At 39.4% G+C, this 244537-nt stretch overlaps 3 protein-coding genes across 6 annotated transcripts; 2 read left to right on the forward strand and 1 right to left on the reverse strand.

Annotated features, from left to right (window-relative positions):
* The first annotated feature begins 2281 nt into the window (after positions 1-2281).
* LOC116521125 (testis-specific serine/threonine-protein kinase 6-like) lies at positions 2282-3139 on the forward strand. Its single transcript, XM_032235815.1, has one exon. It carries the CDS (start codon positions 2282-2284, stop codon positions 3137-3139), a length of 858 nt encoding a protein of 285 aa, XP_032091706.1.
* Positions 3140-28858: 25719 nt separating this feature from the next.
* MYO1B (myosin IB) lies at positions 28859-159745 on the reverse strand. Of its 4 annotated transcripts, XM_032210289.1 has the most exons (31): positions 159507-159745; positions 139696-139839; positions 119767-119882; positions 96657-96751; positions 91196-91300; positions 87338-87384; positions 84439-84502; positions 71961-72059; positions 71661-71764; positions 70252-70399; positions 66841-66959; positions 66484-66570; positions 65880-65945; positions 63219-63323; positions 61572-61634; positions 59413-59613; positions 58364-58590; positions 56223-56423; positions 54613-54706; positions 53707-53856; positions 52866-52934; positions 50441-50527; positions 49913-49999; positions 46541-46627; positions 44211-44285; positions 42958-43092; positions 39942-40048; positions 36396-36528; positions 35433-35585; positions 35162-35289; positions 28859-29450 (listed from the first exon to the last, which is right to left on the reverse strand). In XM_032210289.1, the coding sequence occupies exons 2-31, from the start codon at positions 139828-139830 to the stop codon at positions 29327-29329; spliced, it is 3411 nt and encodes a 1136-aa protein (XP_032066180.1). In that variant the 5' UTR covers positions 139831-139839; positions 159507-159745; the 3' UTR covers positions 28859-29326. The 4 variants fall into 4 exon arrangements, with proteins under 4 accessions (XP_032066180.1, XP_032066156.1, XP_032066163.1 ...); XM_032210265.1 differs by lacking the exon at positions 49913-49999; XM_032210272.1 differs by lacking the exon at positions 46541-46627.
* Positions 159746-187075: 27330 nt separating this feature from the next.
* On the forward strand, positions 187076-234553 carry STAT4 (signal transducer and activator of transcription 4). Its single transcript, XM_032235509.1, has 24 exons — positions 187076-187231; positions 196905-197033; positions 199016-199160; positions 202001-202099; positions 202554-202646; positions 203776-203854; positions 205882-205967; positions 207195-207346; positions 209474-209632; positions 209851-209943; positions 210580-210639; positions 213191-213208; positions 213306-213399; positions 216559-216603; positions 218216-218299; positions 221104-221202; positions 223470-223605; positions 223840-223892; positions 226964-227058; positions 228515-228651; positions 228963-229154; positions 229292-229358; positions 229630-229738; positions 234209-234553. The coding sequence occupies exons 2-24, from the start codon at positions 196906-196908 to the stop codon at positions 234233-234235; spliced, it is 2250 nt and encodes a 749-aa protein (XP_032091400.1). The 5' UTR covers positions 187076-187231; position 196905; the 3' UTR covers positions 234236-234553.
* The last annotated feature ends 9984 nt before the right edge of the window (positions 234554-244537 follow it).

Below are 244537 nucleotides of genomic sequence, written 5' to 3' on the forward strand. Positions count from 1 at the left end.
GCTAAATAAAGAAGTTGGGAAGAAGGATCAGTTGTGGAAACTCCCTACGGGAAACAGATCATTTCAATAGACTACAGAAGTGCTGCTGATATTTCGTAGAAAGTATGGAGAGGGAGAGCTAAAGAGACGCCTATGCATTGGAGTAGAATTAGGACATTGTTAACATAATCAAATCTGCCAGTAAATGGGACATTAAGTCTTCAGACTTAAAAATGATAGCTGGAGGGTCTCAGGCATTCACACGGTCATTATCCAGCAGAGATAGGGAATAAAAAGTAAGGATAATCCAGAGGAATAAAGAATAAGAATATAAAGACATCTTTCTTCCTCTAGATGCTTCACAGAGAAGGGGAAAAAGGTTCTACGGAATTACAGACCTGGCACCTGGAAGACAGTCATTTAAAAAGCACAACTCCAAACATGCAAAAGAATTTAGGAAATCCAGCAAAGTAGCAAAACAATCTACAGCAGGGCTGTCAAACTCGCGGCCTGCAGGCCGGATGCGTCACGCACTGGCCACGCCCACGTCCGGTCTAGCAAAGGAGGGGGAATCATGATACGTCACGTGACGCTGCCGGGACAACATGAGCTTGGCACTCCTGATCTACAGCATTGGATTTAGGGAAATTCTGAGGACATAAGAAAGAATCCAGAGAGAAAGCAGTCATCTGGCTGCAGCAAAATCATTTGACGGTTAGCTCACAATTTCCAGAAGTTCAGTAGAATCCGGTTAAAAACGAAAACCCAGTTCTTTAAATTATTTCCATGGAAGAAGTTAGCAGTTGTATCAAATGATACGATTCAAATTAATCATGCGAAATATTCATCAAGGTAAAGGTTATTATGGTAACCTTAACATCTAGGGTGTGAATAACCTTATTATGTGCTTCTTGCATAACTTGTCATATCCTTCTCGCTATACGTTTCACACTTCCTTGAGCTGTTGCAATTAAGTAGTTTTCCTAAGTTTGTTTCCAAGAAGGAAGTCCTGGGGGGGAAAAAAAACACCACAAAGAGTATAAAGGATTAGCAAATTCTGCAGAAGAGCTGATACACAAAAGATTGGCTTCCCCCTCTTTTTCTCCCCACTTCTGCTGCCACACACTGAATGGCAAGAGGAGAGGGAAGGGTCTTGAGCATAGGGAGAGAGCTCTGAGTCTCCTGCTGCCAAAAGACAAATGGCCCTGAGAATCAATGACCAGGTGTGTGCCTGCAGTAGCCTCAAGGGACCAATAGCACTGGGCAGTGGTGGGATTCACTTACCTTCCCTACCGGTTCACAACTAACTTCTTCCCTTCCATAGTTACTCAAGTTACTCATTCCAGATGTTGCTGGAATATCTGAAAAGCTCAGGAGGATTTTTCAACAGGAAAAATCAGGACTTTGAGCATCGGAAATAAAGGAATATAGCACTGGGCAGTGGTGGGATTCACTTACCTTCCCTACCGGTTCACAACTGTGTGTGTGAGAGAGCACTCTTGTTTAGTTCGCACCTGTGCATGTGCAGTGCTCACACATTACATCAGGGCTGGTGGGCGGAGCCTCCCACAGCCGCCACTACCGTTCACCTGAACCAGAGAGAACGGCTGAATACCACCTCTGGCGCTGGGCCAGCCACTCTAACTCACCTTGGAATGATTCAGTACAGTCTGATAGCTGAACACACTTTAAGTTGGCAGATGCTGAAAAGCACCACTTTGAAGCAGAACAAGAAAAGAGGAGAGGAGTCCACTTTTGCAGCGGGCCATAGTAGAATGTGGTGGTGTACTCATGGCTTCAACAAATAGCTAGAGGGGTGCCTTTATGCTAAACTAGGAGGACCTACTCCTTCCGTTAGCAGCTCTTTGGGGCAGAGATTTCCCCACTAGTCTGTGTTTGTGAAAAAATAAATATCCATGCATTCATCCATGCCGTGCTATTCTCTGTGAGCACTCTAGCCCAGGTTCTATTTTCTGTGGGTGGTGTTTTTTAAAAAAAAAAATAAAACCTATTCTAATTATAATAATCCCTTACTTTTATGCACGTTCCTATGGGGGGAAAGAAATGAAGAAACAGATATACCAGCCTTGGCAACCTCAATAAGGAATGAGGCCATGACACCTGCAGCACATCACAATACATGGGCAAGCAGTATAACACTCCTGCCTTAAGCCCTCAGAGTGAACATGGGAGGGGGCGAAGAGCAACATCAAGCACACACAATGGGTTAAAGCCTTCAATCCTTGCTTTAATATCTAAGTCCCCGGCACACCCAGCAGAGCTCTCCAAGGCATCCTGCACCATGTCGAAGAGTTCTGGAGGGGACAGATGGCTAAATGAGCTTGGCTACAAGCTGGGCCAAACGCTGGGGGAGGGCAGCTATTCAAAAGTAAGGGTAGCCACCTCAGCCAAATACAAAGGCCCTCTAGCCATCAAAGTAGTAGATCGACGCCGGGCGCCCCCTGACTTTGTACACAAGTTTCTCCCACGAGAGCTGTCCATCCTACGGGCAATTCGTCATCCCAACATTGTACGTGTTTTTGAATTCATTGAGGTTTGCAACGGGAAACTTTACATTGTGATGGAAGCCGCTTCCACTGACTTATTACAACTGGTGCAACAACTGGGGAAGCTACCCTGCATCCCGGAAGCTCGAGACATCTTCCTCCAAGTCGTGAGCGCGGTACGTTACTTGCATGACCGAAATTTGGTGCATCGAGACCTTAAATGTGAAAATGTACTCCTCACGGCAGATGGACGTCGAGCAAAGCTGACTGACTTCGGCTTTGGCAGGGAGTCACGTGGGTATCCAGACCTGAGCACCACATACTGCGGCTCTGCTGCCTATGCCTCCCCGGAAGTGCTGCTGGGCATTCCCTATGATCCCAAGAAGTATGATGTGTGGAGTCTGGGAGTAGTACTGTATGTGATGGTTACTGGGTGCATGCCCTTTGATGACAGCCACATCCACAGTATGCCCCGACGCCAAAAGAAGGGGGTTTTCTATCCCGAGGGTCTCCCTCCCTTACCGGAACCCTGCAAATCCCTCATTGCCCAATTGCTTCAGTTTAGTCCAGCTTCCCGACCTGGAGTAGGGCAGGTGGCCAAAAACACCTGGCTGAAAGGAGGAACCTTAAACAAAGAACCCTCTTCCAAATAACTCTGACCTAGGACTTACTGAACGCTACTGAAGCTTTGGTCTCCTTCAGCTGTTGTTGAACCAATGCTAAAACACTATTGACAAGGGTGGAGCTCCAGAGCCCAGCTGGGGTTACAAAAAGAGGGAAGGACCCTCCTCCAACATTCAGATAACCATTCGGGATTGCGGGAGAAAGGCTTTGACATGACAATATGAAGTTGAAGGAGGCTGAATTCAAGGACTTCCATGATAGTAGAAGGGGCAGTGAAGTAGTGTTTGGAACACCCCAAATGGGCATCAGTGCAACCTGTGGCAGACCAAAAGAAAAAAAACTATGATCCTTGCCAAAAGATTTGGACATCATCACAGAATCTACACTTGCCAATGCGTAGGTGAGGCAATGAGACTTACCACAACATGATGTTGTTTGAAGTCTAATTCACAAATAAACCCTGAAGCTTCCATCTGTTGACTTCTATGTGCTTTTAGTCCTTTTCACCCTGGGTTTCTTCCCCTTTAATTAGACATAAATGAGAATGTTGGCTTGTTGAGCATAGACATCCTTAAATTCTCTTATTTTTAGAGGGACCTCCTTCTAAGAGATCCACAAGATGCTGAAATGATGGGTCTTGTTGGATCTCTTTTTTGGATCTCAGTTTAGTTGCAATAGCAATAGCAATAGCAGTTAGACTTATATACCGCTTCAAAGGGCTTTCAGCCCTCTCTAAGCAGTTTACAGAGTCAGCATATTTCCCCCACAGTCTGGGTCCTCATTTCACCCACCTTGGAAGCATGGAAGGCTGAGTCAACCTTGAGCCGGTGAGATTAGAACCGCCGAACTGCAGCTAACGGTCAGCTGAAGTGGACTGCAGTACTGCACTCTAACCACTGTGCCACCTCGGCTCTTCAAAGCTTGCTTGCTGCCCGTTAACGTCCCTCAGAAGTCAAATAAATTAACCCTCCCATATTATAATCAGATTCTTAAAAGAGATCATTTAAGCATCTACTGTAACATGTATGAGTGTATTGGAGGAGGGAAGAACTCCACATGGGTGTCACCTGGTTAAAATAGGATATTCCTATCAAGTACAGGCTTGTAGTTTTCAATAACTTTGGTACTGTTAAAACTCTCTTAAGATCAACTAACTTAAAGTAGTTATTGTGAGATTAAGATTGCACTGGTATTTTTTAATGAGCCAAAGTGACAAGTCTATGGTCATAGCTATATATCTCTATCATTATTTCTGGTAAATTTTATGGGACTTAAAGAATATATAAATGTAGACTATAAACCTAGGCTTTGTATAAAAAAATAACCTAAAAACAAAACTTAGAACAAGACATCCAAGACTTAGCCAAGAAGTCTATATCTGCACTTCTATATTAAAACAAGTGGCTAAGAGTGCAGAATGTTTCACTTTATTAAACTTGTGGTCCTATCCCCCTTAGAATGGGGAAATCATATTCCAACCCCAAATTGCTCCCCAAATTTTCCCCATGTTATTGCCTTCATCTTGCCCCTGGTCCATGAGAAAATACAGTGGTACCTTAGTACTCAATTGTTTTGAAACTCATTGAGTCTGGTACTCAACGCATTTTGATGCAAACATTTTATCCTGATACTCATCATTTGTTTGTACTCAACACACGAGCTAGAACTTGTCGGTGTCGGCTGCCTTGTGACTCATTACATTATTCCTTGTGGGGGGAAATTTGTTTGATATTCATCATTTTTGGTCCTCATCACACCATCTGGAACCAATTAACGATGAGTACCGAGGTACTACTATAAATCTGAATTTGCCATAAACTATATTGGTATCAACACAGAATTTCCCCCATAAGCTGTCACCAATGTTTCAAGATACGTAGAGCTGGTAACACTTACTCACCTCCTTGTTGGAGGTAAGGTCAAGTAAACAGCTGAGGTACAACCAGAGGTATATTTAGCAATGTTGAAATGCACATGGGACTCCTCCTCATCTTTGGTGATTAACCAGCCTCTACTGAAGCAATCACAGAGTAGTTTAAACCTGGTACAGAATGTATTAATTTTAAGTAATTGTATTTTTTTTTAATTTGCAAGGGTTTGCTTGCTATCCATCCATCCATCCATCCAGCTCTGGCTGGGGGAATTCTGGGAGTTGAAGTCCACGGGACTTAAAGTCGCCAAGGTTGAGAAACAGCTCTGCTGGCTGGGGGATTCTGGGAGTTGAAGTCCACGGGACTTAAAGTCGCCAAGGTTGAGAAACACTGGCCTAAGGGAAGAATCCCTCTCCTTATCCTGCCAAAGTTCTGGAATTTCTTCACCAACTCTCATCCCCTTTGGCTGCTAGCAGTGGGGAGAGTAAAACCACCTCAGGATTATATAAATGAGTAAACAATCATAATTATATGAGCATTTGCCAGCCGGGTGAGCAAAATGTTCCACTGATCATTGTAGCAATGAAGCAGAGGCTTAATGATTGCAGGCCTGTCTTGCGAATTTTGATCCACTTGTAAGGCATTTTTAAGCCTACAGCTCAAAATATACATTTTGACTTTATCAAACCTGTGTTTCCAAGCAAGCAAATCATAAAGTACACCACTCCTAAAATTAGGAGTTCTCGTTTTTGCTGTGGGCATGCTTCACGTCGAAACTTTGATGTGGTATTTTATAAGGTGTGAAAAAGTATTGAAGAGCAAAAATAATAAGGGAGAGGGGCAAGAGTTTCAAGATGACTGGGCCTGAGCACTGGATATCAGTCCTCCCAAACCACATATCCCCACTAGTCCAAAAAGCCAGATTCTTTTGTGCGAATACTGTAGGGAGCTTTAAGCTTTTTCTTCTATAGTCTACCCCAGTGTTTCTCAACCTTGGCAATTTGAAGATGTCTGGACTTCAACTCCCAGAATTCCCCAGCCAGCGAATGCTGGCTGGGGAATTCTGGGAGTTGAAGTCCGGACATCTTCAAGTTGCCAAGGTTGAGAAACACTGGTCTACTCAGTCTAGATCTTTAGTCTGAAATGTTGATCACAAACTCAGAGGGTCAGGCCATCCAAGGATATTTGGTGCCTGGGGCACTGCTGAAGTTTCATCTTGCTATGTGGACCTTTTTCTGTGCTGGCACCCAGCAGTGGTATTCAGCAGGTCCTGATCAATTCTGGAGAATCGGTAGTGGTTTTGAATAGTTCAGAGAAACGGTAAATACCACCTCTGACTGGCCCCGCCCCAATCTATTCTCTGCCTCCCGAGTCCCAGCTGATCAGGAGGAAATGGGGATTTTACAGTATCCTTCCTCTGCCATACCCACCAAGTCACTCCCACCAAGCCATGCCCAGAGAACCAGTAGTAAAAAAAAACATTGAATCCCACCACTGCTGGCACATTTGTGCTGGAGCTTTCTCCTTTTTGTTATCTATGAAGCCCTTCCTATAGTCTTTTATGCTCCTATTGTAAAGCATTTTTTTTACCCATAACTTAATTATGGCTCTGCTTCCACAACATGCACTCACAGTCCTAATTAAGTCTCCCTACTAGAGTTTTTGGCAAAAGGCAATCCCACTAGCTGATCAAAAGTCATAATATAAGAAACATAATGGTCTTGTGTACTTTTCCCAGGAAATGTTTAGCATCCCACAGGCATCTATGCCAGATGATTGACAAAGCTTAGTTTTATAACCAGGCTTTCTCCATTGGCTAGGGAGGAGCTGTGGGCAGGGCTTCATCACTGCAGCAAATCATTTTTGAAGAGAAGAGTTACACTGTATGCTGCCTGCTCATAACAATACCTTTTAAGTGACTACTGCAATTCATTTTCTCCATATGAATTGAATCTTTAGAAAATTGATTAGATAATCAAATATTCAGGCCTTGTAAAGGAAAAATCATTTGAACCGTTTTGCAATCAATATTTATGCAGAAATAAAGAGTATGAATATTTAGCAGGGCTTAGTTTCTTGTCTATGGCTTACAACTTGGTGTAATTCCACAGCCCCAGGAACACTGCCGGTGATTCAGACAAATACTAGAATTTTCTAGGTGGGGAAACCCTACAAAGGAATCTTTCTGTTTCCTCAAGTCCTTAATGTTTCTTTTCTCATATTTTTAATGAACTATGGTTCAAGACTCTAAATGTTGGCTTACCAAAATTGTAGTCCCAAGCTTACAGGTAGCTATAGGGCTCACTCTGTTGATTGGCGAGAGAGAAATTGCTAGATGGTGTTGGCAGAAAAGCAAAACATAACATGTGGTGCAGGGGTGAGTTCTGGCTGGCTTTACTGCTGGTTTGCTCTTGTGCGCGCTTTGCTCGTGCGCGCGCATGCGCAGTTCAATTAAAATTGTTCTACGCATGCGCAGAACCCAAATACAAGATGGCAATGGCGGCCACCAGGGAACCGGTTTGGCGGCATGGCAGACCTGGGTCGCTGCTTGTTCCAGCGACACAGACCACATAACACTACTGGTTCGGCCGAATTGGGCCGAACCGTTAGGAACCCACCTCTGATGTGGTGCTGTTGGAAACCAACTTTTGTGAATTCTCTAAATTCCACTTTTTTTCTCCTGGATCACGGATTTCAAACTCGTGGTGTCATGTTGCCGTCACATGACATATGTTTTTCTCCTGTGCAGAGCTGGGGTCAACGTGGCCTGTGTGTGAGGCATGTGACCTGTGAGCCACCAGTTTGATACCCCTGTCCTAGATGTATCCTTAAAATATCCCTCTTTAGTTTTAGTGTTTTCCAAATTTGCATTTCCAGTCCATATCAAAGCTCCAGAGTCCAAAGGGATTGAGCAATTGGAATTCTACAAAAGAACATATTGCAGAGAGATTCTACACTGAGTAACATCCCCCCTCTGCTTCCTATCACAAGCTTTGCATTGCAGAGATGCCTTTATTTTTCTTTATTTATAAATTGTCCAGTGTATTTGCTCCTGATAGACAAGAAAATAGTTTCACTGTATTTCACTCTATTTCAGAGAGCAAGTGAGCATGGCAAAGTTAATAATGAGACCACTTCACATCTGAATACATCCAAATTGTCTTAGAGTAAGGCTACTTCTTCTGGGCTGATCTTCTTCAGCTATCCATTCTCCAAAGAAAGGTGTAAATAAAGCTGGAGGATCAACATTTTCATCTAAACTCTTAATCCTAGTATGGCCTAACTTCTTTCCTTCCATAGTTACTCACGTTACTCATTCCAGATGTTGCTGGAATATCTGAAAAGCTCAGGAGGATTTTTCAACCAGCATCACACACTTGTACATTTTAAGCCCAAGAATACATTAAGGCAGAAACTTGTCCACCCCAAAGTTAAAACACCTAAACACAAACTGAGCAATGTGGTATATGCAATACAACAAGAAGTGTGCAAATCTGTACATTGGTGAAACAAAGCAACCACTTTACAAGTGCATGGGACAACATAGGAGATCTAACCCACCAGGACAAGAGTCAGCAGTCAATTTGCCTTTGAATGATAAGGGTCTCTCTTTTGAAGACAGCAAATTCATATTTTGGATAGAGTGGAACCAATGGTTTGAAAGAGGGGTAAAAGAGGCCATTTATGTTAACATTGAGCAGCCCTCTCTCACAGAGGAGGAAGGATAATAGCAATAGCAATAGCAGTTAGACTTATATACCGCTTCATAGGGCTTTCAGCCCTCTCTAAGCGGTTTACAGAGTCAGCATATCGCCCCCACAGTCTGGGTCCTCATTTCACCCACCTCGGAAGGATGGAAGGCTGAGTCAACCTTGAGCCGGTGAGATTTGAACAGCCGAACTGCAGAACTGCAGTCAGCTGAAGTAGCCTGCAGTGCTGCATTTAACCACTGCGCCACCTCGGCTCTCTAGACATCACCTATCCCCAATTTACAATGTAGTCCTTTTGACTATTCCAAGAATATTTCACACCTCTGATTCAGGTGACACTGAAGTCACAGATAAAACCCCAAGTAACCACAACGACTCTCAGAGAGTGTTAAGACCAGTTGATTGCAAAGAAAACACAATCTTTCCACCCTCCCCCACCATCCTGTCAGAACCCCCTCCCACCAACTAATCTCAACTGTCAATAACTGTCCTTCCATCTCCCACAGCACCCAATACAACGGATGAAGCTTCTATGATAGGAAGCAAAACGTCTTGTTTTTCCTCAAAAAAATCAGTCCAGTTGCCTTTTCAAAATTTAAACCACTTTTAGTACAACTATGACCTGAATGAGGGAGAATCATCATAGACATTTGCTCAAGAGATGCTTCCTACCTCTACAGTAAGTCCTTCTAATTGGCTGTTACCATGACAATTAAAAGCCATCCAATCAAAATGTTTTTTCTAGAAGTCATTGCTCTCAAGACTAATTGAATTGCAAATAAGCAGAGACAATGGTTCTGCCACCATTATTTCTCATTGGAGGTGACAAATGCACAGCTGAGAAGAAATCTATGATCAGGTGACTATTTGTAACTCCTCCTGATTCTCAGTTGTGGTCTCATAGGAATGCACTAAATCCTAAATGGGAAAGATAATGGTATAAATACAAATGTCCTTATTTCCTTTAAATTTTTTTAACCATTCTGAAGCTTTATAGGTGGCTTACAAATATTAAAAATAATCCAAAAGCCATGTTTTGAATCATAGACCAGGAAGGGAGCTTAGAAGTCTTCTAGTCCAAGCACCTCCCCAAGTAATGAGAGCTCACTCCAGTGGTGGGTTCCTACCGGTTCGGACTGGTTCGGCTGAACCAGTAGTGGTTTGGCGGCCTGGGTCACTGGAACCGGCAGCAACCTAGGCCTGCCATGCCCCTGAACCGGTTCTATGGGTGGTGTCATAGGCACCGCCATCTTGTTTTTCACTTCTGTGCATGCACAATACAATTTTAATTGCATTGCACATGCACAGCGTGCATCAAGCATGTGCACACAGCACACACATGAGCAAGCCAGGAGTAGTGCCTTCCGGAACCTGCCCCTGGCTCACTCCATTATGCAGTGCTAGGGATTCGAACTGCTGAACTGCCGACCTTCTGATCGACAAGCTCAGCATCTCAACCACTAAGCCACCGTGTCCAAACGTTAGGGGTGCTCAAATGTTGTGATATGACTTGGGAATTGTAAAGATGTTTTGATTACTTTAATGCCATTTAGATATGCTTGGTAAATAACTACATAAATATCATAACTTTTCAGACCAGCAATTCCCCAGCAGACAATTCAGACCAGCAATTCCCCAGTAGCATCAAAGAAGAACATTATTCTGTGCGCAGTGAGCCGGGTGAAAGATATCTTTATCACTTCACTCCAAGCTCAATAACAGAAGAACCTGCTCAAGTGATGGCAGATAATCTGGTGGATTTCATGAAGAAGAAAGGCATTGACAAAAGCTTGAAGGCCAGAGGAGATTCTACAAATGTTAATACTGGCTGTGAAGGTGGTGCCATGCAATGCACTGAGAAGACGTTAAGCCAGAGCACCCACTCTACTGGAGCTGATTGACTGCTCTGAAGGTATATATGAGCCATCTTTGATGTGCAAACTGACTACAGCGGAAATAAAGAAGTTCATTGATGAACCAATGCAAGTATCACTGTGACCCTCTCATGCCCAGTCAATAGAGAGATGTGCGAAACAGGTCACAGAGGCAACAAGCAGAGCGTAGACACATGAGAAATGTGATATATCAGAGGCCAAGAAGCAAGTCGGTGGCTGATGTCGAAGAATGAATCAGAGCAAGACTTGATAAAACTCGCTTAAACATTTTTGTAACTCAGATCTTTGCTTTCTGGTGATAGTTTATGATTGCATGGATTATTTTTTTGCTTAGCTAGATAAGATTCATGCAGGGAAAAAAAAAACTTTTTGTAGCACAAGGTCTAATTTTGAGAGGATAAAATTAACAGTATTTGTGGCATATACAGTATGATCAGATGTGGATTTACCATACCAAGCCAAACACTGTGCAATTGCAAAAATAAATTTGAATTCTTGGTGTAAAACCACATATTTTTAGAATCCCTCACTGAAAAAAAATAATTTTCACCCCGTTAAATGGCATGCCCTGTTTATGGTTGATCCTGGAAAAATGCATTTGCTGTAGTTGCAGTTCTTTTAGCAATTAAGAAAAATTAGTTCCTTTCACAGCAGCAAAGCCCTCCACTTTTGAATATGCTTTTACACAGTAGAATCACTTTAACATATATACAGAATGTGAAGGAAACGGTCAGCCCGGACACTGGAAAAAAGGAAGCATTTCCTCCTGCATCTCAAACAGCCTGTTACACTGTTAAAACAGCCCCTACTGCTGTTACCAGATGGACGACCAAGAGAATTCAGAATATATTCGCATTTGCTAATTGGAAAGATTAAAGAATGTACATAATCATTGATATAAGGTTAATTGAGCAAAGCCACTTTTGCTTATGACTTTCTATTTGTTAACAGTAACGCAACTAATTGAAAAATGTTTATTTGGAATTGTACATTTGCCCATCCTTCGTTTTAACCTTAGAAAGGAAACGAGAAGTTAGTGAGCAAAGAAGAGCTGTTAAGCTGCTTGACCCAATCAATGTCCATCTGTTGGGAAGATGTGGGAAGTTATCATCCAGCCCTCTCCCAGAAAAATGAAATATCCTAGGAAATATTGAAAAGGCAGAATATTTATCTGGAAGTGAAAAGAAAGAAACATGTTTAAAAAGACAGAATAGTTGCCTGTAGCTTTCGGCCCATCCCAGTTAATGGGCCATTAAGAAGGCCAGGCTAGCCCACTTTACATAATAAAGACTTCTCTGCTGGAGCTGTAGGGGGAAGGGATATTACTCAACTCTCCACATGGCATCTGAGAACTCATCTATACCTGGACTCATCACAGCCTAGAGCAGTGATGGCAAACCTATGACACGCGTGTCAGTGCTGACACGCGTAGCCATTTGGGGTGACACGCACAGGATTTCATGCGATTCATCCTCGGCTCCTGCACGGCCGCCGAGGATGAAAGAATCTGTGCTGGAGGAATGGAGGGGGGGGCGGGACGTGTGATCTCCCCCGCCCACACTCACTTACTGTATCGCCGCCGCCCCTTTCTGAGCGCAGGGGCTGCTGGTAAGGCGTGCGTGCCGTGCGCACACACGTCATCAGCGCGACGAGGGAGGACCCGCAGGAGAGGAGCGCGGGAACAGTGCGCGCCTCTCTCCAGTCAGGCCGGCACAGAGAGTCTACTCCTGGGACTGTCGGTTACGACCGCACCACAGCAGGGAACAGCGGAGTGCCAACGGGAACTGTGAGCACCATTAGCAGCAACTATAAATTGCGCAAAATTATGTTTTTGTCGAAGTGACACACAACGCGAGTTATGCTCGATTTTTTGCCGATTTTTGACACACCACGCCAAAAAGGTTGCCCATCACTGGCCTAGAGAGTAGCCCCCTGCATGGCACCATGGGAGTCTGACAACCAATCAGAATACATTTCTTACACAGGAACAGGAAACACAGAGGTGGGACTAAACAGGGTATAAAAAGCCTAGTAAGCCCCTTCCTCAGCCCTTCTCTCTTCTTCTTCATCAACATTGAAACATGTGATCACCTTTTCTGTTCAGGGCTCAAGCCATGTGGTCCAGTCCAACAATAAACCATCTTTCCAAGCAGACTCCATGTCTCCAGTGTGTTTTTCCCCACTTGGAGCTGAACCCAGAAGGACATTTCTTTCAACAAAGAGAAGGGAAGATGGGGGATGTGATTAATGTTCCCCTCCAAGAGGTTGGGAAAGCAGCTGGGGTTAAACGGACAAGGGGACACACAAGGCTTGATAACCCACTGCCTTTTCCTTCCCACAGAAATAGTAATCTTGAAATCTTGCTGGCTGATGCGATGAGATCCTTGGAGTGGGTGAGCCGAACAAGCAGAAAACAAATAAAACACACTCTTCCCTGTAAACAAGCAGCTTTTGTAAATCCATGTTAAAGCTCTCTTTGAGCTTTTTTAAATATACAAGACCCATTTTCTTGGGGGAATCAGTTAATATAAAATGGCCCATCTGCCTTTGCTCCCTGCTTCTTCTACCTACTTGAAGGTTTTCTAAATACGCCCTGCATTCCTCCTTTCAGGGGAATTTAGATTGTCTTTGGTTTTCCCAGGTAGAAGATATGATACGGTCGAGGGATGCTTAGCAGTACCCAAAATGTTGCTTGGATTTCTTTTAAATCTGCGATGCCCTTTCACAGTAGCCTTCAAAAAAAGGAAGGAAACAGGGACAGGGGTAATATAAAAGTGATCTGATTTAAAAGCTCTGAGATAAAGAATGCTTTCAAATTATTTGCCAAACTTCCCTACCTTTCATTTTTGGGTCTAATGGAAAAAGACTTGGAGAAAAAAATTAGAACTTTGACCCTATATACTGTATGTTGAAAGCAACAACACTATTGTGTACACAAAAATGGAAGGACACTTCAATTCCCACTAGAAAAGAATAGAATAGAATAGAATTCTTTATTGGCCAAGTGTGACTGGACACACAAGGAATTTGTCTTTGGCGCATGTGCTCTCAGTGTACATAAAAGACAAGATACATTGGTCAAGTATCATAAGGTACAACTGTCAGCGTTCCAGATAGCATCCAAAATTAAATCAGAATCCAAGGCAACTTGCTGCTCAAAGTTCCAATTTATTAAGAGAGCCATGCTGGCACATCTGGGGGGGACCCCGAATCGGAAGCTTCTTCCATTCCCCCCCCCCAAGTTAAAGTTCATGATCTTGCCCACACACCCACAAGTCCATCACATGGCCCAATCTTCCACTGCCATTGCTGGCAGTTCCACCCACCCAGTTCCGGTCAGGTGCAGAGGTATCAAGACAAAGGATGACCTTGGCACTCTAGAAAGGAATTTTATTTTGACTACATAACATTCTACTCTGTACTATCCCCCCTCCCACTTCCTCACTATAGAAACAGAATAGTAGAATAGAAGTGTGGCAGGCCAAGGATCCAAAAGGAACATGGCTGCAGGCCTGACAGGCGGCCTCTCCTCAGAAGAAAACCGCTTCCTGGAAAAAGAATAATGTAGGGGTTAACAGGGGGACCCTTTGGCTTATCGGAAAACATATCATGGAATTGTTTTACTAACTTATCAGCTTTTAGGTTCCAGCTTTTCACCCAAGTAGCTTCGGACAAAGGGTACCGCTTCCAATGCACTAAATATTGTAAGCGACCCCTATACAGCCTAGAGCCTAAGATTTTTTTTCATCTCATAATGTGTTTCCCCTTTCGTCACTAGAGGAGGAGTGGGAGGCTGGGTGGACGGTCTTATGCTGGACCCAATTACTGGCTTCAACAAGCTACAATGAAATACTGGGTAAATTTTCCCTAGAATTGAGTTGAACTGTAACTGGGTTAATTATCTTCACTATTGGGAATGGACCTAGAAATGTTGGGCCAAATTTCTTGCTAGGCATTCTTAATCTTACGTATTTGGTAGATAAGAAAACTTTGTCCCCCACACAAAAGGGGGGGGTTGGAGCGAGCTGTGTTTATCAGGTGTGCTTCAGGTGTGCTTCTGCTGCTTCTGCTAGAGCTTTTTTTGCATTTTCCCACCCTTTCTTTAGAGTGTCCATCCATTCAGTCAGAGACATAGAAGAGGAAGGTTCCCTAGGCAGCTCAGGCATGGGAACAAATTCCATGCCACTGGTAATTTGGAAAGGAGTTAATCCAGTGCTGCTGTGGACCGCGTTGTAGCAAGTAGCAAGTCCGACCAGTTGTCTTGTTGATAGTCCACATAACACCGGATGTATTGTTCCACCGTCGCATTGGCCCTTTCCGCTGCTCCATTCGTGCTCGGATGAAATGCTGAGCTCAGTCCTTGTGTGGACCCAATGGATCTCAGGTACTCTCTCCAGACCTTGGTGGTGAACTGAACTCCGCGGAGCAAAATGATCCTCCTGGGCACTCCGTGCAGGCGGTAAATGTGTTTGACAAACATTTTCACTAACTTCTTTGCAGATGGTAATCCTAAGCAAGCAATGAAATGGGCTTGCTTGGAAAACAAGTCAATAACTGTCCAGATTACTTTATTCCCACTGCTGTCTGCGAGTTTGATAATGAAGTCCATTGCAATCTCTTCCCATGGTCGGCTAGGGCTGGCCACCCATTGTAGTAGTCCAGAGGGCTTCCGTGGCTGTATTTTCATGGTTGCGCATTTGGCACAGCTCCTTACGTAATCTTTCACTTCCTATTTCATTTTTGGCCACCAAAATTGGCACCTGGAGAGGTGGAGTGTTTTTAGGAATCCAAAGTGGCCACCTAGTTTCGCATCATGGCTTCGCTGTAGAACTTTCAGCCTCAAGCTTGCGGGAACATACAGCTTGGATCCCTTCCAGGCTAAGCCATCTTTCAGCGTCAGGATGTCCTTGCTATTATTGAGCCGCGGGTCTGCTGGCAGCACCGATTTCATCACTGCCATCAACTTATCCTGGCTTTGGGTGACGACTTGGGCCGTCTTTTGGTGGGAAGAAGAAAGGATGGGGTGAACCACTTCTTCCTTCTTACTGTCGTACTGCGGTTTTCTTGACAAGGCATCTGCCAACAAGTTCTTCCCCACAGGGATGTGCTTTGGTTCGAATTTGAACCTTTGGAAGTATTGTACCCAGCGAACTTGCTTTGGGGATAGTCTTCAATAGGCTTTTGAGAGGTTTGAGGTTTTTATGGTTGATCCAGACCTCGAACAGCACATCCCCCCCTCCCAGGAAATGTCTCCAAGTGAGTAGGGCCCACCTGACCGCATACGCTTTTTTCTCCCAAATGGCCCACCTCCTTTCAGTAGTGGTGAGTTTTTTGGAGACGTAAGAGCACGGCAAGAGGTGCCTTTCTTTATTCTTTTGCAGTAGCACTGCCGCTACCGCTACATCACTGGAATCCATCTGGATTATGAATTGTCACTCTGAGTTGGGGTATATTAACCCGAATCTACTTACTGATAGTCATAGGATACAAATAAGCAATCAAATTATATTAGGAAATGATTAAATTTAGTATTTTGGTGAAAGAAAAGAATACAAGTACTTTGGTTTTTACATGGAGACTGCTTCTGAACTTTGTGCTTGAGGTAGAAAAAAGTCCCTTCCAACTCTGTTATTCTATTCTATTCTATTCGGTTCACCGACAAAAGGACGAATGACAAAACCGCGCCCGACTAAACCGCGGTGACAAAACCGCATGTTCTAAAGCGCTCCGACCAATGAGCGCTGAATCACACCCTAACCCTAACCCTAACAGCGCGGCGACAGAAGCGCACTGTAAAACTAAACCTAACTCTAAACCTAAACCTAACCCTAAACTTAACGCTATACGTAACGCTAAACCTAACCCTAAACCTAACCCTAAACATAACGCTAAACCTAACCCTAACCCTAACCCTAACCCTTATCCTAACCCTAAACCTAACCCTTACCTTAACTTAAATCGCTCTTAAATCGCCCTTCTGTCGCCCCGCTGTTATCTCCGTGCTGTTGTTGCCGCGCTGATGACGTCGCGGTTTTAGCGATGCGGTTTAGTTGGGCACGGTTTTGTTGTTCGCCCTTTTGTCGGGTCACGTTCTATTCTATTCTTGATCTGAAATCCCTGGGTAATTTTGGGCCAGTCTTTCTCAATAAAGCCATCTCACAAGGTTGCTGTAGTGAAGAATAGGAGGTAAGATGCACGCTATGTGATAACCTGTACAAAAGGTTGTATATTATCTTAATGAAATGAAAAGATAAATGATTATGTGTCCAAAATATCAGAGGAATGGATTGGTGCTCAGCAAATATAGAAACGTTTGCTTAATTTGCATAAGGTATGGAGAGGTCAGCGTTTCTGTAAGTGGGCTTTGATTTAATAGAGTGTATTTTATTGCTTTGCTCTTGGATTAATGATGCTTTTATGTTATCAATGTTTCAGCACATTGAGAGCAAAGACTGCAGTAACTGCAGCTAATGTCAGCTGAAGGTTAAAATGTATAAAATCATGCCACAAATGTATTTCCAGAGGACTGCAGGAAACTAACAAGAATCTGCAAGATAATAAGTCGTAAATAATGTGCCTGGAACTACAAGCTACGTTATAAATAGAGGGTCAGCAATAGTGATTTAAATCCCCCTGCAACTACAAAACTGGCTTCTTCAGCCTGAATGCCTGTTTTTGCTCAGAGAAACAGATTGTGTAGAGAACACAAAACAGATGCAAGAACATCTCCTTTCATTTATCCAAGGTCCAAAGGACATTTTCTTTTAATTTGGGGGACAGGGGATAAAGTTCACTTGCTTCCAGGACATTTCACCTAACCTAGCAAAACCCTGGGAGTCCAAATCCAACTCATGTAGCAAATAGGGATGCGGTAGCTCAGTGGCTAAGACCTGAGTTTGTTTATCAGAAAGGTTGACAGTTTGTATACACACACACACACACAGAAAATTTTTAAAAATGCAAAAAGAAAAAGAAAGGTTGGCAGCTCGGCGGTTCAAATCCCTAGTGCTGTGTAATGCCGTGTAACGGAGTGAGCTCCCATTACTTGTCCCACCTTCTGCCAACCTAGCAGTTCAAAAGCATGTAAAAATGCAAGTAGAAAAATAGGAACCACCTTTGGTGGGAAGGTAATAGCGTTCCATGCGCCTTTAGCATTTAGTCATGCCAGCCACATGACCACAGAGACGTCTTCAGATAGCACTGGCTCTTTGGCTTTGAAACAGAGATGAGCACCGCCCCCGAGAGTCGGGAACGACTAGCACATATGTGCGAGGGGAACCTTTACCTTTATCTTATTGTGGTTCTTCCACCTCCAGATCTCTTCATGTTCTCAACAAATTTTAAAGGCTTAATAAGACGGGACTTTTTTTTTCATGCTGATTTTTCTTCAAGACTTTCCTTCGGCTGCCTGATAATTTTATGTTTTCTATCCATTTCACAAAAATACATTGAATTCAGCTACTTGTAATTTCCTACATACTGTACCCTGTTACCAGTTTTTGTTAGACACCTGTATATTTGTCTATAATTACTGATCAAAAGATCGGCAATTTTGCATTTGATTTCGTTTAAAGCATTCAGTTGGATTGGATGCAACACAGACTCAAATACTTTTCAGTGTTTCAGTTTTGCCTCAGATTTCATATCTTATCATTTCCCATCTATCTCCTCAGACTTCCTTCCTAAAATATAAACAGGAATTCATTTGATTTATTTGTAGTTGTCTTTTAACTGCTCCAACAGTCTAAACAATCCATAATTGTTTTCCTACTTTAAATATACTTATTAATTTAGTATTAATATGTGGGATTATTTTATCTGGATGCTCGTGCTCTCATTTATTCCATTTTTTTCTTTTTCTGAAGAAACCTTTCACGAATATAGTCTCTCATATTGTTCGTTAACATGCAGATGACTTCTTAGATTCGGTGCTAGATTTTTAGATCTCCTATTGGGATCAAGTTACATATTTTCAAATATTTTGGATAGGCCTGAATCTTCTGCCTTTTCCACCAATTTCCTTTTTGACCCATTCTCTCATCTCCTTTCTTGAAATAAAAGAGACTTTGGTGCAATTTTTCACTAATATATCCAGTGGTGGGTTTCAAAAATTGTTCGAACCTACTCTGTGGGTGTGGCCTCCTTTGTGGGAGTGGCTTGCCGCCCATGTGACCGGATATGAAGATGCCGACGACACTTGTCAGAACCACCTTAAATTACCTCACACACAGCACTGGCATGCATAAGAATATGATGTAAACTTCTTTTTTAAAAGGCATCTTTGGTTTGCGTTAAAACAACTTCAACACACGCAATGTTCTGATTGTACCACAAACGCAGTAGTCATCCTTACCTTTCACAGAGGCACTGAGTTTTATAAATATGAGCATGATAGTGTAGAATAATCATATCCAAAGACCAGTGGTGGGTTTCAAAATTTTTTGGAACCTCTTCTGTAGGTGTGGCCTGCTTTCCGTGTCCACTGGTGGAACCTCTTCTAACCGGTTCGGTAGATTTGACGAACTGGTTCCACCGAATAGGTGCGAACTGGCAGGAACCCACCTCTGAATATATCACTTCGTATTCTCTTGGCCAAATCACCTCAACAATACAGTTCCTTGCATCCTCTTCTCACAGAGATGGGAGATCTGGAATGTGAACTGGATTTCAGCCTTTTTCATGCCAAAAGTTTGTCTGCTATTCTAAAATCGAAAGCGGGAGGATAAAAATGTGGAGCAATTCTTTCAGAGTACCTTGCAAAAGGATTTCAGAAAATATTGGCTAATGGTAATTATCTGATTTTAAATAGAGTCCTCAATTAAGCACTGTTCATTTGTGCATATATAGCTATACTGAGAGGGACACAGTGGTTAACACAGTGGCTAAGACGCTGAGCTTGTTGATCCGAAAGGTCAGCAATTCGGTGGTTCGAGTCCCCAGTGCTGCATAATGGAGTGAGCTCCCCTTACTTGTCCCAGCTTCTTCCAACCTAGTAGTTCAAAAGCATGTAAAAATGCAAGTAGAAAAAATAGGAACCACCTTTGGGAAGGTAACAGCGTTCTGTGTGCCTTCGGTATTTAGTCATGCCAGCCACATGACAGGGGTGGGTTTCTCGCCCCGTTCCAACCGGTTCGGTTGGAACAGGACCGGCGGCGTCCTCATGCACGCGCGCAGTGCACGCATGTATACTAGCGCCTGTGCGATGCTCCAGCTGCTCCTGGAGGATCGCGCAGGCGCTGTATGCGTTCTGCGCATGCGTGGAAGCGCAGAACTCATCAAAACCGGGTAAGAAACGCGGGCGGGCGGGTGGATCCTTCGGCGTTCCCGGAAGTTACTTACTTCCGGGTTCGCCGACCAACCGGTTCGCGGGAACCGCCGCGAACCGCCTGAAACCCACCCCTGCCACATGACCACATAATGTCTTCGGACATCGCTGGCTCTTTGGTTTTGAAACGGAGATGAACACTGCCCCCTAGAGTCGGGAACCACTAGCACATATGTGCAAGGGGAACTTTTACCTTTACCTTTAGTTATACTGAAAATATAGGATTGTTAATATCCCTGGAGTAGTCAAACAGGCCAGGATTTGAAGAGGCTTAAAAATGTGTACATAAACAAGCAACGGAGGATGGGTAGGTCCTGCGAGAGCAGAGAACCAGCACAGTGTCAAAAGAAAGTTCAGCAATTTTCCCAGACAGCTGAATTGTGGGAACTTTTGCTTTAGCAATGAATAGTCCTGCTATTTTTAACATTTTTATGACACAGTTTGTCACAAACTGTCTCAGGAGACTATCAACAATCTATTTCAAACAAAAATTCAACCCCGCACATTTCTCCACTGGAGATGCTGAACATCTGGAGCAAAGGGATATAGTTTCCAGGGATGTTAAGGAACAGAGAGCAGCAGTTCATTCTTTGGTTCTGACCTCATAGTTGATTCACATTTGCTTCATATTTGTCGCAATGGACAATTGAACAGGCTGTGGTGGTAACACTCGGCTTTGATAAGAGAGCAGCTTTCCTCTAATCCATGAAAAATGGAGGTTTTGTTCCATTCTATTATGTTGTAGGATTCCCAACCATTTGTTAATAATGTCCCCAACAGAAAGCATTATTTAACCTATCCCTACTATTGAATTGTAGCCCATTCAGGACTTGATGAACACGGACTTGTATGGGAAAAATACATTTTACCACCGACCTAAAGCTGTCCCTCTCAAAGTGGTTGAGCTCTCAAAAAGCTTCAGAAACCGACTTTCAATAATCACATTCTCATTAAAACTGATTTTTTTTTTAAAAAAAGGAATAGCTCTGTGATTCTTCGAACGGTCTCTCATTCCACTTGGAGAGAAAATTGCCTTTTGGGAAACATAAGAGAGAAAGAATAAGAACTTGAAATCATTCCCTAATATATTGTTATTGTCACCTCTTTGTCTGTCCCTTTTGTGCTTGGTGTAATCATTTTATTCAAGGTTGTTAGTCTCCAAATGGTGGTGGGGTGGGTAGTGGCTGCTTGGGGAATACGGACATTGATTTATTTTGCACTTAGGGTCATTGGAGTGATAAAGAGGAAATAAGAGCCATACCGGCTGAAGAAGAGCGATGGCATAGTCTTCTCTCCTCCTGTTTATGGGCTTGTAGCCTTTTAAATACAAAAAGTTCATGGGATGTCATGAAAGCTTCAGAACTGTCACAATCCAACTTCAAGTCTCCAAGTTGTGGCTACGACACTTGGGAATGAGTCGGGATTGAGGGGAGAGACAGGTAACATCTTGTGGGAAGTTGTCATCCAGCCCTCTCCCAGAAAAATGAAATATCCTAGGAAATATTGAAAAGGCAGAATATTTCTCTGGATGTGAAAAGAAAGAAACATGTTTTAAAAGACAAAATAGTTGCCTGTAGCTTTCGGCCCATCCCCAGTTAATGGGCCATTGAGATGGCCAGGCTAGCCCACTTTACATAATAAAGACTTCACCAGCAGCTACAGAAAGGCATGATAATATACTCAACTGACCACAAGGCATCTGAGAACTCATCACAGCCTAGAGAGTAGCCCCCTGCATGGCACCATGGGAGTCTGACAACCAATCAGAATACATTTCTTACACAGGAACAGGAAACAGAGAGGTGGAACTAAACAGGGTATAAAAAGCCTAGCAAGCCCCTCCCTAGGCCCTTCTCTTCTTCTTCACCAACATTGAAACATGTGATCACCTTTTCTGTACAGGGCTCAAGCCATGTGGCCCTGTCCAACAATAAACCATCTTTCCAAGCAGCCTCCATGTCTCCAGTGTCTTCTTCCCCGCTTGAAGCTGAACCCAGAAGGACATTTCTTTCAACAATCTAAAGGGAGAAATCTATGAATATAATTCTTGGAGGATTTCCTTCCAAAGCCTGTAACTACAATAGAGACTGCCCTTTTGACCCTCTGCTTAAGGGAACAATATCAGCAATGTCCCAGTCTTCCTTTTCAGTTTGAGAAATTCTGCTTGAATGTTAACAGGGCAATTATCTTCCCCCTCACCCAGTTTTCTTAGAAGAGTGACTAATGTTATTTCCGACTTAGTTCATTCTTCCAAGGGGATATTCTGTTTAAAAATTGTCTGCTCAGGATAATTATAACTTTTGGGGAGCCCCAGCCTATTTTCTGAGCTCACAAATTTAGACTGCCATGTGGATATATTCAGAATCTGAGCCACGGATGGAGCTGCTGAGCTGTACCACCCAGCATACTTTACTAATCCTTCATCTGCCAAAAGTTGTAAGTCAGCACAATTCCCCAAAACAAAAATAGACAGACTTTTAGGTGCTACAGGAAACGTTTGGCAGCTGTCGTTTCTGCCAAAGCCGGTGTTACAGAAAACATCCAAACTTTTGTTGTCTGCCAAATTCACTGCACAGACAGTAAATCTTAAGTCTGCATCTAAATATGTAGAACTATGTCATTTTTGTTTTGTATTGTATCAAGGTTGCAGGCTTGTTTGCCTTCATGTATTTTTTTTTCCAGCCAGAGCAGAAGCAATTTGGCAAACGTGCTGGATAGCCATGACCTGTGGTTGTGTTGCATTCCTTCCCCCATAAATGGGAATTACAGCACCTCAAAACTGCATTATTTGAGTGCCTCAACAGAAGCAGTAGGCGTTTTGATAGGATCTCCATCCCAATATACCCATCAGGCCAGCTCTTAAAAACGGAAATGGAAAATTAAAAACAGTGAGCCAAGTGGCATGTTCCCTATAATGAAAGTCAGATGGCTAAAGCATAAAGCATCATTTTAGAATTACATGTCAGAATTTATTGCAGGATTTCTAATCCATAGAAAGCACACTGGACTTCCCACCACAATTGATGAGGAGCTGTGGGAAAAGGGAGATTGCCAGTCCTTCCTGCAGGAATGTGCAAAATCTCCCTTCCCATTAGGAGGCCTCTTTTTCTTCTGGCCAAGTCTCACAAAGCTCACTGGGCTACCCCAAGCCACCCACTGAAACGGATTGAGCAAATTGCAGCCGATTTACAGCATTTGCCTTGGCAGCTGCCAGAAACAAGCTTACTCACTTCTCCCTCAAGAGCCGCAGAGGCTAGCTGAGGTCAGCAAAAAAAAAAGAGCATGGAGGCACTGGTCTCTTGCGGCACATTAACTATGAAGGAGAGGATGTGAGTGGGTTCCCATGGATCCCCGAGATCCATTCTTTTTCCCAGTCTTTAAGCATTCCATGGATGGGACAAGAAGCAGAAAGTCTGAGCCACCATGGATTATCAGCTTCTCTCCATGAATCTTGTAGAGCAGTGTTTCTCAACCTTGGTGACTTTTAAGTCCTGTGGACTTAAAGTCACCAAGGTTGAGAAACACTGTTGTAGAGAGACCTAGTGGAATGTTACTTAAGTAAATCTACTAATTACACGGGCCAATCCTTTCGGCACTCACAGGAATTCCACTAAGGGCAGCCAGATTGTTTAGGAGTTGCTCAAGTGGGTGGAAAGTGAAGGAAGAACACTATCTTTGCTTTCCCCACTTCAGTAGTTTCTTTATGGCAAATGGTGCTGCTGAATAAGAAGGAATGAGATGAAAGGCTGTTCTATTATTACTCTTCATCCCACAAGCCAAAGAGCCTCTGCGTATATTGTGAGCGGGTTTGATTCGCGAGTATGGTACAATGTAAAACCCTTTAACCTTTCCTACATACACACCCACATCTGTTCAGAAATTATTGCTATGTGTACCTTTATCAATTCCCACAGTAACACTGAGATATGTTCATATGTAGTTTGAAAACTTGATTGGAAATGTCATTCAGGAACTAGGATATGGATGTCAGTGTGCCTTGCATGGTGCTTTTTTTTTTTTTTTTTAAATCCTTTCACCCACTCATATTTTGTCTTCCAAGCCTTGAAAAAAATAGTCTTTGTATAGTCCAACCAGGCGAAATAAACCTAGCAGTTTATTTAAGCTGTGGTAATTAATTCACTTCATATTATTTTTTGTCCTGGCTGTTACAAGTTTGACTTAGAAAGTATTTATTATTATTTTATTATTATTATTATTAATTAAATTTATAGACTGCCCAATCCCGAAGGACTCCGGGCGCCTTACAAAGAAGGGAGAAAAAAGAAAATAAAAATAGTTTAAAATTCACAACACGCATTCGTTCTAATCGGGGCTGGACCTCAACAGTGAGGTCAACAGCCCCAGGCCTGCCGGAATAGCCAGGTTTTAACAGCTTTCCTGAAGGCCATGAGAGTGGGTAAGGTCCGGATCTCTGGGGGTAGCTCATTCCAAAGGGTCAGAGCAGCCACAGAGAAGGCTCTCCTCCGGGGAACCGCCAGCCGACATTGTCTGGCTGACGGCATCTGAAGGAGGCCCAATCTGTGGGATCTTACCGGCCGCTGGGATTATGTGGCAGTAGGCGGTCTCGCAGGTACGCTGGCCCTTTTTCAAATCTAGCAGTTTATTTAAGCTGTGGTAATTAATTCACTTCATATTAATTTTTGTCCTGGCTGTTACAAGTTTGACTTAGGAAGTAGCATAGTCATTCGCCATAGGGCAGCGATGGCGAACCTTTTCAGGACTGAGTGACCAAATTGGAATGTGCACATGCGCCGGAGTGTCAGAAGCCCAGAGACCAGCTGGCAAGTGTGCATGTGCACGCCACCCATCTGGTTTTGGGTTCCCGGCGTTTCAGCACACACAAAGACCAGCTGGCTGGCAAAACTGGAAGAGCAGCTGACAACGGCACGTATGCTCACAAAGACACTATGTGCCACCTCTGGCACGCGTGCCATAGGTTCGCCATCATGGCCATAGGGTGGTAAATCCCATGAATCTGGCATTTCACTAACCATATGCTTACAAGATGGTGATCTAAATTATTTATTTATTTATTTATTTAATTTATACAATTTATAGGCCGCCCAATCCCGGAGGACTCCGGGTGGCTTACAACGAAAGAAAAAAAGAAATAATAAAAAATGAAAATAAAAACAGGTTAAAAACAACACACATACATTCGTTATTATCGGGGCTGGACCTCAACAATGAGGTCAACAGCCCCAGGCCTGCCAGAATAGCCAGGTTTTAACAGCTTTTCTGAAGGCCATGAGAGTGAGTAAGGTCCGGATTTCTGGGGGTAGCTCATTCCAAAGGGTCGGAACAGCCACAGAGAAGGCTCTCCTCCGGGGAGCTGCCAGCCGACATTGTCTGGCTGACGGTATCTGAAGGAGGCCCACCCTGTGGGATCTCACCGGCCGTTGGGAGGAATGTGGCAGGAGGCGGTCTCATAGGTATGCTGGCCTTTCCCAACCCTTTCCCAACCTACCTTCTATGGAGCCCAGGCCTTTGCTGCCTTCTCCTCCTCTCCTGATCATCTATGGAGGCCCCTGTAGCTCTTCTATAAGCCTTACTATGATTAACAAGATCTGGAGGACCTATGGCAAGTCTGGGACTTCTGACCATCATCTCACGCTGCACTGCTCCTGGGAACCCACATCAGCCTACCTAGGAGCTGGTACTGCTGCCTGGCATCATAGCTCTTGGTACCCTACACCTTCTCTTTGAAGAGCCGAGGTGGCGCAGTGGTTAGAGTGCAGTACTGCAGGCCACTTCAGCTGACTGTTATCTGCAGTTCGGCGGTTCTAATCTCACCAGCTCAGGGTTGACTCAGCCTTCCATTCTTCCGAGGTGGGTGAAATGAGGACCCAGACTGTGGGGGCGATATGCTGACTCTGTAAACCGCTTAGAGAGGGCTGAAAGCCCTATGAAGCGGTATATAAGTCTAACTGCTATTGCTATTCTCTGCGCCAGCTACAAGCAGACCCCAGCCAACGTGCTGCTCACCGCAACTGGACTTGCTTTCTCACCAGGCCTTACATACAGTCTCAGCTGCTACAGCTTCAGGCACATTAAGCTAATTGCTCTTTTCCCCCCTTTGGCTTTTCAGCTGATTAGCTTCCAATGCTGTGGGGTTAAAGGAACAAAGCTTTTCCAGCTCCCCTCGCGAAGAACATTTATTTTACTTTCTCACTGCAGCAAGCATTGATCTAGAGTCTAGTGGGGGGAAAAATTCTCATACCTCTCTCGCATCTCTCTCTGCTGGCCTATAAATGTCTTCACTTATCTTTTTCAAAACCATCAATATACTGTAAGTAGATGGGACACATGGGGAAAAGGCAACACATTTCAAGAGATGCAGGCACTATTCTCCCCACCACAGCAGAAACCTACTGCCTCTTTTATCGCATAATCGTATGACAAAAGCTAAAATTTTCAGGGTTTTTGAACTATCTACATAGTGCATGGAATTTGACCAGTGGATGATGTGCTCTTAATACAGCTAAATGACTGACGTGGAAAGATAAATGCTTCCTTTACATAAGTCTCTCTCCCTTTATGTGTGTGTGCCTATGCGCATACACAAACATTCAGAGAGAGATAAATGGAATAGTATTGTATAGGTGAGTAGGTGAACAAACAGATCCCAGAGAGAAAGTCTGGATAATTATCACAATAGCAATGAAACAAATCAATTTTGCTTCAAAGATCATTTCCATGTGCCTTTGAGTAAAATTTTGTTCGTTGCATTTGTAAATGTCTAAATTCAACTCTAATCCTAATTCAGAATATGGAAGATTTTTATTTTTCAGATGGTGAGCTGTAACACCTATCAATTTTGTTACAGTTCAATCTAGGGAAGCCAGATGATAGTTAAGAACATCTGAAGGGCACTAATTTCAACCAATATTGTAAGCAAATGTTTTAATAGCGTAACAGAATAAGAGTTGGACCTTGGATGTCTCCTAGTCCAAACCTCCTGCTCAGGCAGAAAACCCTATACTATTTCAGGCAGATGTCCAATTTCCTCTTTAAGGTTTTGGAGGGTTCACAACTTCTGGAAGGATGTCATTCCATTGATTGTTCTAACTGTCGGGAAATATCTCCTTATGTCTAGAGTGCTTGTCTCCTTGATTAGTTTCCATCCATTGCTTCTTGTCCTGCCTTCAGTTGCTTTGGAGAATAGGTTGACATCCTCTTCTTTGTGGCAACTCCTGAGATATTTGAACACTTCTATCATGTCACTCCTAATCCTTCTTTTCATTAAACTAGACATACCCAATTCCAACAACTATTATTTATCTGTTTTAGCCTCCAGTCTCCTAAACTTCTTGGTTGCTCTTCTCTGCACTCTTTCTAGAGTCTCAACAGCCTTTTTATATTGGGGGGACCAAAGCTGGATGAAGTATTCCAAGTGTGGTTTTACCAAGGCATTATAAACTAGCACTAACACTTCACATGATCTTGATTCTATCCCTCTGTTAATGCTGCCTTGGTCTACATTGGCTTTTTTGGCAGCTGCAGCACACGGCTGGCTCATATTTAAGTGATTGTCCACTAGGACTCCAAGATCCCTCTCAGAGTCTTATCCAATTTCATTCCATCAGTAAAAGCCATTTTCACATAAGGAGAAACTTAATCCTGCATTCTTACCTATATATCTGATATTTGATAAATATTATAAGTGAAAAATCACAAATAATAATTGCTTCAAAGCTTCTTTTTATTTAAACTTGGGCTGTTTAGCATCACACTTCTTGGTAGCAATCTCTCCTTGAAGGCAAATTCTTAACCAGACTGAGAATACAACAGATCTAAAATCATTCTTACACGAACGATACAAAACACATTCAGTCATCCCCTTTAGCTAATGTCTACTGAAACATTCCAAAAATCAATATTTTTGGCTAAGTCTCCTGGCTCATACAATTCTTTAAGATGCAACTGGTTCCTTGGAAAGTTTAGAATGCAGTTCTTGATTGTAAAATGCTTCTGGGCACACTTTACATATCAGGCACACCAACGTATATAAAACCAGTTGAAATATAAAAAATATGGTTATGACAAGAGTACCAAATAGCACAAATATTACAATTATTTATCGTTAACATCAAATGTATATTTGTCCCGCCCAAATGATTATTTTCTTCAAAGTGATAACTGTAGTGTAGATCCAGAGAACAAACTTAGCATACTGTGAAGCTAATGTCAGCCCTTATAACAATAAACACCCAGCCTGTCCCAACCATTTTTATTACCGACAGATATTATTATAAATAATTTTGACAAGTTGTATGAATGTTTTATTGCACATGGTACAACATGTATTCGCACCCTTCATTCAACAAGTTTAAATTACTTACCCTCTGTTTTCCCATGCAGACAATGGCATGTTTTGGAATTATAGTTAAAAGTTATATTAAAAGTGGGAATAGGAGGAAGCACACAAAATAAAAACCATGCCTTGAACTACATGGTTATTGTTACTCCTTCCTCTTGTGAAGTCATTAAAAGTTCTCAATTAGAAAATGCAGTACCATTGACTTTTTTCCACTGCAAAAAAAAAAAAAGTATATATGCAGACGTATTGCATATATGATCACACGTATGTTCTGCTTTGCAGAATTAGTGTTTCCTGGCCTATGTTCCATTTAAAGATCATTTTACATATGGCTTAATGCTGTTTGCAATTAACAATATAGCTTTCAGTCTCAGAATCTGTCAGCTGCTCCTATGTTTCTTTTTGATTAATGCTTTGGACTCAGTTTTACCATGGAAGAAATAGCAATAGCAATAGCAGTTAGACTTATATACCGCTTCATAGGGCTTTCAGCCCTCTCTAAGCGGTTTACAGAGTCAGCATATCGCCCCCACAGTCTGGGTCCTCATTTCACCCACCTCAGAAGGATGGAAGGCTGAGTCAACCTTGAGCCGGTGAGATTAGAACCGCTGAACTGCAGATAACAGTCAGCTGAAGTGGTCTGCAGTACTGCACCCTAACCACTGCGCCACCTCGGCTCTCCCAAGAAGAAGAAAGACAACACAGGGATTCCAACAACCTAAACAGCTGGTAGGGCAGGGTCCTAATTTAAGATCAAGAATGGCCATAAAAGCCTGAGGGTTTGTAACATGCAGCATTAAGAAATTAAAACAACAACAAAGGAATTAGGGGGAAAAAAGCCTGTTCATATTATACTGTCGGAAGCCAAAAAGTGTATATATCAACCAAAAAGTTATCATATGAAAATTAAAAATGTGTGCCTTGAAAAGATTACTTGCATCTTTTAGTGACAGTTTTCCAAAAAGCTCTTTGCCACTGCCAGAATGCTCTTCGCCATTCTACAAAATTCCCTCCCATGGATAAAATTGCACCATTGCAGGAACTGAGTCCATGTAAAGATATGGATGTGTACGACTATGGTACTGCAACTTCAAGAAGTCTGTTGTTTTTTCGCTTGCAAGTGGGGATGTTGCCATTTTTCTGGTTGCTTCGTACAAATTTTACACACACTTTGTCCTGCCTGAACTGAACCAGGAACCTGGAGAAAGCAGAAACACAGGGAGTAGTTAAGGAATGTATCCACCACATTTAGGGGTAACAGCAAAGAAAAAAGCAGCTGTTGATAGCTCACAAATTCTCTTATATTAGTAATAAAATAGGAACTAGTAGCACCTCATGCCACAATACAGATACCTTTTGCCTTTACAAGAAAAATTAGGGCTGGAATTTTCACCACTAAGTGATGCAGTCATAAAGCACACCCGAATAATAAGGGACAGGAATTCCTGCAGGCCCAGTTGTTGCCATTAATTGAATCCCATGAACATGGTTGTTGTTGTTAGTTGAGAAGTCATGTCTGACCCATCGTGACCTCATGAACAAAGTTCGTCCAGGCCTTCCTGTCCTCTACTATCCTCTTGAGTCCATTTAAGCTCACACCTACTGCTGCAGTGACTCCACCCAGTCGTCCCCTTCTTCTTTTGCCCTCCATCTTTCCCAGCATTAGGCTCTTCTCCAGTGAGTCCTTCCTTCTCATAGGTGGCCAAAGTATTTGAGTTTCATCTTCAGGATCTGGCCTCCTAAACAGCAGTCAGGGTTGATCTCCTCTAGGACTGACTGGTTTGATAGCCTTGCAGTCCAAGGGATTCACAGGCATCTTCTCCAGCACCATAGTTCAAAGGCCTCAATTCTTTGGTGCTCAGCCTTTCTTAAGGTCCATGAACATTAGGCAAGGCAAGTTCCTGTTGACTTCCTACAACAAAGTCTGTAGAAAGCCAGCAGGAAGTTGCAAGTCCCAGGTTTCCAGGCAGGTAAAGTGGCTGCTGCTGGGAAGAGAGCAAAGGGGTGCAAGAGGTGTGACCATAGGTGTAGAGTGCATGAAAGACCCAGTATGAGTCAGAGAGGGTTAGGGAGGATAGGTGAGAGGCGCCACGTGAATCACGGAGCATGCACAAGTGGCTGGTGAGAGCACAAAGGGGCTGGAGGTATAGGCATGGGATGAGGAGACTTAGCCCAGTGATTTGCGACCTTCCCTGCTGGCTCCTCATTGACTTTCTGATGAAGCCGGCAGAATGAGTTGCAAAAGGTGATTATGTGATTGCAAGCCGGTGTAAGAATGAATGGGCTGCCAAGCAACCAGACTGTGATCCCGCAACCTTGGGGGTGCCGGGATGGCTGGAAGGTGGAGGACAGGTTGTATCCACTATTTATTCAATGCAATCGTAACTTGGAACAGTCGCTGTCCAAATGGTCCTTTGTTGAGAACTACCAGTAATTTTCTTTTTATACACTCTGTTTCCAATTATTTTTCATAACCCCACATTTGCCTGCAGTAGAACCAAAGCCATTAGGCAAAGTGAGACAGAACATCAGGAATAGTATTAAGGAAATGAAAACCAACGTTTCCAAAAGTAGTAAATGAGTCAGGGAACATATAAATTTTCTAACACAGCCACCTAAAGTGCTGTGGATTATGTGATCCGAATTCTATGCCTAACCTGAAAAACACAAATCTTTAGGAACAAAAAAGAAATAAGAAGAGACATTTTCTCCTGCGATACTATGTTAAGAGTCTTATGTCTCTTCTAAGCTGATGTCTTTAAAAAAATAGTTTTCCAGTAACTTCCATAAAAAGAAATGCATGTCCCCATGTAACCAGAAATTCCATCTACTGATTTTTTTTTACAAACATTTCCTACATAAACTCCCCTCATCCTCACTCCATTCAAAATGATAAGGCTGTAGTCTTTACAGCACAGTTCTAGCAAAAATCATAGCGCGATAGAAGTTCAAAGTACAGATGTTTCCACTTAGCTCCATCACATCAGAAAAGTCCTCCACCCCACCGCCTCTGTTCAAGATTATTACACTGTCCATATTCCCATTAGCAGCAGAGGAGCAGAGATTTTGAACAGGGTTGCCAGGAGAAAGTCCCACTACTCCCCCCCCGCCCCAAGTGAATCCAGCTCTAGATTGCTGCCTCCCATCACCATTAGATCATTGCTTTCCCTTCACCTCAAGTGACCCGCCATAAGATTGTTGGCCACACATAATCTAGCTTCCGATTTCCCACAATGACTAACTAAACGTCTCTGGGAAGGCTAGCATCGGAACACATGATACCCAGAACATGCTGCTTTAACTCTGCCAATAGTACAGAAACAACCAGTATATGTAAGCTAATTTTGCAATTAGGCATTTCATTGATTAATTATGTTCTTTGTGGGGAAGATACTTTGTTCTGCCAATCGTTTTGCTGCTTTCAGAGGAAATCCCAACTACTTATTTTTGGCTTTTTACTGCAAGGGCTAAAAAGGCAACTTTTTGTAGTGTTGTGATAAAGGTGAATTATGTTGCGGCAGCCACACATGACTGATATTCTATTCTTTCTCGTGTCCCACCTCTCGGAAAGGAGAAAGACGCGCCTATTGTGAGAGACCGCCTACTGCCAATTACCTCCACTAGGCCAATAAGATCCCATAGATTAGGCCTCCTCCAAATTCCATCAGCCGGTCAATGTTGACTAGCAACTACCCGGAGGAGAGCCTTCTCGGTGGCTGCTCCGACCCTATGGAACGAACTCCCCATGGAGATTCGTACCCTCACCACCCTCCAGACCTTCCGCATAGCCCTTAAAACCTGGCTGTCCCGACAAGCCTGGGGTTAAAGACTTCAACCCCACCCGAATAGTATGACTGTTGCGTTTTTTAACGATGTATTGTTTTTATGTGTGTACTTTGTCTTGTACTTCCCTCCCCCTGGATTGTGAGCCGCCCTGAGTCCCCTCAGGGAAAAGGGCGGCATATAAATAAAGTTAAAACTAAAACTAAACTAAGTTAAACTAAACTATTGTGCTGTTTCACAGGATTTAAATAAAAATAAAGCATGCATTGGAAAAAGGCAGGTGCCATATCTGTTTTCACTTTTGTGATTGGACCAAAAGGAAGGAAGGTGTACAGGAAATTCTACAGTTGGTCAAAAACATCAACAAATCTGAGTTTCTTCTATATGCAGAACAATATTTTTTTTCCCAACTCGATAAAACAATGTTTTGAAATGCAACTGTAAACTACTACTTTGAGATTTAAAAAATCCTCTCTTCCAAATGCACATTGCCACAAAATCGATTGGCTTATGCTGTATATCCTTCTCTATAGTCAGGGACAAACAGAAATTGCTGTTCCTCAGCTTCATTTACTTCCCTTTGCAAAGATGCAAACCTGATGCTTCATGAGATTAGACTTAAATGCATGATCTGAAGAGAATACATAAAAGTAGAGCTATCATTTAACTTAAAGACTGACTCCTACAGTTATCTTTTTTTCTTTTGTGGGTGAATTGTATTTATGTGGGTGAATTGTATTTATATATAGCCTTTTCCCCTGCACCACAGCTGAAAATTAAATACTAGCTCAGGGGACTTGTTAACTTTTTCTGTTTTGCCGTTTTTCATCTGCATCATGCAATGCTAAAAAGTGAAGCATGGGTAAAGTTTCTGCTGTATTTCATTTCTGTCCATTATTTGAAGAATAATACTTCAGTTCTTTGAATACAGAAGTCATTAAGTGAAGTTCAATCAATTAATTTCTCCCTTACTCTGACATTAAAATCTGGCTGCCCCTCTGAATACCCATTGAGTATTTTAGCTCATGTCGAAGTAGGTTAACTGGATATTTGTAGATCTCAGTATGCTAGAGTACTTTCCGCAAGAAAGTAATTCTAGCAGTAAATTAGGAGAAAAGTGACAATGTTAATTAGATTTTCTCATGATTACTTGGAGGGTTTGACTTTATCTTCCCTTATTCAAGACAAATTATTCATGCACTAGAATCAACTACATCGACTTACAACCACAATTAAGTCCCAAATGTATGTTGTTAAGTGAGACATTTGTTAAGTGAGTTTTGCCCTATTTTATGACCTTTTTTGCCACAGTTAAGTTAATCACTGCAGTTGGTTAGTTAGTAATCCAGTTGTTAAATGAATCTGGCTTCCCCATTGACTTTGCTTGTCAGAAGGTTGCAAAAGGGGATCCCATGACTTGGGGACACAGCAATAGTCATAAATATGAACCTGTTGCCAAGCATCTGAATTTTGATCACATGATCATGAAGATGCTGCAAAGCTCGTAACTGTGAAAAATGGTCCTAAATCACATTTTTTCATTGTAACTTTGAATGGTCACTAAACAAATTGTTGTAAGTTGAGGACTACTTGTATTTTTCACAGATAATGAAGTACTAGGCCAGTGATGGCGAACCTTTTTGTAAAGGCGTGCCAAAATTGTGTGTGTGTGCATGCTATTGCACGTGTGCACATGCCCACACCCACAATTCAAGCGCTCCGCCCACCTGCACAAGCGTGCGCAACCCCCGTGCATGCGCGCACAACTCCCCTCATATGGGGGATTTGAAAGCTGTCCTTAGCTATCTGTGGTTTGTGAAACTCACATACCATGCACAGATACTGTAGCTAAGGACAGCTTTCAAAACATCATGAAGCCTTCCAATGGATGCAACAACTTAACACTTCAAGAAGAGGGGCTTTGCTTGCGCTAATATAAAAGGACCTCTTCTGAATGTTGGTAAGATGAAATTCGAGTTAAGGATTTCTAAAGGCTATGTTAGGAAATATGAATGCACAAACAGCATCCATATTCTTATAGTACAAACCGTTCGTGACAATTACATGACTAACCCAGAGGTGGTATTCAGCAGATTCTGACCAGTTCTGGAAAACCGATATTTTGAGTAGTTTAGAGAACCGGTGAATACCACCTCTGATTGGCCCCGCCCCCACCTATTCTCTGCCTCCCGAGTCCCAGCTGATCAGGAGGAAAAGGGGATTTTCCTTCCCCTTGAGTGGGGAAGGAATGGCGATTTTACAGCATCCTTCCCCTGCCACACCCACCAAGCCACGCCTACAGAACCGGTAGTAAAAAATGTTGAATCCCACCACTGGACTAACCCACAAGAGCACCAAGGCCAGAATATACTTAGTATTGAGGATGGAGTTTCATTCTCTGCGCTTTTGGGTTGGTTTCCAAACGTTTCATTACTCCTGGTAACCAACCATTCGGAAACCAACCCACAGGTACGGAGAACGAAACTCCACCCTCAATCCTACACCCGAGCTATAGATATTCACCACTATTGCGTATTTAGTATTGCCAGAAAAGGGAATAAAAGGATAAGAAAATCCCTTTGTTAAAATAATAGCTTTCCAATAAGGGCTTACATAATCGACTATTGAATTTTCTACAGATAGGCAATCTTTAGCTCCCCTGTAAACTCCATTCTGACCAGGGAGGATGACCCAAAATATTTGGAAAGCACAAAGTTGCCTATCATGGTTTTCAATGTGAATGAGACTAACGGAGAGAAGACATGGATGTATAGAACAGGCTTCCTTTGTATGATATTTATAATACACCCATTTCCATAGCTGTGTTTCCGCCTAACTTTTATGGTCGGCTGTATTAAACAGCACTACATTTCACATTAAATATGTTATAATTTATTTTCAAATGGAATGTTCTTGTTACACGATTTCCCTGCTTTGATTTTTATCTATTATATCTCTATGTATCTATGTATCTAATCTATCTATCTATCTATCTATCTATCTATCTATCTATCTATCATCTATCTATCTATCTATCTATCTATCTATCTATCTATCTATCTATCTATCTATCTATCTATCTATCTTTTAATAGAAACTATTTAAATTAGACGAATCCAAACATACTCATCAGATATTTCAATGCTGAGCTTCTGCTTGGTTTGGCTAAGCATTGTGCGGTAGAGCTTTGTGGCCATTTCAATCAGATGATCACTGCTGAACAGGAAATCACCCTTTCCAGCTGCTCCAGAGCCCTAGAAAAGACAATTCGTCAAGGTATTGAAAAAAAATTCAAATATATCAAGGCTCTTCTATGCATGAAAGATATACTGTTCTCTTACTCTGTAAAATTGTAATTGCCAGTTCTTTATTACTATTGATGTTATTTTATTCCTACCTCTTTGAGATGCACAGCAAAGAAACCATCACTTTGAGAGCTCATGGACACTTTAGTGACATCTCCCAAAGGAACCTCTGTCTTGATTTGCCCCGATTTCTGATCAGCAAGTAGGACATTATTTTTTGTGAGCAAGAAAATCCTAGCTGTGCACTGAAAAAGAACGAGAGTGATTTACTTTTCTGCAAATTCAAAAATATTAACTTCCAGTGTATTAATGCCTCTGCGCAAACATTTTAAAGTTAACTACAAAGGAAGATGATACAGTTCAGCAAATAAAGCTGGACTCTTACGTTTCCTGTCAAATAAAAATAAATTACCTGAGTTATAGATTATTGTAAGGAAATAGTTATCCAGAAATAAAATGAATTATTAAGTGTGATTAATGTTTACATGTTAACTACAGCACTCAAGAAATCACTACCCTAAATACACACTAAGAAAAAAGAGAATTACATATAACATTAAAAAGATAAACTACTAGCTAATAATTCGGCATTGTCTGGGTATTTATTTATAGGAGGAAAATGTCTGGACCTAACATAATTTATAATGTTGAATTTTCCGCCTTACGAGAGGAGTCCCCTTGTGGAGTACTGTGAAGCCACTATCATGGCAACTCCACTGCATTGTTCAGTAGAAGCCATTTTATGACAGTACAGTAGAAGCCATTTTAAGGCATAACAGGCTGTATCTTAACAGAACACACATCCCAAGCAGTGTTATGGGTGTCTTACATGTATGTATGTATGTATGTATGTATGTATGTATGTATATAAAATGAAATAATTATTGTTATGCCTTCATTCTGGGGATCAAAACTCAAAGAATATAAGGTATTCTTTGGGGATCAAAACGCAAAGAATACAAGATAACTCTGAAGAACAAAGCTCTATTGATTGCCTAAGTTTGGATAAAATATTTTATATGTATCAATCTTTCCCCATGTAGAAATGATTTTACCTTTCCATTTGCTCTATTAACTTTGTTTACTACTTCAGCAATAATAAATTTTTCTTCAGCGGCATCCTTCAGTTTCTTGTACTTGGGGTTCTTACTGATTTCAAGATAAGCCCCCTGGAAAGGCTGTCCAACACTTTAAGAAAAAGAAACATAAATTTAATAACAATTCAAAGACACACGCAATACTTTAGGTCTTCTTGACAAATCTTTAGCCTGCAGAACACCACTGCACAGCTGGACGGTTGCTAGGTTATCTTTAACTGTTTTCAAAAACCTAAACAGGGCTAGATGGCAGATCACAGAGAAATATCATGGCTACAGCTAACCAGAGAAGTGGGGTAAATTCAATCAATTCCACCAAGTCCTTGGTGCTCTCTGAGCTTGGTTGTTTCCTTGCTGTAGCATTTTTTACTACCGGTTCGGGAAAACTGGTACGAACCGGTAGCATTTCACCCCTGGTTTGCTCCCTGTTTAAATGCAGTAGCTGGTTCTACCACAAAACCGCGGACGACAAAATCGCGGTCGACGAAAGCGTGTATGTGACGTCATCACAGCGCGATGAAAAAGATCGAAAAAGATCGAAAAATGTAAAAATAAAGCTAAAACCTTCTCCTAACCCCCCCAAACCTAACCCTAAACCTAACCCTAAACCTAACCCTAACCCTTAACGTAACGAAAAACCTAACGCTAACCCTTAACCTAACGCTAAACGTAACGCTAACGCTCTAACCCTAACCCTAACCCTTAACCTAACCCTTACCTTTATGTGAATCGGCTTACTGTAATTTAATTTTTATTTCAATTTTTCGATCTTTTTCGGCGCGTTGTGATGACGTCACAGACGCGATTTCGTCGACCGCGCTTTTGTGGAACGCGCTTTTGACGGGTCACGCAGTAGCTTGCCCTGCCATTGTTGGTGGTATGGTTTCCTCCCTGCTGGGAACTACTGTACCTCAGAGTAACAATCAAGGAACTACCAAGGAGAAAACCACAGTTCCACCAACACTGGTAGGAGAAGCTACTGTATATAAACAGAGAGCAAACTCTACACTCACCAGCACTGATGATGTTACATAGTCGGATAATGAAACATCTGCAAACCAACCACCAAGCTCAGGACCAACCAAGGACTCCACTGCTCAACTCTGAGGTACATATATTACCTTCTATTGGAATTAATTGCAAACTCAACAGACTCTGCTTTTAAATTCTGAACCTTAACTTCAATAAACTGCAATTCTATGTTGTCAGATTAAATGGTGTTTTTTTTTAGTAAAGGTAAATATGTAATGGTACTCATTTTCTTAGCATGTAGTCCTCCTTCTGTGGTAACATTTCCTCAACCTTGATAGAAAAGATAAGCACTTGTGGTCCAGGTACTTTGGCCTAATTCCCATCAACCTCCGTTAGTACAGCTAATGGCAAGCAATAATAGGAGTTTTAGTCCAAAACTCTGGAAAAATCTATAGAAAGTGCCTATCCTAGAACACTTCTAAGAAAACAGACAGTGGTTCAGCTACCCCCATAAGCACTAAATTAACTTTAACTTGCAAAACATCGTATTTCTGATGACAATCATTTCTTATAAGTTGCAAAACTCTTTCTGGTTGTCTTTATCTGGAAAAATCTATAGAAAGTGCCTATCCTAGAACACTTCTAAGAAAACAGACAGTGGTTCAGCTACCCCCATAAGCACTAAATTAACTTTAACTTGCAAAACATCGTATTTCTGATGACAATCATTTCTTATAAGTTGCAAAACTCTTTCTGGTTGTCTTTATCAATTAGATAATTTTGTTTCCAAATGAGGTAAAAGAATGTCAACAATGCACCGATTCCTTAAGCAAAATCCACTGTCTGAAACAAAGAATGTTATCTTGGATTGATCCGAAAAAACTGGAGACAAGTTATTTGGCTGTTTAAGAAACTGATAAGATAAAAACTGCCAGGCATTGTACAAAAAGAACTTTAAAACTGTGATAAACCTGGTGGGACTGGGGGAGGGCAGGCAATATATGAACAAGTCTCATATATAGAGAGAGAGTTCTTCTAGAGTTCCTGGAAAACAACTGGTGGATGGAAGCTATTAGAGACAATAGTCAGAGGAAGATTTGCCAGGTTGCAGATCCAATAAAAAGAGATGGACTTTAACATCTTTATTCCCTGATTGAAATACAAGGAATAAAGAAGAGGGCTCGCCCATTGTGGCATGTTTCTTTGTGGGTACAGCTAATCATGTTTGTGTATAACTGGAATCCAAATAGGCAGGGTTGGGGGGAGGCAGATTGATGCTTTGTCATGTTAACCTGAGGTTCTCATAGGAGTTGAGGATATGGATACATGCTCTTCTACCTGTAGAACAGACCCATGCCTTACGTGCTCCCTTTGGGAAGCCAGGTGGGATATGTATTACTAAGAGGTGCTCAATGCCCCTCTAAAGGAGAGTGAGATGCCACCTGCCTTGAAAAAAATGGTGCTACACCATCTCTCGAAGAGGGTATCCTTCAATCTCACTACACTGTAAAATTTCTGCCCTGTTTTCCCTTTCTGGGGAGTGTTGTTGAAAACATGGATACTACAGTAGAAGAAATTGATTTTCTGTTCCCTTTCAGTTCCCATTCAGGCATAGATATGGATGAAAAGCAGCATTGATCATCCTGGAGAAGATCGTTAGGACATAAAATGGGGAATCTGTATCCATCTTGGGTCTTTGTGTTAAACCTTTCAGTAAATTCAATACCATTAAACATGGTATTTTTATGGATTGCATGAAGGGGACTCGGGGCACTGTTTTATGATGGGATTCTGCTGCTACCTGAGAGGCAGTTTAACATTTTAAACTATCAGCGTTCTGTTTTTGGTGCCAGGAAGTTTCAGGGAGGGCCTCTGGAGCGCAAGGGGGGGACGACTGTTTTTGCCGTCCCGGAGGCTCGAGAAAACCTCCAGAGCTTGGGGAGGGCAAAAAATGGGACTTCCTGGGTGTTTATCACAGGCCTGTTTCTGCCCTCTGGAGCCTAGGGGAGCCCTGGGGGGGGGGGGGGGGGGAAACATTTTTTTCCCTCCCGGAGGCTCGAGAAAACCTCCAGAGCCTGGGGAGGGCAGAAAATGGGACTTCCAGAAGTTCTGCAAGTCCAAAAACTATCCTGTTTCCGGCCTCCAGAGGGCCTCAGAGCCCAGGGGAGGCCATTTTCACTCTCCTGGAAGCTTGAGGAATGCCTCTGGAGCCTCAGGAGGGCAAAAACGCCCCCATCCACCATGTGGGAGGGGAGGTGTCACATGCGCATTGCATTGTGGATGTAGGCACAATTTCAGCACGCGAGGACAAAAAGATTTGCCATCACTGAACTAAGTTGTTAGAGCGCTAATTATTTAATTTACTGTATATTCTCAAGGAAGGATGTTGATGATCTTTAAACTGGTAATGGCTTGACAGTGGCAGTCTGTGACAAAAAAAAAATGGATAGGATTTTTTTGGCAAATTTCTTCCTTCCCAATCTGGGTGTATTATGTTGCAACGTCAGCAAAGTTACCAGACTGTTTCATTACCTGGCTGGATATAAAGCTTTTCTGTCCTTGAAAAGTTCACTAGCTTCCAGTTTTTCTTCATAAATGAGCTTCTTTTGGTCTGTAAACTGATCCCTGTACTTTTTACACTGAAAATAAAGCGTTGCAAATGAATCACAAAATTGAAACTGGCTTGCTCTTTTCCTATGCTTAAGATATATATATATGTTTCCTATAAACATAGCCGTCAACATCAATATCAGTCCTCAATTTACATTTACGGTTTCTCTTCTGAAAGGACAGGTAGTCCTCATTTAGCAACTGCCTCATTTAGTGGCCACTCACAATTATGACAAGTGATGAAAAAGTAATTTTATGACTATATGACCTTGCATTTACAATTTTCACAGGTCTGTAAAGTAAAGGAAAATTGAGGTAAGATCATAAGCTCAGTCATTGTTTCTCTTAATGACAGCTTTGCTTAACAACTGAGTTGCCTGTTCAAACTGTGGTTGTTAAATGAGGACTGCCTATATATTTATCACAAAATTCACTAAAAACCATTATTTTTTATGCATTTTCTGTTTTAAAACTAATTACTTTAAGAACTTTCTTGAATTGAATTTGTTTCCTAGTGATTAAAAACAAACACGTTAGTGCTGACACATAGTCTCTCTCTCTCTCTCTTCTTTCTTTAATATAATTTTATTAAGAATGTTTATTGCAACAGTAAAGCCTAAACCAAATGAATCTTCAAGAAAGAGAAAGAAAGAGAAAAGATAAAAGCTGCAAGGGGAAAGAAAAAAGAAAGAGAAGAAAAAGGAATACAACATAAAAGAGAGAAGAAATGACTTCCAGCTTTCACCATAGGTATAAACAAATTTAATAACTCTTCACTCCCCACACTCCTGGTTCCATGATTGCAAACAATTATATCTTCATCCCATATCTCATCCTTTATCAATAACCAAATCCATAAAGCATCATCTTTTCAGTATTGGTGTAAGCAGAAAATCCATAAAGAATTGTCAAAAGTAAAAACATTTTGTTTGAACCTTGATCAGATAAACCTTTATATTCCTCCCTTTATCTTCTAATAGCCTTAATCTGTACTTCATTCAAATATTGTCATAGAATTTCATTTCTCTTTATTTCGTTTTTGTCCTATTGCATAGACAGGATTAAATCTTAAATCTTTAGTCCCCGCTAGTGTCCAGTTTTTAAATCCTGAAATTATTTATCTCTCTTATGTCTTCCCAAAACCAAACAGATCTATTTCCCACCAGAAGCTGTTTGCTCTGTAAAATTAATTTCAAATCTTGATTGTAAAAGTTTCAATATTACAAATTTAATCTGGAACGTTAGTCTATGTATCACTTTCTAAATCAAAATCATACTTAAGGTTTTGCTGTTTATTTCAAATTTTTGAAGCTCTGAGCCTTGTAATTAACTTTTCCTTTGTTCAGAGTTGAAGGTAAACGTAACCCAATGAAGACTTTTCAAACTTATCATGCCAAAGATCTTTAATAATTTTAAAATGGATAATGGGTAATTTCCCAAAGTAATCAGAAAGTAAGATTTGCAAACTTACTGTCCTTTAAAAGGTTCTGCTGCAGTTGCTAACAAGATGGCTAATCACTCAGTATTCATACCTACAGAAAACTGTTGCTCTGTGGTTTCCTCACAAGAAACAGTAGCCATCCAGAGCATATGTGGGTGATCTCTCGTCCTCTCCTTATCCATATCCAAATATCCTCCTTATATTTTCAAGGAACCAGTCTACTTACCAGTTCCTTGGGCTCTGATGCAGTTGCCAGATCTGCTTTCACAGAGCTGTTTTCAGTTCACTACACTTCCTCTCGAAATCTATATATACACACTTTTCTTGCCCGCATTATATAAATGTCATATTGCCTTCTGAGATTTATCAGTTTGGATCTTAACTTTTTTGATGACAACCATAGTTGGCTAGGGGTCACTATCTGCTGTGATTTGGTAACATACATTAATATACGAATACATTTGAACATGCATATGCATATGCATATGAACATGCACATATATATGTTGCATTTGTGCTGATAAATAAAGGGAGACTAGTATAGATCTATTTCAAGCTATTTAGCTCTCATCAGCTAGCCATACCCTTACTGGGATTTGAACCTGTGCTGTATTACATATTAAGCAGTTGTGTTAATCACTAAGCCACAAGGTTCTCCTCCTTTATCAGCTGAGCCAGGGAAATAGGTATGTATTCAGTGTCATAACCCCCGGTATGCCCAAATATAGGAGGTGTTGCATTTGTGCTGATAAATAAATAAAGCTGATGAGAGCTAAATAGTTTGAAATAGATCTATACTAGTTTCCCTTTATTTATTTATCAGCACAAATGCAACACAAATGTAACAAAGGCAACAGTAAAAATAATGGCTTCCTGTCGTGATGGTCTCTTGTGATGAGCCGATAGACAGAAAAAGGAAGCAGTATGCTTCCTCCCATATTTGGGCATACCAGGGGTTGTGACACTAAATATATATATAATGTTTGATCAGCTACATTTTTCATTTTGGTTCCACTACATGTAGCAATTAAACTTTATAATGTGTATCTTCTTCAGTACAGGTCTGGGAGACACTGCATTTCAAGTTTCAACTGATTTGTCTGGGGAATTCCACTGTTAACACATTGCATGTGCCATATCACAGGTTGCACTTTGCTTGAATAGCAAATAGCTCCAGATTTTTGTAAACAGGATTTAACGGTGACCTTGACTTACGACACTGATGGCTAAACACATATTAAGATAAATGCTCCTTTTGTAGGAACTGAGTAACACCAAGGCTGCATGTAAATTATAGAATTGTGCCATTTAAAACATTTTCATTGTAGCCATTGAATTTTGTATAAATTGGTAAAAGAACTTTAATAGAAACAGAGTACCTGAAAAGATGGTTAGAAGCTTTACTTTTTGCATCTTTTATTCGTGATTTTCAGCTTTCATGCTTATTAATAAAAGTACAACCAAAATAAATGATTAATTCCAGAATTACATCATTACCCTCCACAAGTGGAATATCCTCTTCAGTTCCTTATGAGTCAAATCCAAAAACAGGTAAGGCCTTGCTGGCCAGTTTTTGTCTACTGGTGACAAAGAAGGCATCTTATTCTTCATTTCCAAAAAGTATTTCTGAATCTAGGTTAGAAAAATAGGAAAAAAAAAACATTTTCCCCCTTGAAAAAGTCTTCATTTTAATCATTACACATTTATTTATTTGTAAGGTTTAAAACCTTTCTTAATGGAATGGTATCTTTAAAGCCCTGCATAGCCTGGGTCAGATTACCTATGGAACCATCCTCATCCCATAATTCAGCCCATTCTACCTGGTCGGGTAAGGAAGGTATATGTTGCAGATCCTCTTAGCCAAAGTATTCCGATTGGTGGGGTCCAGAAAGGGAATCTTCCCTGGTGTTGATCCCGGCCCTTGGAACATTCTCTCCCCCCCTCCTCCCCGAGACGAGGTGAGCCCCTGCTCTCCTGGCCTTCCAGAAAGGCATGAAAGCATGGCTCTGCAATCTTGGCTAAGGCTCACATAGGCCCATGTGGTCATGGGGCTGATTAGCTCCCTGAAAGCCCTCCTTTTGCCTTTTAATTAATTTTTAACATTTCCTCCCTCTTAAATTTTATATACTGTTTTTTAATGTCCTGTGAGGGAGATGGACAGTTTTAAAACTTGATCAATTAAAAAAAAAACTCAGGCTCTTGCAGAAGCTGGAATAAAGATATGGAAGAGAAGTGTTGCGCTAATACATACGGGAATTCTAGAACATTCTTTTACTTATACCAGTTTCCTGATATAAATATTCTGCTGAAAGAATGGAAATAATTATTTATATCAGGGGAGAAAAATACTCATTTTTGGCAATTCGAGCTATCATTTTCATGTCCAGGCCTTACAGAAAATTAACTAAATTGGAGACTATTTGCTGGATTTCGGTTAAGAAAGTTTCAGGGGATTTGATTTCCTTGCAGACCGAGGGATGTCACTTTAAGCAGCAAATACAAAAATAAAAGAAGGACAATATTATTTAAAAACCCTAAGAGGTAGAGATGTTAAAAATGAAAGTCATGATAATTTTTTAATTTTACGGAAGAGTACCTCTTGCCTGTGGCAAAGACAATTCTGGTACTTCACTCTCGTTTTCGATGTATTATAAAAACAGTGCCATTTCATCTTTATTTTCTTTTTGTTCATACTGTAAAAGTAAAAGCTTCCTACAACCGTGGTAGTGTTATACAAGCAAAATACTTACAATTTTTTGAAGTATAAATTCATAAATTTTCCTTCCAGCGTTGGCTCGGAAAAATTTCCTGTACTCTCTACGAACCTGGTTAAGTTAAAATTTTAGAATAAACAGATAGCTTCTTAGGAGGGGGGGGGGGCGCTATCCTAGGACACAGACATTACAGGTAGTCCTCAATTTATGACCAGTTATTTAATGACAACTTTTTCTAACATTAGAGCTATAAAACAAAGAGGAAATAATTTCTCCAATAAACATGATTCTGGATCAATTTGTAAATTCTTCTACAATAATCTAGACAACATACAATTTGATTTTATAGTTACATATCTGGAAAACACAATTTATAGGAAATAGTATAAATATATTAGCTATGTATTTATTCAAGTAAATTAGAATCTTTTTCAAAATTAAGAAAGCCAGACTCTAGTGCCACATTAAAACAGGACTGGTTCTAATTTTGAAAGCGTTGTTATTATCGGATACAACTTTTTCAAGTACAGCCACTTAGAGATTGAGCAGTGATACTCTTATTGATTTGGATGCTTGACATTTCCCATAACCACAACTTCGGTTTTTCAGTGTGAAAACAACACATTTAGACTATGGACTAATGGGGCTTTTAAAGAAAATATTAAGTGTTCAAAAAGAGCCCCTTATATTATCTTGACTTTTCTTTAAAAAAGAAGTAGCAGAGGTGCTAGAAAAGAGAAGCATTTTGTTATTTCCTCTCTCTTGTAATGGGAAGTTGCTAGTAACCGAATATTATTATTCTTGACACTTGTCTGTTCAAATTTTCCATTCATTTCAATATCGTATATCCATTTAATGTGATTGCAAACAAAACCGCAACAAGAGGAAATAAAATGCCCAAAGACAATATACTGTATGATTGTTAAGGGTTGTATTATGTATAATTTTCAAAAATTATTTTGAAAAGTTTCTAAATATTTGAAAACTGCTAGGATCCATACTGAATCCACTATGGCTGGGCAGAGTTATAACCAATTATCAAAAAGAGAAAAGAAACAGCAATTGAGAACACCACTCAACCACACAGTGAAAGGGAGCAACCTGAAGTGAAACAATAGCCAATTCCTGAAGAGGCACAATAGAAGCTTAGGCTGACTGTATAAACCTCTTAGAGAGGGCTGTAACAAACTGTAAAGTGGTATATAAGTCTAAGTGCTATTGCTACATAAAAGGAATTGTATGACATGCATGTTTCACTGACAGGAAGTGTAGAGTCCACACTTTTCATGGCATCAGAAACTTAACGGAATGGATAGTGCAGCAGTGGTGCTTTTAAATATACGACTGATTTCTAGAAAAGTTTGAATTAGGCTGCAGTGGGAGATCATTTCAGTGCAATTGTGTTTGGAACAAACAATATCTCGTCTGAGTTTCAAAAAGCATCTATAAAAAGACTGATGCATACGTAAGCCCGAGTCATCTTTTCTCAGGTTGCATATGTGGAGAATCAGACAAATCCAACCAATAAGCATAGACATGAGTGCTTTAATCTAGTAACTTCTAACTTGGACTAACGTTAGTTACCTTCTACGTTTTCTTCAAATACTTTTCTTCAAATACGCCCCCTCCCTCCCCCTCCTTTAATTGCTGCTGGTGGAAAACATACTTTGTTGGGAAAGAGAGCTTCCTGCAGAAATCACCACAATTCACCACAGATTAGTTTGGAGTAGATCCACTTGAAGGCAGTTGCCAAGATTTGTGCGATTTAACACAACCAACAATTCTGATAGTCATTTCGATATACCATGTTTCTTTTGACCCCCGAAATAAGCACTTGGCCTTATTTTCAGGGAGATCTTATTATTTTTGAGGTGCAGGAGGCATGAGAGTGGTCACTTCATGGCTGCTGTTGTGTTGTAATATTTTCGAGGAGAGCTTATTTTTTGGGGAAGGGCTTATTTTAGCGCATGCGCTCAAAAGCCCAATTGGGCTTATTATCCGGGGAGGTCTTATTTTCGGGAAAACTGAGTACAATCCAAACTCCTATACAGCAAGACCCCCAAATGTCCAATAATCACATTTAACTTTTTCCTACTTCATTCCAAAATATGATCCATGAACTGGTTATTCAGCTTATTTGACTATATTTGGAAATTGGTGGCAACAATGGAGAGGCATATACGCACAACTTATAAATGTCTGGTTAAAAACATACAAGACTGTTTTTAAAGGTCACAGAAGAAAAACGATTCCCTTAGAGATCATGCTTGTTACAGCCCATAGCCCCAGAAGTTGATTATGTATTAGTAGATAGATGTCACGCTTTATTATTATTACTAAAATCAGGGAGTTGTTTGAGAAAGTACCTTTAGTCCAAGCCAGTAAGCCCATATGACTGCCACAGCATGCTTACGCCTAGCCTTCTCCTTCAAGCGTTTCAACTCCCTCCGAGCCTAAAAAGTTTAGATAGTGAATCACAGAGACCGCCTGATGCAGAAAGAACCATGATGAGAAAGAGAACAGCTGATTTGGGAAGATGAAAAAGCAATAGGAAACCCATGGAACCCAGCGTGCCAGTGTGAAGATTGGCTGGAAAGCTGCTTCCCGAAGGCATATCCGAAGAATAAGTGGCAGACATTCCCTTGTAGTAGCATTCTCATAGGGCGTTTGCCAAAGGGTGAATAGTGGAAAACCTTTTCCCGAGAGGAAGTTAATTCAGACTAAAATATTAGAAACCAGTTTATGTATTCCATTCAGCAATGGCAAGTATCTGAAGGAAACCAGTTTAGAGCACATATTAACCTACTTTCGTTTTAGTCGATATCAATACATTTTTCTCAAAATGGGGGGGGGGGGGGGTAGTCACAAAAGATAATCAATGAATACCACGTCTCAGCTACAATATTTCAGTGTATAGCAGCAATGGAATAAACCTTTTTTTTAAAGCATCTGTCTTTTCTTTAGGGTTTTCTGTTACTCCTGTTGATATTTATTCATAAGACATTTATTTATTTATCACATTTATACTTTAATATTAGTGGAGAACAGATGTCTTCTGCTGGATACCAGCAACAATAGACACAGCCAGGGACCTACAACTGTGAAACATTGGTTTGTCTATAAGAGGTTTGCCTTGCAAATTTTACTGTTTGAAAGATCTCACTGTAAAGCATAACTTATTATTTAAATCTACCGTGTCATTCCAGTGTACTTTGAATAGACTTTCACGAGATTTTAAAACAGTCGGATGGTATAATAAAAGACTGCAGTTGATCATTAATAGGCTTAGGTTAGCGCCGTGATGGCGAACTTATGGCACGCATGCCAGAGGTGGCACACACAGACCTCTCTGTGGGCACACGCACTGTCGCCAGGTGCTCTTCCGGGTTCCGTCAGGCGAATGCGCGTCACACAGCTGCTCTCTTCCAGGTTCTGGTGCTCTGGAGCGCGCACGCTCCAGTTTTGGCACTTGGTTATACTTATTTTAACAATATTTCAGCCATCTGTACATTTTCTAATAAATCTCTGCAATTCTCTAACTCAAATGTGAAAGCCTAATGCTATGCGTCACCATTAGACCCTCAAACAAAGCAAAGTATTACACTAAATAATATCTGCAGCAAATTATCAGAATGCAGATAGCTTTAACTTCCATTAATACTGCTTTTTTGGTTTAATAGAAATAGCATTTTACATCAAACATCACTTTCTATAAGTTCTATGTGAAGGAAGATGGATATACTTCGATGCAGTCAGTAGTTTGGGCTCTGGGGGTAATGTGATTTGTTCGCTGAAAAAGAAGCTACTCACTGCTTCTCAGCATTTTCTCCCAGTGGTAGCCAAATTTTTTATGGTTGAATAGTTCTAGTACACATTTCTGCTTCAATACCAATCACTAAAAAGTCAATTTGCAGAGGAGGTGCTGCCCACATTTTTTACAGTACTGGTCAGAGCTTTTGAAGAGTGCAAGGGCCATTGGCCCAGAGGAAGCTCTAAGCTAGGTGGCTTAAGCAGTGACAGCAGCATTGCCTGTGATGCTCAGTGAAGACATTGAATTAAAAAACCTTCAGCAGATGCTGAGAGGGCTCCAAGCTAGCCACTCTGATGTACAATGTAGACAACTAAACAGACAATTATGGAGGCCATCCATTCAGCAAGGCTTTCAATACATGCCAAAGACAATTTATGCTAGCCACTTCAGTACATACCATGTGGAATCTCACAGCATTTGTGGAAGCTACCTAGCCTGATAGCCCTTGGTAGAACTGGAGGCGAAGGCTTCATCAAAGCAAAACATCCCTTTGAAGCTTTATAAAGCCTTATTCTATAATACTAAACCACACCTATGAAAATTGTTCTCAACTTATGGCCACAACTGAGCCTTGAATTTGGGTTGTAATTCATAACAGTCATTAAGCAAGGCACCTATGCGATTGCCTCACTCAATGATTGCAATTTGAGCTCACCCAACTGTGGTTGTTAAGCGGCCGTGTGAGGTCTAACATGTTGAACCAAATGAATAGTATCTCCATCCTCCATCCTCCAATACCAACATGTAATCTTTCCATGCTATTCTTGTAAAAGCAACAATTTACACTCAGCCATCATTTCCTATGCACTTCCCTCAAATCTGAGCATAAATCACGCAAATTCTCCATATGTAAGAACACTTACTATGTTACATTGTTTGATTTCCATTGGCTATCACATGGAGTTGTGGGGGAGGTTCCTGTTGTGAAGTATATGATGCTCACAGGAATTTTAACAGGCTGCATTTTGTTACTAATTCTACATTTTGGTTAGCAATAGCAATAGCAGTTAGACTTATATACCGCCTCATAGGGCTTTCAGCCCTCTCTAAGCGGTTTACAGAGTCAGCATATTGCCCCCAACAATCTGGGTCCTCATTTTACCCACCTCGGAAGGATGGAAGGCTGAGTCAACCTTGAGCCGGTGAGATTTGAACAGCCGAACTGCAGTCAGCTGAAGTAGCCTGCAGTGCTGCATTTAACCACTGTGCCACCTCGGCTCTTGCAACTTGATAAATGGACAATCCTTAAGATATGCGCTGATGTTTGTGAAATTTGAAAAAAGCTAAATACTGCAGCACTTGGAATGATTTCAACCATAATATCCCAACCCTTAACATGTCACATGGCTTCATACATTAAGTTACAAAGTCCTGAACTGGGTCTTTAATTGGGTCTCGTAGGATTCCTGGCTCATATGCTCTTGGTCATATTCTCCAATAAAAAATATACACGTAATAATAAAAGTATACCACAGTATTTTGTGTGGGTTGAAAAAAAAACCCCTGTTTCTTAGATATTAAGATACAATTAGAATATAGGGACATTATGAAATTAATTAATGCAGTTACATTTTGTCATAGAGCCTCAGTTTAGGAACCTATACAAATATTATTGCATGGGCATTCTGCTAAACATTATTAGAAACATTTCAGTTTAGTAAAATACATTTTAGAGCCACTAGTCTAATCATTTTCTCGCTTAATAAACAAGCAATTAGTGCTATCTATAAATTGGCATGCTTGGATTTTTTTTTTAGTAGGGATGGTTTTCAAGTTAAGCTGGGAGACGGTTAGAGAAGGGGGTTGCCAGCAATCAGGTGCTCAAGTGTAATAGCTTAGTAAAAATGATTATGAATCCTTTTTACTAATTAAAGGGTAGGCAATTTGGGTAAGGAAGGGAGGGTCACATGACACTTGCATGTAGTACCTTTAATCCAAGCCAGTAAGCCCATATAACTGCAATAGCAAGTTTATTCCTAGCCTCCTCCTTCAGCCGCCTCAGTTCCCTTCGCGCCTGTGATGCATTTGAAAATGAATTACAGAACATTCTGAGAGAGAAAAAGGCTTGCTTCAATTTCCCAATGGAATGAGGAAGTGAAAGAGAAAGACAAAAGATTTCATACAGGTATCAATGCAGAACCTTCCACCAGCTAGGCTGAAATTTGTTAAAAAGTACAGCTGCAAAAGATCCAAACGGGATAAATTAATCAGCTGGAAAAACATTTCTCTGCTCTATCTAGAACAGTGGTCTCCAACCTTGGCAACTTTAAGACCTGTGGACTTCAACTCCTAGAGTTCCTCAGCCAGCTTTGCTTTGCTAGCTTTGCTGGCTGAGGAACTCTGGGAGTTGAAGTCCACAGGTCTTAAAGTTGCCAAGGTTGGAGACCACTGATCTAGAACACCTTTTGTACCATGAGGTGACTAGGAAACAAAGACCTATCTGCTTTTTTCTTACCTGAGCTCCATGCCAATAGGCTGCAATGGTGGTAACAGCTTCTTCACAGCGTTTCTCGTGCTTCAGTTCACGAAGCAGCTTCCGAGCCTAGGAAGCAAAGCCCCATGCCCTCAAGTTAGCATTTAAAAAATCCAGTTGCACAAACGACACGGAGGGAGGATGAGTTCAGGATGAGTTTACCGCATCTCTCTAAAGGATAAAGGCTTTATTACTATTTTATTTTAAACCCTCCGACTCTATGCAATTCTATTTAGGCAAGCATGCAAGGTTAAAAAAAACATTAAAATTGTTCAAAACTTTTAAAACTAGAGCTGGTGAGCGGGGGAGATAGTTTTTGTTTCTTAAGAGTTATTAGAGTACTTAAGTAGGACTGGTGCCTAAACTAGCTTTTCCAGACTCATCAAAATCTGCTGCTGACCTGGAATCTTAAGCCACAACCACTCATGTTTTAAAAACAGTAAGTAGATGCAAGCAACACAGATTAAACTAAGATTTTAAATGAGAATGGGGGGAAAAAGGGGGGAGGGAGAGGTTATTTTAAGCATAATAATTCCAACCACATTCTATAAACTGCATTTTATTTAATTAGTTTTGCACTTAAGATTTTTTTTGGCAGATAAAAGTAGACGGGCTGTGATAGCTATTTAACCACTGAGGCTAGAATTAAAATTGGCATGGCCTAGTTGCATTTCTACAACCCTACCACTGATTGCCTATTTGCAAATCAGCCATTTAACCCAAGCAGCTACACTGACAATTGAGATGCACTAAGAGGAAAATGTGTCTAGTGGGAAATGTTAACTACTTTTTTTGGGGGGGGGGTGGTGGTAGGTCAGAGGTGGGTTCCTACCAGTTTGGTAGAACCGGTTCGTCAATTCTACCCAACCTGCTAGAAGAGGTTCCACCAGTGGACCCGGAAAGCAAGCCACACCTACAGAAGAGGTTTCAAAAATTTTTGAAACCCACACTGACACACACACACACACAGACAGACTCACACAGAGAGAGAAAGAGAAAGGAAGAAAGAAAGAAAGAAAAAAGAAAAAAGAAAGAAAAAGTGAGAGAGATGAAAGAAAAAAAGGAAAAAGGGACAGAGAGACAAAAGGAAGAAAGGAAAGAGAGAGGGGGGGAGAGAGAGAAAGAAAACACATGGCCGGCAAGCCACTCCCACCAGGTCACATGGCCGGCAAGCCACTCCCACAAAGGAGACCACACCCACAGAATAGGTTCGAAAAATTTTTGAAACCCACCACTGGGGTAGGTGCTGCTGCCTTCAAGTCAGGCTTGACTCCTAGCAACTGCCTGGACACGTTCATGGAGTTTTCTTGGCACCATTTCCACAGGTGGCTTTCTGTACCATCTTCCTAGGGCTGACACAAAGGGACTTGCTCAAAGTTACCCACTCGGTGTCTATATCTAGAACCCATGTTTTTCTGTTCCTAATCCAGCACTTTTACTGCTAGACCAAATTGGCATTCATATTTATTTATTTAACTAAGGATAGGAGAGGTGGTGGCAGAGTATTTTTTTTTTTTTTGAAAAATGAATATTTCTGTTTCCGATAGAATATACAGTAACTGGTTGATATTATCCCTCCGTGCTCCCCAGTAACATAATTTTAGGTTTCTAAAGAGAAGGAGAAAAAAACAAGAAAGTCCCAGTTGTCTTTTGAAAAAGCACCTCTGGGGCCACCATGACCTGGATGACTGAGAATCTCCATAGACACGATACGATCAGGACAATCCTTTTTGTAGCCAGGAGATGTATTTTTCTCTTTTAAAGGCAAAATAGCCATGGCAATCATGGAATGCAGTTAGGGGGTAGATTCCCAGGAGGTAGGTAGCGGTGCATTCCAGAGGAGCAAGAGGCAACTCAGCCAGATATTATACGTGAGAGAAAGAGGGCGAAAGCAGCCCCCCCCCCCCCCCACCAATAGTTCACAGAGTATTTTGTAAATGCAGACAGTAAAGTCCTCAGTCTGGCAAGGTTTTGTTTAGAGGCGTGAAACAATGAATTCAGCTTGGAAGAATCACCTTTTCTCATTCTTGATTTGGGGCTTGACGCATTCACTTAGGAACAAATAAAAATGTTTTGGCAAGTTTTGGGGGTGGCTCGTAGACATTTTAAAACTCAGTTCTACCTGAGCTTAACACACTAAGTTTAGGACCTTTTCTTTTAAGCGAAAGTTCATGCTACAAATAAAAAAAAAAGGAAAAGGAAAACCAGATTTTTTTTAAGCCAGCTTTCTCTGGCATTAATGTGAAGAATACACTATGGTAAGAAATATGGCTAGGAGCTTCATCAGCCCATGAATGGTCCACTCCTTGATATTAGGATACCTCACTCAAACGCCTATGTTATATACATACAGGAGAAGAGAAGAGAAGAGAAGAGAAGGCGTACTGAAGCCATTCTTTAAACTCACTTTCCATCCTCTGATGTAAGACTGTACAATGATAGCCGAGCGCTTGATCTGCTGGTACTTCTTTTGTTGCTGTATTAAAAAATAAAAATAAAGTATGTGCATACAGAAACGTGTGTTGAGTTTTAAAATACTGTGTTACTAAACAAACTGCACACTTTTTCATTCAGTCTCTAGGCCATCTAAGAAAGTATACAGACCATACTGCAACAAACAATGTTTTCAGTGGTTTTATTGTGACATATGTTTTTATGGGACTAGTCTTGAGAATGCCTGTTCCTAAATGCAGTTGTTTCTAGAAGCATACCTCTGTAAAAATAGCCCTATACCACCTTGACCATGACCATGAAGGAAGTGAAAATAATTAAATTATGGTCAATAATTAGCATGATTAATAACTAATAACTAATTAATAAATAATATGAATATAAATCATATTTTTAATTAAGTGATTTTGTTGTAGTTGCAGTGAGTGACCAGTTTTTTCCATTATTTCAAACTTTCTGTTTACAAGCTTAAAAGTTGCTGTTTCCCAAACACATTTCCTATCAATAACACATAAGCAACAAATTTGTTTGCTTTTCAAATTAAAATCAAAGTGTTATTTTTAACCAAGACAAAAAATATTTACAGTGAGCTATTACTTAAGTAACTCTCTTATAATTATTAAATTATAACAGTGCCTTAATCTCTTAAACTCCAAATCAGTGTAGCCAAGCTGGTGTATTTTTTAACTTTTAATTACTTATTTTGTTGGACACGATGTTAGCATTTCTTTTTTAAATTACTGTCAGGCACACTGAAGGGGCAGAAATACAACCTAACAAATAAAATCCCATCTTACCGCATATTTTCTATACCAGGCAGAAATCACAATCTGACTTTTTTTCATCAGAAGGAAATACGTGCGGCACTTCCAGCCCCTGTAAATTTTTTGGATTAATGTAGCCAAATCCTCAAGACGTTGCTTTCTTAGGTCTTCTAATTTGAAGAGCTACACCGATTTGGGAAAGAAAAATGGAACATAAAAATAAAAATGAATACATATTTACAATAAAAATACGTGGTTCTCTAAAGAAAGCTAGATTGGTGTGATCTCTAAAATATTAGGTCTTGATGTACTAATCCCTTTGGTTCAATTATGGTACTCAACAGATGACTTTAGAATTTATGCATTTTTTTAGTCTAATCTATTTTAAATCTGGTTAATGGAAGGAGCAGAGAGAATTTCATAATTTCAGAATGTAGATGGAGGGAATCACATTTAATTTTAATTTTTATTGTTGTTGTAGGCAATTATGCTAATAGAACAAGCTACGATACAATTCACTTTCCAATATGTTAGTCTTTAATCTGATATAGTTTTCAAGGAGTCTGCAAAAAATACTAAAATGGTTGCCTCCATTCGCAGTCCAAACTAATAAGATCATTATCATCTTCGGGGAGGGGGAGGGGGGGGGGAGAGACAAACAGACATAAGCAATGTCTGTCTGTCCATCTCTTTATTCTGGCCTGAGGTTCAAGTCCTAGCAAATCAGGTTTTGAGAAACATGAAACTGTTTACTTTTATGCTACAATGATAAAAAATAATGCTGCTCCATTAACCACCATCTTTCTTTCCCCACAAACTAATTAACTTTGCCCTTCATTGCTTAATCAAATTAAAACTCTAGCATCTTAAATGAAATAAAATAGAAGGTGACCTTTGTTCAAATAATTTGTCTAAAGTGAGGAATATTACTTCACGTACCGTTCTTGGATTGCGGATGAATATTTTTGATCTGCCCAAGGAGTATTCTTCGTCGGGGACTTCCAGCTCATTAAAAAGGACCTCAACCCCAATTCTAAAAGGCAAACAAACAAAATGCAAAGCATCTTTGTCAAAAAAAGTAATCTCTCTTTCATATGCTAAGCTTGCATATTATCCAGCACTTTATGAAAAGAGAGCTTTGCTATATAAACACTTTTTAAAAGTTAGCCAAGATTGTTTACATCTCAGGTTTTTAGAAAACTGTCCAACTATGAAAATGCTAACCACTGAATAGACATGATGATGATAATGCTTGAGAGTTATACGTATTTTTTAGACATATGGTTTTCTTGGCAGTCCAGGAATTTCCCAACTAATCTCTCACCCAAGCACAACTCCAACCGTGCGATTAACAAAGATAGGCTAAGTGCCACCACCTGTATTTGTTTATATTCTGTTGAAATATATATTTTAGAGCAGGCTAATAATATAGGTATAAAGTACCATTGAGTATAGGTATAAAGTAACACCTGGAAGGATACCAACAATTATGCAAAACATTAGGAAAGGTGAGGCAAACTCTCCCCAAATAATAAAAAACACAGTATGAATATGAAAAAAATAATTGTGCTAGAGCTTTTTTTACATATCCTTCTTGCCACTTTCCACACCCATGTGCAAATAAAACTAAATGTTTCCATTGCCCAGTCATGTCCGGCTCTATAGGGTGGGGCTCATCTCCATTTCTTAGCCGAGAAATATTGTCTGAAAATATTTCTCTGTTCACGTGGCCAGTATGACTATATGCCGAGATGTACAGAACATTGTTACCTTCCCACCGAAGTGATATCTATTTATCTACTTGTTTTTGCATGCTTTTGAACTGCTAGGTTCGCAAGTGCAAATAGCCTGCCTCAAAAAAATGAGAAGCCAAGTTCAATTCTTCAACTTGTACTAGGAATTTGCATGCAATATGCAAAGCTGTCCCTCTCAAACAATGATACCTTAGCCTTTACTCCAGATGTATTTGGCAATCTATGGTAGAGAAGGAACGTGCATGGGCCACCATGGTACAGTAGTTAGAGTGCAGCAGTGCAGGCTACTTCTGCTGACTGCCAGCTGCCTGCAATTTGGCAGTTCAAATCTCACCAGGCTCAAGGTTGACTCATCCTTCGGAGGTCGGCAAAACGAGGACCCAAATTGTTGGCGGCAATATGCTGATTCTGTAAACCGCTTAAGAGCGGGCTACAAAGCACTGTGAAGCGGTATATAAGTCTATTGCTATCAATAATGAGTGACATGGAGGCATCATTTGGCTTTCACTAGATCAATGGAGAAGGAAAATGCTGCAAGATCCTTAACTATGGTTGTAGATTGAAGCTTGGAATATACTATTTTGCTATCTTTGCTCAAAGTCTGCTCAACATAACCCTGAATGGTTTTCTTTACCATTAAGCCAGCAATACTCAAATAATAATTTCAGATACTTTCTGAACTGTCACATCAGAAGGAATATGTGGTGCTACAGCTCAATCTAAACTGTTTAACCAGAGCTAAGCAATCCATGTTAGGTCTGTACCCAGGATGCATTTATTTGTAGTAATTCTTACCTTGCAGGGCCTCTCCATTGTGGCCAGGTCTGCTTGCAAAGCATTTTGTATCTTTCCAGGCAAGGCTCATAAGTTTGACGGAATGCATATCCTGCCCTTCTGACTCGGACATTTTCCATCAGACCTAAATATCGAACTTGATGGCACACAAGAGCATCACTGAAGATGTGTGCTGCTTTTTGGTCATTAGGTTTAATACATCTGCAAATCAAAGAATTTGTTGAGAAAAAGTGCAGTACCTAGAACAGAAATCTATTATGCCCACCATTCATTCATTCAAAATATTCAGTAGAAATTGGCTTCTCCCCATCCAGATTCTATAGCTTCCAGGCACCCAGTCAACATTGTGGTTGCATCAGTTTCCTGACTGGGGTGGAGATGTATATAACTAGGTAACATCATCATACTGATGATATATATAGTACTACATACTGTCAAATGATCTCAACCAGAAGTTTTATGTAAATGTTAAAGAGGAGAGGAGAGGAGAGACACCTGAACCTTGAGGGATCTCACACTGCAGGGGCCTGAAATTTCCTGTCCCGACTGAAACTGACCACAGAAAAAGGAGAAAAACCACCATAAAACAGTGCCTCCCACTCCCAGCTAGTGAACCTGACCATGGTTGATGGTATCTGTTGTGTCTTTGCGACGCAGCCGGCAGGCGGGGCCGGAGCAGCCGTTACCTGATTGGCTCGGGCGTGCCTGCCGGCTGGCGGGATAATCACCAGCCACCCAGCCGCCCATTGGCCAGCCAACTGACAGCTCGGGTATATAAAGAGCTGTCAGTTGGGCTGGCGCTGTCCGCATTCTGAAACACTGTTGTAGTTGACTGTTATAATAAACCGTTCCGTTTTACCTCACGCCTTGGTTCTTAATAGTATCAAAAGCTGCTGAGACCGAGGAGGGACAGGAACTCAGCCCTCTTGTGTTCTCCAGAGTTCACCTACAAGTGCAACCAATGTCACCTTGGTACTGTACCCCAGCCTGAATCCTGACTGAAGAGGGTTCAGATGATCTGTTTCAGCCAAGGCTCTCTGCAACTAAGTGCCAACCACCTTGCAACAACCTTCCCCAGAAATGGAAAGATGGAGAGTGGATAAAAGTAATCTAAAGCTGTTGGATCCAACAGTCTGGTTTTACAACCAAAGAAACCTTAGAGACAGGAGTAGGTATTTTTCATACTCCACTACATTTTTTATTTCTAAAAGTACACCCCATTGTTTAATAGTAAATTGCTTTTCCAGGCAGAAAAGCTATTTATACTACTGTATTTTTATTATTCAACTAATAACTAATAACAAAAATACAATAGCATAAGTAATATGATAATACATGTTATTTACAAATATAAGATCTAACAGCAGCGATAAATTTGCAGGATAGTAAATAGAAATGGCTCTCAATTATAAATTGTTGATTAAATGGACCTACAGTATGTGAAATCTGGCATTAAACTGTAGTATTAACATAGGATGTTGCTTGTTTTCTATCCAGATCAGGCACTTATTTGAGGCCACATAATTGTAATCCAGTCCAATCCAGTCCTCCTGCAGCAATCTGTCGGCCGAAAACGGGCTGTGCGCAGCCTGTTTTCCATTGGCAGGAGTGCTGCTGGAGACCGTGGAGGCCAAAATGGGCCATGTGGGGGCCTTACGGGGCTTCCATGCGGTCCATTGTTGGCTGGCAGAGTGCTGCAGGAGGCCGTGAAAGCCAAAAACGGGGCACAGGGAGGCCACATGAAGCCCCTCCTTCCCTGTGGCCCATTTTGGTTGGTCCTTTGGTATTTCCAGGCCAGCCCTGAGGGCCTTCAGTTTCCCCTACCATAGAGCAATTAGAACCATTAATTTATGGTGAGATTTCCCCTTCATCTTTGGGGGGAAAAAGATCAGCTAAAATAAATTGCATCATATTTAGATCATATCCACTCAATTGAGATACTATGAATATTCATACCAGGTCTTTTTGTAATTTGAAACTGGGACACATAAAAGTCACCTAATTAAAAAAATTACCTCTTTTTCAACTAAATTATATTCAACTGATATAAATAAATCACTCTCTTTCATGCTCTCATTTAGAGTATGAATTAAAGATTACCATTGTCGCAAGCGCAATTTCTTCCATTTTCTGAACCTTACCTGATGTAATTGGGATTTTTTGTTTGCAAGTTCCTCATCAATGTTGCCACAGAAACTTTGAACTGGGAACCTGCTGTTGGTGGCCTCTTTAAATTAATCTTGACAGGGTTTCCTTCTGGAAATAGTGCTTTAATGAGGGAGTGGTTGGCCTTCCACATAGCTTGAGACAGATCACGGTAAAGCAGGTCATTATTCTTGTCCACAAACCCTTCTACTTGATACATCACCTAAAACAACAAACCAAGAATCTAAATAAGCAAAGGTGATCAATTCTGGGAGGAGAAAAACACACCAAGAACAAACTGATCACATTATCCAAATGACTATCTTTTTATATCCAGCATTAATTCTCATAAAATTCCATCACTTATTGGAGTTCAGAAGTTTCTACCATAAGAAAGAGAAAGGATATTAAATTGTACACCTCTCTTCAATTCTGAAATTGCTGTCATGTTTGCGTAAGTATTGGAATGAAAACCACCAAAGGCAACTCATCAATGCATGCTGTTTTTCTCAGATCTACTATCCTACCTTTATTTATTTATTTTACATACCATCCATCTCATGGTCAAGTAACACTGGGTGACTTACAATATCATAAAACAGGAATATAAAACATTAAAATGTTAAAACATTAAATATATTAAAAGTTAACAGAAACCAGGAACCCACACAAAAATGGGATGAAGATGAGATATTCATCTTATTCTACTAACCACCTTCAAGGTGAAAGGACCCCATGGGGGCCCCAAGCCAATTAGCAGAACCTGGTTTTGTGGCCTCTTCAGAAGGTCAAGTGGATCTCAGCTTGACGGGCAACATGTTCCAGAGGGTGGGAGCCAGAGCAGAAAAGGTTCTTCTCCTGGAACCCACCAGCTGTAATTTCTTGACCAATTGAGTCCACAGCTTCTGCCTAAGTGAATGGGGCAGCTCAATCTCCTAGGGGTGATATTTCATGGGATTTGAGCCTTTATCTTCTCGATGAAGAGGAGGGGGAATGTCAAAAGCAAACATATTTTCAAATATTCAAGGCTATTTGAAATCCTTACCTTGCCAGCATAATGTTGAATTCTGAAGCAACAATGTGGGAGGGAAGTATCGTTCAAGAAACGTGAACATTTGCTCATCCTGCTTTCAAAGTGTTGGTGAGTAGCACAGACCTGGTTTAATTTGTCTAAGAAGGTTTCATCAGTAACAGCCCCTGGCCGCAGACATTCTTCATCTAGCATAGCTAGGATTCCATTCTGATGCTGTTGGGTAATGTAACAGTTCATTTCATTATTAGGGCATAAATATTCTATCATATGCTTTAAGAAGTACTTACACTTGATGGCTCTATGATGAAAAAAAAGTGAATCAGATTTCAATGTCCAATTTTTTGTCTACTGATTTAGACCATATAGACAAGCGACAAGCATCAAGCAAACTATGAACAGAATATAACAAGCAGAAATAACATTTCTAAGTATCATTCACTGAAAATGAGTTAATAATTGTTGTAAGAAAAAACATACGGCATACATGAAACTGAAATATTAAGATTTGGAGCTTTCTGTTCAACCCTTCTAAGAGGTTTCCAGTCTACTTTCCCAGGTTGTGAACATCTATCTTTCCCCATTCCCCTGAAGATAGATGTACTACCATAAAGACGGATCATAGCTTAATTTTTTAAAAAGCCATACATTCCCATCACATAGAGTTTTAAATAGAGGCTATGCAATGATAACAGCAACACTGATTCCAATATGAATAATTCTAACTATCAAGACCCCCCCCCCCCCAAAAAAAAAAACCTTTCCACAGTTTGAATCAGTTTAAGGCTGATTCACACTTAATGGCTCAACTGAGAATCTGTGTTCTGCAAATTCTCAAGAGATTCTGAGAACGTGTATAAGAAACAAGCACACAGATAACTTCAGATTCACTTGTTTCCTGGGTGGAGAGATGGGGCTCCCTTGCATATCATTCATGAAAAATTACCGATAATAAGTTTTGGGAAAACATAGGAACAAAACACAAGAAAGAAATTCAGGTGGCATGACAATGATTTAGTATAGCTCTTGAAAAATGAAGACATGCAAAAACACAGAATACGCACTGAAGAAAATGAAATAGCATGAAACAGACAGTATTTGAATTGCCCCCCTACTCATACAATTTTAGAGCCTTTTTTTTTTTTTAAAAAAAAAGAATGGATTATTAATATTGGCAAAACCTCCCCTTTTTTGCTATATCTAGTCTAGAAAACAGGGGAATTCTGCCTGGAACAATATATTTACCTTATTTGATGTAGAATAATATTATCCAAATATTGGTTTCTCCAAAAGGCTGCACAGTGTTCTTTATGGCCATATCTTACTAAATATTCATAAATCCTCTACAGGATTCTCATCCCACAGATCTTTACAGACAATATATGATTTTCTGAATACATGATTTATTGAAAAAGCCATAATTAGCTGATTCCTATAACATTAAGTTACATAATCCATAACCCAAACCACAAAGGCTGGGCTTGACAACATACAGCCAAAACAAGTAATTTTATTGCTGTGAGAGGTGAACCAGGCTAGTATGATTTGTTCTTCCTAAGAAAAGTTCAGTAGAGACTCTCAGAATAGGAAAAAGCTGATCCTTTGTCATATGCTAATTAAAATATTCATCCAGTTTCCACTGTTGCCGAGGAACTAATGTGACATGAGAAGGTCTGCACTTATATGATTCATTTCCAATGAAATGTAATTCACTAAGTTACAGAACAGTTCAGAAAAGGTACATCAGGGGTATCAAACTCACGTTGTCATGGGGGCTTCACATGACTTATTGGGACTTTTCCCCCCTTTCACTAAACCGGGCATGGGCATGGCCAGTGCGTGATGCCCATGGGCCGCGAGTTTGACAGCTGTGACTTACATGCTCAGTAATGTCATTATTAACTAAATGGTACTATATAAATGTTACAAGGCAAAATATATCACTTAATGGATCAAGGTTTAATGCCCTGCTTAAAAACTTTCTACACCTTTGATACAAGTTTTCTTTTTTCCCCCTTCCTATATTTCTTTCCTTTCTACTTTTTGTGTATAAAAGTAAAGGAGAAAATGGTAACACAGGAGCATTTGCTGACAGCTGAATTTTTGATAAAAAGAAAAAAAAAATAACACAGATACAACAAAACAATTCAAAAGAATTTTACACAAGGACTTACATTCTCTATAAGATCACAAATTATAGCGTTGTTGAAGTATTCAATGTGAGTCCATTCAATACCCTATAAAAATAAGGTTGTAAAACTGAGAAAGAAATATGGCCAAATAATTTTTAACAACATAAATATAGAGGTTCCGCAACCATGTAAAACTCTACCAAGTTCAATAGAACTAACTTAACCAAAAGCTGACACTTGGTCAACATGTACATATCAAAAGTTATTGGACATCTGTAACTGAGTGGTTTCCCACTATTATGTTTATTTTTTGCCTATATAATTCAAGACTGTAAAAAAGCATTAAAATTAGTTTTGTACTATACTCCCTGAGTATTCTTAAAGAATATTCTTGAACTAATGTTAAAAATATTTGCATAAGTACGTGTTCAATATGCTTCCCTTTCTTATTCCATGCTCTCCGGCCTGGAATATGTCACTGTTGTGCAATACCAATCAAAGGAGATGGCATGATTTAACTGTATGCTTCATAGCATAAGATATTTAAAGCTGGCAATACATAAACCATATATAAACAGCCATAGAAGAGAAACTGTATTTTCTGGATTATCTGGCTTCTTTCAAAGATCTACCACTTGCCTTAATTCAAGCATGTTTTAGTAAATTGTCATGACCTAGAATAATACCCAGTTTTTCTAAATCCTAAGAAAAATACTGCTGCTAGATTTAAGAACATTTCAATGGACTTTTTCCTCATTAGCATTAGGTGATCTTGGAATCTTTAATTTTAGATTAGATGAAATTAAAAGTTTCACAAGAAGAAGATGATCTAAAGAAAACAATTAAATAGATAAATGTCTATTTTTACATTTTTTCTCAAAGAGTGCCAATTAAAATTGTTTTAAATCTTCTGATAAAGGTGTTATATATCTCAAAAAGGGAGGGAGTTTTTCGTGTTGTTTTTGCATCCTCTCTTTTCCAATCACAATTATTTGGGAGGGGGGGGTGCTCAGATGGGAGCTTTATATTTGTTAGAAACGCAGAAACTGCTAACGCTGCTAAACCAAACTGAGTGTTCTTGAATAACTGCCAGATGTGTTTTCCATTCCATTCCCCAATCTGTGTCAATTTCCCATGCACTTAATTGAAACAGATCCAAATTCCTTCAGTGCGAAGCCTTAGGTCAATAAACACTTTGCACATCTTGAGAGTGTTTCTAAGGAAATGACTGTTTCACCTCACAAACCCCTGAGATTTGTCTGCCTTTAATCTTCATCTTCAGGAGGACAGATGCTTGGTTTAAATGACGCCATCAGAACAGAATAGATTACACTTTGGTAGTACTATTTTTTGTAATGTCATCAATCAAGTCCTGTGTGATACCGAGCATCACCAAAACACATTTTATATTACCTGTGCAATATTCTGGATGTTCACATCTATGCTTCCAGAATACTCTCACGCTTTGCTACTTCTTGGATCTCAACAAAACTTTTGCCAACCTTTTGTGCCTTTTGTATTATTAATTTTGTTTCAAAGCTAACACTTATGATTCATTAACAGCTGTCAGTACAGGAAACAACCTCATATCTTACAAGACTGGCACAACTTTTCCTAAAGTTAATAAAGACAAACAGAAGAAGCTACTTATGGCAGGACTGGGAAGTTGCACAGGAAACAAATATATACCTCTCTTATATATTCTTCTTGTTCTTCCTTTAGAGTAAGCTCAATGAAGATCTGCTGCAGTTTCTCATTGCAGTAGTTAATAATAAACTGTTCAAAACTGTTATCCTATCCAATAAAAGAGAAAAAAAGTGTCATTAAATCACACTTGGAAGGGTTATAAATCAAAAGACTTATAGTCTGCAAGCCATTTTTACAATTTACTATCTCATGATAATGATATCATATCAATATATCATTCTGTAAATTACCTAATGGACTTCAGGCACACATATAATCACTTTCTTTTGGGTACTGGTTACGCTAAATAGGTAATAGCATTCAGCAAGGAACAGCCAATGTTTTTTTAAAGAAAAGAAACATGAAAGTATTCACATTACAGCAATGAACTAAAACTAATTATTTCTAATATAAGGAACCTACAGGTAATCTAATTAACTCAGTATCATCCGAGAATAGCAAGGTACATTGTTTCTTCAAGCTAAGTATTGCCTTAATTTTAAGAGGAAGCTACGGGTAGTTCTTTAGTTAAGATGGAAATTGGGACTAGAATTTCCACTGCTAAGTGAAGCAGTTGTAAAATTGACATTTCATATCTAATGCCTTGTCTTATTCAAGATTTTCAAAAGAAAAAAAACCCAGAATATCTGTTAACATTGTATAATCATGCTTTTTGTTAAAAAAAAAAAAAAACTAGCACTTTACAACTATTGTATGTATACAGGCAGTCCTCACTTAGCAACTATACATTCAACTACTTTTTTTTAGGTACAGTGGTGCTAAATGAGGAGACTTATGATTGGTCCTCAAATCCCCATGGTCACATGATTGCCATTTGCGACCTTCGTTGATTTCTAACAAGCAAAGTCAGAGGGGCAGCCAGCAGGAAGTAGCAACTTGCAGTTACATGATGTCACACTTAATGATCATGCATGATTTATTTAACAACCACAACCAGAATTTCCATTGTAAGTAAGTAGATGTAATGGTATGTGAAAATAACCTTAAAGGATCAGGGGAAGAGACGCTTCCTAGGAACTGATCATAAAAGATGGACTCCACAGTTGCTTAATAGACAGAGAAAGAAACTTAGGAAAGACCGATCCTAATGGATCAGGCACAGTGGTGGGTTTCAAACCTACTCTGTGGGTGTGGCCTCCTTTGTGGGAGTGGCTTGCCAGCCATGTGTTTTCTTTCTTTCTTTTTCTTTCTTTCTTTTTCTTTCTTTCTTTCTTTCTCTCTCTCTCTCTCTTTCCTTCCTTTTGTCTCTCTGTCCCTTTTCCTTTTTTTCTTTCATCTCTCTCTCTTTTTCTTTCTTTTTTTCTTTTTTTCTTTCTTCCTTTCTTTCTCTTTCTCTCTCTGTGTGAGTCTCTCTGTGTGTGTGTGTGTGTGTGTGGTGGGTTTCAAAAATTTTTGGAACCTCTTCTGTAGGTGTGGCCTGCTTTCCGGGTCCACTGGTGGAACCTCTTCTAACCAGTTCGGTAGATTTGACAAACCGGTTCTACCGAACTGGTGCAAACTGGTAGGAACCCACCTCTGATCAGGCAGGCAATGGGAGATTTCAAACTTATGAAATTCTGTTTTTACAATAAAGTAGAATTAGCTCATCTGGTCAGCTTTTCTATTTGATTTACCTGGGAGGGCTGACAACATGGTTATGAGATATATTATTTTTTTGCTTTGATTCCACATTGGTTAGCATCAGCGTTGCCAGTCCCTGTAATGATCATTAACTATCTGTAAAAATAGTTTTACAGATTAATTTTTAAAAAATCCAGCAACTTCATTCATGAGAGTTTTTCTTTTATTAAACTTTTTTTAAACCTAAAACTATATTTCAAAGTTGTGTTTATTCACCCTAAATAAAACCATTGATTTCAAAAATCAATACTCTATATGTTCAGGTCTGTAATAGATATTTTATGTTTTATAAATTATAAGTGCATGTCTAATCATGTAAATCATGAATGTAATAACCCTACACTAGATGTAGATATACTAATTAGAAAATCATTGCAGATCTGAATTTAGCATGCTCTCATAGCTATCTTACGTTTCTCCCAGTACTCTTAGTAAAAAATAATAATAATCTGTTCCGAATACACAGATCTTTTTTTTATAAAGTCACATGATTCTTATTTGTATAAAGTTTTATCCAGGAGTGGCTTCTAATCAAACATGATGTGGGCAACAGATATCTAAACCTACCTGAGGAATTATTGAAGAGACTGATTCTTCAATTAAAAAAAATAAACAATTTGCCAATTATTTATGTGTTTCAAAATGTCTTGGCAATAATTAATCTCTTTGCCCCCCCCAAAAAAAGAACGAACAAAGGGTCATGACTTATAATGCAAATGAGCTTCAATATATAACTTAAATCTCAAGTATTTAAAATCAGTTCAAAAATGTTTTTCCCCATACAAACAAAATTGCTAGCAACAGTTTTTGTTCTGCCATTTTTAAAAAAAATAATCTGAATGTATATCTAATCAAAATAATGTGTTTCATCCCAGGCGGTTTAACCAGTCATGATTTACTGAGACTTCTTCCCCTATGTTAATTGATTCTTGACCTATTGTATGCTGAGTTAGAAGATGGAGAGTTCAAACAAGTAACTACATTGTATTTTGCTAATAAATTAGTTTGGAGTAAAGAAAATACCTCAAAAATTTCAAAGCCATAGATGTCCAAAACCCCCATTACTTTCTTCCTTACTTTGGACTGTGCCTGTAGAAAAAGTTATTATTTACATGATTAATAATAGATGGCAGCAAGATAGATAAATAAAAAGTAGTGTAAATTAAAAAAAAAATCATATGGCACACATCAGAGTTCCCCAACCTTTCCAAGTTGATGCCCTGGAAAAGGGAGAAGCAGAGAAAGAGGGAATGATTTTGTAGGGGTGGCAGGTGCAGGTGCATTTGTGAAAGCGCCCGCAATGTTCATGACAACACAAGCGCGAATGGGGCCATAAGCACCCGCAACAAGGCTTGCGTGAGTGAAGCCACAAGCGCCCAGAATGACATTCAAGTGGGGCAGCAACCACCTGCAGCGACACTTGCACAAGTAGGGCTGTGTATACGCGCAGATGCATGCACACCCGCCGGCCACTCATGCAGCCCAGTGGTGATTAGACTGTGGTCCAGTAGTGGGCCACGGTCCACAGGTTGGAGACCCTGATATACATATTGCTTGTATGCAGAAACTGATGACCATTTATTTTATGTGCTGTCATTTAAATTTTATTGCATTTGATGAACTATACCTTAATGCTTTCATTGATTCTGGTAACAAGCCAACAAAACAGTCTACTGTAAAGATTCTTTGCCAGAGCATCCCGAGCATAATAAGCCTAGTTAAAAGAAAGAAACATTTAAGATAGATTAAAGTATTTTCTGGTTTTGGTACAGCACAAGGTGGTAAGAACCAATAGCCACCCATGGTCTGCAGATGTACTTTAGGGAAAGTTTTAAAAAAAAATACTAGCCTAAGCTTTTTTGCAGCACCTGTTATTGAAAGTGGGGGAGGGGGATTCACTACTGGGGGAGTCCTTCGGGATTGGGCGGCCTATAAATTTATTAAACAGTTAGACAGTTAAACTACTGTAATCATCTGGCATTACCTGAGCTACATTTAAAGTTGTTGATACTTTCTCCTGCTTGGCTTCAACAGTGCGGAAGCTAAAAGCTCTTTCCAGAACTGACTGATCAATTCCTGTCAATTCGCATATTTCTTTAAGCTCTGTGGAAAAGAAGAATCATAACTTGAAGCATACAGAGTTTGAGGTGAGTTTTATTGTATTTTCAAAAAAATATTTATTCACTTGAACAGTACTTTTGTCTGGCAACTGGCTACGCAAAATAACGTCATCTGCCTTATTCTTTATTTCTTTATTTTGACTCTGCAAACAACTGTATAGAAATAGTAAGCATGCATTCAAATTTGCAGAATGATGTTGTATTTAACTTTCTACCATGTAGAGGGTGTGCCGCCTTCTTTTACCTAGTGATTCACTGAAACATACAATTTGACAAAGGATGCTTGGCTTTGCACACAAATGTAGCTTTTACCGATTTCCTTTCTAAAATGTATTTTTAAATATTTGCCATGTCATCTAAAATTATCTGTAGCTTTTTTAAATACAAAAACTGCCCACTTTAGCTACTTTCTATCTACCAAGGAAACTGTTTGGCCAAGGATGAAAATACTTTTGAGTGAAAATTGAATTCTACATTTTTAACAAACATGCTAAATTTACTGTTACTTTATCCCACCACTTCTAGATAGAAGACAAGATGCAAATTAAAATACCCAAGGATCTGAAAGAGTATAGTCTGAATGTATCATTTCATCCCTTATTCCATTTTAAGACATTATTATTAAATTCAGACTCTCTGACTACAATGTTATCCAGCCATTGTTTTTCTGTCCAACCTATTTATTTTTCATTTTTGAGTGCATAAAGTGCAGTATTTAGGGCTTTTGTATCGCTTCCAATATCAGATAATGCCGAAGTCCACTAAATAGTTAAAATTAAGTCAGTAATTTTAAGACTGGGTAAAGTGGAAAAAGGTTAATGCGGTATAAGAAAATGTGGTTTTTATTTTGTACGTGCTTATCTTCTACAGACTAAATAAAAACCAGAAGACCTTCAATGAACTTGAACAGTGGTACGTAAGAATTTTTTTTAAAAAAAATATTGTCTGATGAAGAATTATGAACAATTCCAAACTGACAGAAAAATACGTAGTATACTAATAAATAAGGATTCGATAATAAAGATTCTGTCATTGACCTTGAAATTAATACATTAAAAACAAGCCAAAAAAGGGGAAGAAGGCGGGGCTTAGCAGTGAGAAGATGGAGTTTCAGGCTACTCCTGAAATTCCTCTATACCAAAGGATTTTTGGACGGGTTCTTTGAACTCTAGCTGTCCCGGAGACGACAGTGAAGGTGGGGAGGGACCCAGGACCCCAGAGATATCCGCAAATCTCTGGGGGGGGGGGTATTAACTCCTCGTGCCAATTCCTTTTTGGATTAGCTGCGTGCTAACTGAAACTGCAGGTTGCCCCTAAGAATGGAAGAAGTGATGTCATCTGGTAAGCTGATTTTATTATCCAAGAGAGACTGTTCGTGTTAAAAAATTAAGCTAACTGAATCCAAAGAACAGGAAGATTTAGCGGCGAATTGGCTCTTTCTAATGGATTTATGACTGGTGGTTACTTTACTTCTTAAATGCTTCAAGAAACTCCGCGACATCCTCCCCCTCTGAATCTCCCTAAGTGGATCGTAAAACTTATCTCCTACTAATTAGCCCGTCACGATTCAACATTTTTATTACTTTACTACCTAGTTCTGTTTACAACTAGGTAAGATTGACAGCCTGTAAGAGACTAAAAAAAAATGCTTTGAAGCCTGTGGGGAAAAAAAAAGAGAGCTTCTAATTTTTAACTACGACACATCATGGCGTCCCAAAATACCTCTAAGATTTCATTTCAGACTCTTTTCTCTGTGTGTAGAGGACTCTTTGATTCTTACCAAAAACTGGAAAGAAAACTGGATCAACTGATTCTAAAATATGAAGTTAAAACTGAGATCGTTGAATGCTTAAATGTTCCTGAAACACAAATGGAAAATGTGAGAAATGGTGTCTGGTCTATCTCAGAGGAAGAAAGGAGGGGGGAAGCTATAAAGACGACTCATTTAAAGAGACAGTGTGCAGGAGGAATGGAGAATCCACCCTTGAGAATTAAAGTTAATTTGGGAAATTTTATAAGCCTAGGACAACATTATTATTTCATCACCGACATTCAGAATCCAAAGGTGCCGAAATATTTTTGTTTGGATTTGCTTATGGAAACATTTGGTAAATTTATCCAACGAATGGCTATTGGACGGAGGAAATCTCGTTGTTGGAGGGACACAGGCTGACAGATGGGACAATACAACCTAAAATTAGCTAGATCGGATTACTTCAATTTGTAATAGATATAGCTGAATAATGACTGATATGGATAGCAATATATATAATTTGGAACTGGCTGATAGATTGATGAATACAACTGAAAACTAGTTAAACCTAATTGCTTTTTCTTGTAACAGATATTGCTGAATAATAATTGATATTGATAGTAATGTATATAATGTGGAGTTGATATGATAACTAACAATTGGATATGAGAAAACACCTTTAGATTATACATAAAGAGTATTAACTATAATAATTAGCACTATTAAAAAACTAAATAAAATCCATACAATCAAATGTTAATCAATACTGGGAAAATGTTATGATATATGATATAATTGAATATTATGGATGTTTAGCTAAAATAGGATATGAGGATTTGATGATAATAGAGGATTTTACAAATAAGTAAATGAACTGCCAGCATGTGTTATGGACTAATTCCTTAGCATAGCTAAGGATGAAGGATGTTTAAATAACCATAATAATTAAAACTGGAGGTATAATGATGTTGATATGGTAAATATTCGAGTTAAGATATCTGAATTAATATGAGCTAACGGAAGAGAAGCACCAAAACATGTTGTAACCAGTTGATATACTTCTTTTTTTTTCATAATAGACACCTGTGTTTTTTGTTTTCCTGATTGTCGTTTTTGTCTTTTTTTGTATTATCTACTATCCTTTATTTTAATTTTTAATTTCTATTTGTCCTTTTTTCTTTTTTCTTTCTTTTTTTTGATTTTTCTCCCTTCCCATCGGTGTGGGTAGGTATTGTTTAAGATTATTACTCCTACCAATATTTCTAAATAATAATTACAGTTAAATGAAAATGGATATATAATAATGCTTGAGTTAATATGAGTTATGTTGGTTGACTGTGGAGGAGATGTACCAAAACTTATCTGTAATTGATTGATATATTAAGAAAGATGCTGTACCCGTTTTAAACTAAAACTAAAAAACATTTAATAAAAAAAAAAAACAAGCCAAAAAATAGGTAGTACTGTAAATCAATGGAGAGAAGATAAATGTTACTCAGTTAAACTCTATTATTTGAATTACCATTTTTATCTTTGATTTTACTTTCATCTAATCCATTCACACGAGATTCTGGTTTAAATTCAATGTTTCCCAGTTTTAAAACAGCAGCAACAACTTCAAATACTGACTCGATCTCGTCATCCATAAATCCCACAATCTGCATGGCATTCTAGAAGATGGAAATCGTGTTTATTACATTTTTATCTTTTCCTCCTTCCTTTTAGTTGTTTCCGACTGCACCCAATTGATTTTATTTTCACAGCCAACTAAGTGGTATCTATTTACTTTTCTATATCATTTTCATTAACGAAAGCATACAGAGAAATGTTTTAGAAGAACAGTACAAAACAAACTCAACAAGGTAAACATTAAAGCAGAAAGAGCAAAAGTAAAAACAACACTAAGTTAAAAATCACGGCAGTATTAGCACATTATGAAAAGCCTTAAAGTATTAAAAACACCTTTGCCTGGCACTGAAAAAACAGTAAGGATGGTGCTTAGTAGACCTTACAGGACAGAATGTAGTAAAATAAGGGGGGCTAATAAAGTCTTGCTTTCCAGGGGACAACTTCAGTATGTGGAACAAGGCGTTAGAGCAGGGGTGTCAAACTGACAGCCCGGGGGATGCATCATGCACAGGCCACACCCACCCGAGCTCTGTGAAGGGGGAAAACATCACGAAACGTCACATGACGGCAACGTGATGTGGCGAGTTTGACACCCATGCATTAGAGTATAAATAGGAACAAAAAGAAGAAGGTGTATGGATTACAGGAGTTTTTTTAAAAAATTGACATAAGTTTTTATCTAAAGAGCTATTTAGGATTGAAATTTATATCTCTCAGCTGCAGAGGTGGTATTCAGCAGGTTCTGGCCAGTTCTGGAGAACCGGTAGCAGAAATTTTGAGTAGTTCAGAGAACCAGTAAATACCACCTCTGACTGGCCCCGCCCCCATTTATTCTCTGCCTCCCAAGTCCCACCTGATCGGGAGGGAATGAGGATTTTGCAGTAACCTTCCCCTAGAGTGGGGAGGGAATGGAGATTTTACAGTATCCTTCCTCTACCATGCCCACCAAGGCATATCCATCAAGGCACGCCCACAGAACCGGTAGTAAAAAAATTTGAATCCCACCACTTCTCAGCTGGCCCAAATCTTCAATACCCCAAATCTCTCATAGTATAGTCACACTAGAATTTTATTTAACCTACAGATGTTACTAGAAATGATTTTTAATTCACAGTTAAATGTTTTAATTATCGTTTGATTTCTGTTTTTAAAATGTGAATATACCCTTCTACAGTCATTAAATCAATGTAGCAGCACATTTTAACTAGAAAAATCATAAAGAATAGTCAAACATAAATAATTTTACACTTCAAACTGAAATTGGACCAATACTGAATATAGCAGAAAGGTATGAATTCTTACCTTAACTGTTCTAAAGTTTGAAGCATCATCTACTCCATTTACTTTTGCCGAGCCCAGACCCAAGTAATTGTATCGACTGAAGTCTGTGTCCAACTTAAGTTTTTCTGTTAAAATAAAAATATATATTTTACTAGCAAATTCAGATTACTGCTCTTATTTAGCAGCAATGACAGTCATTTTTGTATGCCTGGGTTTAAATAAGGAATGCACACAATATCAGGATTAGTTATGCCAGCTTGAAATAAATTACCTAGTTCCATATGCAGTTTTAACTTCAATATTCTCCAAAATTGTACTTACTGAGCAAATCTTCTGATCCTCCAGACAGAATTTGATAGAAAATATGGAAATTTCTTTCACCTCTGGGCTGTTTAACAACACGGGACTTTTCCAAGAGATCTAAAATTATAGTTAAATAATTAATTATCCTTTCTTTAGTTTTCTCCCCCCCCCCAAAAAAAAAGAATCACACCTACAACTCTAGTAGAACATTAAGAAACACAGGTAACATCTAGAACAGAGACTAAACAGACACACACTAACTTATAATATCTAATTAAGGTAATCGATATTTTGGTGACATATGTGATGTCCTGGCTTTTTCTAAGAAACACATTAAAAAGCTCCCTATTCCACTGCTACAATACTCACATCATCCCTGTGAGCTTGATTAGGCTCATAGTGTCTTAATTTCTAGTGAATGTCACTCTAGTGAATTCCGTGTCACAGCAGGGAAATGTAATTTAGGGAAATTTAATTTACATACTAAACTAACTTGGCATTCTAAACCAGACTTTCCACTCAATTGTGGAGGTTAGTCAAACAAACCAAGAAGGTAATCAGATTCGAAGATGGCTTTAGCGATTATACTACTTCCACTTTCTATGTATGCATTCATCTACCTGTTTAATAAAACTTCAATTAAACAGGGCACTCAGTTTAAAAATGAGTAATGCTTACCTATGTACTAAGGAAATCTAAATCAAAACATAAATCAAAACTCTACATATGTTTACATATGCTACTCCAACATGAGATAGTTCAAATTCATACTGACGTAAGGAACATTAGAATTACAGAATCACATCATAGATAGAATCATACTATTGTGCCAAAGAACTGCCATTAACACCTCCAATTCAGCCTGATGGAAAGTACAGGTAGTCCTCCATTTATAACTGGTTGTTTGATGACCATTTGAAGTTACGACACACTTTAAAAAAGCTATTCATGACATATCCTTGAAGTTATAGCGCCGCCCTCTGCCTTGTCATTACGGGTTTGCATTTTAGGAGCTTGGCAACAGGCTCACATTTACAACCAGTTGCAGTGTCCCACAGTCATGTGACCATGATTTGCAAACCCACCCACCCCAGTTTCTGGCATTTTTTGACAGTTTCAAGCAAATAATGTCCATTTGGAAGAATAGATTTTCTTAATTGTGCAATTTGCATCATGTTCAAGATTCACTGCATAACTTGCTTTATGACCATTTTAAAAACCTTTGAAAAATTGAGTTTGTTCAAGTGGTGCCTCAAACCACAATGGCTTACAATCAAAATTCTGGGTTCCATTGTGGTCCTAAGTTAAGGATTACCTGTATTGTGGAATAAAACAGGGCTCTGTACAGCTCATCGGTTTTATCAATTATCTTGAAAGGAGAGTTGAGGGGACACTTTCAAAGTTTGCAAATGGCAGAAAATTGGGAAGTATGGCCAATATTTTAAATCAGGGTATATCCAATCCATGGCCCCTGGGCTGCAGGGAGCCCTGAACAGCTAAGTAAGGCAGACTCACAAGATCATAAATTTTAACACTGTTATGTGATTTTTTTAGGGAGGGAGTGTGTGTGTGTGTGTGTGTGTGTGTGTGAATGTATATATGTATATATGTATATATGTAATGCAGTGGTTCCCAAACTTGGCAACTTTAAGACTTGTGGACTTCAACTCCCAGAATTCTGGGAATTGAAGTCCGCAAGTCTTAAAGTTGCCAAGTTTGGGAACCACTGATGTAATGTATATATATAATAGCCCTAAAAATCACAATGATGTTAAAATTTATAATATATATTTGTAAGCAACCCGAGACAATTCCTCTTCACTCAATGTGGCCCAGGTAAGCCAAAAGGTTAGACATGCCTGCTTTAAATGAAAGAAAACTCAAAACGGTTTGAGCACTGGATTAAAATCAACAGGATGGTCTTTAACAGGGAAAAATGTAAAATTCTGCATATGTGTAGGGAAGAGATGAAACATAAGGATGAAATAGGGTGCAGTGTGATGAAGCTGATAAAAAGGCAAATGCTATCTTGATGTGCAAACAGCTAGTACCCTGTTTCCCTAAAAATAAGATCTCCCCAGATAATAAGCCCAATCGAGCTTTTGAGCGCATGTGCTAAAATAAGCCCTCTCCAAAAATATTGCAACACAGCAGCAGCCATGAGGTGACCACGTTCGCCGCCTCCTGCACCTCAAAAGTAATAAGACCTCCCCGAAAATAAGACCAAGCACTTATTTCAGGGGTCAAAAGAAAATAAGACCCTGTCTTATTTTCGGGGAAACACAGAAACTGTTCTACTCTACTCTTACTTGATTAGATCTCATTTCAAGTACTGCATCCAGGTCTCGGCTCCTTAGTTCAAAAGGAGAGTGACAAACTGGAGTAAATCAGAGGAAGGCTACCAAGTTAATGAAGTGTTTGATAGCCAAGCCCTATAAAGAATGGTTAAAAAAACTGGGTTTATTTAGTGTACACACAAAATACAACTAAGGGGAGAGAGTAGGACCAGGATCAGTGGGTCAAAACTATAAGAAGGCCTGAGGTATCCATCAAGGTGAATTCCTTGACTGCTTTATCAGGTTGTCAAATGAGGTAGTAAATTCTCCTCTAAATGTCTTCAAACAGAAACTGGATGTCCATGCGTCCCAAATGGTCTCATGAATCCTACACTGAGTAAGTGTACCTCTATAAATCTTTTCAACTCCCTGTCGATAAGGGAAGATATTTAATCTAGTAATGTCCAAATTCTCTATAAATACCAGCACTGTGAATAAATATACAGCAACGAAAGCCTGATCCAAGTATTCTATGGCATTCCTCTATTTCACAATAGAATTTGCCAGAATATAGCTCGTTTTCATTCTGCATTTAAATAATTACTTTAGATTATTTCGGAAAGTCTTCAGCATTATTTGAAATGAATACAGCAACATGTTATCCAAAGAAGCTTAGGGTTGTACAAATCTACTGTATATACCATTTGTGTCCCTTAAATTTAGATTTACTAAATCCTAACCCTAACCCTAAAAAAACATTTGCCCTCTCAATTTACATATTACACAAGGAGTGCGCCTCCGTCAAGCTAACGCTTTACTAACATTCAGAACAAACAAAAGAACAATGAAACATCTTAATATTTCAGTAAGTTACCAACAGTGTTTTGTCTCCGTGTCACCTGCTCCAATTAGCAAAGTATACATAAGCTTTTCTACAAAGGACACACTTGGAATGAAAGCAACACTTGTTCTACATAGCAAAACAAGGAAGTCACTGAAAAAATGCTATTTGGCAACCTAACATTAAATGAAGACACTTTCAGAGGTCCCTTCACATGTGAAAACATATCTTAAGAGATTGTACGGATCTTAGAGTTCACTTGCCAAACCACCATGCCACGTTTGAATATGGTATTTTTATATTGCATTCTGACATAAACATCTCTCTCTCTCTCCCTCTCTCTCTCTCACACACACACAAACACACGAAAGGAACTAATAAAAGATTAGAAAATAACAATAAATATAATAGCCCTCTCATAATTTCACTGGCAGCTTGCTCTTCCCTAGAATGTTTCATATAGGTACAACACGTAAGTTCAGTATCATTCAGGTTTCAGCTATTCCAGCATCTCACCACCTTTGCTTCTACCTGTTATTTCACATTCTCAGAAATTGGAAAAAGTAGCCATCATAGCAGTGAAAATAATCAGTCACGGTTCCTAGCAAAATGGTTATTTCTATGATCTAAAGAAGGGTTTAAATAAATAAAACCAAGTAATGACTTCCTCATATCTTATAAAGCATGCCAAAACGCTTGACAGACAGATAAGCCATAACAGACAAGGTGGTGTAGAGTTATGGATCTCTACTTTGTTTGCCTGAGTATTTTATTTAAAAGGATCTTGGCTTAACGGGCTATGATTTAGAAACAATGCTTTTGTTAATCCAGGCTCAAAGTGCAGTTAGCTTTTTGGCAGTCATAACACCTGACTGACTAATATTCAGTTGATAATCAACTATTATTGCAAGGTTTATTTTTTCATAGTAATTATTACCAAACTGGGTTATTTCCCATTCTGAACCTGTGTAATTTTAAGCTATATTTATTACATGTATAACTTTGTAATTAACCTTTAACTTACTCTCAAGCTCATTTCTCTGTTCCATCAAGTTCATTTTGAATTGTTTTAGTCTTAACCGAATAACCGAGTTGGAAGGGACCTTGGAGATCACAACTTCTGGAAGCAAGTCGTTCCAGTGATTCATTGTTCTCACTGTCTGGAAATTTCTCCTTCATTCTAGGTTGCTTCTCTCCCTGATTAATTCCCATCCACCACTTCTTTTCCTGCCTTCGGGTGATTTGGAGAATAGGTTGACACCCCCTCTTGTTTGCGGCAACACTGGTTGCATCTTCTAGAAAACTATCTCACCTAATTACATAATCTGCAAATCTTGCCATTCTCTTAACCTCTTCACGTCAAATTAAAAATGCTTGGACTTATTTTGTAGCAGCATATTTGATATCAGGAGTGGACTTCAAAAATTTAAACAAGGATTTTGTCTGCCTGGTTGCTGGGTGGGCGTGGCCATGGTGGGCGTCCCCTTGCACCATGCCGGGGGGGGGGGATGTTTTGCCCTCCCCAGGCTCTGGAGGCTTTCCTCAAGCCTCTGGGAGGCCCTCTGGTGGCCTCCCCGAGCCTCCGTTCGCACCCTGCACTTTTCTGCATACAAAATGGGCCATGTGGGCGGGGGTGGGGGGGGTGGGAGGGGCGGGGTGGGCGGGGCCAGCCAGGAGTGGGATTTGGGGGTTCTACAAACTGCACAGAATCTTAGCTAGAGGTTCTCCTGAACCCCTGTGAACCCCCAGCAGCCCCCCCCGTTTGATATCCCCCCTCCAATCTGCTGAGCCACTCTTATGAGTTTTCTACATAATTTAAGGCAGTTATATATATCTTGCCACTCAGAACACCAGTCTATCAAAAAAAAAAACTTTGTTAAAATAAACATATATCCTGCCTAAAGCATTCTTCCAAGTTGTCCCATTTAAAATAAGAATAATTGACAATCCCCTTCTTACGGTTAAATAACTTTAAGATCTGCACTCCCCAGGCACAGATATCTGGCAGACTGGTTTGCAATTCTTTGAATTCTCCTTTGCTCTCCTTTTAAAAACAGAGACAATATTTGCTCTGCTCTAATCCAGTGTATTTCCACCTTAGTTATTTTCAGATGTGTGGACTTCAACTTATATATTAGGTAGTTATATAAGGTAGTTGTTAAGTGAGTCACGCCCAATTTTACAACTTTTTGTGCGGCAGATGTTAAGGAAATCATTGCAGTTATTAAGCGTGGTTGCTTAGCAAATCCAGCTTCTCTCATTGACTTTGCTTGTCAGAAGCCAGCTGGTTAAGGTAATAAATGGTGATCACACGACTCCAGGACCCAGGACGCTGCAACCATGATAAATACATGACAGTTGAAATTTTGACCACGCTGTGCTGGTTTGAAGTGCAAGGAGAGGGGGGGGGGGTTCCAGCGCCCTTGTAACTTCAAACAATCACTAAACAAAGGTTGTAAGTTGAAGAAAACCTGTAGCAAACTAGCAAAATGCCATTTGTGACTTTGGGTGAATAACAATGAATTATGGACAAAATGAATCATTCGGTCAATGGTTAAATTGCAGATTCAACGTTAGGGATAGAAGAACTCTCCTTTTCTTCGTTAGCAAACTCCCCCCCGCCCGCCTCCCCCACCACAGGTACACATTAACACTGCTAAGATGTAGCTGTCTACTTACCATCGTAGGAGAGAAATTTAAAAGTATTTATGTGCACAAAGACTATGCACATAAGAATGCTAGAAGGATCAGTTTAAAGCTGTCCCTAGCTCAGTGATAAGAACTGAAAAGAAAATGTCCAGTCTCAAAAAATTAAACAGAAGCTCCAGAACTAAACCACTCTTAGCAATAGACATAGTTATGTCGTCATGTATCTCATAGATACAAAAGTGAACATTCCCAGCGCTGTTTTCAGAGAAAATTTCCAGAGGGCATAAAGTAGAAGTAGCAAACGAGATAATCACTAGTTCATGTGACTACAATGTCCTTGCTTATTTGATCAAAGGTTAGATTAGGCCTGTCTGGTAAATACTTAAAATATATCACCCTGAGAAAATAAGAAACGAACAACCCAAAATGTTTACTCATATTGTAGCAGTAGTAGAGAAACTAAATATATTCACATACTATCTAGCTAATATACACCATTTTTTCCAGTCATCCACAGACATCTATGGCACTGTCACTATGCTGTTTTAATCCTATAGGTACCTGATGGAAAATACTGGTATTAATTTGAAATCTACAAGCAAAATAAGGCACAAGTTTAGGATTCTTGGTTGCCTTTGATGTGTCATTAATTACAAGTAGTTTAATTTACAAAAAATCGGGGCAGTTATACAGTTACATATCTATTTTGTCACACACAAATGTTTAATATTACCTAATTGTCAGCCTCTGCTTCGCTGCTGCTTCGGCTGCCATTGAAAGGGGGGGGCATGGTATTTGGGAGGGGGAAACATTATGTGCTGGAGGATTGTTATTAGAAGCTGTCCTGACCATCTCTCTGCGCATGTGACAGAAGGGAGTTTCCCGCCAAGGCCAACTGTCCAGCATTCCAGTCTGATGATGCTTTTTGAAGATATCTCCCACCTGACAGTTGGGTGAAATATTATTGGACTATGAAATGGGGTGCCAAGGGGAGGGGATTGAATTATACATGATATCCATTGCTTTCGCGCCAATTTACTCAGACTCAGCTTTGCATTGCTACTATTCGTTTGTAATTAGTAAAAGTACACTTAATTCTAAGAATGGAGTTGAGTGGTTTCTTTCCTGATTATTAAATGAAGCAGCACCTGACACTAATATTGTACTTTATTCACTACCCCAATACAGTACTATCTACATCAGGGATTCCCAACCCCCTTTCTGTGACCCAATGCTGGGCTGCATCCCATTCGGAACCAGGCCATGGAAGTGGTGGGTGAGTGTGCGTCTGCATGTGCGAAATTGCTTTTATGAAAATGGCGCAGATGCATGTGTGAAACCATCCTCTCTCTCTCCCACCCCCACCGGTCCATTGAGCTGGAAAAGGTGGATGAAGCTGATCTACATCATGGATAGCTATCTTTTTGGCTTGCCTGGACTACATTGAGTGAAGAGGAACTGCCTTGGGCCACATTTAAAACATATAATATAGTTAAAGTATATAAATCACATAATGTTAAAAGTTTACGATTTTGTGGGGCCACATTACTAGCTGTCCACAGCCACCTGTGGGTTGGACATTCCTGATCTACATGAATGCTACAACTACAAACATTTTGCAAATGAGCTGTGCCACGACACTTTTTTAAGCCCACTACTCTATTTTTGATAGTTCAACTACCTTCATTTTCAAAAGCAATACCAGTTAAATTAACATTTGGAGAAAAAATAAAGAATAACCTTACATCACAAGCAAAAAATAAACACCAGTTGCGTAATATATTCTAACAAACCAGGAAGAGCTATTTTAACTGCTTCCTTTTCTTCCATTCTGCAGGACAGACCATCCCAGCCAACCAGCATTTTTATGTGTTCAAGCAACTGAGTTAAAAGTTAAAATACAAATGTACAGCCTGACAAACCACCTACTTCTTTGCATAGCATGCCTGTCATTCCAAGGGCTGGGGGGGGGGGGGGGGACTTTGAATAGATGAATTCTGTCCATCAATTTTTTCTTTTTACCTTTTCTACAGAAAATTTGAAACATTCAGAATTATACTAAGAGACTTAATTAACCCTTCTAAGTAGTCAATTGACAAATCTGATCTATTTAAAGCTTTTAAATCCATACTGTAATAAAATAATTACAAACATACACTATTTTTATAATATTGTTACTGAATGGTGTATTTTCAAGACCTGATGAAGCTGGGAAAGAAATGTGCAAAGATATCTCCATGAAAAAGACAAACTATCTAAGCACCAATTAAAGATCACTTTTAGTGTGTGTATCAGAGCATCTTCCCATCAACCCAAGATAAAGCACTAATAGGGGAAAGGCTGAAAAATTATTTATTTTACTGTTAAAACACCTGGAGGTTTTTTGCTATGCTGATAGATGTAAAGAAGAGCAATATTTGTCTTGGTTTTTTAACCATGCAGAAAGGGGATAATGGCAAAGCAAAAGAAAAACATCTGTGAGGCATCTGGTCCAACATATCACTAATTCTCATACATTTTACAATGTTTTGAATAGCATGAAGCTCTGTGACACAGATGCAGTGCAGAGACCAGGATTAAGAGACATGAACTAGTAAAAACCCTGCAGCACCTAGGAACAATGTAATTATAACTTGTTTCCTTTAAAACTGGAATTTAAATTTGGAGATCTCCACTATTATAAATGTGACAGATGTGGATAGTTTTACATGGGGCAGCCCTTGAAGAGTATTCGGAGACTTCAACTTGTCCAGAACGCAGCCGCGCGAGCAATTGTGGGTGCACCTCGGTACACGCACGTTACACCTATCCTCCGCGAGCTGCACTGGTTACCGATCAGTCTCCGGATACGCTTCAAGGTGCTAGTCGTAACTTATAAAGCCCTTCATGGTATTGGATCTGGGTACTTGAGAGACTGCCTGCTGCCAATTACCTCCCACAGACCCATTAGATCTCACAGGGTTGGCCTCCTCCGGGTGCCATCTACCAGCCAATGCCACCTGGCTATTACCCGGGGGAGGGCCTTCTCTGTGGCAGCTCCGGCCCTCTGGAATGAACTTCCCGCAGGGATTCGGACCCTCACCTCTCTCCAGGCCTTCCGAAAAGCCGTCAAAACCTGGCTTTGCCGGCAGGCCTGGGGGTGATGAGTTCCCTCCCCTCTCGACATGTATGGTGGTGCGTCTGTTGTTTACTTTTATTATTTGTTTTTTATGTTCCCCTTTTTCCCCCTTGAATTGTTCGCCGCCCTGAGTCCTCCCGGAGAAGGGCGGCATACAAATAATAAAATTCTATTCTATTCTATTCTACTTGGCCATGAGTTTTGACTTCCAGGAAAGAAGTACAGAGAGCAAAACATATTTTATAAGCTCAAAGTACAATATCAGAAAATCCCACAGAGCATCTCTATTCTGGGTATGATACAGTTATAAATGTACTAATAAAGTATTTCTGAATTTCCAAAATGATTGGTTAAAAACCAATATAATTACATTATATAAGGACAGGAAAATATCAGTCCAACAAAATATCTCTAAGGATTATAAAACAGAAAATGATGGAGATGGTCAGCAATTAGAATCAACACAGAACAATTCTTAGAACCCCGTAATAATTTGTTTCACTAACAATAAAAGATCAGCATTAAAGAAAGGGCAGGATGGTGGCAGGAAATAATAGATACTTGACACTCTTATTCTGTTACAAAAGCTGAAAAAAGCCAAGTTGCTTTAGTGGTTAAATAAATACCATACCAACAAGCAATGTTTGCTTATGTGTTACTGTTTCCAAAAGAGATACAGATGTACTTAATTACAGACTTAAATTGCCTTTTGGATTGTAAATATACCCATATTGATGAAAAGGTTTCTAAATAACTATTACGTACATCATTCCATAGTTATTTTCTAGCCTATCATTATAGAACAAATTCAGCAATTCTGCTCAGACAGAATTTTGAACTTTCATAACTTCTTCTCTATGTTGATACCCTAGAGAGGTCAGTGCAAACCTTCGTCATACGGCTGAAATGAAGGGCTGGATGAAAGCACAGGAGCGCTAATCTAGGCTGCCACAAGTTTTTCATCCCAGCAAATAAACTGAGCAAGCTTTGGATAGTTTATTTTTATTACATTTACATCTATTTATATTCCATGTTTCCTGAACCACAAAATCAAGATGAATTTTCTGTGGCTTTCCCAACCAATTTCCATTTAAGCAATATTAGATCCCAGAGCTGCTCCATACAGTTGGTGATTTGACAGAGGCTATGTAAACCACCAAGCCTAATCTCCTCTTTGGATGGTTAATTTATTGTCAGCAAACTAAGTTCAATTCCAGGTAATATGTGGACAGATATTTATCATATTCATTTCTCTTTAGTAATAATTCATAGTGCTTTGAGGACAAGCAGTAATTTTTCTGAACCCATCTATCTTATCTGTTCACTTCCCTTTCTGTTTCCCCTCCTCGCTAATGTCCTTTAATATAGTCAGATATAATTATTTTTAAATTCCATTACTCACCCATATGTCCAATATGTGTGCTTGCTGGTGATTGCCTCTAAGGAACAGTCTGTCTTTACCTGCGCTTGGTCTAGTTCTCCTTGAAGCCCTTGGTACATTTTCAGACCATCTCCAAATCTATATTGCAAAGACATCTATCTTTTTTTTCTTTTGCTCCTTCTCAATGGTCAGCTTTCACAGTTGTGTATCACCACCAGAAAGGTCATTTCTTTAATTATTACCATGAAATGCTTCTCCTCTTTATTTCTCCAGCATTCTGTCCATATTTATTGATCTAAGCCCCCAAACTCATCTGAATCAGAATAGAGCTGGAAAGGACCTTGGAGGTCTTCTAATCCAAACCCCTGCTCAAACAGGAGACCATATACCAGTAGTTCCCAAACTTGGCAACTTTAAGACTTGTGGACTTCAGCTCCCAGAATTCTCCAGCCAGCAGAACTCTGCTGGCTGGAGAATTCTGGGAGTTGAAGTCCACAAGTCTTAAAGTTGCCAAGTTTGGGAACCACTGCCATATACCATTTCAGACAGGTGGAAGTTCAGTCTTTTCTTTAAAAACCTCCAGTGATGAAGCATCCACAATTTCTGAAGCCAAGCTGTCCAACTGATTAATTGTTCTCACTGTTAGAATGTTTCGCCTTAATTCCAAGTTGCTTCTCTCCTTGTTTAGTTTCCATCCGTTGTTTCTTTTCCTGCCTTCTGTGCTTCTTTGTGGTAGCCCTACTGCTATTATGTCTATTTACTCATCTCTATTTACCCCCTTCACGTCTTTGTCATCTAGTGTACATGTCTCACTTCCTAAATTCACTTTCACAGACCTTATTGTCATGAAGGAAAGATCTTATAATGTTTTCTGATTTCTTCGGGGTTTTTTTTTTTGGTCTATTTAGTATGTTTCTCTCCATGTATGGTTCTATTCTTTCTAAGCAATTAAGCAAACTCTTAATGTGCAAAATTGATGCAACGGTTCAGTAATTTGCACATTCTCTTGCTATTCTTTCAGTACATGCTAATCTTTTCCAATCTCTATCCCATCCTGTTGTTCCGTAGTATTGATATGGAGTTGTTAGCATTTGAGCTGGCTCTTCTGCAACTTTTTAAACTGTTCAGTACGGTACAGTATTTCATCTGCATGTGGTATCTGTTAATCTTACAGCTGGTCTATTGCATGTCATAATTCACTTTCTAATGGATTAATCAGAATCTATCAAATACATTCTCTCTTTACAAATATTCCTGTCATTTTATAATCCTTTTTGTAAATGATTTCAGTAGTTTCCAATATTCCCTTCATCTCATCTGTCTCTAGCTGATTTCTCCTGTGACTACTCTTGAGTATTCCTATCTCTACATTTTTCTTGTGTTTGCTCACATATTCTCAAAATATATCAATTTTTCTTCGATATTCCTTATTTTTCAATATGCTATTTTAAACAAACTAGAATTGACAATGGAGATTCAGAAGTGGTGGTAACTCCTTCCTTTAAGGATCCACTATCAGTAGGAAAGGAGTCAGCATTCAAGAAATATGCCCCAACTAGCACTTGGTAGAGTTAAGAACCTAGAAAAGTATTCAGATACTGTTCTGACCCCCCTCGTTCCGCACCAAAGCACACTCCAAGCCAGAGATAAATTATGGCATTTAATGAACAGACAAACAGGTCCTTGGCAGCAACCCAGCACAGACAAGCTTGGGCAGCAATAAACATAGATAAGGCTTGGCAGCAATCCAGCCTGCCAAGCTCATACAAAGTTCTCCGACATTCGATTCTGTGTTGACTTCTGCAAAGAGGGGCGTGTGCACAAGTAGCTTTTTATAGTCTAGAGAGGAGCCAAATGACCACCAGCTGAGTGCAATCACCTCCTGTAATTGCGTAATTGTTCCTGACGCCTATTAGCTCTTCGCTAATAGGCGTCACTACTGGCTTCCGGCTCACTCTCCCTTGTCTCCTCCCCACTGGTCCAAGGCTCAGGTGCCTCCTGGTGGCCAACCAGCCTATCTGCGCCCTGCTCGGAGTCAGAACCCTGTCCAGGGTCCTCCACATCCTCCAGAGCCGACTCATAGGGCCCCTCACTGTCGGAGTCTGGTGGCAGCTCCAACGGCTCCTGCTGGGCCACAACAGATACCTATACCTTTAAGATTTCTGACAATATCACGAAGAGCTCATAGAACAAACAAACAAAATGTGCTCTATAAATAAAACACAACTTACAGTTGCTGATGACTCCTCCAAGTGGATCACCTTTAAAATCAAATTCAATGTCCATATATTTTCCCTGTAAAGAGAATACAAAAAAAGAAGATTGAAATGGTTTCTTTGATTTACATGCCACATAACAAGTTCATCATTTTGAGATCATTTAAATGTAAAGAATATTTAACAATATTTAACCATTCTAAATTGCTTTGATGTTAAATAAATCATACTATATAAAGAAGGCTTATTTATCTCACAGCATACAAGAACAAATTAGTTTTTGTTAGGTAACTTCTAAAAATTCATATATTCCTTGGAAAGTTCTAGGGGTTTTCTAAGAACAATTCTGTGGTCAGGCTTGATATCAACAGTTACACAAACACATATATAGATTTTTGCTCCAATATGAGATAAGCAAAATGTGTGTGGATTTTCTTTGCTTAACCATCAGATTGTTCTTTCAAAATGTTCCTTTGGGATTGAAATATGGCAGGCTACATACAATCATAATAATGGAGATGTACAGGGTTAAGAAATATCTGCTGATTCTGATCTGCTTTTCTGCTTGATTTCTAACATCACCCCTGAAAAGAAAGCCCTGAATAAAACAGCAAGAAGACATTCTGCAAACATGAAGACTGGCAACAGATATACTGTAAATATAATGACTGTAATTTGAAAGGGTGTTCTAAAGTGTGGGAATAGAGTATAAGCATACAGTGAAGTGACAGCTAACAAGTTCACCCCAGCTGAGCTTTTTTATTTCATTGGTGTTATAGACTTGTTCACTGCAGTTTTTTCCATTAACTCTGCTTTTCAGAAGCTGGTTGTGAAGCAGAGGCATAATGATAACATAACTGTGGAATGCTGTGGCCATCGGTTGCCCGGTTGTAATTTCAAATGGTCGCTATACAAGCAATTGTTAAGGAGGACTATATGTACTAAGAAAAACATAATGGAAGTATCATGACCAGTACCTCGCTTTGTAAAATGCTCATTTTTGCCATATTCTCCCTCCCTCCCTCTCTCTCTCTCACACACACACTCACTCACAAACTATTTCTGTCACATGGCTTTTAGAAGACCAACTAAGCCAACAATAATATAAATCTAAATCTAAATTATAATTATGCAGTCAGACAGTCCTAAATTTATCCTGTTATTGGCTAAGATGTGAGGTAGCTCTCTGGTCTCTGTGCTGGTACATTTCTCCAGAAGAATGTCCACTTCAAGCAGAAAATTCTTCTGTGGTGCATTTTTCATTCACAGAGCTCTTTTGTTTCAAAACTACTAGCTATAGGTCTTAAAAACAGAGAATTCCCCCTTATTATATGTAACTGTCATTGTACTCAATCCAGTGTCTAACCAAATATATTAATCTGATTTTAAGGAATAACATATAAAATTTGAAATGAGTCCATCATATATATTTAACTTTCAGTATTTAGGGTGTAAAGATATTCCCCAGAATGCCATAGCAAGAGTCTTGAAAACAGTCACCTACATCTCAGGTTTCAGGTTTCGTTTTATTTATATGCCGCCCTATTCCCAGCGGGACTCAGGGTGGCTCACAAACCCAAGAGGGGAAGGGAAATACAAGAACTACAAATACAAGCATTTAAAATAACCAACAGACACACAATCGAGAGGGGAAGGGAACTCATCTCAGTACGACAAAGCTGGCTATGACACAGTATTGGGTTGGATCCCATATTACTTTATGAACAGAAGGAAACTGGCATTTGCAGATGGAGCCCCAGAAGAATCTACTAGGAAAAAACCATACATATGTAATTTCCTTAACAGAAAGACTACGGAAAAATAAAACACTAATCAGTATGGAACATTAACTTTTAATAAATTTATATGCCGCCTAATCCCGTAGGACTCTGGGCGGCTTACAGAAAAAGTTAATATAAGGAGTTAAAAATAAAGAACAATTTAAAAGGAAGCAATTTAAAACAACACACCGTACACTCAATCTGGGTGGAGCTGGACCTCATTCCTGAAGTCAACAGCCCCAGGCTGCCAGAATAGCCAGGTTTTAATGGCTTTTCGGAAGGCCGAGAGAGTGGGGAGAGTCCGGATCTCTACGGGTAGCTCGTTCCACAGGGTCGGAGCAGCTACAGAGAAGGCCCTCCTCCGAGGAGCCGCCAGCCGGCATTGACCGGTCTATGGCATCCGGAGAAGGCCCAGCCTGTGAGTTCTTATCGGCCGTTGGGAGGTATGTGGCAGGAGGCGGTCTCCCAGATATCCAGGTCCTAAGCCATGTAGGGCTTTAAAGGTGATGACCAGCACCTTGAATTGTGTGCAGAGACCGATCGGAAGCCAGTGCAGCTCGCGGAGGATAGGTGTAATATGGGTGTATCTAGGTACAATTCTACACTGCACTGTAGTTCTAAACATTTCACTAGTACTGATCAGTCCTCTGGCCAAATCATTTGCATGTTTTTATTTTGATATCCCCCCCCCCAGTTGCAATGTATGGCTGTGAAAGTTGGACCATAAGGAGGGCTGAGCGCCAAAGAATTGAGGCCTTTGAACTGTGGTGCTTGGGAAGATTCCTGCGAGTCCCTTGGACTGCAAGGCGATCAAACCTGTCAGTCCTAGAGGAAATCAACTGACTGCTCTTTAGAAGGCCAGATCCTGAAGATGAAACTCAGATACTTTGAGAAGGACTCACAGAAGAGCCTAATGCTGGGAAAGATTGAAGGCAAAAGAAGAATGGGACAACAGAGGATGAGGTGGCTAGATGGAGTCATTGAAGCAGTCGGCGTGAGCTTAAATGGATTCGAAAGGATGGTTGAGGACAGGAAGGCCTGGAGGAACATTGTCCATGGGGTTGTGATGGGTTGGATACGACTTCACAACTAACAACAAAAACAACAACAGTAATAATAATTTTGATACTTACAAATCTAGACGAGTTATCATTTCTTACAGTTTTGGCATTTCCAAAGGCTGGTAGGAAGAAAAAAGAAAATTATATATATATGCACGATTTAGCAGTAAAGCTGGGCAAATATTAAAAATACAGTTAAGATTGCACCATATAAGTTGGGTAATTCAAAGTGAAACAGTCACAATTTTAAAAAAGTTTAATGTAAGTGGAAATAAAATAAGTAGGAATTTTACAGCTTGTGTAATGTCTATTGGAAACATTTTATTACAATGAAATAGCATATATTTAAGATACGGTAGCCCGTTCATTAATATATCAATAGTTACTAGTTTTCCATTAGTATCTGTTTTTACTTCAGAAAGAACTGGATTTGGAATGCTCAGCTTAGAAGACCAAAGAAAATATGTGTGCAATGCACATATAAGTCTATTCTAGTGGCAGAGATACGAAGAGAAATAAGGCACACAGGTAGAAGGAAAACCATTGACTGGTAGTGAATTTTCTGCCTACCAGGCTCATACAGCCATAATGGTTTTATATACAAATATCTCAGGTTCAAAGTCCAATAATTCTGAGTGGGAATGGAAAAGGATTCTGTTTGAAAATCTGGAAAGCAGCCATCCATCAATGCAAAAACAATGCTGAAACAGATGGGCAAAATATCTGTTTTGGTATAAGGTAGCTTTACATGATCATAAATGGCTCTACATGTAGAACTGAGTTCTTTAGATATACAATTTTGTGGATAACTCTTGACAAAGATGAAGGAAAGATTCCAAGTGGCATGTCCATCGTGGTATAAACATTGAATGAATAAACAGTTAGCTCCGAAATTATGCTACCACACCCAAACCATCATATTATGGAATTATGGGCTATATTTTCCCTGAAAACCATAAAATAAGGATAGGAATCATGAACAGAATATGGGATCATGCTTATTCATGTAACATTAAGGCACAGTTTGGAGTCTGAACTCTACTATTGTCTATTACACTGTCATAATTACTGGTTCGCATGGTTTTTTAAAATGGTCATATTAATCCTTAATAAGACCCTTCAGAAGAACTAAGCCCCAAAGTGAATAAAGTAGCATTATCATATTAAAACATATTCTAAGGAATGAATGTGTTAGATTACTTTGTACTAATTACATTAAACATTCTTATGTTACAAAGGGGTATGCTGATTTTTTTTGCCTGAACATTCAAATCAACTGGATATTTGAAATGTTATTTCTGCTTCACTAAATTTGGGATTTTGAGGCTTCCCTGGATCAAAGTGCTGACGCCAGAAGGCAAAGTACATGCTGAAATAATCATTTAAAAAAATTTAATAGAGTGCACAATTCCCAAGCAATAAATCATCTTCCAGTCTGCAGGCTGCATATCATTAAACATGAGGCTAAAACACTAGGACCATTTCTATATGCATGCAGAATCAAATACAAATGGTCTATTATAAGAGTTTGGAGGCAAATTCTTTATTTTACCATAAGTTCATTGTTTCCCTATGTTCTTCTGCAGTAGCTGGAATGCAAAACTCAATCACTGGTAACTTAGGCAAGCAAATACATTGGACATTTTTGAACAACAATAATTTCATGCAGTGGCCCAAAAAAAAAACAACCCAATGGCATCTAAATAAAGTTATGACTAAAGCAAAAACTGCTCCAACTTGTTCTTGAATAAAACACATATATTTGTCAACTTTCACATGGCAAATATTTGGAAAGAACACATACACACACACAAAGGGCAATAGATACTGTATTATGACATCATTTATTTGTCCAATGTGAAAATTCATGCAACTGACTTAATGCTTTTTACCATGAATATTTCTAAATATACTTTTTTATTTTCCATTATCATAACACACAATCACATGTATACTATTACATAGCCAGTATCCTATTGTATTAAGTAGTAATTACATCAGTTCCTCTTGTCAACACCCAAAAAGATAAAAACCCATTATTAGCTCTTCTGCTCTCCATACACCTCTTTCTTCTACCTCTCTCCTACCTCCTTTCTTCCCTCCAGCATCCTTTCCTACTCTACTTCCCCTTCCTTTCTCCTTCTCCTCTTTCTACATTCCACTCCTCCTTACCATGAATATTTCAAAGATGTTACCGTCTCTGCTTTGAAATAACAGCAAGCACAGAAACAGTTTCCTACATACACTTTTAACTTCATTCCTGTGCAATTCGGTGTGGCACTGATGGACATACCTTGGTATACCTGTGTAACACCTCTACTTTCGAACTGTCCTAGATGCCAGTCTCCTTCTGGGTGCAATTCAAGGTGTTGGTTGCCACCTATAAAGCCCTACATGCCAAAGGGCTTGGATAACTGAAGGACTGCTATGGCATCTGCCAGGCTAGTTTGATCGGTCAAGGTTGGTGTGTTCTGGATTCCTTCAATTAATCAATGGCATCTATTGGAAGTGCTCCTACCCTCTGGAATGAGCTTCCTCTTGAGATACAAATGCCCCCCACTCCCAATCTGGTATTTCAAAGGATTCTGAAGATGTGACGCTTTGCCCAGGCCTTTGACGAGGATGGCTGATGTCCCATTCTTCCTCTTTCATGTCCTTATCTGGGTTTATATTTTTTTTCTTCATCTTTGTTCTTTTGTCTTGTGCTGTTCTTGCATTCTCGTTTGTTTTCAAACATTTTTAACAATTGGAAGTCAGGAAGCACACAAAATTTAACAAAGTATTATTCATTATTACTATGTGTAACTTCATGCTTTTCTGATTTAAAAATTAAAACTACCGAAGGACAGCTAGACAACAGATAATAGTATTCTATAGCTACCAAACAACTGACTGACAAAAATTTAGCTTTGAAATATATATCTTCTGCTGTCAATACTAATTATGATGCTTACTCTGCACTGACTACCAGGATCAATATTTTCACTTAGGATATAACAGCCTTCAATCATCAGTCCTTATATTAGTTTTTCCTCTTAGCTAACCCCACCCCAAATCTTCATGTATGTCATATATAGTAGAAATTACCTTAAAAATTTGAGAACATGATATTGCAAAAACTTCAGTAACTGTATTCCTGCACTATAATAAAGATTTGGTAGCTACTTCAAACATAAACCACAACAAAACTTATGTGAAAAACAGCCTTACTTTTGGTTTGACTGATTTTTGACAATGTGAGTGAAAACTCATCCCACTACCCAGAGGAAAAGATCCCAAAAGAATGAAGGAAGAATCAAATGATACCTACCATAGTAGTTTGTTCCATGAAACTGATTGTTGGAAACAGCCTAGACGTGTCTTAATTATTACATAGCTATTTATGGTAATTTTATATACCATTGTGTGTGTTTATTGTAAGCAATTTTAGAAGAGTCTTATCCCAAAAGGCAGGCCATAAACAATAAATAAATGACAACATCCCTGTTCAGACTTATTTTAAGTTCAAATGCAGAAGTTTAATAAGGCATATAATGTGCAAATATGGCACATGTATTACTTTGCAATTTATTGTTTGTAGGTCTGCTTTTCCAATCCTACATAATAACATTTAATGGCATTATACTTCCAAACGGGAAACAAGATATTCTTTAAGAATGTTATTTAAATACTGCTTTGCATGTTAAAAAAAGAAGAATGCGAAATCACACCAGAAATTCAGGCTAGGACAAAATACGACCCACTATGAATCAGGTAAGGGTAGAATGCAAACAAGAATGTGGGAATTTAAAATAGCTATAAGTAAGTATGTCCCTATTGTCACTTCTTTGCAGTACTGAATAATTTATCAGAACCTTAATTTTTTTGTTGTACATTCAAGAATTATTATTGTCAACAAATATCCAACAGTGTTAGATACTAGCTTCTTACCTTCAAGCACTGGATTAGATTGCAAAAGTTGTTCTTTCACTTGATTAACTTCTGTTCCTTTGCCACAAACTGCTGCCACATAAGACATGACAAGTTTGCTGGCTTCTGTAAATTATAAAAGAGAGGAAGAAATAGTGATTATTCCACACGAAATAATTTATAGTACAAATGCCTGAATGAATTACTTGGATGTATAGTAATGCACTTCTAACATTCATCCTTGTTTTCTACATTTATCTTTTGTATGTTTATTATTTTGGTAACATTCTGCACCTTCATCAGAGTCACCATGAAGCAAGGCATCTATGAATTATTTATCTTGTTCAATATATTTACACCCTGTCTTTTCAGTCAGGAACTCAAGGTTGCATAAATAGCATATGGTTTTTTCCTCACAAAACCATACATGTTAGGTTGGGCTAAACTGGCCCAAAGTCCCACAATGAGCTTTTATGGTTAAAGGTTACATCTAATACAAGCATTTGATAAAAGAGAAAATAGGGAATAGATCTCCGTACTATCTAGTAAGGATTACTTTAATACTCCATTAATGGAACATTATAACCTTGAAATCAGCTGGATGCCCATCAGTAAATGGAACATAATAGCAATCTGAAGCATTCAAGAGCATAACTAAATTTTAGGTTTTGATTCTACATCCACTTTTGCTGCCTTTTAGTGAGTTACTAAACCCATATCTAAGTTTAGTTAGACTGCTGGACCACTATGAATTATCTATCTTTAAAGAGTTAATCTGGCATAGTAGTTAAGGCACTGGGCTAGAAATCAGGAGACTGTGAGTTCTAGTTCTGTCTTAGGCACAAAGCAGTGGTGGGATTCAGCCGGTTTGTACCTATTCGGGAGAACCGGTTGGCAACTTTCTAAGCAGTTCGGAGAAACGGTTGTTGGAAGAAATCTCATTTTGTTCTTTTCCACTTTACAGAGCTAATCCTGTAAGGAAGGCAGGAAGGAAACATTCTGGTGTTGTTTCTAGCCTAATCTTTATTGCCCTGCTTACAGAAACTGCCTCTCTGATTAACCCTTATTGCATTGTAACAACTAAGGCAAGCACCCATTGATGTGAGTGATGCTGAGTTGGCTACACTCACCCAGTCACATGACCACCAAGCCATGCCTACCCAGCTGGTCATTAGGGCAGAGAACCGGTTGTTAAATTATTTGAATCCCACCACTGGCACAAAGTGAACTGGGCACATTAAGCCAGTCACTCTCTCTCAGCCCTAGGAAGCTGGTGGCAATCACAAACCATTTCCAAATATCTTTGCCAAGAAACTCTTAGGGACTAGTTCAGGTAGTCCAGGAATCAACACTGACTCAAAGGCAGAGGGGAAAAAGCCTTCAAAGAGAGGCTAATGGAATCTTTCTGCTCTGCAATCTTCAACCATTTGAAGAATGCGCTTAGAGAAGCAAAGCCTCCTTAAGGCCACATTCCTGTCCTATCAGGAAGAGTTCACTGTGTCCTTATTGCTGAGGAGGTCATTTAGATGGCATCTGATGTAACTCCTGTTATTTCTCCCTTATTTTTCCTGATTTATTGCTCCCTTAGCCTTGGTTTGCTAGACTTTTATTGGTATTGGGGATAGGACAGGGGAGGATTCTGTGGGGCAAGGCTGAGGGAGAGGAGGGGAGAGGAGAGGTTAATGGTAACTACTCATTAATTTTCAAGCTGTGTCGATTTATCAAGCCTGATCACATAGTTTAGTAGCGGAGGACAAGTATTCAGCTAGAGCCGAGGTGGCGCAGTGGTTAGGGTGCAGCACTGCAGGCCACTTCAGCTGACTGCTAAGCTGGCAGTTCGGCGGTTCAAATTTCACCGGCTCAAGGTTGACTCAGCCTTCCATCCTTCCGAGGTGGGTGAAATGAGGACCCAGACTGTGGGGGCAATAATGCTGACTCTGTAAACCGCTTAGAGAGGTCTGAAAGCCCTATGAAGCGGTATATAAGTCTAAGTCTAACTGCTATAGTTATATTGATATAAATAAATATATTTCTCCTCAAGCTTACATGCCTTGTGGATCCTGCTAGTTGGAAATGTAGGCTGATAGAACTTTGAATAAAAATAAAAAATAAGACTTCTGGGGACAATGGTGGACTGAAGACAGCTTCATGAAAAGAGGAGCTGATACTTGCAATTATGACCATCATTGGGAACGGACAAGTAGATCAGCTCCTTTAACATCCTCTGGGTAAAGAGAGGATGTGAGATCACTCATACTGTTCTTCTTAAGGTTGTTCCTCACAAAGAGATTGCAAGACACCAGTATTTGTATGTCAGGGAGCCAGAATGAGAGATGAAGTAATTTGCCATAATTGTTCCAGCCACAAATAGAACCTTGTCAAAGGATACTAAGCTCATGTACTTCCCTTGCTAATCACTTGTAGAAATTGCCTATTAACTGCTTCAAAATAATCAGGCAACTTCAAAGTGACAAGAGTGCTAATACTTGGTGAGTGCTTTCAACCTTTAATATAAGAAAATAAAGATCTAAGTTCATAATCTTTAAGAATTTAAAATAAAGAGCAAGAAAGCACGGCAAGGTTTGCCTGTAGAGAGCTTTAAATGGATTAAGAGTTTAGAAAAAGTTGGAATGGTGGATTTCGAGCATTAAAACTTTGAAATTAATCTTAAAGAGTGAATGCATTTTTGTGGGGAGTAAAAACTGTTTTTGATATTGGAGACATAACAAGACAAATAACTTATAATAGAATTCAAAGATATCTTTGAGGAACTGCATCAAGAACAGCACTAAGTTTTTTTTAAATCAATTGTGATGTGTGGTGTGTCTTCTTGTGAAAAGTCTGTTATCAGAAGAAGATATTACAGAAAAAAGATATGCAACAGAATTCACCCAAGAACAATCTGAATGAGACTTTGAATGAGAATTTGTCATCAGATATTTAGAAGAATGGATGTACCTTCAGTAATGAAAAAGGAAATAAAATTGGAATGATTGCTTTTTGTTTTACAAAATTACAAAAGAGGCTATTTAAAGTATGGAAGAAATTATTCATAACTATCTGAGTGGAAAATTAGAGAAAAATTATTCTGTAAAAGAAAAAAAAAAGGAATACAAAGTCCAGGGATTAAATGGGACATGTTGTCATTTTGCCTCATTCTTTTTGGGTGTTAACATAAGACCTGGAAAAAGATGGCATGTTGGATTTGCTTATATTTAATATGGAGTTTAAACTTACTCCTTACAATTATTTTATTTACCCTAATTTGATAGTATTTAAATAGATATTGTATCTGTCATTATACTTACAGTAACAAAGTTTTGTGAATTTGTTTTCTTTAAAGGAAAATTTATCCCTTTGCTATGTTACATTGTAGTCTTTTGTTTATATTAGGAGACTGGGATTATTTTACATTTGTTAAATGTTAATTTGTTTAGAGTTGCAATATGGAATGTTTATTTGAATGGGGCATGTTATTTCGGACAATTTTCTTTGGAATTGTTGGTATTTGGAATGGAAAAATGTTGCATATTGGAGTTTGTCTTTTTTTTTTGTCTTCTCAGATTATTATTCTGTTAAATTTTGTTTTCGGTTTTTGCTTACCCTAACAATATGCCATGTTATGCCTTTTAAATGTGGTTTTGCTTAAGAGAAAAGATGTGGAATGTTGAGTTTAACTTGGTTAACTAAGATTAGTATTTCAGAGCTGTGATTGGATCTTTTGCTGATAATTGGATTGGAGAAGGGATTACAGACAATAGTCCACTAACAAAGTTGCAAAGTTTTGCCAATATGAACAAACCTGTTTGCACCTTGAAGTTGGGGTAATAGACAGGTTTATTTGTATTGGCAAAATATATTTACGGAGCACCATACCCCTGGGACATTCTGTACTGGCGCAACACACCCCACACGAGCCGCAGTATCGTAGCAAAACAGGTCCGGTGAGCACACACAAAAACTCAGTACTGGTAGTCCTTGACTTACAATAGTTACAGCTTATGACTTACAACCATTTGTTTAGTGACCATTTGAAGTTACAACGACACTGGGGGGTGGGAAGTGACTTATGACTATTATTGACTTATGACTTATGCCATATCCCCCATGGTCACATGATTAAAATTCAGACTTTTGGCAACTGATGCATATTTATGGCGGTTGCAATGTCATATGATCAGGTGGCGCAGTGGTTAGAGTGCAATACTGCAGGCCACTTCAGCTGACTGCTAACTGCAGTTCGGCGGTTCAAATCTCACCGGCTCAAAGGTTGACTCAGCCTTCCACCCTTCCGAGGTGGGTAAAATGAGGACCCAGACTGTAGGGGCGATATGCTGACTCTGTAAAACCACTTAGAGAGGGCTGAAAGCCCTATGAAGTGGTATATAAGTCGAACTGCTATTGCTATTGCTACCTTTTGCGACCTTCTGACAAGCAAATAGGGAAACCAGATTCACTTAACAACTGTGTTAATAACTTAATTGCAATAATTAGCTTAACAACTCTGGCAAGAAAGATTAAACTGTGGCAAAAAAAAAAAGTCATAAAATGGGAGCAAAACTGTCTTACTCGGCAACAGAAATTTTGAGCTCAATTGTGGCTGTAAGTTGAGGGCTATCTGCATAGAGTTTAGGTACCCAGTTTATCTTTTTGTACTCTTTTTGACTACAGGACTAGTAAAGCTAGAGATATAGAATTCCAAGAACATAAGGTTCAATCACTTCACTCTCTTTCTCTAGAATCTTTCTAGCATACAGCCTCTCTTCTGTTTTTTTGCCTAGTCCATTTTTCATCTGCTACCCAAGATTTGAACACCTTTGTCAGTTTCAACATTTTTATGTTTCCTTAACCATGAACCTTGATGTCCCACATTACTGTCAGTATCTCATCTTTCCAGCTCCAACCTACGATCCATCAGCAGGAGATCCTCGGTCTTCTTAACAAAAGGACTCCACCATCTTTTGTGAACAGACCAATGAGCTGAGTAATAATGAAGTCTCCTATCTTGGACCCTGGACGCTGTCACTGTATTATGGCTAGTCAAAGTCCTATATCAGGGGTGTCAAACTCAAGGCCCTCAGGCTGTCTCTGGCCCACAGAGTGCTTAGATCTCGCTCATGGGGCCGCCTGGAAACAGTGAAGTGGCCTATGGTGCCTCTGCGAGCGAAAACTGAGTGAACAGCCCTCCCAAGCTCTGTTTTTTGCTGGCAGAGAGTTCCAGGAGGCCGTCCTAGCTGAAAATGGAGCTCAGGAGTCCATTTTTGCTGACAGAGCGCTCAAGCCACCACAGACACCCCGTGACATGAGTGATGTCAAGCTGGCCATGCCCACCACGGCCCGCCGAGGTCAAACACAACCCTGATGCAGCTCTCAATGAAATCAGTTTGACACCCCTGTCCTAGATTTACGAGATTGGATTTAGAAAAGAACACACATGTTAATATTTTAGAACTGATAAATGATCTAATAATAGATGTATTACCTGTTTTTCCAGCTCCACTCTCTCCAGTTATAAGTATACATTGGTCTTTATCCTGGTCTCTCAATGATCGATATGCTTCATCGGACAGGGCAAAACTATGAAATAAAGTATGATATATTAACATACCTAGGTCACATCCAGTGTTACTCAAGAAGCACCAAAATGTTTAAACACTTCAACAACTTTTGTTGATATGTTAATATAAACCTGTACAATTTACAGTGGAAGTTTGGGCTGTTGCAAACCAATACTGCCAGATGCCTCCATTCTTTTCTTACAGATTGTTCATAAGCACCTGAAGATGAAACTGTAATTTCTGTACTTTAACCATAACTCATTTACTTCATATATGCAATGGAGAAGTTCGCTATTGGTTCATATTAAAATGATTTTAAGAGATGACCAGGGAATATCTCAAAAATCTAAACATATCATCTTACCTTTTTACACAAAATGATAGCTATTAGAAGGCATCTATTCTCCCTGAGATCCATACCTCTCATTTAACAGGAAAAATTAAGATGAGATATGACACACAAACAACATTCATACCAACCAGATCTAGGATGTGAAATATCAGCCATTGGTATTTTTCATTATCAGTTCCAAAACCGGAATTGTACAGTTTTGGAAACTCAAATTTGCAAGCTAAAACATTGTGCAGTAAGAGCTAATGTTGTACAGAACAGTATATTATAGCTGCAGCTGTAGCAAGTCATCGACACTATTCTTAGACTTCACTTGGCTCATCATTAACATATGCTTCATTTCTAGAACTCATATTTAACATCTACATCTAAAATATTTTAAGTAGCAGCATTTATTTATTTAAATTCATTGGTTGCCTAAGTTTAAGATATTAACCAGTATGTTTCAGGGCTATAATTGCATTAATTGTCTGAGATATTGCCTAATACGCTTGGGATGTTGACACTCTGTAGTACTATAGAGTACTATAACATGAAAGTAATTGTATAGTATCTGGAACATCATCCCTACAGAGATGAGACTGGCCCCCCCACTCTAACATTCCTTTGGAAGGCCCTGAAGACATGGTTCTGTCAACGGGCCTGGGGAGAATGGAGCCCATTAAATGGCTAGTATAAATGTGTGTTGTTGCCAGAGTGGGGGATTATTATTTTATTATTTTTCTTTTTATTCTTTTTATTTCTTTTATGTGGTATTTTTATATCCTTGTAAGCCGCCTTGAGTCGCCATGTGTGAGTAGGCAGAAATATAAATTTTCTAAATAAATATGTCAGGCACAAGAAACAAGATCCAGAATAGAGTTAAAGTACTAAGAATTTATTTTGTGCTACTTATACATACAAATCTGATCTACTAATGGTTAAGGCAAATTGACAGGGGGTTGGGCTTAGATCCATGTGGGAACAGAGTGATTCCAAAATGATGAAACATTTCACCCTGCCCTCACCTGGTCTCCTACAATATGTACATTATATCGATAAGCATGAAACCATCACATTTGATTAGCAAATTGTTCAAACAAATGAATGATTTTAAACATTACACATCACAACAGGGGGAGTAAAATTATAACCTAAACAAAATAAGAGACATAAACTATAGTTGAAAATTAAGCCAAAATAGTAAGAACAATATTTTTTAAAAAAATCTTCATGTATTTTTCACCCTTTGAATTACCATGAACCTTGTTCATGGCATATAGAACAATCTCTAAAATCTCTCATGCCCAACTAGAAGAATTTCCAAAAATTATATTTACATTAAGGAATGTTCCACATGGGGTGAGATGCAGAATGATTATCTTGGAAAGTTCTACAGGCAAATAAAGTATATAATATTAATAATTACGAAATAAGAACACCTTTCTGGTAAGAACTCTTAACAGTCTTTGGCTCAAAAGGCTGAGTTAAGTTGGATTTAATTAGTTATTGGATGCCCAGGAAATCCCAGGGCTATTGTCCAAACAGAAAAAATTAATAAAATCCAAGATAAAAAACCCAGACAAATCATTTCCCCAAAATACTGTATTTAGCCTTATTTAAAACTTCTAATAAAAATGCAAGTAAGTATAAATGCTATAGTTCAAACTATTCAATTTTACAAAAAAAAAAAAAAATTCAAGACCACATTTAAAGGGAGTAAAACAGTTAATGGTTAAAGAAATTATAACTTTCTTTGCTGTCAGCAACCTCTTGCAGTATATAGTGATCTGAACAACTAGCAACGAAAACCACTGGTATTTTTGAAGGGCATTGTTTATTTGAGAAACTCCTTGGATACAAATTACGACCAACTTTCTTTACCAATATTTATTCTTAGGCTGACCGGAAGCAACATTTAGTTCATATCTGAACCGTGCATCAAATGTACTGGTTACTGGAGACCTGTATATTTTCACCTTAACTGACCCTATAGTTTTGCACTGAAATCATTTAAAGATTTTGATTATCATCCTGCAGAGTACTGTATGCAAGCACTCAGTTAATTGCATTCATCGACTCCATTAACATAAATTAAGACTTTTCATTAGTTCAACACTCTAGTGGAGCAAAAAGAAATCTTAAAAGTTTTATCTGGAAAGAATGACAGTGGCTTAGCAGATGAACGGTATTATCAGCTCAAATCTCTCTTTATATCTAACATTTAGAAGCACTTCTTATCTCTCTTTTTCATTTTCTGACATCACTACCACAAGACTATTTTAAGAATAGCATCGTGGGTTCTGTGGAAATGAAGTGTGATTACTGCTGTGGTAATTTTACTTCATCATAAATTTTGCAATTATCAAATCAAGTCAGTTCATTACAGACCTGAGGCTAGATTAAAGTTTGTCATGCATTTCAATAGTTTCAAACTGAATTTATTCCAAGAAATAAATTTTGTTTTCATTTTTAAATCCAAGGTACATATGTTTAGTGTATTTGTACATTTGTTTGTTTGTTTCCCACCTTTATTATTTTTACAAATAATTTAAGGCAGCGAACATATCCAACACACCTTCCTTCTCCTATTTTCCCCACAACAACATCCTTGTAAGATGAATTGAGTTGAGAAAGAGCGCCTGGCCCAAGGTCACCCAACTGGCATTTATGGTCAAGGTGGGACTTGAACTAACAGTTTCCTGCTTTCTAGCCTGGTGCCTTAACCACTAGACCAGCAGTCCCCAACCTTTGTGGCTTGGTGGCCCGGCGGGGAGGAGAAGGGAACAAGGCCACATGAATGAAAGAGCCAAGGTGGCGCAGTGGTTAAATGCAGCACTGCAGGCTACTGCTAGATCAGCAGTTCAGTGGTTCAAATCTCACCGGCTCAGGGTTGACTCAGCCTTCCATCCTTCCGAGGTGGGTAAAATGAGGACCCAGATTGTTGGGGGCAATATGCTGACTCTCTGTAAACCGCTTAGAGAGGCCTGAAAGGCCTATGAAGCGGTATATAAGTCTACTGCTAAGTCTACTGCTAATGAATGGTGGGCTAGCGTATGGGTTTGTGCACAGCTCTACTCACACAAGAAACGTGCCCTCTGGAACGAGCTCCCCGTGGAGATTCGGACCCTTACCACCCTTCAGGCTTTCCGCAAAGCCCTTAAAACCTGGTTGTTCCAACAGGCCTGGGGCTGACGAGTTCCCCGCCCCTGCTCGAATTGTGTGGTTGTTGAGTGTTTTTAAATTGTTGTAGTTGTTTGCCCGTTGTTTTTTCCTCCTGTTTGTATTCCCCCCCTTACTTTGGTTTGTGAGCCGCCCTGAGTCCCTCTGGGAATAGGGCGGCATAGAAATGCAATAAATCAAATCAATCAATAAATCAAAGAAGATAAGTCTTTGGGGGCACTGTTTGCATGAGTGGAGCTGCATACATGCCCTAGCCTGTCTTTTATACATCTCTTTATTTATTTATACTTAGCTACTTATGATCAAGTATTATTTACCTATATTGTGCTTTATATTTTTATAAATATTTATTTATTCATTTATTCTCTTACATACAGTTATAGGTGTCATAGCAGGTTTGAAGGATGGCAAACAATACATTCCAAATTATACATTATATCCTTTTAAATGGAATAATAATAATATAAGAATGGCAAAGAAAAAGAATAGCCTGTCTTTTGTGCAGCCTGGTTCTGAATAGGCCACAGCCCAGTAGTGGACTGCAGCCTAAGGACCTTGGCACTAGACTGGATTGGCTCAACCTTGGAGTGATCTAAATATTGTCTCATCCCATTTTAACTCTTAATTTGGTTGAAATCTGATTTTCATTGTAGCCACTTTAGTGTTGTTATAGAACTATTATCTCATTGGAACATCTCTAATACTAGTGTTTTGATTTCTTCATCCCTATGAAACACATATGGCTCGGCATTAGATTGAAAATATCTCAAGAGACAAAATGTACAATTTATTTTGGGTGATTACTATGATTTCTTCACACAATGGACAACTTCATCAAGCACTGTCCTTAAGAATCCTGGACTAGAATTTGAGCTAATACAATTTAATTCTACAGGTTTCTTCCTCAATCCCCCACCTGTGTGAAAAGTTCCAGAGAGTAATCAACGTGCTATCTCCATATGCTGTTGAAACTACACAGAATCCCACTTGGTGTGGGTAATCACTTTCTAAAATAATGTCAGAGTTGGCCTAAGAATGGGAATTATTCCATGGTAGAAAGAGGAACAATGGATTCTAATGGGGTAACATTCTGCCAGGAATTTCTAATAATCAGCAAATGTGAGTATTCATCTCTAAGTATTAAATGGATCTATTAGAGTAACCTTATTGTAAAGGAATCATCTGAGTTTGTCACTAACTTCAAAACAATACCATTTACTAACACTTTCATCGCTTTATTACCTACACAATCCAAAGCCACTCTCATTAATACAAGTATCAATAATGAAAAATGTCAAATGGTATTTTAAATTTCATAACATACATGAAAGGCTCAAATGAGAAATGACATCTCATATGCAGAAAAGCTCCTGAAGAGTAATCTAAAAACAGTAAAGGTGGGGAATCCTTTCAGTTTGTTTTTTAACGGGGTTACTTCATGGAGCCAACTCAGAATGTCAACACTTCTTTTTAAAATTTACAAATGACTTTAACTATGCAAATACATTTCAACAGTATCCAACTGCCTTTTCTGCTGTAATTCACTGTACTCTTTTTTTAAAAAACTATTCCAGAAGCAAAGGGAAATCTTAGTGTGAAATCTAATGAAGTTCGAACAATTGCAGTAAAAAAACCCCAAAAGAATCCAACAGAATCCAATGCAAGAAAGTATTTTGCAGGCATGCACAAAGCTTTTAGGATTCTTTCCTCTAATTTCTTGGTTGAGGGAAACTCTTTGGATTAAATTACAAATCACAAAAATATTATCTGTACTTTCAACCATTGACAGTTTAACAGATTAGGTCATCTAAGTCCAACCCCTACTCAAGCAGAAGACCCTACACCATTTCTGACAAATGGCAGTCCAATCTCTTCTTGAAAGTCTCAGGTGATGAAGCCCCCACAACTTCCGAAGGCAAACTGTTCCATTGGTTGATTGTTCTCACAGTCAGAAAGTTCCTTCTTATTTCTAGGTTGAATCTCTCCTTGGTCGGTTTCCATCCATTATTCCTTGTCTGGCTTTCAGGTGCTTTGGAAAATAGCTTGCCCCCCCCCCCCTCTCTGTGGCAGCCCTTCAAATATTGGAATACTGCTATCATGTCTCCCCTGGTCTTCTCTTCACTAGTCTAGCTATGCCCAGTTCCTGTAACCGGTCTTCATATGTTTTAGTTCCCAGTCTCCTAATCATTATGGTTGCTCTTCTCTGCACTTTTTCTAGTGTCTCAACATCTTTTTTATATTGTGGTAGTAGTATAGTGAATTTTCCAGGCATAATCACCACTTCAGGAAAGGCTGAAAAGAAATACTCACATTTAATTAGATTTGCTTTGAATTTAGATAAAATACCAAGAATTTGAGTAGCTCTAGTTCATATAGAGCCGAGGTGGCGCAGTGGTTAAATGCAGCACTGCAGGCTACTTCAGTTGACTGCAGTTCTGCAGTTCAGCTGTTCAAATCTCACCGGCTCAGGGTTGACTCAGCCTTCCATCCTTCCGAGGTGGGTAAAATGAGGACCCGGATTGTTGTTGGGGGCAATATGCTGACTCTGTAAACTGCTTAGAGAGGGCTGAAAGCCCTAGGAAGCGGTATATAAGTCTAACTGTTATTGCTATATAAACTTTCCCCCCCAAAATGAAGTCATATAGACAGAGCAACTAATGCTACCTCAACTGCAAACTACTGGCGGCAGCCATCTTTTCCAGTCTGGAGCTCATGAGGAGATGTGAGGGGAGAATGTTGGAGCATAAAGAGCAAAGAGTAAAGAAAGTGTACACTGAACAGGAAAATCCAAAATTGTAAGATTCTAACTTGGATCTAGAACAGTGTTTTTCAACCTTGGCAACTTGAAGATGTCTGGACTTCAAATGCTGGCTGGGGAATTCTGGGAGTTGAAGTCCAGACATCTTCAAGTTGCCAAGGTTGAGAAACACTGATCTAGAAAGAGGTTTTACTTATTTAATTTCCAAATACCTATTGGACATTGGACAAAACACCCATTGGAAAAAAGTATCCCTTCCAAAACAGCTATTAAGTACTATACTGGTCCAGGTTTTGGGCTGGCACTGCAGCCCACTGTCAACCACAGAAGCTAACTGGGTCATTTTAGCCAGTTGCTCTTCTTAGCCCTCTACCCCACAGGATTATTTTTGTGGGAAAAACAAGAGGAAGGAACACTATAAATGCTGCTTTGAAGCCAAGGCCGAATATAAGCCTAGGAAGCCTACAAATAAAAATATGCAATTAAGTGCAGAGAAACAAACAACACAACCACTAAAAACCAAACATAAAATTCTAAAATCAATCACGCATGCAAATTAAGACGCCTCTAACAGTCTTAGGCCATGTGCCTAATGCCAATTACTGAAAATGCATGTCCTCAGAATCCTTCTATAGGAGTTCAAAGATAAGGAACGGCATAGCCCATCTACAACGGAATTCCATTAAAATGATACCACCAAAGAAAGAAAAAAAACTTTTGTTTTCATGGCTGCCAATTTTATTGATCTTAGAAGCTGATAAGTAAGAAGGGCCTCCGGGTCAGATTAACACATTGGATTAATTATATAGAGTGCAAATAATTCCCCTTTTTATTTGTCTCCTATTTCTTTGGGATTTTTTATTTGTATGAATTAAGGTGAGCTAGATAGTGTGATATATTAATTTCTGTTCAATTAGCTGCATCCTGCAGCACCATATACCAATAGACCCAAATAGTCACAGACAGTGGTGGGATACAATTTTTTTACTACCGATTCGGTGGGTGTCACTTGGTGGGCGTGGCAGGGGAAGGATACTGTAAAATCTGCATTCCCACCCACTCCAGGGGAAGGTTGCTGCAAAATCGCCATTTCCTCCTGATCAGCTGGGACTCGGGAGGCAGAGACTAAATGGGGGGTGGGACCAGCCAGAGGTGGTATTTACCGGTTCTCTGAACTACTCATAATTCTCACTACCAGTTCTCAGAACTGGTCAAAACCTGCAGAATACCACCTCTAGTCACAGAGTGTGTAAAACTGATGACAAAGTGGCCAAAAATGATAAAAGGCCAAACTTTAATCCTTAATTCTTCCACCAAGCCAAGATCATGAAATTGTTCAACCCTGCTGTCATTTGAAACAGCATTTGATGCTTACAGGTGAATCAGATATGGCAAGTATCCTTCAAACTTCTTTTGATGTACACAATAAGTGAGATTTATCTTTGGCAAATCTTCTGAATTTTACAGAGCCAATTATACAGAACTTTTCTTTCTGCCATCCTAGCGCAAAAGCATACCTGATTAGCATTCCAAATTTTACAAAAGGAAAGTTCCATACCAGAATACAACTACAAGCAACAGACATAGCAACACTGATTCATATCTATTAGGATTAGCAGCTCATAACCAGAATGCATGTATAGGCCTTTTATTTATTTGCACATCAAAACCACTGCATCCTAAGAACATTTTTACCCCCTTTTGCTTCTTAATTGAATCCTAGCTTTTCAAACAAGGTATACCTTTATACCTTCATGTAAATGTTTAATTTATGTTAACAACTCTATCAGGCATAATCTAATCCCCACGGTCATTTTTCCTTCCCCTCCAGCTTTGACATTATTATTTTGAATTTGAAAAGTTAAAGAGAATATAACCAAGTATCATTATCACTTAATTTCTACAGGGCAGCCTTCTGCTCTTAACATGTTATCCTTTGAAGGACAATATGTTTAATAAAAACTCTAAATTTATAGCTCAATTAATGTCATGTTTGGATTAAAATGGTAGAAAGTATGGTTATTACCTCCCATAGACTGATCAGATCTCACAGGCTAGGTCTTCTCCGGATTCCATGTGCCAGCCAATGTCGGCTGGCGACTCCCCGGGCGAGAGCCTTCTCTGTTGCAGCTCCAGCCCTTTGGAACGACCTCCCCGTGGAGATCCGGACCCTTACTACTCTCCCGGCCTTCCGCAAAGCCACTAAGTCCTGGCTGCTCCAGCAGGCCGGGGGGCTGTTGAAATAGCCAGCCCCACAGTTACTATGAATGTTGTGTATTTTAAAGTGTTGTTTTGTCTATTTATCCCCTTCCCTTGTTTATTGTAAGCCTCCCGGAGTCCTTCGGGAGTGGGCGGCATACAAGACCAATAAACTACTAAACTACTACTACTACTAAAGAAAAAAACCAAGCAAATAGAAGAATAAATTTAACTGAAAAGGAAGCAGCTTTTTCGTCCTAATAAGCATATAGATGGGACTATGCCAAAAGAAGTAATGTATTTAGGCTTCCCCAAAAACATCTCCTGTGTAAATTCAGTAAATCCACGAGAAAGTTTTGGTGGTCTGCAGAAAAACTATTTGCATTTTTATATTGCACTAAATACTATTTATCTTTAAAAAAAATCATATTAGTGGTCAGCAGGATTTAAAATTTAGAATTTAGTGGCCCCTGAGCTCCAAAAGGTTTTTTTTAATGCTCCAAGGAGACCGCTTCACTCACCTTAATAGAATCATAGAATAATAGCAATAACACTTAAACTTATATACCACTTTATAGTGCTTTACAGCCCTCTCTAAGCAGTTTACAGAGTCATTATATTGGCCCCAACAATTTGGATCCTTATTTTACCAACCTCGGAAGGATGGAAGCCTGAGTCAACCTTGAGCTGGTCAGGCTCGAACTCCTGACAGTGAGTTATACTGCTCACTGCATTTTAACCACTGCATCATCATGGCTTTAATAGGGTTGGAAGGGACCTTATCTTTATCTTATACATTTAGTATTTTATAGCCACTAAACAAATTACAACAGGAGTTTATTGTCTCTGACTTGGAATGGATAATATTTGCACTCATTAGCTTTCCATTTTAGTCATTCCTTCATTCATTTCACTATACTTTAACCATATCTCCCCAAATCCAATAATATGCAACTCAGACCATCCCAATCCTGAACCTGCCCAGCTATATATTCCATCTTCCTTCTACTTGTGATCAGCTTTGTTTTCTTCCTCAAACCTGGCCTACAATTCTCCACTTCAATCCTCCATGCTCACTTTACCATTCAAATGCTAGAGATCTTTATTTTCTCATTAACCTGATCAGTCTCATCTCCGACTTTGATCTTAATGCTCGTTTCTCACTTAACAAAGAAGTGTTCCTTTTCTTCATTTCATTTCATTGCTATGCAATGTGGTTTACCATTAAAGACATATTAACATGAATTCCTCCTATACACATGAACACTGAACATGTGAACAAAATCCAAAAGTAATCAAATTCAGAGCGGAGCCTGTCACATGTCCAGTGCTAATGGCATGTTGGGATAGCCCTACGATCTTATGGCAACTGTATCAATATATAATCTTCATATTGTTAGCATTTATAGCTATAAACCTCAGCAGCATGCCAGTCTTGTAGGAAACTACAGTATATAATTACAGAACCAACCGAATCTTTTGAATTCCTCTTATTTAAGACATTCAAACATGTGTTTCAAATTTTGTTAAGTTTTCAGCAAGACTATCCACAGCATTAAAAAAAATGAAACGATCAGCTTGTTGCAAAATTGTCACATAAAAGACAAACCTATCAGTGTTTTTGCCATATCAAATCCACCCCCCCCCGTGATAATATAGCAATAGCAGTTAGACTTATATACTGCTTCATAGGGCTTTCAGCCTCTCTAAGCGGTTTACAGAGTCAGCATATCGCCCCCACAGTCTGGGTCCTCATTTCACCCACCTCGGAAGGAAGGAAGGCTGAGTCAATCTTGAGCCGGTGAGATTTGAACCGCTGAACTGCAGATAAAGTCAGCTGAAGTGGCCTGCAGTACTGCACCCTAAGCACTGCGCCACCTCGGCTCTTTTTAGAAATGTATTGTATTAAATCACTTGACATTGAACAATCATATTTTCTTTGCAAAATTCTATTTTAAAGTCTCAAATATTCGATCGGCTTTTACTTGTCATCCCAATTCCTGTTTTCAAAAGCTGTGTGGCTCCTAGAAAATAGATATTCATAATTCCAACTTTCCATACTATAGAAAGGAATGAAAGTAATATGGCAAAGTTTTGAGCCAACTTCACAAAAAGCAGTAACTCCTATTACACAGTTTTTAAAATCTAATCTCTTTAACTACTTATCTTCATGATTTCAAATTTTAAATATTTTGAAATCATTTCCCTTCAGCAAAATATGGCTGTCCTGTTTTGCTTAATTCAGATTAGGTTAATTAAAAACCTTTATTTTAAAATAACCTTCAGAAATGGCATTTTGTCAGTTTTTTAATTTTATTCTACAAAAAAGGAACAAACACTAGGAAAGAAAAAAAAACATTGCCTTTTATCATTGTAATATGTATTTCTTTAAATCTAACTATCCAAGGGAGCCAAACACACTGGTAAGGTATAGCAATAGCAATAGCAGTTAGACTTGCATACCGCTTCATAGGGCTTTCAGCCCCCTCTAAGCGGTTTACAGAGTCAGCATATCGCCCCCACAGTCTGGGTCCTCATTTCACCCACCTCGGAAGGATGGAAGGCTGAGTCAACCTTGAGCCGGTGAGATTAGAACCGCTGAACTGCAGATAACAGTCAGCTGAAGTGGCCTGCAGTACTGCACCCTAACCACTGTGCCACCTTATAGTGGATAAGTGGTTAAGGTGCCAGGTTAGAAACTGGGGGTCACACCACCTCAGGGACAGCTGGGTGATTTGAGGCCAGTCATTATCTCTCAGCCCTAGGAAGAAGACAATGGCAAACCATAGTGAAGAAAACTACAGGAACTACTCCAGGCAGTCAACAAGGGCATAAGGTCATTGGTAAATGTCTCAAGATGGTTCAAACCAAATTTTAACATTGTAAAAAAGCCATCAATCAAACAGCTACCTTTTTCATGGATTTAATACCATGTGATAATCCATAATGTGGTTTGTTCTAGCACAGTATACCAAAATGGCTCAAACAATTTCTGGCTTTAGGACAATTATAATTTGACACTTGCAGTTAGCTTAATGACTGCTACCATAACTGCGTGTGGTATGTATGGAATTGCCTGGCTCATTTCTCCTTTCTTGGTTTATTCATTATTTTTGAATGCATGTGTATTCTGCCCAAACCTCTAACAAGAAAGAATAGTTAAGAAAGGAAGGGGAAATGAGCCCAGGAATTAGCCAAGCAATGAATAATAACTCATATGGAAAACTGACTTTGATTTGTTTCTGATCTGAATATGTGAAAACAGCAATTGTTTAAACAGCCCATTAGTTTGAACTGGAGGACTTAAAGGTATCAAAAATCAAAGGCACTGTTTAAAATATATTGCCCGAATATAAATCCAATTGCTAATTCATGAAGTATACCATTTAGCCAGTTCAAAGAAAGGAGTCAGATAACTGTCGTAATTTTTCACAGACACGAAGATTATAATCTGAAGCTGAAATACGTTGCCACACTTGTGCTTAAAGGGGTCTGTCACATACACAATTTTCTGTTTAATAAAGTAAATGAAAATTTACTTCAAAGCTCCAGTGCCTCTTTCAATCTAAAGTTTATATTCTGTAGGTTAAAAAATAGGACTGTGGTTTTAGTCTTTCGGCGGAATTTTGTGTGTGTGTGTGTGTGTGTGTGTGTGCTAGGACTATATAATATAACATTCCCCCAACTCTCCCCCCCCCACACCCCTTATAGACTCTCTTTATTAAGCAGCCAATTGTGTGATCTGTTCTGGCTGCTAACCCACAGCATGTGGCACATCTTTCGTGTACAATGCCCCCACCATCTGGAACACTGTCAGCGGCTCTAAGCCTAATTGACTCATATCTCTTTACAAATCCCACATTAATTAATGTACATGCTTATAATACTAAAAGAAGGCCAACTTTTATTGCTGAAAATTAGGAGGGAGAGAATCAACTATCGTAATTCATTTTCTCTTTCTGACTGCCCCATCTCATAAAAGAGATTTACAATTTGTGCACATACAGCAAAAATAAGGTAACGTTTTGCTTTTGTAGGAATTTAGTAATTTTCAACCACAATCTTCAATGTCTGGAAATGTTTCCTTATTAATCAACCTTTTTTTTAAAAAAAATGAAGAACTTGAGATTTCGTCCTTTTTAAAAGATGTGGAGACAGGAAAATAATAAAAAAAAAGAATTGAATTTAAATAAAAAATTAAATTTAAATATATCCAAAATATAACTTGTGTTTTTTTTTAAATAAAAACCTTCATAAACATATAAACAGAATAGGAGAGGTAACATTGACATTAATTTTACTGTATTAGCTAACTACTTTACAATTATGTAATTCTGGTTGATGAATTGGAAACTGCTCTAAAAATGTAAGGTTTTTTTTAAAAAAAATGCTCAAAACTCAATTACAAAGTTTTAAAATAAAACTGTAACAGAGAATGTTTTACATGTTGCTTTTTCTCCTAAAACAACCATGGCTAGGTTAAGCATGTCAGGGGTGCCTTTTAAAGCTTAAAGATCTATATCCACAAAGTTCAAAGTTAAAAACTGAAATGGACTAAGCAGTATGAACAAGAATTTTTTTTTTTTAAATCAAATAATGAAAAGTACAAAATCATCACAGCACAGAGCACAGGTGTTGCATAAAAGGACCCTACATAATTACTTCTAATTTAGAATTGTTATGCAAGGTCATTCTTTTCATAAGCTTCTACTGCCTCTCCAAAAGTGAAGGAGAGGTGCCCATCTTCCAGCATAATGAAGATTACCTTACTCCATCACTTTGCTGACTATTTTCTCCCCTAATGCTTCTTTTGCAATTCAATCTGCTCACTATTTCTGTATAGAATAAGTCTCAGGTTGTACAAGCACAAAGGGTAGTAGCAGCCACTAAGTCAGATTTACAGGTATTGTCAAAATAAGGCTGCATACCTGAAATTCTTTATCTGCATTTACTTCTTACATTCCCCTTAACAGGATAAAAAATAATTCTTCAAACTCCTAAGACTATAACATTTAATTAGATTTATATTAAAAAAGCTTTTGTGATGACCTTTAATGTGCCTGGAGGTATTTTAATACACACTGAAAAACACCATGAAAACCATGAGTCAACAATATAAAACTAATAAATACATTGTTGTTTTGTGATGAACTCAAATACATAGTACATTTCTTCACATGCTGCTTTGCCTCTTGCTCATTCTGATTCTTTTTCAATAGCCATTTTTCCCCCCACAGAACCTGCACTTATGGCCTTTACAAGCAGCGGTGGGTTTCACTTTTTGTTACCACTGGTTCACCACCCATGCACCCACTTGTTTCGCACATGTGCTCACCCCTTCCACGTATGCACCCAGCCTTCCATGCATGCACTGTGCTTGCACGCGCCTTCCATGCAAGCGCCCGGCCTCAAAAATGTGCCTAAATAGGATGGCATAGAACCAGGGTGGGTGGGTCCCACCCGCAATTTCTGCTACTAGGCGAACTGAATATCACCTCTGTTTACAAGCTCATAAACCCTATCTTGTCATACTCTATACTGGATTTACATGGTATAACATGTTATGACTACTGCAGGCTCTCAGCCTTAAAATAACGGTTTGAAGGCAAGACTTATGCAGAGTGACATCTGAGAATGGAAGCAACTTTAACATCTTTGTTAGCAAGTACTTAACCACAAAGAAAGGCAGCTGGAGGATTCACTTTAAGCAGCTTAAAAGTAGCATATTCTATCTTCCACATCAGGACTGCCAAACTGGTGGCCCATGGACCGGATGCGTCACGTACAGGTCACACCCACCCAGCTCCGCGAATGGGAAAACCGTCACAAAACATCACGTGACGACAATATGACGCGGCGAGTTTGACACCCGGTTTTCAGCCTTCCCTAACCAGATTTCCTCCAGATGTGTGACATCCATACCCATTTTCAGCTGGTCTTGTCATTAAATGATTAGCAATAACAAGTTTCTAACTGTTGTGTTCCCAAATAAATCAAAGGAAACAGAATATTTTTTTTATAAAAAAAGTATGTAATTGTAAATTTCTCAGTCGTATGACTGGGTTGGTAACATAGTAAATTAAAAAATGGATCAAAGTATCCATACATACATACATACATACATACATACATACATATCTATCTATCTATCTATCTATCTATCTATCTATCTATCTATCTATCTATCTATCTATCTATCTATCTATCTATCTATCCAGTATATATATACAAATATACATATACATATATATGTAGGTTTTGGTGTATTCGGGTCTTTTCTCGTGTAAGATACCTGTACCAGTGAAAATCTACGAAAACATATAGATAGATAGATAGATAGATAGATAGATAGATAGATAGATAGATAGATAGATATAGATGTATTGATTCATTTTACACACACACACACACACACACACATCATTATATATCAGAACAAAGCAGTTACCTGAAGAAACAATGTAATATCATTTATAGCTAAAGAAGCATCGAGGGGGGGAGGGGGGGAAGAGAGACATAATTTTAAAGTTTGTTTGAACATGGGGTCCATATGGATCCCCAGAAGATGCTGTTACAAAGGGCAGGTGCAATCACAGAAGGATGGGGGGAACTGCTCTATGGATTTCTTGCTATTTCACTTAGTGTTCCTTTAATTTATGGCAAAAGGCACTTACGGAAGCAGATGGATACCATTTGTATGCTTTCCCCTTTAAAAAGGAGGGGGGGAATTAAGATTTAAGGCAATATAATTGGCACATTTTCAGTGAAAGGAATTGACAGCTGTACTTAATTGCAGTTAGGGACCTCAAAAATAATAGACATTAGGGTTAATTAGCATAAGGGAAGAAGAATGATCAGTGTGCTAGCAAAAGATTTCAATTTGCCTTTACATGATAAATACAGAGAATATTTAACTAAGTAGTATATTGTTTATTTCTAGATATTTTAACCCTTTTGGGTTGACTCCTTTTTCATTTTTAACTTCCTACAATGGACTGAATTCATCTATAAATCCATGGCACCAAAAGTATTAGAAAATGGATTTTGAAAAATCTTCCTCAACTTGATATCCCCCATAAGTGTTAGATTTCTGTCCCCATGTATCCATTTGTCAACTGACAAATTATGGGAGTTGAAACTCAGTATCTCTGGGGAGAACTAGGTTTAGGAATGTAAATGTAAAAGAGGCTTAACTTGAATATAGTCCAGATTTCAAACATTAATTTAAAAACTCTTCTTCCTTACAACATATGGAACCAATTCATAGTTTGTTTCTTAGGACAACAGGAGCTTCAATTCTTTATTAACTGCCTTAAACTATACTACATAGAAATTTGCCTGAATGGGCACCAGAGAAAATGTGTGATTATGCCCATCAGAATTACTTGCACATTCTGTGTGAAGTCTGACCAACACTGTAAAAACTCTATAATGGGGGTTGTCAATCATACAAACACCATAAAATTACACTTTTCCTGGAAACATTTGGAACATCCAGCTACCGGATGAAATCAATTTTCTGCTGAATTAGTGGACTAATCTTTAATAAAACTTTTTCTTTCAGGATTTAAATCATTAGTCTAGTTACTGAAAGTCTGAATCCCATATAAATAGATGGAAAAGTTTTAACCAACATTGTTTTGGGCATAGATAAATCAACTGTTGGTGACTATGGGCTGCTAACCAACCAGAAAAATACAGGGTTTTTGCTTTGAAGCCAGAAGAGCAACAATACTTTGCTCAGATTTTCCTAAGTTGTGGAACTTTGGATAAATGGAAATTTTTTGTACTGAAACCTTTTCTAGAGACTATAGTTAGAGCTCAACTTATGATCATTCATTCAGCAACCATTTGAAGTTATGATGGCACTGGACAAAGGGATTTACGGCCTGAAATTAGAGCCAATGAAATGCCCGATGGACACCCAATCAAAATTTGAGCATTTGGCAAGCGGTACTTCTGATTTCAGGGGCACTGCAACTCCCCTACTTTCCTCCCATCTATGCTCTTTTTGCCCTCCTGGTACCTTAAGCTCTTCAACCTTCACTGCCATATCCTTCTCACTCTGCTGATGAGGCATTCCTGACCTGACTGCTGGATCCTATGGGGCTGGTTATGTACTGTGGTGGGGAGGGAAGCTATTTAAAGGGGACAGACTTCCCCATTGTTTTCCTCAGAATGTAAGAAAGAACCTTCCTCGGTATATGTTATATGGGGCAGCCCTTGAAGAGCATTCGGAGACTTCAGCTTGTCCAGAATGCAGCCGCGCGAGCGATTGTGGGTGCACCTCGGTACACCCACGTTACACCTATCCTCCGCGAGCTCCACTGGCTGCCTATTGGTCTTCAGATACGCTTCAAGGCACTAGTCGCCACTTATAAAGCCCTTCATGGTATTGGACCTGGGTACTTGAGAGACGACCTGCTGCCAATTACCTCCACTAGACCGATTAGATCCCACAGATTAGGCCTCCTCCGAATTCCATCCACTGGCCAATGCCGACTGGCGACCACCCGGAGGAGGGCCTTCTCTGTGGCTGCTCCGGCCCTCGGGAACGAGCTCCCCGTGGAGATTTGAACCCTCACCACCCTCCAGGCCTTCCGCAAAGCCCTTAAAACCTGGCTGTTCCGACAGGCCTGGGGCTAATGAGCTTTTGTCCCCCCTCGAATGGTATGGTTGTTGTGTGTTTTTAAATTGTGGTATTGTTTTGTTCGTGTTTTTTTCCTTGTTTGTACCCCCCCCCTTGACTTGGGTTGTGAGCCGCCCTGAGTCCCCTTCGGGGGAAAGGGCAGCATAGAAATATAATAAATTCAATTCAATTCAATTATAGGTACAAAGACCACAAGATAAGTTTAAATATGAAAACGTTATACTCAAGTAAAACCTTCCTGATTTCTTTTGATTTAAAGTTCTCCATTTTTTTTTCTCAAGTAGCTTAACATTGCACTGCTCCATCAAATGGATTCAAATTCTTATTCTACAAATTATGCCATATACTTAGTAGCTTGATTTTGCTCTGGGCAAGTTTATCATTTAAATTAAGTACATTCTAACATCAGTGTCCAGATATACTTCCCAAATGTGCTTCTGAGGATTGAAGGGTGCGGGAGAGAAGAAAAAAGCTTACTCACACAATGTTAGTTGGAATGCAGACATCCACGATGTAAAACAGCTTACATAGAGAAAGCAAACAAAAAGGCATACAATTCTAGCATTGTACTCTCTGTACAAAATAAAGTTAGGGAGGAAGAATGCAAGGCCCACATACAAGATGAAGGATTCATGACTTGGAAGTGCTATACTGGGGAAGGATGTTGATACCATTTACTGAGAACATGTTAACATGAATCAAGAGTGTGAGACAGCTGCCGGAAGGGCTAATGCTCTTCTGGACAGCATTAGAAAAAGCCCTGGATCAAAGGGATGTGAAGCTATTACTTCTTGGCACTGGCAAGATGACATCATGAATGTTATATATAATTCTGGGCACCACATTTCCTGAAGAATACTGATACAAAGAATATTCAGACCCCCCTACAAAAACAATACAGGGAGTGGAGGACATGTTCTGGGAGGCTCAAGTAACCTGGGAAGTTCAATCTGGAGAAAAGAGGGCTTAGCTGAGACATTATATCAGTATTTAGGTATATCAACCAGCTTCAACTGGTCCAGAATGCGGCTGCGCGGGTTATCATGGGGGCACCTAGGTGCTCCCATGTTACACTCCTTTTAGGTGGTCTGCACTGGTTGCCGGTTGTCTTCCGGGTGCGATTCAAGGTACTAATTATGACCTTTAAAGCGCTCCATGGCTTAGGCCCAGGGTACCTGCGAGACCACCTACTGCCACCGGAAGCCTCCCATTGTCCAGTGCGATCCCACAGAGTTGGCCTCCTCAGGGTACTGTCGGCCAGACAGTGTCGACTAGTGACCCCTAGGGGGAGAGCCTTCTCTGTGGGAGCGCCTTCCCTCTGGAATGAGCTGCCCCGGAGCTTCGTATAATCCCCGACCTCCGGTCCTTCCGACGCGCCCTAAAAAGTTGGCTTTTCCAGCAAGCCAGCCTGACCTGAACAAAACAAAATAACTTATTGATCACTGTTAATTTTAATTCGAATTTTTTAAAAAAATGTATTGTCAATTTTAATTGGGTTTGGGATATTCCATTTAATTTTTTTTTTTAACTTTTGTATTATGTGTTTCTTTTAATTGTTGTACGCCGCCCTGAGTCCTTGGGAGAAGGGCGGCATATAAATCTAATAAATCTCAATCTCAATCTCAATATAAAAGGCTGCCATGGGGAACCATATTCCACTGCCATAGAAATGAGGACTAAAAAATATACAGCGCAGCAGTCTAGATCTGATTTAAACACAAAGAAAAGAAAACCTATATAACAGTGGAAGAGTCAACGGATGGAGGTTGTGGGTTCCCATCTCAAGAGGTTTTTAAGAAAAGCTGGAGTGCCAGCCCTAAAGCAGGGTTTGATTGGCTTCCCTGCATAACAGATGATTGGATTAATGATCCTTGTGGTCCCTTCCAATTTCAGAATTCCATCTCTGTGTCAACCTTCAATTTAATATTTCTCTAAGAACTATAAAGTATTTTTTTTTTAAAGAAAAGAATTTATTTTTAGACAGGCTCCCTTTTTCCCTATCCATCAGCTTTTTGGTTTTGCACTGGTCATGGAGGAAGAGACATTATTCCTCATTTCTTTCCATTGTCTTTCAGCCTACTTATTAAAATGTAGTTATTTTTACCATCCTGTTCCATGGCTAATTTCCTCTTTTTCCATGCTGTCCATGGCAGAAGCCAGTACAAAAACGCAAGTCCTGCATTCTTTGATTCAATATATTTTGCACTTCTTATGGCCTATGGTTGAGGACAGGTAGGAGCTAGACACCATGTTGAGAAAGATTACAATTAGTTTTTAGCTTTACTGCCAATTACCTCCCAAAGACCCATTAGATCGCACAGGGTCGGCCTCCTCCGGGTTCCATCCACCAGCCAATGCCATCTGGCTACGACCCAGGGGTGGCCCTTCTCTGTTGCAGCTCCGGCCCTTTGGAACGAACTCCCCGCAGACATTCGGACCCTCACCTCTCTCCCTGCTTTCCGAAAAGCCGTTAAAACCTGGCTGTGTCGGCAGGCCTGGGGTTGATGAGCTCCCCTCCCCTCTCAACAGGTGTACTTGTTGGTCATTTTAATATGTTTATTTTGTACTTGTATGTTTCCCCTTCCCGTTTAAGTTGTTTGCTGCCCTGAGTCCCTTTCAGGGAATAGGGCGGCATATAAATAAAATAAAACTTAAACTTTACGAGACTGCCTTAAACCCCACTGAAACTATCAGATTATTATATTCATGAATTCTAACAGGATTTAGGAGCATAAATTTCTTGACTCACATCTATTGCCTTTCATTATCAGTTACAAGCACTGGCACTATTGTATGAAGATTATTTTGAATAAATACTTCTTTTCTTACATTACACTCATCCTGAACTCAGAAAGGTGCTTTGGATGAAAGGCTGAGTTATCCAGCATGCAAAGATCACTCCGAGCTTATGGATTCCCCTTCCTCTGGAGTCTTCTTGGACCCTCTCCTTTCTTATGCCAAGCTTTTAATACAGCTTATGTTAGCTTTAATTTACATTAAGCCTTTTAAAACTTTTTGTCTTCTGTTTTACTAACTGTTAGCAACTTGAACAGCTGTTTAAGAAAAAAGGTAGGCTATAAAATGAATGAAAGAAAAAAACAAAGGCTTAGATGCTAAGTAGTTTAAGAGAAAGGCAGCTTATCGAGAAGACCTTTCCCATGATTATGATTCCTACCTCTCCATCTGTCAGATGTGCCCATAAAAGGCCTCTTCCTGAAATTCACAATGAGGTGGACAGCTGCTAAAAAAGAAGGGGGGGGAGGGGCTGGCCCAAATATGGAGAGTCAGCACAGAAACTTCCTTCCACTCATGCAACTTAACAATTATAACTTTCCTTATAATTGAATTATAATTGCAACTTAACAGAGTTTCCTTATATTATATTATATTAACAATTTCAAGCTACTTGCAGCAAAACATCTTTTTACAGTAGTTTAAGTGTGTATGTGTGTATACATATACATATGTATGCATATACATATGCTCTATTTGTAAGATATATATAGATATCTTACTATAATTGAATTATAATTGCAACTTAACAAAGTTTCCTTATATTATCTTAACAATTTCAAGCTACTTGCAGCAAAACATCTCTTTTTACAGTATATGCACTATATACTGTGTGTGTGTATAAATATAAATAATTTGAATTATAGTTACTGTATAACCAAGAGCCACATTAGTAGTTAAGGCATCAGTCTAGAAACCAGGAGATAGGGAGTTCTAGTCCTGTCTTTGGCATGAAAGCCAGCTGGGTGACTTTGGCCAAGTCACTCTCTTTCAGCTCATGACATCAGCCTTGGCAGACAAGCTGGTGGGTCAATTCCTGTCACAACCAATGGATTGACACTCGGTTGATTTGGAAAAGTGGACCTCATACTTGTGGGGAAAATGCTTTCAAATAATTTAGAAGAGTGACCAAGGAATTATTTACTAAAGGAAAAGAAAAAAGAGAGATAGAAGAGGAGGTCATTATAAATAGAGGGAGCAACTAAAATGTGATAGGAAGAAAGGAGAAATGGGAGTTTACAGACTCGTTCTTTCCTAAAGAAGAATTATTTGTAGAAACACACACTCCTTTGTTAATTTTGTACATGGTAGAAAATATTGGTTCTATACAATTAAATCTGAATCCCTATTCATTCAGCTATGTTCAGAGCTGCAGTCCTAAAAGAGAAATACAAAGATATCCATTTGAGCCAAGGTTTTGCCCAAATGGCAAAATAATAATTGAGATCACTAAATTGCTAAACACATTTTATTATATTGCCCATTTATGTTAGTACAGAGTTAAGAGTTGCTAACCCCACATTTTAAATAAATTTCCTAGTCACACTGATCAATTTTACTTACGATTAGTACTTTCAGAAATTCATGACTCTGTTATTCTAAATGTAACTAAATTCTTCTATCTCATATACAAGTATGTATACAGTACTCTATTTTAAACTACTGAGTTTTATTCTATACTTGTCTCTCACTGAAATAACGATGCTGGGTATGATTTCCAAATGTTGGCTTAAATGTATGGATTTCCTTCTGTCACACTTACAGAATAGAGCTTTCCTACGACATCCCCACGACTTCCTTGTATATGTGTGTGTGTGTGTGTGTATGTATGTATGTGTATATATATAGCTGATGAGAGCTAAATAGCTTGAAATAGATCTATACTAGTCTCCCTTTATTTATTTATCAGCACAAATATAACACAAAATGTGTAACAAAGGCAACAGTAAAAAGATTGGGTTTCTGTTGTGATGGACTCTTGTGACGAGCCGATTGACAGATAATGGAAGCTGTTAGCTTCCTCCCATAATTGGGGCTTACCAGGGGTTGTGACACTATAGATAGATAGATAGATAGATAGATAGATAGATAGATAGATAGATAGATAGATAGATAGATAGATAGATAGATAGATATAGTGTTATATTTGTGCTGATAAATAAATAAAGGGAGACTAGTATAGATCTATTTCAAGCTATTTAGCCCTCATCAGCTAGCCATACCCTTACTGGGATATATATATATTTTCTGCTCCTGGAAATGCTATCATAGATTATGTAGACAACTGCAGGTGAAGAGGAAGTTAACAACAATAATTTCCCTGTCTACATGAATGGAGATCCAAGCCTCTCTCTGGTTCACATCTAGATGGTACAGTTTGCAAGTAATTGCTCTCAAAGCAGAAGATTTTTACTTCTTACAGGTCACTGGAAAACTGGCTATAAGCAAAGTTAACTAATTGTATATTTACAATGAAGCTTAAAAGTTTGTGAAGCCTTTTCAATTCTTCTACATAAATATGATATAAGACATGACCTATTCTCCACACACGTCCGAAAAGTACATAAAGAGAACAAGAGGGTCAACGTTATATTTATGTAATCATTTATTGAGGAAAATTATCTAAAGCTACATATTTGTGTCTACCTGTCCAGTTCTACTCCATGCTACTTGCTGGATATGAAACTATGGCCACTGTAAGAGTACTGTGTTGTTCAAGAGTTATATAGAATAAAAAATAGTAATGAAAAATATGAAGGAAATGAATCACAAAGGCATGCAAAATATGCCCAATATTGGTCTTTTTACCTGGAGAGATTAGGTGATAGTATTAGTGGCCTATGAAAGAATCTGCTATATAATCCAATTCTGGTCTAAGATATTACTAGAAAATAACTTTCTTCAACTAAAAAAACACATTCTAAAACTTTAATTGAATAAATATCCAGATTTCCTCCCTTGGGGGGGAGAAACAAGCTGCAGATACACCATATCCTAAGTGCTAATCAAAGGCACAATAGATCAAACACATTCTCCTTCTTACAGGAAACAGCTGTTTCTATCTATAACCTATGTTGGTTAAAGAACAGGATGGATGGAAAGCTTCAGCCTTATACTTACATGTGAGGTCTCAGTTCATAGAAATTTCTGTTTCTGTATTCTTCTACTTTGTCTGCCGAATAAATTGGAAGCAATCTATATGGATTTATCGATATCACCACACTCCCGATATAAGTCTGTAACAGAGTAAGAAAGTACTTTTAGTAGGTGATATTGCAAAGATTCCTACAAAATATATTAGCAACTGCTAACTTATATGGTTTACACTGTCAAACGTAAATGTTTCAATAAGTTTAATTCTAGAGTTAAAAATATCTCACAATGATTGGATGTTTTAAACATTCTGTTAAGATCTATAGATTAAGTTCAGATTAAACTAAACCAACAGCTAATTTTGTCTAGTAGTTGGGGTATAGGACTAGAAATCAAGAGACTATCAGTGCTACATTCCCCTTAGGCAAAAAAGGTGGCTGAATATCCTTGAGCCATTCATTTTCTCTCAGTCCAACACATCTTACAGGACGAGTATTATGTAACCTATCTTGAGTTAATACCAATAGTAACAGCCACCTTTGGGCAAACCCAAAACATGTGGAGCACCGTTTGAAAGCAAATCACGATCTGTCAATTGCAAAAGGCAGCTTTACTTGAAATAGTTTACATCCTACAACGATACCCTTAAGATCATTAAACAACATTTGCCTATCCTAAGATCTTGGGAACTGCCAATCCCAGGTCTTTGGTAAGGACTCCATAGGTGGCTAAAAATATCAAATACAGTCTGAACATTCGGCTGACTGTGTGATAAATCATCATCATCATGAGCCATGGTGGTGTGGCACTTAGAATGCAGTACTACTGACTGCTGGCTGCCAGCAGTTTGGCGGTTCGAGTCTCACTGGCTCAAAGTTGACTCAACCTTTCATGCTTCCGAGGTCGGTAAAATGAAGACCCAGATAGTTGGAGACAATATGCTGACACTGTGAACCATTTAGAGAGGGCTATAAAGCACTGTAAAGCAGTATATAGGTCTAAGTGCTATTGGTGTTGCTATCATCATCATCATCATCATCATCACCCAATGAGGCACCACAATATGATTGTGGGGCTTGTGTGCTCTGAAGAAGATGGGAGCAGGCAGTTTGCACGTGCTTTGAACTGTAAAGGGTTTCTGTAATATCCAGGAAAAGTATTTCAGATTGTTCAGAAATGTAAGAACAGCACCTCTTTAAAACAGTCACACATTTTTTAAGATTTCTGCATGTAAATGGCATAATAAAACTGTTATCTTATAAAAATTATCCAGTGGGATGCCTTCAGATCTATTGAACAACACATACCAACTTGAAATTATGAGAACTGACTAACACAAGGGGAAGGGAGAAAGTTGATGAACTTGACAAGCTGGTAAAATATAATCTCCTATTCCAAAAAGTGTATCGCATCATTAGCAAAGCTAAATTATTTGGCAACGGCTTTTTTTTTTCTTATTGCACTGCACGCAAAAGTTAGCACAATTTCATTTCTTATTATTAGAAGGGAAAAGCAAAAAAAAAAAGCAACTGGAGGTGAAAATAGTTGAACTGTTTTTTATTACCATGTAATCAGGAAAAGTTTCAAGAGACAAAAAGTGCTGAAGCAGCTGGAGAATAAATCTCATAGCTGAAAAATTCTATGGAGAAAATTTTATCTTTGGAAAACAGAAGAGGGGAAACTTAACAAAATGTTAAGTTGAAAGGCCACGTCTAATGAGGATTGTAAAAATAACCTCTTTTTAAAATTCAGCTTCTCTGATATTTTGAAAATAAAAAAAACAGCTGTTCATTGGGGTATAAACCCAATACACCATATTCTAAAATAGCCAGTATATTCAAAGGTCAAAGAACTACAGTACGCTTAGAAAGAAGTTCAGATGTATCGCCATATTTAAGCCAAAGAATGTCAAGAAGTTACTATTTCGGGTTGCGCCCTACTCAGGACTCTCTTTTCAACGGGACTACAATTACCTTTACAGCTCCCAACCTGGCAAACTTCAGATGCCAACTGTGTGTTCTAAATTTGCAGTTACAACACCAGGTTGGAAGAAACTGCGCCCACATTCTTACTCCACAAATGTTATACTTTGCAAGAGGGGAAGGTGGGGGGCAGGGAAAAAGAATTTTCCCACACAATTTCCTCCTTCCCACCAGGATTCTAATATAAACAAATAGAGATATAAATGACTTAATTCCTTGAGCATGGAATGAGTGTAATTACATTCCATTGATGAAAACAAAACTCCTGGGGTAGTGGGAAGAAAAATGCCGTGACATCTAAGGAATTAGAATATCCTTTACTTGTTCTTCTACTGCTACTATTTTAGAACTTCAGACCCCAAGGATGGGTCTCATGATTAAAGCACAGGAAAACAGCAGACAATTTGGATTCCATTTCCTGCTTTACCACAGGATTGGTTGTGTGTTTGGACAACTATTTATGTTTTCTTCATAACAAACAAATTAAAGCTTAAAAACAAACATTTCAATTGCTCTCTCACTTTACATAAGGAAAATGTGAATTTCTAACTGTTATTTAATTGTAACTGTTTTTAAAACATACATTAATAGCAAGAGGGTCTCACTTTTTAAATATGCAAAGCCAATATTGAATTAAAATAGGACGCCTTTCCATATCCGGTGATGAAGAAGAATTTTTAATCTTTTGGGGATGGGGAGTCGGTGGACAGACATGGAGAACTATTAAAAAACCCATCTACTGTTCCCATTCATAAAGCAGCTGCAATGGCAAAAAGAAATGATTGAGGCTATATATGACAATATAGGTCAGTCATGGTTAACCTTTTCGGCACTGAGTGCTAAAAGCACGCGCACATACCCATACCCATAATGCAATGCACATGTGACCCCCCCTCAGCATGTGCCCACACCATGCATGCACATGCAAACCCCCATGTGCCCCACCCTCATGCGCATGTGACCCCCCGCATGCGTACCCAACCCCATCATATGCACCAGATCCCCATCCATCCACACGCCATCCTCACCGCATGTGCACATGCAACCCCCACACATGCGCACATGTCTCCTGCATGCGCCCCGTCATCATGCATGCGCAGCAGAGAGCCAAAAACCAGTTGGCCGGTGGGAGACCCTTGTGCATACATGGTAAAGCTGAGCTGGGCGAGGGCTCAAATGCCCGCAGAGAGGGCTCTATGTGCCACCACAGCTGGAAGCTAAAGCTGCATCCTTAGTGCTGCTAGTCACCCATTCCTTTTGTAATTATTTTTTTTAATGAATATAAATTTTGATTTCTCAGGTGCAGAGGCTATTCAAGAGTCTCTTCAACAGTGAGATAAGCAGCATATAAATTTAATAATAAATTAAAAAATTCAGTAGGACACAAATGCCATTGTTCAATAATACTTTGAATCATACAATACAGTGGTTTACTACCAGTGGCTTGGTGGGCATGGTGTAGCTAGGTGGGCGTGGCTTGGTGCGCGTGGCAGGGGAAGGAAACTGTAAAATCACCATTCCCTCCCCACTCCAGGAGAAGGTTATTGCAAAATCCCCATTCTCTCCCGATCAGCTGGGACTCAGGAGGCAGAGAACAGATGGGGGGCGAGGCCAGCCAGAGGTGGTATTTACCGGTTCTCTGAACTGCTCAAAATTTCTGCTACTGGTTCTCCAGAACTGGTCAGACCCTGCCGAATACCACCTCTGATACAGTATCATGCCAAATAAATATTTTCAAGCTGTATCCCTCATAATTCCTGGCATGGTAACTAAGCCAATTGGACATGTTCCAAAATATCTGGAGAAAACTGGGCCGTCTATTCCTACTTCACATAGAAAAGATTCTAACTTCAATTCCAGAGAGGTTTAGCAAAAACAGTTAGGGAGTGGACAAGACTGAACTAGCTAGACCAATGATTTAACTGGCATAAGATAATTTCTGTGTTTCTACCATTCTTTATGTTAATTAGTGCTGCCCTTTCATGAATCTAGATTTAACGCTGAAAGGATTTCAGACCTGCAAATTGGATACTTTCAAAGTAAGTCCCACAAAGCCTGGGAGAAAAAGGAGAAAACAAGTTGGACTTGTTTACAATCATAGGAAGTTTGCTTGGTGAAAATTGAGATGAAATGTACACAGTGAGGAAGCATTCACAACAGATGCTTACTAGTGGTGTCACCTGGCTTTAAAAAGCAAGTAAAGTTATTTTTTTTCTAAGTTCTTTCCTGATGAACTGATCTTAACATCTTAAAAAGTTTGTATATTTCTGTTCTCTTTGAAATGGACGAATACAGACAGATATTGCAGCAATATTGATTTTAGAAGTTTTCTTAGAGCCATTGTCGAACCTCAGGGAGAGAGGGTACAATACAATTATAACTGCCATGAAAAAGATCAGAAGCCACTTTTTAAGAATATTTTTCTCTCTCTTCTATTTCCTTCTCTATTTCCTTTCTTACTTGTTCTCTATTCTTTCTTACTTTGTTTCCCTTTTGGCTTTATATTGTTTTTATCTTGTTAAAATTTTCTTCAATAAAATTGTATTTTAAAAAAAAATTCTTATAGCCATGATGTAAACTTAGAAAAGGTACAATAAGAGCTTGTGCACCAAAGACAAATTCCTTGTGCATCTGATCACACTTGGTCAATAAAGAATTCCATTACATTCTAATATAATTATAACTGCCATCAAAGATTGGAAAACACTTTTTAAGAAACTTTTCTTTCTCTTCTATTTTTTTACTATTTTCTTTCTTAGGTTTTCACTATTCCATCTTATTTTCTTTGTTTTTCATTTTAAATCAAAGGTAGTCTAGTCCTCATATCAGTAGGTTCTCTAATTCACAGTATTCTCATTTTCCTTGGGTCAAGTGTGATTCTCCCCATTCAAATCCTCACTGCCTCCAAGTACCAAGTTAGGCCATCCAATGCATATCCCGTTGGGCCTGTAGATGTATGACTGGGTAACATCAGCATATTGATAATACTTCACCCCAAATTGATGGATGTCCTCTCCCAATGGCTTTATGTGGACATTAAAATGAATACGAGGAAGGATTGAGCATTCCATAACAAAAGACTCAAAGGTCTCATCATTTCCCACTTGCCACCATCATCTGGACCAACTCACTTAGGCAGGAGAATAACCACTGTGAAACATTCCTTCTACTTCCCAGTCCAGAAAGATATTTTGATCAACATTACTGAATGCTGAAGAACAAATCAGTAGGATAAAGTTAGCAGTATTCCCGCTAACTAAATCTTGCCACAGGTCACCAACACAATTTCTGTCCCATGCCCAGGCCTGGATCTGGCCACCAAGGATCCAGATAATCTGTTTCCTACAGAGTCCTTTGTGACTGTAACCATTCTACAAGCTTCCCCAAGGTGAAGGAATTGGAGAAATAATCAAAAGATGCATTGCTCTTGGATTGCATGATCTAGTTTTGCAACTCTTAGCTGGTGATATGTTAATTAATTGTTAATCAGAAATGCTCTCTGATATTTTGATAAATCTTATTTTACTGTATATCATTATTATGAAACTGTCTGAATGATTTTTTTAAAAAATAAGGTGGTATTACACATGATGAATACTGATGAATTTACATTACATTAGTAATTCATGCAACAATATTTGGAGTATTCAGAAAAGGGCTATATATGGACACACAGAAACAGATACGGATATTATGAAATTCCTAGATGCCCAGGACTTCCTTTCTTTGGAGAATTGTTTGGGTATTTGTTATAGACCAGGTTAGAAAGAAATCAATTTAAGAAACCAGCTCTCTATTTTATTTGGGGGGAGGGGTGGTTGTTTGTGGGTTTGGTTTTTTTAGAAAAACAGCCTTGTATTTATTATGTTGATTAATATAACTTCATTCATAAGGCTAAATGACTCTGAACACTAATCCCAAACAGAACAATGCTAATGTACAGCACTGGACTAGGATTCAAGTGACTCAGATTCAAATCCCCTTTCAGTACAAAATCCACTGAGTGGCTAGTAGTTTCAAAGGTAAAATTTATATTATGGAAATTGCTTTGAATTCTTGATGCAAATGCAAGAATTAAAAACAAAAACTCTTAATTTGCTTTACTTTGAATTCAACCTTGTCCCCGTGCACCCACGTTTCACAGAGAATCAGGCTCCAATTAGTTTACCGTAAGTGCTGTGATACTTTGAGTAACAATATTTAGCAGAAATAATGGATAACGTATACACAGTTTAACAGATATCTGCCACAATGCAAGTTACTATCTGATGTTTATAAGCATATTTACCAATTTTATAATTCTGGAAGGTAAATCCTATACCTACGTTTAGTAAAGTTGCTCCAAAAATTATATGAATAAAATGCAACTAGTTTCACAACCTGGTTCTATAATTGTTTACTGGCATTCCCTTCCTTTGTCTCAAAACAGCACATTGTTACGAATGTTCAACTTTGCCCAAAGCTGTTCTTGGTATATTTTAATATACATATGATGTAATATAGAAGTTGCAAAAGTACTACGTGTAAAGTACTTGCATACACAGCCTAAATATCTGTGACATGATTATATAATTAAACTCCAAAGAAACACTGAAGTGTCAGACCTTTAATTTATACTTTTTTCTCGATACTACAAGCTATTTAAATGTAATTTTAAATCCACACCTAGCTATCACCTCAGAGGCAACTGCACATTATATGCAAATATGGGCAATGACTTTTTCTTTATATGAAAAGCATTCCCAGAATAGTGGATGATGGAAGGGAAAACAAAGTTACTCTGCACCGGGCAAAGTTGGGGGTGATCTTGAGATTTTTAAAAAGTACCCCCTGATGTATTATACATTTGAATTCGTGATTGGAAAATAGAGGTCTGTCACCACACAACCTATGTCAACTACACTGTTTTAAAACATTGTTTTAAATCTGAAAGAAACAGCTCAATGTGTGAACTTTTAGAAATGGATCTATCACCAGATATCCATGCCAATGCAAACTCCACAGCTGTTTTAATTACATTTATCATACACAACATAACATTTGCTCCTTCTGGATGGAAAGTACACATTGCTAAATTTAGGGACTTTGTTCCTCAATAATCTGCATATTCTTTCCCTGACCTGGAATTAAGAGCTGCAAAAAAAGGGAACAAGAGCCTGAAATAAATGGGAAAACCGAAACAGAAAGAATACTACCAGATGTTCATTTACTGTAGGTAGGTCTTCCCTTACTCACTGACGATTGTTCGGCTATCATTCAAACTTATGACAGCTGGGAAAAAAAGAAATTTGCATCTTGTCCTCAAAATTGCGGTCGTCCCAGTACCTCAATGGTGATGTGATTGCAAATCAGACAATTGGTGACTGGTACGCGTTTATGAGATGGGACGTGGTGGCTCAATGGCCAAGACATTGAGCTTGTCAATCAGAAAGGTTGGCAGTTCAGCGGTTCTAATCCCTAGCATCGAGCTCCCATTACTTGTCCCAGCTTCTGTCAACCTAGCAGTTCGAAAGCATGTAAAAATGCAAGTAGACAAATAGGAACCACCTTTGGTGGGAAGATAACAGCGTTCAGTGCGCCTTCGGCATTTAGTCATGCCGGTCACATGACCACAGAGACATCTTCTGACAGCGCTGGCTCTTCGGCTTTGAAATGGAGATGAGCAACGCTGGGAACGACTAGCACATATGTGCAAGGGGAACCTTTACCTTTCTGCATTTATAACCATCACAGTGTCTCACAAGCACAATTGCTATTTATGTCTACGGAGATTCCCAGTCATCCAGGTAATAGTTATCTCCAAGGTGGTTTTTTTACAAAAGTCAACTGGACTGTTTTTTTGAGAAAGTAGTAGTAGTTTTGCTTCTTATTCAAGAAACTTCATTAATTGTGACTGGATAATGGGGAGGATGACCTATCCTTCTATCCCCCACCATCCAGTCACAACTGATAAAAGTATTTTCACCTTTGAGATTGCTATTTATGACTTTCAGAGTCAGCTTCTGAGAAGCAAAGTCAATGGAGAATCTGGCAGGAAGTCACAACTTGCAGTTATGTGACATCATACTTAACTGTTAAAGCACCCAGCTCCGTCTTAATTGTGACTGTTGTGGATTTTAAAATTGTTCGTATTGTCTTATTTATCCCCTCCCCTGTTTATTGTGAGCCGCTCGGAGTCCTTCGGGAGTGGGCGGCATACAAAACCAATAAACCCAACCCAACCACGGATGATACACTTAATGACTGCACATAGAACTTATGTCACATGATGCTTTGCTTTACAACATCATTTAGCACGGACTTTTTGTCCCAACTGCAATCAGTAAGTGAGGACTACTTGTGGTAAGAACTCAAGGACTAGACTCAAATAGAAGCAACAAATTTATAAAACTATTGGTGCCTACAAGAAGTAGCTGTATGTAAACTAATTGTTCATATTTACTTTATTTGTTCATTTATTTGCCGTCATAGTGTTGAATTCTGGTGACTAGTCCCTCCAGTTTTTTTTTTATGCTCTGGCCTTGATTGTGTCATTTCTAAGATTATTATTTGTTGCCTCTATTTTGTTGATTTTATTCTAGTTTTAATCTTGTTAGCCATCCAGAGTTGCAATCTGAGTTGGATTAATCCTGTGGATTAACCAAGCAAATTTATTATTAGATCATCAAACTTTCAGCCAGTTAATGAGTGACATTTAATTGCACATGACATTTGTTTTATATCTGATATTTCCCCCATAGAGGAAAAGCCACATAGAAACAATAAACAATCTATGTTAAAAATGATAAAAAGTAGTTCTCAATTTATGACCATCCACTTAATGATAGTTCAAAATTACAATGGCCTTGGAAAAAGCGACTTACAACCTGCCCTTGGACTTACAACCATCATACCCACCCCCGTGGTCAAGAAATTGCAAAATGGGCAGTTGGCAACTGACTCACATTTACGAACAATTGCAGTTCTGAGTCAGAAACTAATACGTTGAGGACTACCTATATCATAAAGCAAGATGATAAGGCAGCAACATTACAGTGTTTAGCTGTACAAAATTCATATCAAACGTAGTCTTGCAACCTGAATAATGTCTAAATGAAAACATATATCTCAAATTGTTCTTTCATAGCATCAGGTTCATTACCCTAGTCACTACACTTCAATCTGTAGTTTGGATTACAAAACTAATTTTTTATATATATATTTTGAATTTTTATTAGTTGATCAAAATATAAAATACAGATATACAAAGAAAATAATGAAAATAATGGAAAAAGGGAGGAGGGAAAAGAAAAGAGGAGCTGAGCAGAGATGATGAGTGTGGTTAAGGGACAAGCCCAATCTCTCTGCAAACATATTCACCCTATTTCGAGAAGAACGTCTGAAAAAATCTTAGGCCTCTGCATTTATGAAAATCCTGACTTCTCTGCCAGAACTCCCTTCCCAAGTAAGATCTTCATAGTAAGCCTGGTATATGTGGATCTGGCAACCTTTATTTATTTATTTATTTATTTATTTATTTATTTTTTATTTATTTATTTGTTAAATTTCTAGGTCACCCAATCCCGGAGGACTCCGGGCGGCTTACAAAGAAAGAAAAAAGAAAAGCAGAATAAAAGAATAATTTAAAAATTCCCAACACGCATGTATTTCTAATCGGGGCTGGACCTTAACAATAAGGTCAACAGCCCCAGGCCTGCCAGAACAGCCAGGTTTTAACAGCTTTTCTGAAGGCCATGAGAGTGGGTAGCTGGGGGTAGCTGGTTCCAAAGGGTTGGAGCAGCCACAGAGAAGGCTCTCCTCTGGAGGCCCGCCAGCCGACATTGTCCAGCTGACGGCATCCGAAGGAGGCCCACCCTGTGGGATCTTATTGGCCATTGGGAGGTGTGTGGCAGTAGGTGGTCTCGCAGATACGCTGGTCCTGAGCCATGTAGGGCTTTAAAGGTGATAACCAACACCTTGAATTGCGTCCGGATACCAATTGGCAGCCAGTGCAGCTCGCGGAGGACAGGTGTAATATGGGTGTATCTCGGTACACCCAAAATCGCTCATGCCGCTTTTGGATACCTGATAATTTCAGACAGCTGTTGTCAGAGTCCAAAAGTACAAATCTTATCATCCTTTTCCACAGCTGAAATAGTTTTCAATTTTTTGTTCCATCAATGAAAGCTTAATGGAATAGTTTTTCTTATCATCAATAAATGGTTTAAAATATTATTTATTTATTCATCAGAGTTTGCCCATCTTCCTCACAGATAATAGCTTCTTAAATCAGTTGCAGTTTCTACTTTACTTTATAGGATTGTTGTCCATTGGTTAGGATTAGGCTGATTCAGCCTGAAAACTAAGTCAGATTATTCCTTTTCCACCCACCTCAAGTACACATTACTCAATCTCGTACTTTGGAATGGGCAATTTGTTAATATTTGTTAAATTCTCTTTCTTATTTTTCCAGTGTTAAGCTCTTTTAGTCCTAATTTTTTGCTCATTTCTTTTAGGAAATATATTTTTACTAATACCTTCCCATATATATACACACATACATTTGAAATTACTACTGTATGTGCTGTATTTCTAAAGAACTTTAAATTGGCAATTCAGTAGCACCAGGTTTCCCCTAAATGGGACTCTCCAGATATATGGGACTCTCCAGATATATGAGACTTCAATTCCATGATACCTCACCAAGACCTTAGAGTCAAATATAACTGAAATTGGGTGCAGCTACCTTATAGCATTAACAAACAGGAGGAGAGAGAGGACTAAGGGAACCAAAGAAAAGTAAATCAATCCTAGGATAAACATTTCATGATTAGAAACATCAATCATGTAAGGCCTACTGTTCAATTTGGGCTTGATTCCAGGTAAGGGAATGCAGTATTTATGCCAAATATCTGACAGATGTTGTAAAAATTAAATACGATTTACAGATGCGCATTCAGTACTTCAATTAACAGAATCCATCTTAATGCTAGAAACACAAGACCATCTCTACCAGTTTTAAAAACACTATGAATCCTTGAAAGAAGAGGTGATGAAAAGGGAACACTCTAACATTGCAAGAACACTAGAATCACTTTATTTTTCATTGGCTCATGCACCATTCCCTCCCCAAATTAGACTTTAACATTTAAATGAGACTGAAAAGCAGTTTCATTGTTTACATAGTTGGTGGTAGATAGAAGAAAAGTGGCCAGAACCAATCATGTTCACTGAAAAATTATGGCTCTTAGCCATAACACACATGCACAGAAGGTTCCTGTTCCAATCTTTTTTTTTTAAAGGAAACTTTGGAGTAAGTAATAGTGAGAGGGGAAAATTGTATAGTAAAGTTCTGTTTGCATGAAGCAGAACAGAAAAGCTATAAATTCATAGAGCCTTGGTGAAGCGTCTAAACAATATGTATGTATAATTTGTATTTCTTGTCCTTACATCAACCAAACATTTAAATTCCAACATTTGAAACTTTTCAATTAAACAAATTACGAATGTTTTCATGAACTATAACTTACAGTAGGGGAGGAGATAAAAGAAATATATTCAGTGAAAAAGCAAGACAAGAAAGCAGAAATAAAATTTGCATTGCAAGGATGACCTTGAGCTGAGCTCAACTCTTGGTGAATAAATACATGTAGTTTTCTTTACATTTCCTGCTGTTTATCTTCCAGGGTTTGTTGTCAATTTTCCAGTCAAATGTCTTCTACATGTATAGCATTAATTAGAAAATAAAAGTTGTAAATTATTTAGGGAACATGTAGTGTGGCACTTCATTGAAAAAAAAACACCACATGTTTATTTAGCAATTAAACTTCATTCCTTAACATCACCGAGGATTTTCTTTTAGTCCTATTAATCCTATCCTAAGGACATGAGTTGATATCATTCTCAAAGTCAATCAGATATAGGTAGTCCTCAACGTAAGACATCAACTGAGCCCAAAATTTCTGTTACTAAGTGAGACATTCATGAAGTAAATTCTGCCCCATTTTGCGACCTTCCTTACCACAGTTGTTAAGCGAATCACTGCAGTTGTTAATAACAAAGTTGTTAAAGTGAATCTAGTTTCCCCATTGACTTTGCTCGTCAGAAGATTACAAAAGGTGATCACACGACTCCAGATACTGCAACCATCATAAATATGGAGTCAGTATCTAAATTTCGATCACATGGCCATGGGGATACTGCAGTGGTTGTAAGTGTGAAAAACGGTCATAAGTCACTTTTTTCAGTGCTGATGTAATTTTGAACAGTCACCAAATGAATTGTTGTAAGTCGAGGAGTATCTGTAGTTTGATTCGTCATTTACTTTTTTTTAATCCAAGAGCTGAACATAGGAATTGAAATACTTATTTGAAAGTATTTCAAATAAGTAGAGGAATGAAGATCCGTGCCATTGAATGAAATGTTTCATCATAACATTCATTGCTGGCTGGAAGGCAAATGATTCCTACAATAACAAAAATCATACTACAACAGGCACAGTAACTAATTTCCCTGCCTATTGCCACCTCCCCAAACACGAAGCCATTCCACAAGCTGGTCCTAAAATCTAAGAGATAATTTTCCTTGGGTTTGGACTCGCTCGGTTTCACCACCATAAAAAGTATTTTATTTTTAAACAAGACATGTTGGAACGTATCAGAGATTCACATTAAAAAAATTGGGGAGGGGGAGGTTTGAAGTGAAAGATACTGTTCCTTCATATGGACCTTTGTGAAAGAGAATTTCTCCACTCACTACAGTCATGGCCAAATTTTGAAATAAGCTAAAAGTTCTGTAACAACTGCACTCCAGATCCCTCACTTATATAGTAGAGCTGTGCGAGCTAATCCTAACCCCTCACACTGAAGTTGTTACTTAGTTTGAATAATGAAACGTCTGTAAGAAAATAACCAAGATCAGAGAACACTAAGGATCCCTCAAGAGCACAAGGAAACTCACTAGTCTCCCAGTGGATGGCCTTCATACGAGTCGCAGAAGTTTCCTGTGCCGGTCTATATCACGGCACATTCTACCAGGAGCGTGGCTACCTCGGCGGCTTGGGCTTCCCAGGTGCCTATAGATGACATTTGCAGGGGTCTCCCTGTCGCCATTTATTCGGCATTACAGGCTGGATGCGTTCGCATCGGCCAATGCGGCATGCAGCATTCGGTTGTCGGGCCCTACAGCAGGTCCTAGCAGATCGTTAGTTTCCCACCGCGTGGGACTATAGCTTGGGTAGGTCCCAGTACTGGAGACTCCTGTCCCTCACTCCGGAAAATGGCAGTTACCTGAACTGCTATTTTAAGATTTGGGACAGGAGTCTCCAGTTCCCACCCTATGCTAGCTAGATAGCTGGTGGGGAGGAAGGTTTCTCCTTTGTGCCTTGTTTTCAGGTCTCAGGAGAGCTCGCTTAGATGAAACCGGAAGTCAAGGGTGGAGCACAGAGGCGTGGCTTCAGCTTCAATCCAGTCTCATGGCCAATTGGGCGTGATAATACCACTACTGGAGACTCCTGTCCCAACTCCTAAAATAGCAGTTCAGGTAAGACCAACTGCCATATTCTTCTCATGCAACGTATTCTTTTACATTGATGGATGTTTCATGGCCTAAACAGTGTTCTAGGAAGTTTGACAAGAATCTATATTTGTGAAAGAATGTATATTAAAAAATAATACTGGAAATTATTGGCACTATAAACACCTTTCTTCAAGACCAAAAACCAAACAAGGTATTAGGTGCAACACTGAAATCTGGCCATAAATGATAATCCCAACATGTCTGAAATCCATTTCATACATTGGCAAACCAAAATCAAAGTCACTTGCTTAGTGTTTCTTACATTCTTACAGTCTTTCTTATATTCATGCATATGTACCTAAGACTTTCACAGATGAAAACACTTCAATCAATGTACTCCAATATACTCCATTTTATGACACCTTAATATCATAACAATAATTACTAATTAATTATATTTTTTAGGTTTTCTTGAATCCATTTTATTTTATGGAAAAATAAAATTATGAGTAATTGTGTTATGAGCATATTAACAGCAATAGCACTTAGACTTATATACCACTTTAGTGTTTTCAGCCCTCTCTAACCAGTTTACAGAGTCAACATATTACCCCCTCCGCAATCTGGATCTTCATTTCACTGACCTCAGAAGGTTGGAAAACGTGAGGTGGCCAGGATCGAACTGCTGACAGTTGGCAGAGCTAAGCTATGGCCAAACATGCATTTTAATTTACCGTATATACTCGAGTATAGGCCGACCCGAATATAAGCCGAGGCACCTAATTTTACCACAAAAAACTGGAAAAGTTATTGACTCGAGTATAAGCCTAGGGTGGGAAATGCAGCAGCTACCGGTAAATTTCAAAAATAAAAATAGATACCAATAATGTTTTTGAATATTTATTTCAAAGAAAAACAGTAAACTAGCTCTATAAGTGGATAACACATTAGACAGCCTGCCATTGCCCATTGAATAACATATACAGCCTGCCTGTGCCCATTAAATATACAGTAGCCATTGTAAAAATTTGCTCTGGATAACAAATTATTATCACACAATACCGGTGTATTCAATGAAATACTTCACTCACCTCATGATGCTGATGTCCCGCTGTGATGATGATGTCCCGTGCAGCCGCGGGAGCGATGTCCCGCCTCCTATGACACACGGCACAGTGATTCCTATCATTGGATCACTGTACCAGAGGAGGTGGGACATTGCTATGTGGCTGCTTGCCATAACAAGGAGGAGGTGGGACATCGTTGCAGAGCGGCAGGAGGGGGAGGAAGGGGAATCATAAGACAGCCCTGCATTACATTAGAACGTGAGGAGGGGGGATGGTGCGGTGCGCGCTGCTCGGCAAACTGACACAGAGGGAGGGGAAACTCACATGGGCGCCGGGGCATTCACGAGCGTCACCCAGCGGCATGGCCCCGCCCCCTTTTCTCCTCCATTTCGGGCAAATTTTTCACTGACTCGAGTATAAGCCGAGGCGGCTTTTTTCAGCCCAAAAAGTGGGCTGAAAAACTCAGCTTATACTTGAGTATATACGGTAATCAGTTTATATATCAGGTTTGACAGAGTAATCTGCCTTGACTATGACACCCTTACTATAAATTTCAAATCAACAGTAGAAAACATAACCTGAGCAATTATAAATTGCTGACTTGGTTTTAGAAAATAATGCTGACTTTTACATGTCTTTAATATATATGTAGAAGTGTGACATTTTTTACAATCCTCCTTCATTACTAAGCAATCCTTTCAACCACAGGAATGAAGTTTTGAAAACAAAGTGAAGTACAGCATATAATGCTATAATTCTCATATACGGGGGAATGAACAGGAGAACGTTAAGGAATTTTGAGAATGTAATCCAGGTTAATGTTAATGCTCTTTTTCAGTGAGAAACTGTAAACTCCAAATCAAAGTGAAAGAGATGATGGTAGTTAATTGTAGAGAGGTGAAGAGTGGAGAGAGTTACACTATTTCTAAACCAAGACTATGATATTCAGACATGGACATTTTTCTTTTAACAAAAGAAAGCATCACATTTAAAGAGGATTTTATGTTGCAACCTTTCTTTGGCAAGTCTAAACAATATTTTATTTTAAAAGAGTTAAACGTAATTTTGGAGAGGGAAGCCATTCTGTCATTTGCATTAAGGCAACAGATGACGTTTCAAAGAACTTCAAAAGAACAGGAAAAATGCTGGATTCGCATACCATGCTGAACCAGAGCTGACAATGTGATTTGCTCAGTAAATCTTAATTGGCTGAGCATGCATAATATGCTAAGAAAAACCATGATTGAGAAACGCACTGCTCTGAATAAAAGAAACTCTCAAACAAAGTTGTGGCTTCACTGATGCACTAATCCAAAATGAGAATCGCTCAATAGGCTTTCAAGAAACAACAGGATCTTTTTACCTCTATGCAAGTTACCGTATTTATCGGCGTATAACACGCAGTTTTAAAACTAAAATTGCAAGCTTAAACCCTGCCTGCGTGTTATACGCCGATACTGCGTGTTATACGCCGGGTCCCAAACTGCCCAGCGACTGGCGGCGGCGGCGGTAGCAGCAGCGGCTTGTCTCGGCTCGGCTCCTACACCAGAGCGGGCAAGTCTCCGCAAGGGGGAGAGCCAGTGAGCCAAGACGGCTCAAACAGAGCCTTTTTCTGCTTTGCTCCAGCTCCGAAGAGGAAGAAGGGGGGAGAAAAAGAAGGAAAAGAAAAGGAACGCACCAACAAACGAACGCCAAGAGATCCCGCGAACAGGACTGAGAATTGCAAAAAGAAGACGGAAGCCGCGCTTTTTGGGCAGTTCGTTGGCCCTGGTGTGTGGCAAGAGGGTGGAAAAGGCAGGCGGGCGCCGCCTTCTCGTCGTGGTCTTCTTCCTTTCCTCAGTCACCGCCTGCCAGGCAGTTCAGAAGTGGGGGAGGGGGAGGGAGGGAGGGTGGCTGTGTGTGCCCCCCCCTCCTCCTCCTTCCTTCCTTTAAACGCCCACTCCTGATGGGTGAAAAGGCAACTTGAAGTTCAGTGCAATTAACTTCGCCGGCGCCTGGGAAGCTGAAGGTGTCGCCCAGCCTCGCCCGCCCTCTCGCCGCTCTCTCATGAGTAAGTTAATCTTCTTATTTCTCTTCCACCCCCCCCCTCCCCATCCCGCCTTCGTTTTAGGTATGCTGCACCGACCGGTCACTCCTGTTTAACACCTACTTTTAAGTGTTTTAGGAACTTGTTACGGACAGTCCATTTTGGTCGGCGACTGACAAAGCGTGGAAATCCGATGGGGGCGGGGATGTGGATTCCTCTAATATTTGTTCTGAGCTATCGGGATTGTCTCTTAAGAGGAATCCTAGCCGCCTTTTTCTTTATTTCCAGTAAAGGGAAACTACTACAGTAGCTTGGTCTGGTGGAAAGCGGCTTGCAGACGCGCAAACACCTGCTTCGCGCTCCCTCGCCTTGCCGCCGCCTCCCAAGCCAATAAGTTTGCGGGCGAGGTCCTTGGCAAGTTTGCTTGGCTTCGGCGTTCACTCTAACTCAGAAGTTTGGCTCAGTTCATAAGTTTCAAGCCCGGTGCCTCCGGGGACGGAGGACGAGGGGGGGGGAGCGCGGGCGAGGGAGAGAGAGGTCCCTGCAGGATGCTTGCGGGAGGGAGGAAAAATAGTACGGGGAGGAGTGGGACAGTGACGGCGGGGGGGGGGGCGTCAACTTGGCGACGCACTTCGTTCAGCCACCGCATCGTGAAAGTGAGGGAGTTTTAAAAGATTTCCATCTCGGCGGTTTGTATGACTGGGAGAAAAGGTGTATCATGCAATATCGGGCAGATATCAATTTGGGATGTCTGTTGGTAGAAACGGGCTGGGGCTTTGCGGCTGGGGAACAGAGAAGGGGTGCATTTGGTCTGCCACTGACCTCCAGAAGGCGGCTCCTCATACAGGTGTATCTCCCTCTCTCCGCGTGAGGTCCTCCTTTCGCTCTCACGGTCCTGCCTCTTTTTTGCAGGAGGGGGAGCCCGGTGGTCTCCCAGGAATTAAAAGGAAATGCAGTTTCCTTTTGATGCTAAACTGTAGCAAAGCTGGTGCTGGGAGATCACTGAAGGGGCAGCTGGATCGCTTGCCTCTGTGGAAATGTTTCTGCAAAGTTACTCGGTATGTGGGCCCTTCTTTTTCGGCGGCGTTTGACCACGTGGAAATAGAACTGTTGCTGACATACATTATTAAATCGTATCGGTTGTGTTATCTAGAGTCTGTGCCAAAGTTTGGCGTGCTTGTCAAAGCTTCTTACATTTTTGTCCCTCTCTGAAAAGCTTTGGCAACTTTTGAGATCCGTCTCTGAAAAGCTTTGGCAATAACAGCCAATATGCCTGACTTAAAATGTCTATTTTAGTGAAGAAGCCCTTTGCCTTATTGAAAGCTGCGATTAATAGCTTTTGTGTATTGACATATTATTTTAAGATAACTCTTTTATTCAACCTTGCTTTATTTTATATGCAAAGGATTAAAAACATCTAGAATATAAGAGTGGAGAACTGGGACCTCTACTACTATGCGTTTTTGAAGGATCTAATTTAGAAGCCATTCTTTATATTTTCATAATATTATTTAGGTCTGGTATATTTATATACTTCTGCTCCAGACTGCTGCAGAAATTAGCAAAGAGGCTTACATTTTTGACAAATGTGCAGACAAGAATATCATTAATTGATTTTTTTAATCTTAACAACCTAAGCATCTGTTACAAAACAAATTTAATATATTTACTCTGTTTTTCTTACTTTGTTAAGAAAGGTTATACTATAGGTAAAATTTCAATTTTAGTTGGTAAAAGGAATTGATCGGATATTTCACTGTTCTTCAGGAGTGTTTACAGAAGTCACCAGATATGGAAGACTTAATTTCAGCACTCTACTAAATAAAAAAGAAAGGAATCAATATTAACATAACTCAGAAGCACAGTATACCTCACTAAGTTTAGACATAGTATAAATTTCGCTTTCTATATGTCTGCCAAAATTCACATGAGTTGGAAGACATCATGACAAAGATATAAAGCAAACATGTAAGAAAATATTTTGGAGTACCCTGTAAATATATTTAGTACTTTGCACCTTATGAAGTAATTTACAGAAATCAATGGCTTATAAATGATAAGATCTCAAAAGATATTTGCTTTATATATCCTAATAAAAACTAGAATAAAAAGCAATACAATATATCTGTAATATTGTTTTTTCTTTTCTTTCTTGAAAATTAAAATATGTAACAGTTATATGTATTGAAGAAGGCATGAAGCTTTGGATTAAAAATGTGTGGGGGAAGCGCCCAGGTGCTTTGTTAAAGAAGCCATGCTTATTGGTATTGGACGCATTTAGATCTCATCTTACAGAAACAACAAAGGCGGAGTTTCAAAAGTTCAAAACTGATATAGCAGTTATTCCAGGCGGACTGACCTCACAATTACAGCCATTAGATGTTTGCATTAACAAGCCCTTCAAAGCTTTTATGCGTGAAGAGTGGAATAAATACATGTGTGATGAAACTCAACATGAAGTTACAAATTCTGGGCGAATGAAAAGACCTAGCATTTCAAAAGTGTGTCAGTGGGTGAAAACATCATGGGACGCAGTCAAAGAAGATATTGTTATCAACTCTTTTAAGAAATGTGGCATAAGCAATGCTTTGGATGGGGAAGAAGACGAACTGATCTATGAAGACAGTGAAAGCAGTGAAAGCAGTGCTCAGTTTGATTTTGAGGATACAAGTGAAGATGAGGAAGAGTTTTTTGGTTTTCCAAAAAGCAGTGATTCTGATTAAGTTTTTTTGCTCAAAGAGGTGTTTTTTCATTTCATATTTGCCTTTTAAGAGGAGTTAATGTTATAATTCATGTTCTAATGTTATAAATTTTAATCCAACATTAAGTTCCGAGCTTCCAAGTCATTTATTTTTAATGAAAAAAAATTTTACTCAAATTTTTGTGTTAAAATGGGGGGTGCGTGTTATACGCCGGTGCGTGTTATACGCCGATAAATACGGTAAGTAATAAAGAAAAAATATGAAACTGCATAGATAAATGATATTTACTTTTAAATGAAATCCTAAACCACCCTTTTTCTCCACCAATTATTCCTACTTCGATCTTCCTTTTCTCCTGTATTTAGGTCTCCTAATCTCATCTCTACCCATTCTGTTCTATAGTCTCATGAGCCATATGTCACTATTAATACCTTTTACTAAGACACAGCAAGAGGAATTATAGTAGTTATGCATCAATTGTTAAACAGATTATTAAATTACTCAATCTATTACAGTCATTAAAATAGATCTACCGTTCAGCATATGGTTATTTTAATAATCTTATTTTTTTGTTTGGGGAAAAATACCATTTCGTATATCAGTCTAGAATTTTCAATCTATGCCTTTCTGTGAAATGAATACCCTATAAATTAATATATGAAAATTATTTATAGCATACTTACATATATTTCATTGTGATCAAAGCGTTGTTTGAGATTGCTGATAAAGGTTTCCTCAGTAAGGGGCTCCAGAAGAACCATATCTCCAACCCCAATCATATTGTCAAGAAGAGATGTCTTCACCTCCATTTTTGCCATTTTTCTTTACTACAGGAAAAAAGAGGAAAAAAATATAATATTTAAATTAACACACTGGAGGAATGAAGACCTGCAATGAATATTTCTAGCACACAGCAAAACATGAAAAAAGCATTTGGAAAAAATATTGCGTATGGTAAGATGAATTATGGTAAGAAGGACGCAGTGGCTCAGTGGCTAAGATGCTGAGTTTGTTGATCAGAAGGTTGGCAATTCAGCAGTTCAAATCCCTAGAGCCATGTAATGGAGTGAGCTCCCGTTACTTGTCCCAGCTTCTGCCAACCTAGCAGTTCGAAAGCATATAAAAACGCAAGTAGAAAAATAGGGACCACCTTTGGTGGGAAGGTAAAAGTGTTCCATGCGCCTTCAGTGTTTAGTCATGGTGGCCACATGACCACGAAGATGTCTTTGGACAGCGCTGGCTCTTCAGCTTTGAAACAGAGATGAGCACCACCCCCTAGAGTCAGGAACGACTAGCGCATATGTGCAAGGGGAACCTTTACCTTTATCTTTAAGATGGATGTGGATACCTTTCAAAGTCAGAAAATAACTATTTCCACTGTATGATTTTACTATATGGAAGTTGTGAAAAAGCTGTTCACGAAAGCTCAAAGAACTATTAAATTTTTGATATTCTTACTTCTATAAATTATTGGTTGCAAAAATTACAATATGTCTCATAAGGAAAGTCAGCATAATAACAAGTAGCTTTGAAGAGCTGACCTAGGATCTCTGAAAAAGGACCATCATTAAATAAGACTTACACAATTTGCTCACAAAGTTTAGACCCTACATAACATCTTAGCAAAATAACCCATGGTTATTTTCTTGAAGACTACCATATTTTTCGGAGTTTGAACAGCAAAGAAAAATATACAGCACTGACATATTATGGAATAGCACAGGAGTCATTTCAGAATTTTCATCTATACGCTCAGAAAAAATAAAAGTAACTTACTTTAAATTCAACCTATAATTAGTAAATGCAAAATGAGATAAATGTGTTCCCCCAACACACATTTGCTCGGATCAGGATAAAATATTTTGAGCTCTATGTCTTGTTGGTTTCTGTTAATGATACACTAAATAGATTTGCATTGAGTACTAAAAGCCACATATACGCAAAGAATATGCAAGCCAGCAATATATGTTTCATATTTTTCTCCTAAATTTGCATTTTTACAAACTGTGCTTCCTGGTAATGAGAACATTATATGTTTTTTGGGATGCTGTTCTTCAATAAAATCCTATCTTACAATACATTAGAAACACAGCAATTAATGTTGTACCCATTCCCACACTCAGCCTTGAATGCCAAGCTACATGCACCGCACATAGCCCTGCACTCCATTTTGGATCTACCAGGCCTCCCTGCAGCCTCCTGAGACCAAAAATGGGCTTGGGGGGGGGGGCGCTTCCCAGATGCACATCTCCCACATGCACCCAGCCCCCGCACATGCTTGGCAGAGACCCAAAAATCAGTTGCCAGTAGGAGGTACACATGCATGTGAAATGGAGCTGAGCTGAGGCATGGTACCTGTGGCACACCTGCCATAGGTTCACCATCATGGCTCTAGGAAATACAAATCTAAAACCAAAGGCTGGTCTTAAATTGGACTCTTCTTGCCCACAAGAGATAATTAAAACAGTGAACGGTTGAATGTCCATTATAACCTTATTTACTATGGCCGTAGAAAAATAAGATTATAATGGACATTCAACCGTTCACTGTTTTAATTATCAAACACCAAATCTGGTGCAAAGTTGAACATCCAACAATTGAAAGAGGCTGTGCTTGACAGGATAGCATGGTTAGTACTTGCCTATAAAGTCACCATAAGGAAAGTTACTTATTTCCAACCACAACATGGTTATAGGTTGTGTCAATATTTTTTCATCAAGGTGAGTCAATGTGGGCTATAAGCTCCATAAAAGGGAGGCTATTATGATGACAAAGATACAAACAGCAGCAGAAATGTGATCCCCTGCATTCAAATCCCCTGCATTATGCTCCATTAAATTGTGGTTTCACTACAACATAGTTCCATTTTATTCTACTTTGGTCGGACACCATCTCAAGTAATGTGATCAATACGAAACAGCATATTTTAAAAAAGATTCAGAGAAACTGAAATTTTATTAGAAAAGGGCAATATAGATGATCAAAAAATTAAATTGTTTATAAACATGATACCTGAAAGAAAATGATATAGAATTTCCAATTATGTTCTCTGTTGTTTGAGTGCAGGACACAGAATGATGGATTCCAATTGAATATTAGGAGGAAAAAAAACTTCCCAACATTAGATGTGTTCAAGTCAGACAAGATAGCTATGTCTTGGGAACTGTTTAGCCTAGATTTCTGCAATAATAAAACTTCAATGCCCTTATGGATTCCTATTAATTCTAAGGCTCTACAAATCCATGTGCATGTTTTTTATATTAACACTGCAGTAGGTAGTCATTTTGGCTATTGAACTTTTCATGTTCTGGTAGATCAAAGGGTCCTTCCTCCTCCTCTTTGCAAAAAATATTTCATGTCACTGGATGAGCCCAGTTAAATCACATGGCCAGATGGCTTCAGTCTTTACAGAAGAATATTTTGAACTGCTAGGAAAAATGTTGCAGGCATACAACTTTTTTAAGGCAAATGTGGGTTTCTTTGAATTTGCCTTTAAAAAATTCAGGAGTTACCACAGCATCTGTGTGGCAATGTTCAGACCAGAACAAAGGGTTGCAAGGATTTCCTTAAGCTGGTGGAAGAAAAACTAACCTAAAATAAGAAGATCAATCAGATCAATACACGTGAGCTGCTTTTCTTTAAACCCCATTAAACTAATTCAGTCTCATAGTGGAACAGTTCTTATTCAAATGCAAACCAAAACAAAAACAGACCCATAGCCATCAACATTCAGGAATGTTGAATAAAGGTGTTGAGGAACGCCTTCAGAATGCTAATTTAAAGCAGATTCAGCCTTTTAGTGGATACGAATCATCAGATAAAAATCTTTCTCCCAGCTTTATCTTCTACTGAGTGAGTGTGAAAACCATTTTCATAGGATATAATACTAATGTCTGCAGATATTAAAAGTAAAAGGTGAAGGCTTCCCTTGCACATATGTGCTAGTCATTCCCAACTCTAGGGGATGGTGCTCATCTCCATTTCAAAGCCAAAGAGCCAGTGCTGTGACATCTTCATGGTCATGTGGCCAGCATGACTAAACGCCGAAGGCGCATGGAACGCTGTTACCTTCCCACCAAAGGTGGTTCTAGATTGGCAGAAGCTGGGACAAGTAACGGGAGCTTATTCCATTAAGCGTACCCCCCAAAAAGTACAAAATTTCAATTCTCTTCATTTGATGATTTCTGTAGGGCTTTTTTTAGTCTTACATTTAAACAAGAATCACCACAAGGTTTGAGCTCTTCAGCTCTGTTCTATCCTCTTAGGATACTGTGAGATAGAAAAGTTTAAATTACACCATTTTAAGATTAAAGCTAAATGGCAATCTAGATTTTGATCTGCACTTCAAAGGTTGCATTTGCATTCCTGTTGCAGAAGAGAAATACATATGGTCTCTGGAATGAGATTTCCCCCTCCCCAGATCTATGTGATTCTTGCTCTGATGGTGTTCTGGAAAGCCTTGAAAATAAGGCTGTTCATCCAACCCTTAAGGTAAGATAGATATGTTCTATTTCTTACACGTAGTTTTAGATGTCAAATTTTAACATGACTTGTAAGACGAGGACTGAAAAGACAGGAGCTGAACATCAGTTATGACGTTTCAGCCAATCTGTACCATTAAATTACAGTGTTTTTTAGGCTAGATCGCATTACTACAAGATAATACAATATTCAATACTGAGATTTTTGTTTCAATAGATAGTTGAAATGATGATTTGAAAAATTAATAAAAGCTCTTTCTGCCCTTCCCGTATTATTTCAGATGAAAATAATACCCAGCAAACATCACAGCATACAATCAATCTATAATGTTCACCGACTGTAATATCTATTTTATTCCTACGGCTTATTAAAACATCTCAAAATCAGTATTTCTTATTGGTATGTCCCAGAATTCTAGGAGTTGAGTTCCACATATCTTAAAGTTGCCAACATTGAGAAACACTGGAAATATGTAACAATTATCCAGCAATTATCAAATTGCTCAAGTACACAGACACTTGAGCAATTTTGCTAATCAATCCCTACCTGTGCATGTATGATACACTGGATTACAAACAGTGGTGTTAGATACTAGCTACAGTTATAGTGGTTTCCACCAAGGTCCTCTGTTCCGGCGGGAACAGAGGCTTAATCTCATTGGTTGAAGGGTCTGACAGCCCCCTATAAAATGGCTGCTGTCAGACTCAACCTTCGCTGGATTTTACATAGTTGTTTTGTTACAATAAAGAGCTGTTGTTGCCTTTAGCCTCAGTGTGCCTTTCCATTACCCAATCTAACAAGTGGCTAATCCCAAAATTAAACCAGGTTAGAGTAACAGCATGGTTTGCAAAATTCAGCCATGAAATATATAAAGGCTTTTTCATCACTCATCAATCCATGATTAACTGAACTAAAATGATCACACGATATACTAAATTCACAAGGATAGTTTGTATTTATAATGAAGCCATATGATTATTATTTAAAATTCAGAATTAGCTGACACCTGTTCCCTGAGTATTTTACTACCCTTCCCAAATAAGCAAACAAAAAATGGTACATATTCAAATCAACTCAAGTCTTTATTACGGTCAAAGACCAGCGCAATGTTGTACTATTAAAAGCAATACTACTTCTACTATGTTTATAAGAAAAAGAAATAACTGACATCCATTTCATATTACTTTATAATTTTATCTTTACAATATCAAACAATTCTTAGCTTAGGCTCTTTTACAGGAAAGTATAGTTCTTATGGTCAAGAAGGGTTTTGCTTGGCTGGTTTCCAAATGCCTTAATCATCAGAACAATTTTGAGAAATAAAAAAGCTCCTTAGTAAAGGACATTGTATTCAGAAGGAGAAATGATATAGAGAAATTAGGCTATGACAACTGCAATCTAGAATGAGAGTAAGTCATTTGTAGTTGATTTCTGTAAATCTCTTCTTTCCCTTTTCTTCACATTATATGGGGAAAATGTACTTTTTTGTTTCAAAGACAGTCTCATTTAAACAGCTCACCTGCTAATCATAGATTCAGTAATCAGGAATTATGTGCAATGAATGAGCAGACTGGTAGAGGATTAAATTCCTCTTTTTGTTGTTGTTGTTTTTTCTCTTCTGTTCAATGGTATCTGATTCTTGGAGACTACCTGGATAAGTCCATGGAGTTTTCTTGGCAATGTTTCTCAGATTTGCCTTCACCTCCTTCTTCCTGGGGCTGAGAGGGATTGCCCCAAATTTACTCAACTAGTTTTGTGCCCAAGGCAGGACTAGAACTCATAATGTCTGGTTTCTAGCCTTAATCACCACACCAACCTGGCTCTCCTTTATTAATAAGATAAAATCACTCACTGCCAAAAGTGCCAAAAGATCAATATTTAAGAATGGAAAACTGAGATAGTTGGGAAGTTCAGTTAAAATCTCATCAGAAATTAGCCATAAATCAATCTGTACAAGGATAAACTCTCAGTGACCACCAGAAATGTAGCATTTCATATCCCTTGTTTAATATTCTATTTGTGACTCAAAAGCATTCTTTCCTAGTCAATTTTATCATTCCATCATGGATGGAATTTCAATTTTAGAAGTTTCCTGAATGCTTGAAAATGGGATAAATTCAACTATCTGCAGCTAACACAAGATGTTTGAACTAATGAGTCAATCCCACATGGCATAAGAGTCAAATTGATGACACTCATACCATCACTAGGCTCTGCAAAAAGTATTTAAAGGAAATAGTTATAGGCGTGTGGATAGAAATGAAGTAAATACTTCAGCATGATAAACTGAATATAGTAAGATCATAGTGATATTTCTTATCTCACTTTCCTTCCAGAGTTTAGAGACTTTAGAGTTTAGAGTTTTATTGATTTGTATGCCGCCCACTCCCGAACGACTCCGGGCGGCTTACAATAAAACAAGGGAGGGGGGATAATACACAAACAACATATTAAAATATACAACAGTCACAATTTCCGAGGGGCTGGATATTTCGAGAGCCCCCCGGCCTGCTGGAGCAGCCAGGACTTAACGGCTTTGTGGAAGGCTGGGAGGGTAGTAAGGGTCCGGATCTCCACGGGGAGATCGTTCCAGAGGGCTGGAGCTGCAACAGAGAAGGCTCTCCCCCGGGGAGTCGCCAGCCGACATTGGCTGGCAGATGGAATCCGGAGGAGACCTAACCTGTGTGATCTAATCGGTCTATGGGAGAGATTGGACTGATAGCTAGGACTTAGTCAATGACTTTAAAAATGCAGGCTTAACAATTCCACAAATTCCTTCAGCATTTTTGCATGTGTTGATTAGCAAACAAAGGTGTAAGATCCTATTGATCTTAAAAATAGGTAGCTATCTGCCACTTGCTTCTGCTATCTGAAGCTCATTACAGAACTATCTAGTCATGTATCACCACATCTCAAGTCAGTAGGTATGTTTTGTTATTGTTATTCATGCTATGTTATGTCACATTATGTTAACCATGTCATTGTTATCCCTACCTCTGCAGCTGGTATTTTTACACAGCTACCATGGGTGACTTTTAAAACTATTTAAAAGAATCTCCCAAAGTGACTCCAAAACTCTCTACTGCATAAGACTTGTTGTGATTGTAGCAAAATGGCTAGTCCAGTTAGAAGATTCAGAAGATTCACATCTCTTGTTATTTTTACGTGAACAGCTGCACTATGTGCAAGATGAAAAATGAGGAATCCTTAATTGCAAAGAGCAACTTAGTCCTAGGGCTGTGTCGTGCTTCAGATCTGATTCCCACAAGGGATACATGAACTCGCAGGGGCATGCACAAAGCATCTGTTTGCAACTCTAAAGAGCAGCTGGGGTTTTTTTATGGCTTCCAGAGAAAGGTTATGTGTGAAACACTGTGTGCTCCAAAGCAGCTTTTTAAAATTTAAACTGCTACATATCCCTGATTATGTGCTGTCAAGTCAGTGTCAACTCTTAGTGACAACATACTGTATCGTCCAATTTTTTTCCATGATGATCTGTCCCTAATTGGCCCTTTAGGTCTTCCAATGTACATCTCTCTACTTAATCCCAAAAGGAGAAGTGGGCTATTTCTACATTGGAATAAAATATTTTGGATTACCGTATTTTTGGAGTATAAGACGCACCTTCCACCCCCCCCCCAAAAAAAAGAGGTGAAAATCTGGATGCGCCTCTACTGCAAATGCAGCCCACCCACCGATCCTTCAGCCTCTGTGCATTGCCTTTTAGGGTGGTTCCAGGCAGCAGGGATCCTCACTTCCACTCGGATTTTGATAACGAGCTTTTTATCCATTTAAAACAAACCTATCATCCTATGCACATTTAACTGGAGGGGGTGGGGTTGATTTTTATGGGGATAGAAGAGGGACTTGGCAACGAAGGCTCCACTCCCAAGATCCCCCCATCTTCCTACCTATTACCGTAGGCACTGAAAGCCTGGCCCAATAGAGACGCAGCACTTCAGTCCTCCTGGATGCTATCATCTCATAAACATGCTACCTTGCGCTTTGCTGCCTCAGTTGGAGCCTGATTCCCGATGCGGCCCTGGGAAGCAGGAGGTCAGGACTCGTTTAGCGAAGGGGGCGCTGGGCAAGAGACATAAGGCAGTTGCCGCTATCTCTGCCGCCTGGAACACCTTCGTTTCAGATCCATCACCTTCTGCATGCCCGGTTAAAGATCCACCACCCTCTTCCCTACATATTCATACAACAGGACAGATTTATCATGGCAGAGGCAGAATGTTTTTTTCTTGTTTTGCTCCCCCAAAGGTGCGTCTTATACTCTGTGCATCTTATACTCCGAAAAATACAGTAGTTCTCTTCCGCTTGGTCTGAACATCTGAGGGGCTTTAATCTGTGAAAAGAATAATGTTCCCCTTTATCCCTCCCCCAACCTCCACCCGTTGTGCTGAATGTTCTGAGAGGGTAGTGTACTCAGCTTGCATCGAATGAAAGTATGGTTCTCCATACAATCCAATACTTTGCTCAAATTATATGGAAGAGTGTATTTAGATCTCAGATTACATAGAGGAGTGTATACTTACCTAAATCTAGGTGAGTACAAAAAGTTTAATATAGCCAAGCTATATGCAGTTCAGTTTCAGTTCAGTTCAGTTTATTGTATTTATATGCCGCCCTTTCCCCCCAAAGGGGACTCAGGGCGGCTCACAACTCAAACCAAGGAAGGGGGATACAGACAAAAAATTTAAAAAACAAAGCATAACAATTGCATAATTTAAAACACACAACAGTCATACTATTCGAGACGGGGGCAACAGCTCTTTAGCCCCAGGCCTGTCGGAACAGCCAGGTTTTAAGGGCTTTGCGGAAGGCCTGGAGGGTGGTGAGGGTTCGAATCTCCACGGGGAGTTCGTTCCAGAGGGTCGGAGCAGCCACAGAGAAGAGAAGAATAGTGAACAGAGCTAAAGATATAACTCTGTTGCCTACCTAGAGTGAAGCCCTCCAAGAATTCAGATGAATACTTGAAGAATGTTTAAATGAATCACGAAGCATTCCCTCGAAATATTTAAGTGCTTATTCTCTACAAGTTATCCAAAGCAAAAGCATGAAAGTGGCACTGCCATTGTTAAAATATTAATTCAGCAACTTTAATAGCTTCTAATATCTCTGGGTTTGTTATTTTGAAAAAAAAAACCTAAAACACAATTAACTAAGCAATAATAGAGAAGTTATATATATAAAAAAGACTGCATAGAAGATGCATGTGTCATAATAAAATTATAACTATCTTAGGCTTGGCACACAAAAATAGACCATTTTAACTTCTCAGACAATAGGATAAAATACCATGTACAAAAAAATACTTGAAACATAAAACTGATTAACTATGCATTTGTCCTAGAATCACTGTAACTATACACTTTCCTGGGGAAGTCATCCTAAAAGGTACAACTAGAAATAAGGGCCAGCTACTACAAATCATGATTTCCGGGATCTCAACTTTCCCCCAAAATCAATTATTTCATTCTGATTTTAATTATAAAAACAGAAAAGATGGAACATCACAGTAGCCCATAACAGAAATGTTTCCAGAATAAAGAATTAGAATTGACACAGAGTACAGGTAATCCAGATGAAAATATAATTCGAAAAATACTGGATTGTGCAGAGATGAATAGATTGACATTGAAATTAAAAGATAAAAAAGATAGAGTATTATTTAATGTGGAAAGGTTTTATCAATGGTTAGATAAGAGGTAGAAATTAGATGAAGAAACAGCATTGCTATGTGTAAGTAAAATAGGAATGTTACTTTATAACTATAAGTATGCTACCATGTTTTCCCCAAAATAAGACAGGGTATTATTTTCTTTTTACACACAAAATATGGCTTGGGCCTTATTATGAGGGAAGGGTTTATTGTTTTGGGGTTGCTGGGCGTCTGCTCTCTTGCAAGCGGGCTCCCAAAGAGCCGGGCACAGCCTCATGGGCGAATGGCTGTGTTGCGCTGTCGCAGCAATGCAACACAGCAGCCATGAAGTGACCACATTCATGAGCAGCTACCCGGCAAACCCCCTTTCCAGCCGGGTACTGACCTAGGGGTATCGCCAAGCCACGTGAGCGCCTGTTCGCCACTGCCCAGCTCCCGCGGCTTGGCGCCTTCAAAATGGCAGTGAATGGCGCGCTGCACAGCTGGAGGGAGGTTGAGCGAGCGGCTGTTCTGCTCTTGCTCATGCGCCTGCCAGCCTCACGATGCCCTGCCCCAGCTCTCTCCGCAGAGCTAGGGCTTTTTCTGTGGCTTCCAAACCGAGTCTTCCGGCAGTGGCCGCTCTGGGCGTACGTTGTATGGTTGTACACTCTGCCGGCAGCTAGCCCACAACCATAGAGCATACGCCCAAAGTGGCCACTGCTGGAAGACTCGGTTTGGAAGCCACAGAAAAAGCCCTAGCTCTGCCGAGAGAGCTGGGGCAGGGCATCGTGAGGCTGGCAGGCGCATGAGCAAGAGCAGAACAGCTGCTCGCTCAACCTCCCTCCAGCTGTGCAGAGCGCCATTCACTGCCATTTCGAAGGCGCTAAGCCGCGAGAGCTGGGCAGTGGCGAACAGGTGCTCACACAGCTTGGCAATACCCCTAGGTCAGTGAATGGCGCTGTGCCCGGCTGGAAAGGGGGTTTGCCAGGTGGCTGCTCATGAGTGTGGTCACTTCATGGCTGCTGTGCTGCGCTGCTGCAACAGCGCAACACAGCCATTCGCCCATGAGGCTGTGCCCGGCTCTTTGGGAGCCCGCTTGCAAGAGAGCAGCCACCCAGCAACCCCCTCTCTTCAGCTGGGCACAGAGCCGCTCACCAACCTAGTGGTATCCCAAAGGCACTAAGCAATGCGATCACCTTTGCCTCCCTCCCGGTTCCCGTGGCTTGCCACCTTTGGGATACCGCTAGGTTGGTGAGTAGCGTTCTGCCTGGCCGGAGGTGGGGGGGGTAGTCCAGGGGGCTTATTTGTGGGGGAGGGCTTATATTTTTGCACACCAGAAAATGTGGCATAGCCTTATTATCAGGACATGTTGTAATTTCAGGGAAACACGGTAATAGAATTAATCTGATCATAAATAAGCTAATATAATTATAAATATGGTTACAGTTATTACATGTATTATTATTATTATTATTATTATTATTATTATTATATCAGTATATCTGGGGTGTGTGTGTTCCTGCTATAAAATGAAATGCCTGGACAACGCATTATATTCAAAATACTTATATATAAATTTTAAAAAACTTGACTTCAAAAAAAAAGTACAGGTAATCCTTGATTTATGGGCCAGAATTGAGCCCAAAATTTCCATTACTAAGCAAGGCAGTTTTGCCCCCTTTTACGAACTTTTTTGCTGCAGCTAAGCAAATCACTGCATTTCTTAAATGAATCACACGGTCGTTAAGTAAATCCAGCTTGTCCCATTGACTTTTCTTGTCAGAAGCTGGCTGGGAAGGTTACAAATGGTGATCATATGACCCCGGATCAGTACAATGGTCATAAATACATGCCAGTTGCCAAGTGCCCAAATTGTGATCATGTAGCCATAGGGATGCTGCAACAGTCGTAAGTGTAAAAATGAGTAAAAAAAAAAAAAGTGACAAGTTTGCCAGTTTTCACACTTTTGAGTTTTGTAGCATTCCCATGGTCATATGATCAAAATTCGGGCACTATATAAGTCACTTAGTTCAGTGACAATTGAACTTTCAGTCACTAACTGAATGGTTGTAAGTCGAGGATCACTGTATGTGTATGGAATACTCTTTTGAATGGTTTAAAATATTCAAGTATTGAATGCTTGAAATGCTATTGTTTATAACAATTACTGCAACGTGCTCTACATGGGGCTACCCTTGAAAAGCGTTCGGAGACTGCAACTAGTCCAGAATGCAGCCGTGCGAGCGATATTGGGTGTACCTAGGTACACCTATCCTCCGCGAGCTGCACTGGCTACCCATTGGTCTCCGGATGCAATTCAAGGTGTTGGTTATTACCTTTAAAGCCCTACATGGCTTAGGACCAGCATACCTGCGAGACCGCCTACTGCCACACTCCTCCCAGCGGCCCGTAAGATCCCACAGGGTTGGCCTCCTTCAGATGCCATCAGCCAGACAATGTCGGCTGGCGGCTCCCCGGAGGAGAGCCTTCTCTGTGGCTGCCCCGACCCTTTGGAACAAACTACCCCCAGAAATCTGGACCTCACCCACTCTCATGGCCTTCAGAAAAGCTGTCAAGACCTGGCTTTTCCGGCAGGCCTGGGGCTGTTGACCTCATTGTTGAGGTCCAGCTCTGACTGAAATGAATGCATCTGTGTCATTTTAACTTGTCTTATTTTATTTTATTTTTATTTTATTTTATTTCCCTTCTGTAAGCCGCCCGGAGTCCTTCGGGATTGGGCGGCCTATAAATAAAATTAAACTTACAAAACTTACAAAATTATAAGAGTGGATGGGGGGATGTAGCATATTCCAGTTTCACCTTTATTGTTTTTAAATGCCCTGGGTTCGCATAAGGAAGGAGATTGATGCCAGGTGTTTTATTTAGAAATGTGCTCATATGTCCAGAATTGTTTTTTATATAAATCTTATATAACAGCCATTCCTACCCATTTTGAAAGATGGTTTCACAACATGCTTTCAAAAGTCAAAAGGTAAATTGGGTGTTCTTTAATATTTTACTAACAATTTGAAAGAAGAGGTTGAAGGACTTTTTTAATTTGCAGATGATATAAAACTGAACAGGACAGTGAAAACACTACAAGACAGAAATAAAATTCAAAATGAACATAGGTCCCAAAAATAGATTAAAGCAACAGGATGAAATTTCACCAAGACAAATGCAAAGTTCTTAACTTAGGAACAAAAATCAAATGCAGGATGCCTGCACTATTGTTCCAAGATAGTTTATGAAAAATATCTTGGAACAGTAGTCAACCACAAATCAAATTTGAGTCATTAGTGTGACATTTCTGCTGGATAAGTCAAATGCAATTTTGGCCTGTATCAACAGAAGTATTGTTTTGAAACTGTGTGTAATAATAATTATTATTGTTGCATTCTGCTATAGTTCAGATCACATATCAAACATCTCTAAGAAGGATTCAGAGAAACTTGAGAAGATTTGGTGAAATGCAATGAGGATGATCAGATAATTAGAAAGTAAGTCATATAAGAAATTGAAGATGTTTAGCCTTGAGAAAAGATGATAGAAAGAAATAAATAATAACTGTGTTGCTGCTGCCATAGTGGGGAAAGGTATGGGTATTCGTGTTGTGGGTTTTTAATGTTGTAATCTGCTCAGAGTCACCTCTGGGGGAGTTTAGTGCCAATATAAATTTGTCAAATAAATAAGATATCACTCTTCCAATATATGAAAGGTTATTGCACAGAAGATAGACAAGATTCCCCCCGCCACCTCCCTCTTTCAGTGTGTAGAGTATGGGATAATGGGTTTAAGGGACAAATAAAATTCTGATTATTGTTGTTTTTTTGAAAAAAATCATAAAAACAAAACCCATTGGACAATATTCCAATCACTGGGACAGATGGTTCCCTTTTTGGATGTTTTAGGGAAAGGTGGACAGTAATGCTTAATTTATATTTCTACACTGAGCAAAGCATTGGCCTTGATAATCTAAAAGTCTCATTCTAATCTACGATACTAAGAAAAGTACATTACCTTCTTTCAGGAGAAACAGCTTTTCAAGAATAGTCACTATCTCAGAACAAAAATTAATCCATAATATTTAGAGTAAAACATAGCAGAAGGCTAATCTAGAGGAGTTGATCTTCAGGAGTTGAGGCTAAAGGGTATTAACTGTTCTTTCCTATAAAACAAATAAGCAGTGAAGGCAATCAGTTGTGAAATGTATAGTTTGTAAGATCTATGCATCCTTACCATTATACTGTGACTGGAATGAATTGCTGACAACAGTCACTTTTTGCAACTATCTTTTTATTTCTTGCATATAGAAAGACAATTGCAAAGAATGTACAGAAAACAGGCAACTAATGGTTAAAAGAAGCAAGACATGAGTGAAAATGAGTAAGAATGATCTTACAGCTGAGTGAATGAAATTAAAAACAAAGGGGTGAAATTATTTGAGAAAAACTGAAGTGAAAAAATACTGAGAAGGTGTCCATCAAGGATTTGAATAGAAATGATAATGACAAATCAAAAATTAGAATTGAAATAGATATCTAAGTGTTTGTCAAAAGAAAATCATTTATCCTATAAGGATGGACAATTGAAAGACTAAAAGTATAGACAGTGTAATTGTAGAAATGTTAAAATATGGAAGCGTTTTGTTCACAAGGTGGTTGTGCAACTTAACAAGCATGTGAAGACTATACTTTGCCTGGTTATTGGAAGAATGGTGCTATTATTCTCCTATACAAAAGTAGCAGAACTTAATGCAGAAAACTAAGAGAGAATAGTTTGTCTGGGAAAGTGTTGGGTAATGTTTTGACTGCAAGGTTTTGAAAAATGCCAAAAAAGCAAAATTTGCACACTAAGTAGAGTAAGACTTTCTGCTAAGTAGGGAATGTGTAGGCCTGATTTTTGCTATTTAGCAGGTAAATGAGAAATGGATGAATGTGAGAAAGTCAATCTACTATATGATTGTTGATTTAGAGAAAGCATCTGATAAAGTGAATGGCTTCAATGATAATTTTTTGTGTGGGTAAGCATGGAATTGAAGGTTGTGCTGAATATGACAAGAGTGGCATAATAATGGTTGTAAAGCAAGGGTAAGAATAAATGATATTCCTAATAAATGCTTCAATGTCATTCAGAGTACACAATAAGAATGTGGTTTTTTCTTTTCTTTTTATGACCCTGTAATCCAGTGTTGGCGAACCTTTTCGGCACCGAGTGCTGGAACGGGAGTGCACACATGCCTGCTGGAAACCAGAGGAGCAGCCGCTCGGTTGTGCATGTGCGCACCGAGAAGATGATCTTCCAGTTTCCAGCATGTGCATGCACAACGATCAGCTGATCTTTGCATGCGCATGCATGCCAGAAAACAGAAGACCAAGTGGCCAGTGCACATGTACACAGCGGCTGCTGTTCTGGTTTCCAGCTCTCATGCACACATGAAGACCAGCTGGCCGGCGCGCTGGAACCCAAAAGAGCAATGGGCAACAGCTTGTGTGCCCAGAGAGATGGCTCTGTGTGTCACTTCTGGTACGTGTGCCATAGGTTTGCCATGTTGGCTGTAATCCCTTTATTTGGGGTAGAGTTGGGGCAACTGAAAGGAGCTAAGCATTTACTGGCCAAATGCCCCTCCTGACAACTACATGGAGTTTGCAGAGGATATTTGATAAGATATAATATTCTTTGGTTATTTAATGTATTTATGGATAAGTATCTTAAAAGCATGTGGTAGCAATAGATATGTTATTTGGGAATTTGAAAACAGTATTTTTGTATTAAAATGATATTGTTCTTTTTATTCAGCCAACTAATTTTATGAAAATGAGACTTAATTTATAACAGGAAAAACATAAAACTGAATGTAATTGGAATGGGGTATTTGAGAAATATGCATGGTAAAACAAAGAGATAGCATCAAGAATGAATGGCTGTAAATTAATCTAAATTGATTTAAACAATGAGTGGCCAGTACAAAAAAAAGACGCTGAAGTAGTCTGAACCTAATGGTGAAAATGAATGAGAATCAAATCAGACAGCTAATATATAAAGGCAAATTGAATGAATCAAGAAAAAAGAAGACTGAAATTGTGGCTGGATAGTATTGATGAGATCTTCAAAAAAAGAAAGGTAATTAATTTAAGGAACAAAAACAGTGTATGAGAACTATGGAACAATAATGGTTTGCAGAAATAAGAAAAATATGAGTTATTTAGTATGATTTATGGTGCAATTTTTTAAAAAAATCTACAATGGTCACTAAGCCTACACTAGGGGTGGGTTTCAGGCGGTTCGCGGCAGTCCCCGCGAACCGGTTGGTCGGTGAACCCGGAAGTAAGTAACTTCCGGGAACGCCGAAGGGTCCACCCGCCCGCCCGCGTTTCTTACCCGGTTTTGATGAGTTCTGTGCTTCCACGCATGTGCAGGACGCATACAGTGCCTGCGCGATCCTCCAGGAGCAGCTGGAGCATTGCACAGACGCTAGTACGCATGCGTGCACTGCGCACATGCACGAGGACGCCGCCGGCCCTGTTCCAACCGAACCGGTTGGAACGGGGCGAGAAACCCACCCCTGGCATACACCCAAATGAAACAATTAATCGAGACAGCTCAACAGGCCATACCACCTCCTTCCTGACCCTTAGGACCTGAAGTACATGCAATGCTTAACAAAAGGCTATCAAGGTCCGGCTCATCTTATCTGATCTGATATTTTATGCTTCAATCCTTCTGAGTTACTATAACCTTACACTTTTGCTCTGCTTTGTCTAAAGTTGCTTACCTCAAAAATGAACAAAATGATGGTTATATATTAATGCATATGTAACTATAAGTTAATATGTTTTGGCAACTATTCTTTACAAATGCAACTAATTACTCAAATTGCATTAGGTAATCCAATAACAGATAAAGGTAAAGGCTCCCCTGCACATAGGTGCTAATCGTTTCTGACTCTAGGGGCGTTGCTCATTTCTGTTTCAAAACTGAAGAGCCAGCGCTGTCCGAAGATGTATCCGTGGTCATGTGGCCGGCATGACTAAACACCAAAGGCACAGGGAGTGCTGTTACCTTCCCACCAAAGTGGGAGAGGCGAGGTGGCGCAGTGGCTAGGGTGCAGTACTGCAGGCCACTTCAGCTGACTGTTATCTGCAGTTCAGCAGTTCTAATCTCACCGGCTCAAGGTTGACTCAGCCTTCCATCCTTCCGAGGTGGGTGAAATGAGGACCCAGACTGTGGGGGGCGATATGCTGACTCTGTAAACCGCTTAGAGAGGGCTGAAAGCCCAATGAAGAGGTATATAAGTCTAACTGCTATTGCTATTGCTAAGTGGTCCCTATTTTTCTACTTGCATTTTTACATGCTTTTGAACTGCTAGGTTGGCAGAAGCTGAGACAAGTAATGGGAGCTCACTCCATTACGCGGCGCTAGGGATTCGAAACGCTGAACTGCCAACCTTCTGATTGACAAGGTCAACGTCTTAGCCAGTGAGCCACCGCATCCCAAATCCAATTATACAAACCAAATATTTCACACATAACTTCACAATTCATTTTCCATTAAAATTAGGGTAGGCAACTTGCAGCTTTCAAGCACATTTTTGTAGCCTTTTGTATCACTACTTATATTGCAATAGTGATAAACAGAAGATTTATTTGTCAACAAAGAACGGTGGGAAAGCAAATAAAATGTACTATGTAATCCACAGTGTGTACTTAACAAGCTTTAAAAAAACAAACTGGAAAATTTAGCTCCATCTATTTATAACAACTTTATAGTACAATCCCCACCTACTGTAGCTCTTACCCCTAAGAAAAATATTTAAAAGTTAACAGCTCTGGACAGTTAACATTTCTTTTGTACTGTTTTTGCAAGAATATCTCAGTCCATATTAAACCAAATGTTATCACACTACAGCTTAATATGCAAACACTAGTCATCACTCTTTAAGCAATAAATGTTTGAAGGATAGGCACGTTTCATAGAGTATACAAAATGTAGGATAAAATGTATTGCAATCCGTTCAACAGTCATTTTCAGCACAATTATAGAGGAACAAGCTCTATTGAATTCAATGGCACATACTTCTAACTTACTTAATCTATAATATGTACGAGTTATCCTCAAAAGGAAAGAAGATGAATTTGAGACCCATTCTAAAGCTGTTACGGTATTGGACTTGGATCAATGAGATGCTAGTTCAAATTGATACAACTTGCTGATTTATAGCATTTGGACAGCCACTCTTTCTCAGCCCAACTCATCTTACAGTTGTGATGAGATAAATAGCAAAGACCCATCTACAAATCCTCTTTACAAATAATAAATCTTCTCTTGATTACTTTACTTTCCCTGTTCTGTATCTTCCCCCCTTTACTAATTTGTCACAAATATAGCTGAAATGTTTCATTACTGCCTTATTCATTTCCCAGGGATGTCCGCAACTTTCCTAGCTTGAGATACTGATGAAAGAGATTTCAATCCATGCATTTCCGCTAAGTTATGGAAGACAAAAAGATGCCAACTGGATGAAACAGAGAAAACAGGCAGAGCTCCAAGTAGAAACAATTTAAAGGAGGTAACAGAGATCATGATTACTACACATGACTGATAAACAAATTGCTTATAGATCATCTGGCAGTCTTCTTACAAAGACAAAGAATAGTCTTTAGGGAAATCTTTCTAAAATGAAGAGTAGTTGGTTCTCTTACAGGAAGGCAGAATGGACTAAATGAGGACACAAGTGTGAACAGATGGGCAAGTAAGTTGTACTGACTTAATTGCAAGCCTGACTTAATCTTTTAAATTCTTCTGTGGAAGGAAGAGAATGAAAGAGCTCTAGAAAAATGATCTCACGAGACAAGTGTTAAATATTAAACAACTAAGGAAGAAGGACCCCTCAATTCTTTTTTGACAGACATCTGGGCTAACCACCCTTTCTCAGATAATGAATAGAACTGATCCTATCCTAGCGGGTTATGTGAAAAAGCTGCTCTTTAGAGGTGTGGGTATACCTGAATACAATGAAGAAGGCAATAGGAAGAAATTATATATTTGCTTTCTTAAGGAAAAGGCTCGAACTTCTGAGAAAAACAGGTAAGTCTTTTGTCACAATTGCACCCCCATTCAAGGATAGGCTTGTGAACAGCTATTTACTGAATGGAGTTTCTGTTTGCAAAGAAGTTGATAATCACAGTTAAAAACAGAGGCAGAATACAGAGTCCGCCAGCAGCAGCAACTTTATTCACTGCCATGTTGCAGCTCAGCTAACAGAGAAACTTGTTGCAACTAAATTGTTACCTCTGGATTTCACTAAAACAAATCCCCAATCAAGCACAGATATCCTGAACAAAGCAACTCTTAAGGATCAAAAATTGGAAGCACACCCTAAGTTGCTTCAGGGCTTAACAAACTGAAATCTGAAATCCTAGAATCTGGTTTCAATCCCTCTGCAGGCACCAGGCACACACAAAAGGACAGAACACATGCACACACACACACACTAACATACAGAGTCCTTGAGACTAAACAAAGACCAGGCAGGCGAGAGAAGGACACCAGAGAACTACCGTAATCCAAATCCAACTTTCCCTGGAGAAAATCATAAACAGCTTGCAACCTTCCTCTCGGAAAAAAAAAATGTAGATAATTGCAACACGTTTCCTCTCCAGCTTCGCTTAAACGTTCTGGAAATGCACTCTTAAATTGTCCCTTCAGATCTCACCTGCTCTTCCAACATCCACACTACCCACCTCTTCCCTACCAACCCAGTATACTCAGCCCCTGTCCCTCCTCTTTCGCCCCCAATTCTTTATTCCCATTCTCTCTCCCTGATCCCATCTTGCATTCCTGAAGCCCACTCTTCAGCCCTGCAAAGGTTTGCATGCCACTCCATCCCTTGCTTCCTGTCCGCAACCGGTTTAATTGTCGTCCATGCACCACAGACCCCCCCCTTCCTTTCCGTCTTCTCCAAAGTCGACCCCCCCCCCGTTATTCCAAAAGTCCCTACCTAAATCACTGCAGCTTTCTGCTTCCTTTGCTAGCGCTGCCTCTTAGCAAGACCTTTAACCCAGAAGGCTCCGAGACATCGTCCCTGCTCCTCCTCCCCCTCCAGCTTTCTGGCGCCAAATCTTCGTTCTGCGACCCCTGGTTTCCTGAAATCCCCCCAGTCCCCACCCCAAAGCCCCCCCTGTGCCCATCGCCATACATCTCTCTCCGTCCCCACCTCTCCCCCCAGCCCCTCTTTTGGCCACCAGCAGGCAGCCCAGCAATCGGAGCCACCTGAAGGAAGGGAGCGCAGAAAAAGCAGGGTAAGGATCCCCGCGAGACCATCCGCACCCCAAAAGCCCCACTCGGGACGGCGCCTCCCCGCACCTTTCTCGTTCCAGGCAATCCTCGCCTCCGTCCAGATGCGCTTCTCGACCCCAGCAACCGGGGGGGGCGGGTGGGGGGAAAAAGCGGGACCGCTCCTGGGGCTGCCCAACTCCAGCCAGCGCTCTCGCTCCTCAGGTTGGAATCCGTCCGGCTTTTTCCTCCGAAAAGCAGCCTGTTCCCGAGGAACTCAGCCTGCAGCAAGGGCGACCACGCCCCTCCCCGCCTCGCGGGAGCAGGGGGGGCGTGGTAATGACCTCGCGGTAGGGAGTCGGCCGGTTCGGGGGCGGGGCCGCGCCGCCGCCGCCGCCTTAGCTCCACACCTCCGCTGCGGCAGGCGAGGCCCGCGCGAAGGGGAGGCGAGCGACCCCCAGCGGCGGCCTGAAGCAGCCGCTGCCGTTCAAGCGCGCGAAAGTTTTAATGCGGGACGGCGGGGGGCGAGATGCGAGGGACGTCCGGGTGGACGGGCGAATGGCTTAGCTCTGAAGAACTTTCCGTGCCCTTTCGGAACAGAACAGAATAGAATAGAATAGAATAGAATTCTTTATTGGCCAAGTGTGATTGGACAATGGACACACAAGGAATTTGCCCTTGGTGCATGTGCTCTCAGTGTGCATAAAATAAAAGGAAATGCAGCCTTGCAAGGCGACTTTCCTGGGGATCATGAGTGAGGAGGTCCATCATTCGTGTAAGGCAGTGTTTCTCAACCTTGGCAACTTGAAGATGTCCGGACTTCAACTCCCAGAATCATGGGGATGCTGCAAAGGTTGTAACTCTGAAAAACGGTCATAATTGACATTTTTCAGGGCCATTGTAACTTTGAATGGTCACTAAATGAACTATTGTAAGTTGACTGCCTGCACAAGATGTTGGTATGTCAAGACTTCATCAGCAAACTCTTGTGTCACAGCATATCTGCAGCCTAAGATTAACTCCCTGCAACTACATGGTAGGACTGACTCTGGAAGAACAGTGCTTAAAGTTTTCATTCCCTATTTTTGCACATTCCTGGGCTCAAAAGCAGAACGTGTGTTCCCTACAGATAGTCCCCAACTTACAACTACAATTGAGCCCAAAATTTGCACTGCCGAGCAAGACAGTTGTTAAGTGAGTTTTGCCCCTTTTATTAACTTTTTGGCCACAGTTGTTAAGTGAATCACTGCAGTTGTGAAGTTAGTAACATGCTAAGTCAGTGTTTCTCAATTTTGGCAACTTGAAGATGTCCGGACTCCAACTCCCAGAATTCCCCAGCCAGCGAATGCTGGCTGGGGAATTCTGGGAGTTGAAGTCCAGACATCTTCAAGTTGCCAAGGTTGAGAAACACTGGTGTAAGGCTTCCTCCGAAAGGCTGCCTACTCAATTCATTGGGGCTTCATAAGTAGATGAATGGAATAAGAATATCCGTTTTATGGCTTTGGAACCTCTTTTCAATTTTTTTTTCATTGCCCGTTTTGAATAAGTAGGGTTTTTTTTTTCTGACCGTTTTATTTAAGATGGTTCTTCCTCTCAAACTGTTTTAGATTCCATTGGGAGGAAGACTGGCATTTCTGTAGTGTTTTATTGAAATAACTATATAGAAGTGAAAAATGACATGTCTGTTTTGTATGTCCCTTACGTATAGTCCCTGCAATTTTCTCAGCAGGTTTTTTTTTTTGCAAGTGGTTTTGCCATTGCTAGGTTACTTGGGCTGAGAGAGAGTGGCTGGGTCAAGGCCTGCTGGTTTTAGGAAGGAGTAAAACTCACTTGACTCCCATCCAGTTTCTAACCTGCTGCCTCAACTACTATACCAAATTGACATTCTCAAAGAACTCTACTTATATTGTGATTAAACAGTAAGAGAATTATACTAACATTTTAATTTTTGTATATAGTGTGCTGTGGGAATTTAAGAAGAGTGATGATGGTGGATCAGAGCAATAGTTTGCATTCTGTTTTCCAATCTGATGTTTATGGCATTATGAATTATATTACATTATGTAACATTGGAACATAATAAAGAAATAAGGCTTCCAATAAGAAATTAGTAATAGCAATAGCTCTTAGACTTATATAAAACTTCACAGTGTTTTACAACCCTCTCTAAATCGTTTTACAGAGTCAGCATACTTGCCCCCAACAATCCAGATCCTCATTTTATCCACCTCGGAAGGATGGAAGGCTGAATCAACTTTGAGCCTGCCAAATTGCAGGCAGCTGGCAGAAGTAGCTGCAGTACCGCATTCTAACCACTGCGCCACCGTGGCTCATACAACAGGACCCACCCATGCCTTTTCTAACATGCTATTTCTAAAAATAATATAGAACTGTCTGCATGCTTTGCATGTGATGACTTGGTAGTGATTTGGTCATATAGAAAAGATATTAATGAAGAAGTGTTGCTATAAGCAATCATGATCCATTCTAATTTCCCTGCATATAGGAATGAGACTTTGTACTGACTGAGGACATAATCTAAGCCTTGGGAGCGGGGAATTCTGGAAACTACCAAAGTACACGAACTTGATTTTACCTATGCTAAAATATTGGCCTGCATCAGGGAAACTTCATAGGGTTTTTGGAAGCTTTCAACTGCTTCTACCCTATAGATTAAGCCATCCAATTAAACCAACCAATGTTGCTTAGTCAAGAAAATACAGGAAAGCAAATTGTAGCAAAACATGATGTTGAAATCCAAGATTTTAATTACAAATCCCTTTTTATTTTAATATCTCTTGTTACAGCAGTTCTATTAAAATAAATTTAGATTGCAAGATTTTCTATCGTTATTTTTAAATAAGATTTTTTACAATATAAAAGCAAATCTTCTAGCTGTAGTGATTCATGATAGACAGGGATCTAGAGGTATTATAATATATATGTAATTTTACTAGAAGCAACTTAAAAATAGCAAGTCTTTAAAGCTTGGAAACTAATTTATTTAAGAAGTGTCAATTTTAAAACTGAACAATGGGCCAATTCTGTGTTCTGTTTCTGATTTCCCATAGGTCATTCAAATATTTCAAGAAATCTATAAGAAATGCATTCCGGCCATAGTTCTCCCAAATTATTATTATCAGAAAGTGATATCTAAATAAGTCATGGATGGATATTCAAGAAATGAAATCCTTTTGGACTGTGTTGGGAAATATCCTGTCTACACTTTGCAAAATTCTCAAGACTGAATACGAAAAAAAATCTAGACAAATTATTTGACTTGAACAAGTGACTTAAAATCAGATTTCAAAGTTGTGCATGAGTCTTTTCCATTTGAAATACAAAACACAAATGACCTTTTTAATGTTACCCTTTGCAAAATATGCAACAGTAAGCTGGTGTTCTATAATCTACCACTGCATATAATTAACAATTTTTTTTGGATGTGATTCCAGGTCAGTCTAAATTAGTTCTATAACTTTCTTAGCAATATTTCATAAGTGGTTTGTCCTTGTCTGCTTCTTAGGGCTGAAAGAGAGTGTCTGGCCCAAGGTCACCTAGCTGGCTTTGTGCCTAAGGTAGGCTAGAACTCAGTCTCCTGATTTGCAACTTGGTGCCTTAACCACTACTCCAAACTGTGTCATACAATAATTAATAATGGTAATCTATTAAACTTTACCTTTGTGCTAAATCTGATTGACTGACAACTTAATCTTAGAAAGTTTTTCTTTACTTGAAAGCAGGTCCTATTAGCTTTAATTTAATACGCGTTAGTCTCTCATATTTTGACTAGAGAGTAAACTTCCTAGGGTTCAGTCACATTTCCTTATAAATCAGGATCTATTTAGGCTGTATATGTGTTACGTGTTTTAGGCTTAGAGGATCCACCCTGATGGATTAGTTTATGACTCTTCAATTTAATTAGAGCACTAATCACCAGCTCTTTAAAATGCTGATTTCTGCTGTAAAACCCTTGATGACTTGGCACCTAGGTATCTATAAGATAGTCTGTTCCAATCTGCACTGGCCTGCCCTATTAGATCATTTAGAGAAAATATTCCTGATGCCCCATCATCAGGAAATAAAAGAGCGAAAGCAATGAAGCCCTGTTTTGTTTTGGTTTTTTTGTGGCAAGACCAGTCCTATGAAACTACCTCAAATTGATACACTCCTTGGTGCTTTCAGGAAGCAGTTGAACATGGAGTTTCATGAAAGCTTTTTAAACCTGTTCAGTGCAGCTTTTATTTTTGTTTGTTATTTCATTGTGAAGCTTTAGTTTAAGTTTTTAACCTTAGCATGGAAGTAACCACTTAGAGCTGAGTTGAGTGTGGTGGGATACAAATGTAGTAAAATATGTAAAAATTAACATGCCAATTCTAGTTCTGTCATGTTCAACCTGAAGAGCCTTTTCAACAAGGTTTGAAAAAGATTCGTGCCTTCAGATTGCACAAGGAAAGCCTTTTTGAAAATTCAGAATTGTGTTTCTTTTAAAAACATTTTCTGTTCTGGAAGCAACTTTAGAGGCAAAGAGTATAAATTTGTGTTTAAAAAAAACATTTAAACTTGGCTCTATTTTCACAAGACGAAAACCTTAACCAGAGATGCTGTTGGAGAAGGTAGATGAAGGCTGCCATATTATGCAATGGAGAGAAAGTGAACTTGATTCTGAATAAAAATGTACTTAATTGTGCTGTAGGGAAAATAAAAAGCTGTATACACAAAATTTTAATTGTTTTCACTTTTTTGTATGTTGCACTGATTGTAGTATAATTTGTTTGTTTTTTTATTTTGTGCATTGCCCAGTATCATATGACTGAGGCAAATTATTGTAAATAAACTGTTACTAGAAACTAACATGGCTTTGTCAAAAATAAATCATGCCAGACAAACCTTATTGCATTCTTTGGCAAGTAACTACATTAGTGGACCAGCGAAATGCTGCATAAATAGTAAGTCATTTGACAAAGAATATCACAACCTACTTCTTGGTAAGACAGAAAAATGCAAAATAGACAGCATCACTACCAGATGAATTTGTAACTAGTTGACCAACCACAATCAACATGTAGATGGAGCTATATCTACATGGAGAGAAGCATGGAGTGGGGAATCCCAAGGTTCTATCTTAGGCCCAGTAATCTTCAACATCTTCATAAATGACTTAGAGGAGAGGATAGAAGAAGAAATAATCAAATTTGCAGACAACACCAAGGTGGAGGGAATAGCCAACATGTCATAAGACAGCTCAAGATCCAGAAGGATCTTGACAAACATGAACATTTAAATATAAACCAACCGTATGCTGCAGCTGCCAAAAAAGCCAGCTAGGCTGTATCAAAAGAAGGATTCACTGGAGAAGAGCCTAATCAAGATCATGTAACATGTTACTACAGCTTTATATGTTTTGGTAAGGTCATACTTGGAATTCTGCATCCAGTTTTGGTCACCATGATAGAAAAAAGATGTTGAGACTTTAGAAAGAGTGCAAAGAAGAGCAACAAAGATTATTACAGGGCTAAAGACTAAAACATGAATGGTTGCAGGAACTAGTATTTCTAACAAAGAGAAGGACTGGGGTGATTGTAGTTTTCTAATATTTGGAGGGATGTCATGGAGAAGAGGGGGGTCAATCTATTCTTCAAAGCACCTGAGGACAAGACTCCTACGAGTCTCTTGGACTGCAAGGGGATCAAACTGGTCAGTCCTAGAGGAGATCAACCCTGACTGCTCTTTAGAAGGTCAGATCCTGAAGATGAAATTAAAATGCTTTGGCCACCTAATGAGAAGGAAGGACTCACTGGAGAAGAGCCTAATGCTGGGAAAGATTGAGGGCAAATAGTCAGCATGAACTTAAATGGATTCCTGGGTGGTGGTGGTGGTAGAGGACAGGAAGGCTTGGAGGAATGTTGTCCATGGGGTCGCGATGCGTCGGACAAGACTTCGCAACTAACAAAAACAATATATACACACAAACAATTGTGTTACTTTAAAAAAAAATAGACTGTTGCTAAGTGACTCTACATAACTAGTTCAAGTCATGCAAACATAGCCATTGACAGTTGAAATTGACAAGTGGAACTATCCTTTGATTTACCCCCCAACTGAATATAGTTGCTAGTATTTTTAGTTTTTCTAGAATTCTCTGTGTTTTTCTCCAATTCTCTGTGTTTTTCTCCTTGCATTTTAGTCTGTTAGCTTTTACTGCCTTAAACATAAATAAACAAATTCTATCTGGAGAAAGATGTGGCTTGATTTCTATCTTGTGGATTTTTTCCATTAATTTTTGGGCCATAAGTGTTGTCCTTCAAGACGAAAGCAGAAAATGTGTTTCTATCCCCTTCTCAAAATAATGTCAAAATAAGGAGCAGCTTCAATAAAAAGTCTGGAGTGGATGTTGAATGTAACTTCTTATTTATAATATTGGAATCCTTCCAAAACCACCAGAAGATTATGTATGCCACAAACACAACTTTGCATTTGCTTAAGAAGCAATTATTTGCCTAATTTAGGTCCCAAGTACTTTAGAATAATTTCACCCTTCCCAGTTTGTCCACATCCTGATAAATCTGTTTTTATATTCCAGCTGTGATAGAAATATGTTTTTTTCTTCTAGCATTCGCCTGCAAGTCGAAGGTTCACTTTTTTCAAATCAACCTGTTTGTAACTGGAATTGATAAGCTAGCTTGTCACCTGAACCTGATGTTGTGGGCTGAGAGATAGACTGCCCAAAATCACCTGAACGGCTTTGATGCCAAAGATGAGACTAGAACTCACAGTCCCCTGGTTTCTAACTTGATACCTGTCTTAATCTGACTCTTTATGACAGATATAATAGAGACATAAAGGGTGTTTCAGCTCATACCAAAATATCAGAATTACTTGCCTACTGTCCTATTTAGGAAGTTATTGTAAAATATTATGGACATTTTTATGTATTGCATCTGTTTTTTCATATATTCTCTTTTATCTGTGTAATTTTCATTTTTTTAATAACACCTTGTATTGGTTTAAATGCCTCACTCACCATGAGCGGTTCAAAAGCACCCAGAAAAACAAGATAGAAATAACACAGGTAATTTATTTATTTATTTTTAAAATTGCACCTATCTTCCTTATAAGGCAACTCTGGGCAGTATTATTTTTTATTTTCAACCCGGCTCATTTAATTCCTTTTGAATCCTTTTCTCTGGAAAGGAAATGCTGCTCCTTGGTCTTGCCATTAGTCAAAACCTGAAAGTGATAAATATTCAGATGTCTGTTGGGTGAGTCAAATGTGTAACTCCCCACAGTTGCAGAAATTCTGGGAAGGTAGAAAGGTAAAGTGATTATTTCCTTTTTATAACCTGCCAAAACAGCATGAGTTGAGCAAACAGTTAGCAAGTAGACTTGACAAATTATTTTCTGTCCAATTCACGCTGGTGATGAAATGAAAAGTTTCTCAGCTACACCCATAACTAACAGACATGAAACAGTTGCCTGATTGTGTCCGATTATCTGAAACAGGCTGATTACTATAAAACTGGGGGGGTGCGGGGGAGGAATTACAATTTTGCATCAATGCGCAGGATTGATTTTACATTACATGAAAGCATACCATAATTTAATCATCAGTGTCATCAGGGTGAATTGGAATCATACAGTAAAGCAGTGTTTCTCAAGCTTGACAATTTGAAGATGTGTGAGCTGTCTGGGGAATTCTGAGAGTTGAACTCCACACATCTTCAAACTGAGAAGGTTGTGAAACACTTGCAAAGAGTATAGATTTAATCCTGGATTTCCTCACCCATTACCATATCCCTTAATCACTTGCTCCCATTTTTTCCCATTCCAAAATGCTTCCTTTTTTGGTCTGTGTTGGAATTACAGGTCAGAGACTTCAGTGACAAAGCTTTTTAATATTAACTAACCTGCATTTATTTGATTTCCCACAGTCATAACAACTTGTTTTCTTTCTTTTTTTGACAGTTCAATAAAATAAGAGATTAAAGGCACATAGATTTGGTTTTATAATATAAAACCACGGGAATTTCTTGACCCATATCAAACATAGCAGCACCCCAATGAGTCTCTATTTTAAAAGATACATAAAAGTTATAGAAGCAGGATAAGTGTGCAAATTCACATAGGTCTTTAAATGGACGTAGAAATACAGGACTTAAAAATGATGAGTAAACACTGAGCTACAGCTGGAGCCACCTGCTTTCTTAACTATTCTTCATACTAACTGACTGACTTATTATTATAATCCACATTAGTTCTAACATCAAGCTACCAGCTAAATAACACCTATATCCAGGTTTTCTATCTTCCTTATTAGCCAAATTCAAAATATGTATCCAACTGGTATTAGGAAAGCAGCTACTGTCTATATAAGGGTCAAGCACACACCGCTATGGAGCCATTCCATTATCTATTCTCCTGATAAACCATTCAGATATTTTTAAAAAAAATCAGCGCTGATGTTTTGAACTAGATTGATTAGGGACTAATGGCCAGTGCAATTGGTACCTCAAAATCTTATTGACCAGTTACTGTTAATAAGTGAATAATCATGCAAACAAAGCATCCATCATTAGTTTGTGTTTTCTTCTAACGCAGTGGTATACAATGTGATTAGATGAGAAATGACTATAAAATTTATTTCCACTGCAGTTTTAAGATTAAACTAACCCACAATAGAGGGTTACACAATGTTCTCTATCAGAAAAATGATGCTTCTTCTTCTTCTTTAGACTTAGACTAACTTTATTGTCACTTTGAACATACACTAATCGGCATACATCAAAAGGAAATTTTGTTGCATACAGCTCTCAAAGGATCATCACCTGCACTATACACTATATAAATATGACCAAACAAAGAAACAAATAAATAAATACAAAAATATGCATATACCCACATAGAGATTGTGGGCATAGAAAATTTAAAGAACATTTTACAAACTACAAATGTTATTTGGTCCTGTAAAGCAGTGTTTTTCAACCACTGTGCCGCGGCACACTAGTGTGCCATGACATAGTGTAAGGTGTGCCGTGGGAAAAACACCCGCCGGGTGTTTTTGCCTCGGGACATCTCTGTGCCCCGAAAGTTGCTTTCGGGACACAGGGATGCCTCTATTAAGTCCCTGCGGCCCCGCGTTTACTTTAAAAACGCGGGGACCGCCGGGAGGTAGCGCACACAGGGACGTCACTGACGTCCTATGCGTGCGCCCATAGCAACAATCGCGGAGGACCGGAGCAGCGAGGAGAAGGCGCGCTGTCAACTTGGTAAGTGTTACCAGCGGCGCGTCTCCTTCGGTGTTCCGAGCACTGAAGTGGGGCAGTACACAGGCATACAGCCTTCAGTAATACACTGTATGGCTGAAGGCTGTATGTCTGTGGAGTTAAATTTTTTTAACATTTTCTAATGGTGGTGTGCCTCGTGATTTTTTTCATGAAAAAAGTGTGCCTTTGCACAAAAAAGGTTGAAAAACACTGCTGTAAAGTTCTTTGCTTTATTGATCCAAAAGAGTTTGCATTTTGAATTTTATAATGAAACACATTCAAAAGACCAAGGGTTATTAGAAGATTAAATGGTTGGGGAAATAGAATAATCTTTCTTAGTGAATGAATAACTTCACAACAATACCTTCCTTTGCTCCCACAAGGCATTTTTAGTTCATGGTAGGTCAATTGCCTTACCATTATTCTTCCTGACATTGTTGATATATTTGCCAATATCAGAAATTTAGTGGTTACATAAAGCCTTTTAGAAATTTCTATTTTTCTACCAAATTAGTTCTGAACTTTCAATTCCAATAGATTGCTCTAAAAATTGCCCAGTGGTGGTTGAAAAGCTATTAAACCATTTGGAATTATTTGAAAAGGTCTTTTACCTGAGTTATCAGAATCCAATGATATTTTTAATGAACTTTACAAAAGATAGTCAGATTGATTCTGGGATCCCCAAGCCTTTAGCTTTTTACAGTGGTTCGTTTTGGTTATAATTCTGCAGAATGTCCCAGTTGAACTACATAGCTTGTTTTCCACAGCATACTGCTTAATGACAACTTAATACTATTATATATACTACATGGAGCAGTACAGAGCAGTTACAGTGCAAGCTTTTAGGTGCTGTAAATCATGTCCAAGCTTCCTGTCACACATGATTAACTCCCTGAGTCTAATCTTTAAAATGATCTAAGAATATTTGCATTGTGCTACGCTAGCAAGTTCAGTGTTGTTTGGTTGTCAACAGCATGAGAGAATAGCTTTGTTTTCAGGTTTCACTGGACAAGAACTTACAGGATATACTCATCACATTTAGCTCACTGTTGAATGGCAGGGTGCTTTCCTGAAATGACTTGGATTCTTCTTTCTTGTACAAAAGAAACCATGCATGATCCACTGAAGATAAGAAAATGTACTAGTTACCTCAGTGGTGGGATTCAAATTTTTTACTACCAGTTCTGTGGGCGTGGCTTGGTGGGCGTGGCAGGGGAAGGATACTGTAAAATCTCCATTCCCTCCCCACTCCAGGTGAAGGGTACTGCAAAAATCCCCATTCCCTCCCGATCAGCTGGGACTTGGGAGGCAGAGAATAGATGGGGGCAGAGCCAGTCAGAGGTGGTATTTACCAATTCTCTGAACTGCTCAAAATTTCCACTACCGGTTCTCCAGAACTGGTCAGAACCTGCTGAATACCACCTCTAAGTTACCTGTCATTCACAGCAATGTCTTTTCATTAAAAATTTCTTAATGGGAAAATGCTGTAATAACTAAACAGAAAAGGAACAAGGTATTTTATATAGGAAAGGCATCTCATGCTTCTTTTCTCGTCTAACTTTATTTACTATATTTATATTCTGGTTTTCATTCCCCCACCCAGCTTCTATTCCACCACCACCCCAAAACAATCCTCTGAGAAAGATTCAGCTTTTATGCTGAAGGATGAACTTGATGTTGGGCCTCCCTAGTTGCAGTCAGCACTTAACCATCTACCTGCACCTGTATGTTGTATGTAATTTAAAAATTAATAATAATAGCAAGAGAGTTGAATTGCGTAGACTGAGATCTGCTTGAAATACGTGACAAGGATTTTATATGTTCCATTACATTGTCTCAAGCAAAGAAGAGGCTTTAGCTATGCACTGGAATATGGAGCAAAAGTCCTTCCCTCTTTAGTGAGGCCACGATTACTATTACTTTGCCTTCGATTATCAATCCACTTGTGGCACAGTGGTTAGAGTGCAGTACTGTAGGCCACTTCAGCTGATTGCTAGCTGCAGTTCGGCAGTTCAAATCTCACCGGCTCAAGGTTGACTCAGCCTTCCATCCTTCCGAGGTGGGTGAAATGAGGACCCGGATTGTGGGGGCAATATGCTGACTCTGTAAACCGCTTAGAGAGGGCTAAAAGCCCTATGAAGCGATATATAAGTCTAACTGCTAACTGCTATTTGCCAAAACCTAAAGCAGTACTGCAGGAAAATTGTTTGTACAATTTAACATCAAAGCAGCTCCATTCTAGCAGACTGCATTAATTCTTGGAAGCCTGCCCAGGGCAAAATGTTAAAGAAAAAAAATGTCTAAAAATTTCAATGTGTGGTTTATCAATTTTTTTTTATCACATACATGACAGGTCCTCCAGGGAGAACTGGGAGAGACCCACTCCTGTCCTCTGAGTGGCTGCCCATAGCCACATCTTCTGGAACAAAATTAAGATTAGTAAATGGCAAGTCTCAACCACAGCTAGAATATCTTCAGGAAATGTGTTCTTTAACCTATATATTAAAGAATAGGATTTTTAAAAAAAGTTTTAGACAGATACAAAGAAAAGTTCCCTTATATACTGGCATTCATTTCCCACAAGTATCAAAGCGGATTTTCTAAAAATAGGACCTATGTTAGCAATACATTATAGGGGTGGGAATCTACTTTTAAAATAGATTTTTTTAAAAATGTAGCGCAGTGAAGAAAAATGCTGGTCCAGTCAGCCACAGCCACTGTCATTGCATTAATCCACCTGCCCCTCCTACATTACACAGCACTTATGTCATTCAAACCACACTCTATTTGAGAAGTGTTTTTCTGCCCTGGATCAAGCTTGCCAAATTGTGCTTGTTCTTTCTTGCATTTGCAACGCTTATAATGTTTGCTAATATCACTTCAAAGAAAGCCCCTGTTCTGATTTTATCTAGAATGCATGACATCAAATTACATGTTTGTTTTTTAATAAAACTTCCAAGCTCATTGGGAGAAGTCCATTTTTGTAGTTGCTATTCAAGAAAACATTGCACTATGAACCCCATGTCTGTTAGCAGAATGCCTTTAATCCAAAGGAGAATGGGAATCTGGAAGAAAGAAGTGAAGCAAAAACATTCTTAATGAACATACAAAGGTGGAAAGCATTGTTTCTATATATGGTCAAGTGGTTGCTTACCACTGTATCAGGGGTGGGTTTCTCGTCCCGTTCCAACCGGTTCGGTTGGAACGGGGCCGGCAGCATCCTCGTGCATGTGCGCAGTGCACGCATGTGTACTAGCGTCTGCGCGACACTCCAGCTGCTCCTGGACGATCGCGCAGGCACTGTATGCGTCCTGCGCATGCGTGGAAGCGCAGAACTTGTCAAAACCGGGTAAGGACCGCGGGCGGGCGGGCACGCCCTTCGCCGTTCCCGGAAGTTACTTACTTCCGGGTTCGGCGACCAACTGGTTCGCAGGGACCACCACGAACCGGTTGAAACCCACCCCTGCACTGTATGTATCTGAACAAGGTGCAGCAAAATCACCATGTTAACAAGCACCATTTGTTTGATATTACAACTTTGAAAAAATTTGGATAGTAATCAATCTAAGCTTTCCTGGGGCAGCTTAATATGCAGATTTTATATGTGGCATATAAATTTAAGAATGCACATGTTAGAACAAGCAGAATCCCAAATTTAAATCTAATAGCATTCACAGGATTGTTACATTCACAACATTTCAGGTTGTAATAGCTCTATAATATAAATTAATCTAGGATTACCAACTCTGACTGCATAATTCTAGATGGCACTAGATGGCAGCAGGAAGTTATAAATGTCTTTGTAGTCTTGCTGCCATCTAGTGGGTGTCTGCTAGATATGCTGAAAAAAACTCTGTTTAGTCCCCAATACTCGGATTGCTTATTAGGTCAGAAACTATTTGTTCCTAGTTTGCCTTGACCCTTCAACTTGATATTGTACTGAACAGGGATGAATCCATGCAGACATTCAATAGATGTCATTTAAGTCATCTAACAGAGGTACCTGGTGTATCTATGCTTGGCTGATCTCTACACAACATAGTTTTATTATTTGTTTATAAGATTTTTATCCCACCTTTATTACTTAATAAAGTAAAATTTTGTTAATTCAAGGTAGCAAACATGCATAATACTCTTTCCTTCTCCTATTTTCTCCACAACAACAATTCTGTGAGATGAATTGGGCTGAGAGACAGTGACTACAACCAAAGTCACAAAATTCCACAGGCACAAGGTAATGCAGTTATTTGTTCAAGCGTCATTCTGTTTCCTCCTTTAAAATTTAAGAGAATCTAAAGTGCATACTGCTAATGTAAACAAATCTCAGTTGCTTTAACTGGCAGCTTCCTTTTCAGGTCAAAAGGATCCCAAAAGTTAAATTTAACTTTTGTTCTGGTGAGGGATGAGGCACTGGCCGCCTCCTGCCGATTACCTCCCATAGACCGATTAGATCTCACAGGTTAGGTCTCCTCCGGATCCCATCTGCCAGCCAATTTCGGCTGGCAACTCCCCCGGGGAGAGCCTTCTCTGTTGCAGCTCCGGCCCTTTGGAACGAGCTCCCCGTGGAGATCTGGACCCTTACTACCCTCCCAGCCTTCCGCAAAGCCACCAAGTCCTGGCTGCTCCAGCAGGCCGGGGGGCTTGTGAAATATCCAGCCGCACGGAAACTGTGAATGTTGTGTTTTTTAAAGTGTTGTTTTGTTTATTTATCCCCTTCCCTTGTTTATTGTAAGACGCCCGGAGTCCTTCGGGAGTGGGCGGCATACAAGACCAATAAACTAAACTAAACTAAACTAAACTAAACTAAACTGGGAGATATCTATTAATCTTCATAGGCGAGTGTAGTTTAATCTTTTTTTTTTCAAACCTGTAGAAGAGGAATTGACAAGCAATGTAACATTCAGAAACATATTTGATTTTTCTTTCCTCTAAAACTCATATGAATCACAACTGAGTGACACATAGCAGGCTGAGGCATGTGTTTCCGAATATGATACCATCTGGCATAGATGATAGATACATCATAGATATGCTTTTGTATAATACTATTATTTTAGAGCACTAAATTTAGTAGCATTAAAATTTCCATTAACAAATGAGAGAATGTATCCCAAATCCTGCTGCTTTACGAATTCCCTCCCCCCAAAAATGATATAATAAAAAACAATAAACACAACAGAGCGGCAATTGCAATTGTTAAAACTGCAAATTAAACCCAATATTATGACAAATTGCTACTCAGAAATCCAAGTGCCAGGGCATACTGTATATGAAGAAACTAAGCCCAGCCCTTAGAGAAGGGACAAATAGGGGGAAGAACATTTTTTAAACCTGGTATCCTCCGGAATTCCTTTTTTTAAAATAAAATTTTATTGAAGAAATTTTAACAAGATAAAACAATACAAATATTTAAAAAGAAAATAAGGAAAATAGTGTATAAGTAATCCCAAAGATGCTTTTTTTTTCAGGAGGCAACTGGACTTTCTTGTTTTTCTTTGAAGACATTTTGCTTCTCATCCAAGAAGCTTCTTCTGTTCTGACTGGAGTGTGGGGAAATGGAAGAATTTATACTCCTTGCAGACAGCTGGTCATTTGTATCCTTTTAGAGCAGGTGTGTCCAACTCAAGTTGTCATGGTGTGACGTATCGGGACTTTTTCCCCCTTCGCTAAACTGGGCATGGGCGTGGCCAGTGTGTGATGCATCTGGCCCATAGGCGAGTTTGATAACCCTGTTTTAGAGGGTTGTTTGTTTATTTATTTATTTATTTATTTATTTATTTATTTATTTATTTATTTGTCTTGTATGCCGCCCACTCCTGAAGGACTCCGGGCGGCTCACAATAGACAAGGGAAAGGGGGATAAATAGACAAAGACAACACTTTAAAAAAGAACGCAACATTCACAGTTTCCGTGGGGCTGGATGTTTCACAAGCCCCCCGGCCTGCTGGAGCAGCCAGGACTTGGTGGCTTTGCAGAAGGCCGGGAGGGTAGTAAGGGTCCAGATCTCCATGGGGAGGTCATTCCAGAGGGCTGGAGCTGCAACAGAAAAGGCTCTCCCCCGGGGAGTCGCCAGCCGACATTGGCTGGCGGATGGAATCCGGAGGAGACCTAACCTGTGAGATCTGATCGGTCTAAGGGAGGTAATCGGCAGGAGGCGGTCTCTCAGGTACCCAGGTCTGATGCCATGTAGGGCTTTATAGGTAACGACCAGCACCTTGAAGCAGGTCCGGAGACTAATGGGTAGCCAGTGCAGCTCGCGGAGGATAGGTGTAACATGGGTGTACCCACAATCGCTCGCGCGGCTGCATTCTGGACTAACTGAAGTTTTCGAACACTCTTCAAGGGCAGCCCCATGTAGAGCGCGTTACAGTAATTGTTGAAGCACTTGGGGGTTTATCTGTGTCCTCAGGGTCACCTGAGTAGTGCAAATGGTTCCTGTAGTCTGCAGTCCCTCTGGAAATCCATTCCTACTCCCACACCATTCAAAGGGCGTTCATCCCAAATTGCATAGCTAAAAGTCTGTAGAGAATCTCAGCCATCCAGGTCATGGTTGTCCCAAAAGTGCTTTTTTTTTTCAGGCGGCAACTGGACTTCCTTGTTTTTCTCTTCTTTTTGCTTCTTAGCCTTTGAATGGTGTGTGAGCATGAATGAATTTCCAGAGGGATTGCAGACTATAAGAACCATTAGCACTACTCAGGTGACCCCGAGGACGTAGATAAACCTCCAAGTGCTTCAACAACCCTCTAAAAGGATGCAGATGACCAGCTAGTCTGCAAGGGGTATTGCAGGCAGCTGGTCATTTGGATGAGAAGCAAAACACTTTCAAAGAAAAACAAAATAAGAAAGTCCTGTTGCCTCCTGAAAAATAGCACCTTTGAGACAACCATGAGCTGGATGACTGAGAATCTCTACAGTGAGTAAATAAGGCAGAAAATGACTTAGAAAAGAAAAGGAAATTAAAAAGGGGGGAAAGATTATAAAGAAGTGGCTTCCAATCTTTTTAACAACGGTTATACGTGTATTTATATTTTACCCTTTCTCTCTAAAGTGACATCATAACTTCCTTCTTGTCATAAACTACTCTAATCTCCAAATCCACAAATTACAAGTTCATTTTTCTGTTTTTCAGAAAAAAAGTTCCTAAGGGGTTTCCTGTCCCTGATATATGTTGTTGCTCTTTCTCTAGTCTATTTTGCCATCTCTGAGAGTTCTGTCATCTTCACTAACTGGGGTATGTCAGAACCTTTCCATTTTTGTGCATATAAAGACTTACAGCATCCTCTGGAATTCATATCTAGCTCAGAGGTGGGTTCCTACCAGTTCGCACCTATTCGGTAGAACCGGTTCATCAAATCTACCGAACCGGTTAGAAGATGTTCCACCAGTGGACCTGGAAAGCAGGCCACACCTACAGAAGAGATTCCCAAAATTTTTGAAACCCACTACTGGTCCTTGGATATGATTATTCTACACTATCATGCTCATATTTATAAAACTCAGTGCCTCTGTGAAAGGAAAGGATGACTACTGCATTTGTGGTGCAATCAGAACATTGTGTGTGTTGAAGTTGTTTTAACGCAAACCAAAGATGCCTTTTAAAAAACAAGTTTACATCATATTCTTATGCATGCCAGTGCTGTGTGTGAGGCAATTTAAGGTGGTTCTAACAAGTGTCGTTGGCATCTTCATATCCAGTCACATGGGCAGCAAGCCACTCCCATCCGGTCACATGAGTGGCAAGTCACTCCCACAAAGGAGGCCACACCCACAGAGTAAGTTCGAACAATTTTTGAAACCCACCACTGATCTAGCTGATCCTGACTTCCTTTATGGCTAATGTACTTTCTTCTGTTTATGGCCTCATCTTGTACATTATCTTCAGTGGCTCCTCTATAATACCAAAGTACCAATACCAATTATCTTTCCTCCATCTCTTTCTCCTTCTCCTCACTTCTAGCTTTCCCTTACTAAATTTCTAACATTTATCCAGTTCTCACAACAGTACTGAACAATTACAATTACAGAAACCCAGTTCTATTGACATTCTTTCATTATCTTCCCCTGGAAGAAAGCATGCAGAAATCTGGAAATGGGCCTTCATCAAGTTCCCAATGCCAAAAAGAAAAGTAGCCCAGACTTACCAAAGGGAAAAAAAAACATGTGTTGGTGATTGGTGACTCACTTCTCAGAGGCACAGAATCATCAACTGACAATATATTGGCAACCAGACAATATATTGAGGGGAGTATGCCGGTCCCCTAGGTGGAAAGATCAAAGATGTGACAGAGAGACTTACCAAAATAATTAGGCTCGCTGATTGTTATCTCTTTCTCCTCTTTCATGTTGGGACAAATAATAACAAAGAGCCTGAAAACAGTATTGGGAGACTATGAGCAATGAGGCTTATAGGCGTACAGGTGTTTTTTTCATCTGTACTTCTGATGGAAAGTCAACACCCAGTGAAGGAATGGAGAGTTTTAGAAGTAAACGGCTGGCTCAAGGGATGGTGCTGTTGAGATAACTTTGGATTTCTTCTGTTTATATTACCTACAGGAAGAGCTCTGGGCAAGCGATGGGATAGTAATACAATGACTCTTCTTAATTCTCCCACTTTTTTGTGACTGAAAGCCGTAAATGAAATGGGTTTAATTCAAGTTCTGGCTTTGAAGTTCATCTTTTCATCTGGATTTTAGCTTTTTCTGATAACATGAAATCATTAGCTATGTGGTGTCTTACATTGTATGCTTCAATAAGAAGAATCAATGGTCAATTTGATTATGTCTCTAAATTGATTATACTGTTACATTATTGATAATTGGTTTATAATATGTTGTGGGTTTTATTGTTTTGCCTGCACTGGACCTAAAGTCTAAGTGCATAGCATATAAAATACTGTTGCTATTACTGTTATATTACTATAATAGCAAAAGTTTGCCTGTCATTAGTGATACACAGACATGTAGGCAGGACATGACTGTCTTCCCAAATCACAGAAGAACCTACATGAGAAAAGGAGAACAGAACGGATAAGCAGAACTGCCGGTTCACCGACAAATGCGTGATTGACATATGCACGCCGACAAAACCATGACGGACAAATAAGTGCCAACAAAATCGCGAATTGATTTTTGACAATACCGCAACGACAAATGCGCAACGACAAAATCGCGTCATCAACAAACAATAATATGTTCAACTAACCCTAACCCTAAATTAACCCTAAAAATGAGTTTTTAAATGGTGTGCGGTCACATTGAACTAATTCGCTAATCAAACAGTAACAGTAATTTTTTCGATTTTATTGTGCTTGTCATTGTGCTTTTGTCATCGCGATTTTATCGTCGCGAATTAGTCGGCACGATTTTGACGTCGTGTTTTAATCGGCGCTATTTTGTCGCCGTGCATATGTCTATCGCGCAATTGTCGGGTCACGGAACTGCCAGTCTTCAGTCAAATTCAATGGAACAAAAGAACTGAGCACTTCAATAGAATGCTGAATACCTGAATACCTATGAATACCTTTGAGTCGGTTTTTGATTCCTGGCGACCACCTAGAGTAGTCCCTGCAGTTCCCTTAGCAATATTATCAGGACTGGCCTAAAGCAGGATTAGAATTCAGTCTTCTTCTACGGTAGTGTCTAACTTGATGCCTTAAATCACAACACACCAAATTGATCTTAAGCAATAGCAATAGCAATAGCAGTAGACTTATATACCGCTTCATAGGGCTTTCAGCCCTCTCTAAGCGGTTTACAGAGAGTCAGCATATTGCCCCCAACAATCTGGGTCCTCATTTTACCCACCTCGGAAGGATGGAAGGCTGAGTCAACCCTGAGCCGGTGAGATTTGAACCGCTGAACTGCTGATCTAGCAGTAGCCTGCAGTGCTGCATTTAACCACTGCGCCACCTTGGCTCTCCAGCATCAAGTAAAGCAGAATAACATTTTGTAGTAATAAGGTCTCTTCTGTTAATTGGGGGAGAGATATTTTTCAGGGGGGGGATTTAGACAAAAGCTACTCCTTTAGTGACAAACACTGACTGAGTAATCATTATTGGAACAGATCTCTTGATTTGGGCTAAGAGGAAATATGTATTTGAACTGTATCACACACTTCCAGCCACAGTTAACTTTCAATCATTATTTTACAGTTGCAGTAAAATAATGCTGTCAATAGTATTTCTGCAATCTTTATTACCATCAGAATTTATTATAACTCATAAATATAAAAATAATTATCCCTATGAACATATACAGCCTTCGAAAAGGGAGAAGGGGGTTCAGGCGGCAGGTTCTTTGACAGAGTGATTGAGAGAAATTAATATAGAAACTACTATATGGTATTAGAATAGTGTAATGGTGCTGTGAGCCCTCTGCTGGTAATTTTTGTTGATAGATAGCACAACAAATTGAGAGAGGGGGGAAGGAGGGAGAATTGTGTGCATGTGTATAATAAAATAATCTGCAGCCTTCATTCTAACTTACTCTATTCCTTATCAAGTCAGTTCCCTATCTCACATCTTCACATAAACATGTAAAATGCCTATGCTCATTCTATTCATAAAATGCATCATTATATTATTATTTATGAACTTTTAAAACAATTACCATACATATCTCTAACAAAAAAAGGACACAGCGTAAAAATAGGATATAGTGTAAGGATAAAAATAGTCAGTATATAATTCAGTATGAGTACTAAAAGCGAGTGACTTCTCTCTTTCATTCTCTGCTCAGCCCACTTATGAACACTTTTTGGGAGGTTACTTAATTATAAGTAATTAATTAGCCCCTATAACTACTTTCCCTCTATTCCTTATGATGTTGCCTTTTTCTCATCTCCAACCCACAACTGAGGCAGGTTGTTTAGCTGTTCCTATTTTTAAATAAATTTTCCCTTTTCTCCCCCCAACAATCTGGATAAAACCTGATGAATGCTTTCCTAGTACTTACAGGTTTTATAAGAGTTGCCACTTGGATAAAAGAGAACTAGATCTGCCTTTAAACTCTTTCTTGAAAGACAGATAGTCCCTCTGCTACAAAGAGGGAAACAGAGCTAGGCTCTGCCAGTTCATCATTTGTTGCTGCTACCGTAGTTCTGTTACCAGTAGATCAAAGGTGGGTTCCGACCAGTACGTGCCAGTACGTGCGTACCGGTAGCAGAAATTGGGCATCCATTTGCATACCGGGCCCCCCAGAGGTCCTGTACCAGTACGGTCCCTCCCCTGGCAGGCCGAGCTTCTGCTAGGGACTGCCTTTCCTCCCTCTCTAACGCATGAATTTCTCCGCACCCCATTGGAAACCACGCAGCTGTCAAATAGAAGGAAGCACATACAGCCAAGTCCTCCGCTCCAGCAAAGAAAGTGGGGCAAGCATGGTGTGGACAGGCGGGACGAGAGAGAGAGAGAGAGAGCAGCGAATGGACAGGCAGGGGGAGCAAGTGGGGGGGGTAGGCCAGGGGGAGGGACCATACCAATACGGGGCCTCCGGGGGGCCTGGCATGCAAACGGACACCCAATTTCCACTACCGGTACGCACGTACCGGCGCATACCAGTTGGAACCCATCTCTGAACTTGATAGCTTTAAGTCCTGCACGCTTCAAATGCCAGAGTTCCTGATCCAACATGACTGGAGGAGGAATTCTGGGAGTTGAAGTCCACAAGTCTTAAAGCTGTCAAGTTTCAACACCCGTGGGGTTTTTTTTTCTAAAGGGTCAGGGGTGCAAGGGTCTTGTAACTTGACAGCTTTAAGACTTGCACACTTCAATGCCAGAGTTCCTGAGCCAACATGACTGGAAGAGGAATTCTGGGAGTTGAAGTCCACAAGTCTTAAAGCTGTCAAGTTTCAACACCCGTGGGTTTTTTTTTTCTAAAGGGTCAGGGGTGCAAGGGTCTTGTAACTTGACAGCTTTAAGACTTGCACACTTCAATGCCAGAGTTCCTGAGCCAACATGACTGGAAGAGGAATTCTGGGAGTTGAAGTCCACAAGTCTTAAAGCTGTCAAGTTTAAACACCCTGGGTTTTTTTTGTAAAGGGTTAGTGGTGCAAGGGTCTTGTAACTTGACAGCTTTAAGACTTGCACACTTCAATGCCAGAGTCCCTGAGCCAACATTTTGGTTGCTAAGCAAAAGCGTTGTTAAGTGAGTAAAATCACAACATTTTACAAGTTGGCCACGCCCATCCGGTCACATGACCACCAAGCCATGCCCACAAAACAAGCCATGCCCACAGAATAGGTAGTAAAAATTTTTGAAACCCACCACTGCACTAGATGTAAAACAAGCTTTCCACTGTTTAAACTGGTAAGGATTATACAGGGCTACATTTTAAAGTATTAGTATTTCAGTGGTTGAATGGCATCATACTGCATATTCCTTTCAATGGCCTCACCAGGTATTACCAGCAATAAGACTAAAATGGAACTTCTTGGTCACTTGGTACAAAGACCAGGAATCTCCAACCCCTGGGCCATGGACTGGTACCGATCCATGGCCTGTTAGGAACAGGGCCGTACAAGCATTGGGCGAGTGAGTGAAGCTTCATCTGGGCATGCTCAGGATCTAGCTTGCATGTGAAACCATTCCCTCCCAGTTCTTGGAAGACAATTTTTCTCCTGAAACTGAACCCCAGTGCCGGAAATATTGGAAACTACTGTGATAGATTATTCTAGCATTTGTTGAACACACAACTTGTTCTTTAGTGTCCTTCTGTTTTATTTTATTCCTCCTTCATGCCTGTTACCTGTAAGCAAGTCTATTTTGGAATAGGGATTTAATACCCCTCACAAGAATGCTAGACTTCTCTTCAAAAATAGTCTGGCTCATTGGCCACAGGCATGGAGGAGAGGTTGCCCTGCATTGAGGCACTCTTTCTCATTTAATCACACACAGTCCTTCAAAACTGCTATTTGATAGGGGTTTAACTCACCATTCGACGTAGCCATAGACCGTCATTCTAGAATACAAGATCCATGATCAGAAATGGCAAATTGGTCACAAGCACAGATGAAGGATGGGCTCTGAGAATAACCTTGGGAGACAAGAAGAGGAGCCACAGTAAGAACAGTGGTCTGATGAGAGAAATCTCAGCTCACAAAAGGAATGGGGGTGGAGAAACTGTCCCAGAAGGGACCTCCATAGTTCTGTAGAAAAGAAAGGCAGAGGAGTGGGGAAATACTTTACAATAAAGGTAATGTTAGTTTTCATGATTTTGGTTTCCTGTCTGGACTACATCAAAAGGCTGATAAGATTAAACCACCACTCATCATACCACCTTCTGTAGCTGCAATCTGTTAATTGGACAATTTGACAGGGTGGCTAAACCTGCAATTTTGAACAACTATCTATACTTTTCTGTTCTGACCCCCTCCTCCGTCCAGTAACGAATGCCAAGATAAGCTTAAATGAGAATGTCCTTTAATAACAAGTCCAGACTCTCGGTGGCTGAAAGCCAAGTAAACAAACAGATAAGGACCTTGGCAGCAAGGCCGACAAACTTTGGCAGCAATTCAGACAAACTCTGGCAGCAATCCAGCCTGCCAAGTTTGTTTCTCTTTAGGTCAAAGCGTTGACTTCTGCAAGAAGGGTGTGGCACAAGCAGTCTCTTTTATAGTCTGGAGAGGAGCCTAATGACCATCAGCTGAGCGTAATTACCTCCTGAAATTACGTAGTTGTTCTTGACGCCAAGTAGCCCTTTGATGGCATGCATCCTGGAACAACTCACTATTGGTTTCTGGATCACTCTCCCTTGTCTCCTCCCCACTGATCCAAGGCTCAGGCCACCTGGTGGCCAACCAGTCTCTCTGCGCCCTGCTCGGAGTCGGAACCCTGTCCAGGGTCCTCCACATCCTCCAGGGCCGACTCATAGGGCCCCTCGCTGTCAGAGTCTGGTGGCAGCTCCAACGGTTTCTGCTGGGCCACTTCTCCAACCCACATCATTCAACATTGGGAAATTATTATTTTTTTCTATTACCAGATAGGAGGAGAAACGAAGTCAGGGAAACTACAGGCCCATAATTTGTACATAGTAGTAGTACGTAAGAATTTAATAACAAAATGGATGCAAAACCTCAAAAAAGTAATTACAGTACAACAATGGGAAAAACTATGGGGGGAAAAAATCAATAAAATTTACTCCAAGCTATAATTTGAGGGAAAATTGGTTCAAAATGTTGTACAGATGATATATAATTCCATCAATGATTATCAAGATGGACATATTATATAATAATAAATGTTGGAAACTGCAAATTAACAAGGAACATTTACTCATATCTAATAGTAATGTAAAAAAATCTTGAAACTATTGGAAGGAACTGCACTGAAGCATTCAGAATTTTTAAAAATAAAACCTGAATTCAAACCACAATTATTTTTATTAGGAATAATTCTAGGCAGCATAAACCAAAAGTATTACAATGTACTAGGGTACATGCTGACAGAGGCATGAACAAATCTGATGCATATTGGAAAAGGAAAACTTTGCCAACAATACAAGAGTGGGAGACCACAATTTGAGAATAGGCAGCAAAACTGACCGCATATAATCGTAACGGAAGTTTAATCAAATTTAAGGAAGAATTGCTCCATTATATTTGATACATTACACAACAAGGCAAATTTGGATATTGGGAATATTTTTTTTTTTTAGTAAAACAGTTAAGAGACTAATTAAAAATAACAGAAGAAGCAACTTAAATAGATATAAGCAATAATCTTCAGTGTTTAATGTTAAAGCTAGTATTTAAGTAACAATAGTTGGGGGAAATGGAAGGGATGAAAAAGGAATAATGTATTGTTTCTCTTTACAATATTTTTTTCTTAAAACTCTTTTTTTAAAGTCTGCTTTTTGTATCTTTATTCTTGTGTGACTTCTGGTCAGGACCGGATTTAGATGAAAAGAGGCCCTAGGCTATTCCACTTATGAGGCCCTTTCACCTCCCATTTTTAAGTTTGTAAATTACATGAGAGACAATAAAATACATCATTACTGTGATATATATCAATATATATCAATATATATAGCTGGCCTCCCGACGGAGGGCGGCTCTGCTCTGTGGCAAAGGCAGCAAGGCCAGCCGCCTCCCCTGCTGCGCTCAGCTGCCTGCCTCAGCCCCCTCGTCCTCACCTGCCTGGCCGCTGGTGGGCTCCGCGTCGACGGGGCGGCTACTGGGAGCGGCCGCGCCTCTCGCCCGACCGCCAGTGCCAGGAACATGGGTGGGCTCCCCAACTGCCGCGGCGCTGGAACGGTCTTAACCAATACATTTTTATGTTTGTTTGTTAGTCATATGCGTAGAATTTCTCCTTTTTTTGGGTTCAGTGTTTTAGTGTTCACTGTTTTTAGAATAGTGTAATTTTAATTTTGCTAACAATTTGAATGTAGGCCCCTCTTGATCTTGAAGCCCTAGGCTGAAGCCTAGTTAGCCTATAGGAAAATCCAGCCCTGCTTCTGGTTAAACATATGCAATATTTTTTTGCGAGGGGGAGAACAAAATTTAACAAAACCCATTTTTATGTTCCTACATTAAAACATAAGAGACCCTGTTTCATGATTAATCATAAAACTTCTAAATTATTTTTAAAAGAACATATTGCCACAAAATGTCAAAATGGTTGTGATGAATTGTGTTATCATGGAATATATCAAAGCAAAATATAGAAGGAAAGTGGCCAGGTCTCTTATAGTGGTATGTGCTATGTATTATGCAATGTAGCTTAATGTCTCTGGGCTACAACATAGTGTACCAAAAATGAACTCTACGAGAATCTGTATTGAATATCAACTTGAGTAAAAGACTAAGAGTTATAGTTATTTCATTTTTCCTCTCAAAATTGCCCAGAGCCACATAGTTATATAGTAAGTAGTCCTTGATTTATAAATATTCATTTACTGACTGTACAACGGCACTGAAAAAAGTGACTTATGACCATTTTTCACATGACCATTGCAACATCCTCATAGTTACGTGATCAAAATTTGGGCGCTTGGCAACTGGCATGTATTTATACAAAGCCAATGGGGAAAACAGATTCACTTAGCACAGTGTTTCTCAACCTTGGCAACTTGAAGATGTCTGGGACTTCAACTCCCAGAATTCCCCAGCCAGCATTCGCTGGCTGGGGAATTCTGGGAGTTGAAGTCCGGACATCTTCAAGTTGCCAAGGTTGAGAAACACTGACTTAGCATGTTACTAACTTCACAACTGCAGTGATTCACTTTACAACTGTGGCCAGAAAGTTCATAAAAGGGGCAAAACTCACTTAACAACTGTCTTGCTTGGCAGTGCAAATTTTGGGTTCAATTGTAGTTGTAAATTGGGGATTATCTGTAGGGAATACACGTTCTGCTTTTGAGCCCAGGAATGTGCAAAAATAGGGAATGAAAACTTTAAGCACTGTTCTTCCAGAGTCAGTCCTACCATGTAGTTGCAGGGAGTTAATCTTAGGCTGCAGATATGCTGTGACAGAGAGTTTGCTGATGAAGTCTTGACATACCAACATCTTGTGCAGGCAGTCAACTTACAACAGTTCATTTAGTGACCATTCAAAGTTACAACGGCCCTGAAAAATGTCAATTATGACCGTTTTTCAGAGTTCCAACCTTTGCAGCATCCCCATGATTCTGTGATCAAAATTCAGATGCTTGGCAACGGACAACAGTTGCAGTGCCCAGGATATCTGTATTTATTTGTATTTATTTATTTGTTTGTTTGTTTACTTGTTTGTTTATTCTGCCATGGTTATGTAGTGTATATTGGAGGTGGTGATGATTCTTGCATGCGGTGAAATTTCATTGTAATGTATGCCAATTAATATATATTCAAAATAACAATAAAGCTATTCTATTCTATTCTATTCTCGCTTTTTGCGACCTTCTAACGAGCAAAGTCAATGGGGAAATCATATTCACTTAACAACCCGGTTACTAAGCTATCAACTGCAGTGATTCACTTAACAGCTGTGGCAAGAAAAGTGGTAAAATGGGGGCAAAACTCACTTGACCAATGTCTTACTTAACAACAGAAATTCTGGGCTCAATTTGGTTGTAAGCCAAGGACTGCCTACCTGTACTTTACATGTGGTCCAGAACGTGGCACGACAAAACCGCGCTCGACTAAGCCACGCCTGATGAAACCGCGTCGCTGACGTCATCAACAGGGCAACAACAGCGAGGGCGGAGAAAGAAGGGCGCTTTAAATAGCGCTTTGAAAGCAAGCCGATTCAACTTAAGGTTAAGGTTAGGTTTAGGGTTAGGTTAAGGGTTAGGATTAGGGTTAGGGTTAGGTTAAGGGTTAGGTTTAGGGTTAGGTTTACGATTAGGTTTAGGGGGGTTAGGTTTAGGTTTAGGGGTTAATTTTAGGTTTAGGGTTTACAGCGTGCTTCTGTCTCCGCGCTGTTGTCGCCCTGTTGATGACGTCAGCTACGCGGTTTCGTCGAGCGCGCTTTAGTCGAACGTGGTTTTGTGGTGGAACCGGTCCAGAAAGTTCAGTCCATTGAGCTATTCTGACTAGGCAGGGAAAGGGCTTTTTATCATTTGGTTTCCTGCTTGTCTTGACAGTTTCCAAAAAAAAAAAGCCCCAGAGAGAGAAGGTCCTTTAGGTTATCAGCCGAATATTTTCCCCTCACCCTGTAGCCACAGCAGGTCTCTATCACCCCGGGGAGGGGAGGACTTCTCACTGAGGTGAGCTACAATTTTATAGCAGTTAGCAATAGCAGTTAGACTTATATACCGCTTCATAGGGCTTTCAGCCCTCTCTAAGTGGTTTACAGAGTCAGCATATTGCCCTCAACAACAATCCGGGTCCTCATTTTACCCACCTCGGAAGGATGGAAGGCTGAGTCAACCCTAAGCCGGTGAGATTTGAACAGCCGAACTGCAGAACTGCAGTCAGCTGAAGTGGCCTGCAGTGCTGCATTTAACCACTGCCCCACCTCGGCTCTTCTAATTTTCACAGCACACTTGAACCCAAAGAAGCACTTCGCACCTCTTTTAGCAATCGCACGAGGGGATAACTTGGGGGAAGGGAGGAGCAAGCTTTGAACGGCAATGGGGAATTTCTCCTAGGTCAGTTTAGGTCAGTCAAATCTGCTGGCGCGTTGTAGCTTCGAAGAGACCCAGCGTGCGTGCAGGCGCGCGAAGAAAGCGAGGCAAGCGAAGGAGGGAGGGGGAAGAACCCCAGAAACTCCAGCGGAAGTAACGCCGCGAGGCAGCAGAGACTTCGGCAAAGGCCCGAGGAAAGAGGGGGGGGGGAACTCCCCTCTTTTCTACCCCCTCGCGCGTTCTCCTCCGCCCCTTCCTTCCCTCACGCTTTCTCCCCGGGTGACGTTGCCCGCAGGAAAGTTCCCCGAATCGAGAGAGAGCGCGCGCGCGCGCCCACTTTCAAGGAGGCACCCGAAGCATCTGCGGGGTGGCGTCGCTTCGCACCTGGGAGCAGCCGCAAAGGAGCCAAAGCGGGGGGGGGATCGGGAAGAGCGCGGGACCGGAGGGCTTTCTACCCATCCCTTGGGGAGCGCGCAACGTGGCGCAGTCGGTGCAGCCGAGCGAATTCCCAGGTAAAGCAGGGGAGGCGGGCGGGCGCGCGCGCGCTTGTGTGTATGTGTGTGTGTGAGATCTGGCATTAGCAGAGACAGCATCTCGGGATGGAAGCCAAACCGAAGCGCACGTTCGGTTTTTCCCCTTGACGGAGCACTGCAAAAACCCACACAGTAAAATCCGCCTTCTGGCCGAGACGGGGCTTTAATATTCCGCCAGATAATTTATTCTGCCGTGGACCGTTTTTCATCTCCCGTTTTCTAAAACCAGCGAAAGGGGAGTTCGTGGTGCAATCCTAGACGTGGTTGTTAAGAAATGATTATACCACGTTTATTTTTTTAGATAAATTGGGGGTGCTTCTTGGGAATAACTCGTAGGGACAGTTGGTAAGACTTCTGGCGATTTTTAGATCTCCCACCATCTATAGTTAGCTTGCTTTATCTATCTATCTATCTATCTATCTATCTATCTATCTATCTATCTATCTATCTATCTATCTATCTATCTATCATCTATCTATCTATCTGGGTGAAATGAGGACCCAGACTGTGGGGGCGATATGCTGACTCTGTAAACCGCTTAGAGCGGGATGAAAGCCCTATGAAGCGGTATATAAGTCTAACTGCTATTGCTATCTATCTATCTATCTATCTATCTATCTATCTATCTATCTATCTATCTATCTTTCTTTCTTTCTTTCTTTTTATCTATCTTTCTATCTTTCTATCTATCTATCCATCTATCTTTCTATCTATCTATCCATCTATCTTTCTATCTATCTATCTTTCTATCTTTCTATCTATCTTTCTTTCTATCTTTCTTTCTTTCTTTCTATCCATCTATCTTTCTATCTATCTATCTTTCTTTCTATCTATCTATCCATCTATCTTTCTATCTATCTATCCATCTATCTTTCTATCTATCTATCTATCTATCTATCTATCTATCTATCTATCTATCTATCTTTCTTTCTATCTATCTATCTATCCATCTATCCATCTATCTATCCATCCATCCATCTATCTATCTATCTATCTATCTATCTATCTATCTATCTATCCATCTATCCATCTATTCATCTATCTTTCTTTCTATTTATCTATCTATCTATCTATCTATCTATCTTTAATTTAATTTAGTTTGTCAAATATGTATGAGATAACAGGTATAAGTATATTCATAGACATGAATACAGGAAATTGGTACAAATAAATGGGGACAATTGGACAGGGGTGGTAGGCATGCTGGTGCCTTTATGCATGCCTCCTTACAGACTTCTTAGGAAAGGGGTGAGGTCCATGCTAGACACTTTAAGGTTAAAGTTATGAGGGTTTGAGGATGAGCTTAGCTCATGCTAAGGCTAAGAGTTGCCAGATCTAGCGTGATACCATTAGAGGATAGAATGGCTGTGGGCCTGAATTGGAAGGATTCTTATGGGTTATGGGTTTAAGACCTGTTAAGAGGATGATTTAATGGATTCCTGCATTTAGCTAAGGTTGGACCTCAGCTAAATGCAGGAATCCATTAAATCATATCCTTAACAGGGCTATCTACTGTAGTCTTTTTTCTAAAATTTTCAGTAAGACAGGTCCCAAAGGTGCTTTTTTTCAAGAGGCAACTGGATTTCTGGTTTTTCTTTGAAGATGTTTCACTTCTCATCCAGAACTGGAGAAACTTCTTGGATAAGAAGCGAAACACCTTCAAAGAAAAAACTAGAAAGTCCAGTTGCCTCTTGAAAAAAGCACCTTTGGGATAACCATGACTGACAATCTCCATAGACTTTCAGTAAGCACTATTCTGGACCCATTGCTGAACAGCTCTTCCTATCAAGAAGTTTCTCCCAATGTTCAGTCTTCTTTTTCATTTATTTCATTTAATTAATACTTAATTAATATTTTTAGTTAATTTAATTAATGTTGAATGAATAAATGAAATAATTATTTCATTTAATTTCAATTCATTGGACTCTGTCCTGCTTACAAAAGAGAGCAGGTTCACCCTGCTTTTCACAGGAATAACAGCCCTTTAAATACTTATAAACTCCTTTCATATCTCCTATCATCTTTTTCCTTTTACAAACTAAACCTGTAGCTCTCTGCGCTGTATAGAACTTTGTTTTCAAGCCTCTTAACTTTTTGCTATGTCTCATTTGAATCTACTCCCATTTCTTTAAATTCCTTTTAATCTGTGGACCCAGTACTGGAAGCAATATTTTAAGTGTGGTCTAACTAGTGTAGAGTACATGAAATTGCTAGACTGTAATGATTTTGATGCAGTAAGAGCCAGGTTGGTGTAATGGTTAAGGCACCAACCAGGAGATGGTGAGTTCTAGTCTTGCCTTCCTTCGGCGCGAAGCCAGATCTGTGAATTTGGTCCAGTTTTTCTTTCTCTCAGCCATAGAAGGACGTAATGACAAGCCACTTCTGCAAATCTTGCCAAAAGAACTGTAGGGATTAATCCAGACAGTCACTCAGTCAAAATATGACTTTAGAATTTTTTTAAAAGATGACTAGAAGGCATATATGCATAGACACACACATAAATGCTGATTTTAATGCAATGATTTTGTTAATGTGGTCAAAGATTGTTGAATTCTGCTACTTTCTTTCATAACATGTCATTTTTTGACTGATGGTAATTGAGGGAGTCATGGTACATTTAAAAATTGCAAGATTATCTCCTAACCTAGGCAAAAACTATTTGAGTGCATAATTTAATAGAGTTGCACTTCCTCACAGAATTATAATCACAAATGTTTTTGTGAATGGCTTGGTTCACTATAGATTATGCCATAATTGAAAAAACATCAAGCTTCTCCTTGCAATGCAATTGTACTGTGCAGAGTAAAACAAACAAGCATATTAACTATATACTGTAATAAACAAAAATAAGACCCTTAATGCTCTGTGTGTTCCTCTGGGATTAAATCCCACTGACTTTTGTAGAGTTTATTTCTGAATAGAATGATTTACTTTTCCACTGGACATATCAAATATTGTATGTGATTTTATGCATAATAGTATATGTAGTTTTTAGTGGGTTACAGAAAGTAAATGTGTTCATAATTGCTTTTTTACTGTTTGGCTAATATTTTGTACATAATTTCTTACAGATAAAACAATACTGTAGTTCTTTTCGGAGTTCAATATTATTCTTTCTAGATTGTGTGTGTGTGTATGTGTCAGTCAAAGATGATACAGAGTCATCTATAAGTACTTATATTAAAATATTGAGCTTAAAGCAACTTTTTCATTTTAAACTCCTTACTGGTCCATGAGATTTGTAATCACAATGCATTTGTAATGACACAATGAACGTGTAATCACAATGAATTACTACAGCCCTACTACGTTAATCCATATAATTTTCACAATGATTCTGTCAGCAAATTGACAGTCCATCAAATACTGCAGTGGATTATGTTGCCCTATCCAATACTGTATCAATAAAAATCAAATTGCCTAAATTAACAGAGCTAAAATAAACTGCAGAATTTGCGTGTCAAATATAAACATGCATTTAATAGGAATTTTATGAAAATTTTCTATCCCTTGCAGCTATGTCTTTCCCAAAATCTTGCTGGAGTAATTGGAGAATTGTCCCAAGTTTTACAATTTGTGAGGAAAAGCATGCAGCTGCAAGGGATAGGAAACTTTCACAAAATTTAGACACAACTAAAAAGAGAAAACAAAATAAAAATATAGTAAAGAAACAGAAAAAAAATATAAAGAAGTGACTTCCAACCTTCATCACCACAAGTATAGACAATTTTAGTAACTTATCATTTCCTTTTAGAATACAACAAATTGTATCTTCTTTCTTTTTTTTCCCCAATATATTTTTATTATTTTTACATTTAAAACAATGCAGTAGCGCAAAGTCGGAGTGACTATACATTCACATTATATACAGCTAGTCACAACTATTGACAATTGGCCTACTTAATACATTATCAATCCTTCTGTCCAATCGTGACCTCAAGACTGGACTACTGCAATGCGCTCTACATGGGGCAGCCCTTGAAGAGTATTCGGAGACTTCAACTCGTCCAGAACGCAGCCGCGCGAGCGATTGTGGGTGCACCTCGGTACACCCACGTTACACCTATCCTCCGCGAGCTGCACTGGTTACCGATCAGTCTCTGGATACGCTTCAAGGTGCTAGTCGTAACTTATAAAGCCCTTCATGGTATTGGATCTGGGTACTTGAGAGACCGCCTACTGCCAATTACCTCCCACAGACCCATTAGATCTCACAGGGTTGGCCTCCTCCGGGTGCCATCTACCAGCCAATGCCACCTGACTATTATCCGGGGGAGGGCCTTCTCTGTGGCAGCTCCGGCCCTCTGGAATGAACTCCCCGCAGGGATTCAGACCCTCACCTCTCTCCAGGCCTTCCGAAAAGCCGTCAAAACCTGGCTTTGCCGGCAGGCCTGGGGGTGATGAGTTCCCTCCCCTCTCAACATGTATGGTTGTGCGACTGTTGTCTACTTTTATTATTTGTATTTTGTCTTTTATGTACCCCCTTTTTTTCCCCCTTGAATTGTTCGCCGCCCTGAGTCCTCCCGGAGAAGGGCGGCATACAAATAATACAATACAATACAATACAATCACAGTACATACAGTTTGTTCCAGTCTTGTCACCTTGTCTTATATCAGTCATAAAATCTATTCCAGACTTCAAAATATTCTGATTCCCCTTTATTTTTAAATTCAAGAGTGAGCCTATCTGCTTCAGCACAGGCCAACACTTTTCTGATTATATCTAGCTCTGATGGTGTATTTTTCCCCCCAATATTGTGCATAAGTTATGCGCGCCGCAGTTAGTACATGAATAATTAAATAAAGTGTACCTTTCTTAAACCCCTCTGGTATTATACCTAGGAGAAAAATGTCCGGTTTAAACAAGATTTGGTCTCCGACTATTTGTTCTAACCATGATTGAATGATTTTCCAATAATATTTTGCCTCATTGCACGTCCACCACATATGATAAAAAGTGCCTGGTGTTTTTTTACACTTCCAAAATTTGGGTCCAGATTTTTAAACATTTTGGAGAGCCGTGCTGGAGGGCGATGCCATCTGTAGAACATCTTATAAAGGTTTTCTTTATATGCTGTAGCCATTGTTAGTTTCTGATTAAGTATCCAAAGTTTTTCCCACTTAGCCAATTCCACATTGTAACCGAATTTTTTTGCCCAGGCGACCATTGTTTCTTTGACATGCTCCTCCTCTAGCTTGTATTCCAACAAAAATCTATACAACACCTTAATCAGCCTGCTTTCTGTCTGTATCAAAAGTTTATGTAATGTCGTGTAGTCTTTGGCAATACCTTCCTTCTTCCTATCCTGTGCAAACAGGATCTGTAAATAAGACCACCATTCTACTTGTACCCCTTGTGATGTCAATTCTAGTCTAGTTTTAATCTCCCCATGTCTGTTCAATAACTCTTTATATGTAACTATATTTTCCATATTAATTAAATTTGGATGTATGTATGCTTCCATCGTAGATAGCCAAATGGGTATTTTGGTGTAGTGGTCGTGTTTAATTTTGTTCCATATTAATAACAGCGACTGTCTGATGGTATCTTCTTTCCACATCCTATTTTCAATCTTTATTGAAGTCATTGGCTCTACTTTTCACAAAGCTATATTCAGTCTATGAGTTCTTCCTCCGGAAGAAAAACAATTAAGATAAAATTAGGAACAACTCTATATTACCCACTGATACGTGTTTTTCGTTTAGGCTTTGTGGTGTTTTCAGAGGCAAGATGGTCTACTCTGGGAGGCTAATCCATCCAAAATGCCTTTCTAATGACTTTTGGAAATGTCTTCTGTGCCATTTGTTCTATTGAAACCTTAGTCAAAGTTAGGAAGTAAGATGGCTAGAGTCATAGAGTTGAAAAAGTTGGGAGGAATGTAATCAAATTGATATTCGAGTCTGTTCAGTGAAGTGGTAAAAAGTTTATGTCTTTACCACAGGGTTACCACAGCGATTATTCCATGCAAGCTAGTAGTACAGGTCTGTGCTTAGCATCTTGTTATGACCAGTTTCTAAAATCTGCATTTCCCTTTTGATTTGGATGCTACTATTAGAATATTAGGAGGTATATGTTTAACTCTTGCTTGTCCACTTAAGCTGGATGAATTTTAGCATTTGCAGCTTGAGTGATTTTGGAGATAAGATGTCAAATACATGTGCGTTTGACTCTTGCTCATCCTATTTAATGAGAGTACCTAATAATGGACAAACCAAGTAGAATCTCATTGCAGGAAGAGGTGGTTCCTGCATGATAGAATCTGGGATAAAACTGTTGTTTGAACAAATCCTTTATTGTAGTATTCCATTCACTCTCAAAAATTCCACTTTTGGTCTATAGTTTAGATTCTCAGTCATCCAGGTGATGGTTATCCCAAAGGTGCTTTTTCAAGAGGCAACTAGACTTTCTGGTTTTTCTTTGAAGACATTTCACATCTCATCCAGTGCTGAAGAAGCTTCTTGGGTGAGAAGTGAAAAGTCTTCAAAGAAAAGCCATTGGTCACTGTGTCACCAAATTTCATTGAATGCCCCATGCAAATCTCCCTCCTCCCGCTGTAAATCTGATTCCTATTGTCCAGTGGCCTCTTGAAAAAGCACCTTTGGGATTCCACTTACAGATACGGTTCTTACATACTTCGTGGCTTCTCAGCTCAAATTATGTTTCAATTACAGCATACCTGAATTACTTCAATGTTCTGTACATAAAGCTGACTTTGAAGAATATTTGAAAACTCCCAAATCCAGGGCACAGGGAGCATATCAATCTTCTGTTTGAAAAAGCTGCATTGGCATCCGATTTATTAACAGGAGAAACTCAAACTGTGGGTAATTGCATTATAGACAATGAACGTTTTTGACCCAAGGCATTTGAACAGCAGTTATGTGCTGTGCCAACCTGCCATTTAAATCGTTATCATGTTATTTTAAGTCATCTTGGGAAAACCCGTCTCAGTCATCCTTAACATCCCTTTAGTTGGGAATCAAAAAGAGTGGGTTTTTCCTCAGCTGCATCTAATCACAGCACAAACAATCTCTTTTTTCATGCCATGTCCTCACGATGTTGCCTTCGTGTCACCCCTAGCCAATACCAGAGGAGGCTTAAAACCATCCTTTGCTGTTCCAGTTTTAAAGTACCATTTCCCCTCTTTTCCCAGCACAGTTTTGACCATGGAGATAGACTGACAGACCTCATCAGTCATCTGGTTGCTGGTGTGTTGAGGGTTATGATCTATCCAGCTGTTCCATTGTTAATGGAGTGATTTTACCTTTAAGCAGGGAACAAGTCATGGCGGTTTTCCTTAGCGTGAAATCTGATATACTTGACCGATCATCCAGTCAGTGCCACAATCTGGTGATCCCCAGACGTCAGATCATCCAGCTACTTTACTGCCCCTCCTGTTCCTAAGTTGGCCAGTGGGCACCAGAACGATCTGACACCCAGGGCTCATTGTGGCAAGAGAAAAGTGGGGAGAGAACCACTTTTTCACTGCCAGGTCATTGTTTCACCAAATTTCATTGAATGCCCCATGCAAATCTCCCTCCTAAACCTGAATCCTATTGTATGCTTGTCATCTGTTCAACCAGACTGTATTTACATATGGAATGTTTTGTGTAAAAAAGGCCAAGGACAGCTGAGGGACAGGGGGAGGCATACACTGTAATGGAAATCCATTCATTTAGAAAATGTACATGGCTGCCTGTCATAACTAAATGTGTGACATGGATTTAGGATTTAGGATTTAACTTTATTTGTATGCCGCCCTTTTCCCTGAGGGGACTCAGGGCGGCTCACAATTCAGGGGGAGGGAAGGACAAAACAAGTTATACACATGAAAACAATACATCATTAAAAAAAGCACAACAGTCATACTATTTGGGTGGGGTTGAAGTCTTTAGTCCCAGGCTTGTCGGGACAGCCAGGTTTTAAGGGCTACGCGGAAGGTCTGAAGGGTGGTGAGGGTACGAATCTCCACGGGGAGTTCGTTCCATAGGGTCGGAGCAGCCACCGAGAAGGCTCTCCTCCGGGTAGTTGCCAGTCGACATTGACCGGCTGATGGAATTCGGAGGAGGCCTAATCTATGGGATCTTATTGGCTTAGTGGAGGTAATTGGCAGTAGGCGGTCTCTCAAGTACCCAGATCCAATACCATGAAGGGCTTTGTAGGTGACAACTAGCACCTTGAAGCGCACCCAGAGATCAACAGGCAGCCAGTGCAGCTCGTGGAGGATAGGTGTTACGTGGGTGAAACGAGGTTAATTTATTTGTTAGGATTTTATTCCCTAACAAATTTATTCACCTTTATTTTTTGTGACACCCAGACAGTGTGCATACCTAGTGTTCCTGCCTCCTATTTTTTGCCCACAATGACAATCCTGTGACATTGTGTTGTGTTGAGAGAGAGAGAGAGAGAGAGTGATGGACTAAACTGTAGTTCTCACTGTAGGCAAGGGGGAGGGGGGAAAATTAACTGACAGCTATTGTGCACAGAATAAGGTTGATGAACCAAAATACAAGGATAGTAAACAATGTCAGCTGGATTTCGTTAATATTCTGACTAGTAACAAGTATTGTTTTTCAATCCTAAATATGGGATTTCAGCAACAGAACTCCAGCGTGTGCTTCAGAAACATTTTTTGCAATCTTCTCTATTTTTCTACTGTTGATGCTTCAGGAATTGTATACTGCTGTTTTTTTCTTCATGACAATGAAAGCATAGCTCCCAGCCTGCACCGAGTTTTGAAATATTTGAATAATACACACAGATATAGCAATAGCAGTTAGACTTATATACCGCTTCATAGGGCTTTCAGCCCTCTCTAAGCGGTTTACAGAGTCAGCATATCGCCCCCACAGTCTGGGTCCTCATTTCACCCACCTCGGAAGGATGGAAGGCTGAGTCAACCTTGAGCCGGTGAGATTTGAACCGCTGAACTGCAGATAACAGTCAGCTGAAGTGGCCTGCAGTACTGCACCCTAACCACTGCGTCACCTCGGCTCTATAAAAGTTTGCAGAATGATAAAGTAGCAACAGCAACAGCACAGACTTATATACCTCTTCATAGTGCTTTTCAGCACTCTCTTAAGTGGTTTACGGAGTCAACATACCGCCCCCAACAGTCTGGGTCCTCGTTTTGCTGACCTTGGAATGATGGAAGGCTCAGTCAACCTTAAGCCGGACAGGATCGAACTGCTGGCAGTCGGTAGAATTAGCCTGCGATACTGCTTTCTAAGCATCATGCACTACAATAAAGTAATTAAAGTAGAGATTTTAAGCAGGAATAATGGACTGTTACTATCTGTAAGACTGTAGCAGGAATTATACCCATAACATTTACAGTGCCAAAATTGCACAATGCATGAAATTATTTTGGCAATTAATAAGTTTCTTAAAGTGGTAGACAATGTTAACTCAACAATATAACTTCCTTAATACAAAAAAAAAAAACCTGGGATAAAATATAAAAAAGCCCAGATCCTTTCAAGCTTTCATATATTATTTATTTCTAACCAGCAAGTTTCATTTGCCTGGAAAAGGAGAATGGCTTTTAAGTCCACTCTGAGTTTTTGTTAGCTGGCAATTTTGCGAACCATACTGGCCAGCCATTCTGGAAATTGCAACCCAACATATTTGAAAAAGCCTATTTCTTTTTAGCATGTCGCAGTGGAATCAAGTGCAGCAGTTGGAACCCTGTTTTTTAGAGCAAATAGACCAGATTTACGATGACATCTTTCCCATGGAAATTCGACATCTTTTAGCACAGTGGCTCGAAAGCCAGGACTGGTAAGTTTGGATATATTTTTCTTTTCTCTTCTGCCTTGAATATTAGGGGACTACTGAATAAGCAGATATAGATCGCATTATATTTACTGTTGTACACAAGTGTTTCCAGGGGTGGGATCCTACCGGTTTAACAACCAGTTCGCTGAGCATGCTCCTGATATGCCTGATGCGCGCAATGCACATGTGTGCAGTCCACAGGAAAACAGCTGAGGCGCAGCTATCCACTCTGCCGCGCCTATCAGCTGGGCTAAAAAACAAGGAAATATAGGTGAGTATAGCCCAGGGGCGGAGGGGTGGGCCCAACTGAAGGTCGGAGCGAACCTGTTCACTCACAGCTGATCTTCGGAGCTACCAGTTTGCCCGAACCAGTAGAATCCCACCCCTGAGTGTTTCTCAACTTTGGCTACTTGACGATGTGTGGACTTCAACCTCCAGAATTCCTTTGTCAGAATTCCACAACTTTCAAAGACCGATTAGATCACACAGATTGGGCCTCCTCCGGGTACCATCGGCGGGTCAATGTCGGTTGGCGACCCCCCGGGAGACGGCCTTCTCTGTTGCTGCCCTGGCCCTATGGAACGATCTCCCCGTAGAGATCCGGACCCTCACTACTCTTCCGGCCTTCCGTAAAGCCACTAAGACCTGGCTGTTCCTGCAGGCCTGGGGCTGTTGATCAGCATCCAGCCCCATTTTAAGTGTATGTATGTTGCGTAATTTTAAAATGATTTATTTCTATTTTAATTTTTAATTCCCTTGTTTCTGTAAGCCGCCCAGAGTCCTCTGGGAGTGGGCGGCATACAAATACCAATAAACTGAAACTGAAACAACTTGCTGGTTGGGAATTCTGGGAGCTGAGGTCCACACATCTTCAAGCTGCCAAGATGGGCAGAACACCCCATCCTCTTCTTGGGAATATTGTTATTTTATTATCCAAGTAAAAATAAAATATTGTTGCTTTGCATCACAATCTGTGGCTGTACAGATTTAACCAGCATTAAACCAGTAAACATTCAATAGAGATAATAATTGAAAACCTACAGAATTAATAATACTATAATTTTACATAATTTCATATTCAGTAAGCCTACTACATCAAGCATGACTTGGAAAGTATATAGTGAAATATAACCATATCTTTATGAATTAATGTTTTCACTCCTTGTATATTTTTGTTTTTATTATTGTTATAGCCATTTTGTTAGCTACAAATAACTTTCAGGGAACATATTAACCCATTTAATTATTGGAATAATGCCATTCTATTATGTTTATTTGATACTGAAAGATACATGGAAATAAACATGTCAAACTAGAAAATATTTTGTTTTATAATATGCACCGTGAGGATTCTTTTTTGAGGAAGCGTATGGTAATTCTTTTTGTAAATACATTTGTATCCTGATTCAAAATTCTATACAGTACATATCAGCAATTGTTAATTAATTCCAATGATTAATTTGAAATTAATTCTCTGTCCTTTCTTCACATCTACAGAGACAGAAGACAGTATATTGATAATATTTTCACATTTATGGTTAGATGTTAATTTATATAAATAGTTTATCAGTTTTCCATTTTAATTTTAGAACTACATACAATAACATTTAATTGAAAAGGTAAAAGTATACTTACATACTGACTATAAGTACAAATATGCAAATATTGTATCTTTAAATACACATGTGCTGTTTTAAAACTGAAGAGAGACCTTTTTAAAAACTAAACTGAGAATTTTATTAGGTCTTTTAATCCTTTATTTGCCTATATAATTTTATTTTAATTTATAATGTTATTGTTATAATAATATTCTGTATATAATTTATATTATATACAGAATATTTTCTTGAGATAAAAATAGAATCTATATAACCAATTTGTAGGCCTCCCATTTAGAGCCTAATATTTCTCTTGAACAAATGATTTTTAAAACATTACTATTTTTGATATATGTACTTTGTTCTTATCTATTTCCTTTTGCGAAGGGAGTCTGCATATAGCAATGAGTCTACAGCAGCTATGCTGTTGCATAACTTATTCCTAAAACTGGATGAGCATTTAGAGCGCGTTTCCCAGGAGAAGAATCTCCTTTTGATACATAACCTAAAGAAAGTCAGGAAAATTCTTCAGGTGAGTTTAAGAAAGAATCACAAAGAAATCTCCTGCACCAATTATGGTGTTAGTTCTCTTATATAAGGTTTTGTGTAAGGATATTTATACCAACCAGAGCTCAGGAATTATTGGATACATTGATTTTAAACATTTGATCAAACAAACTGAATTTTAAACTATTCTTTTTCAGTATGATGTTTATAATCAAACATTGAAAAAGAAATCAGATAAATGGTAAAAAAGTACTCCAGAATATAGAAAAGATACCAAGACAGTCATGTAGAAAAGTTATAATAGAGTCATTATGTCTTTGGGGAGGGGGTCAAGGAAAAAGTGAGATCAACTCATTGTAATGCAAATTACGCATATTGTTTGATTTGCATTATTATGCAATAATGTCATTATGTGTGTGACATAATCATAGCATCGACTGAATGCTATGGGGGTAAAGCAATATTTAATAATAAGGCTGCATGCGTGTTTCAGTTTCAAAATAAGAAGATTTACATTTTGAAATGTAAAGGAAGCTGCAAACATGTATACTTTCCAAAACAAACTATGCAGTCTTCATTATTAATAGAGTATCTACTGTACATATCCATTATATAAACACTACAATGTGGTGCGTTGCAGTGTGAAATTGGAATGAATGCTATGCCATAAGTGTCAGTGACCAAGGAAGTAATAAATGATGATAGAATATTGAAAAAGGGGTGAGCTGTATTATAGCCACAAAAATGTTACAATATGGATGTGGTTTGTTTATGGAGTGGATATGAAACTTTTTTTTTTAATGTATGTGAAGATTAACTTTGCCTGACAATTGGAAAAAGGCCTTTATTGTTCCCCTATAGAAAGTTGCAGAAGATTTCAGAAAGATTGCAAAAACAAACACAGAACATTACAGGAGTGATTTGTTCATTAACTGAGGTGTTTGTTAGAATTCTAATCAAAATGGTGGCAATGAGCAAAATTTGGGAACAGCAGCAGGGCTTTGTTATAGACAAAGGGTTGCAGAGATAAGATTTTTACTCAAATTATAATATTCAGTTATGTGTGCATTTACATGATGTGCAAAATCAATTTTTCTCTGGTGTGTCTGAATCTTGTTCAGCATTATACTTCTCCACAAGTTAGAGATGTAACTAAACTAAAACCCATAAACCTTAATCTTAAATACACAAGGATAATTCAATCTCTTCTGCTGAGGATCAATAGCTGTTAGCCTTGATGGCAGCAGGTGTCAAGCTCAAAACCAAGAATAATACATGGTAAATCTTCCAAGCTGAATTCTTTATTGTTTAACGCTTATAGACAAACCTTTGCTTGACAGATTTCATATACTGCATATGGTATTGGATCTGGGTACTTGAGAGACCGCCTGCTGCCAATTACCTCCCACAGACCCATTAGATCTCACAGGGTTGGCCTCCTCCGGGTGCCATCTACCAGCCAATGCCATCTGGCTATTACCCGGGGGAGGGCCTTCTCTGTGGCAGCTCCGGCCCTCTGGAATGAACTCCCCGCAGGGATTCGGACCCTCACCTCTCTCCAGGCCTTCCGAAAAGCCATCAAAACCTGGCTTTGCCGGCAGGCCTGGGGGTGATGAGTTCCCTCCCCTCTCGACATGTATGGTTGTGCGACTGTTGTTTATTTTTGTTATCTGTATTTTGTTTTTATGTTCCCCTTTTTCCCCTTTTGAATTGTTCGCCGCCCTGAGTCCTCCCGGAGAAGGGCGGCATATAAATAATAAAATTCTATTCTATTCTATATACTGTCTCATCTAAAGCGTATGAACTATTAGAAAGGGGCTTCTTCATTCTCTCTGAACTGATTTTCTTTTTACTCCTCTGGAAGACAACACCCCCCCCTCCTGGAAATCAACCTCCTTACTACATTCCATTGGAGACAGAGTGCCATTGGAGGCCATCTGCTGGGGGACTAGAGGGCTTCCTTGTATGATTGGTTGCCTCTATAAGAACAAACTAATTGACTAGATGGATCAAGGGTCCAATCCAACAAGGCACCATCCATGTTCTTACATTAAGATACTAAGAGCCATGGTGGCATAGTGGTAATGATGCAGTACCGCAGGCTATTTCTGCTGACTGCTGGCAGTTCAAATCCCACCAGGCTCAAGGTTGATTCAGCCTTCCATCCTTCCAAGGTTGGTAAAATGAGAACCCAGATTCTTGTGGGCAATATGTTGACTCTGTAAACCGCTTAGAGGGTGCTGTAAAGGACTGTGAAGCAGTATATAAGTCCAAGTGCTATTGCAATATTTTGTGCCTGTCAAAGACCTTTCTATTGGTCCAGTTCTGATATGGGAGAAATGGTAGAGTGGAAAGTTAGGAAAAGAGAGGATAAAAGAAAACATATATAAAGATTTAAAGAAAAGCCAGAAATCAAAATTTCAATGGTGCATACAACAATCACCCAAGTTCATTGGTAAAATGTCCCAGCTGTACTCCCTTAAAAGATTTAATATCTTGTGAGCTTCAGGTAAGCATTTTTTATGAAAGACTAAGCGGGTAAGAAACTTACTGCAGAATGCAGATACAATGGTGGTGAAAACTTCAGATATTGATTGTCTATCTACCTTTTGTTAGAGAACCAAATACAAGTCTGAGAGAAACAGCATAGACGAAATGGGGAAAATAAAGAAGCGATAGAAAAGATTATGGATATGCAGAGAAATGTTACGATTCATAAAACTGACTTAATGTATGCAATCACATATATTGCATACATATCAAGAATGGATATGAATTTTCTGTAATGTCCATGGCATTTCTACTATATGTGGCTGATTTATGCTATTAGGATATGAATTATGTTTCTTTAACTTTGTTTTTCAGGCAAAATATCAAAGTAACCCTCTACATATAGCACTGGTTATTTCAAACTGTTTAAGAGAAGAAAGAAGAGTATTGGCTTCAGCAAGTATGCCAGTTCAGGTAATTTTATGATAATGACCAAGAGGAGGACGAGGAGATAGACTTAATGTCCATCAAATTTGCAAAGCTTTAATATACTAATATTTCAGAAGACCGGCTCACGGTTCAGAGGAACATTGGTCCTAAATTCATTAAAATACCATTCAGTAGTCTTAGGTTCCTAAACGTATCTTGATTTGCCATTGAACACTCATCATTTTTAAAACTTTCCTTTGAGCTGTTTTTAGATAAACAATTATTATACCTGTGGCAGTCCAATTTTCTCCATTTACCAGGAATATTTTTTGTAAGTGATTCCCACATCTGTGTTTTGCCTTTGAAAAAGCTGAACTATTACCAAAGGTCTGTTGGCCTTATTGAATTTACTCCGTCCCCTCTCACTAAAACTTACCATTAAATAATCTGTGCTGTGGGATAGTATTAATAAACTGATCTGTCATAATTCTTTTTCTAGGGACCACTAGAAAAGTCACTACAAAGCTACTTGGGTTCAGAAAGGCAAAGAAAAATCGAGCTCAAGGGTTCTGAAATTAAGAACAGTACACAGGCAAGTTGTTACAGTTTGTGCATTTAATATCTGATACATCAAAGATCTAATATATAAGTAAGTCCTCCCTTAACAACTGTTCAAAGTTACAATGGACACCCCCACCCCAAAAGGTGCTTACAACCCAGTTCTGGAATTCAGACAGTTGAACACACATCCTGCGGTCACCCACTTTCCAGCAAAAAACAACCATAGGAATGCATTGACTCAAGAAACAACCAATGGTTGCTTAATAACCATCGCAAAAAAGGTTGTAAAATCAGGTTGGTCGCATGTGTGCCTCAGCTTATGACCATCATGATTTAGGACTGAAATTTGGCTCCATTACAGTTGTAAATTGGGGATTAACTATAGTGGTACCAATTTTCTTTATATGTATTAAGTATCATGATTTGAAACTAGATCCACATGTACAGAAGAATGAGATGATATATGATAGAAATTGGACTGTTGCCCTTTTTAAGGTACAGTACAAGTGAGACATACCTCATTTGAATGTCCCCATTCAGAGCTTTGACTATTGTTGTTAATGTATCAGGGGTAGAAAGTTTCTCTGCAACTATATCCCAGTACCTGAGAATGTGTCCACTAATTCTGTTTCAACGATACTCTTGGGAGCTGGCAAATTAATCCAAGTCTGGGAAGGCTTCTTTGGAATTATGAACCCCTGAAATCCTTTTAAATGCACAATATTGCCCCCTTGAATTCAGCTGGTTGAAAAACCTCATTGAAACTAGGGTGTGAGCTGTACTTTTTGTTTAAACACAAAAGAGAAATTTAAGACTGCAGTTCTGTGCATGCTTATATAAGCACCAGTGAACAAATTGGGGCTTGTTTCTGAATAGACATACATAGAGGCACTATATATCCACAGCATGTTACACTTAGTATACAATTACAGCATTTTGCTGGATAAACTAAAATTGGTTGGATGGGTAGAAATCAATCCACTTTTTGTTTTAGTATGATTTGTAATCCCAGCTATTTTTCTCACTAAGGAAGCAGATAGCAATTGTAGCATTTCCATTTCATTTCAGTGAAACTAAAGCTTTTTAGGGAATGTCATTATTGTTTGCTATATGCTATAAACTATTAGATCACTTACTAAATGCATTTAATCTGAAAACAGCTGACAGAACAAGATGTCAAATATCTAGAAGACTTGCAAGAGGAGTTTGACTTCAGATTTAAAACTATGTGCAACATAGGTAAGCTTTCCCACGCAATGCTATGAAGGGAAAATTGTGATTTTCAATCTTGCATATTTGTAAAAATTGGCTGTTAGTTCTATACCTAGGGTATAGGTTTTCATCAAACACCCTCAGTCTTCTTTTTGGAGTAAGGGGCAGGATTTCATTAAGACTCAGAGTGCTATTGATACATACTCCATGCAAAATAAATTCCAATTTGCTTCTTAGCCTAATGTATTCTTTAGGCTACATGGCTACATCCAGCAAAATATTAGTCCAGCTAAGATTGTGCCCCTCTGCATTTTAACCTGGAGATAGGTATCCCTGAAATTAGTGGTATGTATTTATGTATGAAGATACTGTAAATCTTCATGATCTATCAGTTTAATCTTTAAGTCACACTGTGGCTCTAATATTTTGCATTAGTAATTCCCTTTTTTATTTAAATGGATTCTAGAAGGATACAGTCCGACCAACAGGGGAAAGAAGATTCTTTAATTAATTAATTTTTAATGGAATTCTTTATTTATGTATTTAACAGCAGTTATATATTGCCCAAATATAAAAGGTTCCAGGTTGTGGCTAGAAGAGAAAGTGTGAATTTGCAGCTGTAACAATCCTAAGCTTTTTTTAAAAAATTAAATAAAATGACAGGAAAATACAGGGCTATTTAAGAGTTCCATGTAGTTTGTCTTTTACTGTGGATGGTTCAGTCCAACTAAAGAATGAATCGTTAATGATAAAACAGCAATGGGTTCATTTCTCTGAATCACCCCATTTAGAAGTAGAGACAAACTTTCCATATTTGCATACTCCAAAATACATACAGCCTAGACCGTGATGCACAGGTGCCTGAAGTGGCACATGGAGCCATGTTGCCTGGCACGCGTGGCGTCATCCATTCCTCTTCCAGGTTTTTGGCGTGCATGTGCACATGATGATCAGTTGTCCTTTGTGCATCTGACAGTGCCGGAAACTGAAAGAGGTGATCTTCTGTTTTCCGGCGTGAGCATGTGCTCCAGCCAGCTGATTGGCACGTGCGTAAGCGTAGCAATAACTGGAAGACTTGCTGGCCAGTGCGCATGCACAGAAGTTCATTTTACAGTGTGCACATGCCCCCTGGGCAGCTCCTCTTCCGGGTCGCATCCCAGACAAGCATGCATATGAAGCGCTCCCTTTTCAGCTCTCAGTGCCAAAAAGGTTTGTCGTCATTGGCCTAGGAGAACCATAATAGGCTTTGTTCCTTCAGAAATTCAGCTATGGGAGAAAAAGAACTTAACACTTTTCTTTTAAGGTCTTCTTGTTCAAAATTTCCTCTCCAACCTGGTTTTATCCATCACTGAGAAAAAGAGGCAGAGCTTTCAGACCAAAAAGAGTTATTGTCTAGTTATTATTGGGGGCGGGGGGGGGGAGGCATTTACTTTTAAAATCCAAAAAAACTAGACTAAATATTCAGAATATTGACAGGGTATTGATTTTGGTTAATGTTCACTCCTTTCTTAAAACAAACTTGGACAAAGAAAGACATAATACATTAGATAGCACACCGGAATGTATTTATAAACTTACTGAGAGATACATGTTTATGTTTATCTTCATTAGTTGCAACAGGGGTGGGTTTCAGGCGGTTCGCGGCAGTCCCTGCGAACCGGTTGGTCGGCGAACCCGGAAGTAAGTAACTTCCGGCAACGCCGAAGGGTCCACCCGCCTGCCCGCGTTTCTTACCCGATTTTGACGAGTTCTGCGATTCCACGCATGCGCAGCAGGATGCATACAGCGCCTGCGCAATCCTCCAGGAGCAGCTGGAGCATCGCACAGACGCTAGTATGCATGCGTACACTGCGTGCGTGCACGAGGACGCCGCCGGCCCCGTTCCAACTGAACCGGTTGGAACAGGGCGAGAAACCCAGTCCTGAGTTGCAAGCAAAGTAAAAGTGTAATAGGAAAAAAATGAAAACACGCTGCCTTAAAACTACTTGCACATGCTATTTTGATGGGTTTCCCCACTCTAAAGCTTTGTACCTATTCTACATATCTCCTTTTAGAACAGAATGACAAAAACAGTCCCATCATGAAGCAGGAGATGTTGATGTTGCAGGAAATGCTCAATACAATAGACTTCAAGAGAAAGGTTGGTTCAGTTGTTTGTCATTTATGTACTCTGCTGACTTAAGGACATTATGGAAAGTGTTTTTTCTATTTGCAGATTAAGAACTAATTCCATTAAAAAAAAATACAACTAGTTCTTAAACCTGGGCCATGGTTTTAAGAACTTCTTATTGGTTTTTCATTAATTTATCTCTGGGCGACCTCCAGTGAAAACCGAGAATGCTCAAATTCTCTGATAGAGGAACAGGGTTGTAGGTTTTTGAAGGCCAGTGAGTTGAGAGCCATGCAGATCTCTGGATTCAGTTAGTCTCTCGGCAATGTTTGTGGTGAATCAGGGGTGGGTTTCAACCAGTTCGCGGCGGTCCCTGCGAACCGGTTGGTCGGCGAACCCGGAAGTAAGTAACTTCCCGCGCTCCTTACCTGGTTTTGACGAGTTCTGCGCTTCCACGCATGCGCAGGACGCATACAGCGCCTGCGCCCTCCAGGAGCAGCTGGAGCAGCGCGATCGTCCGCGTGCACGAGGACGCCACCGGGCCCGTTCCAACCGAACTGGTTGGAACGGGGTGAGAAACCCACCCCTGTGGTGAATGCTCTGACTGGGCAGCACTTTCTGATTGGTTTATTTTTTATGTAATTTTTTTAAAAGCCCCTCAATGTTGGGATGGGGGTAGGAGTCACATACAACTCTATGGAAGGCTTGGTGGCGCAGTGGTTAAATGCAGCACTGCATGCTACTTCAGCTGACTGCAGTTCTGCAGTTCGGCTGTTCAAATCTCACCGGCTCAGGGTTGACTCAGCCTTCCATCCTTCCGAGGTGGGTAAAATGAGGACCCGGATTGTTGTTGGGGGCAATATGCTGACTCCGTAAAACCGCTTAGAGGCGGCTGAAAGCCCTATGAAGCGGTATATAAGTCTAACTGCTATAAGTCTAACTGCTATCTTTCTCCAATATTGTGTCTCCTTTCAAAGCAGTTAAAGTTTAAATTAAAATTAAAGACACAGAAGCAATACTTAAAGAAGCAGCTTTGGTTTGTGGCCACTCTTGTACTCAGGTTGCTTTCTTGGAAGACGAATGGTTTCTTAAACTAACCACTGCTTTGATGCTGGATGGTGATACATTAACCAACAGCAAACTATGTGTATAAATTAAGCTAAAGAATATCACAGCTTTAGGTTGTTATACAAATCACTTCGATGTTTCTCCATTCATGAATTCTCTCTTACTGTTCCTAACTACTGTTCTTTATAGGAAGTTCTCAGTAAAATGGCACAAATAGTAAAGGAGGTTGATGCCTTGGTGAATAACATATTAATAGAAGAGCTATTGGACTGGAAGAGACGGCAACAAATCGCTTGCATTGGAGGCCCTCTGCACAGTGGGCTTGATCAGCTGCAAAACTGGTAAAGCGTTATCACTAGTTCCTCTCTATAGCGCAACAGGAAGTGTGGTGCTGTGTGGCTTTTCCATCTCAGTTTAGTCAATAAAAAAAAAATTCTTCTGAGAGATTAACAGAAATTATCGTTAAGCAATTTCTAAGAATCGGAAGACTCAGAAGCGGAGATCGTGTAAAGAGGTATTGGTTGGCAACAGGTAAAGCTTCTTTCAATGATCTCTGTTTCTGACTCTTCAGATTCTTAGAAATCGTTTAGCAGTAAAATAAAAGTTAAAAGGCCCCAAGTTGAATCATACGATGTTTTTGTACCAAATTGTGAAGCCGTTGTGAGGGTATTAGCCAACAGTGAAATCTCTCTGCTATGATGATTTGGTGGCCCGGCAAGCAGCGCACTTTCTAATGGGAAGTGGGGAGGGAACTGAATTTATAGCTCATGTTTGTACGGAAGATTCTCCAAACATGTCAAAAGTAGTTCAAAATGGCTTTGGGCAGCAAACAGCAATTAAATAAAATTATGGTGATACACAGGGATGGGCTTCAAAAATTTTAGCAATGGATTCTCTGCCCGGTTGCTGGGTGGGCCTGGCCATGGTGGGTATGGCCTAGTCAGCCTCCTGCACCACAGCAGAGGGGAGGCATTTTCGCCCTCCCCAGGTTCTGAAGCTTTTACTCGAGCCTCCAGGAGGGTGAAAATGGCCTTCCTTGGGCTCCGGAGGCTTCCAGAACTTCCGGGAGGCCCATTTTTTTGCCTTCCCCGAGCCTCCATGCGGGTCCTGTACTTACCTGGTATCCCAAACGGGCCACTCCTGGGAGGGGAGGGGTGGGTGAGGCGGGGCAAGATGGGCAGGGCCAGCCAGGGGTGGACTTTTTGGGTTCTCTAAACTGGGCAGATTCTTAGCTAGAGGTTCTCCTGAACTCGTGCAAACCAGCAGCAGCCCATCCCGGGTGATACAGAATAATAATCTAGTTGACTGAGCAACTAATAATCATCATAATCATGCCAAATCCCATCTAATCATCTGGATGATTGTGTGATAAACCATAATAATAATATTGCTTAGGCAAGTGAGGCTTAAGGACCCCACTATCCAGAGGAGCTGAAGGTCTGAGTGAAAAATTTCAGAGGCTCCAGAGGGCAGGAACAGCAACAGAAAAAGCATGCTTTCTGGGTCCCATCAGGCGATAGGTTTTAACCATGAACCCAGAGAGTACTGTTTTAAGGAACAATCATGCTCTTTGTCACTTGTTGTCTCTGGAACTGGACTGCAGAACAAATGCAATTCAGCTTTCAATTTCTAGGCTACATTTGTAGTTCCAACAAAAGAGTGTAGCTGTAGTTTGTATTTCTACACTGCCGTTTCAATGCAAGCTAGCTAGACAACACTTTTGTGATAGGCTGTTCCAACTAAATTTTACAATATTGGCATTGCTTTGAGAAATACATCTGGCTGGCAGACAAAAGACATTTCTGGATTTTTAACAATGCACTTAGGAAATAATGCCTACTTTTTACATTTTCATGTATCATCTTAAGTATCTCAAAAAGTTAATACTACACAAATAAAGCACATACGCACTTATAAATTAATAACTTCCTATGACGCTGTAAATTGGCATTCATAATTTTATTAGGTCCTTAGAATAAAAGCAGATCTCTCCTTGAAGGGTCAGTTAGGGAAAGACTGCTGTAGAAGAACATGAATTAAGAATTGAGCAAAATTGACTTGCTTTCAGAATTGTGCCTGTGATAAAACAGAATTAAGGCTATTTTCATTTGAAGCAGAGAATTGCTGGACATAAGTTGCCCTGAATACTTTTCTAAGCATAGATGGGAGAGCAAGTCTAGTTTTATCATTCGCCATAAGAAGAATTCTAATTCAGTAGCTGATTTTCTTTGTCATAAAAGAGCAGAAAATTGCTTGCTAAAAAGCGGGCCTTTTTGTCATAGCAGGAAGGAAAACGGTACTTGTGGTATTCTCGGTGGCAGGTGTCAAAAGAACATTGTTGCCCTTGAACATCATAACATCATGTAGCCTTTCATTACGGGAGGGGAGGCACCGTTAAAGTAAAGAATGTTCTGGTCTAGCCCCAGTCAAAGTTTAATTACTTGTATCTCTTTTTTGTGTTTATTTAGTTTCACACTGTTGGCTGACAGTCTTTTTCAACTAAGAAGGCAGCTGGAGAAGCTGAATGAACTTTTGATAAAACTCACCTACGAAGGAGACCCCATTCCTTTACAAACTCCTCATTTGTCGGAAATAATAAATGCTTTAATTTGCAGTCTTTTCCAAAGGTATATAAGTTAATTTTCATTTTCAACTGAGGCTGTATCTGAAACTATTATTTAATACACTTTCATCTCAGTCATGGAGATATTTTAATTGTGCAAGAAATTTTCTGAAAACTGGGTTTCAGTTGCTCATGTTATCTTGAACGTATGAAGCTGTTAGTTTTGTAATATTTCACCAGAATTGTTTGTGAACTGCAGTCACTTATTTCCTTTGTCATTAGTTCATTTATAGTGGAGAGACAGCCTTCCATGCCAACTCATCCTCAGAGACCTTTGGTTCTTAAAACGATGATACAGTTTACCGTTAAACTTCGGTGAGTAAAGGTTGTTGTTTGCCATTTATTTGATTGATTTAATGTTTTTGGCATATTTCTTAAAACCTCTCTGTTGCCCTAGACCAACCTTGGCAACTTTCAGCATGGTGGACTTCAGCAAAGCTGGCTGGGAACTTCTGGGAGTTGAAGTCCTCCAGGTTTAAAGTTACCAATGCTGGAGACTCCTGCCCTAGACTAAATTCCTAAACAGGTGCATGAACCTTCCATTAGCTTTTGTGCAACAGTTTGCTCTCGGGAGGAAAACATTTTTAGATAACTTTTAAGCCTCCAAATGAGTTATTCTAATCTATGCAAAGACTCGGGAAGTTAAAGTTACAACTTGAGCTTTTCAAGCAAGCCAAATCATTTTCCCCCTTGCTTTAGCTAATTTTATTGTCCCTATTATATTCCATTTCTGTAGTTTTCTACTTGTTGGCATACATTTGTATTTTCATCAGCATTTATCTGATGGCACGGATTGTTAAGATTAGTAATATTTATTGTTATTTCTGTTCAAAACCAGAGTGGTATGCGGGAATTTTAAGGTGGCATTATTGACTATAATTAGTTAGTGCATCCATGGTTATGTCCTACTTTGATTCAGCCATATTAAATTCCACACTTTTAACTTTCTAGGCTACTTATTAAATTGCCAGACCTGAACTACCAGATTAAAGTGAAAGCTACTATTGACAAGTACGTAAGTTTTTTTTTTTTTTTAAAAAATAGATCATCATAATATTTAGTAAAAATTCTCATGATATTTTGAAAATACTTGACAATAAATCCAAATGTCGATTTGCTTCAGATTTTTAAACGATCAGAAAAACACTTTTGTTTCAATTTACATTTAACAAAGCATTTTTTTTTTTAAAAGATGGTTTAGCTTTGTATGCAAATCCCAATATTACTGTATCTCTCTTTTAAATATTGTTCAGGCTTCTAATGTTGTTTTGTTCCTGAAATATTTTCTTCAGAGCCCATTGTAGTCTTTTCTGGCCAAAATGAAAGATGAATTGCCAATGTAACTTTTTTTATTTATTTAATCAAATTTGGACACCATCTCAGTTCAGTTCAGTTCACTTTATTTGTATGCCGCCCTTTTCCCTGGGGGGACTCAGGGCGGCTCACAGTTCAAAAGGGGTGGGGGAAGGACAAACAATTTACAACATAAAACATTACATTATTTAAGAACTCAACAGTCATACAATTCGAGTAGGGGTTAGAATCTTTAACCCCAAGCCAGCCGAGATAGCCAGATTTTAAGTGCGGCGCGGAAGGTCTGGAGGGTGGTGAGGGTCCGGATCTCCACGGGGAGTTCGTTCCAGAGGGTCGGAGCAGCCACCGAGAAGGCTCTCCTCCGAGTAGTTGCCAGTCTACACTGGCTGGCTGATGGAATTCGGAGGAGGCCTAATCTATGCGATCTTATCGGTCTAGTGGAGGTGATTGGCAGTAGGCGGTTTCTCAAGTCTCCTCCTTATCATGCATCTATAAATATTTAGACACTTCCTGTTAAGGCACAAAAATGGATTTGTAGAGACTTAAGAAAATAAGACAAAGGAGTGATAGAAATGTAATAGGATGGCATTGTTTGCTTATTTGTTTATCATTACAACCCAACATTCATCGGGGGTTAACACAGTTTAGAAAAAGAAGCTTCAAGCATTCTTGGTAAGAAGAAAATCAGCATAAAATCAAAACATGATAAAGAGCATGATTAATAAAAGAACAAGTCAACACATAAGTGTAGTTGGCAACTGAATCATCAGACTCAGGCTCATGAAAGTCTTTCCACTGCTTTGAGCCATTGTTGTTGCTCCACCACAAAACGAGACAGTTTTGATTGAAGTTCCCTTTATGTTGTTTGCGGTGTGAACCTGCAACTCAGAGACGTCAGCATCCTAAAGCACAAAGTTGAAAAGCCAAAGAATGCCCTTGAAGTTCAACCTCATAACTTGTTAGATTTCATAGAAGAAGCTGATGACAGGTTTTAGTCAGACTTATGATAACCATGATAATTATAGTAGCAGAGGTGGGTTCCGGCAGTCATTACTGCCAGTTTGCTCATGGGGGCGTACCCCCTCCGCATGCGCGCGCGTGCACAGTGCAATAAATAAAATTGTTCTGTGCATGCGCAGAAGCAAAAAACAAGATGGCGCCTATGGCACCGCCCAGAGAACTGATTTGGAGCCATAGCAGTCCTTGGTCACTGCCGTTTCCAGCAACCCAGGCCGCCAAATCACAACCAGTTTGGACCGGTTTGGGTGAACCGGTAGGAACCCACCACTGTATATTATGGTATAATAAAATGCTGGTGTTTCTAGAAGACTTAAAGATGCAATGTTTGAATAAACTTCCACAGATTATTCGTGATATTTCATCTCAGGCAACTATCAACAGTGGTAATGGCCATGGGAATTGCTAGGCAAATTCCTAAGCGTTCTATTATAAATGTGGCCTTTTCAGACTGATTCTGCCTTCAGTGCTTTTGAGTGTCTGAGTTGAAAAGGAAAGATTGTGGGAAATATTATTATATGATTCAGAGCTCTGTACTGACAAAATGCTGATGAGCCACTGACATCTTGAACTTTGACAGCAGATGCTCTTTATGAGGGGACACAGTTCCAAGGCTCTGGAGGAGTGTCCAACGTTGGCAACTTTAAGACTTGTGAACCAAGTCCCAGAATTCCCCAGCCATCAAGGGTTGAAGTCCACAGGTCTAAACGTTGCCAAGATTGGATACCCCTGGCATAGAGTTACATTCTCCCAGAAGGAACTGGGAACTGGGGAAGGCTTCTAGACTGAGATTTCTCACTTTGGTTCCCTACGTTGAGGCATTGACCCACAGAATCTTTTATCCATTTCAGTTTGTGCCCCAGGATTTCCCCTAGATTCCTCTCTTAGTAACTCAGATCTTTTCTGAAGCCATCCCAACCATGCGCTCCATTTAGATGGTTGGCATATCTATTGGCTTTTTAGAAAAGCTTTAAAAGCATAACTTCTGTAATGGGATTTGATTATTTTAAAAGGCTTTTAAACGCATGCTTTTTTCAATTGGTGAAGATTTATTTTTTTAACCTATTTGCTTTCACTACATTGTATGTTTTTATTGTAAACCCCGAAGAGATTTCAGTAGTAAACTTGCATATAAGCAAGTTTAGGAAATGATTCAGTTGATTAAAGACATTTTGTATGTTCGAAGACTGGCACAAGATTAACTTGCTTTGTTTGTTTCTTTAAAACCCAGGAATGCCTGTACTATAAGGTAAGAAAATATAAATGATGGAGTTTTAAGTATAATTACACTTTGCTTCTTACTATTTCACCTGCGGTTCTCAATCTTACTGGGATATGTTTTCTAGCAACCGCAGATTTGTTCTGTGTGGGACTCATATAAAAGCAATGAACATGGATGAGTCTGCAAACGGGAACCTTTCAGTGGAATTTCGACATTTGGTAAATCACTTTTTTATTTTATTTTGGCACAGGAATTGGAAATCCTTGCTTGCTTCTCAACATTTATGGATATGGCATTCCTGTTAATTGTATACTGAGAGTTTCCATTGAACTTGGTATAACTTAATTAGAAGCAGTCTACTGATCGAATCCCTGCCACTGCCAGCTAGGTTCAAACTGTGACCAATAACTAGATGCATGTTTGCATCTAACTTTTATAGGTTTCTAGCATTAACTGTTGTGGTTAGTTGCAAAGTCGTGTCCAACTCATCGCAACCTCATGGACAACGTTCCTCTAAGCCTTCCTGTCCTCTACCACCACCACCCCGGAGTCCATTTAAGTTCATGCTGACTATTTCAGTGACTCCATCCAGCCACCTCATTCTTTGTTGTCCCATTCTTCTTTTACCCTCAATCTTTCCCAGCATTAGGCTCTTCTCCAGTGAGTCCTTCCTTCTCATTAGGTTTCCAAAGTATTTGATGAGTTCTTCCTTCTCATTAGGTGGTCAACGTATTTGAGGGATGAGGGATGGGTGAACTGTGGAATGGGTGTGGATAATTCATAAGATCAGAGCAAATATGGCAATGGACCTGCACTTTTTTCCCTCCGTTATTAGCACAATTGGAAGAAATCACTCAAAAGAAAACACCTCTTTAGGAAGAGAAAAACAGCAGCATTGGTTCCTTTAATTATAGCAATAGCAACAGCAATAGCAATAGCAATTATTACCTCCTGCCGCTCAGATAGTCTTATTAATGTTATTATTAAAGTATATTAAATAGAAATATGAATTTAATTGTCAAGTGGCCTTACTAATCAGAAAGGAACAAGTATTTCTCCAAAAGGCATTTCTCTAACAAGATTCTTGTTATCTTAAAGTCTGTGTTGAGTCGTCATGTGTTTTGGTATGCATGAGGTTGTAACTTTTCTAGAAATTGTAAATGAGGAAAAGAATGGTTGTTTTTTATTTTTGGAAAAAACACAAAAACTAGAAATATGTAAAATATATTTACTTATACTTTAATATCCTTTGTAGATATAAATGCATAATAGATACTGCTGCTAATGTCTACCTCTGTTTGGGGGCTCAGAGATATGAGGAAGAAAGGAGCAAATCCAGCTACTTTTAAATTAAAAGTAAACAAGAAAAACAAATTTATGAACAGGGGCCAAATAATTCTTTTTGTGGGAAAACAACCCTGCACCTCAAATATGGAAATGCATCCTTAAATACAAAGACAACCTTGCATTTCCTCCTTTGAGGGGTAAAAATACAGAGAGATTCACTGAGTTGCATAGAACATATCCTCTCTGTATGCAGGAATTATCTTCTGAGACTATAACTAGCTTCTGTGGAAATTGCAATTCATAGCTTTTAGACACCATATTGGGGACAAAAAATTCACAGCAATATAGAAACACTTTTCTTTATTATTTTAAAAAAGAAATATCTCTGAATTGTTTTAACAAAACCAAAACTGTATTTGACAGAAATAGAATTTGTTTCAATTTTATCTACAGAGTAGAATTTTTTTTGGAAAAAAAAAGATTTTGTTGTCACCAGCTGAATGTGCTTTATTTAGACCACATTATGTTGAACTATGAACTCACCTCTCATCTATTCTTTCATAGTAATGTAGTTTGTTGGAATATAGTAAACCTACTCTATATACACTTCTATATGACTTTTACTCAAAGAATCAGTTGATATGAACAAATAAAATATTATTTCTCATTATGATGAGAAAGTCCAGGATATGATGAGTTGGGGTTTTGGTTTTTTTTTTTTTTTTTTAGAAAAGTAGGTTAACAAAACTCCTGCTCGGTATTTAATAATGGAATTACTATTCAGCTTGTCACAAGCAGTTTCAGGACTTTCTCTTCAGTTTTATTTTAGCTGTATGTGCTATATTCTTTTCTCTCTCTTTTCTCTTGTTTTATTCTACCCAAGTGTCAAATGTCTCTCCCTCTATCCACCCCACACTACCCTTATCTTTCTAGTTATCTTCTTCATAAGGAAGTGGTCAGTTTATTCTTTACTTACGTTGTATAGAACAAGCAATAACCTTTTCACCGTACTCTCTGTTTTTCTCCAGATTTTGGAAACAACAGCAATAAAAGAAACAAAAGAACCCTCCCTTCCTCCTTGGCACTTTTCTATTTATTTCCTATACTCTCAAAATATGAGGCATGTTCCTTTAAACTGCTGTTAACAGATAGACTTGCCCTTTGCAATCCACAGGTGCTTAGGTGGGAGATGCAGAAAAGGCTCCCTTTGAAGGAAGCACTGCTTGTCATAAACTTTTATTGCTATGGATTTTTATGAAGTTGTTCCACATATTGAGAGAAGATAATATCTGTGGAGAATTTATTTTTATGCACTCAAAATGCACAGCTATGAACGGTAAAATTACAGGTAGTCCTCAACTTACAAGAATTCAATTAGAGGCCGTTTGAAAAAGTGATTTATGATAGTTTTTTCACACTTATGACTATTGCAGCATCCCCATAGTCAACGTGATCGAAATTCAAATGCTTGGGAACTGGTTCATATTTATGACAGTTGTAGGGTCCTGGAGTCATGTGATCCCTTTTTGCGACCTTCTGATAAGTAAAGTCAACGGGGAACCCAGTTTCACTTAATAACCCTGTTACTAACTTCACTGCAGTGATTCATTTAACAACAGTGACAAGAAGGATTGTAAAATGTTTGGCTTAGCAACACAAACTTTGGATTCAATTGTGATTGTAAGTTAAGCACTACCTGTAGATACAGAATACTTCAGCATAGAGATTCCCCCAGTATTGTTAGCTTGCTAGTAATAGATTTTAATGGTTCTTAAGAACAAAATATTATACATGGGAAGGAAGTATATGTAAACATTATAAAGCAGCTGAATAAAAGCAAACAGACAAATTAATAATCATAGCAAAATATAGCATGGGAGTTGTTGGTGTACTTTTCATTTTTTAGAAGTAGCTGAATTAAGTCACTCGAAAACAATGAAATACATTTCAGAGAAGTCAAACGATAGGCATCAATCGCCCATATCATTTTACTCTAATATTTATTGGTGAATATTGAATCTCATTATTAAACATTTCTGTGAGTAAACGTTTTGCCTATTGATGTTGGTCTTATATTTTAATTCTTTTAGCAGCCAAAAGAAATGAAAGCAAGTGGCGCAAACAAAGGAAATGAGGTAGGAAGAAATAATGGACTGAGCTCTGGCTGTAGCATAATCCTATTAACTTTTGTTAGATCAAAGAAAATAATACTATATGGCGACCTATGGCACGCGGGCCACAGGTGGCAGACAGAGCATTTTCTGAGGGCACACATGGCGTTGCTCTGTCAACTCCAGCGCATATGTGCATGCTGGCCAGATGACTTTCAGCCTTGATTTTCGACGATTTTTCGGGAACGGACTTCCGGTTTGCACGTTGGGCTGCTTTTTGCCTTCCGGAAGCAAAAAACTTGCAAACCAGAAATTCGACTTCCGGTTTGCATGTTGGGCCATTTTTCACCCTCCCTAGGCTCCTAGAAAACTTCTGGAGCCTGGGTAGGGTGAAAAGCGGACCTACTGGGCTCACCGGAAGTCAGAAAATGGGCTGTTTTGGGCCTCCGGTGGGGGCGGGGAAAGCAGTTTTCGCCCTACCCAGGCTGCAAGAAAGCCGTGCGCGCATGCGTGGGGCAGCGGCAGGGGGGCTGTCATGCATGCATGCACAGAGGGCACGGCACAGGGAAGCATTAAATTATGGTGGTGGGCACCACAATTTCGCCATTACCGCTATATAGCATTTCAGCCTATTATCTAAGGAACAAAATAATGCTGCAATATTTGAAACATAAATGCTAATATTTTCTAAGGCCTATTATCTAAGAAGGAATAACCTAAAGTGGTTAAATTGATTCCAGACACATATAATGGCACCATGTTTTACTATTTTTTACTATTTGTTACAATGTATTATGTACTTGTTCAAAGACAGGTAAATCTGTCTTAATGATGAACACCCTAAATTCAGACAAAAGACTATTTTTGAAGAGAAAAATTGTACAAATGGAATCTAAGAATCTGAATAACCAGTTTTTAAATAACAAAGTCATACTAAAATGTTTATTGTCCCCATTTAAGTTCAATGAAAGAAAATAGCTCTGTGGCTCCCTCTTCTGGTCTTTTTTGTCACCTGTAATTTACCAAATGAAAATACAGAATAGTATCTGTAATATGCACATTTGAGTTTGAAATTAATATATAACTCTATGCAATGACCACGGTCCCTTTGTCGAGTAAGGTGGACTACGTTTAAATTTAATAAATATACAAATAAATAAATGTACTGTTGTGCTCACCTTCAGTTCCACTTCTGTGATTTGAGGATATGAACAAGATTTTTGCAATGACCATTATGCTTTAGCAAAACAATTAAATATTTCTAAATGTTATGAGGCAGGCATAGCAATAGCACTTAGATTTATATACCGCTTTACAGTGCTTTACAGTCCCCTTCGGGGGGAAAGGGCGGCATATAAATAAAATAAACATAAAAATAAACATTAAACAGCACCTTCTAAGCCGTTTACATAGTCAGCATATTGATCCCAACAATCTGGGTCCTCATTTTACCCACCTCGGAAGGATGGAAAGCTGAATCAACCTTGAGCCTGGCGAGATTTGAACTGCCAAATTGCAGGCTGCCAGCAGTCAGCAGAAGTAGCCTGCAGTATTGCACTCTAACCACTGTGCCATCATGGTTCTATTTTAACAGTTTTAATCCATGTCATTTAAAAACTATTATTCCTCTTTTCAGATTTCCCAAATGGTAACTGAAGAACTACATTCAATCACTTTTGAAACACAGATCTGCTTATGTGGGCTGACTATAGATTTGGAAGTAAGTGTTTTTGAACCAGGCTGAATGAATGGGGAAACATTTGAATTAGAAATAATGCATACTACTCACTAGCCTTGTGCTAATGGATTATATTCAGCTGATCAAATAAGACTGTTTTGAAGACATCTGTGCCTCTCCCAAGTAACCAAAAATGTAATCTGACCTATCAGTTAAATATGTAGAAAGAGAGGCTAATCTAATTGCAAATAATTGCTGTTTTTTTTAAAAAAAAAAAATCTACATAATTATTTGCTGAAGCCTGATTCTTAATTGTTGGTGAATAGACCAATATGATTAATTTTGTTTTATCAAGGGACAACTCTGTCTGCCTGAGCCATGTCAGCTAAGCAAAAATGGATTCCTAAATAGTTAGTTATACTCTTGGCAGGTAAACAATACCATATTTTCTTTTTTCTAATTGGAGGTGAAACATGCAAACCATTATTTGCAGTAAAACTCTTGGAACGTTTTGCCTATTATCATTGTCAACAAAGGATCAGATTAGATGAGTCATTGAACAAATTCAATGAAGCTCTTTATAATGTGTATAAGGTGCTATAATACTGTCATAATGGTTAATATTTCATTACAATAAAATCCCTGACTTGTCTGTTACAATGTTATTACAAAATAATGAATCGTGTTGTATTTGCCAACTGTGTGGTGCTTGAACGAGTAAGTACCTGTTTTTGGAGCCAAATATAGGAGGGATTATAAAATAGCATGAACAGATCTTATACGGTTTTCATTTCTTGGGTTTTTTTGCATCTGTAACTTCTGATACAAAGTGACCTAGATTCTCTGCTAGGAATAGGAACTTGAAAACCAACTACTCGGTTGAAGAGTTCAGTTAGAATTTTGTGCTCTATGCAGACTTGTTCCTTCAGCTAAATTTGCCCTTTACTTCTTCTTTCTCATCCCACATTGAAAACAAAAACTGAAAATTAAATAGCTAACAAAACTAACTGCATTAGTTGTAAATTCCCAGCACAAATTTGCATATGGTACTTTAGCAGTTGTCTAATTTATTTCAAATACAAAATTGCTTACGAGGTAAATTAGGTTACCTTTTGCATAACCTCTTAAATATAACCCAGCAAGGGGGTGGTGTGTTCAAAAACAGATCATGCCAGACTAATCTTATTGCATTCTTTGACAAAATGACAAAATTAGTGGACCAGAGGAATGCTGTCGATATAGTTTACTTAGACTTCAGTAAGGCATTTGATAAGGTAGACCATAACCTACTACTAGATAAAGTAGAAGAATGTGGGTTAGACAGCATCACCACCAGATGGATTCGTAACTGGCTGACCAACCACACTCAACGTATAGTCCTCAATGGAACTGCATCTACATGGAGGGAAGTATGCAGTGGAGTACCCCAAGGCTCTGTTTTAGGCCCAGTACTCTTCAACATCTTCATCAATGATTTGGATGAGGGAATAAATGAGGAACTCATCAAATTTGCAGATGACACCAAGCTGGCAGGAATAGCCAGAAGATAGGCTTAAGATACAGAAGGATCTTGACAAACTTGAACATTGGGCACTATCTAACAAAATGAAATTCAATGGTGAAAAGAATAAGGTTCTACATTTAGGCAAGAAAAACAAAATGCACAGGTACAGTATATGTGGTACCTTGCTCAATAGTAGTAACTGTGAGAGGGATCTTGGAGTCCTAGTGTACAACCATTTAAATATGAGCCAGCAGTGTGCAGCAGCTGCCAAAAAGCCAACATAGTTCTAGGCTACATAAACAGAGGGAATAGAATCAAGATCATGTGAAGTGTTAATACCACTTTATAATGCCTTTGTAAGGCCACACTCGGAATACTGCATTCAGTTTTGGTCGCCACAATGTAGAAAAGATGTGGAGACTCTAGAAAGAGTGCAGAGAAGAGCAACAACGATGATTAGGGGACTGGAGACTAAAACATATGAAGAACGGTTGCAGGAACTGGGTATGTCTAGTTTAATGAAAAGAAGGACTAGAGGAGACATGATAGCAGTGTTCCAATATCTCAGGGGTTGCCACAAAGAAGAGGGAGTCAAACCATTCTCCAAAGCACCTGAGGGCAGGACAAGAAGCAATGGGTGGAAACTAATCAAGGAGAGAAGCAACTTAGAACTAAGGAAAAATTTCCTGACAGTTAGAACAATTAATCAGTGGAACAGCTTGCCTCCAGAAGTTGTGAATGCCCCAACATTGGAAGCCTTTAAGAAGATGCTGGATAGCCATTTGTCTGAAATGGTATAGGGTTTCCTGCCTAGGCAGGGGGTTGGACTAGAAGACCTCCAAGGTGCCTTCCAACTCTTCTATTGTATTGTATAGTGACCCGACAAATGCGCGCCCCACAAATGTGCGGCGACAACACCGCGACATCGAAAGTACGCCCACCAAAGGGCGCCGACAAAACCGCGCTCACAAAAGCGCGATTAGGGTTTTTAGGTTAGGTTAATGTTGTTTTTGCGTTGTTTTCGTGTTGTTTCTGATGGCACGCTTTTGTAGGCGCGCATTTGTCAACACGCTTTAGTGGGTGCGCTTTTGACATCACGGTGTTGTCACCGCGGTTTCGTCAGCGCGCATTTGTCGGGCGCGCATTTGTTGGTGAACCGTATTGTATATCCAGTTTTCAATAGTCAATCCTTGCAAAAATTTGAGAGAGCATATTCTCAGCATATTCTCCTTTCTAACTTCTCACAATGCAGTTGTTGTGGAACTGCAATCTATTCCCCAGGCTATTAAATCTTGCTCTGTTCTGTATCTACATTGATTTCTTCATCTATCTTTCTCAATAGACAAGCTGTTTACCAGTGGTGATGATTTCTAATGTCAGCCAATTGCCTAATGCTTGGGCTTCCGTCATATGGTACAACTTGTCCACAAGTGAACTCCAGGTACATTTTGCATAGCCAATATCTTTTTCACAAGCTGAGTCAGTGGTGGGTTTCAAAAATTGTTCGAACCTACCCTGTGGGTGTGGCCTTCTTTGTGGGAGTGGCTTGCTGCCCATGTGACCGGATGGGGGTGGCTTGCCGCCCATGTGACCGGATATGAAGATGCCGACGACACCTGTCAGAACCCCCTTAAATTACCTCACACACAGCACTGGGATGCATAAGAATAGGATGTAAACTTGTTTTTTAAAAGGCATCTTTGGTTTGCGTTAAAACACACGCAATGTTCTGATTGCACCACAAACGCGGTAGTCATCCTTACCTTTCACAGAGGCACTGAGTTTTATAAATATGAGCATGATAGTGTAGAATAATCATATCCAAGGACCAGTGGTGGGTTTCAAAAATTTTTGGAACCTCTTCTGTAGGTGTGGCCTGCTTTCCGGGTCCACTGGTGGAACCTCTCCTAACCGGTTCGGTAGATTTGACAAACCGCTTCTACCGAATAGGTGCGAACTGGCAGGAACCCACCTCTGAGCTGAGTATAAAAGCAAGTAAGTCTCGTTAGCCTTCTTTCCTGTGATGTGCAGGTAGTCCTGGACTTACAACAGTTCATTTAGTTCAAAGTTACAACAGCACTGGAAAAAAAAGTGACTTATGACCGCTTTTCACACTTGCCATCTTTGTAGCATCCCCATAGACATGTGATCAAAATCCAGATGCTTGGCATCTGATTAATATGACCTCTTGACAAGCAAAGTCAACGCGGGAGCCAAATTCACTTAACAACTATGTTGCTAACTTATCAACAGAGCCGAGGTGGCGTAGTGGTTAAATGCAGCACTGCAGGCCACTTCAGCTGACTGTTATCTGCAGTTCGGTGATTCAAATCTCACCGGCTCAAGGTTGACTCAGCCTTCCATCCTTCCGAGGAGGGTAAAATGAGGACCCAGACTGTGGGGGTGATATGCTGACTCTGTAAACCGCTTAGAGAGGGCTGAAAGCCCTATGAAGTGGTATATAAGTCTAACTGCTATTGCTACTGCTAGGATTCACTTAACAATTGTGGCAAGAAAGGTCACACCAAACTCACTTAACAAATATCTCTCTTGACAACAGAAAATTTGGGTTCAATTGTGGCCATGTGTCAAGGACTACCTGTAGTTCGTTGATCAGCAGAAAAGATTAATAGGTATATATGACCTTCAGCTAATTTTTTCCCGAGGAGCCTTCCTTCCCTGGGTCAAAACCTCTTTTGCAAATGGAAATAACTATTCCATTTACAAAATCTGTATGCATGTTTATGCTCCACATTTTTTAAAATAGGTGTGTTTTAATAGATAATTTCCTCCATATTTCTTTATGTTCTTGTTCATTTATGAGCATACCTTTTCCCTAATATAGATATTTTTGAAGGCTATTTTTTTTGACCTTTTGAAGAAGTGCAAATGCACTGTCTTTCACTTTCTTTTTGTTTGTAAAATTAAAAATATGAATTTAAAGGTGTTTTCAAAAGTGCATGTTGTCTTTTAAGACTGCAGTAGCCAGTAAAGCAATTGGCTTAATATTGCATATTTCATAGCTGAAATTAATAAAGCAAAATAAAAATTACTACATCCACTACAAGAAGAATTATGGACTTAAAAGCACCATAGACCTGCAGCCAGCCATTTGCATAAAGACAAAGATATAGCAATAGCAGTTAGACTTATATACCGCTTCATAGGGCTTTCAGCCCTCTCTAAGCAGTTTACAGAGTCAGCATATTGCCCCCAACAACAATCCGGGTCCTCATTTTACCCACCTTGGAAGGATGGAAGGCTGAGTCAACCCTGAGCTGGTGAGATTTGAACAGTCGAACTGCAGAACTGCAGTCAGCTGAAGTAGCCTGCAGTGCTGCATTTAACCACTGTGCCACCTCGGCTATTTAACATTGTACAGTAAAACTGAATTATAACTGCCTGTTTTGCCTCTAAAAAGACTTGTTTTAAAATTTCTGAAGTGTAAAACATCACCATATTATTTGAAACCTACTAATATCCTTATTTTAATTATGCAACTGATGGTTTCCTTCCAGAGTCTCCAAAAATGAACTACGTAGGGCTTTTGACGTTATTTAAAGGCCTTGAATTTTCACAATATTTAAATATAATTATTATTCTTTCCCCTATCGTTGGGCCCTCAGAGGCTCCCAGCAGTTTATAGTAATGCACAAAAACAGGAAATGGATCTAATCATATTCTGTATTAATTTTTATTTGGCTGCAGAACTTGGCTTTCTTTAATAATCCAATCCCTGTCACTTTGAGTCAACTCTTAGAAGTCCTGAGCTGGCAGTTTTCATCATATGTTGGCCGTGGACTGAATTCTGATCAACTCGGTATGCTGGCAGAAAAGATAACAGGTGGGAACCAAGACTGTGCTTTGCCTTATCAGACTAAAGAAGTATGTATACAATGTCCCATCCAATGTTTAACATGGACATGAGAATTTCAATTAAGAGTAGTAGAAAAGAGTCTTTGCTTTGAAGTTCCAGTTAAGAAAACAGGTTTCTCTTTTTAAACTATCATGACTTCATTTGAAAACAAGTGAATTTTTTGAAAGACATTACCCACACTTTTTTCTATTTATATTTTAGGGCAACAGATTACTTCTGGGGATTATCAGCTTTCATGGTCAAAGTTCTGTAAGGTACTGGATGTCATTACTACATCTCGTTTTCAAAATGTTACTTTCCTGCTTTTTTTATTATATAAGCTTGATCTTGCAGTATCACAGGACCTTTCTATAAGGGTCTTATTTTTGTCTTTAGAACCTTTTTGTATCCTTATGTGAAATTTCTATAAGTAACCTTACTGTTAAAATGCGTTCTCCCTATTGCAAATACAATGGTTAGTGGGTTTACCTTGCTTCAGGAGTGAATGGGTGGCTGTACTATTTGGAAAAGAAACTACTTGTTAAATGCTACAGAGCAATTTTTAAATGTATTGACAATGTTTTTAAAAAGGAACAGTGGAAAAGTTAAGACTGAGATAGTTTACATTTTTTCTCTTAAAAAATACTGGAAACACCTGTAGAAGACACATTCATAAAATGCTTGAGCAAAACCAGCAAAACTAGTTTCTGTTTAGGATTTTTTTTTTAACTCAAAAGACAATTGTGAGATAATAATAGAAATGATTTGGATATTTTGGAATATTTGGAACAACATAATGAAAAACAAGCTTCTCTGATACTGTAAGATGGAGAAAAGGCCTTTGGAAGTTTGAAGTGGACTTTTTTATTTGGAGTTCTGGAATATATGAACCTTGAAGATAATTCTATTAAATGAGTAACATTAATTTCATTTCTCAGAAAGCACAAAAAATAGTTAATCAAGAACTATCAAAGTCTTGTGAAATTCAAAAAGGGACACGACAAGGACTGGCAAAAAATATGTTCTGCTCAAGTGTGAATTGGTTCTGTCTGTGGGGAATGTAAACTGAAATTCTAAAGAAAGAGCCTAAGATATATTATGCCTTGCAAAAAAAAATCAAAGTATTGCTTAAACCAAATATTGGTTTAAATATTTGGAAAAAAAATATTGACTTGTAAAATTCATTGCCCTCATTGACTAATAGAGTATTCAGCTAGGTGAGTTTGAGTTCTTACTAGGAAAAGGCATATGTATTTTAAAAGGCATAATGGAGACCTCTTAGAGTGATACCCAAGAGTGAAATACAGCCATTAAAGATTACTGTTATTAAAAAATGCAACTATTAAGGAACACTTGTACAGAGCTAATGTCACTGTTTTAAAAAGAGGGGAAATTCTGATCATTTCATCTGACTCAGGTACAGAAGATGCTAGCTAGAATAGATAAAACTGATCTATAAGCACCTTGAAGAAAATACGTTAAAGTACCTGGGCTCGTTTGAGAGTCTTGCCAGATCAAACTTATTTCATTTTTTTTTTCTCATGTAAATGTGTTTTATTTTCCATTTCCATTTTCGTACAGTCACACATATGCTGTACAGAACCGGGGCCATATAACATTAAACAATAAACACAGCCATTCCTCTTGTCAATAATACCCCCCAAAATAGAAACCCAATGTACCTCTTCGACCCTCCATACACCCTTTCTTTCACCCCCCTCCAACTTTCCGTCTTCCCACCATCATTCCCCTCTACCCTACTTCCCCTCCCCCTCTACCACACCTCTCTCCCAATACACTCCCTCCCTTCCTTACCCTCCCTCCAATCCTCTCTCCCACCCTCTCTACCCCTCTTTCTTCTATCCCTCTACTCCTCCCTTCGGTGTATTTCTACTATCTATTAATATATTCAGCTTGTCCTATTTTTACACTGGAATTAAAGAGCAACAGTATACAAGTGCAATCGTGTTACTTTAAAATCTAGCACATACTATATATCCCCCCTCCCCCCTCCCCCATAAGACCCCACCTCCCTTCCCCCCCCCCGACTTCCCAGAGCCCATACACGGTGTAGCTTTTAAACAAACACAGTCTAAAATATATTAAGACAAAGGAAATAAAAAAAAGAAAGTCAATAACATCTCTGCGTTGAACTCAGCTTCTTCCTGTTGCACAAACTTTGAGCAGTTTAAATTATTCCTAATCTTAAGCATAGGCTATCTGGAATTTCTTAGTCCCGTATTTGTTTTGTGTATAGTCAATCCATTTTTTCCAGTCTCGTTTATATCTCTCATTTGAGTGGTCTTTAAGATATGCCGATATTTTAGCCATCTCGGCTAGGTTTATAACTTTCAAACTTATTTCATTTTTTAATAACTCCCTTAATAGATTTAGAATTATAGGTAGTCCTTGTAATTCAACCTTACAACAACAATTGGGTCCAAAATTTCTGTTGCTAAGCAAGATAATTGTTAAGTGAATTTTGCTCAATTTTATGACCTTTCTTTCCACAGATGTTAATAGAATCATTGTACTTGTTAAGTTAATAACATGGTTGTTCCCCATTTACTTTGCTTTTCAGAAGGTTGCAAAAGGTGATCACATGATTCCAAGACACTGAAACCATCATAAATACATGCTAGTTGCCAAGCAACCAAAATTTGATCATATGATTATTAGGATGCTGCAATCGTCATGTGTGTGAAAAACAGTCATAAGTCACTTTTTTTGCAGTGCAATTGTAACTTTGAATGGTAACTAACTGAATGCTTGTAAGTCAAGGACTACCTGTATGTAGATATAATATATCTAGGTTTCTTTCATGATAATAAATGAATATATAGCCCTCTTAAAAATCATTGTGAGAGATTACAATTTTTGCTTATTGGCTGCTTGCTTGGCAACTGTTCAAAGTTATAATGGTGCTGAAAAAGGAATCTTACAATAGATCTTCAAAGTTGCAGCTTTTCAGCATCCGTACAATCAACGTGATTTCAATGTCAGTGCTTTGCAACTGGTGACCATTTACAATTCATTGCTGACTTCTAACAAGCAAAGTCAATGGGGAAGCTGGCAGGAAGTCCCAAGTGGCAGTCCTGTGATGTCACACTTAATAACCCACAATGATTTGACTAACAAGTTCAGGTTTTCAGTCCCAATTGTGGTTGGTAAGCGAGGACTACCTTTACTCAGCAATAGTTCCTCTTTAGATGGAAAATGGCAGTAGATGGCTGTGTGCTTTATATTTCAACCTTTTTGTAAATGACTTAAATGATGTGAGCTTATTGATGTTGTACTTAAATATATTGTTTCATTTATACTATACCCAAATTCATTTTGTAAACAGGAACACTTGCCTGGTAAATCATTTACATTTTGGGCGTGGCTTGAAGCAATCTTGGATCTGATTAAAAAACACATTCTTCCTCTTTGGATTGATGGGTAAGCAGCATTTTTGCAAAAGTATAGCCGGGGAGGGAGAGAAGCTTTGCTTGTGCAAAAAAAAAAAAAAAAGAAGATAAATATAATTGATAGTCAGCAAATCCATAGGGAAGAATTAGTTGGCCGAATTCTGGTTCTGTTACCTTGATCCAATTTGCACTTAGCAGAATTCTGTGATCAGAATCCAAAATGTAATATTCTTGATATTTTGCTGCAGAAATAATTCAGTAATAGGTTAATGGTAAAGGTTCCCCTCGCACATGCGTGCTAGTCGTTCCTGACTCTAGGGGGGCGGTGCTCATCTCTGTTTCAAAGCCGAAAAGCCAGCACTGTCCGAAGATGTCTCTGTGGTCATGTGGCCGCATGAGTAAACGCCAAAGGCGTACGGAACGCTGTTACCTTCCACCAAAGGTGGTTCCTATTTTTCTACTTGCATTTTTACATGCTTTCAAACTGCTAGGTTGGCAGAAGCTTGGACCAATTAGCATATGACTTGAAAGTATCACTATTATTAATCCTCCAATAGTATTTACTTATTTTTTTTAAAGAGGTTTGGGAGACATTAATGATGGTGGGAAATGCAATGGCAGAGGAAGGGAGATCGAGGAAGTGGTTCACAAAAAGAAGCTTTTGTTCTACCTGGAGAAAGAAGCAGATTCTCTTTCAAATTCAAACACACGTTGAAACTTGTGCCTGTATCAATGCAGCTTCCTTGGCAGCAGTATAGAAGTGGTTTCTTGCTGCTTCTTCCAGGATGTTTTGTTGTTGTTAATCTCCCAATGTAGCCTGCAAACTGGGACGTTCTTGATGGTTTCTCATCTGAGTAATAATCAGATGATTATTTTTTCCAGTTTTTTTCCAGATCAGCCAAAAATAGTTAAATGTTGTCACCTGCTCAGCTACCAGACAAAATACCATTCCTGTATTTGTGTCAATGACAATTGAAAAATAAATTCCTTCCTCCACGGCCACTTCCATAATCATCTGTGGTCTTTTGTTCTTTTGTTAGACTGTAAGACTGATTAATCCTGTAGATCTTTGTCTGCCAACCAGAAATTATCTGGGATTATCATATAACATTTTCCTAGGTGAATTCCACAGTCCTTTTCTACACGTATGCATCAGGGGTGGGTTTCTCGCCCCGTTCCAACCGGTTCGGTTGGAACGGGGCCGGCGGCGTCCTTGTGCACGCATGCGTACTAGCGTCTGCGTGACGCTCCAGCTGCTCCTGGAGGATCGCGCAGGCGCTGTATGCGTCCTGCGCATGCGTAGAAGCGCAGAACTCGTCAAAACTGGGTAAGGACCACAGGCAGGCGGGCGCGCCCTTCGCCGTTCCCGGAAGTTACTTACTTCCGGGTTCGCCGACCAACCGGTTCGCAGGGACCACCGCGAACCGGTTGAAACCCACCCCTGGTATGCATCCACATAAAGTTGTACTTTCCTATCCTGTTTGCAGGTATATAATGGGTTTTGTGAACAAAGGAAAGGAGCGAGCTTTGCTGAAAGACAAGAAACCTGGGACGTTTTTGCTGAGGTTTAGTGAAAGTAATTTAGGAGGGATTACGTTTACCTGGGTATCCCAGTCTGAAAATGGTAAGTTCTGTACTGCTAAAATACATAGCACTCCACTTTATCTTCATCTTTCCTTTCTGATTCCTTAAATCCTTTGTGGATAGATACAAAAGAATTCTGATCCTTTGATCTGACATGCTGAACTACTGATGCTTGATTCGATTTGGCAGTATTTGTGGATTTGGCATTTTATGTTCAAGTTGTGCTTTGTCCTTTTTGTTTACTTGTTTACAAAATCTGCAAACCTATCCTCTTATTAATTTGATTACCATATATGATAGTGCTCCTTATAACTCTATATCCTCTTATTAACAACTCTGTTATCTTCGCAGGGGAAGTGAAATTTCACTCTGTTGAACCGTATAACAAAGGCCGCTTAACTGCCCTGCCATTTGCAGACATATTACGAGATTACAAAGTTATTTCGACAGATAATATTCCTGAAAACCCATTGCAGTATCTTTATCCCAATATCCCCAAAGACAAAGCTTTTGGAAAGCACTACAGCTCTCAGCCTAATGAAGGTCAGAAATTATTCTGAAGTCTTCCCTTCCCTTAACTGAGCTAAATGTGTGAAATGACCTCCTCCTACATACCCAGAATCTCCTACACTTTTTTTAGTCATGATCCAGATTTAACTTGCATCATATTTTACATTTAGTATCAAGACCTACAGAAGGAGGAACCAAAGGTTATGTCCCCTCTGTCTTCATTCCAGTCTCCAAAATGTGAGTAATCATTCTTATTTGTTTCAGTTGTTATTTTCTAAAGCAATTAATATAGGAAACTTAGCAAACTTTGCTGCAGGATGTTGTTCTTTAACTGAGATGTTAAAACATACTGAAAAAACCAAACTTTAAAAAAAATTAATTTGATTGAGAGAAATGGGGCGATGGGATGAAAGGAAAGACATTGCAAACATATGAGAACAATAAAAGTAAGGTGTTACAAAGTATATCATGTTTCACTCACTAAACATAATTGTCTTTTTTTTTAAAGTCTGAGTAATTCCACAGATCCACCTTCTCCATCAGATCTTCTTCCCATGTCACCAAGTGTTTATGCTGTTTTGAGAGAACACTTGAGCCCTTCTGTAATGGAAACTGCTGTAAGTTACACAGGCTTTGTTTCTTTTTATTTTATTTTTAGAATAGAATAGAATAGCATTCTTTATTGGCCAAGTATGATTGGACACACAAGGAATTTGTCTGGTGCATATACTCTCAGTATTCATAAATTAGTGATAGTCATAGGCTATTAAATGAGCAATCAAATCATACTAGGAAACCTTATAAAACAATATAAATAGTAAAGATAAAAGCAACAAGGTTATAGTCATAAGTGAGAGGACATAGGTAATGGGAAGGATGAGAAGAAGAATAGTAATACAATCTTAGTAAATAGTTTGACAGTGTTGTGGGAATTAGTTGTTTAGCAGAGTGATGGCATTCGGGGGGAAAACTCTCCTTGTGTCTATTTGTTCTGGTGTGCAGTGCCCTATAGCATCGTTTTGAGGGTAGAAGTTGAAACAATTTATGTCCAAGATGTGAGGGGTCTGTAGAAATTTTTCGCAGCCCTCTTTTTGACTCATGGAGTATACAGGTCCTCAATGGAAGGCAGGTTGGTAGTAATTGTTTTTTTCTGCAGCTTTAATTATCCGTTGAAGACTGTGTCTGTCTTGTTTGGTTGCAGAGCCAAACAAGATGACAGGCTCAATAATTCCTCTGTAGAACTGTATCAGCAGCTCCTTGGGCAATTTGAGCTTTCTGAGTTGGCGCAGAAAGAACATTCTTTGTTGTGCTTTTTGGATGACGTTTTTGATGCTAGGTGTCCATTTTAAGTCTTGAGATATGATAGAACCTAGAAACTTTAAGGTGTGTACTGTTGATACTGTGTTGTCTAGTATTGTAAGAGGTGGGTAGTATAGGAGGGTTTCCTTAAAATCTACCACCATTTACCATGGTTTTACAAGCAGGTACTGAAAAATGACTGATTCATGAGAAATAATAAGCTATCTTAATTATCAGAGCTTATTGTTATAACTGTTTAATAAAAAAGTGTCGATTTGCAAATGCTGCTATTTCTTTAGTTTGATTCTTCATACATCGCTAAGGTTTGCCGTTGAGAATATCTTTATTGGGGGAATGATAGCAACTTGAATATACAGAACTTTAAAAAGTCAATTCAGGAAGGTGAAAATCATTTTATAAACAAGTAAATGCAACTGAAAGTGGAAATATAGCAAAAGGTGCATTTACAAAGGCAGATACTCAGGTTATATCACAATCATTTTGGGCTGTCGCAACTCAAATTATTTCCGACCAATTTAAGGACATTGGTGGTTCAGTACAATTATTGAAGCTTTCCCCAAAGATTAACAGCGCTTGATTACTATTTCAGGTGGATTCCTTAAAAATGAGATGCTGAAACTATTCAAAAGCTTAGAAGCTTAGAACCTGGGCCAACAAACAGAGATAAAATAGATAGATGCTAGATAAAACTAAAAATTGATAAAACTAGATAAAATATATTGGTTAAAAATTGGAATGTATTATTTAAAAAAAAAACAATTCTTCAGAGAGAAATACTTTTTGACAGAAAGCATTGCTTTTATTTATGAAATTCATTTTCCTTATTTTTTTTTTATCCTGTTAGTTTATTAGTGACTCAAAATTTAAACAATACAATTTGTAATTCTTGCCAGACCTTTACTTCTTACAGATTTCAAATACTTTTTCACTAATTTCAGTTTCCTTCTCTGGAAGCTAATGAGATGGGCACGTATAACATCATTCTGAATGCAGTAATAGCAATTTGAAATGTTTATGGAAGTTGTTTATTCAAAACATATTTTAGCCCAAATGCTATCTACTTTTTCAGACAACCTGCCTGCCAGAGCTACTTTATTTTATTCTGGTTCCATCCTTTTCACCCTTCTTTGTTTTCTGCTTATCTTAAGTTCTACAGATGCAGATACAAATATCGTGCCCTTTGGTACCCTTCTACTTTTTTCACAAAGAATCCAAATTTGCAATGAAATCAGTTGAAACTGACATAAGTAAATGGCATCCACCAATGTTATTTTATAGCCTATGCAGTAGACACTTCAGTTTTGATGTACAAGTTAACATATTCTTGAAAGTGTTGGTAGTCCTGTGGTTACAGTCATTTGTTTAATAACTGTTCAAAGTTACGAAGGATCTGAACCAGGGAGATTTACTACTTGTCCTTGAAGTTGTGGTTATTGTAGCATCCCTGCAGTCACCTGACCACGATTCGGACACTTGGCCACCATCTCTCAATTATGATGATTGCAGCTTCCTGCAGTCATGTGATCATTTATCACCTTTCCTGCCAGCTTTCCAGAAAGTCAATGGGGAAGTCGGCAGGAAGTTGCAAGCCATTTCTGCTCCTGCCACTTTTTCTCCCAAGGAACTCCTATCTGTGGCACTTGCTCTCACCCTCCATAGCACCCACCTGTAGCAACTTCTGGCCCACTCACACTCTGTAGTACCCACTTGGCCATAATTCTTGCTTATCAGGCTGCTTATCTGGGACTGCTATGTCTTCTCACATTGCGGTCACATGAGGTTCTCATTTAATGACTTATGTGGTCTTTGGGTTATGACAGCAACAAAAATTGGGGGATTGCTATTACTAAGTCATGCACTCATGTGATATCGGGTTTTATAACTGCACTGCTTAGCAATGGAAATTCCAGTCTCGTTTGTCATCGCAACCCAAAGTTATCTAATAAAACAAATGAAAATGGCATGGACATAATTACTGGTACCCTGAACCTATTCCGTAGATATTTCGCAGCACACTGTTTTGAGGCAATAACTGCAATGTACTTCCTGTAACTCTGAATAAAATTTCCATACTTCTCAACTGGCAATTTGTCCCGTTGTTCTTGAACAAATCGTTCTGGTTAGTGGATTCAGATCCGAATTCATAGCAGGCCACTTCAGAACAAACAAATGTTTGCTTTTTAACCATTTTTGGTTTTCTTAGGTATATGGTTTAGATCAGTGTTTCTCAACCTTGGCAACTTGAAGATGTCTGGACTTCAACTCCCAGAATTCCCCAGCCAGCAAATGCTGGCTGGGGAATTCTGGGAGTTGAAGTCCGGACATCTTCAAGTTGCCAAGGTTGAGAAACACTGGTTTAAATTATTATCTTGCCTAAGGACCTATGACCTAGAACTAACACAGAGCTTTCTAACACTGGAGCATTACTCCAGAATGCCTTGATAACCTTCTGCTTTTCTTGTGCTTTGCTCAGATTCAAAGCACTCAGTGCTGGAGTTAGCAAAGCAACCCTATAACATTAGGGAGTGTTCTCCATGTTTTACAACAGGGATGGTGTTTTTGTCCTTAAAGACATTGTTTTCTTCTTCTTCTTCTGTGAACCTAGAGCTGCTGTGACTTACCTAAAAGCTCCACTTTTGTTTCATCTGTCCAAAGTCTGTAGGAGGACTGTAGCTTGTCAACATGCATTTTATCAAACTCCAGTCTGGGCTTTTTGTGTCTGTCTTTCAGACGTGAGATCTTCTATCATGAAGGCCATTTTCACTCAGGCAGTGTGGGATGGTATAACTCAATATTGTTGTACAGGTGGTACTCAACATACAACAGTTCATTTAGTGACCCTTCAAAGTTAAAACAGCACTGAAAAAAGTGTCTTATGAGTGTTTTTCAGAGTTATCGCCTTTGCAGCATCCCCATGATCATGTGATCAGAATTCAGATGCTTGGGAACTGGTTCATATATATGAAGGTTGCAGTGTCCCAGGATCATGTGATCCCCTTTTCCGACTTCTTGACAAGCAAAGTCAATGAGGAAACCAGATTCCCTTAACAAACAAATTACTTATCAACTGCAGTGATTCACTTAACAGTAGAAGCAAGAAAGGTAAATGGGGCAAAATTCATTTTGAACTCAATTGTCATAAGTTGAGGACTGCCTGTACCTTGATCTTGGTGGTCAGCCACAATCTGTTCTGAAGTTTTCCTTGGTCCTTTCTCCCATCAGTCAATCTTTCTCTTGATATCGGGATCAATTTTCCTCTTGCAGCCACATCCAGGGAGACTGACTACTGATTCCCATGGACTTTAAACTTATTGATAATATTCACATCCAAGATCACAGGAACATGAAACTGTTTGGAGATGGTTTTGTAGCTTTTCCCTTTACCATGCTTGGCTATTATCTTCCTCCTCAGACGTCTCCCTACTTTCATTTTCCTGTCCATGTTCATTATGCTGTACACGATACAAAATGCCTGAGTATTTTTCTCCATTCAGATAAGCGGAATGACCGATGTGAGATTGAAGACATCTGTGATACTAATTAAAATAAGTAGCTTCTTTGAGAAGTCACTAAAATCCAATGTCTTTTAACTTCTAAGGAGTATCAATCATTATGTCCATGGCATTTTCATTTTTTTAAAATTACTTACAAGAATAAGTTGAATCCTCTTGGGATTATAATTATTTTTAAGAAGCTGCAGTTCACATTGCATTTTAAGAAAAAAAATCTATTAATTCCAACAAACTTGTATCTTTTTTCTCTTATAGTTGAATTCTCCGTATACAGCTGAATGACATTCAGATACTGAAGATTTTGAAATGCAAATGAACATGTTTGTATGTATTAATATGTGTTTATAAGAGAATGTTCTTCATTTTCCTATACTGTAAATATATTTTCCCAAGCGATATACAGAATTCTCATCTTGATTGTAACTCCTAATTTGCTTTAAAAAATATTTGATCTGGTTCAGATATTGGTTTGACATGGCTAGAATGAATCTCATATATTGTACTATTCAAACTTTCATTGATATAACTAGGTTGAATTCGCATATCACACAAACTCTAATGTTAATTTAATCTGATTTATCATGTATATATTGAACATCACATTAACCAAAATTTACGGTCAATTTTGTTCCATGGATCTATCCACTTGTGGCTTATTCAATTAAGATATTTTTCATTTCCAAAATTTAGATATTAGAGAAATTGATTTATTCAAACCTGAAAATAAAAACATTATTTCATGTGTGAAGAATAGGAAGTGAGATACCCAAGTTACTTAAATGCAAGATTAATGCAATATTTTCATAGTTCAATAGTTTAGGTCAGATGCTTAGTCCAATCCACACACAACAAAATTAGGCTTTTTCAATATATCCTAATTTTTTGTGATAGTTCAATATGCTTTTATACCAAATTGTTTACAAGTGACAAAGTTTCAAGACAGCATATTATGGAAATTCAACAGCAGTGTGATTGAAAGTGAAACACATCATATTGTAGATTCGTATTTAAAGCCAGGTTACTGTAATAACAAAATTGAATTAACAGTCATCTGAAATCCAGAGCGGAAATTAGATAATCCCTAGATTATCTAGTTTCCTCAGAAAGTGATGTTCCTCATCAGGAAATGAAATTCTTCCCAATATTTTAAACTTGTATACATGTTACATGATTATGCTATATTTTTCCAATGCTATTGCACAAAAATCTGATTTTATATAAACACTTTCTAACTTTATTTATTGAGTTACTTGTTTTTTTTTTGCTTGCTTATGATGTTTATAGCTCTCCAATCCACCCATTCTTACAATTCCCCAATATATATATAAAAAATTACAATCACATAATGATTCTGTAGAACTAGGAATGACAGGAATAACTGAGATAATAGTACACTTCCTATAGTACACTTCAATACGAGACACCCTGAATTACTTACCTGTAACTCCAAGAACACCCTCTAATTATGGGTTTCTTAACATTTTAAGGAACACTCAAACTAGTGCAAGCTTATCTTTCTTTAATTTTTACAAAAAAAGAAAATCCCAATTACTTCTCCTCCCCCCCGCCACCAAGCAGGTTATACTTTTGAGCCTTTCTCCTTCTCACTGTGTTATCCTAACTCTCAAGGTTAGCTACCATCGTTAGAGAAAAGCCACTCTAGCAAAGGGGGGGTGTCTTCATTTTATTTATTTATTTATTTATTTATTTATTTATTTATTTATTTATTTATTTGTTTGTCTTGTATTTGTCCTCCCGGAGGACTCTGGGCAGCTCACAAAAGACAAGGGAAAGGGGGAAAAATGAGACAAGACAACATATTAAAAACGAAACCAACATTCACAATTTCCGTGGAGGTAAATGCTTCTCAGCCCCCCCCCCCCCCCCCAGCCTGCTGGAACAGCCAGAACTTGGTGGCTTTGTGGAAGGCCGGGAGGGTAGTAAGGATCCGGATCTCAACAGGGAGCTCATTCCAGAGGGCCAGAGCTGCAACAGAGAAGGCTCTCCCCCGGGGAGATGGAATCCGGAGGAGACCTAACCTGTGCGATCTAATTGGTCTGAGAGGGGTAATCGGCAGGAGGCGGTCTCTCAGGTATCCAGGTCCGATGCCATGTAGGGCTTTATAGGTAGCGACCAGCACCTTGAAGCGGATTCGGAGACTAATAGGTAGCCAGTGCAGCTCACGGAGGATAGGTGTAACGTGGGTGTACCTTGGTGCACCCACAATCGCTCGTGCGGCTACATTCTGGACTAATTGGAGTCTTCGAACACTCTTCAAGGGCAGCCCCATGTAGAGCGCATTACAATAATCCAGTCTTGAGGTCACAAGGGCATGAGTGACTGTCTGAAGGGCCTCCCGATCCAGGTAGGGTCGCAATTGGTGCACCAGGGGGACCTGGGCAAAGGTCCCCCTGGTCACAGCCGACAGATGGTGTTCTAAAGTCAGCTGTGGGTCCAGGAGGACTCCCAAATTTGATTTTATCACAGGTCATTTTACTAGTCTTTGCAGAGGCTGTCTTTATGAGACAATAAAGATCATTTTGAGGGGTGAAGTAGAGAAGGGAAGCAACCATCTAATCTATGCCACTTATCAAACTCTTTGCCATGGGAATCTTCATTTAAATTTTGCCACTGCTATGATAAAAGCCATTGACTGTCACACAAGGGGCTTCTATATCAGGACATTCCATTTAGTACAATGTGTGTTAACAATTATGACTTCCTTACAAAAGCAGCAGCAATAGTTAAGAAAGACAAATTTGCTATGAAAACTATTCATGGGTTCTAAAGTGAAGAGTGCATAAAGGGGAAGGTATTTGGCCTTTTTGACATATGACTTTATGAAAATCCCTAAAGTTTACCGCTGTGAAGGTTCAAAGTTTACAGTTTACATCTAAACTCAAAGTGAAGCTGGTTTATTGTGACTTTCAAACAGGCCTGAAACTAGTTTAAAGCAAATTGCAGTGTATCCAGAATTGGGCCCTTCAGGCAGTTAGAAAAAGGATCTCTTCATCATCAATTTGCCAAAAATGTTTTATTTGCGCTTTGCCTCTGGGAAAATTTTGAGATAAACTATGTTTTGAGGTGAAAATGATACAGTAATGTATTGTTTTGGTTCTTAACTTTATTATTATAGAATAGCTCGGTACAGTACAGCAAAACCAACAGCATTCTAAGATCTCATTGTGCGGAACAATTATTAGCCATAGAAATAAAAAATGTTCTCTTTCATGATGCCTACAAAACTTTAAATGCTGAGAAAGCAAAGTTGGCTGACTTTAGCGTGACTGTTTTGTGTCAAGTAGGTCAGATTCTTGTGCTGTCCTGATTTTTCTCAGTACTGTAAACTCTTTTGTGCTTCTGGAAAATCCCTTTTTGCTATGATCAGCCAGATGGGAGGAGCCCTTCACAGAAGTTATCAAGACCAACTGACTATAAGAAGCAACGGCCTGCAAGAAAGTGCCGTCTCCTTTGCTTTGACTGCCAAGGTTATCACCATCAAAGGGATCTCCGCTTTCAGAGGTTCCCATAAAGGCTATTTTCATAAACTCTGATTACAAAGAAAAGTATGTCAATTTTTGCCGTTGATTTGTTTTTAGAAATATTGGTCAGCAACGTTCAAAACACTAAGGCAGCACAATGGGTAATAATGAAAGAAGCGAACTAGGAAAGTCCCAAATGCTAATTGCGTCTCAGTTGTAAATTTAAACTTTTATGCCAGGTAAGCCATTTTCTCACAGGATGTGCGGGGTGGGGTTGCAAACCTGCTTGCATAAGTGTGTTTTCTCTGCATTAGATAACCAAGGTCCAGTACCACCTTTCTCTTACTGCCCATTCCAAGTTCTGCTCCAAGTATCAACTACCACAGCTGAAATCTACTCCGTTTCCCCCAAAATAAGAACCTTTCCAGATAATAAGCCCAATTGGGCTTTTGAGTGCATGTGCATATACCCTCCCCCGAAAATAAGCCCTCCCTAAAAATATTGCAACACAGCAGCAGCCATGAGGTGACCATGCCTGCTGCCTCTAGCACCTCAAAAATAAAAACCTCTCCCTAAAAATAAGGCCAAGTACTTATTTCGGGGTACTTATTTCGTACTTATTTCAGGGTTCAAAAGAAAATAAGACCCTGTCTTGTTTTTGGGGAAACACAGTATTTCTCTGCATGGCTGTACATTATGCCATTTGAAAAATTTCTGGTTCACCTGGTCTCTCCGCTCCAATTATTCTTTTTTTAAAGTAAATTTCTTTTCCATTTTCATAACATATAATCACATGTATACTATTGCATAGCCAGAATCATTTTGTATTATTAAATGTTTAGCAATAGCAATAGCAGTTAGACTTATTTACCGCTTCATAGGGCTTTCAGCCTTCTCTAAGCGGTTTACAGAGTCAGCATATCGCCCCCACAGTCTGGGTCCTCATTTCACCCACCTCGGAAGGATGGAAGGCTGAGTCAACCTTGAGCCGGTGAGATTAGAACCGCTGAACTGCAGATAACAGTCAGCTGAAGTGGCCTGCAGTACTGCACCCTAACCACTGCGCCACCACTGGCTCTTTACATCAATTCATCTTACCATCAACTCCCAAAACACAATTATTAGCTCTTCTGCTCTCCGTACACCATATTTGTCCTTATCCATCACTTTCTTTTCCCTCTCTTCTCCCCCTCCCTACCTCCTTTCTTCCCTCTGTCATCCTTCCCTACTCTACTCCCTCTTCCTCTCTCCTCTTTCCACTCCTTCTTTTTCTCCTCTTCTCCCCTCCTTGCCCTCTCTCCTATTCCTCTCTTCTTCCATTACCTCTCTCTTTTTCTTCCCATTCTTCATCTCATTTACTTGGTTTATTTCAGCTTCTGAGCAAGCTCCATTTTATGTTGATGGTATTTATAGTTCCTTTTCGATATACATATTTAATTTTAACATATATTCTCCTCTTTTCTTAAAAAAAAGATAGAACAAAAAGTATACATATGTGGTCATTTTACTTTTAAGAAACCCCCCCCCCCAGCCTAATTTTTGCTGAGATGTAGACCTGGTTACAATTCTCAGCTATTCTCATCATTATCTTAATATAATTATACATCCTTACGTTCCCCCAATTTGTGATTCTGTCTTTAAATCTCAGTAATTTCCCATTGTAGATATATTCCATGTTCCCTACCCCTAAATTGTCTATAAATTACAAACTTCACTGTTCAATGTTCATTAAAATTCCTTTAATCTATTATGTTAAAATGGCAAGCAGCAAACATCTCATTTTATTCATCATCTTAAAAATTCTATCTATCTATCTATCCATCCATCCATCCATCCATGTTTCATATATTTTAATCCATGTTTAGTTATCCTTCTGTTGTCATTTTCAGTCAATTCGCAACTCAGTTTAATTCTCATCTATAAAAGTGAAACACAAACCTCTGCTTTACAACCTCCCCATATCAGTTTTGTATTTATCCATATTCCATATATTTTGGACTTTTAGTTATCTTTCCATTGTTACGTTCAACCAATTAGCAACTCCATTTTATTGTCATATTTAGGAATAAAACCCTTATCTTGCTTTATATTTTCCCCTATCTAGATATCTGATTTTTTCCTAGTAAGCTCCAATTATTCTGATGCAATGGTTGAATAGCAGAATTGGTCAAAGGTCCAACTGTAAGGAGTTTGGTGGTCTCCACCAGACAGGCCAGAATAGCAGCAGTGCTATGTTCTTACAGAGAAGAATGGAGTCTCCCCCTACCCCATGTGAAATGAGGGGGCACATTGAGGCACATATCAGACATGACCTGATATGTCCGCTCTTCTGTTAGTTAGGAAGGGGGTGTATTAAATGGTAGCTAGTTCATTATGAGCACTGTGGCATCCTGGCATCTCTCCTGTCCTGGAAAGAATCAAAAGACTCCAGCAAAAATCCAAAAGCTTGGAAGACTAAATCTTGGGTTTGGGTGACCGACCCAGACTGGATCCTCCAACATTGTCCTTGGACACGTATATTTGCCTTCATTCACGAGAGTCAAAACTGTCCAGTCAATCCCTGTTGCTAAACTTGTAAGTATTGGATACATAAAAGCTGACAATCTTAGCTTCATCCTTCCACCATTTGGTATAACAGCCTTGGATTGATACAGCTATGTGTTCCCAGGCTGTACACAGCCAGTGGTCACACTGACTGAGAATTATGAGAACTATAATGCAACATAGCTGGAGGGGCTAGTTGGAGGAAACATTGTGGGGAACATACCTTAGGTAGGATGCCGCATCCCATTTCCCTTTACTGTAAGATGTAAGATCAGCAAATGGAACCTATTTCAAAGTTTAATAACATTTTTATGCCGCCCAATCCCGCAGGACTCCGGGCGACTAACAATACAAATTAAAAAAAAATAGGAGAAAAGAAAAGATAGATTTAAGAACACACCATGCGCTCACTTTCAAGTGGGGCTGGACCATATTTTGGGGTCAACAGCCCCAAGCTTGCCGGAACAGCCAGGTTTTAGTGGCCTTACGGAAGGCCGAGAGAGTGGGAAGGGTCCAGATCTCTGCGGGGAGATCATTCCACAGGGCCGGAGCAGCTACAGAGAAAGACCTCCCCCGAGTAGTCGCCAACCGGCATTGCCCGGTCGACGGTATCCGAAGGAGGCCCAATCTGTGAGATCTTATAGGTCGTTGGGAGGTATGTGGCAGGAGGCGGTCCTATTTGAGTTCTTGGCGCTACAAGTAAGGGAAGAAGGCAAATAGCTAGAAAGGAAATAGTTGGAGGTTGGGATATTTTGCAGAATTCTTCCCATTCCCACAGGCATTCTCTTATGGCATTTGGGATAAGAAACAGATACATGTTTCTCAGCAGGAATTTCAAGAGACTAGAGCCTTATATCTATAAACTGGGAATTCTTTGTCCAACAGCCTTCCTTGCACCATACAATTGGCATTACTTTATTTTATGAGTATTTGCTAACACCTTCATGTTATAGTGAGTCCTTAATATATTCACCTGAGCAAGGAGATAATAGAAAAGCTCGGTAAAAGTGTGTGTGTGTGTGTGTGTGTGTGTGTGTGTGTGTGTGTGTGTGTATGTATGTATGTATGTATGTATGTATGTATTTACAACCCCCGGTATGCCCAAATATGGGAGGAAGATCACTACTTCCATTTGATTCCCAGTAAGGGTATGGCTAGCTGATGAGAGCTAAATAGCTTGAAATAGATCTATTTCTCCCTTTATTTATTTATCAGCACAAATACAGCGTGTGTGTGTGTGTGTATAAATGCTGAGGTGTTGGTTCTGATTAAGAGGATAACTCTAAACTTTAGCCTTGCACACCTTTCAAATCTGCTAGTATGGAAACTTCCCACCTGATCAAGCAGCAAAAGGAAACTGATAATTTACATAAAACATCCCTTTAGAAACCTTCATGCAGGTCTGTTTTACTTTAAATCACTTATTGGCAAAAGGTATACAGACTGCAGAACAGTAGGGTTGGAAGGGACCTTGGAGGTCTTCTAGTCCAGCCCCCTGCCCAAGCAGGAGATCCTATAATATTCCAGACTAATCATTTCTTAATAACCTGGTGATTTGACCACCTGCTTCATCAACTTCTGGACGCAAGCCATTACACTGGTTAACTATCAGGAAATTTCTCCTTAGTTGTAGATTGAATCATAGATAGATAGATAGATGATAGATAGATAGTTAGATAGATAGATAGATAGATAGATAGATAGATAGATAGATAGATAGACAGACAGACAGACATAGATAGATATACAAGGTACCCATTATACACTCTTAAACAAAGGAAGTGTGTAATACATGAGGCTGATACTTCAAAGGGTGCAGAACTTTTTAGATGTCCAAATTGGTGAGCAAAAAGCATCCACGTGCTCAGACTCTCGCCTTTATTCCTGATTACTGTACATGATACATACTTCATATATGTTGGAGAGGGATCCCTGTGCAGTACAAAGAAGTCGGAGCGCCTCCCTTCCAAAGCCTGATGCCCCCATCTATGGTCAAGCAGACAAGGCAAATCACAACGCGTCGTCTCATTTGTCAATTTTCTCGTTCGCCGTCTTGAAAGGATTGTTATGGGACTCGCCGAATCTTAATACCCCCATGCAGAGAGGGAAGTTTTGTTAAAAGATTGGAAACATTTGCAAAGCAACGTTCTTTTTTCCTTCTGACGAAAGAAAAAAGAAAAGAGCGCCAACCCACCCGCCCCTCCTTTCCAGATCCTTTTTAACTTTCAGTTTCGTTTCAGGCGGCTTTCCGAGACCCGGCTCTCTTTCCTAGAAAACACGTGTTTAGGCTGTTCTAGGTATAGCTCGCCCCTCCCGCCACCGTGGTAACTGACCGCAGATCCGCCTTTCTTCATTAAGGAAAAGAATAAATGTTGGGTAGCTGGGGGGGAGTCAAAAGATAGACAAGAAAATGTTTATCTTCGCATGAAGTCTCTGTAGGGGGGAAGGGGGAGAACCGAAGCTTCCCGGCTTCTCCATATTTTCCGGAGAAATCCGGTGCAGGGAAGAAATAAAACTGATCACGCTGCAGTTGGTGCCTATAGAAATTCTCAGTCGTCCAGGTCGCTCACGGTTGTCCTAAAGGGGCTTTTTTTTCAAGAGGCAACTGGACTTTCTGGTTCTTTGAAGACGTTTCACTTCTCATCCAAGAAGCTTCGAGCTGAAGAATCTTCTTGGATGAGAAGGGAAACGTCTTCAAAGAAAAAAAACAGAAAGTCCAGTTGCCTCTTGGAAAAAAAAAAGCACCTTTGGGGCTACAAGTAGATGCTGGTAATCTTTCCCCAGCAGGCAATAACAGTAGCAATAATAATAGCAATAACAGTAGACTTATATACCGCTTCATAGGGCTTTCAGCCCTCTCTAAGAGCATATTGCCCTCAACAACAATCCAGGTCCTCATTTTACCCACCTCGGAAGGATGGAAGGCTGAGTCAACCCTGAGCCGGTGGGATTTGAACCGCTGAACTGCTGATCTAGCAGTCAGCCTGCAGTGCTGCATTTAACCACTGCGCCACCTTGGTCCCTTGGCAAAGGGACTAGGGCAGTGTTTCTCAACCTTGGCAACTTGAAGACGTCTGGACTTCAACTCCCAGAATTCCCCAGCCAGCGAATGCTGGCTGGGGAATTCTGGGAGTTGAAGTCCAGACATCTTCAAGTTGCCAAGGTTGAGAAACACCGACTTAGCATGTTACTAACTTCACAACTGCAGGGATTCACTTAACAACTGTGGCCAGAAAGTTCATGAAAGGGGCAAAACTCACTTAACAACTGTCTTGCTCGGCAGTGCAAATTTTGGGCTCAATTGTAGTTGTTAAGTTGGGGACTATCTGTAGGGAACACACATTCTGCTTTTGAGCCCAGGAATGTGGCAAAATAGGGAATGAAAACTTTAAGCACTGTTCTTCCAGAGTCAGTCCTACCATGTAGTTGCAGGGAGTTAATCTTAGGCTGCAGATATGCTGTGACACAGAGTTTGCTGATGAAGTCTTGACATACCAACATCTTGTGCAGGCAGTCAACTTACAACAGTTCATTTAGTGACCATTCCAAGTTACAACGGCCCTGAAAAATGTCAGTTAGGATCGTTTTTCAGAGTTACAAATGCTGGCTGGGGAATTCTGGGAGTTGAAGTCCAGACATCTTCAAGTTGCCAAGGTTGAGAAACACTAGACTAGGGCAACCTTCCATCAGCCTGGCCATGGGAGTTTTAGTCCAAGGTGCCAGGCTGGTGTAAATGACCTCGGATCGCCTAGTGAAAGTAAATTGAACAAAGAAAATCTACACATCATTTTTTCCTCTCCTGTTTCTGGGCTGCAAATTTAGATTCCAAGTTCCAGTTTGGATTCTATGTGCGTTTTGCTATAAGGATGTGTGGGAGAATTTAAGCCACTTGCTGGTCAAAGTGTGAATTGGGATTTTCTGCAAGAAAGGGCTTTGGCTTGGTTTTGGTGTAGTATGCGGCCGACTTTGGTTGATTAAAGGGTAACATCACTGCTTGTGGCTGAAGGTGTTTTTTCTTCGGTGACCGAGATGACACCACCTTCCTCAACTGAGTATCAGGTTTAAAAATCACCTCACAGCGATATATACTCTCCAAAGGTTGAAACTAAGGTGAATGTTTAGGTTCAGTGGAGCTATTTTTGTGTGTGTGACTTTTTAAATTAATTTTATTAATTTTTTAAGTAGATAAAAAGCAAGCATAAGAGAAATGAAAAGAGTAAAGAGAAAGTTTAAAATTTAATATATTTTTTTTAAAAACAAATACAAAAAGGCTTCCTCAGACACAAAAACTGGCTGGAGAATTGTGGGAGTTGAAGTCCACAAGTCTTAAAAGTTACCAAGTTTGAAGACACCTGCCTTAGAGGCACCAATGTGTGGATATAGCAGGCATTCATTTCGGAAGGCTTAGTGCCTCGGAAAATATTCCGGATACAGTTTATCATCCAAGTTCGTGTCTGCCTGCCTCTCTCTTGAAACTGTCTTGCATCTGTGCCCATTTCTTGCACGCATCTTTCTAAAATAAGCATTCACCAAGTCAGTTGCAGAAGGTAATGCCATA

Source organism: Thamnophis elegans, chromosome 1 (genome assembly GCF_009769535.1).
Source record: "Thamnophis elegans isolate rThaEle1 chromosome 1, rThaEle1.pri, whole genome shotgun sequence".
In the NCBI taxonomy this organism is placed as follows: Eukaryota; Metazoa; Chordata; class Lepidosauria; order Squamata; family Colubridae; genus Thamnophis; species Thamnophis elegans.

Coding starts and splice junctions, on each gene's coding strand:
- LOC116521125 (XM_032235815.1), top strand. CDS start 2,282: ATGTCGAAGAGTTCTGGAGGGGACAGATGGCTAAATGAGCTTGGCTAC.
- STAT4 (XM_032235509.1), top strand. CDS start 196,906: ATGTCGCAGTGGAATCAAGTGCAGCAGTTGGAACCCTGTTTTTTAGAG. Junction 213,400..216,558: donor CAGTGGAATTTCGACATTTG/GTAAATCACTTT, acceptor TAATTCTTTTAG/CAGCCAAAAGAAATGAAAGC. Junction 229,359..229,629: donor TTCATTCCAGTCTCCAAAAT/GTGAGTAATCAT, acceptor TTTTTTTTAAAG/TCTGAGTAATTCCACAGATC.
- MYO1B (XM_032210289.1), bottom strand. CDS start 139,830: ATGGCAAAAATGGAGGTGAAGACATCTCTTCTTGACAATATGATTGGG. Junction 59,614..61,571: donor TTTGTGATCTTATAGAGAAT/GTAAGTCCTTGT, acceptor ATTACCCAACAG/CATCAGAATGGAATCCTAGC. Junction 58,591..59,412: donor TTCAACATTATGCTGGCAAG/GTAAGGATTTCA, acceptor TTGTTGTTTTAG/GTGATGTATCAAGTAGAAGG.